Source organism: Phacochoerus africanus, chromosome 7, assembly GCF_016906955.1.
Source record: "Phacochoerus africanus isolate WHEZ1 chromosome 7, ROS_Pafr_v1, whole genome shotgun sequence".
In the NCBI taxonomy this organism is placed as follows: domain Eukaryota; kingdom Metazoa; phylum Chordata; class Mammalia; order Artiodactyla; family Suidae; genus Phacochoerus; species Phacochoerus africanus.
In genome coordinates, this window is record NC_062550.1 from 39086708 (window position 1) to 39294745 (window position 208038).

The window sequence follows — 208038 nt, forward strand, 5'->3', positions numbered from 1 at the left end:
AACTCAGGACATTTCTAAAGTGCCATTCCAGCTTCAAAGTGCGAGGTGGCATCAGTTAGGACTCATGTAGCAAGTACATCACAGATCAATTTCTCCCACTGCCCAGTCTGGCTTCCCTTCTTCCTTTACAGGTGTTGTTCCTGAGAACACTCCCAAATAAATCTCCTGCACACGAATATCCATCTCAGAGTTTATTTCCCTAGGACGAAGATAGCATGAGTTTGGGGCAGAGGGGGAATTAATTCAACATGAAGAAACAGGGATTTTCTGATTATTAATTAAATGATTAATATTATCATTATGCTAGATCGTTCACATAGCTGTTCTCTTCAACTACCTGCGAGATTATCCCCATTTGACAGATTAAGAAAGGTTAGGTATTTGCTTAGTATCACAGAGCCAGCAATTTATCCATCTATCCCTGAAGTCTAGGCTTTTTCCATCACTGAAGTCTAGACTTTCTTATGCTCTTTCCCAATCACATCGCTTGAAATGAGAGGCATGTGAGAGGCAGTAGGAAGAAGGGGTGAAGGCACAGGGCTCAAATTGATTTCCCATTCACAAATCCCAACCATGGTTCTTTTGTTTTTGTTTCTGTTTTTGTTTTTTGCCTTTTAGGGCTGCACCTGCAGCATATGGAAGTTCCCAGGCTAGGGGTCCAATCAGAGCTACAGCTGCCGGCCTGCACCACAGCCACAGCCACTTGGGACCTGAGCCGCATCTTCTACCTACAACACAGCTCACTGAAAAGCAGGATCCTTAACCCACTGAGCGAGGCCAGGAATCAAACCTGCATCCTCATGGAGCCTAGTTGGGTTCATTAACAGCTGAGCCACGAAGGGAACTCCCACAAATCCCAACTATGGTTAACATGGCTCAGCCTCTATTTTGTTTCTTGGGCCCTGAGCTTTTAGGTGTTTCTTCAAGGCTGTTTCTCAATCCCCAAACCCCCGGTATTCAGCATGTGAAGTTTCTCTCTGTATGTTTCCTTCTTTTTGTCTGAACAACCTACTTTAAAGGAAAAGAGTATTTTATAATTAAAAGATAAAATAAAATGATATGAACTTTAGAGTCTGAGAATTGAATTTAATCCCAACCCTGGCATTTATTTGCTATGCGGTCTCAGAAGAATGGCTTAAGCTCTCCTAGCCTCTTCTTAATCATCTGTGAACTGATCATTATAATAGCCATCTCTTGCCACAGGCATGACCAAAAAATTAAATAAATGATAACCATCTCATATGGTTGTTGTGAGGTTCCCATGAGATAACCTGCATTAAGTTCATAGCACCATGGGCGTTCCATATATCCTCAGTCCAACATCCTCATTCTTTTCTAAAACACTCCCTGATGGTATTTCTCATGCAACCACTCCATTGTCATCAAAGCAAATTATAGTATGTAAGTGAATAATTTGCCTTCCCGACTATATCATATCTCTTTTACAATATACCCATTCTGACCCACAATACACATACCTATTCCAATAGCAATCTCTAGCCTCTCCAGGTCTTTATCATCATACCTTTTAACTGGGTCCTAGACATAATATAAAAGCCATCTTGGATGGTTAGAACATTGAAGCCACATTCTCATTTCCTGGAAAGATGAGTTCTCTCCACTTCCTCTTTGTTCAGCCCGGATGCTCAGGATAAAGCATTCCATGGGATTGGGGTCTTCGGAGGAACAGAAATTATTCCTCCTCCCTCGAATTAAATATTTAGAATCCCATATTGAGACTTAAACCCACAAACTCTGATTTCCAGCAAAAGGCACACCTCCTCAATCATAATCACTATCTGGGCAGCGAAATGTTTGCCACATTATATTTTGGACTTTGAAATACAGTAATTAGGAGTTCTTGTTGTGGCTCAGTGGTTAATGAACCCAACTGGTATCCATGAGGATGAGGGTTCAATCCCTAGCCTCGCTCAGTGAGTTAAGGATCCAGCGTAGCCATGAGCTGTGGTGTAGGTCACGGATGCGGCTCAGATCCCAGTTGCTGTGGCATAGGCTAGCAGCTACAGCTCCGATATGACCCCTAGCCTGGGAACCTCCATATGCTGCAAGTGTTGCCCTAAAAGACCAAAACAAAACAAAACAAAACAAAAAAGAAAAGAAGTACAGTAATTAATCTTTATTTAACACTTATCGTGGGCTAGACACTCTAAGTTTTTCTGCGTTGTTATTAATCCTCATGAAAAACCTAGTTATCATAATAATCCCAATTTCATAAAAGAAGGAGGAAAATAGTGTCAGAGAAAGTATCCTTCCCCCTGATTCTAGGAGGGATGGAAAGTTAGGGTCACCATAGTTGTCAGCTCAACCAGATTGGACAGGGAGCTGAAGGACATAACTAGAAGATCCACCAGTAAGAATAAGCTCGTCAGAAGAAAAAGGAGAAAGAAAAAAAAAAAAACCCTTTTTTTTTGTGTTGTGAAAGGAAAATCCAAATGGAGCTGTTTTTGCAAAGAGAGCTCTCTGAAATGAAGCCCAGAGGCCAACTGAGGATGTGTCACTTACTATGCATGAGTGAGACCAGGGATCAAATCCGTATCCTCATGGATACTGGTCGGGTTCTGGATGGAATCTGAATTTTTGACCACTTTTTGTCTTAACGCAGGCATCAAGAACATCTGCCGGAAACTCAAGATACTTATCAGACCCTTGTTCTCACATCCCTTGTGTCACCTCTCTATTATCAGACACTTAACCTAAAACAACCCATGACAGCCTATCCCTTGAAGACAACTATTTCCTTTCCTGTGTCAGAGTACAAGCTAGTGGCTTTTGCCTTCATAAACCCCTGACTCTTTCTTTTCCACAGGTCCTTCTTTCAGTTTTACTTGAATCCCAGAATCCCAAATCACAATTCTTCAGACCCCAAATAAAGCTTTCTGGGTTTTGCAGCCTCTATATGGATTATTGCCCAACAATGTTTATATACATCAGCCTATATTTGCATTTTTCAATGATCTATTAAGTAGTATTGATTTTACTACAGAGATAATTTCTAGGAAAGAAACTGAATTTCCCCAAATTCCAGTTCCTTTTTTTCTCCTTTTTAGGGCTGCACCCGTGGCATATGGAAATTCCCTGGTTAGGGGCTAATCTGAGCTGCAGCCACAGCCACACCAGATCTGAGCTTTGTCTGCAACCTACACTGTAGTTCATGGCACGCCAGATCTTTAACCCACTGAGTGAGACCAGGGATCAAATCCGTATCCTCATGGATACTGGTCGGGTTCTTAACCCACTGAGCCACAAAGAAGAAGAAAATGGCAAGAGCTGTACCTTTAGTCAATTGGGATGTTTGGTTTTGTTAAAAACAAGAAACAAGACAAAACAAAAACAAAAACTCTCTCAAGACAAAGCAAAGGCAGGAAGCTAACTTAGGGTGACATAGCAATGAGTTCACTATGCCAAGATTAAAGACCAAAGTCCTGAAACCAGATAGTTTGCCTAATTCACCAAGCTTGAGCTTTTTAAATAAATTTACTCTGCTGGGATGTTCTTTCTCGCTCTCTCTCCCTCTTTCGATCTCTCTCCCTCTCTCTCTCTCCCCTTCTAGGCCTCTTACTAAGTATTGACTAGATTTCTCCTGGATCAAGTGAAGTCATTTGCTTGAATTGGTCACCCCTATTTACTAAATCCCAGACAATTTATATGTTTCACCAAGTTTGATATCATAAGTCAAAATACAACAATTTAATTTAATTGAAAAAAATGAGATCTTACATTTCTTGATGATTCAATGAAATTGAATTGCTAATTTTCTCATTTTCTCTCCCAACCCAAAGCAATGCATTGAGGTTATTTAATCAAGCCACTTTAAAATCAATTGTTAGGGGTTTTGTATAGCTTAGCCTCTATCTATGACATGAGGAGAGCGGGAACATCTTTAGCCCCAACTTCCAGAGTTGGGAGAACCCTAGGCTTCCTCCTCTAGGAGGGCACTGCAGTGAAAAGCTAGTCACTTCCTTTATGCGCTTGCAGGGTTAGCAGGCTTTCACAAACGCAGTTATGGCAACAAGGAGGTGATAATGGATTCACCGTTCTATGCAGACAAGAAATTCAGTTGAGAGTAATGTCCATTGAGTTCCCATTGTGGCACAGTGGAAACAAATCTGACTAGTAACCATGAGCTTGTAGGTTCAATCCCTGGCCTTGATAAGTGGGTTAAGGATCCAGTGTTGCCGTGAGCCGTGGTATAGGTCACAGGCAGCTCAAATCCTGCATTGCTGTGGCTGTGGTGTATGCTGGCAGCTGTAGCTCTGATTTGACCCCTAGCCTGGGAACTTCCATATGCCACTGATGTGGCCCCACTAAATAAATAAATAAATAAATAAATAAATAAATAAATAAATAAAATTAAAAAAATAAAAAGTGCTCCAAGTAGAAACAGGTATATTGAAGAGCCACTTCTTTTTCTTGTGTTTCCACTCACATGCTGTTTTAATTTTTCAGCTTCATCAAGGCAGGTAGGCTGCCATCTGGTTGATTCTTAACAGTTCTCAGTGGTTTTAGTAAAACTTTGGCAGTTTATTTATTTATTTTTTTTAATGAAGACAGCCAATGTTTTGACAAAATTCGACCCTCTGTCCCTAGAGAAATTATTGAGTTTTTAGAACTTGTTTTCAAACCGACCTTTCCCAGAAAGGCTTCAGATCTTTCCTTTTCTTTCAGGAATTTTCCCCTTTTGCAGTCAACTGTCACAGCTGATAGTTTACTGGCTATAAAAAGTTTTTAACTTTCACTACAAAATACACAAGGTGACAGTGTAAATAATCCTTAGCAATGATAGGCATACTATTTTTTAAAAGGCATTTATACACTATCCCCTATCATAAGATGCTCAGATGGCAAAATAAAGGAAATTAGAAGAATTATAATCACCCAAAACAAATTATTTCTCCTCTGGTTAAATAGAGAAATGTCAGTATTAAAAGTTTATTACCAAAATTTACCATAAAAAGAGACCTGTAGGAGTTTCCTCATGGCACAGTGGGTTAAGGATTTGGCATTGTTGCTGCTGTGGCTCTGCTCGCTGCTATTCCACAGGTTCGATCCCTGGTCTAGGAACTTCCACTTGCTGCTGGTATAGCCAAAACAAACAAACAAACAAAAACCAAAAAAAAAAAAAAAAAGACTTGCATAGGGTTTTTTTTGGGTTTTTTTTGTCTTTTTTGTTGTTGTTGCTATTTCTTGGGCCACTCCCGCGGCATATGGAGGTTCCCAGGCTAGGGGTTGAATCGGAGCTGTAGCCACCGGCCTACACCAGAGCCACAGCCACTCGGGATCCGAGCCGTGTCTGCAACCTACACCACAGCTCACGGCAACGCCGGATCATTAACCCACTGAGCAAGGCCAGGGACCGAACCCGCAACCTCATGGTTCCTAGTCGGATTCGTTAACCACTGCGCGGGAACTCCTGCTTAGTTTTTTAAAATGTTTTTCTTCCATCTCTACTGATTTATGATTGACAGATACAAATTGCATATATTTAAGGTCTATAAAATAATAGTTTGACTTATGTATACATTGTGAAATGACCACCGCTATCAAGCTAATTAACATATCCATCACCTCACACAGTTGTCCAATTTTTTTTGTTTGAGGACCTTTCAGATCTACTCTCAGCAAGCACACAACCATTGTTATTAACTATAGTCACTGTGTTCCACGTTAAGAGCTCCAGAACATATTCATCTTATAATTAAAGGTTTGTACTTTTTTTTTTTTGTCTTTTTTCCTTTTCTGGGGCCGCTCTCGCGGCATATGGAGGTTCCCAGGTTAGGGGTTGAATCAGAGCTGTAGCCACCAGCCTATGCCAGAGCCACAGCAACGCGGGATCCGAGCCACATCTGCAACCTACACCACAGTTCACAGCAACACTGGATCCTTAACCCACTGAGCAAGGCCAGGGATCGAACCCGCAACCTCATGGTTCCTAGTCGGATTCGTTAACCACTGCGCCACGACGGGAACTCCCAAAGGTTTGTACTCTTGACCAACATTTCCCCATTTTCTCCACCTCCTAGCTCCTGGTAAATATCATTTTACTTTCTGTTTCTATGAGTTCAACATTCTTGCATTCTACAAGCAGAGGCCTATACAGTATAACTTCTAACCAACATAACAAAACAAAACTCAATATTCAGGTAGAAAAAGTATACCAGACTTCCATTTTTCTCATCTATCTTTTCAAAAAAGTATTACTGGAGTTCCCGTCGTGGCAACCTGACCAGCATCCATGAGGACTTGGGTTCGATCCCTGGCCTCACTCAGCGGGTTACAGATCTGGAGTTGCAGTGAGCTCTGGTGTAGATCGCAGATGCAGCTCAGATCCCACATTGCTGTGGTTCTGGCACAGGCCAGCAGCTACAGCTCCAATTCAACCCCTAGCCTGGGAACCTTCTATGCTGCTAGCGTGGCCCTAAAAGACAAAAAGACCAAAAAAAAAAAGGTATTACTATAAATTTTTCTTCTATATAGAGGCTTCAGATAATTAGCATTGGGAAAACTAGCACTGTCCAAAAAACAAAATTACAGCTACCTTGTCCTACACTGGAGCCTGGATATTGAAATCATCTGGTCAGTTTAGAAAGAATGCAGATAACTACACCCCACCAAAGGGTTGGGCTGAGGCATCTGTTAGTTTTGATTAGGGTGCTCTCCAGGTGGCCCTGATGGCAGTTCAGATTTGGGGACCCCTGTGCCAGCAGACTTTCCCAGTAAGACTGCTACATCTGGTCAACACTTTAATGATGACTTGAAAGGCCTCAGATTCCTTTTCTCAGCAGTGAGTAGATTTTCTTCTCATCCTTTTGATCTTCATCAAAAATTAGGTGCCAGCCACAAAATCCTATTTACTTTTACTGTAAGCCCAGCATCTGTCTTAACAACCACAGACCCTCTTTTATTTTGTAGCTATTCCAGTCTTTGAAAACAGAGGCTGATGTTCACACACAGAAGTGTACTTTCCATAAAGCCACAAAATAAAGTGACTGTTTCTAGTTCTGATTGAAGACAAACCATGTGTCAGTTTAAATATCTTCTACCCTGATTACACACATCAGTATGTGAAAATATTTACTGAACCTAAGTATGAAATTCAATGCAACAATGTGAAATTCCACCCACCACACTTGTGAAATCCAGACACATAGCACTAACCATTAAAATTAAGAAAAACAACAACAACAAATATTTGCTGAGTGTTTGTATGTGCTAGGCAATAGACAGATGAACAAAAACTTTCATTTAAAAAAAAAGAGAGTTTTGGAGTTCCCGTCGTGGCGCAGTGGTTAACGAATCCGACTAGGAACCATGAGGTTGCGGGTTCGGTCCCTGCCCTTGCTCAGTGGGTTAATGATCCGGCGTTGCCGTGAGCTGTGGTGTAGGTTGCAGACGCGGCTCGGATCCCGCGTGGCTGTGGCTCTGGCGTAGGCCGGTGGCTACAGCTCCGATTCGACCCCTAGCCTGGGAACCTCCATATGCCTCGGGAGTGGCCCAAAGAAATAGCAAAAAGACAAAAAAAAAAAAGAGAGAGAGAGAGAGAGTTTTAGTAAGTAATTTCAATGCCATGATTAATGAATTCCTTCATTAATACTTCCAAGCAAGTATAAGTTCCCCCAAATAAATGATGTTTTTGCAAAGAAAATTATTAGATGTTGTCATAATTGGTTTGTCTTTGTATTGCTGAGATTTAAAGGAATTTTTTTTCAGATTCAACAAAAGAGTTGACTTGGGTTCATATTGTATGTAGCTGGTCTTATATGAACTTTTGATAGTTCAATCAGGTATGCAACAATGGTACATTTCTTTTTTTCTATGGAAAATTTATCATGGGCTCTTGTCTTTCAGAGGCTCCAGGCTTAGCTTAAGGGAGAGTTTATATACTAAGAGAGTTCAATTAGAAAATTAATGCAACTTTTCTGAAGCAAGAAGCTAAGGCTGAAACTAAGCCAGCACCAATGAAGAAGGGGCAGAGAGGCAGTGAGATGAGAAAGAACATTGTGCATCTCTAAGATTGTTTCTGATTGGAAACCTGGAAGAGTTGTGATACTATATTTAACAAGATGGAAAATACATAAGGAGTAGCTCTGGTGTGACACAGAGCAGGAGAAATGAAGACTTTAATCATAACACATTGCATATGTAATGCCTACAGGACCAGATGCCTTCAAGTGAGCTATTGGATGGGTAGGAGGAAATAACACCTTGAAGTCTCAGAGTAAGGGCCAAACAAGATATGAACAATGATCTAAAGGATTATGTACCAGCTCTCTATTTATGACAAAGATGCTGCATAACAAACAACTATGTAACTCAACGGCTTTAAATAATAAGAAATTATTTAGTTCTAGATTCTGTTGGTGACTAAATGGTTCTTCTGGTCTCAGCTAACTCACCCATGCTTCTGCAGTCAGGGGCCAGCTGCCTCGGCTGGGTTTAAAGTTTTAGCCATGACGACTGGGCTGACTCTGCACTGCCCTACATGACCTCTCACCCTCCGAACAGGCTCATTCTCAAGGCAGTGACAAAGTTCAGCAAGGGAGGGTGAAAACTCACAAGGCCTACTGAGGCTCAGCTCAAAACTGGGCACAGCCTCACTTCTGCATGTTCTACCAGCCAAAACAAGGTAAAGGTCAACTCAGATTCTAGAAGTAGGGAAGTAGACTCTATCTCTAAATGGGAGGAAATTCAAAGTCGCATTGCAATGGGTACAGATTAGGGAGGGGAGGAGAACTGGGGCCATTTCTGTATCATAAATCATAATCAAATTTTTCTGATACAACCTGTTCTCTCACTTTAGAAAAGAGAAATTAGAGATTTATAAAATTCCAGAGCTGGAATTTCCCCTTGTGGGTTAAGTGGAAGTGAACCGGACTAGTATCCATAAGGATTCGGATTCAACCCCTGGCCCTGCTCAGTGGGTTAAGGATCCGACGTTGCTGCCAGCTATGGTGTAGGTCGAAGACACGGACTCATTTAAGGTGTTGCTGTGGCTGTGGTGTAGGCCAGCAGCTATAGCTCCGATTTGACCCCTAGCCTGGGAACTTCCACATGACACACCTGAGGCCCTAGGAAAAAAACCAAATCTAGAGCTGAAAGGAAATTTATTGATTATGCTTTCAAATCCTTTCACTTAGTGTGGACACACATGGAGATTTGCTCACTCATAATCAAATAGCTAAATAGTTACAAAGCCAAGATAAAAAGGTAGTTTTTCCAAGTTCTGGAACTGTGCCCTTCCATCACACCATGCCGCTAGTTCCCTGGAGTGTTCAGCCTCTTTAAATAATGTGGTAGTAATAAATTTTTGATCAGGATCCTTTTTTTTTCAGAACAATATTTGGAAATGTCAAGGTTTTTTTAATACAAATAATGAAATCTTCATGTGCAGAAAATATTATGAATACAAAGCAACTTTCTACAGACGCTTTTTTTTTTTTTTGTCTTTTCTAGGGCCGCACCCACAGCGTATGGAGATTCCCAGGCTAGGGGTTGAATCGGAGCTATAGCCTCTGGCCTATGCCAGAGCCACAGCAACGTGGGATCTGAGCCACATCTGTGACCTACACCACAGCTCACAGCAATGCCAGATCCTTAACCCGCTGAGTGAGGCCAGGGATCAAACCCGCAACCTCATTGTTTCTGGTTGGATTTGTTAACCACTGAGCCACGACAGAAACTCCTACAAATGTTCTTTCTAAACATAATTATCCATGGCTATTAAAAAATATAAAGATAATAGTGATTAAATACAATGACTATATGCTATTGGAAGAAAACTGTAAATGAATTTATTCTGATTTCTAAGTTGGACTCAGAGCCACTTGAATGAAGAAGTTCTTAAAAAAAGTAGAACATAAACCATGCTAATCACTTATTCAAAGTTTCTCAAAACACTTCCTGATCCATAAAATGTATTCTCATGCTATTTAATTTTTCCAGTTTATATTCCTTTACTAGTAACTAATTAACTAGCTAAGAATACAATGTAAGTTAATAGGTGGCTGACTTCTCATGCATAGAAAATTAAGGAATAGAGAATTTTAGTTTTTCTATTTGAAGTACACTTTACTATATTGTATGATCACCTTTTATAAACACAGACCTGATGTGAATAAAATCTACTTAGAGTAGCTTTTTTAAAAACTAAAAATGTGAAAATAACTAAATAACTAAACAGTAAATTCTGGGAAAATGTTAAATAAATTCTGAATCTTCCATACCAAAATGAATAAATAAATAAAATCAATGACAAGTGAAAATATTCTAAAGATGATGTTACAATAAAAAAAAGCAAGAAGGAGGCATCATGGCTCAGTGGTTAACGAACCCAACTAGTATCCATGAGAACTTGGGTTTGATCCCTGGCCTCGCTCAGTGGGTTAAGGATCTGGCATTGCTGTGAGCTGTGGTGTAGGTAGAAGACTTGGCTCAGATCCCGAGTGGCTGCAGCTGTGGTGTAGGCTGGCAGCTACAGCTCCGTTTGGACCCCTAGCCTAAGAACTTCCATATGCTGAGGGTATGGCCCTTAAAAAGCCAAAAAAAAAAAAAAAAAGAGAGAGAGAGAGAGAAAGAAAGGAGGAAAGAAAGAAAGAGAAAATGTTTACATAGAAAGAACACAATGCCAATTTTTAAAATATGTACTATGAAAATACTGAAAGGATCTATAACAAAACATGAACAGTGTTTTCTTTCTTTGGGTGAAACAACTCTGATTTCCAATTTCTTCCTTCTACTTGTATGTACTTTTAAATCAAATCAAAATAAGTAAAACATTACATTATTTAAAAGGTTAGAAACTGAAAAACAAGAAAGGAAAGTGAGCCACAAGATTAAACTGATTGCAGACATTTAAAATGCAACCTTTTGAAAATAACATATTTGAGTAGAATAAATTCTAGACAAAACATTTTAAATGAACATCATATTTTTTAATCCTCCTGAATTCAAAATGAGTCTTGAAACCCTAAAATAAGAATGCACAATCCAACAATCCCATTTCACAGATAAGAAGCTGACTTGTGCCCAGCAAGGTTAAATGACTGATTTTTCCAACAATATGCCAACAGTCCACTTTAGAATCGAGACTCACAACATAGTCATGCTCTGTTTTATCATTCTATTACCTCTCCAAAAATACTGAGAGACAACACAATGCTGAGAGTTAACATACAAAGTAGTACCTGGTTTTTCACAAAATGCGATTGTCTTGGAGCTCCTGTTGTGGCTCAGCAGGTTAAGAACACAAGTATCCATGAGGATGTGGGTTAGATCCCTGGCCTTGATCAGTGGATTAAGGATCGGCGTTGCCATGAGCCGTGGTGTTGGTCACAGACATGGCTTGGATCCCATGTTGTGGCTATGGCGTAGGCCAGCAGCTGCAGCTCCAATTCAACGCCTTGCCTGGGAACTTCCATGTGCCGCAGGTTCAGCCCTAAAATAAGAAGAAAAACAAATTAAACTAAACTAAAATTTAAAAATTTTTAAAGCACAACAACAATGATGCAAGTGTACAGGCTTTTTCTACCTTGTTTCTCTGTCATTTGCTGGATGTCTTGTGCTTTTCTGAAGCTAGCTGGTGGATAGGGAAAGACAGAATAAAGAAACCACACCACTTCTTAACCTCCTGAGTCCATAAGTGAAATAACATCTTCCCTACTATCCACCTGCGTGAACAATGACTGGCTAAGCAGCTGCTTCTAAGCAATAACTCAACACTTTCGAGGGTGGAGAACAAATCTCTGGTGGACGGCTGGCCATTCCTGCCAAAGATTTCATTCTGGGAAGTAACTAAAACAATATATTAGAACAGTCCATTGCAAATTTTTAGATTTGAGGCTCCAAACCATGAAAGTACCTAGACTATCCAACATGGCCAAACAAGACCTGTAAGACAAAGAGCAGCAGAGAGTGAGGGTGGCCTGAGACAAAAAAAGATGGACCTCACAGTTATTCCAGATGTAGACTGAACAAGATTCTATAATCAAAATGACAACTGAGAGGTATCCAAGATGGAAAATGGGGTAAGTGATGGTACTTTTAATGGAACTAGAGGAGCCCCACAAATGACAGAGTTTAAAAGAGAATATATGATTCATCAGAGTGTGTTGAGTTTGAAATAACTATAGATATCTATGCAAAAATTTATCTAGATGTAAGGGACATTATCCATGCACAAGCAATTAAATGCAGTCTAAATTCAGGTCTTATTCTATTTTTCAAGTTGTTTTCTTCACTTAGCGCACAGGGGGGGAAAAAGAAAAGAAAGAAGAGGGAAAAAGAAAAGACAAAAAAAAAGGCAGATAATATCCTTGTGTTTTTATAACATTAGATTTGACAAAACTTAGTCCTCTTTTTCAGAGGTTCTAACTAAGTTTTGCAAATCAAGCCAATTTTTTTGTTATAACAAAATCACCTGGCCTCATCTTGGTTTCAATGTTAAAGCTTCACCAGCCATTTTGAAATATTCATCAAAAGCCATACTGTCATTCATGGATCACCTTCTCTTTAAAACCAAGCCAAAGGTTTTAAAACAAAGGTGCCAGTTTAAAGCAAACCTATATTCATTTCAGGTTTGGTGTGAAAACCATAAATGGTTCTGCTTTATTTCCTCTCCTTGGAGTTTACACTCTGACTTCAACTGTGCATTGTTTTCAGTTATTCAAACCCATATACCAGGATCAAAATTCAAGGTGAGGAGAGTAAATGGCCTATATTAATGACTTTTTTTTCACTGTTTAAAGTTTTATTGAAGTATAGCTGTTTTACAAAGTTGTGATAATTTCTGCTGTACAACAAAGTGATTCAGTTATATATGCCATTAGTGACATTTTAATGGGTCTAATTTAAATTTTTCTTGACTTAGGTAGTCAAGTTTGCTTTGTTTTATTTTGCAATCATTCATAACAGCAGTAAACATCCATGCTTACAACTTGTTGGGCTCTGTTCTAATGATTTACACATATTAACTCATGAAAACTTCACAACAGCCCATGAGAGAAGGACTCTAATAATTACCATGTTAACGGTGAAGAAACTGAGGCACAGGAAGATAAAGTAATTTGCAAAGGGTTCCACAGCTGACAAGTAGCACTGGTGGAATTTAAACCCAGGCAGTCTGGCTTTGGAACCTGTTCTCACAACTCTCCTGCTATAGTGTCTATCCACTTTACAAGTAGTCGTTCTCTCTTACTGCCTTTTGCCTTTGAAGATTTGCTCTGAGATCCCTGTGGCATAAGGTGCAAAACACTTTATTGAAATATTATGTACATCCAAACTGCCCTTGCCAGCGAATCTAGATGCCAGCCAGTCGTCATCACAAGCCCTTTCTTTTCCAATCATCTAATTAAAAACTAGTGACTGCTGAGAGTTTATAGAATTCTGGGGAACAAATGGCCAAGATAATGAAGAGCAGGGAAGCTCCAGCTCACCGCTGTTTCCTTCCTTCTTTCCTGAGGCACTAAAGAGTTAATGGTGGCCTGTCAGAGAAAGGTAAAAAAGAAGGAAGAAGGAAGCCTGGGCAGTCACTATGCTGGCAGCTTCAAGCTAAGAATATATAATTATCACCTTTCACAGAGAGAAATCTGGCTCAGAGAGGATAACTTGCCCAAGATAAGGGAGGCTGTATTTAAACCCAGCTCTGTTTGACTCCAAAGCCTAGACATGCTCTTTCCACACTGAAAAAGCAAGCTCAGAAGGGAGGGGACAGTTCACTAAGCATAGCTGTTCATTTCAGTGGGTCTTAGGGGTTCTTCTGTAAAACTGATATATTGAGTAATTTGCAACATTGGTTCCCAGTTGGTATTACTACTAAATATTTACTATTCATTTATTGCAATTGTAGCATGCAAAATATTGAAAAGGGGCTTTATAAAGTAATCTCTGTGGAGCATAAAATAAGCAAAAGTTCAGATAGTGATATAGCAATAATAGTCACATTTAGTAACTGCTTATATAGACCTGGAATTCTTTGTCCCTCATTGTGAATCTATGTACTTGACTGACAGATATTTTCACTTAAAGTCTGAGATACCTATGCTTATACTCTTCAGATTAATATGCAATGGGAAAGAAGTGGAAACATTTCCTAAGAAAAAACAAGCAAATAAAAAGCATCAATTTTTAAATTTAGCAAAAGGCCTGCATAGTGTTGTTATGAAAATGGAATATGTTTAAAGAGCATTTAGCTTTTGCCTAGTGGGTTATAAATGACCAATAAGTGGTAGAGATTTTTATTAGGAAAATAGCATAAAATTCAAATATTAAAAAAATTCAAAGCTCTACTGACCAACAAATTTATTGCTTCTTGAAATGTTTTCATAATATTTCAACCAATTTAAAAATAATGTTTTAACTACTTTATGTAAATAGCACAAACGTACTAACTGTATGCTTTCATTTATTTTTATACACAAATACTTAAAATATTTTTTTCAGATCATTCAAATATAGATTGCCCGTATCTATAAAATAAGTGGTTTTTTACTTGTCATTGGTACACAAAAGTGAGAGCAAACAATTCCAACAGGTCTTCAGAATAACATATCCTTACTTTCTGCATTTTTAAAAAACACTTGCAGAGATTCCAAAAACATCTTTCTATTGCCTTTTCCTGTTTTGCTAGACTATTAATATTCAGAAAATGTTGGTTTTGAAAGTAAGATTATGGACCTATTTGTAAGCAAACTTATTCTTGCAATGCAGTCATTAGAATCATAGGAATTACGGTGACCACACACATGCATCAAAACCATTGTGGTTTGTGGGCTGTCAAAAACACTCTTGAAGAGAAGAGAAAGGAACAAGATTCTGTTGCATTTGTGACCTCTAGAGGCCAACATGAATGTGATATATTTTATTCATTCAACAGTGCCTCAAAGTACAATCTGCAAGAGGTTCAGATTTATAGTCTTTAGAAAATAGAGCAAATTCAAGCTAAGAGAGGTTCCATTTTAGGTGGATATGCTGCCTTGAACTAATAACCACAAACCACAAATTGAAGTTTTAAATAATAATTTGAAAAAGCCTCAGGCTCTTGGAGAACCTTCATGGAAAATGAAAACATTGCCTACTTCACAGTGGAGCTGTCCAGACTAATTATTTATTGTGAGTAATTGTCATATTGAGGATGAACAAGGTGAAATACACCCATTGGACCTGGGAGGCAAAACTGGATTCTAGTATTTGCTAGTTACATGTTCTGGAAAAATCATCAACCTCTGAGCCTCCACATCCTTATTTGTCAAGTAGTCATAATAAAACCTACCTTACAGTGATGTTTATAGATTAAATGAGTTAGCATGTATTAAGAATGTATCTTGAAAACTGTCAAGTATTAAATCATTAGCACAAATGTCATCTTGACTTTATCACTCTTTGCTCAGTTGCTTCCTTTTGTCTCTAAACGACAGTACTTTTTTCACCACAGTGATAAAACCAAAACAAAATATTATCTGTAAAGACTTTTAAGTTAAAAAAGTGTTTCAGAGTTCCCATCATGGTGCAGTGGTTAACAAACCCAGCTAAAAACCATGAAGTTGTGGATTCAATCCCTGGCCTTGTTCAGTGGGTTAAGGATCCGGTGTTGCCATGAGCTGTGGTGTAGGTAGAAGACGTGGCTCGGATCTCACGTTGCTGTGGCTCTGGGGTAGGCTGGCAGCTGCAGCTCCAATTAGACCCCTAGCCTGGGAACCTTCATATGCCGTGGATGCGGCCCTAGAAAAGACCAAAAGACCAAAAAAAAGTTTCAAGTAGGACTTGTTATACTCTCTCTCCCTATGTCGTGTTATTTGCACGAAGTCCTAAGTATGCACTTAGATTTATTTCCCTTTGTCTTAAAGATGGTAATAACAACATAACCTGTGAAATGTTAGGGCATGTCTTCATTTTTCCACATGTTTAGAAGCAGTACCCACCCACTTCCCCATACTCACTGCCATTGTGTTCAGAAGCTTTCTTCAGGGTCCAAACCTTTCAAGCTGGTTCCTTTTACAGCTGGAGTGAAGTCTGAATTGTTGCATTTTGACATGTTCATGTAGTCCACCCACCATATAGAAAAGGTCCAATTGACAGTAGCTAAATATTGCTAAAGCTCCCTTGTCCCTTATTTCTTCCCATAAAGCAAACATCTAGTCATTGATCCTTCCCTGTGAACCTTCTTCCATCCCCCAGAACACTACAAGAGGAGTTCACTTGATGATTAAACTATGTAGTCTCTAACCTCAATGCCATTCCCAAACCTTTACTTCTTAGCTCTCTCTCATGCCTCACAACCTTTTTTTTAAATCTTCACTATCTACCTCAAGCCTCAAACCCGATCTACTAAAATCTCTTTTATTGTTATCAACAACTAATCCCACCTTCACTTAACAGAGAAAATCAATGCCTTAAGACAGAAACCCTCTAAACTCCCCACCATCTACTTATCAGTGCACCTATATTCACAGCCACTATTCCACCCTTCCCTCCCACCTCAGTGAATGAGGTTATCTTCTGCTTGAACTGAGCCACATCTTCACACCATGCCCTAGATATACCTATGTTCAGTCACAATTAAGTTCAATGGCAAGTGAAGGAAGACACAAAATTTATTTCTCTTTTGCAAAAATTAAGACCTTACGTAAGCAAATCAGGGTTAATATAATGTCTCCACAATCATCAGAGACATGGTTCCTTTTGGCTTGTGTTTCCATTACTCTCAACATAATGGCTCCAACCTCATGGCCCAAGATAACTTCTGAGCTCCAGTCAATGTGTTTGCATTCCAGTCAACAAACGATGCCCACATAGCTGCAAAAGAAGCTAGGAAATGTTTTCTTAATATGAACAATTAAATGAACACAGCTAAAAATTAAGGGAAGTGCAGAGGAAGAATGGATATTGAGGGAGAAGTAACCACATTCCTTGCCTGGCTTCTTGTGTTCATTCTGTTCACATTTCTCTCTCCTACATCTTTTCATTTTCCCTCCCTAGTGAATCTTTCCTTTAGCCCTTCAAACATCTACATAAACCCTGAGTGTCTACTTCTCTTCACTACGAAGATTTTTGAAGATTTTACTCATTGTCTTTACATCCTTGTAACATTCACTTCTCAGCCCACTACAACTTGCTTCAGCCCCCATTGTGGGTTGAACTGTGTCCACCCCCCCAAAAAAAAAATACACTGAAATCCTACCCACCCACCCCCATTGCCTGTAAATGTGACCTCATTTGGAAACAGCATGTTTGCAGGTGAAATCAAGTTAAGATAAGGTCATCCTGGATTTAAGTGGGCCCTAAATCCAATAACTGGTGTCCTTAGAAGAAGGTCATATTTGCACAGCAAAGGAAGTCATTAAAAAAGAAAGAAAGAAAGAAAGAAACCCACAGAATGGGAGAAAATAGTTTCAAACGACGCAACAGACAGAGTTTAATCTCTAAAATATACAAAAAAAACTTACACAACTCAACAGCAAAAAAAGCCAACAACCCAACTGAAAAATGGGCAAAAGACCTGAATAGACATTTCTCCAAAGAAGATATACAGATGGTCAACAAGCACATGAAAAAATGCTCAACATTCCTGATTATTAGAGAAATGCAAATCAAAACTACCATGAGGTACCACCTCACACCAGTCAGAATGGCCATCATTAATAAGTCCACAAATAACAAATTCTGGAGAGGGTGTGGACAAAAGGGAACACTCCTGCACTGTTGGTGGGAATGTAAATTGGTACAACCACTATGGAAAACAGTATGGAGCTACCTTAGAAAACTATACATACCACTACCATATGACCCAGCAATCCCACTCTTGGGCATCTATCCAGATAAAACTTTCCTTGAAAAAGACACATGTACCTTCATGTTCACTGCAGCACTATTCACAATAGCCAAGACATGGAGACAACCTAAACGTCCATCGACAAGTGATTAGATTTAGAAGATGTGGTATATATACACAATGCAATACTACTCAGTCATAAAAAAGAACAAAATAAAGCCATCTGCAGCAATGTGGATGGAACTAGAGATTCTCATACTAAGTGAAGTAAGTCAGAAAGAGAAAAACAAATACCATATGAAATCACTTATATCTGGGATCTAATATACGGCACAAATGAATCTTTCTACAGAAAAGAAGCTCATGGACTTGGAGAACAGATTGTGGTTGCCAATGGTGAGAGGGAAGGAGTGGGATGAATTGGGAATCTGGGGTTAATAGATGCAACTATTGCCTTTGGAATAGATAAGCAATGAGATTCTGCTGTATAGCGCTGGGAACTATATCTAGTCATTTATGACAGAGCATGATAATGTGAGAAAAAAGAATGTATATTTTTTTCTGGGTCACCTTGCTGTACAGTAGAAAATTGACAGAACACTGCGAACCTGCTATAATGGAAAAAATAAAAAATCATTATAAATAAAGATGCAAAAAATAAGAGATATAAAGAATGAATACACAAGATTCAATTTGCTTATAATAGGAACTCTATGTAAAAATAGAACATATAAAGATAAATATCATTAGAAATTATGGAACAAGTTTTCCTTATGAGAGGTTTGTTTTTTCAGCCCAAATAGATTAACAAATGTGAGGTCAAATTTACACAGAAAGAAATAAACCTAGACATTCATTGATAAAATTGATGAATATGAGGTCTTTAGGAAAAGAAAACTACATATACCGAGACCAGAGAGAGCAGAGGAGGTGGGGAGAGAAGAGACAATGCACAAAGAGAAAAATGTTTAGAAACAGACATCTCCTCCAAAACACTACATGCTTTGGGTGCTTTTGAAGACAAAGACTGTGATCCAGGGATTCTGAATTCATTCACATTATCATTCACGTCTAAGGGCAAAAAGGTCTTATAAAGATTCAGGATGGAGTTCCCTGGTGGTGTGATGGGTTAAGGATCCAGCATTGTCACTGCTGTGGTGCAAGTTCAATCCCTGACCCGGGAAATTCTGCATGCCACAGGTGAGGCCAAAAAGAAAGAAAAAGATACAGGAAGTATATCGCTTCTGTTAAATAATTACTCAAAGAAGTATTCCAACCAACTGAGATTTGAATCAAGGTATTTTAAGGATGGAAAAGGCAAAGAAAAAAAAAAAAGAACAACTGTGATAAGTTTTGAAATAACATTATCTCCCTTCCCACAAACTCTTCAGTAATGTGGCTTTCTGCTCCTTGGCGATATCTCTCCACAATCGCACATCTGGATTTGACCTGGGACAGCTGCGGCCACCAGAACACTCTAAACATGATACCATTCCAGTACTAGACATAGCCCTTAACTGACATGGCCGCTTCTGCCTCCTTCCTCTTGGAACTCTGAGCTCCCTGTAGGAAGGGCCAACAGTTCTACTAGAGAGAGGGCTACATGCAGGGGCAAGAAACACCCCAGGCGTCCAGCCCAGTTGAGCTTTCAAATGACTACAGCCTCAGCCTCTATCTAACTATAAGCACACAAGAGATATCAAATGAGAACCACCCAAATGAGTCCCATCAACCTAGAAAACTGTGAGAGAGAATAATAAATTGATAGGGGTTTTTTTGTTTTAGTTTTTGCTTTTTAGGGCCGCACCTTGGCATGTGGAGGTTCCCAGGCTAGGGCTCTAACCAGAGCCACAGCTACCAGCCTACACCACAGCCAAAGCAACGCCAAATTGGGGCCATGTCTTCGACCTACACCACAGACCATGGCAACGCCAGATCCTGAACCCACTGAGCAAGGCCAGGGATCGAACTGCAACCTCATGGTTCCTAGTCATATTGGTTTCCACTGCACCACGAAGGGTACTCCTGATGTTTTTTAGGGCACTAACTTTTGGAGTGGTTTGTTATATAGCGATAGATCTTGAAACAATGCAGTGAAACATAATGTATTACCTAATTGTTAATATTACCATAAAACCGTTCAAATGTTTTTTTAAAAGCCTTAAAAGATATGATACAGGAGGCTAAAAATTAGTAATAATACTCTGGATCTAAAAATCCCAGATTCTTTTTGACAAAAACTCTAAAGTGAGTTAGGAGAAGGAACTAAAGCTTATATGGAGAATGAAAACAGTTACTATTTCATTCTTTTTGGGTTTTTTGGTTTTGTTTTTGTTTTAATTTTCTTTATTGTTATTTCCCCAATGCAATTTTTTTTCTACTGTACAGCAAGGTGACCCAGTTACACATACATGTATACATTCTTTTTCTCACATTATCATGCTCCATCATAAGTGACTAGACATAGTTCCCAGTGCTACACAGCAGGATCTCATTGCTAGTTGATTGAGAAATCAATATGCAATTTATTTTTAAAGGGGAAAAAGTTTTATTGTATTGCTGATTTAAAAATTAGTGGATACTAGTTATAAAAGATTTACTTGATACAGGAAGGTATAAAGAAAAAATAAACATTAGCAATCTCATTTTCCAGAGATACTAGCAATATCCACTTGGTCCATAATCTTAATAACTTAAGATCCTGTTTAACACGGTGTTAGCATATTTTATAATGGTTCTGCAAATACTCCATTTTTACTTGAAGAAATCCTCAACATGGTAGTATCTTTCTAAAGCATAGCCATCCCCATAATTTCTACACTTATCAAAAGTAAATTATCTCTTTACTCCCCACTTTACAGAATCAGAGAGAGAGACGGCAAACCATGTTACTATGTTTGAGAGTTTAGCAACTCTGAAACTACGAAAAATTACCTTTGGTATGGTTTAAATGAAGCTCAAGTCTAGAGCACCTTTATTGACTACAATACTATTTCGTATTAGATCATTTTATGTCAATAAGCTGATCTTGTTTGATAGCAATGTAGAAAGGGACTTAGGCTCATTGACGTTCTAGTTGGGCATGACCTTCAATTTAAGAGCTACTCACTAAAAATCTGTTTCCCTAGAATTCCAGTCCAGTTAGATGTTTTAAAGCTAAAAGAGGTCAGTATGCAATAAGTTCAGAAAATTCTATCACAATACTGAGAAGGTTATTCTCATCCATGCCTCCTTGTTCTCCTGTGCAAGACATCCTGGGGGGCAGGGACGGAAGTGCTCTGGCAATGGCTTTGTACTCATGCAGTGTCCCTAAAGCATTCTTATGTCCCTAAATCTTCAGAATGGCTGCACCAGCCTATACTCCATCAGCAGCGATAAAGGGTTCCTGATTCCCACAGCCCTGACAGTACTTGATGTTATCCAACCCTTTATTTGTTGTTATTCTCCTGTCTTAAACTTTAATCTGCAGTTATCCAAGTTGAGATTCTTGCTTCATAGTTATTCTCCTTTTCCCCTTCTGTGAATTTTCACTGTGCATTATGTTTTAATCCTTTATTGGTTGTTCACATCACAGATATCTTCTCCCACTCTGTTGATAGCTTATACAAAATAGGAAACCTTAATTTTGATGTCATCAATGACACGTTTTTTTTTAATGGTCTGCTTTTTTTTTTTCACCCAGTTTAAGACATTCTCCAACATTATTTTATAATAGCTTTAGTTTTGCCTTTTACTTTTAGATCTTTATTTCAATAGGAGATTATTTTTGTATGATGTTGAGGTGTAAGTTTGGAGGGGTTTTCTCCAAATATTTTGCCAATTTTCACAATCCTGATAGTTAAACAATCTACTATTTCTGCAATGATCATCAACTATTCACCAAATTCCTATATACACATGAATTTGTCTTAGATTATATCCTATTCTTTGTCTATTTGGCATTTCTAGTCCTAGTATCACATTGAATTACTATAGCTTGATAACATATATTAATATCTGGGGAAGTAGTCTCCGCAATGCTCTTCTAAGAATTGATTTAACTGTGTGTGGATTTATATGTGCCCAATTCACTTCTGATGTCTTTGTTTAATTTTTATGTTTTTATGTTTATTTTTTATTAAGGTACAATTGACATATTACCTTATGTTACTTTCTTTCGTCCTACCAGGTCCACTTTTGTGTTCTTTAATTATGTTTTAAAATATTATCCATAATAATTTTGCATTTTAAGTGAGTTTCTAGACATTTTATTTCCTTTTGACTACTGCAAATATCCTCTTATGGTCTATTACATTTTCTAACTGGCTACTGTTGTTTAAAAAAAAAAAAGAAAGAAAAAGAAAAAAAACACTGTTGATGTTTAATATTGAGTTGTGCCTCAAGCAACCATGCTGAACTCTCTTTTTAGTTTTAAGAGCTTGTCTGTTGATTCTCTTGGGGTTTTAATGTAAATAATTAAATCATCTACATATACTGACAGTTCTGTCTCTTCCCTTATAGTCTTATCCCTTATTTCTTTTACTTCTCATCTTTCATTGGTCAGGACATGCAGTCCTTTGTTGAACAGAAAAGGATCATAGGAGGCATCCTTGTTTGTGACTGACCTTAAAGGAAAGACTTCTAAGGTTTCTCTGTTAAGTATGAAGTTTAAACATTTTCATCAGATCTGCTACTTAGGCAACGAAATGTCTAGTGGTTTGTTTATTAATAAAGAAATCAAGAACTTTATTTCGTGAGATAGAATTTCTTGACAATATAACATTAGGCTCCAAACTAAACTAAAAATCCGAACACATTTTCCTAACTTATAATGATTTTAATTGTGCTTTTACCTCCTGGGTTTTCTTTCCCCTTTGCCAGATTGTGACTGGGAAACAGAGTAACAGTATTAACAATCATCTGAAAGAGGACAAAAATAATTTATGGTTTGAACTATGGATACACAAGTTCTGTACCACTATATACGAGGAATGTAATTAGTGGAACCAGTTTTTACTATCATATAGTAACTTATATTCATATTGTCAAGGAAGATTAGTGTTTGAATCCTATATCCACCCAGGAATTAACTAACTATGCAATTTTAGGCAAGTTACTTAATTACACTATATTCACTTTCTCCTCCTGTAAAATGCAGATTGTATACATGCCAGCTCATAGGGTTGTTGTAATGGGAAAATTTTTGATAAGCTTTTTGTGAAACTTGCATGTTTTTGTAATTACAGTACATACTTGTGGGTTACTGTTAAACACATTAAAATCTTCAAAATTACAGAAGAGGGGGAAAAATCACTTATAATTACACTCCCTAATACAACTACTAAGAACATCTTATTTAAAAATTGAGTGCTTGGAGTTCCCGTCGTAGCTCAGTGGTTAACCACTCCGACTAGGAACCATGAGGTTGCGGTTCAATCCCTGGCCTTGCTCAGTGGGTTGAGGATCTGGCATTGCTGTGAGCTGTGGTGTAGGTTGCAGACACGGCTCGGATCCCGTGTTGTTGTGGCTCTGGTGTAGGCTGGTGGCTACAGCTCCAATTAGACCCCTAGCCTAGGAACCTCCATATGCCGCGGGAGCAACCCAAGAAATGGCAAAAAGACAAAAAAAAAAAAAAGAGTGCTTATAATAAAATATGAAATTGTTCTTGCTTTTATAGTTGCCTTTTTATTGAAGGCTTAGAAACTACAAAAGCAGTCAGGATCATAGTAACAACCTCCTGTTTAGTTGTACATCTAAATATTGAAAAGTGTTTCAGCATGAAATATAAGAGAAATTCTGGAATAGAAAAAAAAAGGTAAAAAGCATAACACCATGCTTGAAATTTCCAATATTAAAAACTTTTAAAACATAAATTAGCTGTAAAAGAAAGTAGCAACAGCTAATTCAGAGACTGTCAGTTACCACAAGATAGTAGGTAGCACTGGCCAACTGCTTATGAATTTCATGTTGATTTCACTAAGAACTATAGCCTTTGTCTTATGGAAGTGGTATTTAAAACAAAGTTGTCTCATTAAATAAAAATTCCTATCACATCATTTTTAAAGAGTTTTTTTTTAACAGGTAAATAATAAAGATAAACAAATAAATGTTCACAGACAGCTTTGAGCTCGCCTTTTGGGGTTCCAAAAATCTGTAAGCTTGGAATTTACAAACTGGAACTCAGATTACCTTTTCCAATTGTAGTAATTTTTTGATGTTATCTTCTGGTTCCTTGCATATATATCACCTCCCACTTGAAATTATAAACTCTTAGAAATTAAGACCCATGTCATATTCCTTACATTTCCTCATGAGACCTAGTACACCCTACTATATTTTACTATAAAATAACACTATATTTTATAGTCGTTGTCAGTAAAAATAAATGAATAGGTAAACTAATTAATAAGCAAACTATAAAAGAAACTTATTAATGATGATGAAATTTCTAGAGCAGCCCAACTTACTTCTCCAATTAAATGCAAGAGTATTTATTAATCCACTACTCTGAACCAGGCACTTAAGCCTTATAAAAATAACAGATCTACAGTGTAAAACCAAATAATCTAATCCACATTCACTCTAGGGTTTTGTTTTTGTTTTTGTTTTTTTTGTCTTTTTGCCTTTTCTAGGGCTGCTTCCCGCGGCACATGGAGGTTCCCAGGCCAGGGGTCCAGCCGGAGCTGTAGTCACCGGCCTACCCCACAGCCACAGCAACTCGGGATCCGAGCCGTGTCTGCAACTACATCACAGCTCACGGCAACGCCGGATCCTCAACCCACTGAGCAAGGGCAGGGACCGAACCCGCAACCCCATGGTTCCTAGTCGGATTCGTTAACCACTGAGCCACGATGGGAACTCCACTCTAGGGTTTTTTTTAAGGCATTTTTTAAGTGCCACATTTTTGGAGTGGAAAAATATATCCTTATTGTTAATTCCTTATTTGATAATTCAATATTTTCATAAGAGAAAGCAACTTTACACATCTTCAGAGCTACCTTTCAGGAAACACACAACTCTCTCTCTCTCTCTCTCACACACACACACACAGAGCGAAAACTAAGGAAAAAAGATACAACACAAAAAGCATCTATTTGTTAATCATATCTTAGTTTGATGCTGATTATCTCACTGCTCAGATCCTTGTTTATTTGGTCATGACTTCACTCTCAATAAATAAAAGATAGTTTCCAATCATGTATAAAAGAGAAGGAAATGTTCTTCCAGGGAATTTAATGCCCTCTTTCACCTGCCTCCAAAAACCAGTCTAGAAGAGCAAGCATTTGCCAACCACCCCAACCAGGAACTGTAACTAAGACCACAGCACTACATGGTCAGATTATCTGAAATGCTGCTGACAACCTTCCATTAGGACAGGTTACATTGCCATCATTAACAAGTCATCAGTGAATCTGCTGAGAGTCATTTTCTATATCATTTCCACTCTGAAGGCATGAAGGTCACATAGCAGCATTGTACTAAACAGGTCTGGGAAATCTGAAAAAATGTTTTAGACGGAGAATATGACTTGGGATATAATTTCCCACTTAAAGTTTTATGCTATCAGACTAGCACATGTGGTATTCTCATCATTAGCATCAGAAGTTCCATAAAAGCATCTTAAGTAACAAAAGACTCTATGGTTGCGATTTGCTTACAATCACATCAAAAAGAAATTTCATGATAGCTGCCTGGTTCCAAGAGTCATTTACTGTCATTAGAAAATCAAAGCCAGCAATGATACAAGCAGAGATGATAATCACTACTTCGGAGAAACTCAGAACAACTGGAGTGTCATTTGGCTGACTGTTAGTGTGTATTTGGATGGAAATTAGCCTAGACTTAGCTTGTCCAGATGCATCACTTAAGTTTATTCCAGCTAAATCCTAGTTTTTAGGGTGATATTCAGAGAAAAAGTCCCTATCCTCTCTAAAAGTTGAGGGACAGCGAAACACACGGCCTGTTCATTTGTGTGGAATTACAAGACTTTTTTAAAACCTCTATTTGATGCTGCATGGATTTGAGATATTTTTCTTGGGGCTCTAGTTCTATAATCTGTTCCCTGAGAAGCTTACCATGGACAATTTTCTTATGAGAGAAGCTCAGTTTCAGGGACTAATAAAGCCCAAGAATCAGATGGAAGTCCAAAGTAAGCAGTCATCATAAAAGAATATTGATTAATAAATCCTTGGCCATTTCAAAATTATTAGCAATCCAATTCATTGACCACTTTTGCAATAGCCACCAGTTCACTAGTCGTATTCCTGAAAAAACTGGGTTAATGCAGTTGTTCAGAAATCATTTTTATGTTAAAGTAAATTAAAGAGAAAATAAATATTTAGCTATATGTCATAATACTACATTGGACTCCAACATGGCTTTCAGGATAGCAATGCTACTGCTTTTCCTCTTATTTCACAGTTTGAACAGAAAGACAGTGAATAAAAGAAGGTTTTCTACAAGGAGAAAACGGACTGATAAAACTATTCAGTTCTAAGCACATGCTACCCTTCATGAAAAAAAAAAAAAAAAAAAAGACAACTTCAAGGTGGAGCCACAAACCCAGAGGATGGAACCAAAAACTGCAGTGGACTGTCTGCAGGCCTTAAAAAACATAATGTCACCTGCCCACCTCGATTCAAAATTGCTTGAGACTTGTGACCCCTTTCCTCTTCCATTTTTCTCTCTTTCTGAGTGAGAAAGTCTATAATTTTCATCCCATGCCTGTATTTTGGCACTTGTTAGGGTTGTTTCTTGAGTTTCACAGGTTCATAGATGAGAAATTGTGCCTCAGGATGAATTGTACCTAGGGCATCTCACAGATCTGGTTAGATTATGGATCCAGGACTTTTAAGATAATGAAAGTTAAATGAGATTAGATTATCTGGACTTTGAATTGCTGCTGTAATAAATTGAGATTTGGGGGGATGTTGGGATTGAGCGAATGCATCTTATATGTATAACAGATGTAAACCTTTAGGGGGAAGTGAGTTGACTGTGCTAATGCCTCCCCCCAAAGATGTCCAAGTCCTAATCCCTAATATTTATGACTATGTTACACATATATAACATGTAATGGCAAAAGGGACCTTGCCGGTGTGATTATATTAAAGACTTTCAGATAGAGAAATGATCTTGGATTATCCAAAGGCACCCAATGTAAATATAGCTCAATATTTGTATATGATGTGACCAAAAATACAGATAAAAGTAATGGTGGTAACAGAAACAGTAGTAGAAGTAGAAGAGGCATTCACCAAATACTTACAATGTGCTAAGAACTTAATATTAAATTTCATTTCATCCTCAAAATAACCATATGAGATAGGTACTATTTTCAACCCATTCTAAAGCTGAGGAGACCAACCCACCCACCTCATGGACCAAATGGAAGAGACAGTCTTCAAATCCAAAGCCTGGGCCCTTACCAGTTACATTAATATTTCACAAGCTTTAATCAGCCAGGTACAACTTTCACAGGTTTCAAATATTTGTATACAATCCATATTTCCGTATTATTGTTTATTTATGCTTTTATTAAAATCAACTCTTTAAAAAAAAACTGTATTTTTACAGGTTTTGAAAAGAATAAGAAAAAAGTCCTTCATACTCCATAGATACCTACAAGGGCTGAGGATAAGCCCTACTCCTCCTCTTAAAAATGAGAGATTCAAAGTGTTAGAAAGATGTGTAATTAATGCCAAAATAATCCCTTCTTTTCAAATAATTAGGAGAATCGAAAGAAAAAAATTATTCAAAAGGAATGATTTACTCACTACCTGATTTAAAATACTGTAAAGCTTATAATCATACCAGACAGACTGAGTCCTGTACCATTTGCTTATGGTGCCTGCGCATCACTTTGGGAAACAACCCATTCTCCTCTATTGTGCCTGGATGTGCTGTGACACCAAGGGCAAGGTAACTCTTCTCCCAGACAACTACGTAGTTGAGGTGTCAGCAACAGGAAGCGTCCCCAAACTCCCGCGTCTATATAGACAACAATCACCAAGGAGAGAGTCTAGGGGAGGAAGGAGATAAGCTGACTTGCAAAGACATGCAATAAGAGGTGGTAAACAGGAGTTCCCATCGTGGCGCAGCGGAAATGAATCTGACTAGGAACCATGAGGTTGCAGGTTCGATCCCTGGCCTTGCTCAGAAGGTTAAGGATCCAGCGTTGCCATGAGCTGTGGTGTAGGTCGAGCTGTGGTGTAGGTCGCAGATGTGGCTTGGATCCCGAGTTGCTGTGGCTCTGGTGTAGATAAGTGGCTACAGATCCGATTTGACCTAGCCTGGGAAAGTCCATATGTGGCGACAGCGGCCCTAGGAAAGGTAAAAAGACAAAAAAAAAAAAAAAAAAAGAGGTGGTAAACAGGTGTAATAGAAGGTGCAGGCCTCTAAAAACAAGTGAAATTAAGATTTAAGGTCTAATAATGTCCCACTGAATGCCTGAAAGTAAAAGAAAATGTATGCAATCTATCATAATAGGTTCCTATAGGTTTCACAAATTATAAATATATTAAAAATCCACACTTTTATTTTCACAGTGACTCAATTAATAATGTCATAGACACCATATCTTCAAGCACTCTAGGTATAGAGCTAGACTAAAATTCTTAACAAAAGGAAAGTAATTCATTTTTAGAAACCTAGCATCAATGCCTGAGAATTTCCTTCCTCCAAGCTGACCCAGTTGCAAGGCTAGAAAAGCCCTGTCCTGTCTTCAGGGCTCTGCACGTCTCCACCAATAGAAACAGCAGGATTTCTATTGTCACTCTGTCTTTCTCTACCCTACGACGATGGCAAGTATATTTATGAACCTATAAACAGAATGAAGTCTATTTTTTTTTCTTTTGTCCTTTTAGGGCTACACCCATGGCATATGGAGGTTCCCAGGCTAGGGGTCAAATCAGAGCTGTGGCCGCTGGCCTACACCTTAGCCACAGCAACTCCAGATCCAAGCTGCATCCTCGACCTACACCTCAGCTCATGGCAACGCCAGATCCTTAACCCACTGAGCAAGGCCAGGGATCAAACCCGCAACCTCGTGGTTCCTAGTCGGATTCATTTCTTCTGCACCACGACGGGAACTCCCAGAACGAAGTCTATTATCCAAAAAAACTTTGTGTTTCTTGTTTATAATTTGTCTTATTGAATTCAATTATGAATATTAATCAACTTCATCAAGTTGCATTTTTAGCACCCATATATGTTGAAGACTTTATAAATATATGTTTATTTACATAAATATAATATATATAATATTTAAATAAATATATATATAAATTATACTAACTAGTATCAACATGAAAAAAACCTAGACTGATTTAAAAAAAAACAAATACTAGCCAATGCTAGAATTTTTTTCTAATACTTAAGTTATTATGATTACTCAAGAGCAGAGGAATGAATGAAAACCATAATTCAGTTTAACTAAATGTAGAACACAGGCAGTTTCCTGAAACAGATGCACCAGAGGGAAGATGGGTGCATTCGACCTCCCTAGAAAGTAAAATATTTGGAGCCCATTACCCATAGGATAGCTATCTTAGGTGAAAGGGGGAAGGCCCACACTGAGATTTGGAAGACATCTCCAACATGGGGGCTGCCCTGAGACAAAGGCAGGACCCCAGCATGGCACTGAGGACACAGAGTTGCAACAGCAGCCAGATGTAACAGTGGCCTCTTTTCTGAGGCCATTAAAACATGGTGCTGCCTGGAGACTTAAGCTTAAGAAGGCAGTTGCTATGTCCTGAAGGATGTACATAGTCTGCAAAGTGTCCTCTAGTGTCCAAAAGCTCTCACTGCATGTTAAAATAGAAACCCTTCTCCAGTCACAAGACCAAGGATCCCTGACCACAGCCTGATTCTTAGTATTCAATCTGGTGATAATTTTTCCAGGTTCCACATGGGTTTCCACTTAATCTTGATATCAGCAGACAAAGCAAACAATGTAATAGAAAGCATCCTGATCTGGCATCCAAAAGGAGACAATAGACAACTAAGAGTATGGTCTGGAGTCTGACAGCCTGTGAAGGTAAAACCTTGCACTGCCACTTGCTGGCTTTGTGACCATGATGCATGGATTAACCATCTTGCTTCTCAGCTGACACATCTATAAAGCAAGGGTAATAACCATGATAATCCTATGAGGTGATAAATATTATTAACCAAACCTGGAGCCACCCTACCTCAGAAGCTTTGTCTTAAGTTGTACAAATTTTCCCTATTTTAAAAGCACTTTCAGTGTGTGGTTTCCATTATTTGCAGCCATTGTCATCCCACTGATACACTGACAGTTGTAACTGAGTATTTCAAATTACATTCCAGAGTCTTCCCATAGGCGAGGCTTTAGCATACTACAGATTGTCCAATTACATAGATCACCCAACTTACTTATTATACAAATAAGAAAACCAAGCCCCAAAGAGATGAAGTGTCTTATTCTAGGTCACGCAGCTGGCAGGGGCTGGGGCTGTTTAAAACTCAGTATGCCTGGATGCTAGTCCAATACCCTTCTAACCCATAATTTATTTCATTCCTCTTCTCAATCCATAAAAGTCAACACAAATCACACTCCAAATCAGAGGGAGCGGGAAGCAGAGAAACCACCTATTTCTTCAATAATTTTCCAGATGTAACAACAACTAACCACTTTTTGAAAGCAGGTAATGGATTAACATGATTAAAATGAAAAGATATAGGAAGAACTACTGTGAAGGCAAAAGAGCAGTTAGTTCAATACATGTTTGAAATATCATTGATCAGACCTTGACACACAGAAAAATACACACCAACGCAGGAAACATTTTTATGTGCTTACTCACTAACCAATACTACCTATATCTGCTTCCCTGCCCTCAGTCCAGCCCTGTGGTTAAAGTCACTAGCCTATTGCTAGTTCTTTCATTAGAACCTGGCTGTCATTCTGCCTTCCTTCCAATTTACAAGCTGCTCTCTCTTCTTGAGTCTGGGGCAATGAATACTAGAAAGATATTTACATTTGCTATTGCTCCCGAACTATCTTTACACAGACCTTCACATGAGAAGTTCTGTCATTCAGGTCAGAGCTGGAATGTCACCTCCTCCTCCTCTGATGGGTCTTTTCTCCTGACAACCTAAAGCAAGCAGCCCACTCTCATCTCCTATCACAGTATGAGTTACTACTGCTTTTTTTTTTTAATTTCAGTATTGATTTCTTCCCTTCTCCTCCAACTAGAATGCATACTATGAGAAGCCCTGTCTGTCAACATTGTAACTCCAGGATGTAAAGCAGTGCTAAGAATAAGTGTTCAACAAATGTTAGCTGAGCATCACCTATGTTCACACTGTTAGTTCCAGGCCCAAGATTAAAATTCAGATGTCTTGGAGCTCCTGTCGTGGCTCAGTGGTTAATGACTCTGATGAGGAACCATGAGGTTGTGGGTTCAATCCCTGGCCTTGATCAGTGTGTTAAGGACCCAGCATTGCCGTGAGCTGTGGTGTAGTTTGCAGGTGTGTCTCAGATCAGGCGTTGCTGTGGCTGTGGTGTAGACCCCTAGCCTGGAAATCTCCAAGTGCCATGCGAGCAGCCCTAGAAAAGGCAAAAAGACAAAAAATAAATAAAATAAAATAAAATAAAATTCAGATGTCTAGTCACCATTCTTTTCACTGCATTCTGACTTCTACACAACTTTACCTTAGAATATAATAGATTTTTAAATGTACAACTTACTTTACCTATACTGATCCCTACCTCCTTTAAAGTGAAATTATACTTATCTTTGAAGATCTGTTTTATATTCACCATTGTGTTTTGCTTTGTTTTGTTCTTAATCACACAATCCGGTTTAATCATCCTTTCTCAGTATTAGCACAACATCTTTTTTTTTTTTTTTCTTTTTTGGCCTTCCCATGGCATGTGGAGTTCTGGGGCAGGGATCAGATCCGAGCCACAGTTGCAACCTAAGCCACAGCTGTGGCAATGATGGATCCCTAAACCATTGTGCCAAGCCAGGACCAAACCTGCTTCTCAGCGCTCCCAAGGCGCCACCCATCCTGCTGTGCCATAGCAGGAACTCCAACATCTTTATTACTTAACTTACCTTGTTTTTTACCTGGTTCTCCTGACTTTTAGATCACCTTGTTTTTATACAGATCATAAATTGCCAAAGACAGTGATCATATCTAATTCTTTTCCATTTCTCCTTATGCCTATCAGACTGCCTTGAATATAGGAGTTATTCAATAAGTTCTTGCTGAATTAAATCACTTTCTCTCCATACAAAGATCTTGTTGATTTCCAGAGATGTAGGGTGGTCATAATACAATAAAAATCACTCAAGGAGGCAGAACAACCTGTTTATTGACAGTAATGATATTTCCAGGGAATATTTTGGAAAGACTTAAGCTTCAAGGCACTATTCCACACATTCTAGAATGAATTCCATGGAGGTATAAATTGCATCTCACTGACTCAGAACCTATAAATATTTTTCAAGTAATATCTACACAGGATGTTGAATTCCAAACAACTTTTGAAAACCACTAATCATTCACATTCTTCCCCAAATGTCACACAGTGTAAAACTGACGGATCTTTTGTGACCTGATGACATTTGTCTCCATTTCTGAAGGTATTATAATGGAAATGTGGTCTTCTATCATCCTGCTACAGTTGGTATAAATCCACTAGATACTTTTTAAAAATATTTTGGGAACACACAGTCATGCAAACCAATGTCTGCCTGTCCCAGCAGGGGATAGTAAAAGACTTTACAAACACCAGATGGGATTTAACAGCGTTATTAAAACATGAAATGCACCAAGAGTGCTAAGTCACTTCATGAACAACTAACTCAAAGTAAATATATTTGATTCCCATTATACATATTTTTCTTTCTTAAGAAATTCCAAAATTTTCCAATAAAAGTTTTATCACAGTCCTCTGACATTTAGTTCCTCTTAAAAGTAAGTTATAACTATTAACCTTTGGGATACTATATATAGATTATTATTTATGGGCATATTAACAACTTTCTAATTTTACCACAAGTCTAGAACATATGGAGCTCTAAAATAAGTATTCACCTGATTTCAATATTTAAATGCTTGCCTCACCAGAAATCCAAGAGTCTAATGTGGCTTTTTATTTTTATCATATCTAATTTTAACCTTGTAACCATGCAGGAGTTGACAGTTTGGCAAATATTTTATAAAATAGTAATTGCTAATTTTTTTAATAAAATATGACCTAAAAAGACATTACTACCAAGTTTTATTTTAAGAGATGATTTTCTTGGATTTTTCAAGGAATACAAGATTGTGATCATAAAATGGAGTCAATTTTCTATTCAAAGAGAGCAGAAGCACAGATAACCCTCCCCCCTCACACCCTCCAAAAAAAATCACTCATGCAATTGAATTTTATTGTGTGTTTCAATCAAACAGCAAGCAGCCAGGTTGAGGGTAAGCAGAGACAGGATGTCTACAAATTTTTTTACTATTGTTTTATTTAGATCATGATTTGCTTTGCCTAACCACCTCTCAGAAGAAAGCAGTTGAAAGTCAACCTGAGATTAAATTTTAGCTGCAGTTAATACAGTAAGTATATAACCCACAAACAAACAATAAAGCAACTCAAGGAAAAAAAAAAGTATTCAGGGAGTTCCCGTTGTGGCGCAGTGGTTAACGAACCCGACTAGGAACCATGAGGTTGCGGGTTCAGTCCCTGCCCTTGCTCAGTGGGTTAACGATCCGGCGTTGCCGTGAGCTGTGGTGTAGGTTGCAGACGCTGCTCGGATCCCGAGTTGCTGTGGCTCTGGCGTAGGCCGGTGGCTACAGCTCCGATTCAACCCCTAGCCTGGGAACCTCCATATGCCGAGGGAGCGGCCCAAGAAATAGCAACAAAAACAACAACAACAAAGACAAAAGACAAAAAAAAAAGTATTCAGGTGTCCCACACCATGGATCACAGCCAGGCAGAGGTCCATCCTCTGAACCACCCCACTTAGATAAGGAAACAATCAAAGCAATAAGAGGTTATAGCAGATATCAGAGCAGCAGGAATCAAACACCTGTTAGCTCACTTGATGACAGTCCCCAAACCAAAGAGGTCAAGGTTATGAATCTGCTCAAACATGGGGTCAAAAAAGGGTCTCTGTCCTCAGACAGTATCTTTAATTTCAAAGAGAATGAACGTCACAAAAAGCAAATCTAATTATATCAGTCTCCTACTTAAGACTCTTCGATGACTCCCCTTTGACCTCAGGAGAAAGTTCAAACTCCCTAGAAAGCCATCCAAGGCCCTTCAGGACCTGGGTGAGCTTATTTCTCTGGCTTGTCTCTCAACCTTGCCCCTTCCCCCATCAAGGCTTCTCAGCCACATGCAATTCCCCACGAACGATCTAACCCTTCAACCCAGCACAACCTTCCCTCACCTGCACCTGACTTATTTCCATCCATTACCCAGGCCTCCACTTAGAGGGCAGCTCCTCCAGGAGTCCCACATCCCCAAAGCTTTGGGAGACCAGAAAATCCTCCCACAAGCAGCTCGCCATGCTCCAATCCACATCCCACTGTATTCAAATTGTAGGGTGGTTTGTCTGTCTCCACTATTGACCTGTGTTATTTAATCCTTCTGAAAACCAATGAGGTAGGCCTTATTGTGCCCATTTTACAGACTGAAACCAAGACTCAGAGATAACTTACTTGAGGTCACTTAATTTATGGTGGGAGAAGAACTAGAAGAACCCTGTACCCTCCCCTATCACACTATGCAGTCATCCAGGGTTTGGCATTAATCCAAACATTCTGGATTGTTATTACATTAAATGAGATCATACAGAGAGAAAATGCTTAGCATAGGATCTGACATATACTATGTGCTCAATAAATATTAGCCATCATCAACATCATCATCATTAGTATTAGAATTATTACTGTTTGGTCGAAGTTCATCTCTTTCAAGGTAAAAATCCAGGAATCCTGCCAAACCCAGGATCTTCCCAGACAATGAGATCAATCATAGACGATAGTTTTCTCAAACTACTCCCCTCCTTTCTTTCTTCCTTAAAAACATTTAAGAGCAACCTGTATTACACGCCAAGGCAGACAAAATGGTGTTGCTCTCAAAGGAAATCCCCTTTTACTTCCTTCCACCAGTAACCATCCCTTGGTTATTGAGTGCTACATTCAAGAGTCTAAAAAAGTATGTGTTTCACATCTTTGGTGTCGTTATTCTATCACTGTTTTAGCATGATATCCATCTTGATCCTTTGGGCTTGACCTAAGCCCATTATATGTGAGGCCAAGGTAGAGTGAATTTTTACAAAACTCTTTATTTCTTTAGGGATGTGAAACTGAACCCTGTCCCAATGGCAGCAGCATCTATTTAAAAACAATCTGATTTTGTAGGAACTTAGATGGAAAACAATGAAAACAGGAACTGTCTGCTATTAAATATGTTTCCTGTAACCCAAGCTTAGTAAATTGAGTCTCTTGGTTTTGCTGTTGTTTCACCTCTGGGAGTCCTGTTTAATCAACAGGGTTTTGTGCATACAGATCAATGGCAGGATTTTCAGTTTCACAGAGAAACAAAGCTTTCCAGGAGAAAGAGTCGGCCAGTACACAGCAAGTACAGTGTTTTAATTGCAAATGCTCTTCAGAGTTCTAAAGAATTGCTTCAATTCATTGAATCTGAGATTCGTTCCTCCGCATTGAAACTAAGTGCACAATTTAACATACTTAGCATTTTCTTTTTAAGGGCAATCCAAACTTTGAAATGCCTGTTGCATTACAGGTCCAAAGAGCTCTCATGAAAAAATAAAATAAAACCTTTGGTTATCATCTTATTCACAGTAGCAGACTGGAGTTGCAGTTTATAACTTTAAATTTCCTGAGAGTAAGTGTAAGAAATTTAGCCATAAAAAGTCCAATTTATAAATGATCATACAACCTCTTCTATCAGCTCCCATATTGGAGATTAAGTTTCTTTATTTAAAATGTAGTTTTAGTAGAGTTCCCGTCGTGGCTCAGTGGTTAACGAATCCAACTAGGAACCATAGAATGTGGGTTCAATCCCTGGCCTCACTCAGTGGGTTAAGGATCTGGCGTTGCTGTGAACTGTGGTGGAGGTCACAGACGTGGCTCAGATCCCACAGTGTTGCTGTGGCTATGGTGTAGACCAGCAGCTGCAGCTCTGATTGAGCCCCTAGCCTGAGAATTTCCATATGCCGTGGGTGCGGCCCTGAAAAAAGCAAAAATAAAATATAAATACATACATAAATACATAAAATTTAGTTCTAGTATAAATTTATGAGTAAAAGAGTGAAGTGTGAAAACGTGGCCACATGTCTAGACACCCGACACCAGACAATGGATCCAACCTGAGCTTCTGGGTGTAGGAAGGGGAAGCCTCACATTGTACATGCAGGACTAGGAATCTAGGAGGAGAAATATCAGTGGAGAAGAACTGAGGAGGAAGTAGAATGGTAGTCCAAGGGAAGGGCGGAACAGAGAAGAAATCTTGGGTCACCATCTTCATCTATGAGCATCTATGTAAAGACGAAAAAAGTGCCTCATTCCATACCTAATCCCAGCCCTGTGTTGCAAGTCCTAGAGATAATGTGAGAACTCCTCAGTCATCAAAGAACGAACCTCAAAGCACTAGGCACTGTCTACTACCTCTCTCCTCATAGTCTCCCAGAATCAAAGTTCCAAGATCCGGGAGAAGATTTTGGACTATTCACAGGTCTCAAGGCTCCTGGAAACCTCAGAAGGGACCTCAGAGTTTCACTCAGTGCTCCCTCCCCATCCCGGCTCTCATAACACGGGCCTAGCGTCCTCACACTTGCGCTCAAAACTCTTTGACAGACATGAAAGCCATGCATTTTTCTCTGGGTACCATTTTTGTCTCTATTGTGCCAAGAACTTAAGACTCATACTATCTTTCCCTAAATTCTATGAACATAATTGGTTTTTTTTGTTTGTTTGTTTTTGTTGTTGTTGTTTTGTTTGGTTTGGTTTGGTTTGGTCTTTTTGTCTTTTTAGGGCTGCACCTGCGGCACATGGAGGTTCCCAGGCTAGGGGTCGAATCGGAGCTGTTGCTGCCAGCCTACACCAGAGCCACAGCAACACCAGATCCAAGCTGCATCTGCAACCTACATCACAGCTCACGGCAGCACCGGATCCTTGACCCACTGAGAGAGGCCAGGGACTGAACCTGAAACCTCATGATTTCTAGTCGGATTCGTTTCTGCTGCACCACCATGGGAACTCCCATAATTGTTTTTTAAAAACCATACGGGGTGGGGGAGTTGGGGGGATGGATTGGCCATTTGAATGGTGCCAACATAGTGATTTACATGCATTTTCCCAGTTTTCTGAGAATGGGAATGCCTGCAGGAAGCCACATAAACAATCTTTCATGTCTACAGCAGCACTTATTGACATGGGCTCCTCTGGTCTCCCATGCCTCAGTACATGACTACTCTGAAAGTTTATATTAATTTGGAATAGTACACATTTTAGCATTTTATGTAGACAGGGCTGATTACTTTTATAAAATTTTAAATATGGTAGATGGCCCCCCAAAACAAGTTTTAGGGGAGTTAAAAGTGCAAAATGTGTATTTCATACTATTATTTGGCCCTTCAATGCCACAAAATTTTTGCCATGGTGGGGCATTTTGCCTCTGAAGGTAAAGATATAGACTGAAGATTCTGCTGATGTAGACATTGGTCCAATAACAGCCATATTGATCATTTATTCTGTTCTTCTTCTGGCTTTCTAAAGGAGCCTATTTAATGAAGTACCCATCCTCTTCCAGGAGCAATCTCTACACCTATGGACCTATTTGGAGTTCCAGTGCCAGGTTCAGAGAGCTGAGAAGGAATATGGTAGACTATGATAATAGCCAGTATTTACTGAGAGCTCCCTCTATAGGTACCAGGCACTCTGTAGCATTGTCTCCATAAAAATCCCATTCGATTACTACTGTTAGTGCTCCCATTCCATGAATGAGAGTTAGACAATTAAGTCTTTGGCTAGCATCCATGAGGACATGGGTTCGATCCCTGGCCTCATTCAGTGGGTTAAGGATCCAGCGTTGCCGTGAGCTGTGGTGAAGCTCACAGACACAGCTTGGATCCCCAGTTGCTGTGGCTCTGGCATAGGTCGGCGGCTACAGCTCCAATTGGACCCCTAGCCTGAGAACCTCCACATGCTGCAGGTGCGGCCCTAAAAAAAAGACAAAAAAGAAAAGAAAATTAAGTCTTTGGGAGTTCTTGTTGTGGCTCAGTGGGTGAAGAACCCAACAAAATGTCTGTGGGGATGCAGGTTCGATCCCTGCCCTTTCTCAGTGGGTTAAGCATCCACTGTTGCTGTGGATGTGGTGTAGGTTGGCAGCTGCAGCTTTGATTCAACCCCTCGCCCAGGAACTTCCATATGCTGCAGATGCAGCCATAAAGAGAAAAGCAAAAGAAAAAAAGAAAATTAAGTCTTTGGGGAAGGTTATGCAATGAGAAACTGGTGCGACCAAAAATCTAAACCCAGGCGGTCAGACTCCAGAGTCAATACTCTAAACCACTATGATATACTTCTCCAGGAGGTTTATAACAACATCACTGAGGCAGCTAGCAGTCAAGATGGTACTTTGGTTTTTCATCCTGACCTAGTATTTCTGAGCTGAGCAGGAACTTGGACTTCATCTTATCACCCATCTTTACAGGGGAGAAAATGAGAGAGATTTCACAGTATGAATGGACAAGAAGAGATAGATGCAACAACAATAACAAAGGAAATGGGGACAATGCAAAAGTACACAAGCAAAATAGAAAATGTAACTGATAAAGGACATTTATTAAATTTACGTTACTTTTGAAGTTCCTGTTGTAGTTTAGTGGATTAAGAATCCAACGAGTATCCATGAGGATACACATTCAATCCCTGGCCTTGCTCAGTGGGTTAAAGCATCCGGCATTGCCACAAGCTGTGGTATAAACTGCGAACACAGATTGAATCTGGCATTGCTGTGGCTGTGGCATAGGCTGGCAGATGCAGCTCTGATGGGACCCCTAACCTGGGAACTTCCATAGGTAGCAGGTATGACCCTAAAAAAAAGACCCCAAAAAAGTTTAAGCTAACTTTATCTGAAGTACTACTTTTAAAATGTATCCAAAAGAGTGTGTGCATTAGAAGGTAAAATGGGACACTCATTTTGGAAAACGATTTGGCAATTCCTCAAAATGTTAAACAGATATGACCCAGCAATTCTACACTTACGTATACACCCAAGAGAACTGTCCACATAAGAAGGTGTATACTAATGTTTAATGTTCATAGCAGCATTGTTCATATGCCAAAAAGTGGAAACAACAATCCAAATATCCATCAGCTAATAAATAGATAAATGATGTGTGATATGCCTAGAAAGTGGAACACTACTAGGTAATAAAAAGCAGTGACATGTTGGTACCTGCTACAATATGGATGAACTTCAAAAACAGTATGCTAAGTGAAATAAGGCAGTCACAAAAAACTACCTATTGTATGATTCCATTGACACAAAATGTCCAAAATAGGTAAGATGACAGAGACATAAAGATTAGTTAGTGGTTTCCAGGTGCTAAGGGCAGCAGAAAGTGGAGTGAGGAATAAGGAACAATAGATAAAGGCTAGAAGTTTTATTTGGAGGGTGATGAAAATATTCTATAATTAGATTATGGTGATGATTGTGCAGCCTTGTAAATAGACTAGAAACTACTGAACTGTAAGTTTTAAATGAGTGAACTTTATGTAAATTATATCTCAACATGGTTGCTAAAAATTATTTAAAACTTAGCACATGTGCTTCCTACCTTTACCACCGGGCGTGTAGCAGCAAAGGTCAAGGTGCTTCATCCTTTCAGTGATATGAAACTGTACTCTCTTCATCTGTCTTCTGCTAAAAACATCACTCACTACCAGCAGAGGGAGCTCAAACGATAGCTTTACCCATTCTCCACTCCGAATAGTGAATTGCTGCAAGGACAGAATATTTTCAAATTTAAAGAAAATAAAAGATAGTTGTTTTATCCCTGCTTATCCTCACCAAAAGGATTGAAAAGTTTATGTTAACATTCATCTCTTTAAAACAAGCCCACGTTGATCCTCTTATACCTCTCAGCTTCTCAATTACATAGTATTCTCCATATTATATCTAGATTATAATAGGATAGAATTTGATGTTTAACCCAATACTTCTATGTTCTTTCTTTATAATTTGCTTTTGAGGTAGTCAATGAAACCCAGCAGAAGGACAGAGAGTTAGCATCTCATACATACATGCTCATTACATGCTACATGGATGCACCTTCCATCTTTGCTCCAGCTCCAGGATAAACCAACTTGTAATATCATCACAGTGCATAGGATATTCGTGCAAAATAAATATCAGCTATTTATGTTGCATTCCAGGCTGAGACAACAGCTTGTGAAAGGGCATGTATTTAGTCGAGAAATTTTATTGACCATCTATCCTCAGTGAGGCAGTGGTGCAGAAAAAAGCAGGTAGAAAAACTTGTCCTCATGGTTTATGTTCAAGTGGTGATGTTAAACAAACACATAAATAAAATGTAATCCCAAACTATAATCAGTACTTTGAAGGAAAAGTACAGAGTAATTAGAGAAATGATAGTGGGGGTGGTTATTTCAATTGGGTGGTCAGGGAAGGTCCCTAGGAGCTAGCCCTTCCACTGACAATGGAAGACAGAATACTCCAGGCAGAGGAAATAGTACTATGCCTACCTGGAGTCAGAAAAAGACTTGAAGGAGCTTCAGGAAGGCCTGGGCTAGAGCCTCATCAATAGAGGAAACATGGTGCTAGATGAAGTTAGAGAGTGGGGCAAGGGCCAGGTCATGTAAGGCCTGTGGGCTATTGTAAGGGGCCTGTATTTTACTTAAAATGTAATGAGGAGTCATTGAAGAATTTTAAGTATAAAAGCAGGTTGTCAGAGTTATATTTTTCTTAGACCACTCTGGTCATAAAGTGGAAACTCCACTCAAGAGTCTCAAAAGTAGAAATGGGAAGGGCATGCTAGTTGAAAGAAGCCATCAATTTTGTTGTGAATGGAATGTGAAGTTCAGGGGCAGTGGAAAGTTGTAAGAGTCATTCTAGGAAAACAATGACATACTCCCAGGCCCATTTCACGGCAGGCTCCAGAATCCATGGCATAATCGGTGTTTATCCTAGTGCTCTACCAAAACCAATCCTAGCCATGTCTTCCAAAAGAATCAACATCTATGAAAAGCATACCCAAGCAAACCAAAATGCTGCTTTTCCTTCTCTAAGATTATGTAGATCCCATCTTATTAGAGGGGGGAAAAATCAATCTATTCACATGTTTCCCAGAGAAAACATGTCTAATTTTAAAATGCATACATGTTTCCTAAAATTGCGAGCCCTTGTTGCACCAGCTGTTAGAATTAAAATGGTGCATCAAATGAGGGTAATCAATTTTACACAGATGAGGAAAGATATACCATTTCAAGCCAAGCTTTGGAATTAAGTAAATTTACATGCATGTTGTAGTGGAAAGAGCATGGAATGTAATTTCAGAGGACGTGGGGTCAATCTTTACCCCACCATTTACAAGCCATGTCTTTGGGCCATTTACTCAACTTCCTCAAACCTCAGGTTCCCTGAGTGTAAAGTGTAGGTAATAATCATGTCTACCTCACAGAGAGCTTGTGAACATGAAGTGAGCATGCTCAGTGTTCAGTGGCTTTCCATACCATTACTTTAAGAATGTACAAACTATTAGGTATAAAATAAGCTACAAGGATATATTGTATAAAATGAGAAATGTAGTAAATAGCTTGTAACAGCTATAAATGGAACATAACCTTCAAAAATTGTGAATCGCTACACTGTACCCCTGTAACTTTTAAAATATTCTTTTATCAACAATCCTTCAATTTAAAAAAGAATGTACTGGAGTTCCCTTCATGGCTCATTGGTTAACAATCCCGACAAGAATCCATGAGGACGCAGGTTCAACCCACGGCCTTGCTCAGTGGGTAAGGTGCCCTGAGATGTGATGTAGGTTGCAGATGCAGCTCAGATCCCTCTTGGTTGTGGCTGTGGTGTAGGCTAGCCACTGCAGCTCCAATTTGACCCTAGCTTGGAAATGTCCATATGCTGCAGATGCAACCCTAAAAAGCAGAAAAGAAAAAAAAGAATGTACTTCCAAAAATTATATCAAGTTCCTTGAAATAAATTTTTGTACAAAGTCTAGAAATAATTCTAGAAAATTACATTCTCTACATTAACATTTTTACAGTGATCGACCATGTCAATCAAATTGAAAGAATTGAAATATTTTGATTTAAAAAAAGGAAAAAGCGGGAGTTCCCGTCGTGGCGCAGTGGTTAACGAATCCGACTAGGAACCATGAGGTTGCGGGTTCGGTCCCTGCCCTTGCTCAGTGGGTTAACGATCCGGCGTTGCCGTGAGCTGTGGTGTAGGTTGCAGAAGCGGCTCGGATCCCGCGTTGCTGTGGCTCTGGCGTAGGCCGGTGGCTACAGCTCCAATTCAACCCCTAGCCTGGGAACCTCCATATGCCAAGGGAGCGGCCCAAGAAATAGCAACAACAACAACAACAAAAAAAAAAAAAAAAAAAAAAAAGACAAAAGACCAAAAAGAAAATAAAAATAAAAAAAGGAAAAAGCGATCAAAGCAATGGCTATAAATTTTCAATACTGCAGGAGTGCTAGATTTTGGAAAAATATAGACACATGAAATAAATGGAATAAACAAAATGAAAGAATGATAGTTTCTAAAAAATGAGACTATCAATTTCCAAAAGCAATAGATACGCCTTGGAAACAAAATCATTAGTCAGTTTAAGAGTATTATGAAAATATTTCCAAAACCTCAACTCTGTCACTTGTTACATGACTTTAGAAAAGTCCCTTAAACTTATAACATGGAGATAAAAGCACATAATTCATAGATTTATTGTAAAATAAGTAATACGGGGCCTCTAAGGCACTTTTGTAAAGTACCTGGCACAAGTAAGTGCTGAATAAATGTAAGTTTTTGCTTTTCTGTCTCAATGTCTGAAAGCATGTTTTAGATCTTTTCCACAGAGAATATTTTTAGTGTTTTATCTATCTCAGATGTTTTTGAATAAATTAGATAACTTCTATGTGTTTCAAATAGGTTAAGTGAATGCACTCCAAACAGACTGTTCCCTTCACTCCATCAAATTGCTCTTGCTAAGATTAATGACCTGTGCAATGCTTAAACCCAATAGACAATTCTCCCTCTTCATCTTTATTAGAAACATTTCACTATGGATCCCTTATTCCCACTGGAAATATATTCTTGCTGAGGCCTCCAGAACCTCATTTTCCTCTTCCTACTCTGGCCACTCTCCTTCCTAACCTTCGCTAGTAATGCTTCAGTGCCACAACTTCAACAGTTGACTTTTGATAGGGTAGGTTTCAGAGTATTTCAGGCTCAGTCTTCAGATCTCTCCTCTTTCCTCTCTGCACTCACTCCCTTAATGATCTCAAAATATCTCATGACTTTTCAAGCCCCCTATGTTCTGACAATTATCAACTTTAAATTTCTAGCCTAGAGTTCTCTGAATGCCAGACATGTAGACTCAACTACATACGCAGTGTTTCCATTCAGACATATAATATGATCTCAAAATGAACATGCCCAGTTCCAACGTTCTTTTCCTCCCTCTAAACCTTTTCTTTCCACAGTCTTCCCCATCTCAATTAATGGCAACTTCAATCCTTCCAGTTGCTCAGGTCAAAAACCTTGAATTCTTCCTTGATTCCTCCCTCCCTCTCATAAACCCCACATCCAATCCATCAGCAAATTCTGTCAGCTCTATTTTCAGAACATCTCCAGAATCCAGCCCCTAATCCAACCACTTGTCATCACTTCCACTGCTACGACCCTGGCCCAAACCATCACTCAGATTACAGGAGTCTCGCCCTTTGCCTTTGGTGCACTTAAACTGCACTGGTCCATGTCTCCTGTCCTTCAAACATGGCAGGCCTGCCCCTGCCCAGAGACCTTGCATTTGCTGTTTCTTCTTCTCAGAAAGCCCCTCTGCACAGATGCCTGCACGGCCCACTCTTTTGCTTCCTTCAGGTCTTATTCAGATGGTACTCCTCAGTGAGCCCTCCCCTGGCCATTCTCATCTGCAGTTCTCCCTCCCCGCCCTCCCACTGCCTACTTCCCCATCCTTGCTTTACTTTCCCTAATTACCACCTGATATTATAAATATTTTTGTTATCTATGTGTTAATTGTCTGCCTCTCTAGAATGTGAACTCTCTGGAATGTAAAGGGCGAGAGTTTGTGTCAGTTTTGTTTGGTTGCTGTGTTTCCAGAACCACGGACAACATCTTGACATAGCAAGGACTCAGTAACTATTTGTTGAATAAGTGAAAATGATGAAGGGATTGTTTTCCCAGGCCAAGAATAGAATGTTAATTAACCTCCTGAATATAATTAAAGCCTTAAGGCTTTTGGCACTTAAGTAGATCAATTTTAAATTTTAAGGACTTGCTTATGAAACAAAATCTATTATATACCACATATAATAGTTGGTCCCTTAACACTGAATACTCTGTGTATGCAGATATATTTATATATCTGCATATATTTATTCATAGATAATATAACCTACCAGGCAAACACATTCCTTTTATAGCACCTGACTAAGTATAGTTTACACATCAAATGAGAACTTAAACCTTAGTAATATGCTGCTCTTTTTCTTCTAAGAATTTCTATCCTTGCTTCTCTTTGAGCATGACTTGATACCTGAATTGCAAAAGAGCACCTTTTGAGAATTATAGTTAATATACTTAAGAATTTAAACTAGAACTCAGGGAGCAGTTCCCCCTTTTCATAAGAATTTTCAATAAAATGAAAACAATCGATTTTTTCATCTTAGAACCAGAATGTAAGTGAAATAGTCAACAGGGAAAGAAATCACAGGACATGTGAAATTCTTTCACGATTTTTTTGTTAACCACATTTTTGGGGTTTTAGTGCTTAGTTTTGTTTTTACTATCCCTAGTATGTCAAGAAATTCTTATTCTTATAAAAAGCCATCCTGGAGCTATGGCCAGTAAAGTGACATAAGAACATATGTTCTACTAGCCAGAGATATTAATTAAATATAATTATTAGAATAAATGTTTTCCTTCATTATTCTAAATTTACCATCTAGGGGACTACTCTTGTTAATGCTCTTCCACTATACACCTTTTTTTTCCTTTTTAAAAATTTCCTTTATTTTACCCACATTCTGTAGAACAAACAAAAACTTTACATTTTAAATGACTTTTATTGAAAAAAGTTGCCTATCTTGACAAGGAAAGAAGTTAAGTTTAGAAATTGTATTATATATTTTCCATTTATACCTCAGAATAAACTAAGTTCTTTTTTTTTTTTTTTAATGGTCTGTTCTTTTAGTTTGTCTCTATTCCAAAGTTTGCGATATTCAATTTTTCTTTCTTTCTGTAACTAATACATCTCTTCCTCTGAAAAAGATTTACCAGGTTTTTGCCACATGTTCTGTCCTGGGCTATGAGTATAAGCTCAGGGTGGAGGTTGAAAAGCATTTGGAAATGAAAAGAAAAGCATGTTCTCAAACATTTTGAATTTCATGGAAAAATACCACCTCTTCCGACGTTTCATACACAAGACAAAGCAACAGCACAAGCCAACATTAGAAGTCAACGTTAGTGCTGGTCAACAATTGACTGTCCATGGTGACTTGGCACTGAAATGGTCACTCAAGAAATTGTTTAACACCGCAGAAAACATTGATCTTACTTTTAAGAGACTTCAACTGAGTTAGTACCTAAGGATGTTCAACTACTTAGTATAGCCACTTCTTCCCATGCTGGAGATAATACACATATCTTTACAACATTCCAAGCAGCCTCAACATTGAGGTGTTAAAACCCTTATTAATATAATTCCTTGCTTCATTTTCTTTGTCTTCTTGCCAGTAGCATGAACCTGCAATGAACAAGCTGCCACCACAATTATACAACTTCGCAAGCAAAAGACAGAAAGAAAAAATGCCTAAAGAAAAAAAAAGTCAATGAAGAATAAAACTGTACTCACACTAATTGAAAAGGATAATACTTTTATTAATGTTTGAAATAGTGTTTTCTTCATCTATCTATGAAAAGAGAGATTACCAAACAAATTATTGGTATTAAAATCATTCCAGGCACTATCGTTCATTTGCATGTCATTTTATTTTTTTCTCTCATTCGAGAATCTCTTTTCCCTAAATATCATTCATGGCACTAAGATCAGTTTGTAAACAACTATTTATTTGTATCTGTTTTTAATCAATGTCTCTCACTCCCACTAGACCATAAGCCCCAGAAGGTCAGGGACCATTTCCATTTCACTCACCATTCTATCCTTAGTGCCAAACACAGTGCCAAATCTACCAAGTTCTCAGTAAATATTTATTCAACAAATAAGTAAATGTCCCTTGTACAGCACTCTTTGTGTCTGGCTTGCTTAAATCTGTAAAAGGGGTCAATAAATTCTTATGAATTAAATTACAAGGCTAGCCTTAAGGAGGGTGGTTTGGGAATTACTAATTTATTCATCAAATCACTGAAATAATAATTGTAAGTCATTTGTAACTTTCCTTCGGGCATGTGCTTAATTTAATGCAATTTTGCTAAACCCAGTTCAAATTATAGCTTTCTCTTTTGTTCATACTCTAAATAAGTAGACTTTTTTTCAGCAAAAGCATATGAGTCAGACTTTTCTCTTCCTCAAAGGAGTGATTTTCCTCAGCTATTCAAAATAATAAGAGGATGAAGTTCGGTCAAATTTCCATTGATAAGCAGTTAGTGTTGATGTTGAAAAACAAAGAATATTTAAATGTATATAGAGATCATGATTAATGAACCAGGTACCAGTTGCTTAATAACAGTGCTTTTTCTGAATATTTTTTCCTGACAAAGTAACTGAACAAAACCTTGTTTCAAGCCATAGAGATACAGGTTTGGTGTTTCACTGATACCTGCTTCATACCCACAATGATGTGCCTCTCAGCAGATAGCCCGTAGTATTTGACACTGCGCCTACCCATCCTCCTGGCCCCAGTTTCTCTGGGCTTCCTTCCAGCGCCCTTTTCTAACTGTTCCTTGTTAGTCTATTCTAACTCTTCTTCTTGATTTCTCCTCAAAGCGTTGAGACTTCTCAGATTTGTCTACTCTCACTCTTCTCTCAGAATGTAGCAGGATGAAGTAGAGCCTGACAACATAGATTTCGAGTCAGCCTGCTTGAAGTCCAATCCCAGATCTAACACTCTGTAGCTGTGTGATCTTGGGCATCAATTTCCTCATCGATAAGGCATATCTTGCTTCATTGCACTTTGCAGATATTGCATTTTTTACAACTAAAAGTTTGTGGCAACACTGTGTCAAGCAAGTCAATCAGTGCCATCCAATAGTATTTGCTCACCTCTTGTCTCTGTTATCACGTTTTGGTAATTCTTGCTATATTTCAAATGTTTCATTATTATATTTGTTACGGCAATCTTTGGCTAGAGATCTTTGATGTTACTATTGTAATTGTTTTGGGCTCATGAACTGTGCCCATATAAGAAGGTGAACTTAATTGAGTGTTGAACAACAAAGGATTTAGAATATTACATACACTTAGTTGATAAACAGTAGCAGGATTTGAGAGAACCGGCTCCAATTTTGAAAGTTATACTTGTGGACAAACGCTATCAAACGGCATCATGCTACAGAGAAAGAAAGAGTCAACTGATGCAGCAAACACCATGGTTGTCTTATTTTAGGAAATTGCCACAGCCACCCCAATCTATAGCAACCACTACCCTGATCAATCAGCAGCCATCAACTATGAGGCAAGACACTCCATTGGCAAAAAGAAGGTTCCCTACAAAGTGGGGAAGTTAATAGTACCTGTCTCATGGAGTTGTTCTGAGGATTAAATGGGATAATACCTGTAAAATGCTGAGAACTGTGCCCAGTGAGTAATTAGTGCTCAATAAATGTAAGATAATATTTATCTACAGTGTCTTCCTCCACAATTACACCAATTTTCACATTTACATCCATTACCTCTCACCATCAGTATCAACCATGACCACTTCATCAACTGGAATTCCCACACATAAGGACATCTCTTTCCTCTCTCTCTGAAGTACCAGTGTGAATACCCAGTTGAGTTTTGGACCACCCAAACTCAACATACCCAAATCTGGACACTTCTTTCCTAAATCTGCTCATTTTTTAATAGCACCACATTTCTACCAACCAGCCAGCTTGAAAACTGTATCCATTGTATTCTTCTAGCTGATATATCCAGCAAATAATAGTGCCCAAAAAGTATATCTTGAATCAGAAGTCTTTCTGCTACCTTCTCCCTTCAATTAGCTCCAGGCCCCGATGTCAAAGTTAGCATCCTAAGGCATAAGTCCTTTCCTACCCATCCATCTACAAAGCATCTGAACTTCAATTCTATCTTCTCCTAACCTTCATTTTTACAGCTTTAGTCTTCTCACTAGACCTTTTAAAAAGCCTAAAAGTCAACAAATTGAATTAATAACAATTTCCCAAATAGGTTCTAAGCTTTTCTGCCACCATCCCTTTGCTCATACTGTTCTCCGCTCTTAAATGTCCTTCTCTAATGACAAATTACTGCCCACCCTTTAAGATCCATCTCAGATGCCAGTCTGCTCCATAAAAGCTTCCCTGATTCCACCAGCAGGGCATTTTCTGGCCTCCAAACTCCTATAACTATGGAACTTTTCCTAATGAATTTCCCATACCCTGCATTCTAGTGTAGTTATTTGTCTAAATCTTGAATCTTCCTTGCCAAATTGAGAGGTCACATAGTGTATAGGGCAGGGTCAAACTTGCTTCATACTTAAGAGAAGATTTTCAAGTTCTTTGAGCATCAATTTCCTCATCATGGGATGGGAAGAATGTCATGAAAACATAAAAACTGCTGTTTACAAATACTATTAATGAGGGATAATATTTTCCCATTGTAAGTAGAAAACTACCACAATCAGGTTATATATATATAAAATATATATCCCTCATTAATATATATATATTATATATATAATATATATACACACACACACACACTAAGAATCAAAACTACCACAATCAGGTTATATATACATAAAATATTATCCCTCATTAATATATATATATTTTATATATATATATATACATATATATATATACACACACATACACTAAGAACACTGAAATGAAATAGATAAAATGCTAACAGCTCTTATTTTCAAGTGGTGGGGTTGAACATGATTTTAATTTTGTTCTATAAACCATTTGTTTTCAATATTTCTACAACTAGCTAGTATTCCTTTTGTAACTAACTTATCAAAAAAAATGGAATGCCTTCAGAAACTATATTATGGCCTGATGATACAAAAGAGATTAAGAAAAATGATGTTTATAAAGAGGAAAAAACTTTAATTACTTGGGAAATACCATTCACAAAAGGGGAGGGAGGCATTTATGCCTTCAAAATGCATCAAATTTCAACCATACTATGGCTGGAAAAGACTCACGTAGAATAAAGAACTTAGGGAGTTCCCATCGTGGCTCAGCAGTTAACGAACCCAGCTAGTATCCATTAGGATGTGGGTTCAATCTCTGCCTTGCTCGGTGGGTTAAGGATCTGGCATTGCTGTGAGCTGTGGTGTAGGTCAGAAGCTACAGCTCCAATTCAACTCCTAGTCTGGGAGCCTCCATATGCTGCAGGTGCAGCCCTAAAAAAAATTTTTTTTTAAATAAAGAACCTTAGAAATCACGTGACAAAAATATTTGCCATCATAATTGGTTAGGGCATTGACACAGCTCCTGAGTTTTGGTTTCTTTCAGCCCTGCATCCAAACAATCATTTGGAGAGAGTAACACAGACACAGAGGTCACTGCATCAAACCTGTGATCAAGAATTCATGTCTGGCTCAAATCAAAGACTCTATGTCAAGAAAAATTTGAAGCAGCCAAAGTTCTTGTTATATAAGCACCCTTCATGACTTTGAAACTTTTCTCAACTGAAAACTTGACATAACCAAAGTTAAATTTACTATCTTTTTTTTTCAAAGCCTCATCCTCTTCCAAGGCTTGAAAGTGTGGTTTGGGAGGGTCCAGTATGCCACAGATTCAATGTCAAACTTTACTACTTAATGGCACGGCAACTTCGGAAAGTTAATTTCTCTGAGACTCATTTTCCTCATTGGTTTAAAAGAGGATAATATATTCACCCTGTGGGTCATTGAAAGGAATAAACTTTTAAAAAGATGCATTTAAGTCCCTCAGCACAGCACCTGGCACAAATAAGAATTCAAAAACAGTAGCAATATTTTGTAATAAATAACCATTATCTACCCAGTTCCCCAGGCTAAAGGCATCAGAGGCATTGCAACCACTCTGTCCCCTGTGAGTACCATAATCACCAAGTTCTGCCAATTCTGCCCCCTGAAACATCTCAGGAATCTAACACCTTGCCACATCCACTGCTACATGCTAACTGTAGTGTTTCTCACCTCTTGCTCAAATATGTATATACCCATATCAGTGAGAGCTCCTGACTCCGGCTCCCACAGTGCCCTGTGCTGACACTAAATTTCTCTTTTCCTAAAGATAAAATGTGACAATATCATTCCTCTGCTTAAAGATGCCCTGGCCCCCTGCTGCACCCAGGATCAAGTCCAGGCTTAATGAGAAGACATATCACACCCATTTCACAATCCCTCTGTCTTAGTGTAACTCTCCAGCTTCTCCTCATGCCAGTTTCCCAAGCCACACAGATGTTCACCCTAAGCTAGAACCGTGCTAATTATTGTCTAAAAATTTCCTTTTGTCCTCATCAAGCCCCAGGGATGGCCTTCCACTCCTCTTCACTTAACAAACTCCTGCTGAGCCTTCAAGAACATGCTCTAACCATCACCTTCTCTATGAAGCTTTGCTCTGACTCACAGTTAGTTCTTCCCTCCTTTCTACCCTAACAGCATTTTTCTCTGTCCCTGTTATTATCCTCCATTTTAATTTTCTGTCTTCCATGTCTGTCTTCTCGTCGCAATGGTAGATAACTTGAAAGCAGGCACCATATGTATTTATTCCCGTGTTTCAGTAGTGCTCAGCCTCTATTGAATTGCTACAGATGTCCTTGGATAAATAAACTCTAATTAAAACTGAGAATTGAGGCTTTACTAAAACTGGAAAATGAGGCCTGCTCAATGTAACTCTGTTTCACTAGCAAATGTTCCCAACCAAGGTGATCTCAAAATTTTGTGAAACACTCTACTTTTGCGTAAAACCATGGTAAATGTTTAAACTACCATGTCATTAGCAAAGAAAAAAGTGAAAGATCCATTTGCCTGTTTCAGTCTTCCTATCTCTATAGAGTTGAATAGATTCTCTCAAGGAAAAAAAAGCTTAAGAAAAGAATGGAAAGTCTCAGAGTTCCTGCTGTGGCATAGCAGGTTAAGGATCCAGCATTGCCTCGCCTGTGGCCTAGGTTGCAGCTGCAGCTCGGATTCAATCCCTGGCCCAGGAACTTCCATATGCCTTGGGTGCAGCCAAAAAGAAAAGAAAAGGAAAAAAAAGGGAAAGTCTTTTATTGCTACCATATATTAAGTGCTTACTGCATGTGAGGCCTTAAGACACATTAGCTCTCATTCTGCTAACAATTTTACAAACTTAATACAATTATCCTCAGCTTGCAGAAGAAACTGAGCTTCAGAGAGGAAGCTGCTCCACGTCCCACTACTTATAAGTGACAGAGCAGAGATCTGAACCTTGGTCTGTAAGAACCCAAAATCTGTACCATGCTGCCCTTCTTGCAGGTGTCCAAGCCAATGACCCTCGAGCCATTCTACCCACTCCCACCAATCTGATGAGAGCTTTCTTAGGGAGAAAATGGGGGTGGGAAAAACAGAGAGAATGTGACCAAAGGAAAGTGAAGGATGGTAAGGAAATAACAGGGATCACCTCTTAGAAAAATGTATTTAGAATAAAATAGAATATATGTATCTTTAAAGCTACCATGAAATCTCTACCAAGTACAATCTCAAATTGATGCAAAAGAAGAAAATGCTATGAAACAAAATCAAAATATTAGTTCTTGTTAAAGAAAAATTAAAACAAACAGGCTCATTTTATTCATCCACAAACCTAACAACACTCAACAAAAAGTTTCTGTAAATTTTAATTGCAGCAATCTGGACAACGTTTTATTATGACTCATTGACTTCAGCCACAAAGTTTGTGCAATATATTTTGCCCTGCTTTATGAGAGTGTAATTGCAGTGAAATGCTACTATGCATACTCAATTAAAACACACTAGACTTATCAAAATAAAGCATCTGGGGAAGTAGCATGCTCTGCATTTGTTTACTTTCCTTTATAAACCGTGCATGTCCATGCAATAAAATCCATAAATTTGTTCTTCTTAGTGAGCTGTGCAATTCCTTCTCCTTATTCTTCTTATTTCTGCTCGACACCTCTGTTTTTTCTTTGCTGAAATATGTTTATCCATTGTGATTTATTCCCTAATGTTTGAGAGAGAGCTCACTCCCAACATATAGAATAGCTTCTACTAGCTATTCTTACAAATATGTGCCCAGAGAAGGAAACAGGAAGTTCTGCCCCGTACTCTGCAAAGGAGAACGTGTCCAGTGATGGCTGCTCACTCACCTGAACTGACGACTTCCTTTCTCCTTTCTCTGGGTTTTGCTCTCAATGGTACTTCCCACCCTTTTCTCATCAAAGAAGTTCTAATGCTCCTTTTTTCTGTGTCTCTTTCTCTTATGAAAATTGTTTATGCCATGAATATTCCATGCTGATGTTTATAGGTCCATGATCCCTTTGCCCAAAATGTCAAGGTCACACATGCTGACAATGCAGAAACTTGGAGGATTTTTAAAATAGACTATGTTGGGAATGGTATCCCATATATTATATAAAAACCCCTAGTGGCATCTGAAGAAGGACCCTCCAATCAAACACATCAACATTTCCGCAGCAAATTGAGGGAATATTAACGTGAGATGAGAGAAAGACTATAAACAGATTCAGGTCTGTTGTGTTCAGACTGTGCCACCAAATTTGTTTCAAAAAATCCTTTCTTTTTCAGAGCTCTTAAGGATTTCAGAATTGCAGCTGAGAGATTGTGGATCTGTATATATTCAAGCAACAGGCCTTGGGAGATGCATCTCTGCCAGTATGAACCTGTTAGCACCTCATCATTCTGGAGCAAGGTATGTGCTCTGTCTGAGCCCTGATGTTTAAATATGAGCATGTGGGGAGGGAAAGACTGGAGGTTTGGGATTGGCATGTGCACACCAAGGTATATGGAACGATTGGTCAACGGGGATCTGTTGCATAGCAGAGAACTCTACCCGACATTCTGTGATAATCTATATGGGAAAAGAATTTGAAAGAAAATGGATGTGTGTATATGCATTACTGAAGAATCACTTTGTTCTACAGCAGAAATCACAACCTTGTAAATCAAACGATACTTCAATAAAGTTTTAAAAATGGAAAAAAAAACAAAAAAGTAACTATCTTACAAGTCAGAAAATACATAAATAAATATGAGCATGTGAACATGATAGATGGTTTAAAAATCCTCTAGGGAGGCCAGAAAAAGATCCCTCACATTGGGCATATGGAAGAGCTTGTCTGGATACTAAAGCGATATTTGGCGGAATTTTAAAAGCATATGAATAAGCTGAAAGATCATTTAATTTTAAGTGTTTTATTATTTTTTTCTCATCAATCATATTTTTAGTTTGAAAAGAAAAACTACCCCTGGTTTACATGTGAGTTTGATTGGACACATGTTCCCAGGAAGCTGGCTGCATAGCAGTAGAACCATATTCATTATCATACATGAAATAAAACAAGGGAATCAAAATGAGCTAAAGAATTGATAATATCATGTACCACTGTCCTTTCTTTTAGCTTACTGTGAACATGTGGATATATTTAAAGGTTTCCTTTCTGTTGGATAATATCAAAGACAGATCCGATTGATACTATATAATAGGCTATTTCAAAGTAATGAATTAGCTGAACTAATGCTTTCTTGCTAAACAAATAATTCTGAAGGAAAAATAGATCTTTATTCTTAAATCCTCCTCCCTTCTCAATTAATTAGACTTTGTTGGTAAAAGGAAGTTAAGAAATTCAGCATAAGCCTGATTATATCATGAATGTAAAATGAGCAGGGCAAATAATGGGTTCTATACTCTTTCAAGCAAGTTAAATAAGTCCATAATAGCCCACCAGTTGTGTAAACACTATTTCACTATACTTGTAAAAGAAATATTGACTTACCTGTTAACTAAAATTATCCTGGCATGCTTCAACTAAGCTTATTAGTAATTCATGCGGTGTACACGAATTTTTTAGTGTGGACTTTTATCAAAGATTAAAGAATTAGGAAATCATCCAGTTAGCAAGGCCAGGAACACGTACCAGACTGTACTTTACCAGAACTGATTTTAGGAACTTGCAATCTAAGGGATTTCAATCCTGGCATGAGATAGTCCCGTCACAAACACCAGCTCATTAATAGTCAGATACCTTTCAAAATCATAAATAAGAACATCTCACCCAGACAAAATACCAAATGAATCTACTTTTGTTTATACCCTTACTATCACATGGGAGGGGAGAGTTGTTTTTCTCTGACATCTCACCAGTGAGTAACTGGTTGAGAGAAACTAGAAATACATGTTTTTAAGGGGGAAAGGGTTGAATACATACGTGTCCCTACTCTTCACATAAAAAAAAAACACCATTCTTTGCCAAGGGGGAGGAGGAGGGAGTGGGGTGGCTGGGGAGCTTGGGGTTAATAGATACAAACTATTGCCTTTGGAATGGATAAGCAATGAGATCCTGCTGTGTAGCACTGGGAACTATGTCTAGTCACTTATGATGGAGCATGATAATGTGCAAAAATAGAATATGTACATGTATGTGTAACTGGGTCACCATGCTGTACAGTAGAAAAAAAATGTATTGGGGAAATAACTATTAAAAAACAATAATAATAAAGGTAATCGAAAGATTAAAAAAAAACCCACACCATTCTGATTCCACTTTTTTCTTTACTAAGATATGTTAATTTCTTTCTCAATAAAATGATAGTAAACCCAAGATCTTATCCAGTTTGTCTCATTGTAGCTAGAATTCCTAAGGGATTTGGAAAGGGTATAGAACTTAAAGTCAAAAAACTCAGGTTAGGGTTCTGGTTCCATTGGTGATTTTCTGGTCACCATGAGGAAAACCACTTACATTTCCTATCCTTAAATCTGGGGTAAGAATAATATCTACCTCCCAAGGTTGTTATGAGGACCAACTGAGAACATGTGAATGTGTAAACGATTAAGTCAATACTTATGATCCTTATCAAGCAATTCGATAACTTGATCTTATAAATTAAATCGTATTTACCATGAAACAGAAAGCCTACTACTACTACTCAGTGGCCTTACTAGAACTTCTTCTGGTAGTGCACAAGGAATCTGATTTGCTGTATTTTCATCTTTATTAGCTAAAATAAAGTAACTATCATACATTCATTCAGGCAATAAAATCATATTAGCAGAACCATTCCTATTTTCACCCCATATGTTTTCTATGTTTTAAGGTCTACAAGACCTTGAGTTTTCATCAGGTCACATTCAAATATTCATGCTTCCTGGGATTCTAGGTTTTTACAGAGTGTCCCTGATTGCAAGTGATCAGAGCTAAATCCTTATTCATGATCTCAAGCAACAACAAGATAAAACAAAATTGATTGGTTCACCCAAATGGGAGGTGATGGAATAGAAAAGCTATAGATCCACATGTTTAAAGAGAACCGTAGAATTTTGTTTCTCTCCTTGCTGGTGCTGATGTTCAGTCCCTAGTGAGCTTTCTCCACAGGCAGAATGACAACCCCCCTGAGCTCCAGGCTTCCTTTTCCTCAGAACTCATGAAGCCCAAGCAGAAGAACCTCTGAACCCAGAGTCCATGACAATCCCCTATGTGGATTCAGATTGCTCAGCTTGGGTCATACTCCTACCCCAGGGTCACCACGTGATCCAGAGCCCTACCAGAGACACCTGAGGTTTGGGAGGTATTTTCCCAAAGGGAAAGTGTGGAGTGCTCTTACCAAAAGGAAAGAGGAGGAATGCTGGGCATGCAAAAAAATAAACAAATAAATAAAAGTAACAGATGTTCATCACACCAGGCTTCATCCAGCAGATAGCTGACTTTCCCTCTTGTCATTGAATCAGAAATCCCTCTTCTTTACATGAATTTGTTAATAAGGTTCAATTCCTAAACAGATGAGGAAAGGCACTAACACAGGTTGAAAATCTACTCTGCTCTAGGCCAGGTTCCAGACATTTTCATATTTCTAGGTGACTAATAAACCTCCTTTATTAGAGACTTAGATAGGTTCATTCTGTGCCTCTGATCAAACACCTAAAGCTATCGGAACCTAGATTCAAATCCAGTTCTGCCTGAATCATTCCACAACCAAAGTGCTATGCTCTTTTTTGCAACTCTGAAGTCAAAGACACTGTTTCCCAAAGTCCATAGGGTGATGGTGGACACAACAACATTTGGATGCCTGTGTTGATGAAGCACAACTAAACACAACAGTCAAGAAATACTTGTTAAGTTTCCACTACCATGAGTCCATAGTATAAATCCTACAGGTAAGGTGGCCTAGTCCTTGCCTCCAAATCCATCACAATAAAATTGGCCAAACTAAACAAATAAGCATTCAAGAAAGCTTTTCAATTGTGCAATATTTAGAACATATGCTTTCGGTGAGATTCCTGGGATTTTTGTGTCTAAGAGTGTGGTCCTCTTAGACTGCAAGCACCATGAGGAGAGGTCATTTGCCTCCCTAAGTCACTGCTCATCGTAACTGGAGCTGTTCTACAAAGATTTGTTGATGATTGGTGTCGATTTGGTTATGGGAGGTTTTACAGAAAGAGTAAGTCTTGAATTGCACTTACAAAATAAGTTATCTGGGGACAGGTTTTTTAAAAGGGAAGGAAAATAGGTAATTAGTAGGCATTCTATAAATACAGAAGGAATGGCTGGGAAAAGCAAGACTAATGTGAGAAAGCAAAGAGATGATAGTGGATGTGATGTGTAAAGGGACAAGGGAAGGATGGGAACAGAATTAGCCACTGCACTGATATCCACGAATCAGGGTTAACTCACAGTTTTCAGCAGTCTCTGTCAAATTTTCCAAACTCTCTGGGCCACAGTATCCTCATTTGCAAAATGAAGAGGATGGAATATATAAACCTTAGTCACTCTCTCCTTCCATCGAATGCAGAGATTCACAAACTTGCTAATGATGGGGTGCCCCCCCCCGGAAAAGGGCATGTTTCAAATACTGACTTAGGTCCAGGAATCTATATATTTTTAAAAGTTCCACAGGTGGTCAGCCAGGTTTGGGGATCACTTCTTAAGGAGAGTAAACATACACAAAGAAAAAAAAAATCTTCCCTTGGGTAAAATTCAGAAGTTTATATGGGAAACTCAGCAGAATGGGCTAAGTGAAAGAAGCTTAAGAGAGGCCTTAAAAGCCAGAAGGGTTCTCCACAGTCATGAAGCAAGGAGGCATTGTACGGGAGTGAAAACTGTGCATTTCTGTGTGTTGAAGTGGCAGGCTTGAGCTGTGACTCTTTCAGCCACTCACTCAGGCCCGCAGACAAGATTTGCTCCTCACTGAGGCCCTGTCCAAGAAAGCCCTGAGTCTTTCTCCTCCTTTCTCCTGCAGGCTCCCAGCAGGACACTTCTGAAGAGTGAGTACGAGCATTTTGCAGTGGTAATGGTTCTCAGAGCCCAGTGCCTCTCACCTGGCTAGGGCTGCTCTTAACTTAGAAAATCCTGGAACACTTAGGATGAAAAGGCCGCGGAACAAAAGCAAACGCCCATCTCCCATCTCGCTGTCCTGTCCGTCCCGCATTGTTTTACTAAAGGTGACTTCCAGAAGATGCTAAATCTCTTCAAAAAAAAAACCCAAAACCAAAAAATAGTCACTGCGACTTCTTACTCCCTGGGTTAGACAGCATCGGGGTGCTTGTTCATGAGCCGTATTTATTCAGCTATTAGCCCAGCGTTTCAATTTTAGGGCAAAAGAGAACCAGACAGGGCCAAAAAGTCTTTTCATCCTTCGCCTGGGAATACCGGCCTCCTTACTCTGTAAATGTAACTGTTTTTCTGGATTAGATTTTAGTCTTTTTTTTTTTAAGCACTCCATATATTCGTTCCATTATTTAAAGTGGGCTTGGAGGAAGCGTGCCGCATCCTTCCGCCCTGTGCGTCTGCTTGTGTCCGTCTGAAGCAGGTCCCTTTCGGCTCTAGGGTCTCGGTCGCCAGGACGCGGGGTGGTGGGGAGGAGATGGGGGGGAAGAGTCCCCTGCCCCTCGTGCGACGCTGAGCGCCGGCGTCCGGGCCGCGGAGGCAGAGCCGGAGCGGTAAGAACTCGCCTGCACCTCGCGCCGCCAGCCGCGGAGTGGAGAAAGGAGGGAGGGGGTCGGAGGAGGGAAAGTGGGGCCGGGCGGGGGGTGCCTGGGAAGCCGGGCTGCGCTGACGTCACTGGGCGCGCGATTCGGGCTGGAGCGCTTTAAAAAACGAGCGTGCGAGCGGAGATGCTGCTCCACACCGAGCAGGCCGCCTGCAGCAGCAGCGCTCACGGCCCCTGCGGCGGCTGCAGCCAGGGTCGCTCCCGAGGCCCGCGTGGCGGCAGGGGCACGGCCGGGCCCCGCGGCGCTTCTCCTTGGCGCACTGCGCTGCAGGCGCCCGCGGCGTCGCAGAAGCCCGCCGAGCTGCGGCTGGCGCGCCACGGTCCGCCGCAAGCCCGACACTGACCTCCCACCGCGCCCCGCTCGCTGCCCCCCGCCCGGGCACCATGGACACCTCCTCGGTTGGCGTGCTCCTGTCCTTGCCCGTCCTGTTCCAGCTGGCGGCCGGAGTCGGCTCGCCAAGGCCCAGCGTGCTGCTGCGGGGGTGCCCCGCGCACTGTCAGTGCGAGCCGGACGGCAGGATGCTGCTCAGGGTGGACTGCTCTGACCTGGGGCTTTCGGAGCTGCCCTCCAACCTCAGCGTTTTCACCTCCTACCTGTAAGTGCGTCCCCCACTCCGCTCCCAAAAGGGGACAGAGGGAGGGAGGCTGGCCCTAGACCAGGCTGGGGGCTCCTCGGCTCCTGCCTGCTCTGGAGGGGGCGGGCGAGTTTGCAAAGGATGTCTTGGCCGGGACTGTTTGGGGCCCTGGAAAATGCACGTGTCTCGGGGTAGCACGCCTGCACTTTATGGGCCCGCAGAAAAACGGCTTCAAGTGCAACCCCGGGAAAGCGCCGGTGCGCTGCAGCTTTGCAGTCCAGCTTCAGGCAGGGCGCAGCGCGAATTTCTCCGATTGTAGACTTTTGCCTGCAAAATGGGCATTTGTGCCCCTGAGCCTGGAACCCAAGGACAGGCTGCCCAGTTGGCCCCTGCTCCAACCTCCCCTTCTTGCCCTGTCGTGTTTCAGGAAGAGATGGACTGTAAAAAGTTTCCCCGAAGGAGAACTCCAACTTGTCTAGCTCCAGAGGAACTTACTCTGCATCCCTTGCTCCAACGTGTGATGCAACCTTTTTTTACTCCTCTCTGTCTCTGTCTTTCTGCTTCTCTGTCTCTCTTTCTCTAATGAAGTGATTAAAATGTGGCAACCGCAAACCCCGATTAGAGCTGCCAGAACGTTATCTTTACCTTTGGCTGCCCGAGCCGCCCTTTGAAGTGCCCGCGGCCGCGGTGTAATCTTTAACCATCTCCTCCTCCTCCCAGAGAGGAAAGGGAAGTGGGCTGAAGGCGGTGGGGCGGGTAAACAGCGGCGCCAACACCCAAGTGGAGACTTGAAGCTCTCTGTCATCCCTCGGGGATCGTCCCACCCCTTTTCCCCCCACCACAGCCTCCAAAGCCCCAACCGTGGAGACGAGGCAGCGGCTCCTTTCGTAATTCTGTCTCTGGAAAATCCAGGCCCGGAGGGTAACAGGTGGTTGGGTGGATGAGGTGACCCAGGAAGAACCTGACTCTTGGGAACCGAGATAACGACTCTTTCTCCCTATGAAGGATCTGGGGCTCGCTTCCTTTGGGCAGAGAGACCAGGGGTCGGGGCCACTCGCGAAAAGGGGCGCTTGCGACCACAAGGTCATGCGTTTAGATTTTAACTAGAGGCCCTGTGGCGAGCCCACCCCAAACGCTCGCAATCCCAGTTTCGGCTTCTCTGATGTACCTTGGCAGGCGCTAGTTGGGATGTTTGTGAACTCAGCCGTTCCTCTGTTTAGTTGTTTTGTGGAGGGAAGAAACATGAAGAGGCTTGCACAACGCTTTACACCAGATAGTGATTCTTTTTCTCCAGACAGTGAGGAAGGGAAAAAAATTCTTTTATACTTGCTTTGATTTTGCTTTGAAAGAGAGGGATGATCCTACTAGATTTTAGTATTATAGATGGCAGTCCCCACCTCACCTACCAGAAGACTATTTGGGCTGCTTTCCTGATCTATTCCCCCACTAAGTTCCCCTTCAGTGGCACTTATTACATGGTGTCTGTGCTATTTTTTCAGTGATGGAAATCTGCTCCCCTAAGTGATCATTCTGTAAGAATTCACATTTCCTCCTCCTAAACAGCTGCCTGTATTACAAAGTCAGAGACTCACCCCTGATCTCTGTGTTTAACTGCTAAAGGCAGTGTCTCAAGAATCATGTGTTCTCCCGCATCGTGAATTTCTGAGAGCAGTTGGGCAGTTGCACTTCAGAACCTAGAACATTCTTCCTCCTCACCCTGAAGAAATTGGCCATAGACAAGGGAAGTGGTGCAGAGCCCCCAGACACTTCCCTAACTATTGAAATCATACCCTTGTTATAAAACTTGTTTAAGGATACAGAAAATAAATGTCAGGACTCTTTTGTCTCTCACTCAAAAGAACGAACATTTGTTAGGCTTCTGTTACTAAAAGTTGGCATAAAATATTGCTTCACATCGTTTCCCACATATCTCAAATTTATTTAACTGTGTCCTCCATGTACTCTGGAGATCTTTCTGCCACTGTTTTCTACCCATCATTTTAGATAACCCCTTGGAGTTAAGATACCATTAGGAAGTTAATTATCCTCTTTTTCTTGTGTTGTTTGATGACAGCCTGTATCCTGGACTAAGGGAACGTTTTCTCAGTGTCCTATAAAATATTAAACTCAGAGTGTCTATGAAAAGTGTCACGGTATATGTCAAATACTTGCATCTGATGATTAACGTTTCAGAAAATATGAGTGCTAAATATCGAAATTAGTCCTAAAGTCGATAACCAGACTGATTTTCTTCATGATGTGTGATTTCAGACTTTCGTCTCCTTCTAGAGGACAAAATTCCAGAGGCTACCGGGTGCCCTTCCTTGGTGGGTTGAGGGGTTTGAGGCTTTGGGAGTTTTGTTAGGACAACCTCAGAAGCTCTGTGCGAACATTAAGGGTAGATGGTGCCCTCTTTCGGTTACACCTAGAATTAACCATTGACCATTTTTCCTTCACTGTGCACTCATAACTTGAAAGAGAAATCTTTATTTACTCGTATTCAAAAAAGTAAGCATGTGTTTCACTGGTTTTCTTATTTCAAGAGATAACTTCCTTTTGCTCTTGAAAGGGAACACTAAGTTACAGCCCTGCTCCACTGGGGTCCAGTGGTAATTAAGCTGTGATGAGAAAGTTGCAGTGTGCAAAGGCTGATGTGAGTGAAGGGCCAGACTACTATCTTTTATTGTTTGTTGTAGGTTATCACCATTTCTTTGAGTCAAAATGTTATCTGCTAATCTTCCTCCCCTCCCCACAAAAGAACAAGCATTTCATTTTCTTCAAACAGATTGATGATGGTAAGTTCCAGCTGTACACATTTGGCAAATAGATTTGTCACAATCTGATAACTGGCTAGTCTACCTCGTAGGTAAAGAAAGTTTCCTTAATCTCTTCTGGAAGGCTAGGGCTATTTATATACAGTATTATAATCTTTCTTCCCCAGAAACAGCTAAATCTTAAGCCAGTCCAAACATTAACTCTCGTTTCTTACTGAACTGCATTCTCCAGTGGATCTGTAATTGGACCACTGAACATGCGTGGTAGAAACACTGGAAATTTTCAAACTTAATCTTCTCTGTCTCTTCCGGTGATTATGGGCTCTGATTTTACAACAGGGGCTAATAAAGCTCACTCAGCAGAAAATAAGGAACACACAAAGGTTAAGACATAAAAGCAGACAATAATTGTTTTCAATGTTTAATACATCTCAACCTACCAGTAGTGATCTGTCAGAAATAAACTAGTTCTAGCATCTAATCTTATTATTGTTTTAATGCATCACATGTGGACATTTTTGCTAACCGAGTCTTAAAAGTAAGCTCCCTGTACTACTTCGATGTGTCTGTCATCCAGTTAGTGTGGCACTGAAATAGAAAACTAAATCCTAATGAACACCCTACTATAGTTAACATACTTTTCTTTATTGATCTAGAACAGCCATTTTATTTTTAAACAAAAGCTGAGTTTTTCCTTGCTGTTGCTTAAAGGCAAGAATATTTCATCCACAGGCAAATTTGATGAACCAAAAGAACCAGGAGAGAGATTTTTTTTTTAATTTTACATAATTTCGTTACTTTTCCATATGTAACTTTGTAACGAAACTTAATTTTACACATAATTAGTAAAACTAATTTTAGTAAGAACCACTCAAAAACCTCAATCATAACTAGTTAAGGACAGCCCTGAGATGTCATATATGTGTCCTAAGCATTTCAGATACAGTTTTAAAATTAAAGAACATTTTTAGTATCTTCTTTGAAAATCATTTAATATCTTTCTACTTCCGTTCAAGCAAAGAAAACTACCTTAAATAAAGGAAAAATTTGCACTTTAGAGATGGTTACAAAGACTTAGCTGTTATAAGAGTCTTCAAGTTTAGGTCAATTGCAAAATTTACACAATTTGCTCTACAACCTACTTTCAAAATTCGTTTAAAATATAATCAGATCAATGACTTTTCTGCATTTTAATGAAGTTCTTTATTTTTCTTCAGGACCCCGGAATTTTCTTAGTAGTATTTTTGTTATGAGAGCAATTACTGAAACTAATTGATTGAATTTGTTTGAGTGACTTTTTTTTAAAGTAGTGGTTCTTATTCACACAATATTTTAGTGCAGATTTAGAATAAATGTTTTACTGAATATGTTCAACATGTTCATGGCAGAGTTTGTGTGACAATGAATTTTTACACCTAATAAGCATGATTTCCAATCAGATATTCAATCATTTTCTGTCTTTATGTGTTTTCTCTAAAGTAACGGAGTTCTGGCTGATCAGATCACGAATGAGTTAGAAGATTGTAATCAAAAACGACTTTTGTAGTTAAGTAAAATTGTATTTTAATAATGAAAGCATTTGCACTGGGATGTGCTTTTTAAAGTTCAGAAACCCAAAACTAGTCTATAATTTCTCAAAGTCAAGTTTTTAACTGAACTATTTGATTGTTTTTAATTTCCAAAACATGTAACTGTCAAAGGCATAGATATAACATCCAAGTCAACAATTAACTATCACAAAATTGAAGACATTGAAGAATATTTATAGTTTATAACTGATATATAATATCTACTTACTTACTTTAGTAAGTAAGTAGATATTATATATCTACTTACTTACTAATAATATCTACTTACTTAGTAAGTAGATATTATATATATTATATATAATATCTACTTACTTACTTTAGTAAGTAAGTAGATATTATATTTTATATTTCTTCTATTGAATTCAGGCATTTAAGTCACTTTATAGATTTAAGCATGTTTCCAATTAAACCAATCATATGCCATAAGACAGAAATGAAAAACAGTAGTGAGCTCTGCATTGAGCAACTTTGTGAAGTAATTCTTTTGGTTTTGTTCAGTTTTTTTAATATAAATTTAGAATAATGCTAAATGGCACATTTCCTTGTAAACACCCCACAAGTGGATATTTCTGGTAAATTGAATTCTTCATGAGAAGGCAAATTCCTTCCTATGAGATTCAGTCCTGTTGCAATGTTTGCCTTTATAGAGTCTCATTTTGTAGTAGAAAGATGAATCAGACGGGTGTTAGAGCCGCAACAAATATATTACTTACCGAAGAAAACAAGCTGATAATTTAGTCCGGTTGCTATTTTTGATGTCTTAGTAGAATTTCATTTGTTAAATTTTTACCCATGAGTTCCAACCTATTACAACTCTTCTATTCCCAGATCAGTCAGCTTCAAACCATAGTTTTATTCAGTCATTGTAGATGCCAACTATGTGCTCAGTTACACCCATGGAACTCATGCTCTATGGGAAAAGGAAAAATTGCATAGGCTTTGTGGTGGAATTTTTTTTTTTAAATTTTCTTAAATCAAAATTTAATTTTGTTCTGCATAGGTGACGTGGTAAGGAAGCAGACTCGTTCTTAAAAACTCTGGCATTTTCTCCCACCTCTTCCAGTTAATTTTCCTGTTACACAGATTGAACACAGTAGAAATGCCTTATTCAAAAGCACTATGTAGAAAAACATTGGTCATTTGATTTCAAAAAATGAAATAATGTTATCTAGTAGTAGTGCTGACGGCTAACAGGGTGTTCAAATTATAGGGTGACTTTTTTTTTTTTTTTTTTAATTTTCCTCTTTAGGACTGCATGTGGAATTTCCCAGGCTAGGGGTCAAATCAGAGCTACAACTGCTGGCCTACACCACAGCCACAGCAACACAGGATCCGAGCCTCCTCTGCAACCTATACCACATCTCACGGCACTGCCAGATCCTTAACCCACTGAGCGAGGCCAGGGATTGAACCCACATCCTCATGGTTACTTGTTGGATTAGTTTCCATTGTGCCATAACAGGAACTCCCAGCGTGACTATTTTAAAAAGATGCTTCATAAAGCAGGAGTCATTTCTTATAGCCTGTTCTGTGTTTAAGTCTGGGATTGGAGAAGCTGAAATTTACTTTGAAAGTATGCAAAGGAACTGACCCTCGTCCATGAAACCATCTTCCTTACAGTCAGATGGAGTAATTCTCCAGGAAGTAATGATGGGCTCTCTTTCCTTCAGGGCTTTTCTTCCTTACTAGACTTAATGAGCTCCACCAGGCTAGGAAATGTGCCACTTTATTTTCTAAGTGCCCATACCAGTGCCTGATACTTTAGAGATGTTCAGTAAATACTTGTAATGTTGAATTGAATAGAATTGGCTGAAATCCCAGTGGCTAAAAGGGCTCAGAGAAAGATAGATGAGAACTATTTGTCTGCAAGTAACAGAACAACGCAAGGCTACTGGTATCCCACAATTATGGCTTAGCCCTATTAGAAATAGTTAAATTATAGTTAGCTTAAATGATGCCATGAGTTGTTATTTTAACAAACACACCAGAATTTACATATCTAAATTACTTTATTATAATAACAATAATTATAATAACAACTGTCATTTTTATTGTTCTTCCTGAGTGCCAGGCATTTTGCTACATACTTTACTCAATCATATGGCTCACCACAACTTTTTGACACAGGTACTATTATCATTTCTATCTTGGAAGCATATTAGCTTATTCCAAAGATATTTCCACTGCTCAAAATTTGCGGGGCCTCCAGGAAATTATCTTCAGGCCTAATTTACCAGAAACAGTAGAAAAACCAGCCTTCTAAGGTTTAATTATATCTCATAGTAATTGTAATTGGTGCTGAAATATGTCAGCACATTTTTCTTCTTAGGAACACAATTTATAAAGCTCTAATTCCAGAAATACTTCTTCAAGGAATCCTGGGAAATAGAGTTTTTGGTTTTCAATAAATGAGAATAATATTATTTAGCTTAAGGCCAGTATTTTGAATTTAGTAGATACCTTTTCATATATCTATTTTCTTATTACCATCAAAACTGTTTTTCTTGTCTCCAAGTCAATGATAAATTGGGATACTGCCCAAGTGTTATAAAGAGTGATCAACTGACTAATAACTTCCAAGTTGAAAATAAAACTTGCTATAGTTCTCCTGTGGTGCAGCAGGTTAAGGATCGGGGGTTGTCACTGCAGCAGCTTGGGTCACTGCTATGGCTCGGCTTCCATCCCTGGCCTGGGAACTTCCCCATACCATGGGTACAGCCAAAAAACATATAAGTAAAAACAAATAAAACACATTTTCTTCCATGACCAGATCTATGTGTCAGGTAAAGTAGCTGAATTCTCTGGAATTATTTCTCAATTCGGAGAGACACAATCTTTCTTAATAGGCCGCCGATTTACTTTAAGTTTGCATTCGCCTTTAAAACTGATGAGATAAGATGAATTTGATTCAGAAGGGATAATTATTTCAACGTTTTTATCTACTTATTGATCTATCTGTAAGCTGTACATGGTTTAACACTTAAGCCAGGGATATACTTCTGCGTAAATTAGAAATCTGAATAAGTCAGAGAAAAGTCCCCTCCTTCAAACAAAGACGAACTTTTCCTGAACTATCCATTTAGTTTCTTCAGTCCTTCAGTTCATTTGCTGCTGTAAACCTATGTGTTAATCATTTATTGTATTACAAAGCCAACATGAAAAACCAATAGCTGACCAGTTAATTATAAAGCATATTCAGGGTAAAGAGCACCTCCTCAAGTAGGAACTCATGTTTAGAAAATTTAGGTTACACTGGGACATAGTCTCTAAAAGCTCTTACAACAGTACACACCACTCTAGTTTTCTGTCAACATTAATAATTTAAAATTATTGCAGCTATAAACTCCTATATATAAGATAAATAACAAGGTCCTACTGTATAGCACAGGGAACTATACTCAACATCTTTTAATAAACAATAATGGAAAAAACATAAAAAAGAACATATATATGTAAAAAAAAATATTCCGCCATCCCCGATTTTCAAGTGTCTCATTTGTAATGTATGCACGTTTTTTTTCCATGTTCATTTTATTCTTCTTGCCTTCAGAAGAAGTTTGATTTCATCTTCTAACAAAGACTGTGATGATCAAGGGGAAAGCAAGCCATCCACACACACACACACACACACACACACACACACTCCAACACACCAGTAAGAAACAGTTTCCTTTGTGCCACTTGCTCAGTGGAAATGATACATAACATTAACATGGCAGGGCTGTGGAGAGCCAGCCCTTTTAAGGGGAGAAACGGAGGAGCTGGCTGTGAAGGCACCTTCAGTTCGGTTCAGAAGCTGAAATGCAGAAGACAATTGTCCTGGCAATGGGAGCCCAACTCCAGCTGAGAACGCGTGCACCGAGCTGACCTTCCTCGTCAGCCTGCCAGCTGAGATTAAGCTTTCCTCAAGTGGTCCCTTGTTAGCCCAGCCTGTTCCCCAGTGTTGCTCATCTTTCACAACTGGAAGCCAAGTGTTTCAAACTGTTACTCAATTTTGCAGCCAAATTCCTTTATTTCCTCCATCTCCTTTTCTGCCTCTCTTTCTCTCTCTCTCTCTCTCTCTCTCACACACACACACACACACACACACACACACACACACACAGAGTGATGACTAATCTTACGTGCACACTTTCAAAAGTCTACACTAAGAGGAGACTCTAGGAATTTTTATGTTTCACTAAAAAACTAGTAAATATTTTTGTGTTTCTCTCTTTTTCTTGAAACCTTGATTAAGGAGAACGGGGACCTCTACAAAAGATGTCTCTTTGCAAAAATAACCTTCCTTTGATCAAAAAAGCCACAAAAGTGTACTTCTCGGGAAAGTTGAAAACCGCACATGATCTCAAGTGGAAAAAATATAAAAAATTTGCTGAATTTTTAACCTTAGTACATAACAAAGATATTATTTTAAAGTTGGTTGGTTAGTGTGGGCTGTGTTAGAACTTTCATTGTGTTGTGTTTGGGTTTACCCAATGTTATTTTAATGAGTTTATTGGTTCAACACACAAAACACGGCGTTGCCCTTGAAGTTCTTAGGTTATAAATTTTCTTGTGAGGCACTTACTTGAAGGAACTCTGTTACATAATCAATTGGTCTTTCAATCTATCAGCCCAAAAATAACCTTTCACTTTTTGTATACGTGTACAGTGAACATTATTTGGCTATAAAGACCCAATAAAAATTTCCATGGAAGGAGTCACATTCCTTAATCATCTCTTGTGTGTATATGTTAAGCCTTCCACCATAAATATTTCTTTCACAGTGTTGAATGAATCTACAGAATGAGTTTGGAGTCTTCTAGTGAAGACTGAAATGAGAAATCTTCCTCTTTATTTTCTCTCAATACTTCCTGCCCTGAAGGGACCCTTAGCAGGTATGCCTGCATTTGGCTATAAACCTATTCTGTAATTAGTGTAGCATCCACTGTCCAGTAGATAAAGCCTAGAGAAAAATGGCAAGAGATGTGGAAAGGATAAGTGGGGAAATGTGCCACAGGCAGAACAGAGAGACTGAGACCTCCACTAGGCACTCTGCCCCAGATGGTACCCTTCTCCTGTGTCTCTCCTCTTTTTTCTCCATCCCTCTCTTCCAGACAGTATCAGAGGAGGACTGGAAGGATGCATTTTCTTTTTTTGTTGTTTTTTGTTGTTGTTGTTTTTGTTGTGTTTTGTTTTATTTTGTTTTGTTTTTTGCCTTTTCTAGGGCCACTCCCACAGCATATGGAGGTTCCCAGGCTAGGGGTCTTTTCGGAGCTGTAGCCACAGCAACGTGGGACCCAAGCCGCGTCTGCAACCTACACCACAGCTCACAGCAACGCCAGATCCTTAACCCACTGAGCAAGGGCAGGGATCAAACCCACCACCTCATGGTTCCTAGTCAGATTCGTTAACCACTGCGCCATGACGGGAACGCCAGGATGCATTTTCTTTATCTCAGACACTCTCCCCCTCACCTAGGGCTTTAATCTACAAGATGAAGGGAAGTTTGGAAAGAAGGGTCTTTTTAAAGTTGGCAACTCTAAGTGCACCAAAACTGGAGTCTTTGATTTTAACTTGGAGCAGCCACATTACTATCCCTGTGGTGGGAGACTTTACCTCACTGCACCCCCCATTCCTCAGCAGCTGTTGTTCTCTGGAGCTCAGTGCAACAGAGTACAGGAGGAAGTTCAAGATCTTTTTTCATTGAGTCTTCAAGCTCGGGTAGCAAAAGGAAATCCTAGTTAAACCAGATTCTCCCAGGGTGTAAGCCTATCTCATTTGAAGATCTCCAAAGTTTTAGCAACATGATTAACTGACAGCAAAAATCCACTGTCTGTTTTCCAGCTGCTGGCTTTGCCCCCATAAAGTCCACTGCCTCAGGGTCTTGTAACACTTGTGAGAAGAGTTAGGTGGATATGGTCTGGTCCTGAGTGACTGGCTATTACATAGTAATTTGAAGCCCCCCTTGCCTTAGCTGTAGAAACTCCTCAGAACACGGCTAATTATATAATGGAAAAAGAAAGGCTGATTTTGATAGATTTATGTTAATTACAGTAAAACCAATTCGGAGCTTGAGCTAATAGCTAGCTACATCTAGAGTAAGTCCTACTGTTGAACTAAAGGGATAATCTTTTATCCACAAATTACCAGAATGACTAAGCTGTATACCTAAGGTCACATTACACAGTGCAAAACTGAAATTTAATCGTGATGGCTAGAGCATTACCCTAATTGCCCAAATAAACGGAATTAAAATCACTTAGATGGGTTGCAGAGCTCTTTGCTGAATCAAAAGCAATGCCTACCTGTAGGATTTAAAATAGAAGAGGCCTTGGAAATCACCTAATCCAACACCTTCATTTCCACAGATGATGCATTTCATGCTCCTAAAAGGTAAATGACAGGTCCCAAATCACATAGCTGACAAAGGTGGAACTGGAACCCAAGTCTCCCCAAAAGCACAGTTGAATGCTCCTTCTTGTCACCTTGTTGCTCCAATGCTAGGTGCTGAAGTCAATTCTAAAACTCCCAGTTACTTTTTTTTTTTAATTCAGTGAATTTTATTATACAACCATCATCACAACCTCATTTTAGAACATTTTCATCCTGACATCTGCTTTTCTAGATGTTGCCAAGTACCCTGTTGCTTAGGCGTGTTTTATGTTCTTCTTATCTAGGTATGTGCCTGAATCTTAACCTGATAAGATTTGGTCCCCTTGTAGATACAGATAAAGTGTCTCTCTATCACCTAAAAATCTGTAAGGCAGAAAGAAACAATCAAATTTGGTCTGAGGAATGAATAATCTCCCACATTTCAGTTCCTAGTCATTAAACATGTCTTTATGGTAATTTAAATTTCACTTGGGACCTTCATTTGACACAATTCATGCTGCCTTCATGTGTCTTGCCTCTTTTCCCTTTCTCCCTTAGCACCGAAACCGCATTAATTCAGGTTCTCCTCCCTTTTTACCTGGATAACTGTGGCAGTTTTCTATCTTGATCCACAGAGACACCTCCCCGCCAAGACACCTATACTGTCTGCCACCCCACAAGGTTGTCCAAGATGCAGCTTGGCTCCTGTCTCCCTTATAATCAGTCCTTTGGTGGTTTCCTATGGCTTTCATGGTAAAGTTGAACTCCTTAGTTTAACCTGCAGAATCACCTTCTCTTGCCTCATCCCCCACCCAGAAACCTGATTGCCAATTCCCGCCCCCTCCAGAGCCCCCCACCCCCACCCCACGTTCTCCTCTCTCCAGCCATATCATTCCACACCCTGTAGTTTCCATGTCTCGGGCCTCCAGGTGTTCACCTGTGTTGATCTCTGCTTGGAATGCCTCTCTTCTTTTTCATCTTGCCAATTTCTGTGACTCTTTCCATACTCTGTTCAAACATTACCTCCTCTGGAAAGCTTTCTGTGACCCACCCATCTTGGATGCTCCCACAGCTTTCTGAACCCACCTCTGTGACAGCCCTCACCACTCACGATCACCATACCTGATCTCATCTGTTTTCACTATCGGACTCTGTACCCCCCTTGAATTGTAGATATTCTTGGGCCAAAGGAAAAAGGAGTCTCCCTAGATTAAAACACTGATCACTATGTACCAACCATGATTTTCATGATGCTTTGCTGTCTTGGGGCCTTGCCTACCCGGGAGGGACTGCCTCCCCAGGGCGGTCTCATCTCTGGAGATAGCAGTGACTCCCCTGCAAATCGCCTTTTATGTGCAGACCAAGCAACCCAAAGCCCACACCTCCAACCACTTCATTTATCGGGCTTTTGCAGGACCCTGACACTCCAGGTCAATATTTCCTGCCCTAATCACCCCAGAGCCAGGTCCCAGACAACTCAGGGCAACCTACCCCCAGAACCTGCTGACGTCAATCAAACTAGCGATTCTAAGTCTGCTTATCCTGGCAGTTCCTTCCCACAGAAACCACCAAAAAAAGGCTCTTACCTGTGCTTTCTTTCCTCTCCTTCTTCTTCCTAACTGACCATCCATGGGGTCCCACTTGGCCGGATGTGCCCCCCTGCTCTTGGCAACTGTGAATAACAAACTGCCTTTTCACTGGCCGTCACCTTGTGCTCTATTGGCAATTCCATACCCGAATAACATGAAAACCTATATCTTCGAACACCCTGTGCCCTTGCATGCCTGTGCCCAGGCAACTTCAAAAGAGGTCCTGGCCAGGGCACCATTTTCTGTCTCTAGGGGACAGTCTCTTGTTCCCCTAAACTCTGTGTAAGACTTGCACCTTGTCCATGCCAAAGATAAAAGGAACCACCCTCGAGTTCCCTTAGGATCTGGCGTTGCCCCTGCTGTAGCTCTGGTTACAGCTGTAGCACGGGTGTGACCCCTGGCCCACTAACTTCCACATGCCATGGGCACAGCCAAAAAAAAAAAGGAGGGGCGCCACCGTATGTGTAACATAGAGTGAGATGAGTTGATATAATCTCTGATATAATCTTATGGTAACCAAGAGGTCCTACCCTCTAAACTCAGCAGACTGCATTGCTTATAAACTCCCAGGACAGGAAAAAAAATCAAAAAGTGTTTTAACCACTTTCACCCCTAGTTTCTCATTTGATTCTCATATAACAAGCAGTAAAATAGCTAAAAGCATCCCTACCTTAGAAATGAGAACATCCTTTGACAAAGCTCATGACCCTATCTCAAATAACCTTAGCAGGTTACTCTCAGTTTTCTCATCTATAAAATGGCAATAATAATGACATTTACCTCACAGGATTGTTGTGAAAATTGGTAAAATAATGCATAACTTTGCCTATTTCCTCTTATGTGGAGCATGCATTAAATTTTAGGTATTGGTCTTGTTGGTGATGATGTTACAGCTGCTCTAACACTAAATCCATGCTTTTCAAATATTGTGTTGCCTCTTGTTGTTATTCCCCAAAATAGCCAAATTAATTGCCTTAAAACTTCATAAGTATAAATGAAATTTTCATTAAACAAGGTTTTTTCCTGTTAAAAACAAGGAGAACCAGTGCCTCCTAGGTAAGAGAGTAGGGGAAGCTTGAAATAAGTAGGACATCACCTAGCACCTGCTCAAGTAAAAAGATTTTAACTTTCATCTCTGATCCTTGGTAGCAAACAGATTATAGATTCTGTGTATTGAATGAGGTTCCCTATTTTCACAAATCTGCACAAATCTCCAGGGTGGTGGCAATTTAGTGAACACTTTGTCGCGAGCTGGTGGCCCCAAGTTAGCAGTCCATCCTCAGACATGACTTAATGAAGGGCTCACCATTTGTGGTCCTGGGCTTGATTTGTTTTTATCTTCTGACTTTTAATCTCACCCATCCCCACGATTTTTCCTGAGTATATGGGAAAAATTCAATGTGGTAACTTCCTGGGCTTTTAGAAGCTCCCATCTCAGCGGCTGACTTGCCTCTAGCAGCAGGCAAGAGATGATGGATTTAGGGGACTAAGAGGAGATAGGAAACCCAATCTTTCTTCAGAACCAAAGATGCACTCAGGAGAAAAACAGGTTTTCAACAAAATGAAAATGGATTTCTTACATTGACACCTGAAAAAAGATTTCTACTCTAAGGGAAGAAAAAAAAATTGATGTAAGGAACAAGCTTATGTCTGTCTATCTGAAAATACACTCAAAAGAGTTGAAATGTCATGAGAATTTCAGTAGCTGTCCTTGGTAAAGAAGCAGTTGGTTCAGTGCAACTGCCAGAAGGATCTTTGCAGTCAGTGATGACAATGAGGCTAAAATGATTTCCTGGGGAATCATAGATACCAGTGACTTGAATCTGTGGATGGGGGAAGGGTTCAAAGTTAAATAGGGGGTCAGAGTACCACTCGGCTTGTATTTGAGCAGGAGGCCTCTGGAATTAGGCACGGTGATCCCCAGCAGAGAGGGAAGATGGGTGGGTGGTTATTGGACCAGACAGTCTTTTAACTCTGCGGGATGAGCCTGTGTCACCATCTCTACAGATTCTCAGCACCCCTCTGCCGAAGAAGCAAGCTGCTTTACCCATGACCAATGAAATCAAGAGCACAGGTCTAAAAAAGACAAGCTAAATCTCCCTTCTAGGAATACTTTTCCATCTTACTAAATGTGGAAAGATGATCCTGGAATTCTCAAGTGCCTACTGAATTACTAAAGTAGGAAGCTGATTTATTTTGCAGCCCAAAAGCCAAAACTGAAAGAGCTTTCAGACAGAAGTTCTGTGTTCTCCAGCATCACAGATTGACAAAGTGGAATCAACCAGCCCAGCTTTGTTAAGCAGTTTAAATAATCACTACACCAGGGGGGATCAGCAGACAACGAAAATAAAGCGTCAAATGAAGTGTCGGAAAGGGTCTGTCTCATACGCCAAGCAAAGTCCTTTAGGTGGGGAGAGGGGTGAGAGGGAAGGGACAGAGCAGACTGTGGCAAATAGGGAAAGAATTTTAAAAGAGCAAGAGAGACTCAAAGGTGAGGTGAACTGCGGGGCTGGCTCACTGAAAGCCTTCAAGGATACACACACACACACACACACACACGCACACACACACAGAGGCATGTCTGCATTTACACAATGGAAACTCATTTCAGAAACAACCTCAAAATCTGGAAACACAAGTATCTACTTTATCTATAGGAAAGTAAGACCACTGGCACACTGCTAGGAGCTGGGACATCATCCACATTACGGTGCAGCAAAACAAACACAAACCAAAACACTCAGAGGAGCAGTGCTCTAGACTAGAAGTCTAGATCCGTGGTTCTCCAGCTTGCCTGCAGCTCAGCTCCATCTGGGACCTGAGAGTGACCATCTCGAGGCCCAGATCACATACCGAAGCAACGAAATCAGAATCTCTGGGGGAAGAAGCCACCCATCAGAATGATTTGTTATTCCCCAAGGCACATTCAACATGCAGTCAGGTTTGGAGGACCCCTGGACGAGGTCCAGCTACCCCTCTCATCAGCCACAGAATCTCGGTAAGAGGCGGCACCTCCCTGCCTCAGTGTTCGCATCTGTAAAGGAAAAGAAGTGAGCACATGCTCTGAGATCTCTCCTAACGCAATCATTCTATGAGTCCATCAGCTTGACATGTGTGGGTATTGTACTAGGGCAGGTGTGGCAGGATTTCAGAAAATGGGAGGTTTCTACACACCCGCAGTCAAAGCCATTTTGTGCAGCAAATCTGGGAGCATTGTTTACTCTCCTCAGTGAGCATTACTTAAAATGACTTTATTTGTTTTACAGTTTAGAGGGCCTCTGTAGGTAGCCTCAGGAGCCCATTCATTTCATTAACATTAAATCAACAAGCAGACCTTCTTTCTGCCTCTCTCAAGCAGGATTAATGGATTTTGGCATGATTTGTGCATCTAGCAGCAAAACCTCGTGCTGAGAAAGCTAGCAGGCTTGACTAATTCCCAGCAGTGCTAACTTCATAAACTTACTTTAAGCTTTTAACTTTGACTGAAGATTAAAGGTAATGACTTCACGCTGTTACATTCGAATGCATGATACTCAAGAGGCATAAAAAAACCTATACAACATGACAAGCTGTTTGATAAATTAACATTATATATGTTTGCAGGTGTGCATATATATATATATAAAAGTATGATTTTTATGCTTATGAAAGTATTCAATTATGTGTATGTAAAAAAGGATCTTTTAAAACTCTAAGATTCATGCAATAATCATTATGCCAAATAGGGTATTGACAGGTGCTTATGTAAAGTGTAAGCATGAGAACCTATAGTTAAAATATCGTATATATGCTAATAAAAGGCCCGGTGTTTTGCATAGCTGTAACATGATGGACTGTTGAATATGAATAATTTTCTAAGAAGCAAAAGGATTCTACCCTCTGAGACCAGTTATCACCTAGAAAGAATCTTCCATATGACCATGCTTGTCCTTTTCTTCTTCCAGACAGTCTTAAATTCAAAATTCAGAGAAGTCTACATAAAGAAGGGAGAGAAAAGGGAAAAATACCATATTTCCAGCCCATCTGACAAGACTACATAAAAAGCTTTTGATCAAAGGGTCTTAAGTACACTTTACTGGTGTGACAAACAACATTTTTATCCCTTTATTAGATTTATTTTCTTCTGAAAACTGCAGTGACCAGGGTATGGTTTGTGAAAGAAAGCTGGCAGGGTTGTGTTCTTTGATTCCTAATTAACACCTTCAGTCTCAAAAGAGAACCAACAGAAATACCATAAAATGTTGCAGCTGCATTGTGATTCCGCTTGGTTGGTTTGCTAAAAGTCGGCTGGGCATTGGCAGCTGCAATAAAGAGAAAGCTCAATGGATGTTTTGTATTGTGCCCACTGAAGTGAAAGAAGGCAACCATTTTAATTTTCAAATGGGCAGCTGCAGAGGGAGGTTTAAATGGAGCTAAATACAAGATTTACTGTTAATTTAGAGTAAATAAACAAAGAAAATAAAACCTAACTTTCAAGTTTTTACAGTCACGTAGAAATTTTAGTGAGACATTGCAAAGGACAATAATTGTGGAGCTTTTTAGCTACTGATTGGGGAATTTGGCAGCAAGGAATCACATTCATTATGAAAATCAAAAATAGGCTCTTGGAAAGAGCTGAGTAAGCCAAAGCTTTAGAAATTGACATTTCCACTTTGAGAGGTAAAGGTCTACCCTTCCTGTCTTTGGTAATGTAACTCCCTTAGCCTCACTTTATTGAAACCCTAAAATTCGTTCAGATCAGAAATAAGATGCAGGCACTACCACCACCCCCACCTCACTTTTTTTAAGAGCATGGAGTTGAAATTTGCCTTGGGTAGGGGAATAAAGGAGGCATTTAACTCCGGTCAGATAAATCTCACTCACATTCAAAAATGCAATTAAGGAAATATGTAAATCTAGATGTTTCATCAAATGCTAGCTAAGGGGTGACTAGTTCTTTTCGAACACAATGACTGAACTAAAGAACTTTAGTGTCTGTGTAAGGACCATTGTCCAAGCTGCAGTCCCTGTTGGAAACAGAGTCCGGCCTGGCCGTGGGAAATACCTACATATTTGACACAGGCCCTATTTCTGAGAGAAAGGGGATGGAAGAGAAAGTATGGCGATTTTACTGTTGCATTCTAATCAGCCATGATCTGCCTAATTTGCTTTGATCAGGAAGATAAACTAATTTTTCTATGGGCTGGATAAAAGTAATTAGCAAGCCAAAGCTTTCATGTTATTTCAAAAGAGCTAAAGCAAAGAGGATCAGAAATTGTAATGGTGGGAGCTAAATACATCTTTTCGGCTCATCTGAGAGCATTGTTAATTCAAAATAGGATGCTGACACAGAAGAGAAACTCCGGCTAAAGATGGTTTCATGGGCTGCACTACCATTGTAAATCCTGGGATCTATAATGCTATGTAACTAAACAGAATTACAAAGGGTGATTTATAATTGGCATTGGTCATAGAGCCCTGTTCTTTTCGGGGAGACCTTTACCTTCACGTGAAAAGGTACAATTATTGCCTCGTCCTAAAAAACACTGTTGGTTTTTCCAACAGCTTTGCATTGAAGTTGTTATATTTAAGTGGTTGGGGTAGTTGGATGTGTTTATTTGAACCCTCCATCGCTGCGCCTCTAAAGCACACAGACACAGCCAGCCTGGGATTCTACAATCCTGGATATACTAGAGATCAAACTGAAAACGCTAATCAGGAACCTGACTCCCCAGATGCTTAAGTTTCACAGCCTGGTTCACCTGTTTTTGTGCCAGTTACCAACTTAAGTAATGCCGCGTCCTCGTCTGTTTGTTCTGAATACCCAAACACATGTAGTTATTAGATAAGAAGGAAAGCATTGAGAATATAGGATTTTGTTTCTTAAAAAAAAAAAAATCCACTATTTAGTGTTCCTTTTTTTCTTGTTGATATGACCTTTGCATTACTTCCTTTTCCAAGCTGTTGTACAAGATATGGTATCTGTAACCCTACTGTAAATTTAGTTGCTTTTTTGGCTACTAATCTCCTTTGTTAAGGTTCTTAGATACCAAAGGGTGCAATTCATGTCAAACTCAATGTGCCTAATAAAATAAGTAGATCTTTTAAAAGGATCTCTCAGAGGTTGGAGCACATCAAGTTTCAAAGTTATATAGAAACTGACGTAGAATCATTCCAAAGGAGACTAAAAAATAAGGGCACTATTCTACTTTGTTTTTAAAATTACTTAAAATCATTTGATTTCTTGTTCCTCATGTCTTCGCCTTCATTTGGACAGCTATTGTCCACAAGCATTTTAATTCTCGTATCATTGTCCTAAACGTTCTTAGTAATAGCAGTGTTTAAAAATGCAAATAAGTCTGTTTTCACTTTTTGGCTAAATTGGTGTAAGGTCTAGAAAAGATGGTAACTAGTAGGACTAAGACGTCAATCTATGGTGTGGAGGAGATCTTAATAGAGTCAACTTCATACTCCTCCACAGTCATTCATTCATTCATTCACAAAAATTAATATTCATTGAGTGCCTTTTCTGTGTGCTAAATGCTAAGCGTATGGCAGTGCCCAAGATGGGCACAATCCCTACCTTTGCAGAGGAGACAGACATTAAGAACATGCTTATTTAAACTGTTATATATAGGATGGAGAAACAACAATGTCCTGTAGAGAACGATGTTGAGCTATATTCAATATCTGAAAAACCATAATGGAAAAGAAGATGAAGAAGAACACACATATATATATATTTATATATGTACACATAAAACTGAATCACCTTGCCATACAGCAGAAACTAACACAACATTGTAAGGCAACTATAGTTCAATCAAATAAAAAATTGTTTAAAAGAAAATGCTTATTTAAATGTATGTTATTAGGGAGTTCCTATTGTGGCACAGCAGAAATGAATCCGACTAGTATCCATGAGGCAGGTTTGATTCCTGGCCTCGCTCAGTGCGTCAGGGATCTGGCGTTGCTGTGAGCTGTGGTGTAGGTCACAGACACGGCTCAGATCCCAAGTTGCTGTGGCTGTGGTGAAGGCCAGCAGCTGCGTCTCCCATTGGACGCCTAGCCTGGGGACTTCCAAATGCCTCGGGTGCGGTCCTAAAAAAATAAATAAATAAATGTATGTTATTAAGATTATGAAAGCACTCTGATACAGAATGGGAGTGCACAAAGAGAGAAACTGCCCAGTCTTAGTAGTCAGAGAAGACTTCCATTAGGAAGTGACATTTAATCTGAGACTTGGAAGACCAGGTGGAGTTGGCCAGAAGGAGAGCAAAGGAGCATTCTAGACAGATGTTCCTGTTTCAGTCTGAGCACTAGCTGAGCTCTCTTCTAGCATTCTGAAACTGTTAACATCAAATCATGATGCCAAGGACCTTGTACTCGAGAGGTATTAATATAGTTACCCCTAGGGGGCAGGGTCCTCCTCTGAGATCTGACCTATCATTGCTGGGAACCCTTTCCTAGAAATACATCACAAAGATCTGTATGGCAAAGGGCTTAATAGTTGCATTCTGGTTTCATACCTTCTGCTTTACTAGCTTATAGTTTTACCAGGCATCGGAATTCATTTTCTGTTCATCTGAAACACAATTATGAACTCGTTTATTTGCACCTCTAATAATAACCTGAAAAGAGGAGGTGGTAGCATGTATGGACCTGTATGTTTTTCCTGGATTCAATGGGAAGCCAAGAAGTAGAAGGCAAGATTTTCCCTCTCTCCTTCTCTCATTCACAGTAAACTCTTCAATTTTTTTGTTCACAAGGGGGAGCTGGTCAGACCTAAGCATGCTCATGCATTCATCCTTTCAGTTATCCACCTAACATGTACGGGGCACTTTCGGTCAGGCAGGTCCCAGACTAAGCCCAAGAAACAGAGATACATTAAGGAACAGCCTCTACTCGCTGGAGTTCGAGATTTGGTTGAGGAAGACGGACAGGTCAACCAAAGCAAGAGAGTAGTTAAGAGCCTCATGCTGCAGTCAGAGGCTCTTTGTTGGAATCCTGGCACTGCCACCTATTACCCTGAACACGTCATTCAACTCCTCTGCAGCTTCCATTTCCTCACCTGTGAAACAAAACATTTCTCCTAGGGTCCTTCACGAAGGTTATTATTGCAGAGCACTTAGAACAGTGCCTGGCAGGTAGTAAATACAATATAAGATCAGCCATCATTATTTTAGAGCTCCATGTAAAGTCCCGTGGAAGCAAGAAAAGGAAACCATTCACTTCGCATGGAGTTGAAAATATTCCTCAGAGAGGATCGTGTTTGCCCTGCTCTTAAAGGATGGGGAGGATTTTACCACGTGGATGGGGCATGTCCTTCAAATGCGAGATCCCCATCAACAGAGGCCCAGGAGTGAGAAAGCACCTGGAAGGAAATTCTCCGATTTGCTGGGCAGGAGGCAGCAGCAACTGGGCATGAGAGAGCTTTGGAGAGAGAGACAGAACAGAAAGCAGCTGAGTGGCCCCAAGAACTCACAAGGAGAGACTGAGAGTTCAGCCCAGAGGAACTTAGTGAAGTGCAGTTTGAATCATGACTGCCAAATGAAGTCCCAGGTCTTTATTGGGGTTTCCCTTCAGAGGACTGGGCCCCCCACAGGACACCAAGCCTACAATTGATTCATTATATGACTCAGGGTTACCCTTGACCCTTTCTGATCTGTTTTGTCATCTGCTAAATGAGAGAATCCATCCAGGGTCCATGTTAGTGCAAATATCACCCTGGATTAACTTTGCGTACGGCGCAGGATGCCTGACTTGCAAATTAATGCTCCCAGCCATGTTCAATGCTCAGGTGTTTACAGGGTCATGAACCTGTGGGAAAACAGATGTGGAATCAGACTGGGGGCTTTCTCCACACCCACTTCTTTTCTCAGGAGTCGTCTGGCTCCAGTTCTTCTTCCTCCCTTATGTAGCGGCTTCCATTCCAACCTGACTTAGACTCCACTTCCATTTCCAGTTGCACAACAGGGTTAATTTTCATCCTTCTCAATGTCCTTTCTCACCCATCAAAATAACAATCATGAATGAATGGTGTCTGGTTGAACCTCAACTCCGTGGTATCTTGAGGTTCAATCCCACCCACTTCTGAGAAATGGCCACGGTGGCCTCTGCTGAAAACAGGATTGGATCATGACAGATCCACCCCTGGGCCACTCCATCTCATTTGGGGGCCATAATCTCAACCCCTGCACCTTTTCTGGCCATGAGCACTGCAGCTGGAATCCACAGTTTAGCTTTATCTAGACCTCCAGGCTTCCAGTGACCTTTGAGTCCTTCCCACCCCACCTCCCTCCCTCATGTCTCAGAAAGGACATGTCCTGCATCTTTCCCAAAGCCACCCCCAGCTTGGATTTCCCTCTTATTTTCTGAGACCCAAGGGGTATTTACGTAGCAGAGTGTGCCATGCAAGGTGCTTTAGGAGTGCATAAAGATAAAGACAATTATCAGGTCACTTTCTTCTGGAAGTTTGAAATAGAAAAGGTAGGTATTATTCTACACACTGTTAAATTTGGTAAACCTGGCATGTTACCCCATAAAAGGATTCCCACTCAAAGGTAGGGCATCCTCTGTTCCTCCCTCTTTAGTCTATTGATCATCATGAGCCCCACTACCTCGCACAATACCTGACCTCTATACGTGTTATATAAATATTTCCTGTGGGTGGCGTGAGGGATTTCTCCCTCTGTTCTGCTATTTCCTCGCACTGTTTTCCCTTCTCTTTCCTTTCCCTCAATGCCAGAATTCTTGCAAGAGGAGGCTGTGTTCACTGCCACCATTTCATGACCACCCACTCACTCTTTTGAAATCAGCCTGCCACCCCCACCATTTAACTGAAATCACACTTTTAAATACCACCACAGACCTCCTACTGCCAAATCCAGATGGTCTTTTCTCAGCCCTCAATCTTCCCAACCACCCTGCTGGAGTAGTCTCTGCCCGCCACCCCCTCCTCCCTCCCTCAGCGGAGTGAGTGCACCACACCCCCAGACTCCAGATGCTGGAATGGACCTGGGTTTGGCCAGAGTCCAAAGCTCAGTTTCCTTATCTATATAATGGGGCTAATAAAGCCTATTATCTGTGTCTGGCCCACACACGATCAACCTCCCAGTTGTTCTCTTCCTTCGCTCTCATCTCACACATGCATTGCCGCAGCCAAATTCATCTTCCTAAACTTCAGGTCCCTTCCCTGTTCAGAAAGCTCCAGCAACCCCCAGAGTATGGAAAGCTCCAGTTCCATCACCTTGCATACGAGGTCTCCTCAGTCAGCTCAAATCATGCCCAGCTATGCTCCAGCAGCCACAGGAACCCTGCAGGACTGAGCAGCTGGGGCCAGTTCCCTGGAGTCAGATTGGCTGCCTTCTAGTTGTCTTTAAATATCTCTTTATCTCTAGTGTCTTCATTAGCAAACTGAAACATTGGATTCATTTAAAGCTAAAGCTCCTCTTAGCTCCACAGTTCTATGATTTTTACCTTTTGGATTTATTTTTCCACAGTTTCCCTGCAAGTTTCCTATTCTTCAGGCAAATTGGACTAGACCCCATTTTCCTAATGGGCTCCTTGCTTTCCTGCCTCTGTACCTCTTCTCTTACCATCTCTCTGGCTGGGCTGGCTGTTTTTCCATCTCTACGTGTGATCTGTATCACACACTCCAGGAGTGATGCAGTGCACAACTGCTAGATGCTAGGCAGCAACCTAGAGTAATTCCAACTGAATGTTCTCTTAGCCTCAGTCAAGAGTTTATCACCAAACTTTAACATCAAAAACATTTAGGTTAGGGATAAATTAGGAGTTTGGGATTAACAGATACGTTCTACTATATATAAAATAGATAAACAACAAGGACTTACTTATAGCACAGGGATATCTTGTAATAAACTCTAATGGAAGGAAATCTGAAAAAGAAGATGTGTATATAACTTTGCCATATACCCGAAACTAATACAACATTGTAAATCAACTATACTTCAACTAAAAAAAAAAATAGAACAAAGAAATCATTTAGGTTAGAATCTTAGCTTTGTCACTTAGATGTGTGACCTTGTGTAAATTACTTTCTCTCCAAATCTCAATTTCTACATCTCTATAAAGTAACAGTAGTCACTGAAGAGGAAGATAAAATTAGATTGAGTCAACAAAGTACTCAAGACAGCACCTGACATGTGGAAAGCAATCAATAAATGTCAACAATGATGATGACAAGTTAAGTTCCTCTTTTCAAATCTCTAATTGGCCAAATAGTTCCAAGACCAATTTACACAGTACTGAAGGGAATATCAACACAAGTTAATTGATTATTCACTTGAAAAGATTAGTATCTCTCTTACATTTCTTATTATTTCTCTGTAAGTTATTAGAGTAAATTTTAGCATCTATGAATTGTTTTTTGTATATGGACTGTAATTGTGTGTGTAATCTCCAGTGTATCAAGTGATCATATAAAAGTTTTTGACCTTGTCTGGCTTTTAAGCCAAAGTGTTTGGAAGCCTTTGTTGGCATAGGTAAAAACAAAACATGGTATCAGAGGTTACTCGATGACTCTTTGATGTGTGAATCTTTGGCCAGTGTGATAGAGAAGCCTCTGCTAGAATATATTAGAATATAGTGGACTTAAATACTTGTGTTAAAAAGATTATTTATATCATGGTTTTGTCAGAATATCATTTTGCTGCACATTTACAATTGCAATGGAATATTATTTGCATTGTGATTAGCTTGATGTCTGTTTCCATGACAAATATCTCAGACACTAGAAAGACAGGGCCTATGTTTGCATTGTTTACTGTAGAATTCTGTGAGCCTAGCACAGTGCCTGCTACATAGGATTTGTTGAGTGAGAGGAAGAAAGGAAGATGGGAGAAAGGGAAGAGTGAATCTCTGTATTCCCATATGGAGTTGATATTACAGAACCAGGAGCAGGGCACAGAATAAACTTTGAACTGCATATAAAGTATAAAAAAGACTAAAACTACTCAGCTATTAAAAGGAAAGAGGTGATGGCATTTGCAGCAACGTGGATGGACCTAGAAATTATCATGCTAAGTGAAGTTAGTCAGACAGTGAGACACCAACGTCGTATGCTATCACTTACATGTGGAATCTTAAAAAAGGACACAATAAACTTCTTTGCAGAACAGTTACTGACGTACAGACTTTGAAAAACTTATGGTTTCCAAAGGATACAGGTTGGGGTGTGGGGGGATGTGCTGGGGGTTTGGAGTGGAAATGCTATAAAATTGGGTTGTAATGATTGTTGTACAACTATAAATGTAATAAAATATAATTCATTGAGAAAAAAAGAACCAATGGCATAACTCATTAAAAAAAAAAAAAAAAAAAGAACTAAGACAACCCCAACCCAAATCCACCAAAGTTTATAGTCTAGGTAGGGGTATCTGACATACTGAGGACTATGTACCATCTTGTATACTTAATAAGTGTTTTAGGAAGATGACGACTATACAGAAGGTTAACATAAATAGGGAGGCAGGGCTCCAGACTAATCCAGAAGGTGGAGTGAAACATAGAAAATGAATAACCAAATAAAGAAAAATCAGAATTCTATCACATAAGCTACAATTATAGCCCTCCAGTAGACAGATGAGAAATCATCCTAGGTCCATATTAAAGTGTGTTCCAACAGGCTAGATGGTGTGAGTATATGTATGTTGTTTAAGTACATTCATTATCATAACTGTCTTGATTTAGTCTAGTAGTGATATTTAATTTGAAATTCTTTGAGCATTAAAAATCAGTATGAGCTTTTTTCAAATTTTATTTTATAATGATTTTTATTTTTTCCATTATAGATGGTTTACAACATTCTGTCAATTTTCTACTGTACATACAGCATGGTGACCCAGCCACACATACATGAGCTTTTTATGTTCAGGAAACAAGAGTGTAGTTTAGAAAAGAGAAAAATTTCCGGGGACGCAAGCTCAGAATTAGAAATTCAAGTACAGAACGTTTCCTGGGGCATGTCCTCTGGATCACACCTGCAGGGAGAGACGGACGTGACAGAGACAGGATTGGGCAGAGGAAGAAGGTGAATGGGGATGAGGATGCAACCAAGTCCTCAGCCAAGCCTTTAGGGAGCTCTAACATGGGGGTGGCCCTTCCAAAGGATCCCTTTATACCTCACACTGACCAGTTATTAGATGGAAGTTTCTCCCATGCAGTGCCCCCAAGGTGTGACCTTGAGCAAGGAGGCTCGATTTGTTTATTTATTTGTTTGTTTGTTTGTTTAGGATGCTCATTTTAAATTGACTCAGCTAGAGCCCTCGCTGTCTGGAAGAATCCTGACCAGAGTGGGGCAGGGAACATCTATAACATCCCCTGCAACTGGTCAAGAAGGATTTCGTCCAGAAGAGTGAAGGAACAGGCCAGATTGCCCTGTTTCTTGGGAAAGAAATAGGAGTTGACTTACCACAATGAGGCAGTGCTACTCTGAGAATGGTCAGCCCTCAACAGGATCCTGGAAATTATTTCACATGTTAATGCACCTCCTTTCCATTTGCTTTCTCTTCTCTTCCATAGACTGTTTTAACCTTCTAGCCAGTTCCTTTCCTGTCTTAATCATATGTATATATGTCTGCACATTTCTACTGTCCCAAAGAATGTTTATGCTCTTTGGCTTTTCTCCACCTGTCTTTTAAACAAAACTCTGTCTCCTGTGATTCCTCAGAGAGTTACAAAAGAGCTTCAAAATACTACCAGACTAGCTCAACTTCATCTCCCAACCAGCTGCATAAACTTCCTCTCTTCCTATATTTCTGTTCTCCTGGTCCATTGGGTAAGCCTCCTGCCACTTAACACCTGGCAAAAGTATGTTTCTCGGTTTTTTTATTAGAAACTTACCTCAAAACTCCTTTTTCAGGTAACATAAACTGATGAACTGAAAATGAGAAAACAAGCAGTCTCTGGTAATCCACAGCACAGAGGTTATCAAATGGCCACTTCCTAACCACTCAGAAAAATCTAAATAAATATAAGTCTGTGAAACAACAGCAGCAAAGACGTTTCGTTGGTCTTCAACTATGAACTCTTGAAAGGCAGTCATTGCACCTGTTCTGTGCTCCTTTCCATTGCACAATGTCTAGCACACGGTTAGAACTCAATAGAATGAGATAATTTTTTATCCAACACTGCACCTGGGAAGACTGGCAGGCTGCCACCAACTAGATGGCTGGTGTACTTGAGTGATTCCTGTGCCTTTATGTAGAAGTAGAAAGTCATGAATTACAGCACCTAGACAGACTGCTATGAGGATTATCCATTGAATAGAACAGTTTTTTGTTTGTATTTCTTTAAAGAGGACAAAATATACTGGTATAATCCTTCTTTATGAATCAAGAGGAGAATTGAAGGGAGAAAGGTAGATTACGAAATTATGTTACTTCTGTATCATCAGTCCCGTAAGGGCTTAACAGTCCTTCATTTTAGCAACTTTTTTTAACTAAACAGAGTTTTAAAAATTGTGTTTTCAGAGTTCCCGTGGTGGCGCAGTGTTTAACAACTCCGACTAGGAAACATGAGGTTGCGGGTTTGATCCCTGGCCTTGCTCAATGGGTTAAGGATCCAGCGTTGCCATGAGCTGTGGTGTAGGCCACAGATGCGGCTCAAATCCAGCATTGCTGTGGCCCTGGTGTAGGCCAGCGGCTACAGCTCTTATTGGACCCCTAGCCTGGGAACCTCCATATACCGTAGGAGAGGCCCTAGAAAAGGCAAAAAGACCAAAAAAAAAAAAAAATTGTGTTTTCTCTTCCTAAGCTTGCAGTGATTTACGACTTCTTGCTTGGTAAAGTATTAGATGATATGGGGTATCATGCAGAGAAAAATCATCTTGTAACACCTTTAAACTAAAAAGGAAGGTGTTGAAGAAATGGAAGGTAAATGTGATAGATTAAAATTTTAAAGCATCCATTTGCTTTGGGGATAAAAAAAAAAGGTAATACGAAAAGATGTTCTGCATCTCTGATTCTTCATGATGATACACTTTTGCATTTGGGTTACCTGCCAAAAAACCCGAAATAGATTCTACATGTGATTAACAGTTTCCTCTGTCTGTCCTGGTCTTTTATGAGTACTGTCTGAGGCAGATCTGGCAAATTATAAGGAATTCAGGAATTGAAAGCCTTTCTTGGGTATCTAAGGTCTGGTTGTCATTTTCAGATTGTCCAAATTTAAGGAAACTGAGGAGTTGGAACATAACTATGGCTCTTGAGGGAGCTGTTATTCAGTGGAATTGGCAGTATGTCCTCCTTGGAAGTAAGGAGAGTGCAACTGATGTTAACATTGCAGTGAATCTTGAGTGATAATGAGAGTTACCAAAATGGTTATTTGAGGCCGGGTCTGAATACTTGGAGGATGAGGAAGGCATAAAGGAAACTAATGTAGACCAGATTTTTTTAAAACAAAGATAGCCACCACTTATGATGTGCCAGACTGCCCATATGTTATCTTACATACTCCTTACATCAAACCAGTGAGATTTGTTATTTTTCTTCCATAAAGAAATTGAGGTAGTTAAAAGAATTTTCTGAGGTCATCAATTTAATAAATAATGGAGAGAAGGGACTTAAAAAGAGGCTTTTCTGATTCCAAAGCCTATGCTTTCCCCAGGACTCCAAGAAGAATTTCCAGATATGAACTTTGCTTAATAATATTAGCAGTGATGACAATTTTTAACTTGCTTTCAGAAGGCTGAAATCTTAATGAACAAAATCTTACTTTAAAAAGTGGTGAAGCTTCCCGTTGTGGTGCAGTGATTAACAAGTCGGACTAGGAACCATGAGGTTGCGGGTTCGGCCCCTGCCCTTGGTCAGTGGGTTAAGGATCTGGCATTGCCATGAGCTGCGGTGTAGGTTGCAGACACAGCTCGGATCCCGAGTTGCTGTGGCCCTGGTGTAGGCCGGCAGCAACAGCTCCAATTCGACCCCTAGCCTGGGAACCTCCATATGCCACAGGAGTGGCCCAAGGAAAGAAAAAATAAAAATAAAAAGTGGTGAAGGTAATTATATCTTTGCAAGGGAATTGTTCAAGATTTCACTGGTGTGGCAGTACCTTTGGAATGAATTTGGCCAGAAGAAATGGTGCCATAATAAACGCCAGTGGACTCAGTACAGAAGATACTGTACACTCCCCATTTGCTGTCGTATTTAACATCTGCTTCAGGAACGGCTAGTTGTCATTTCAGCTGATTATCATGATCTTTCTTGGGATAATCAAAGTGGTTTTGTGTGTTTGCCACTTCATTGGGCTGTTTCCTAAGGAGAATGTTATCTGCATGTAACTTCAGTATAATTAATAATATCAAAAAAATTGGAATGAGGGCAGAGATCAAAACTGATATTTTCCATGGGACCTGAAGGAACAGAATAATTGACACCAGTTTGGCAGGTTGTGTGAAAATGACAGAAATTTTCGTTGCCATAATTCTGATTATTGTGCGTAGAAACTACTTATTCTGTTCATGTCATTTGCACGATAATGCTGTAAGTTTAGAGATGACCCTCAGTGAATCCCTAATTAGGTGTTCTTTAACCTCATGAAAATTCGAAGAAGTATTTTATTGTTTGAACTTGTATAGCACTACTATATCCAAAGATCTCCCAGAGCCTTATCTGAATTCTTATTAATTCTTATAGTATTTCTATAAAATTGAGATCAATGCCTTAAAAAATTATATAGACCAAGGAACATTATATAATAGTAATATGTGATCAGCAGATTGATTTTCACTAGACGTTATTAATTTTTAAAAATGATAATCAATTGTTGTTCATGTTTTAGCCTTCATCTATTTTGTTTGCTTGCCAGAAGTGGTGCTATAAAACAATGAACTGGTAAGTGAAGCAGTACCCAAGACAGGTACATGCAGTTGGAGCAGGACCCCAGTGGGAAAAGAATATAAAACATTTTCTGTTTTAAATAGCAACAGTTGTAAAGTTGTCAATCTAAGGCTCCTATTTGAACTGACTGCACTTGATAAAAAAAAAATAATAATAACAAGCTGTGACAAATAGAAGGGCAAGATTTCAGTAATTCACTAAAGAATGTCTCTCCTCAAAGCTTTGTGGCAAAAATGTCTTGTTTGGGGCACAATTGTAGAGTTGAAATAACAGCCTTGAATACCCTGGAGAAATGACTACGTACCTAAGGTGAATGCTGAAGCCTTCTGTCTTGAATGAGCCTTTTAATCAAGGCATTATCTAGGCTCTGAAAAAGTCTTCAGTGGTCCTACCTAAAGATTAATGGGAAAAGCCGAAACCGAGTCGGCCTATTTGCAGAAACAATTTTAAAGATTTACCGATGGTTGACAAATGCCATTTAAGCTTTCAAAGCCAGCCATATGCTTTTGAAAAGGATTTAAAGGAAATCCTCCCACTATAGAAGACAACTTTGAAGGATCTCTGTGGTGGCTTTTGGGGTTTTTTAGGTATGTGGTTGTGTTGTTGAGTTTTCTCTTTCCCGCCCTTTTTTCCACATCTTTGCTGAATTCCTACAACATGTGGCCCAGAAAAAGACGACAGTAAGCCTTCCTCTAGTATATTCCTAGATTCAGAAGATACATAGATGCTTTTGTTTGTCAGTGAGAATTAGACAAACAACTAATTAGGCAACTGCACATATAGAGTATCTTTCTCAATTACCTTTCTGTTAATATAGGGCTGTGACTAGCACCCCAGTATTGAAAGTTTAGTGCAGCATGCTTCAAATACACAATTTAAGCTTTCGAAAGGTGTTTAGTGTTTTTTTTTAAGTTTTTATGTCAAAACAAAGATTATTTTAGACTTCTAGAATGTCACAGACACATACATATTATAAATCAGATTTTAATGAACCTGGGCACCATTGTTCTTCCACATTCATTCCTCTGCATTTTTTTTTAATTTAGCTTTTACTTTGTATTGGCGTATATTTGATTTACAATGTTGTGTTAGTTTCAGGTGTACAGCAGAGCAATTCAGTTATGCATGTACACACACCCCTTCTTTTTCAGACTCTTTTCCCATATAGGTTATTATAGAACCTTCTGTGCATCTTGCCATAGGTTTTTTGGCTCAGGTAAAAATGTATTCAGCCTGAAGAGTAACACATTTCCAAAGAAATTATATTCAAACTGTTTCTCTGTAGGGTAGAAATCTCCATGCAGCTTTAAAGTATTTCCCAGTCACAAAGTAGATGAGAATGGGCCGCACTTTATCTTTTGTCATTCTTCCTATACGCACTTCAGTGATATCTTGAGGCGATTTCAGAAGCAGGACGACGACTCCTGTCTTCTTGACGGATCTCCGGGGAGCTGGATAAGTCACTTTGAGCCGCACTCAGGCTCCCGTCGCCCTGGTGCTGCCCTGGGCACCAGCAGGTTCAGGAGCAGCACGCTCTGGCCTTGTTTGCCCATTTCCCCGGGTCGCTGACAGTGATCTGACAGAAAGCGACACTGACACAAAGAAGCCGAGAGGGGCAGGAGATGGGGGTGAGGTCAAAGCAGAGAAACTGAGAAAATCCAGTGAAGTGGAAGCTGAAAGGATAATCACATGAAGGCTCAGAGCGGGTGTCTGGGCTCACTTCAGTCAGCCACTCCCCACCCCATCCCCAACCCAGGAAGAAATGCTGCCACTTAACTGCCTGGGTAGCAATTAAAGGCCAGTGCTGTGAAGGATGGGTTTGGACACATGAGCCTCAAATCCCTCCTTGGAACGGCTGGAAAGCCAGTAGTCAGCTTCTTGCGCTTTCTTTTAAAAGCTAGAGCCTAATAAAGGCTGACCCATAAGGAAAGCAGCACCGCAGAACACCCAGACCCGCAAAGAGCGCCCCCTTCCATTCCTCTTTTCTTACCTGGACTGTTGGAATGGCCCGCTGGGGGCTGACTGTCCTCCAGTTCATCTTGTAGGCAGCCACCACCAGGGTAGTCCTTCTAGAAATGTCATTTTTATACCATACATGTTTCTGTCACAAGTCCATCAATGACTTCCCAGGGTAACCACCCCACCAAGTATCTGGTACTTGGTCACAGAATCTAAAGCATCTCATCACATAGCAGAAAAGTGACTCCCTTTTTATCCCCTTTAACCCCTCTGGCTTCATCAATGAGAAAGTCTCAGTGAGGACCAATTTGTCTTCAGTGCCTCTCTTACACCCACACAACTCCCTTCTTACCAAAGGCAAGATAGGCTTCAGGCTCAGTTTGACCTGGCAAATCTAGCTAGGAATCTAACTAGGATTTAATAACATCATTTGGTTTTTACTGTATAGACTTTAACAGCATCCTTCTATTTATGACAGGTGAGACTGGTTTTCTGCTTATAGGAAGAAATAGAAAATTTTCACTTTTACTAAACTTACCTAGGTAACAACATATGTCTATACATAGATCAATATACATCTGGGTGTGTCTACTTATATATATATGTGTGTATATATATCTACTATCTGTATAATATAGATATATACAGATATATAAAATAGTATTAGAAAAAGTAAAATAATGGTTCAGGTACTATCCTTATATTGCAAAATAATGCATGAGTAGTTTGGGAAACATAGAGCTATGAAATAAAGCCGAATCTCCTTGTATGACCTGAAAGTCCCACTATAATCTTACTCTCACCTGTATTTCCAAGGCAGGCTTAGTTTTCTCTGCAGCCTCACCTACACCTGGTAACAAACTGTAATAAGCCATATGTAGTAGTCCCCAGCTTCCCTGTCGATCATGTACCATGCCTGAAGCCTAGGTTGCCTTCCTCTCTCTTCTCCACTGAGATAATTCCTACTCATCCTTCAAGACTCAACACTAAGCCACCCTCCAGGAAGACTTTCTGCCCCATTGTCTCACCCACCCTGCCCATGCTCCCCTTGGCTCAATAGGTCCTTTCCATTGAGCTCCCACAGCATCTTGTGGTTACATATTTATATACATATTTATCAGAACTCCTTTCAGAGTTCCATGCTGGCTTAGTGGGTTAAGGATCCAGCATTGTCACTACTATTGCTCAGGTCACTGCTATGATTTGGGTTCAATCTGTGGCCCAGGAATTTCCACAGGATGCAGGCACAGTCAAAAAAAAAAAAAAAAAACTGTAAGGACAGGAATTTTGTCTCAATCCCTGACACACCCATCTGAAATACAGTGTTGGTTTAATACATGTTTTATGAATTAACAGACTCTTTTTATCTAGAAGGCAAACAAACAGAATATCTAATAACCAAAATTTCAATAATAGCACAGTTAACAATTGGTAAATAATGCACCCTACTTAATTGGTAAGAATATGGGCTTTACCAAAGAGCAGAAACAACCCCAGTGTCCATTAACTTGTGGATGGATAAATACAATGTGGCATATCCACACAATGGAACATTATGCAGCAATAAACAGGAGTGAAGTAGTGATAGATGATACAGCATGAATAAACCTTGTGCATGATTCCATTCTGTGAAGTGTCCTGTATAGGCAAGTCTATAGAGACAGAAAGTAGACTAGCGGTTGCCTAGGGTTAAGGATTTGGGAGGGTTATGGTTAGTGACTGCTAATGGGTCCAGAATTTCTTTTCTGGGTGATGAAAATGTTTTAAAATTAGATTTTGGCGGTGGTTACACAACTCTGCGAATATGCTAAAACTCATTAAATTGTGTATTTAGATGGGAGAATTGTATGGTATAGGAATTGTATCTCAACAAAGTTTTGTTTTGTTTTGTTTTTAAGCAAGGCCTCTAACTCGGATTGCCGAGCTCGTGGTAAATCCTCCATAATTTATCAGAGAGTGGTCATTGGTAAGGTCTTTAGTTTCTCTGCAACTCAGTCTCTCCTCTGTCAACAGAGGTAGTAACAGTGCCCACCAGAAAAGAGTGAGCATGGTGGAGACTGAAAATGCCCAGCCCAGTGCCTGTGAATTAGTAGCACACAGTAAACATTAGCTACCTTTATTGCTAAAGGATTACATGGTGGATTCTGAATCAGGGGGAAATAGAATATATTTTCACATACCTATAATATTAACTGTCTTAGTCCTTTCACAAATGGTGATACACCTATAGCATTTACAGTCTTCTTGGTTAATAAATCATCTTGTATGTAGTATGAACAGTTTTTAATCAAATGCAGGCAATCTCTACACATTATGTTGCAATTTAATCCACACAACAACCCTATGAGATAATGATTATTTACCGCATTTTATGGACAAGGAAAGGGATGCAAAGAGAGGATGACCTGCTTATCAGAGGCAGAATGGAAGGCTTTCCCCTGTGCAAGTGTGCCCACATACACACACCCTACAAGCAGGGTAATGGCCCATTGACAGAACTGCCTGAATGGATATGGACGGGCTCCACAATGCTTCCCTTATTTAAACACATCTCCCACATCAAACTGCCACAACAAGCCCTCCTGTCTTGGCTGAGATTTGACAATAAGAAATATTCTTTTGAAATGGAAAATAGGCAGAGCCTTTATCTCAAGAATGCTGCTAACAAATACAACCTGAGAAAGGATGGGCCTGGGGGGTCTGTACCACACAGGCGTGATCCTTGTCTCTCAACACCAGCATTATGACACTATTAAGAATGCTGGCTAGACAAGTGCTTATAACATCTGACTTCAATCACTGTAGTCAGTAGCAAAAAATGTGTTACACATGGCATATGCATACCGCAGCATGTGCTGATTGTATGAAGCACATCCTATGATCAAAAAGGACAATGCAAAACTAATCCTAAGTGGATAGCAGAATTCACTTGGAACATCTGGGAGCAAACTTTATGACTCCGGGTAAAATCGCTCTCTCTCTAAGAGTATTCAATGACTCCATTGGGAAACTTCAGCCCACATATACTATGTTATAAATAATTCATATATGAGCATAATCATGCTGTGGAATTTAATTCTCACAGAATCTCTGCCTTCAAAGAGATTAACCATCTACACTGAAAGATTTTAACAGTGTCCATGTCTTATTGGATTTTGCATTCCCAGCACTTTTCATGGGCCTGACAAATCTCAGTAAGTGTTAGTTGAGTCAATAAATGAATATATGAGTGAGTGAATCATGACTTGGGCGGGGAGGTGGGGGATAACATAATGTCTTTATTAATTAACATTTATTCAACGCTTTTTAAAGTGTTCCTTATTAATTTGTTGGGTGATATATGAATGAACTTTAAAGGAATTAATACAACAAGCAAAGTGTTTAGAAAGAGACTGAAAAGTGAATAACATTTCCATTAATGTCCATTATCCTGTCTAATTCATTTTTAAATGTTTTTTAAGATTTGATTTAAAAAGAAGAGTAAACTTGGGGTGAAAACCTAAGTCATTCTTAATTTTTAGAGTATCATTATTCAGTTTATCAGATTACTGGGGTTACTGTGTGAAACAAATGAAATTATAAAACAGTTATATGTACTTTCAGACCTCTAAGCAATACACTTTGTGTTCATCTGCAACCATTAAAGAGTCAGCATCATACTGGGGGCGGGGGGGTGAATAACACCTCCCTTTCCCAGAGGTCAGTCTTCTAGCAACTTCATTCTCTTAAAGCAGAGCCAAGAAATGTAATACGACACTGTGTGTCAAATATTACTGTACAAATCCCATACACTAAAGCCTCTTTTAAAAAAGGAGCCTTTGACTCTTTTTCACATGCTATTTGTTTTCTTTTATTCATAAGCTTATTAAGCTTGATTATCTAGCTTCTGAATGCAAGTAGAGTATCAATTGCAATTACATAAAATCTGAACACCAAGATGTCTTTCCCATTTCATTGATAACTGCAAAATTTATCCACTGGTAATCCAATCAATTGCAGAAGTAATTCCCAAATTAGACCCCCAAGAACCCTCCTATACTCCTGGTGGGAATGTAAATTGGCACAGCCACTATGGAAAATAGTATGGAGGCTCCTCAAAAAATTAAAAACGGTTACTGTATGATGCAGCAGTCACACTCTTGAGCATATATCTGAACAAAACTATAATTCAAAAAATTACATGCACCCAAATTTTACCCCCAAAGGAAACAAACCCTCCATCATTTGGTGCACAGACAAGGAGTCCCACAGACCTTACTCAATAGTTTCAAAATATGTTCCAGTGCAGATACTACCATTATGATGATGATCATGAATATCAAGAAAAATTTAGGAGTTCCTGGTGTGGCACAGCGGAAACCAATCAGACGAGTATCCATGAGGATGTAGGTTTGATCCCTGGCCTCGCTCAGTGGGTTAAGGATCTTAAGGATCAGGCATTGCTGGCAGCTGCAGCTCTGATTTGACCTCTAGCCTGGGACCTTCCATGTGCTGTGGGTGTGGCCCTAAAAAAAAGACAAAAAAATTTTTTTTTAATTCTTTTTAAGAAGGCATTAAAATATAGAATAACAACATTTTTAAGATTTATATATGAAATTTTAACATTTAAAAAAGTTAGGCATTTTAAAGGATAAGACTCAATTTAGTGGGAAACTCAGATCTATGGAATATATATTCTAAAATAGATCCAGTAAATGGGGAGAAATTGTTCATTTTTGCATTTAAGGTTTATAAATGAATGGCTTACTTCCAAAATCTTTTAAAGTACTGCATTAGTAAAAATATTACAAAGCAACATATGTTAATACACTCTGGATTATGTCTTTGCCTGTGTTCAGTTCCACATGACAGTATGTGGAAAAATCAATTTACTTAACTTCAGGCTTTCAAATTTCCTTTTAGACAATGTTAAAACTATAAACAATGTGGCAACTGATCATCTACAAGAGTGAAGCTGATAGAAAGTGAATTATATAATGCTTGAACTTGGAAAAGGAGGAAAAATACATCATAGCATAGAGTTACTTTAAAGCTTTAATGTTGGCCAAGGGAGATTAAATTGCCTTTGGGGTGTACAGATGCAGAAGATTCCGTTGGTGTGATTTTCAAAGCAAAGACAGATGATATTAGGAAATAAAGCATGAGGGCTTCTGCTTTAATCTGTCCACATTAATGTTTTGATCTATGACTAATTGGAATTGCAAGTATGGTTCAAGAATATTCTTACAGCCAGTCTGAGGCTAACAGACATGTTAAGTCTTTTAAAAAGGCATCTAGGAAGATTGCTTGACCACAAAAGAAAGAACGTGTGAAGAATTGTTCTAATTGAAGTCTGCTAGTGTGTCTAATTCAAAATTAATATGGAATATGCACCAAAATGACGAAATAATCAATGCTCGCTATCAAGAAATAGAGAAAATAAACTAAAATGTATTACACAATCTCCAAAAACAAAACATCTGACCCTTTTTAAGCCTTTAAATAAAAGAAAAAGAACCACCACCCAAGAGATTTATTACATCCAAAGATGATGTCATTTCTCTGCTTAAAATCCTGCAGTGGCTCTCAGAGCCTCCAGGATAGTCTGAACTTCTCAACATGACATATGAGCCAGCGGGGTCTGCTTATGGCCCTTGACGCTTTTTCAGGCCTTGTGTTGGGTCGTGTTGTGACACAAGCACTTCCACTCAACAACCTATCGTCGTTTCTGGAGAGCAGCCTGCTCTGTTATGCCCTGATGCTTGTGTCTGCTGCCCCTCCCCCGCCGGCAACGCTCTTGCTTCTCACCCCTCCCTCTATCACAGCCAACACATCTTAGACTCGGTTTAAGTATTGAGATAATAGAAATGTGATGAACTGTGTAACGTAAGCAAAAAGAAGATTCTTTAAGAATTCTTTGGTGAAGGAAGAGATGAATTCCCAACCAGCTAACATCTGGGAGGGGTCTTATGGGGAGATTGGACTTATATTAGGTTCCTAAGACTAAGAAATTTTTACCATTTTTATTTTACTTAGAAAATGCAGTATATCTGTACATCTCCTGTCCTCCTTGATCGTTTTAGTCCTTCCGTGACACCTTGAGAGTTAGCTTGGAGATGCTAATAGGATAGAAAAGTCACCAGCATGTTTATGATTGAAACACAGGATGCCTTTATTTAGGAAAGTTTTTCTCTCTGAGGAGACAGTCAGAAGGGACTCACATATTAATGAGGTAAGAATTGGACACCGTCCAGCCACCCAGGTCAGTACATAAACAGCACAGTTACACAAACCCACCAGTTGGAACTCCACCCACTACCTCTGAATGCCCACCTTACCTTACTATTCTTCTTTTGACACTAAAAAAAAAAAAAAAAAAAAAAAAAAAAAACTACTGAAACCTCATCCCCTTCAAGAAGCTCTCCCATCTAAAGGAAATTGTGTTAACAGCTCCATGGGCATGCAGTAATGAAAGACATGTTCTTTAGAGGCATGCAGACTTATAAATGGGATCATTCTGGGTAAGTTACTTGATTTGCACCCAGGCTGTCTCTCCTCTGGGATTCAAGCATGACTGATGAAGGGTTTATTTATAAGGAGAACCCAAGACCCTTGGAGGATGGATGTAAAAGGAATTGTGCCCACCTGCAACTTTTGGTCAAGAGCAGTGGTACTGGCAGAGGTGGTGGCATTGGTGAGGGTGGTAACGATAAAGCCCTGAATACTTTTTAGTCGCAGGTGGGAAATTCCTGGGTTGAGCATCTGAGGCACAGTTGACTGATGATTGATAGCATCTGACACATCGCCACAGCAAGTCAGGGCAAAAGAGAGGGTAAACAGTACGTTTGTTATAGCTTACACACTGTGGTCAAGAGAACTAGTTCTTGGCATGCAGATGTGTCATCCTGGCCAAAGCTGGAACTTCCAGGATGATTTGGGAAGAAAATCTGTTGGGGACTAAAGTTCCTCAGTGTGACTAGGAGAAAAGCCTTATAAGTAATATATTGTGGCTATTTTTAATCAAGCTGTTACGGATTTAAAAAGTAAAAGATTATACCTGAAACAAGTAGATACCTGAATAATTGGCATGCGGTTTCAACTTAAGAAAAATATCAGGGAGTTCCCATTGTGGCTCAGCTGTAATGAATCCAACTAGTGTCCGTGGGGTTTTGGGTTTGATCCCTGGCCTTGCTCAGTGGGTTAAGGATTCAGAGTTGCCGTGAGCTGCAGTGTAGGTCGAGGATATTGCTCAGATCCCACACTCTTGCAGCCATCACTGTGGTGTAGGCGGCAGCTGCAGCTCTAATTTGACCTCGAGCCTGGGAACTACCATATGCCACAGGTGTGACCCTAAAAAAAAAAGAAAGAAAGAAAAATATCAGAAACACATATCAGATTAAGCATGTTTCTCTTAAGTGAAAGAAAAGTAATGTAAAAACCCTAAACTGACAAAAGCAAGGAGAGCAGGAGGGAAATCATCATAGATAGTATGTGTTAATGAACTTGTGAAATGACTTAGCAGAGAAACAGCATGGGCGAGGTCCAGAAGCAAGCCAGTTCTTATGTAAAATCTTAGAAAAGGGCTCTTTTGATGGTCCAAGCATTGTTGAAAACAGTGAGATTCATTGAAAATCTTAATAATAAAAAGTTAAGGAGTTCCCATCGTGGCTCAGTGGTTAACGAATCAGACTAGGAACCATGAGGTTGCAGGTTCGATCCCTGACCTTGCTCAGTGGTTAAAGGATCTGGCGTTGCTGTGACTGTGGCGTAGGACGGTGGCTACAGCTCCAATCAGACCTCTAGCCTGGGAACCTCCATATGCCAGTGGGAGTGGCCATAGAAAAAGGCAAAAAGACAAAAAAAAAAGTTAAACATCTCCCTTAACTCACACAACCAGACAACTGTCTCCTCACCATCCAAACTTCCATCACAAAAAATAACCCTGGTAGAAGACTGGAAAGTTACTGTCTAAGGAGAGTGAGAGACTTGGACTAGGAGGTGTAAAAGGTTGTTTCTGAGAAGTGGAAATCAGGAATGGAAGGAGTGGGACAGGGGCCTGGTGGCTGCATTTTTGTTTTTATATTTGTTTTCATTATAAAGTTTGTAGTTGTTTGAAATATATGTGTGTATACACATATACATATATGTATATATTCATGTAATGACTTTGACCTAAAATAAAATTTAATTGTAATTTATTTTTTTATTTATTATATATTTTTTATGTTTTTATTTTTTGTCTTTTCTGAGGCCGACCTGAGGTATATGAAGGTTCCCAGGCTAGGGGTCTAATTGGAGCTGTAGCTGCTGGACTACACCACAGCCACAGCAACGCAAGAGCCAAGCCACATCTGCGACCTACACCACAACTCACAGCAACGCCAGATCCTTAACCCACTGAGCAAGGCCAGGATTTAACATGCAACCTCATGGTTCCTAGTCGGATTCGTTAACCACTGAGCCACGACGGGAACTCCCAGTTGTAATTTAAAGAAGTAAAATAAAAGAGGGGGGGGAGTTCCCATTGTGGTGCAGCAGAAATGAATCTGACTAGCATCCATGAAGATGTGGGTTCTATCCCTGGCCTCGTTTAGTGAGTTAAGGATCAAGCGTTGCCACGAACTGTGGTATAGGTTGCAGACACAGCTGGGATCCCACGTTGCTGTGGCTGTGGGGTAGGCCAGCAGTTACAGCTCTGATTCGACCCCTAGCCTGGAAATTTCCATATGCCATGGGTGTAGCCCTAAAAAGAAAAAAAGAAAAAAAAATAATAGAAAGTTTCTTGTTCATGAAAACACACTTAAAACTACATGCTATTGTATTAATGCATACAATCCTTATTATTTATTCCACAGGCAGCCCTGGGGATTTTTCTTAAATAATGACCTCCTTTCATGACACTGAACTGCCAGGGACCTAGTGCCTAGGCCTGCCGCACAAGCTGTGTGTGCTCCCCTCCAGGGCAACTGGAATTGGCAGTGTGACAACTAATGGTAACTTTCCATGAGTATTAGAGCTCTACTTCTTACTCTTTAATGTGTAGTAAGTTGTGTAAGCCTACTTCCTCATAGTTGGTAGGGTTCCTTACCTATGTTGCTCTTTTAGCTTTATCATCAATATGCACTCATCGAGTTCCCAGGTATGATTCAGTTCGTTTGATTCATTGTACAGATACAAGCATGGATTTTACCTTTTTAAGGTTTCTCCATTTTTTTCTCTTCCATCTCTTCCCCGTTAATAATTTTACATTTGTTATAGCTTACACAGACATTTTGAATTTCTGATTATATATGTAGTCAGACTTGGGGTAAAAGACACTAAATGTTGCACTATTTCTACATTTTCTTAAAGGTTTTAACACATTAACCAATAACAATGAGTGATAATGCCTTTGTTTTTAAAAGTTCATCGGTGATTTATTGAAGTTCATCGGTGATTTATTGGCTCTTGAGGCACTCTTAAGCATATAAATGGATTTTCCGTAGCAATTGTTAAGGAAAGGTAGACAATTGGTTTTAGGACAGCAGTACTTTGGAAGGTAAATAGATAAGTCAAAGTATTGGTGGCTAAAATTAAGTTTTATGTTATTTCTCAGATTAAGTCAGCCCTTGGTATTTTCCCTGTTGAGTGTCTGAGTTTTTCAAGTCTTTCTTCTCTAATTGTTGACTCTACTCCCTCTACTGGAATCTTGGTTAAATTGAATGGAAAAACAATTTATCTGAAATTGGAGTGTCTCTTCAGAGTTGGTCTGTCAGCCCCAGATTGAAATGAGGACAAATATCAAGCTAGGAAATTATCACCATAACGTAATTGAAAAGTGCCACTGGGGGAGTTCCCATTGTGGCTCAGCAGTTAATGAAACCGACTAGCATCCATGAGGATGCAGGTTCGATCCCTGGCCTTGCTCAGCAGGTTAAGGATCTGGTGTTGCTGTGAGCTGTGGTGTAGGTCGAAGATGTGGCTTGGCTCTTGCATTGCTATGGCTGTGGTGTAGGCCAACGGCTACAGGTCCTATTGAACCCCTAGCCTTGGAACCCTTAAAAAGACAAAAGAAACAAAAAGTGTCACCAGGACACAGAGAAATTTTTGTCTCTCAATCTTTCTAATGCAAGTCAGTGTTTAAGATTACTTTAGTTTTAAGGAAAGGAGTTCTCTGGTGGCACAGCAAGTTAAGAGCTCAGGTCGCTGTGTCACTGCTGTGGCTTGGGTCATAGCTGTGGCACAGGTCTGATCCCTGGCCTGGGAACTTCCATGTGCTGGGAATGTGCCCCCCCAAAAAAGAAGCATTTTGTTTTTGCCGGATGCTTAACCCACTGAGCAAGGCCAGGGATCAAACCCACACCCTCACAGACATGCCAGGTTCTTAACCCACTGAGCCGCAACGGGAACTGGAATATTTAAGTCAAATTCAGGTAGTTTAATTCAATTCAAGTCTTGTAGTATTCTGGGTTTTGGAGAATTACATTTCTATTTTTACTGCTTTGTTTTGAGTTTTAAATGCTTCAAAGCATTACAAAAATAACAAGTGTTCATTAAGTATATGATAGGCATTTCAGAATATCTCATAATATGCTTATAAATATTGCAGTCACATTCCCCATATCAGTGAGGTAAGAACAGTAACGATTTTTCCATTTAATGGGAGAAAAAATTCAATTTAGAGAGAAGGGTGTGTGTCTATGCAGGCTCATAACTATTCAATGAAAAATAGGAATAGAATGTATGCCTCCCTATTTGATTTTGAAATATAATCATGTTTCTACATCTTCCACATTCAACCAGAAACTAACCAAAATTAGTGAGATTCCTTGGGTTCCTTTTTCTTTTCTTAATCCATTGTTTGTTCATCAATACCTTTTTGCTAAATACATTAGCGTTTATAGTAGAGTTGTTTCTTAAAGTACACTTTAGCCAGCTGTTTAATGGAAACACAAGGTAGACACAGAATTATTTAATCTGTTTGCTCTCCTCCAAGGCCCACAAAAACATCCTTAGTAAAAATAATCCTCCTAGAAATAAGAAAGGAAGGGCACAATGCCAGAGAATGCAGCCCTCATGCCTCTGGTCAGTCACTCAACAAAAGTATGTATTGATTGTCAGCCATGTGCCAGACCCTGTGCTAAAAGCTGGTGATTTAGCAGCCCCCTGCCCTCATGGCATTCAGGAAAGGAGGACAGGAAAGTAAATAAAGATGGGACCACAGTCTATTCTTTAGTGGAAGGAATGGTGGTAGGAGGTGATGGGAGCAGGGCTAGTTCTGGAGGGACAGGAGTCGGGGAGGCAGGAAGAAGAGCAAGGAAAGAGCAAGGACCTGTTATGGATCGGAAGGTCCGAAAGGCATCTCTGAAAAGTGATATTTAAGAATGAAGAGCAGCAGCCTTCAGAAGCAAAAAAAATATAAATAATAAATAAATAAATAAATGTTCCCGTCATGACTCAGTGGAAGTGAATCTCAGTAGTATCCATGAGGATGCAGGTTTGATCCCTGGCCTTGTTCAGTGGGTTAAGGATCAGATCCAGTGTTGCCGTGATCTGTGGTGTAAGTTGCAGGCATTGCTCAAATCTGGCGTTTCTGTGGCTGTGGCCTAGGCCTGTGGCTACAACTCCAAATCAACCCCTAGCCTGGGAACCTCCATACACCCTGGGTGCAGCCCTAAAAAGACAAAAAAAAAAAAGAAAAGAAAAAAGAAAGAAAAAAGAAAAGCAGCCTTTGGAAGCGAGGGTTGGATGCAGATGAGTGTCCGCACACAGCGAGTGCACAGTAAAGAGCTGAGAAGGAAAAGCACTCAGGGTCTAGGAGCAACCGCCCAGGGCAGGTATAACCTAGATGGGCTGAGTGAGGGGACCCTGAGACAGATGAGGATGGAGGGTTAGGCAGGAGCTGGATCATCTGGAGCTTCATCAGCTGTGCTAAAGCACTAGGATTTCATTGAAGAACAAACAGGAATCCATGGGGGGGGCGGCAGGGGCACAGATTTCAGGCTGTGTCAGGGAATCGTCTCATTCTGTTTTGAAAAGCCATGTTTGGCTGCCATGTGGTGCGCCTGTAGAGGGGCCAGGAAGTGGAAGGGCACTTAGGAATGAAGGATGAGTGGCCATGGGCAGGCAGATGTGACTAGGAGATGACAGCTGCTTCCTCTGGATGTGGCCTTGTGCCCGGTACTTGACAAGCAGTTTCTCTCATCTGCATGACTCCAGCAAAGCCTGGGTGCAGGAAACCACAGGACAAGATCCTCCAAATCACTTCCCTTGAACAGAAAGTTTATTGGAAATGTACTTCTTGAGTCAATCTAAACGGCACAACCTCAGGACACATTGGGAGAATAAAAGCCAGTCTGGTGTGAATGGAAGACTTGTTGGACGGCTTTAGAGGCAGGTAAACCTCACCCAGTAGATCAGGACAGGACCATGGAGACTTCAACCAACAACCAGTAAAGCCCTTTCGAGGTGCCAGATGCTGAGCTAAGGTGTGCACCTCCATTACCTCGTTCAGCCCTCATCAAGGCAGCAGGAAATAGGTGTTATAGACCTATTAGGAAGTTCAGACCACAAAAGCCTAAAAGTGACATCAAGCAAGTTGGGGGCAGAACCATCTCTTGAGGTCCTGACCTCTTTCCAACCTTGTAACCCATTTTGCCATCCTCATACCACAACCAGAGAACAACACAGGCTCCATGTTGCAAATGACAGGCAGCCAGCAAAGGACTTTTGAACCCATGGGTTGAGGCAGGATGATGGATCAGATCTGCCTTTTTAAACAATAACTTAGAGCCTCTGCATGAGCTTCAGGTTATTAGACGGAATGTGGATGGGAGAGAGAGGTTTCATCCTGTTGACATGGAAGGATTCCCATGGGGAAACCATGTTGACTGCAGGATGTTTCCGTGTCTTACTTATTGCACAGGGCAGGGAAAACAATGGGAATTTCTGCCTGGGTGAAATAAAATAGATCTTGTTCCTTTAATGAAAGTTTTTTGAAGACCTTTGAAATATTGCTTTGGGGGTCTTTTCTGTATAATTATTATGGAAATATTAGGTGCCCCAGAATTATTTAAAAGACTCAGTGACACAGCCTCAGAGTGACTCCTTGGGTTATATACACACAGGTTCTTAGAACCTTTGGCTCTGCTCCTTGCATGTTTTCATTGTTCAATAATAAAGTAACAAAATAATCTGCCCAAAAGGATTTGTATTATGAAAGAGTATGAGTAGGGAGGGAAAGTTTTTCTAAATTCCCTCTTTCAAAGAAAAAAAGTTATTGGGGAGTTCCCATCGTGGCGCAGTGGTTAACGAATCCGACTAAGAACCATGAGGTTGCGGGTTTGGTCCCTGGCCTTGCTCAGTGGGTTAACAATCCGGTGTTGCCGTGAGCTTTGGTGTAGGTTGCAGACGCGGTTCAGACCCCGCTTGCTGTGGCTCTGGCATAGGCCGGTGGCTACAGCTCCAATTCAACCCCTAGCCTGGGAATCTCCATATGCCGCGGGATCGGCCCAAGAAATAGCAAAAAGACAAAAACAAAAACAAAAAAAAAAAAAAGAAAAAAAGTTATTGGAAACTTACTTTTTCTGTCATCACAAAAGGCAAAATTAATAGTTTTTTCCTGTGTGTAATTCACATATACAACTTCAGTGACTCTCAACCAAGGGCAGTTTGCCTCTAGGGGACACTTCTTTGGCCATGTCTGTGCATTAATTTTCCAGGGTTGCCATAACAACGTACCACAGACTGGGTGGCTTAAACAGTAGCAATTTATTTTCTTACAATTCTGGAGGCCAGCCGTCCAAGGTCAAGGTGTCAGCAGGGTTGGTTTCTCCTGAGGCCTCTCTCTTTGGCTTGTTGATGGTCATCTTCTCCCTGTGCCTTCACGTGGTCTTCCCTCTGTACCTGTCTAAGTTCAAGCTTCCTCTTCGTATAAAGACACCAGTCATATCCCATCCAAATGACCTCTTTTTAACGTAATTACCTCTCTAAAGACCCTGTCTCCAAATACAATCACCTTCAGAGTTACTGCGGGTCAGGACTTCAAAATAAAAATTGAGGGGAAGAGAATGTAATTGAGCCCATAACAATCAAGTTCTTGGTTGTCACAACTAGGAGAGGGGTGCTCCTGGGCATTAGTGGGTAGAGCCAGGGGTGCTATTAACACCCCTGCAATGCACAGGACAGCCCCCTGCAATGAAGTATCATCAAGCCCCAAATGTCCATAGTGTCAAAGTTGAGAAACTGTTTTAGTTCTAAAACCAGTTGCTTGGAGTTCCCGTCGTGTCATGACTCAGTGGTTAACGAATCCGACTAGGAACCATGAGGTTGTGGGTTCAATCCCTGGCCTTGCTCAGTGGGTTAAGGATCCGGTGTTGCTGTGGCCTGTGGTGTAGGTTGCAGATGCAGCTCGGATCCCATGTTGCTGTGGCCCTGGCGTAGGCCAGCAGTTACAGCTCTGATTAGACCCCTAGCCTGGGAATCTCCATATGCCACGGGAGTGGCCCCAGAAAAGGCAAAAAGACAAAAAAACAAACAAAAAAAAACCAGTTGCTTGATTTTTTTAAGCATAAAGAAAAACAATATATTCCTCAAGTGAACATTAGTGTTGTGAATTATGGTATAATCTTCGGATGCTGCAAATATCCCTGTTCAAATATCTCATACAGAGACAGATTTGTGGGCATGAAAGAGCTTTGTAAACTGTAAAGTTCTAGACAAATAAATGGAGTTGTTGTTAAAAGAAAAAAAAGGAAGCACAATATATTAGCTTCTTTATCCTTCAGGAAAAAAAAAAATTAAGATAGTTCCAGATGGACTGGGATGGGGAGAAGAATGAAGGCAGAGAGGGCCATTAAGATCCCATTTTGGAGTTCCTATCATGGCGCAGTGGAAACACATCTGACTAGGAACCATGAGGTTGCAGGTTCTATTCCTGGCCTGACTCAGTGGGTCAAGGATGCAGCATTGTCGTGGGCTGTGGTGTAGGTCACTGACGCAGCATGGATCTGGCATTGCTGTGGCTGTGGCGTAGGCCAGCAGCTGTAGCTCCAATTAGACCCCTAGCCTGGGAACCCCCATATGCCACAGGTGGGGCCCTAAAAAGACAAAAGACATTAAAAAAAAAAAAAAAAAAAGATCCCATTGCAATGGCTTCACCTCCCCTCCCAGATAAGCCCAGGGTTCTGACTGGAATTTTGGAATCTGGGGATGGGAAAGAGATGGACCAAGACCCAATCATTCTACTCCTAGATGTGTACCCAGCAGATATGCAGATATATATATGCACTCAACAAAAGGCATATTTCAGAACGTTTATAGCAGCATCATTCATAATAACCACAAACTAAAAAGAATCCAAATGTTCATCAGTAGTTCAGTGGAGGAGTTCCCATTGTGGCTCAGTGTTTTAAGAAACAAACACAGTGACCTTGAGGATGTGAGTTTGATCCCTGGCCTCACTCAGTGGGTTAAGGATCCAGTGCTGCCACAAGATGCAGCATAGGCTGCAAAGGTAGCTCAGATCTAGTACTGCTATGGCTATGGCGTAGGCCAGCAGCTACCGCTCCAATTCGACCCCTAACCTGGGAACTTCTGCATGCCACAAGTATGGACATAAAAATAAAAAAGAAAGAATAAGAAAAAAAAAAAAACAGTTCCATGGTAAATTGTAGTAAAACAATAGATGAGATACTACATTGCATTGAGAAGTAATTAATAATTGCTACATGCAACACATGGATAAATCTCAGAAATGAGTGAAAAAAGCTAGGAAAACACAAAAAGCTATGCTCACTACTACTAAGTGAAAGAAGCCAATCTGAAAAGGCTACATACTGTATGATTCTAATTATATGGCATTCTGGAAAATGCAAAATTATGGAGACAAGAAAAAATTCAGTGATTGTGGGGGCAAGAGGTAGAGGGGAGAATAGCCAGGGCACAGAGGATTCTTAGAGCAGTGAAAATACTCTTTATGATGTTGTATTGATGGATCCATGTCCTTATACATTTGTCCAAACCCATAAAATGTACAACACCAAGGGTGAACCCTAATGTAAACTCCAGACTTTGGGCGATTATGGTGTGTCAGTCGGTTCATCAGTTGTAACAGATGTACCACTCTGGCTGGGGATGGTGGTAGTAGGGGGGGCTATACATGTGTATAGGGGAGAGGGGTTTATAGAAAGTCTCTGTACCTTCCCCTCGATTTTGCTCTGAACCTAAAAATGCTCTAAAAAATAATAAAATATATATATATATATATATATATATATAAAATATTTTAGAAAAAAACTATGCACCGTATGATTCCCTTTACAGAAAGACCAAAATCAAGCCAAACTAGTATAAAGTGTTAGAAGTCAGCAGACTGGTTCCTTTTGGGGGGAGGAAAGTAATGAGTAGAAGGAAACATGAAGAAACTTCCGAGGTGGCAGCAGTAAATTGTGCTGGTTTACAAGGTGTGTGTTCACATTGTAGAAATTCAGTGGGCTGGACATTTAGGATTTATTCATTTCCCATATATATTATGCTTCAGTAAAAAGTATTTTTCAGGGGTTCCCATCGTGACTCAGTGGTTAACGAATCCGACTAGAAACCATGAGGTTGAGGGTTCAGTCCCTGCCCTTGCTCAGTGGGTTAAGGCTCCGGTGTTGCCATGAGCTGTGGTGTAGGTTGCAGACTCAGCTCAGATCCCGCGTTGCTGTGGCTCTGGTATAGGCCTCTGGCTACAGCTCCAATTAGACCCCTAGCCTGGGAACCTTCATATGCCGCAGGTGCAGCCCTAGAAAAAGGCAAAAAAAAAAAGTATTTTTCAAAGATAACTTTATTTGGAGTTCCCATGGTGGCTCAGCAATAACAAACTCAACTAGTATCCATGAGGACGAGGGTTAAATTCCTGGCCCCACTCAGCAGGTTAAAGATCCAGTGTTGCCATGAGCTGTAGAGTAGGTCTCAGACATGGCTCGGATCCTGCATTGCTGTGGCTGTAGCTTCAGTTCAACCCCTAGCCTGGGAACCTCCATATGGGTGGGTGCAACCTAAAAAGACAAAAAAAAAAAAAAAAAAAAAACAGAATCCTTTGAGAATGATGCCTTGGAAACTGTAGAGTCTAGAACTTCCAGAAAGAGAGAGTCTAGTTCAAGAGAAAGGTCCAGTAAATCATATGTTCATTAGATTTGACAACATGGAAATCGCTATTTCTATCACAGGAGCAGTGTCCCTGGAATATAGAGATGGAAGCCTGAATGTGTGGGTTGCAAAGGGATTAGGAAGTGGAGACTTCATGTGGAGACTAGAAATGACCCAGAAGAGAACGAGACACAGTGGGTAGCAGGTAAAGGAAGACATGAGATGGAAATAGCTGGGTTTTTGTTTGCTTTAGCTGTGGAAAATATCTAACTATGTATCCTTACGAAAGGGACCATACATAACCATGTTTCCTTATGAAAGGGAAGAGAAAGAAGTTGAAAATACAGGAAATTGAAGAAATTGTTGATAAAATAATGTGCTGTAGCATCCTGGGGTTGGAGGACCCATGAGCAAGAGAAAAGTATGGGTATAGTCAGCAGGGAACAAAAGAGAGCAAAAATGTGGCCCATTTCATGTTTGGTCTAAAGAATCCCAGTTATTTACACGAAGTCAGAGGGAAGGTGCCCACGATGGGAGTGGCTGTCGATTAAGAGGTTTGAGGCAAGTGGTAAAGGTTGGCAACTGTGCCTGTGGGAAGAAATTGAGCCATAACAAATAACAGGATTGTGCAGCGGTGTTGAGAGCCCACAAAGACCGTGAATTTATAGCAACTAATCTGCACATTTGTGAGTTTTCCTTTGCTAGTAGCACTCAGTACGCTGAGATCATAACAGAGAAGATGAATGGTGGTGTTCTCCCTGAGCTGGGGCTCTGCCAGTAGATGAAACAAAAGACAGTGGAGGGTGATGGTGAGGTAGTGGTCCAGGAGCTCAGTGTGTGATCTTAGGCTAAGACAAGCCTTTGATTCTGGAAATATCAAAGGACTAGAGGTTGAAATAGAGGACCCCTAAGCTGGACAGAGATGAGATTGTGTCTGACACACAGGGGTCTGCTAAGCACAGGAGCCGTCATTTGGAAATCGGATAATGTGTTCTAGGGAAAGAGAATCACATGTGTAAAGACAGATGCAAAGATTCTCAGTGTAACTGGAACATATGTTGCACAGAGGAAAGTGGCATAAGATCTAGGTGGAAATGTGCTTTAGGCCAGATTTGTGAGGAGCCTAAAAAGGGGTGGACCTTGGAGTTCCTGTTGTGGCCCAGCAGTTAATGAACCTGACTGGTATCCAAGAAGATGCAGGTTCCATCCCTGGCTTCGCTAAGTGGGTTAAGGATCCAGCGTTGCCATGAGCTGTGGTATATATAGGTCACAGACGCAGCAGCTTGGATCCCTCGTTGCTATGGCTGTGATGTAGGCTGGCAGCTACGGCTCCAATTAGATCCCTAGCCAGGGAACTTCCACGTGCTGCAGGCGAGGCCCTAAAAGGAAAAAGAAAAAAAAAATTGTCAAATGAAGAAAACATAGTAGAGTTGCAAGCAAAAAAAAAAAAAAAAATTTCAAGAGAAAGATACAATCTGCTTAAATGGAACTCTCTACCTGGAAGAAACAGTACCTTCAACCATGTTAAGCCTCCTAAATTTTGAGTGAGTTGTAGAGCTCAGTGCACTCATGTAGGAATTTAGACAGAGCTTCTCTCATGCAGTGTTCTCAGCCTTGGCTGAACATTCAAATAACTTGGGAAGCTTTTTAAAAATCCCAGTGACCGTAGAGTTCCTGTGATGGCTGAGCGGAAATGAATCTGACTAGTATCCATGAGGATGCAGGTTCGATCGATCCCTGGCCTCTCTCATTGGGTTAAGGATCCAGTGTTGCCATGAGGTTGCAGATGCCGCTCAGATCAGACATTACTGTGACTGTGACCTAGGCCAACGGCGAGGACCCTTAGCCTGGGAACATCCATATTTTAGCAGTGTGGCCCTAAAAAGACAAAGGAAAAAAGAAATCCCAGTGCCGGTACTGGACCACTGATTCAGGAACTCTGGGGGTGGGATCAATATTTTAGGCATCAATATTTTTTTAAGCTCTTTGGTGATTCCAGTATATAGTCAACTCACGGAATTTTGCAAATCTTGTTCTGGATTTCTAGATGTGGTCCTTAACACAGCATAGATGAGAGCTGGGTCAGAGACAGGGCAGAACATATTTGACTGTCTTATCACAATGAATACTCCATTCTGAGGAAATCTTTTTGCCTAGTGGCCAGCTCTTCAAAATTAATTCCAACATCTTGGCAAAAGATGAAAAAAATGAAAGAAATCCGTTACATTGCTTCACTGATGTTAGGAAACTGAACCTTGAGCCAAATGTGGTACAAAATAGGGACTTTTTAAAAATAATTGCTTAAAAAGTAAATAATACAAAGATTTGGAATTTAAGACCCCTTCATTCGCTGCTAAGCTTCTATCTGTTCCAAAGTCAGAGAGACCAAATACTATAGGGGGAAAAAAAAAAGTTTAAAAATAATTTAAGAGTTAAGAATGAGGATATTTTGGTAAGGAGTGGAAAGTTTATTGGAAAAAAGGAAAAGCAAAAAAAAAAAAAAAAACCTAGGGCAAATATCTAGGCTCCAGCCCAGGGGCTTTCCCACTAAATTCTGCGCTGCTGCGTCTTGGAGACCACTCAGCTCCGTGAACCTCATTTTCTTCCTTGATAGGTGGTGAGTGGCAGTCCTCTCTAGCAGACAGACATTCTCATCCTATCATGTTTAACTCAAAGTTGAACAGGCTAAATATAATTTAAGTCTTGCTCTTCTAGACGCAAGGCAAGAACAGCACTGGTAAAAAAGTGGTCTGAGTACCCATAACCAGCCAGGGTTGTTTTTCACCAATCCACAACAGGTAAGGGTTTGAGAGTAAAGGTTTTCACAGTAATTTTCACAGTAATTGAATAATTTCTGCTGAATCACATAAAATATTGAGGCTTATATTTTGCTTTGGTTTTTTTTAATGATTTTTATTTTTTCCATTATAGTTGTTCTGTCAATTTTCTACTGCATAGCAAAGTGACCCAGTCTCACACACACACACACACACACACACACACATATTCTTTTTCTCACCTTATCCTCCATAATGTTCCATCACAAGCACAGGGAATTATATCTAGTCATTTGTGATGGAACATCATGGAGGCTTGTATTTTGTATAACTTTGTGTTGTTTTTTGTGGTTTTTTTTTTTTTTTGGTCTTTTTGCCTTTTCTAGGGCCACTCCTGCAGCATATGGAGGTTCCCAGGCTAGGGGTCCAATCAGAGCTGTAGCCGCCAGCCTACACCAGAGCCACAGCCACTCAGGATCCAAGCCGTGTCTGCGACCTACACCACAGCTCACGGCAACTCCGGATCCTTAACCCACTGAGAGAGGCCAGGGACTGAACCCGAAACCTCATGGTTCCTAGTCAGATTAATTTCCACTACACCACCATGGGAACTCATAGCTTTGTGTTTTTATTTCACTTTTCTGATAACTACTTTCATTATATTTTAGAAAGATATAAGTCCTCAGCAAAAAAGAACTTTTTTTCTTGGTCTTTTACCATGGATAGTTTGGGAAGCACTAGCAAAAGGTACACATAGAAAAGGTAAATACAGACAAGTTAATTTTGACACTGCCCACTTTGAATTTATATTTTAAAGGCTGATTTCATTTAATTTGAGATTGTTATTAAAAGTTATTTTCTGCTATAGGTTTATCTGCATTGTTAGCAGCTTTTTAAAAGAAAACAGCCCGGAATTCCCATTGTAGCTCAGCAGTAATGAACCCAACTAGTATCCATGAGGATGCCTATTTGATCCCTGGCCTCTCTCAGTGGGTTAAGGATCCAGCATTGCCATGAGCTGTTTCAGCTCGGATCTGGCGCTGCTGTCGCAGTGTCGTAGGCCAGCAGCTACAGCTCGGATTTGACCCCTAGCCTGGGAAGTTCCTTATGCTGAGGGTATGCCCCTAAAAACACACAAAGGAAGGGAGCGAGGGAGAGAGGGAGGGAGGGAGAGAGGAAGGGCCTGTATTAGAAACAAGTGGTGAAGGATTGGTTTAGCAATACAGTTGTCCCTTGGTGTCTGCAGGGGATTGGTCCCAGGAACCCCCGCAGATACCAGAATCTGAGGATGCCCAAGCCCCTTCTATGAAATGGTGTAATTTGGTGAAAACAATCAGCTCTCCAGATGCGAGGATGTGAAACCCACAGGTACCGAGGGCAGACGACTTCAGGAGCTCTTTTTCTGAGAGGAACCACAATGTCAGGTTAGCAGGAGAAGTTATTAACTCCTGCTGGGAAAGGGAGGTATTCTCTTTTTCAAGAAGCAAATTAAGTCACTCTCTCCTGATTGGAAACAGCTAATCACAGGGTGTGGAACTATGAATGTAGAGACACCCTCGTTTAAATACAAGGAGGCCCACACAGGGAGGTTAATTTCCCCCAGATAATGCAGCTAGCGAATGGGAAGGCCAGGACAAACCCAAGATGCTGAACTCCAACAATACCTGCACACTTTCTGTCCTACCATGAAACTCTGCAGGGGGAACCCTGACAGCAAATGCTTAAACACGTTTCACTTCCAGGTACTGTATACAGGGTAATAAATAATAAAATAATGTGGAGTGCTTATGGATTTTCCTTAATATGTAAATTTCCTTGCCCCATTTAGAGCTTTCTGCACATAGACAGGATCAATGTTTTTGCATGTCACACCGGGAAATATGAGAGGAAAGGAATGTCAGCGCCATCCACACCAGCTGTCTTGAGACTGGTTTCATCCAAGTTATCAATAAACATGCTCCCAAAGCAAACCAGATCCTTTTAGGAAAAAAATGGAATATTTATTTAAAAATAAGTGAAAGAGTTCCCCATTGTGGCACAGCGAGAGTGAATCTGACTAGGAACCAAGAGGTTACGGGCTGATCCCTGGCCTTGCTCAGTGGATTAAGGGTCCGGTGTTGCTGTGAGCTGTGGTGTAGGTCGCAGACTTGGCTCGGATCTGGCATTGCTGTGGCTGTGGCATAAGCCGGCGGCTACAGCTCCGATTAGACCCCTAGTCTGGGAACCTCCATATGCCCTAAAAAGCAAAAAATAAAAAATAAAAATAAATGAATATCCCTGAGAAATATCAAGTCTTTGCTGAGATTATATAGTCACTGTAAAGCATGCACACCTGTTCGGTGAACGAAACAGCCTTGCTACTTCAGGGAAATGTCTGCAGTAGGAAGTGAAATTGCGAATCAGTTATTTGGCTCTCTTCTCTAAACAATGCCAGGGAAAAATCAGATTTTTATTTTATTTTTTTATTTTTTATTTATTTATTTTATTATTTATTTTTTTTTTTTTTGGTCTTTTTGCTTTTTCTAGGGCTGCTCCCACGGCATATGGAGGTTCCCAGGCTAAGGGTCCAATCGGAGCTGTAGCCACCGGCCTACGCCAGAGCCACAGCAACGCGGGATCTGAGCCGCGTCTGCGACCTACACCACAGCTCACAGCAACGCCGGATCCTTAACCCACTGAGCAAGGCCAGGGATCGAACCCGCAACCTTACGGTTCCTAGTTGGATTGGTTAACCACTGCGCCACGACGGGAACTCCAAAATCAGATTTTTAATATACAGACAATACAAAGGGTTTTTTTTAGTTTATGTTTTTGGCATTGTTTAGTTTTAGCTTGAGAACATAGCATGTTACCCAGCTATGTCATTGTTCACTAACATACTAAAATGAATAATCATGGGGGTTTGCCATACTCTAAAACATTTAGCAGGGATTTTATATTCCCTGTACATACTAGCAACTTTTTAAAGGCACAGATTGAATGGTCCCTCACTTCTTGGCATCACTGATTGAAAGTTAATATTTGATAAAAGCACCAAGCTATCAATACTGAAATCTGCTGGCTAGATGCAGTGGATGTGTCCACTTGAGTAATGGGAATTATTTGGGTTTTTAAAAAGCTCCTGGGTGAAATGGGCATAGGTGGTCAAAAGATACAAATTTCCGGTAATAAGAGAAATAAATCCTGGGGATGTAATGTATGGCATAGTGATGTGGTTACAATACTGTATCGTATATTTGAAAGCTGCTAAGAGTACATCTAAAAAATTTTCATCACAAGAAAAAAAAATTTTAACTGTGGTAATCATTTCACAATATGTACATATATCATTATGTTGTACACCTAAAACTAATACAATGTTACATGTCAATTAAATCAATTTTTTTTTTCTTTTTGTCTTTTTAGGGCCGCACCCGAGGCATATGGAGGTTCCCAGGCTAGGGGTCTAATCGGAGCTGTAGCCGCCGGCCTATGCCACGGCCACAGCAACACCAGATCCGAGCTGTATCTGCAACCCACACCACAGCTCACGGCAACGCCAGATCCTTAACCCACTGAGCAAGGCCAGGGATCAAACCCGCAACATCATGGTTCCTAGTTGAGATTCGTTTCCGCTGCACCACGATGAGAACTCCCAATTAAATCAATTTTATTTTTAATTTTTAAAAATTTTTATAGTGATTTTTATTTTTTCCATTATAGCTGATTTACAGTGTTCTGTGAATTTTCTGCTGCACAGCAAGGTGACGCAGTCACACATACATGTATACATTCTTTTTTCTCATATTATCATGCTCCATCACAAGTGACTAGATATAGTTCCCAGTGCTATACAGCAGGATCTCATTGCTTATCCATTCCAAAGGCAATAGTTTGCATTTATTAAGCCCAAATTCCCAGTCCCTCCTACTCCCTCCTCCTCCCTCTTGGCAACCTCAAGTCTGTTCTCCATGTCCATGATTTTCTTTTCTGTGGAAAGGTTCATTTGTGCCATATATTAGATTTCAGATATAAGTGAGATCATATGGTATTGGTCTCTCTCTCTCTGACGTACTTCACTTAGTATGAGAGTCTCTGATTTCATCCATGTTGCTGCAAATGGCATTATTTTGTTGTTTTTTATGGCTGAGTTGTATTCCATTGTGTATTCCACATCTTCTGAACCCAGTTGTCTGTCGATGGACATTTAAGTTGTTTCCACGTCTTGGCTTTTGTGAATAGTGCTGCAGTGAACAAAATAATGCATAAAAATGGGGTTCCCCTATTGGCTCAGCAGTAACCAACCCAACTAGTATCCATGAGGATGCGGGTTTGATCTCTGGCCTCACTCAGTGGGTTAAGGATCCAACGTTGCTGTGAACTGTGATGTAGGTCACAGATGTGGCTCGGATCCAGTGTTGCTGTGGCTGTGGTGTAGGTTGGCAGCTGCAGCTCTGATTCGACCCCTAGCGTGGGAATTTCCATATGCCGTGGGTGCGGCCCTAGAAAAAGACAATAATAATAATTATACATCAAAAGAAGCTCCTTGTCTTATCTCAAGATACATTTTTTTGTGTGTGTCTTTTTAGGGCCACACCAGCAGTATATGGAAGTTCCCAGGCTAGGTGACAAATCAGAGCTGCAGCTGCCAGCCTAGGCCGCAGCCACAGCAACACAGAATCCAAGCCGCATCTGAGACCTGCACCACAGCTCACAGCACTGCCAGATCTCTAACCCACTGAGTGAGGTCAGGGATGAAACCTGCATCCTCAATGGGTACTAGTTGGGTTCGTTACCAGTGAGCCACGCCAGGAACTCCTTCAAGAAACATTTTAAGTATGAAGGCCAAGTCTGAGATTATAATGACATCAGGACTGAATCTTCAGGTTTGAACAAGTCATTTTTTAAGTCAACCTTCAGCTGACTGTTAACCTGAAGCCTCAGCTGGTCTCAAGTAGACTCTCTAGCAGTTGGTCTTTTGGCCTCTGAGATACGGATGGCAGATACCAGCGATGCTGTGGCGTTATGTGGGAGATAGTAAAGGAACAGGGAAGTAAAAACAGAATAAAATCTGATTACACGGAGTTTCTCTTAAAACAAAAATTGATGGAGTTCTGCCCAAAGTGGCTTGTTGTTTCCTGTGCCAGGAGCTACTGTGCAGCCCAGCAGGAAGTGTGCCCCAGAGCAGGATCACATTACACCCTTGTTTTATGGTTCATTTCACTTATTTAATGCAATCTGAGAACCTGCAAAAGGAACATGTTTGAAGGACGGAATAGGCTTTTTGTCTTGTTTTGTTTTGTTTTGTTTTGTTTTCAGTTTCTTTGAATCAAAACACTTGTTTTTACAAGGTACTTGTAGTCCCAGAGAAACAGGGCTTCCAGAGTGGCATGGTGAAGACATTTCTCTTTGTCACAACATTTAGAGCAGGACCCGACGTTGAGTTATGTCTGGAGTTGAGTTATGTCTGTTCCCTTTGCTGTCCTGCTCAGGTCATTTTAAACATGAAGAATTACAACCATGGCCATGAATGGTCTAAATCACTTTGAATTCCATATAAGCACATCCCAGGGTCCCTTATTTGATTGAAAGCCCATGATGAAGGGCTGGGGGGAGGTGTGGGTAGAAGTTGGAGGTAGGGAATATTTAAGATGCACAAGAGCGATTCATGTGTCAAGCAGAAGAATGAGTTCCTTGGGCTGTACTGCTTGAAAATGTGTGAATTGAACAGCTGGATTTCCTTGTGGTGGCAAACGCCCCTGCTCACACGCTGCCTCTTTTCCTCTCCAGGGACCTCAGTATGAACAACATCAGTCAGCTGCCCCCGAACCCTCTGCACAGTCTCCGCTTCCTAGAGGAGTTGTAAGTATCCCCGGAGTCGTGATGCATGCAGTCAACGCTGGATACATTCTTGGGTTTGTCTCTCAGGCTTACTGTGGGAACCAGATAAAACAAGGCAAGGAAGCTGTCAGCACCAACAGTTTTGGCACATGAGGAAACACTTAGTTGGGAGGGGAAAAGAAAGAAGGGCTTATGATTCTGGAAATCAACTTATGAAAGAGTTTACCGTGAGGCTACAACTTTCGAAGGTGAGACTGAGCCAAACAAATTAAAATTTTAAAACAAAGCCTGTTTAAGAGAGCTGGATGGCTCTTTGGAAATAGTTAAGCAGCAGGATATTAAAAGTTTGAATACTGGCTCATGTTTATTAAAATAGCAAGTAAAGCTATAATCAAAACCAAAAACGGCCGCTCGGTTCAGCTTGTGACAGGGAGAATTGAGTCCACATTTCATAGCACCAAAACTTCTTGTCCTAATCACTTTTAATTACTATTTTCCTACTTTTAAATTTAGCTTCCCTGAAGGCTGGAACAGAAAAACATGAAATCCACAGAGGACTGAAAACTGGTCTCTGCTGAACTCCCTGTTAAAAAAAAAAAAAAATCAATTCAATTTAAAAAAAAAAAAAGGAGGAAGCTAAAATTAGCTAATGATACACAGAGGAATCTTGATTAAGTCTGGTAATCACTTCCCAGAAGATGAAAAAGAACTCTGTAAACCAAAATCTGCATTTAAAAATTCATGTGATCCTCTTACCCTTTTGAGGATGGGGACCAGGGGAGGGACACACCATCATTGTCCTCAAGAAGAAAGTTTGGCACCATCAACTACATAAATCCTCTGACTGTTGATTAAAGGACTTGTTTCAGCAATGACCTCTTTTGAAAATACTTCCTTTATGCTTCCTAGAGTCAGGGTCCAATTTGGGGAATAATTTAAATTGTTGATGCACCACACAATCCACCTTGGGAGGTGGAAAAAAAAAGATCCATCACAACCAAATTATACTACACCGATCTTTTTTTTTTTTTTTCAAGAGGATAATATTGTCAGATCTCTCCCCTTTAGAGTTGGATCTATATTTATTTTTGATGGCCTTACATTTTTTAAAAATGCTATTATTTTACTACCGAGATCAGCTGAATATGCCCAGATTGTTACCGAGGGGTATGGTGGAGAAACCTAGATTACTGGATTACTACAGCAAGTTTTTATCATTCTGAAAAAAATGGCTTTTCACACTGGCTTATCCAGGCTCCTCTTTTGCCTCTTCTATTTTCTCTCTGCCCATTTCTTCTTTTACTTTTTTTTTTTTCCTTTTTACAGCCACACCTGAGGCATATTCAAGTTCCCAGGCCAGGTTGAATTGAAGCTGCAGCTGCAGGCCTATACCACAACCACAGAAACACCAGATCCGAGCTGCATCTGTGGGCTCTGCCACAGCTTGCAGCAAAGCTGGATCCTTAACCCACTGAGCAAGACCAAAGATCGAAGCCGAATCCTCACTGACACGATGTCGCGTTCTTAACCCACGGAACCTCTCTAGCCATTTCTGTTGCTAAAAAATTAAGCTTCATTCAGTGCGGGGACCATGTCTGTCTTAGTCATGAATGGTATGTAATGAACAATCAATACATTTTTGATGAATGAATGAAAAAACAAATGAGAAAGCAGAACATGTAAAAGGAGCTTCTTATACTTGTTCACCACCACAGGAAGAAGTAGATTTGGCTGGCATTCGCCAATATTTTTAATGATTACTTTGAGCAAATTTCAAACATCAGTGTTTTTTTTTTCATTATTTACATTCTTCTCATCTGCCCTCCCCCACCCTAATTAATATATAGTACTTAGCCCTGTTTACCCCCAAAAATCATTCCCAATGCTTTTCTCTTTAATGTCTTTATAATACGTGATAGCGAATGGCTTCCATTCTTCCTCAACACTCCTTTAGACTACAAATCAAATCAATAAATAATTCACTTTTCCAAAGACTTTAATAGAGCCCTTCTCTTGGTGACCCAACTTATTCCAAATACCTTCTCTTCCTTCATGAAGTGAATGTTAATTCTCATCCAAGACCAGTTTTCCAAAGGATCGAGGGAAAACGAAACACAGGAGAAACAGGGGGTGGGAACTATCATTTTAAAATGATAGTTTTCTAAATTGTCTTATTTTTATGTTTCTGGAAACTCCATCACGTATCTTGACTACAGAATCATAGAATTTCAGAAAATAAAGGGGACCTTTAATGACTATTTGTTCCATTTTCTCATTCTGTTCTGAAATTCTGGCTGACTTGCTGAATGTAAAAGTGAGACCAACTCTCCCTTATATAATTCTGTGCTGCAGCTAACTGATGTTTTGAAGACATCATTATTCATTTAATGGCAAAAGGGGATAGTATTTATAGAACCTGGAAAAATGATCAGCTCTGCTTGTTCTATTCTTTTCTTCCCAGGACTAAATTTAGGGCATTGTGGTTTTAAATACACACACACCCATTTAGTGGAGCATTTTGATTATGTCTTTATGTGCTGATTAAATCTATTATACATAGCTTTTTTTTTTTTTTTTTTTTGCTTCTTAGGGCCGTACTTGCGGCATATGGAGGTTCTTAGGCTAGGGGTTCAATCGGAGTTACAGCTGCCCACCAACACCACAGCCACAGCAACGCAGGATCCGAGTTGTGTCTTTGACCTACGCCACAGCTCATGGCAACACCAAAGCCTTAACCCACTGAGCGAGGCCAGGGATCAAACCCACAGCCTCATGGTTCCTAGCTGGATTCATTTCCACTGAGCCACAAAGGGAACTCCTAGACCTAGCTATGTTTAAGTCTACACTCTTTCCTGAGTACAAGATCTTCACAATAATAATATAATTATAATAATAGCTTACTCTATGACAGGCTCTGTTGAAAATATTTTACACACATTATCCCACTGAATCCTCTTAACAACCTCATAAAGGTAGGTATTATTATCATTCCCAGTTTAAGATTTTTTTTTAAAAAAAGTGCAGAGAAAACAAGGAAGGTACCAAGGAAATGGAGTTCATAAGTGTCAGAACTGATTCAAACTCACTTTCAAAGCCATACTCAGAAAAGACAAGGAGGCTTAGGAATTGTGCATGCATGATTCCTCTGTGCTTTTCTTTTCCCCGATCGCACCTAGTACGGGGGTCTGCATGGCTGAACACTTTAAACCGTTGTTAGACTGAGTTTTGTAGTGATAGGTTTGTTTATCTGTCTGTGACTGGATATTTGTAACGGAATGAAAAAGAGAAGTGGGACAGAAAGCAAGAACGAGCTGTCTGCCCAGCAGCGGGAGATTGGATATTCAAGTTATGAATTCACTGCCATCATATTTGGGCTCTGAGAAAAGTATCATCAGAATTTTCAGATGGAGAATTTCACCAGTTTCTCATTGCTCAACGGGAATAAAACCTTAGTTAATTTTTTTTTTACATGTACATACGTAACTGAAGCAGGATGTTTTGTACAGTAGTCTACTTGAACTAATAAGTGATCATCTATACAGCTAGATAGAGACTTTATTTATTTATGGGAAGACATCTTTCAAATCAGATTGGAAGTTCTAGCCTTATTTTTTGTGTGTGTGTGTGTGCTTTTAGGGCTGTACCCGCTGCATATGGAGGTTCCCAGGCTAGGAGACAAATCAGAGCTAAAGCCACCAGCCCACGCCACAGCCACAGACCTACACCACAGCTCAGGGCAACGCCAGATCCTTAACCCACTGAGCGAGGCCAGGGATGGAACCTGTGTCCTCATGAATACTACTTAGATTTGTTTCTGCTGAGCCACGACGGGAACTCCGATATAGACTTTTAGGTATCTGTCATTTTGTGTGTGTGTGTGTGTGTGTGTATCTTTTGTTATGACAAATTAAATTAAGCTAAATGTTAAAGTAAGCTGTTCTGAAAGTATTCTTTCATTCAGTTTATTCAGCTTATTTCCAGGCTTTATTCTTTATCCATTCTTTAGGAAGCTACTACTTATAATCTCAATAACATTAATAAAACTCCCAACACAAGACTCACTTTTTAAAAATTAGTCTTAACAAAGCCAAGTTACCATTCTTCCCCTTAGGTCTAATTGCCCAATATGTCATTTCCCTAGTTTAATCACCTGTGTTATAAACTGTGTAGACAATCATGATTCACATCTCATCCATCATGGATGCCATATTTCAAAATCCTCTAAGAATCAATAAAGCCCTAGAGGTACCACTGACATTTTTAAAATATATTGTAAACCTGGAGAAAGTGACTATGTGAAGCAAATATTTAACAGGAATTGAAGCCATAATGGTTAATGGTCTCCTTCTCTTCCTCCTGAAATTCTGGAACGCTTACTGCCTCTGTCATATATCTTAGTACATGCAAGTGTTGTTTGTCATTCATTATTTATATTTTATGACTCTTGGCATGCACAAGCCAAATACCCTGCTGGTGCAATGTGAGAGCACAAAGAAGAGAGAGATCTTTTTCCTTTGACAGGGGAAAGAAAGGAAGAGAAAGAGGAAGGGAAGAAGGAAGGAAGGAAGGAAGGAAAGAAGGAAGGAAGGAAAGAGAAAGAAAGAGAGAGAGAGAAGGAAAGAAAGGAAAGAAAGAAAGAAAGAAATGGAAAGAAAAGAGAGGGGGGAGGGAGAGAGGGAGGGAGGAAGGAAGGAAGGAAGATAGATGAAGGAAGGAAGGAGAAAGGAACGGAAGAAGAAAGGAAGGAAAGAAGGAAGGAATAAAAGAAAGCATCTCTGAATGTGGTTAGGCTATACTCTGTAGAGAGGAGAGCTCAGCATCTAGAGGTAGAAGCAAAGCCCAGAATTCCTGTCCTAGCTCTGCCACATCATAGCTGATAATCGACTTGACCTCCCTGGGCCTCAGGAGATGATGAAGAGAGCTGCCTGTGCCTGTGTTTTGAGATGCTGAGCATCAAATGAAATGATGATGAAAAGAACTTTGGTAAACTATCATTTCCACGTGGAGTTGTAGTAATGAAATGAAAACACTTTCAAGAAGATTTTCACTTCTTTCTTTTCTATTTCATGAGGTTGATTCTGCAGTAATCCCAATCCCAAGGACCCAGGATTTGCGATTGTGAAGGAAAAGCTGTTTCCAACTATGAACTTTAATGGGTGTAGGCAACCAACGCAGATTTGGTAGAAATTTTGACATTCTGACCAATCGTTGCATTTTTCTCCAACAGTATCTCTCCCCGTTCTCTGTACTCAGTTCTAGGGACTTCACGTTAATGTTTGCTATTAGGACAAATAAAAGATTCTATATTTGGTCCATCAGAGCATGGTTCAGATGTTAGAAGCAAATGGCAGATCATGCCTAATGCTGACATGTAGAAGTCCCTTGAAACTTAGATTGGTAGCTTGATTAAACCGGAGGGAAAAATGAATTGTTGCCATTTAAACAGTCTAAGCTAAAGGCCTTTGTTTCCAAGTAGTATTTTAAAATCTTCCCAGATTCTAATGCTATTGGAATCAAATACTCGATTTAGGAAGGAAACCTAAGAAGCTCTAGGGAGGTCTGCTTTTAAGTTACTATTGTTCCTTGGAACTATTTGCTCGTATTATGGTTGGCCTTAAAGAACATCTATCTAAATAGTAGATATCTACTATTTCAGATGAAATTAGTAATGAGAAATACCACCAGACTTCCTGAAAGCACAATCTATGCTTGTTACTTCTGCTTCCTCATCATGTTTCTGCAAATAGTGAGAGCTGTCCTGTCTGTCTTTTGAGATTTTTGTCTGAGGATTAAATGAAATGATGATGAAGGAACTTTGGTGAGCGGTAATTCACCTATCGGATTGTGTTAGTAAAATAAAAACACCTTCTTGCCCATGAATAATCTTCTCGACCCTTGACCTTGTCAGAGTGCTTAGTCTCTCCTCTTCATAGATCTGGTAATGGATTAATAAATGATGCTTCTTTACCTTTAAAAAATGTATAAATTTTTGAAGGAATAAATTTCAAATATAGGAAATGAAAAGAAAAAAATGACTACTGCCTCTTTAAAACTTTATTTTATGGCAGTTGATTTGGTATTCTTCCAGATGTCTATTCATACAGCTGGATATAAACATTTAGATATCTGTCCTTATATATGTCCATATGTATGTACATACATCTTTTGTATTGGTCATTAGGGCACTGTTCTTTCTTGACTTTTTACATTTTTTATTTTTTAGATAATTTTTGAAGGTCACACTCCATTTACAGTCATTACAAAGTACTGGATATAGTCTTCAATTGTACAATATGCATCCTTGCAGCCTATCTTACTCCCAACAATTTGTACCTCCCACCTCCCCCCGGTAACCACTATTTTGTTCTCTATATCTGTGAACCTGCTTCTTTCTTTGTTATATTCACTAGTTTGGGGTTGGGGTGCTGTTCTGAAAGAGCCTGACCTCTCTGACTCCTCCTCTTTTTCTCCTTGGGCTTCTTTTCTCCTCCACCCCCAACTCTGGTAAAATACAGACATACCCTAGGTTTCTGCACTGATTTTTGTTGCCTCCTTTCTCTGTTCTCTTCAGTTCATTCGTTCAACATGTATTTATTGAACCAATAGGAATATAAAGAATATGACTTGTGGAGTTCCCGTCGTGGCGCAGTGGTTAACGAATCCGACTAGGAACCATGAGGTTGCGGGTTCGGTCCCTGCCCTTGCTCAGTGATTAAGGATCCGGTGTTGCCGTGAGCTGTGGTGTAGGTTGCAGATGGCTCGGATCCGGAGTTGCTGTGGCTCCGGTGTAGGCCGGTGGCTGCGGCTCCGATTCGACTCCTAGCCTGGGAATCTCCATATGCCACGGAAGTGGCCCTAGAAAAGGCAAAAAGACGAAAAAAAAAAACAGAATATGACTTGCTACATTTCATTGTCAGTCAGTCAACAAGTTCTTGCATCAGAGGAGCCTACAATCTAGAGGGGGAGACAGGTGATAAGCAAGGAAACAGGCACATATGATATTTGCTGATTGTGACAAGAGTGATAAAGAGCACAAAGATAGTTAAGTAGGAATAAATTACAAAGGATGACAAGGAGGGAAAATGTCTCTAAGAAGGTGACATCTGAACTGAGATCAGGAGGATGAGGGGGACTTCGTGGTCCGAAGAGCTGGAGTAGAGTGTTTCTAGTAGGAGAACAGTGTGAGCAGAGGCCCTGAAGTAGGAAAGAATGTGATGTGTTTGTGGATCTTAAAGAAGATCAGTGTCTCCAGAGCAGAGTGAAAGGGAGGGAAAGTGACAGGGGATGAGTTGGAGAGGAAGGAAGAAGCCAGATCATTCAAGACCAATCAGGCTATGTAGAGATTTCAAGTAAAAGCAATGGGAAGCCAGTGGAGGATTGTATGCAGCTAGTGAAATAAATAGAATTTATGATTTATAAAGAGTTCTCTGATTTCTGTATGCAAAATATATTGGGGAATTACCGAAGCAGCGAGACCTGTTAAGAGGCTATAACAAACTCATTAGGAGACATCTGCAATTGTCTGAGAAAGAAACCCAAGATTTGAACTACCACCTCTGCTATATGGATGACCCCTAAATCAGTATTTCTAGTGTTAAGATCTCTTTTGTCTTTGATCTCTAGGCCAGTGGTTCTCAAAATGCGGTCCCTGGACCAGCAGCATTATAACGACATATGAGTTGTGAGAAATATGTGCCCCAACCCAACTTAGTGAATCAGAAACTCTGAGCTCAGAATACTGCCTTTAACAAGCTCTCCAGTGGGCATCTATCTGGAGACAAACATAATTCAAAAAGATACATGCACCCCACTATGCATTGTGGCATTATTTACAATACCCAAGACGTGGAACCAACCTAGGTGCCCATTGACAGAGGATAAAAAAGATGGGGTATATACAATGAAATATTACTCAGCCATAAAAAGATAGGAACTAATGCCATTTTCGGCAATTTGAAAAGACCTATAAATTATCATACAGGTGAAGTTAGTCAGAGAAAGACAAATACTATAGGATATCACTTATATATAGAATCTAATTTTTAAATGATACAAAAGAACTTATTTACAAAACAAAACAAGATTTCCAGGTGATTCTTTTTTTATATAATGATTTTTATTTTTTCCATTATAGATGGTTTACAATGTTCTGTCAATTTTCTACTGTACAGCAAGGTGACCCAGTCACACATACATGTATACATTCTTTTCTTTTTTCTCACATTGTCATGCTCCATCATAAGTGACTAGACATAGTTCCCACTGCTATACAGCAGGATCTCATTGCCTATCCTCTCCAAAGGCAATAGGTTGCATCTATTAACTCCAAATCCCCAATCCATCCCACTCCCTCCACCTTCCCCTTGGCAACCACAAGTCTATTCTCCAAGCCCATGAGTTTCTTTTCTGTGGGAAGGTATATTTGTGCCATATATTAGATTCCAGATATAAGTGATGTCATATGGTATTTGTCTTTCTCTTTCTGACTTACTTCACTCAGTGTGAGAGTCTCTGGTTCCATCTATGTTGCTGCAAATGGCATTATTTTGTTGTTTTTTGTGGCTGAGTTGTATTCCATTGTGTATATATACCGCATCTTAAGCCATTCATCTGAGTGGATGACATTTAGGTTGTTTCCATGTCTTGGCTCAGGTGATTGTGATACATGGTAAAGTTTAAGTACAGAGCTACTCTAGGCCTGTGGTTCTTGAATTTTAGTGACATCAGAATCTCCTACAGTGCTTGTGAAACCACACCTTGCTGGGCCCTACCACAGGGTTTCTTTAGCACATTGGAGGTGGAAGGGAGGATGTCAAGAATTTGCACTGATATCAAATTCTCCGGTGATACTGACACTGTGAATCTAGGGACCTCACTTTGGGAATCATCCACCACCTAAGTGATCTCCATCTACCCCACCCATACTTTTTTTTTTTTTTGTCTTTTGTCTTTTTGTTGTTGTTGTTGTTGTTGCTATTTCTTGGGCCGCTCCCGCGGCATATGGGGATTCCCAGGCTAGGGGTTGAATCGGAGCTGTAGCCACCAGCCTACGCCAGAGCCACAGCAACGCAGGATCCGAGCCGCATCTGCGACCTACACCACAGCTCACGGCAACGCCGGATCGTTAACCCACTGAGCAAGGGCAGGGACCGAACCCCCAACCTCATGGTTCCTAGTCAGATTCGTTAACCACTGCGCCACGACGGGAACTCCCGGCCCACCCATACTTTAAAACCCAAGTGCAGAATCAGATTCATTCTCGCACACACACAACACTCTCAACAACAAACTTTTTCTCCTGCCTTTCCTTCTCACCATCAGCTTTCTTATCATCTGAACTTGTGATCACTGGGTCTATCACTGCTTTTGCATCTGTCATTCTTTTTCACCTCCTGTATCAGCCAATTTCCAGGTCCAAAAGCTCATAATTACACATTGTTTTTCCTATTTGTTCACTCTATTTCGTCTCCACCTAGTTCAGGTTCTTGCTGTCTCCTCTGGATAATGGTTCAAATTAGTTAACTAATCACCTCTCCTGATTCTCCCAATAATTAACAAAGGAATCATTGTGTCCAGAGATAGAGACCATGAGGGTCTCTAGGTGATCTTATCAATATGAAATCATGAGGATTATTTCAGAGTTTTCCACCTTGAAGAACATCTCTGTTTGGAGGATGAGCATTAAAAGAGGGGCTAGGAGTTCCCATTGTGGCTCAGCAGGCTAAGAACCCAACTCAGTGTCCGTGAGGATGTGGGTTTGATCCCTGGCCTCATTCAGTGGGTTAAGGATTCAGCGTTGCTGCAAGCTGCAGATGCAGCTTGGATCTGGTGTTGCCGTGGCTGTGTTGTAAGCTCAGAGCTGCAGCTCCAATTCCACCCTCGGCCTGGGAATTTTTATATGCTGCAGATGCGGTTGTAAAAAGAAAAACTAAAATTAAAAATTAAAATAAGAGGCTCAGGAGTTCCCGTCGTGGCACAGTGGTTAACGAATCCGACTAGGAACCATGAGGTTGCGGGTTCAGTCCCTGCCCTCGCTCAGTGGGTTAATGATCCGGCGTTGCCATGAGCTGTGGTGTAGGTTGCAGACGCGGCTCGGATCCCGCGTTGCTGTGGCTCTGGTGTAGGCCAGTGGCTACAGCTCCGATTAGACCCCTAGCCTGGGAATCTCCATATGCCGCAGGAGTGGCCCAAAGAAATAGCAAAAAGACAAAAAAAAAAAAAGAGGCTCGGAGTTCCCGTGGTGGCTCAGCGGTTAATGAATCTGACTAGCATCCGTGAGGACACGGGTTCCACCCCTGGCCTCACTCAGTGGGTTAAGGATCTGGCATTGCCATGGGCTGTGGTGTAGGTCACGGATGCAGCTCAGATCCCACGTTGCTGTGGCTCTGGTGTAAGCCAGCAGCTACAGCTCCAATTGGACCCTAGCCTGGGAACCTCCATGTGCCGTGGGTGCGGCCCTCAAAAGATAAAAAAAGACCAAAAAAAAAAGAGAGAGAGAAGCTAGCAAGAAGAAAGACCATAGTCATGAGAGCAGAAAGATTTAGGGAGGGATCTGGAAGGCAGTGGGAGGACTTTGAATAAGAAGCAGTGAACAGGAGTTCCTGGGTGGCTCAGTGGTTTAAGGATCTGTATTGTCACTGTGACTCTGGTTACTGCCATGGCATGGGTTCAATCCCTGACCCAGGAACTTTCCACATGCCAGAGACATGGCCAAAAAATAAATAATGATTTTTTAAAAAGAATGAAAGAAGCAGTAAGCAACAGTTTCTTATGACCAGTACCTCAAGTGATGCAGTCATTTATGTCCTTTGCTCCTGTTTTAGATTTCCGAGCTCCAGACCAGCCTACTTTTTTGGTTTGTTTTTTTGTTTGTTTGTTTTGGCTGCACCCATGGCAGGCAAAAGTTCCCAGGCCAGGGATAAAACCCACACCACAGCAGTAACCAGAGTCACAGCAGTGACAACCCTGGATCCTTAACCCACTGAGCCACCAGGGAACTCCCAGAACAACCTACTTTTAACCAAAGTAATGTTTAAAAACTCACATGTTGGAGCCATAATGCTATGATTTAACCAAATTCTCTTGAGTATACTTTTCTTTGTAAGCATGAGCAAATAACCTCTCTCAGGCCCAGTTTCCTTGTAAAAGGGGAATGATCGTGTCACTTGTTTGATGTGATTTTTTAAAATAGTTAAATAGCACAATGTCTATAATGTACTTATTTTGTATAGACTATATCCTACAGGAAAGTTTACTGTAGACTGAGGTAATTAAGGAACACTTCACAAAAGAGTTGAAAATTGAACTTCATTAGCGTGTGGTTAAAGAAGCCATAGGGCCATATAACCACTAAAGGACCTCCCTATTTGCCTGAAGAGTTTACTTATTCAGTCCAGTGGTCTTAGGCCTTAAACCTTGAAATCTGATGGTTTTTGATCTTATGTAATAATGAAAACAAAATGGACAGTTCATAAATACACAGTTTAAGAAGGAGTGCTTTTAAATTGGCACAACATTGTGGATCAACTCTAATTTTAAAAAAAGCGGGGGGGGGGTGATTTGGGGCTGCATTTGACCAATTAGATATAATTAACTTATTGGGGAAGGGAGAGTGGATACCACAGATTTTGAATATCGGAATTTCTTGGGACATATTAGGAAAGACATTTTTTTCTCCAATGGGAAGAAAAACAGTTGGTGGATTGTCATAATCCCTATATCTAAGGCTGCTGAATAGACTTAAGCAAACCTTACCAAAGCTGAATGCCAGAGGGTTCACCTCTAAGTATCTGGGCTGTTCCAACTAGCACAGACATCTTATAAAACCAAACCTATCATGGTGGGCTTAGTCAGTCACAATGATGATGCATTACTGCCAGCAGAGGCAAGATTAAGAGATTATATTGGACTATGAGTTTCCTTCTGCTTGTATTTAACTCTTCAATGACCCAGTCTCTTGGCTCTTGTATGCAGGAAGCTAAAGCCAAACATTAGTAAGTTAGTATAATTGAATTGAATTATAAATAGTCAATCTGAATGGTCTACTGTATTTGTTCTCATCACTTTGTCTTCTGAAAGTCGCTCATTACAGTATTAGTATGTCTTATGCTAACTTTATTTTAGGAGAATTTTTATTTCAAGTGGGTATAGTTTGACACTTCAGATATTTTATGTTTAAGTGGTAGTTTAACTACAGTTATTCAGGTGGATTAAAACTCAGGAAAGCAAAAAGATGGAGTTCCCACTGTGGCTCAGCAAGTTAAGAACCCAGTATAGTCTCTGTGAGGAGGCAAGTTTGATCCCTGGCCTCGCTCAGTGGGTTAAGGATCCTGCGTTGCTATACCTGTGGTGTTGGCCAGTAGCTGTAGCTCTGATTCGACCCCTAGGCTGGGAACTTGCATATGCTGCAGGTGCAGCCATAAAAAGGAAAAAAGAAAAGTGAAAAGGAATTCAGAAATAGGAACAGAGCCACTGAAATTAATATTGGAAACCACAGTGAAGGAAAAAAGTACCAAAAAACTGGAAATAGGCAGAATTTCAGAATGGGAAAACTACTACCATTAAATTAAGCCTGATTTTAACCCTCACCAAATTTCTAAAATAAATTAATGTAGCATATATAGAATGTATGCCTTCTAGATCTCACATACTTTGTAAAAGTTGGGAAATAAAGCAGTCATTTCTAGAAACCAGCATGAAATTGCTTAGTCTGAAATGTTCTCTTTTAAATCATAAGAATTGTCATATTCACATTCATTTTGCTTATTATGATTATTTAAGTAGCACTGCTATTATATAATTTCCCTGCTCCGTAAGAAAGGATTAGGTTACATTTAAATGAAAGCGGGAAAGAGAATGTTTTTCATTTTACATAAAACCTTTCTGAACTCTGGTGTCTTTAACTTCAAAATGTGGACCACGATAATCTCTGATACACCTGCTAATATAAAGTCTGGGAAAGTGATTTTAAAATGTTAATAATATGTAAAAAATCATACAATGAACAAGAAGAAGAAAAAAGGAGTGGAGGGAGGATAAGGTAGAAAAGAATGAAGATAAGCAAGAAATGCCATTTGAGGGCAAAAATTAGCCTTCCGTGGAAGAAGCCTATCATTTGTTTCAGGGAGGGAAATAAGGTCCAGAGAAGTTAAACGACTTGTGTGGAATCTCACAGCAAGTTAATGGTGAAGAAAAAGAAAGCCAAAAAGGAAAGAAAAAAAGGAAAACAACAACAACAACAACAACTAAGAGTTAAAAGTCAATCAGGGAGTTCCCGTCGTGGCGCAGTGGTTAACGAATCCGACTAGGAACCATGAGGTTGCAGGTTCAATCCCTGCCCTTGCTCAGTGGGTTAACGATCCAGCGTTGCCGTGAGCTGTGGTGTAGGTTGCAGACGCGGCTCGGATCCCCCGTTGCTGTGGCTCTGGCGTAGGCCAGTGGCTACAGCTCCGATTCGACCCCTAGCCTGGGAACCTCCATATGCCGTGGGAGCAGCCCAAAGAAATAGCAAAAAGACCAAAAAAAAAAAAAAAAAAGTCAATCAGGTTCTTCAAAGGCATGACCTGGGCAGCCTGTTAGAACTTGCCAGGCCTTCTCACCTACCTCTGAAAGTGCTGCTCAGCCAAAGGCACCCATGGTGGACCCTGGTTTCCTGCACAGTAATTTTCCCAAGAGTCCCCATCAGAGGACAGGGTCGAACACCCCTTCCATTCTCAGTGCTCACCCCATTATATTCACACACATCTCTGTCCAGAGAGGAGAAATCAAGGTCCATATCTGATTCTGCCATTTTACAAAATGAAGCTACCCAAAAAACAAACAGAAAGACAAATTTTAAAAGTTTAGATTCCTTTATAGATTCAAATTACCATAGAGATTCAAAGAAACATACATTCTCAAAAATACTTTAGTTGGCTGTTATAGCACCTAAATATATTTATCTGATTTATTTGAAGAGGAAAGTGTCTACTGTAACTTATCAAAATTTTTTTTTTTTTTGCTTTTTCTGGCAGTTAAGTCGGTAAAACTAACAATGGTAGGAAAATGTGAATCTTGATACCCAGAGGTATCAAGGCTAAAAACACTTTTATATCATGTAAAGAGATATAAAAGCTTTTCCTATTAAGTTGTATCTTATTGTAGAAATGAAGCTAATGAAAGATATTTCCATGAAGCAATTTTAGAAACAGGGTGAAAATAAAACCTCCCAGCCAAATGGTATATAGATCTCGAGGGTTGGAACATCATTGCCCAGAGATTTGTTATTTCAAATCTTCGCAGGTTAGATTTGTGTGCAGTTCTTATTATTTGTGTACTCCTTTAAAAATCTTTTTTCCTATAGTTTATATGTATTTAATTTTTAAATTGCTAACACCATCCCACATGGTAAAGAAATGAGGGGAAGGATGCAGTGATTTCCTTAAATTATTGTTTTTGACAATGAGATAAATCCTCCACCAGCCCAGCGAATAGGCCATCCTAGATTCCTTTGTTTTAAGACAAACTCCCACAGGCCAGTGATTCCACAGAGTAGTTCTGAATGCAGACAGAGAGGCTCTGAAAGTCCTTGCCCAGAAAAAAGAAAAACAATTCATGTGAAATGAGCTCTGTTTCAGGAAATGTAACAGAAAGTCATTTACCCTAACGATAATTTAAACTAATACAGTAAATAAACAAAACGTTTTTACTTTCTCCTTTTCATTTCCAAAGTCAATGACTCAGAAACCATCAAGCTACTTGATACCTTAGCAGCAGTAAGAATAGATAAGCCCCCTCGTTCAGGCTCTGTTCTAGAAAATACTGTTGATGAAGTTCCCGTCGTGGCACAGCAGAAACGAATCCAACTAGTACCCATGAGGATGCGGGTTTGATCCCTGGCTTTGCTCAGTGGATCAGGGATCCGGTGTTGCCATGAGCTGTGCTGTAGGTCACAGATGCCACTTGGATCCCACGTGGCTGTGGCTGTGGCAGAGGCCGGCAGCTGTAGCTCCAATTTGACCCCTAGCCTGGGAACCTCCATATGCTGCGGGTGCAGCCCTAAAAAGCAAACAAACAAACAAACAAAATTAGAACGTACTGTTGAAGCCATGACTGTGAACAGGATGGTTAAGGACATTTTGGCTGAAATAACAGCCAGTTATCCTGGTCAGTTTAGTCTGATCAGTGACTGTGGTGGTCAGCCACTTGTGATTGTCACCCAAGCCTGAGTCTGTCATGATTCAACAATCAACTCTTACAGCACAGTCATACACAAATCATGTCCTTCCATGCAAATACAGTATTTAGGATAAATGCTTGTGGGTTGTATAGAATATAACCATAAATACAAAATTTTGCTCCTTTTTAGCCACCCATGTTTCATCTTATCTTGACCTTAGTGGTTTGCCAGGTGGGATTTTTTTTCCTTGTCCACCAAATGCCACCATTTACCACCCCCACCACCAGTGCGTCACACCAGCAGCTCCCATTTGAACTGTTCTAGCCTCCTCCTGTTCTTCCATTTTTGCCCCCAAAGTCTATCCCCATCAGAAGGACCCTTTTGAAACACTCCCCGGCTCGAAGTCCCCATTGTGGCCTTCAGAGCCCTGCTTGGAATAGCCCTGGACTGCTCTGCCACCTCACCTGCTGTCACTCTCCCTTGGTCATTCCATTCCAGCCCTGCCGGCCTTCTTGCAGTTTCTGGACCACACCAGGCACACTCATTTCTCAGGCCTTTTGTTCTCTTCACGTAGGTTCCTCCATGGCTCAGTCCTCTGCTGAAACATCCTCTCAGCAGAGAGGATTTCCCCATCATCTTATCTGTAATAATGGCCCATCACCTTTACAACCAACGCCCATGGATACTTCTCTATCTCCTTGCCCAGCTTTTGTATTTAAGAAAAAAAAAAAAAAATAGGGAATTCTCTGGGGGCCTAGCAGCTAAGGATTCAGTGTTGTTACTACTGTGGTGTGTTGTGGGTTTGCTCCCTGGAACTGTGAACTTCTGCATGCTGCTGGCACAGCCCCCCAAAAAAATTTTTAAGGAGAGTTTTATATGTATAGGGTAAGCTATTAAGGATTTATTGTAAAATAGGTAATTTATTATATTCCTTCTTATGCCCTTCTTTTGCCAGCTTTCGAATAAAGATTTGCAGAATGTAACAAAACAAGGTTCTTTAAGCTGCTTTTGGCATTTGTGGTCTGAACATAATCACGTCGCGTTTTTAATAACTAAATGAATTCCACATGAAGAGAGCTAAGCTTACACTCTCTCTCCTCTTCCTTGTTACCCACAGACGTCTTGCCGGAAACGCTTTGACATACATCCCCAAGGGAGCATTTGCCGGCCTTTACAGTCTCAAAGTTCTGTAAGTAAACCGAGTATTATTTGTTATATTTCCGATTTTAGTGTCAAGTGGATGCTAATAACCTTGTAAAGATTGAGTTCCTCTACCTAACTATTTAGAGCCACGGGGTAATTCATCCAAATTAGAGTCTGCCTTCATTGATACCACAGAACCATGTTCTACCTGGCAGGATGTGTATGAAAAAAACCCTCATCTATAACTTTCATATCAAAAATGTGTTTGCCTCTAAATAACCAACTTATCAACTCAAACTTGTGAAAGAGAAGTACCCTTTCCTTTTGTGTTATGAAGTTGGGGAGGGTTTCTCGGGTCATTCGGAGTCAAGTGAATAAAGCACTATTATGCTGACACAATGAGATCACAGCTTCAAACCATTTGCAAAGGTCGTTTCCTTATAATGCGCTGAATAAGGATCAGCTAAAAAAAATCAAGTTTATGGTCCACTTGTGAATAGATGTGAAAAAGTACATAGTACATAGTACAATGAGTAGTTATTTAAATCACTGAGACTTGTAAAAACAGTGGGTTCTCTTACGACTTAATGTCCAACTTCCTAATTTTTTATCAGCAAACTCATCGTTATGGATACCTCCTTCTTCTAGTACTCATTGTTTAATGTTCTTTTGGTTTATCCTGTGTATTAAAAAAAGGACCTTCGTAGAGAAAATAGATAACACAAGTTTAAAGTTGTACCAGGAAAGTCCTATCTCAGAGAAAATAACCTGGTTTTACTTCCTTTCTTTGAGATAAAAGTTATAAACTCTACAAAGATATTTGGTATGGTTCTGCTTAATGGAAACTGTGTTTCACTGACCTGAGAGATGCATAGGCTATTTTTAAAAGCAATTTTATCTAAATTTAATATTTTGTTAAAAGTTAAATTCAAAAGCAGAACTGTCGTTTGGTCTTACTTAGGTGATTGAGTTTGGCACCTCCACCCTTGAGTTATTTTTACTACCAGGTAGAAATATTTTCAAGTTGTCATATTGCCAAATCCTAATGTTAATTCATTATGTGGTAAAATTCTGAGCTGTAGCACCAATTCTAATGTGCCTGTATTTCCATGAATCCAGCAAAATATTTGGAACCATTCAAAATGCATCATGTAAATCCAGTTTAGATCAGACAAATAAAATGATGTTTTTCCTGTGTCAAGCTAGGTACCACTAAGAATTTTGGGTACTTGTTAAATAAATTGTATTGAAATCAATTATTATAATTGACAAAATGTACATTGGTTCTAGTTCAGTTTTGTATACTGAACTACAGAGTGTGTGTGTGCGCGCGCGTGCATGCATACGTGCACGCATCATTCAAAATGACATTGAACAAATTGGAAATACAAAGATCAATAAGTATGGCCATAGCCCTGAAGAGCTTATAATCTAGTGATAGATGGTGGAATCAGGATAGTGTAACCAATGGAGTTCCCTGGTGGGCTAGAGGTTAAAAATTTAGCATTATCACTGCTGTGGCACAGGTTCAATCCCTGACCAGAAACTTCCACATGCCATGGGGCATGGCTATGGAAAAAAAAAAAAAAAAAGATAGTGTGACCAAGACAGATGATCAAATCACACTGATACTGTGGAACTTCAGAAGTTGGGAAAGACTCTGTCCAGTCTGATGGCTTTGATTCAACTTCCTGGGAGATGTGTTTTTCCAAAGAGATGACCTAGGAGCCAAACCTTGAAGCACAACTCAGAACTAACCATCCACCCTCCACATAAGTTGGCTGAGTTAGGGGACAGTATGCATAGAGACAGAGGCAGGAGGAGCCTGGGGTGAACAAGCAGCCCTGAGCATGTGGTCCTGGAGCCCTGGGGAGAAGATGCAGAGTGTCTGGAGAAGAGCCTGGAGAGAGAGAAAGGATCCTGATCATAGGGATCCTGTGGGTCATGTCACACACACACACACACAAACATGGCCTTATTAAGTTCTCGGCATGATAAGAAGCCAAGGAAGAGATGTAAGCAAGGGAATGGCACTCTTAGACTTTGCACTTCAGCTAGGTCACTACCACTGTGAGAGGGATTCAAGAGGAGCAAGATCCCAGCCAGGAATCATATGCCCTCTCCTCTACATCTTGCCAACTTAAGACTAGTATTCATGCCATTTGCAGCAACATGGGTGGACCTAGAGATTATCAGACTGAGTGAAGTATGTCAGACAGAGAAAGACAAATATCATGTGATATCACTTATATGTAGAATCTGATAAAAATGATACAAACGAACTTATTTTAAAAAACAGAAATAAACTCACAGACTTCAAAACCAATCTTATGGTTACCATAGGTGAAACTGTTGAGAGGAATTGGGAGGGTGGGAATGACATATACACACTACTGTATGAAATAAATGACTCATGAAAACCTACTGTATAGCACAAGAAATTCTACTCAATAGTTTGTAATTACCTATATGGAAAAAAAAAGAATGGATATATGTATAACTGATTCACTAAATTTTTAAAAAATCAGATAGCATTTAAAAAGACTAGTATTCAGGGAGCAAATTCAATTGTCAAATATTTGGACAATTGTCCCATATTTAGTATTAGAGCAATGCTTCCCAACCATGATGACTATGCCTGCCACAGAGTGTTTTGGAAATTTGTGACAGCATCTTTGTTTTTCCAGATGACTGGTACATAGTAAATTCTCCTGTGATGTGCTGCTCAGCCCAGCATAAGATCCCTACATCCCTCTTGACTTCTGACTCTCTGTCCACACCAAACATCAATCAGTAGTAGCAAACAAAGGTTTAACGAGAGTTCTGCATAAGCCTAATAATCAGTACAGAAAAAAATGGAATAAATATACTCTCTTAAAATCGTTGAATAATTGAAGTTCCCATCATGGCTCAGCGGAAATGAATCTGACTAGTATCCATGAGGACGAAGGTTTGATCCCTGGTCTCTCAATGGATTAAGGATTTGGCTTTGCCATGAGCTGTGGCGTAGGTCGAAGACATGGCTCAGATCCCACGTTGCTGTGGCTGTGGTGTAGGCCAGCAGCTGTAGCTCTGATTCAACCCCTAGCCTGGGAACTTCCATGTGCCACAGGTGTGGCCCTAAAAGATTTTTTTAAAAATATCATTGAATAATTAACAGAGTTTATGCATCATGTGATTTGAAGCCACATATTTAGTTGAAAATTATGTTAGTGCAGTGGAAGACTTAGCTCAAAAAACACAAACCAAATTAAAAATCTGTAACTCTGAGGATGTAAACGTCTTCTAAAAAATAACTCTCGGAGTTCCTGCTGTGGCTTAGCAGGTTAAGAACCCGGCTAGTATCCATGAGGATGTGAGTTCGCTCCCTGGCCTTGCTTAGTGGGTGAAGGATCTGGCATTGCTGCAAGGTCACAGATGTGGCTCGGATCCAGTGGTGCTGTGGCTGTGGCTTAGGCTGGTGGCTACAGCTCCAATTTGACCCCTATCCCAGGACTCTCCATATGCCACAGGGGCAGCCCTAAGAAGACTAAAAATAAAAAATAACAGACACAACTTAGAATAGATTTACAAGGAGATCCTGCTGAATAGCATTGAGAACTTTGTCTAGATACTCATGTTGCAACAGAAGAAAGGCTGGGGAGTTCCCGTCGTGGCGCAGTGGTTAACGAATCCGACTAGGAACCATGAGGTTGCGGGTTCGGTCCCTGCCCTTGCTCAGTGGGTTAATGATCCCGAGTTGCCGTGAGCTGTGGTGTAGGTTGCAGATGCGGCTCGGACCCTGCGTTGCTGTGGCTCTGGCGTAGGCCGGTGGCTACAGCTCCGATTCAACCCCTAGCCTGGGAACCTCCATATGCCGCAGGAGCGGCCCAAGAAATAGCAACAACAACAACAACAAAAAAAGACAAAAAAACAAAAACAAAAAAAAGTGAGAGGGAAAAAAAAAGCAAAGCAAATCAAGCAAAAGGAAATAAAGATTAGAGGAGAAATGTATGAAACAGGGAGTAGAGAAACAATACAGGAAAAAAAAAAATCAACAAACCAAAAATAGTTCTTTGATCAATAAATTTGACAAACCTTTAAAAAAAAAAAAAGAAAGGCTGGGGGAAAAATGTAATTGTAATGTATACATGTAAGGATAACCTGACCCCCTTGCTGTACAGTGGGAAAATAAATAAATAAATAAATAAATAAATAAAAATAAAAGCCAGTTTTATTTTTTTAAATAAATACATAATAACTATCATTAAAGTAGCAGAGGAACATAAACATAGGACTCTCGTTGAATTTCACTGACAAAGGGTGCTTTATAAATATCTTGTATTATGGCCTTTTAAAATTTGGAGAGCGCAATCATACAAAGTCATACAGAAACAATTTATGTATTGGAGGTGGCCTGTTGTGGGTTTTTTTGTTTTTGTTTTTGTTTTTCACTTTTTAAAGCTTTATTGAAGTACAGTTGATTTACAACATTGTGATAAATTTCTGCAGTGCAACAGTTATTCAGTTATATGTGCACACACATCAATTATTTTCCAGATTCTTTTTCCATATAGATAATCACAGAATATTGAGTAGAGTTCCCTGTGCTCTACAGGAGGTCTCCAATGGCCAACCATTCCATATACCTCTGTGTGCATATGCCAATCCCAAACCCCAGTCCATCTTACTCTTCCTCTATCTGACAGGATCTTCCACCCAACTTCGGTGAAGGCAGTATCATAACTATTTCTTTTTCTGATATAACCTCAATTCCCTGTTCCCTGCAGTGGGATATGCCCTCTGGGGCCTCTTAAAGTATGGGGGGCCAGGGAGGTGGGGAGAGACAAATGCTCACTTCAGCATGTGATAGAACTTTGAGATGGGTTGGATATGCTCCGTGGTATTTCATTCCCCCCCACCCCCGTAAAAGAGAGAATTATTTTGATATCACTCCTATCTGTAGGAACACTCATTTGTGAGAATCTCCAGGCTCATTTGTGAGAATGTAACACTTTCTCGTTTTCTTTACTACGATGTCTATAAGGTCTTGGCAGCTTACCTTTATCTTAATAAAGATTACTTCCTTCTTGCCCATAAAATAGAAAATAAATATAATCTGTTATATGTCTTAGCTATAGATCTTTTTCTACTCTCCATCTAGACCACTAGTGTCGTTTCCCTGTCCTTGTACAGAATAACATCTGATTGTGTCATTTTTCTCACACCCAGCTTGATTCATTAAAAGTGGGGGCTGGAGTTCCCATCGTGGCTTAGCAGAAATGAATCTGACTAGCATCCACAAGGACAAAGGTTCGATCCCTGGCCTCGCTCAGTGGGTTAAAGATCCAGTGTGGCTGTGAGCTATGGTATAGGTCGCAGATGCGGCTCAGATCCCTAGTTACTCTGACTGTAGTGTAGGCCAGCGGCTACAGCTCTGATGCAGCCCATAGCCTGGGAACCTCCATATCCCACAGCTGTGGCCCTAAAAAAAGACCAAAAAAAAAAAAAAAACAAAGTGGAGGCAAACATCTGACTCATTCATAGAAATCCGTCCTAGGATAGTTGCATCGCATATTTAATGATACATATATCACTTTTTATCAGCTACTTTTATTTCTCCTTTATAATAGAGTTAGGGCACTACTTTATGTTGATTTTTTTCCTTGAAATGATATGTGTAGATAGGCTATATTTTTAGATGAATTTTATCTAAATATAATGGATGAGGCATTACAAAATATTGGGCATTAAAGGGAAAATTGAGATCAGTAGGGTTAAGAACCAAAGTGCTAGAAGTGAAATGCTGAACAAAACAGTCCTGGCCCTACCAGCATGGAAACTGTCTCAAATGTTCTACAAAGTCCAAAAGTCATCAGAAGAAAGGAAAAAAATGACTCTATTGTAGCATGGTGAGGAAGACAATATACAGGCTAATCTGGGGCCCCAATCAATATAAGGAGGGTAAAAGGGGCATCAGGCAAAAGAAGAGAAAGATAGGAGTTCCCGTCGTGGCGCAGTGGTTAACGAATCCGACTAGGAACCATGAGGTTGCGGGTTCGATCCCTGCCCTTGCTCAGTGGGTTAACGATCCCGCATTGCTGTGGCTACAGCTCCGATTCAACCCCTAGCCTGGGAACCTCCATATGGCGCAGGAGCAGCCCAAGAAATAGCAAAAAGACCAAAAAAAAAAGGAAGAGAAAGATAATAGTAATCCAGTTCAAGAAGATGGGAAATGAAGATGGCAATAGCCCTCCTTGATGAGGACTGTTTTGTATCTAAAATCTTGTTTCTGTGAGCTCTGGAAGATCACTAAAATTTAAGATGATTGGAGTTCCCATTGTGGCTCAGTGGATCAAGGACCTGACATTGTCTCTGTGAGGATATGGGTTTAATCCTTGGCCTTGCTCAGTGGGTTAAGGATGCCCTGTTGCTGTGGTTGTAGCACACATCATATCTGCAGCTCCGATTTGACCCCAAGCTCAGAAACTTCCATATGCTGCAGGTATGACTATAAAAAGAAAAAAAATTTTAAGGTGATTATCCTTATAGATATTGACTTTCATAAAAAATAAGTTATTGGTTGGACTTCCCATTGTGGTGCAGCGGAAATGAATCTGACTAGGAACTATGAGGTTGCAGGTTTGATCACTGGCCTTGCTCAGTGGGTTAAGGACCCGATGTTGCCATGAGCTGTGGTGTAGGTCGCAGATGTGGCTCAGATCTGGCATTGCTCTTGCTCTGGTGTAGGCCAGCAGCTATAGCTCCGATTAGACCCCTAGCCTGGGAACCTCCATATACTGCAGGTGTGGCCCTAAAAATACGAAAAGCAAAAAAAAAAAAAAAAAAGTTATTGGTTTGGTATTGAAAAATACCCAAATGCTGTGGAATTCTGAACCAAGCTATTCTCAACAAAGGTTCATTTTCTTGGGTGGGCACATCCATCAAGGAATGGCTTATCCTCCTGCCACTCAGCACCAGAACCAAAGCCACATGGAGGTGATGGATAAAAACCGTAGGAAAGTCACAGTTAGCCAGATTTCTCTCATTCCCAGAAGAGAACCTGGAGAGCTACTTGATATCTAAACATAGGACAGATAGGCAGAAGGAATGTGTAAGGATCAAGCCATCAATGGTTACAAAGTCCCCTTTCAACCTGTAATTTCCTCTCTCCCTGCTGCACTGTACCTGATCTTGTTTAGTTCTATTGCCCAAAAAAGGTAAAAATTTTAGAAAATAACCAAAACGTTGTTTTGTTAGGGGTAGCATGGGGACGCTTGTATGAAACAGTATTTCAGTGCTCCTCAAGGAAAGAAATTAAGAAAACATGAAGTCATCATTTGTCTCTAGAGAAAGTGTTTCATTTTCTTTTCTTAACTACATGTGAATGATAAAAATGAAATGGTAAGTACCTAAACCCACATTCAGTTCATGGTACATTCTGCTTAGAGTCCATGCACTGAATAAAGGATTATTTACAAAGAAATTGGCAGCCATGTTATGAATACTCTGTTTTAATTGCACGCTGTAGTGCTATAAACCCTTTAATTGTTTTGTCTCCCGCTGGAATATCTTAAACAAAAACAGACTTTTCTAATTAACTCACTGGAGACTTATAAGGCTATAATGGAGATAATTTGCTCTTGTTTTGTCATTGGAAAGTAATTAAACAAAAGTTCTTTATTTAGGGAGACATCAGAACCTAAGTGAATTTTTTAATATTTTTGGTGTTTTACTTGTAGAAGTGGTTGAAAATTAAATTGTTATGAGGTAGCTCAGGGGTAGCTTTAAAAGTGTTCATTAGTAAAGCTTGTTTAAGTTCCATTTTCTGAAATTAGCCACTCAAAGCTACTGAGAAAGTTTGCAACTATTCATGAAGAAAAACCATTTAAATATCTCTTATCCTCTATTCCAGTTTTCCAATATCTTAGGAAGACCACATTAAAAGAGTTTCACTATTTGGTTAGCAAAGCATAGGAGGACAGTTCAATACAAACTTTGAGCCAGTAATATATTACCCAAAAGTTTAGACATCAATTAAGTCCGTTATCTGTATCTTATTTAAATTTATCACACAATTAATCATTTGGAAAACATTTTTGCCAAGTTAAAATTATATATTAAAACTGCTTGGAAAGGTATAAAATAACATAAGGTGTAAACTTTTAACACTTAGGTAAATTTTTCAAACTATGGAATTCGAGCTACAATTTTCCTAATTCCCTAACTGGTAATTGACTGTGAGATCTCCCTAAAACTTGACTTCATTCATAAGGAAACAATATATTTTGAGACTTTTGATTTATAAAATGTTAATTGAATCCAAGTTTAACATAATGAAATTACTTGTGTAAAACTATTGGATTACAAGTGACAGAATTATATTCCTTAGGAAATAGAATCTCAGCCGTGGTGAGAAAAGCATAATTTTTTTTTTTTTTTTTGCTTTTTTAGGGCTGCACCCATGGCATATGGAGTTTCCCAGGTTAGGGGTCTAATCAGAGCTATAGCTGCCAGCCACAGCCACAGCCACAGCAATGCAAGATATGAGCCGAGTCTGTGACCTACACCACAGCTCACGGCAACGTCAGATCCTTAATGCACTGAGCAAAGCCAGGGAGCAAACCCACAAACTCGTAGTTACTAGTCAGGTTCATTTCCACTGCACCACAACGGGAACTCCAAGCATAAATTTTATGATCTCCAGATATTTTCATCTCTTATTTATATATGAGCCCACACTAGCGTATATGAAAACATAATAAATGCTTTCATATTCTAATCCTCAAACATCTTATCAATCAAACGATATTATTCTACTCCCATTACACAGATAAAAGACCAAGGGTCAAGGAGATTGCTTGGCTTGCTTGCCAAGACTCAAAACTTAGGCCTTATCTCCAAGCTCAGTGTAGCCTGAGTTCAGGCAAATATTTCTGTATTCTTAGAAATACTTAGCATAGCATTGGGTCCTTCTCAGTATGTGGTGCCTTGCCCAGCAGCACCAACATCACCTGGGAGTTTATTAGAAATGCAAATTCTCTGACTCCCAACCAAACCTATTGAACCAGGACCTTCAGGGATGGGGCCCAGCAAATAGTGTTCTAACAAGCCTTCCAGAGGATTCTGCTGAACCCTAAAGTTTGAGAACCAGTGGCATAGAGATTCTTCTTTGGCCGATTTTATTTTCTCATTAATTAAAATGTCACATGCAGCACAATCTCACTGTATCATTAGTTTTGAGAAGAGGCTTGTCAATTCATACTGAAAGGGCCAAACTTTATTGTATGCTTACCAGGCAGCAGGTCTTTTTTCCTGGTTAGATCATCACAATAAGCCCTGGGGGGTGAGTGTTATCACTGGTCACTGATCTGTGGAGAGACTGAATGATTTCTCTTTGGCTACTGGCAGGAAAGAAGCAGTCAGATCCAAAAACCCATGCTCTTAATCAGACTGTAAAAGCCGCACAAACTGAAAATTTGTGCATTCATTCATTCCTCAAAAAGAATGTTGCAAAGGGGCGTTCCCATTGTGGCGCAGCAGAAACGAATCTGACTAGGAACCATGAGATCCCTGGCCTCACTCACTGAGTTAAGGATCTGGCATTGCCATGAGCTGTGGTGTAGGTTACAGATCTGATGCTGCTGTGGCTGTGGCGTAGGCTGGCAGCTGTAGTTCCAAGTGGAACCCCAGCCTCCTGGGAGCCTCCATATCCCACAGATGCAGCCCTAAAAAAAAAAAAAACACACACACACACACAAAAAAAGGTACAAAGGGCTGTGGAAAGCACATCAGGCTTGGGAGTTAGACATACCTGGCGTTGAATCCCAGCTAGTCATATAATGAAAACAACATCAATTGTGGAGATGAGAGAACCAGGCAAATGGTTTCTGAATTCCAAGTATAAATTTGTGACCTAATAAGTGGAAATATTCCTTTACAAGGTCTACAAAATAAAACTGTCTACTTTCCTGAAATAGTCTTCTGCTTCTGGCTGACATAGACCATGAAGTACATGCTGGGGTTTGGGGGGAGTGACTGCAAAATTACTGTGTTATAAACATTTATGAATAAAGTAGCAAAATATAAGAAATCCACTGGGAATTTTTCCATACTGTTTCCCACTAGCAATGATGTATTTTTATTTCATTGCTGCCAGGTGTTTCCATTCTGTAATCCCCATGTTCTGAAAAGAACTGTTGAACCTTGGTGAGCAAAAGTGCAATAGTTTATAAAAAAGCATTTAATTTATATCAAAATATGGCCACACATAGAGGGGAGAAGATCTTCAACAGCCTTCTACTGTTATCCTTATTTCTACTTTGTCTAATCTGATTGTCATCACAGTGATCCTTTAAAAACATAAGAGCACATCTTTTCCCCGTTTAAACCTTTCGACAGTTTCTCCCCATACTTACAATAAAGCCTGCAAGTCCTCCCTGAGATGGTCTGAGATTATCTCCCAATCTCTTGCTCTTACTTATTCTTGCTCAGTCACAGTGGATCGTTTGCTGCCTCTTCAATAAGTCACGTAAGCTCTGGCCTCAGGGCCTTTGCACTTGCTCTTCCCTCTTCCTTAGTAACTGCCCAGATGTTCACAAATTTTTCTCAATGACACTCTTCTGGTTTTGACTCAAATATCTCCTCCTAAGAGAAGATCCTCTGACCACCTTTAAAATAATATTCTCCCCCCTGTTACCATCTATCCCAAATCCACATTTTGTTTTCTACTCATAGTACCTATCACTTATCTCAAGTTATACACTCACATGTTACTGTTTAATTATCCATCACTCTCCACAGGAATGTAAGCTCCCCACAGGCCAGGGTTTTGTCTGATGCTCTACTGTCTCCCTGACACCTAGAACAGTGCTATACCAGTTGTTAACATTAACTTTCTGTAATGTTTTTCTTTATCTGTTTCCCTGTGCAGTATGCTGCAGAATAATCACCTAAGACAGGTACCCACAGAAGCGCTGCAGAATTTGCGAAGCCTTCAGTCGCTGTAAGTATAATTGAAATTGCAACGTGTTCTCAGGATCCATTTGGGAAGGAGCACTGAAATATCCAGAAGACCATTTTAGCAAAATGGGAGAGTGTCCATTAGAACAACAATTCTTTGCATCCTCATTAAACAGTATGTATGGGGGGAGACTAGTGTTGGATTTTGGGGTTTCAGGGCAAAGACTGAATCAGAAGAACTGCAGTGAAAATGCTATTGGAGTTCCCATCCTGGCTCGCCGGAAATGAATCTGACTAGTAAATATGAGGATGCAGGTTCCATCCCTGGCCTGGCTCAGTGGGTTAAGCATCCAGCGTTGCCGTGAGCTGTGATGTAGGTCGAAGACACGGCTCGAATCTGGCGTTGCTGTAGCTGTGGTGTAGGTGGGCAGCTGTAGCTCCAATTTGACCCCTAACTTGGGAACCTCCATATACCTTGGGTGCAGCCCTAAAAAGACACAGAAAAAAAAAGAAAAGAAAAGCCTCTTGTATATGTTGGTATCACAGGACAGAACACCCAGGATTTTGTCCTGTACCCCCTCTGTATAATATTTTACTTCCTGAATTCAAATCAAGAACAATACTTTCTCATCTAGAAAAATAAGAGTCAAAATCTGGACCTCTCGGCATCTTCAGTTTATTCTGTTTTCAAGTTATCTGAGTTGCCCTATCATGCAATTTTGCCAAGTCGAATAAAGGCTTAATTTTTTAGTTTATTGTATGTACTTCAGGGGTCCACAAATCAGTAACAGAGACTATTGGTCTCTCTTAAAGTCCTACTGGGCAGGTCTACAAACCAGGAGCTTCCCCATCACCACACACAGACATGCAAACATCTTCACAAACAATCCCACAGAAATACACATGTGCTTTAGATTCACACACCACACACAGCCGTGGTGTTGGTGTTCCCTACTCTCAATCTACAACTTTTCCGTCGGGAGTTTTCACCTTCCTCAGACTGGAAACCTCTGAATGAATACAAATTAGTTATTCTTCACACAAAGAACTCTCTTACTAGCTTGATGTTTCGGAGCTTGGGTTGTAAGCAGCTGTTCACAGTGATGATCTGGCAAGACCATGCCATGAGTACTTAATCAGTAAATCTTCATCTCATCAGAATGTGTAAGTGTTTCCAATATGTTACATGATTTCCGACATACACACGCATCAACATATGCCTTCATCTCCCTTACTCTGGAGGTCCTCCTCTGTCAACCAAAATACTAATCTCTGGTCTAGAATGATGAGGGAAAGGAATGCCTTTAAAAAGGCAAATTCAGGAGTTCCCATCGTGGCGCAGTGGAAAGGAATCCGACTAGGAGCCATGAGGTTTCGGGTTCTATTCCTGGCCTCGCTCAGTGGGTTAAGGATCCATCGTTGCCCTGAGCTATGGTGTCGGTTGCAGATGCGGCTCAGATCTGGTAATGCTGTGGCTCTGGCGTAGGCTGGCAGCTACAGCTCCGATTGGACCCCTAGCCTGGGAACCTCCATATGCCGCAGGTGTGGCCCTAAAAAGACAAAAAAAAAAAAAAAAAGGCAAATACATATTGCAGGCTCTAGTTGAAAATCACTGTAAAGAATCCATTGGTGAATAATTACACAGAGTCGGCTTCATGCCTTTTACTGAGGTGACATGAGAGGAGGAGGAACATGAGAGCTGGAGATGATACTTTCTTCCTTTGATTTTTTTTTTTTTTTTTTTAATGAAAGCAAATCTGGGCTTGAGACCATTTTAAGCTTTTGACTCCAGTCAAACAAAGTGACTTCCTAGGTTTTCACCAGCTGAGAGATAAACCAGCCCACAAGAGCCCCTTTGTGACAGGGGATGGGTCTGCTGCGTTTTTAGGAGCTCCTTATTGGCATCGCAGTATCACTCCTCTGTGTTGCATGAGGCTTTTCCTGAAGGAAAGCAACAGCCAGAGCAGCAAAACACTCTCGAGATGGGTTGTCTGTGTCAGGGCAAGGGGTCTAGTGGCCGGATTGAAAAGCCAACAAGATAATAGCAGTGGCCAATAGGAACTTTAAACAGCTGGGAGGCAGGCAGAAGATAGAAGGATAAGGGTTTGTAACCAAAAGCCACTATCAGCGGAAAGAAGATCACAAACAGGACACACACAGAAGTGAACTCTTTGAGAAAGAGAAAACCAGGAATCTTTTGTTCACTTGAACTGGGTGGTGCCTCTCTGATAAAGGTGTTCAGATTTAGTTTCTTACGGTCTAGGTATTTACTGTTCACCAGGTGTCTCTTGCCTTTGGTGTCTAGTTCCCAAAAACAATTACGTTTGAAACCTTATAAGTATGTGTTCCCTGTGAAAAAGCCAAGGGTTAACTTTCTAGTGGGATGCTTATCGCATCCAAACTGAGGCATCTAGAGAGATCGTCGCCCAAAGCACGTTGGATTGTATCGGCTGGTTGTGTATTATTTGTCGCGGTCCCTTTGCAGAGCACAGCAGACCATGTGAAGTGGCCGTGTGTGCTCCTACGGCGCTTTGTCTCACCTTTTTGTGCTACCTTGATACAAGCATTAAGATTTGACAAAAAAAGCATTATAAACATACTCTTCACCACCAACCACAGAGACACCGAACTGTACCAACAGAAGGCGTCCCCTACCCAGTTTGGAGGTTTGGGCTGCTATGTGCCCTTTCCGAGTTTCACTGTTGTCCCAGATTCCAGGGATTTAATGGTACATTTCCGACTTTCTTCAGGCAGTTCCAAAAATAAAAAAAGCTTTGAGTCTAATGGTCATGACATGCATTCCTTATCCGTCATCCAGCCATTTTCCATGCATACCTCAGCCTTCGTGCCACTGTCACGTAGATACAAATAACAAAGAGGGTGACACCTGTCTTATCTATGACACCTGTCTCATCTATGACACCTGGAAGGCTTCCGGTCAGCTACCTACCCAGCTTTTCTCAGACTACTGTCAACCCTTAGACCTCTGCTTAGCCCCTTTTCTAATAGTTCCTTTTTCTCTCTCTCTTGAATGCACTCTATTTTCCTCCACTTTATTATTTTCCTTGTATTCTCCATTCACTTTTTAAGAAGGACTCCGCGCCCCCCATCAGCTGGCAGTGCACTACCCCTATGCATGCCTGGCTTTGTAACTCCTAAAGGGGGACTTGCAACCCTGGCTGCAAAGAAAATTGTCTGGAGAGTTCTGCAGCCCAGGCTGCACCCCAGACCAATTAAAATCAGAGTCTCTGAATAGGAGCCCCAAGCATCAGTGCTTTCTAATGGGTTTAATTATATCGTTAAGTGCTTCTTCAATGAAAATGGGGGAAATTAGTGTCCTCCTGCATGCCTTCAGATGATCTGCAAATATCCTCCTGAACTCTTTTCAAACCTGAAACAATAACAAAGTCCATATTGTGCATTCCACTATCCAATAATAATGTATTTAGAATATGAAATAAAAATCAGGAGTTGCCTTGTTTTGCTTAATTGAAATAGCTCCTATCTGCCTCTTAGTTCTTTGACAGTTTGGGCCAGATAAAGTTAAGAGGTAGGCCACGTGCTGCATTACCCTACGATTAGAATGTGTGCGTGGACCAGCAGCATTAGCACGTCCCAAGGCATGCAGAACCTTGAGCCTCATCTCTGTCCTACTTAATCAAAAGCTTCATTTTAACAAATCCTCAGGCATTTGTATGCACAGCACTTTTGAGAATTAACATTTTTAGTGTCTATGACATGAACAAAGTCTACAAACCAAAAATGGTTGAGAACTACTGAAACAGATCGTCAGTATTCCTTGCCCCACCCACACAGACTTGGCTTCATGGAAGGAACTTGATATATGCTGAAACTGGTAACCTTGCTTTGAGGAAGAAACAAATTGTACTCAAGTTTCAAGGGATGCAATTTTCATTGATTCCATGTAAACAACAATATTTTGCTTTGTTCATAACGAAAGCACACAGGTACATTTGTGTTCTTTGAACGCCCTCCTGCTACTTACAAACTGCTCAGCTAAAGAACAAGAGGGGGAAAAAAAAAAAGGAGTTCTGGTTGTGGCACAGTGGTTAACGAATCTGACTAGGAACCATGAGGTTTCGGGTTCCATCCCTGGCCTTGTTCATTGGGTTAAGGATCCGGCATTGCCCTGAGCTGTGGTGTAGGTTGCAGACACGTCTCAGATCCCACGTTGCTGTGGCTCTGGCGTAGGCCGGTGGCTACGGCTCCGATTAGACCCCTAGCCTGGGAATCTCCATGTGCCGCAGAAGTGGCCCTAGAAAAGACAAAAAGACAAAAAAAAAAAAAAGAACAAGAGGGAAGTCCACATGCCAGAGCCCAGTAGCCCAGAGCCTGCCCCTGCACAGTATGTACATTAGGTTTCTGACATGGCAGTGACGGCCCAGACAGCAGTTGGCCTTTTGTAATGTAATCAAATATAACTTAATTTCCTTTCTGTTTTTTGGAAAGGAATAGGAAATGTAATCAGAATTCACAGTGAATTGTATTTCACCAAGAAATTCTTGGCATTATAGTCCTTTGAGGACTAGGATCCAATTACAGTGATTTGATGGAAACTCAAGGCTTAACCCTCCCATACCCTCACACCTTTGTATTAAGAGGTAAGAAACAGATCTATGAAAATAATACTTGCTTCAGTTGTTGATTGTCATTAATGACATTGGAGCATCTCACTGTCAATCAGTGGAAGTTCAAGATGATCAAAGAGAATGACATGTGTCTGTTTGTCCAGTTAACCATAATATTCTTTAATATGTGTTGCTTTTCTTGCCAAGTCTGCACTAGCGAAACTAATTGTGGAAAATGTACAAGCACAAAAATAATGAGTTGGTACATAGAAAATGAAAGGGGAATTAGACATATCTTTAATATTGTCTCTCTTTTCCAATTCACTAATAATCATCTTTAGAGTACAAGACATTATCTTAAAACCCGAGGCGAGGTATTCCCTTCATGGCTCAGTGGTTCACAAACCCTACCAGGGTCCACGAGGATGCAGGTTCCATCCCTGGCCTCGCTCAGTGGGTTAAGCCAATCCGGCGTTGCTGTGGCTGTGGTGTAGGCCGGCAGCTGTAGCTCCAATTCCACTCCTAGCCTGGGAACCTCCATATGCCACAAGTGCAGCCCTAAAAAGAAAAGGAAAAAAAAAAAAGAGAGAGAGAGAGAGAGAGAAGAATGGCTGCTTCAGCCTGGAACATGATCTGCCCGAGCATCTTAGTGTGATATCAGCTTAAGGGCTGCAGATCCCCTCTGCTTGGACCCTGTAAAATGGCAATAACTTCACCCCAACTCTTCATAGGAGGGTTTTTGCTACTGATAGTCCAAAAAAGGAAGAAGGAGGAGAAGGAGGTGAGGAGGAAGAGGCAGGGCTCACAGTGCTGAACAGAAAGTAAAGCAAGCCTTGAACCAGCAGCAGTTTTCTCCTTTTAAGATCCAGGACCCTATTGGGTTTCAGACCCAGGATAAAGAATGGGAAGGAAGTAACAGAAGACAAGGAGTTATAAGCAGACAGAAAGAAAGCAGAGGGAGGTAACCAAGAGGATAAGATTAAAGGATCAAAGGGGTTAAAAAAAAAAAAAAAAAACAATGGCTTTAGTATTAGTGACATTATTCCCTCCACTAAAATAGTGTCTGGAAAGAGAAATTTTAAGCCTGTGTAATACATATACACCACGTTTTTGGTTTATTTTTGTTTTTCACGGAAGTGCCAGTGTATTAGCTACGTCTTGGGATGGAGGTAGACTGAGAAGTTCTAGAGGCCAAGAGTTTTGTCTGTAGCACTGTTTGGAGTTCATCTCACAACCCGTGTGCAAACCAGCCCCCAGCAAATTGTTAGGAGTTTTGTCTTGTCCCCCTGCCCTCATTTAAACATGAGGAGAAAATTATTTTCAAAGGCAAAGCCCTTTTTCCACAAGAAGAGGGTCCTCAAATTGGAGCACAGTGCTCAGAATCAGATAGAAAAAAAAAAGATGTGACTACTTTAAGTCAGACCCCAGGCATGAAATATTCTTATATCCGTTTATAACTCATAGACATGACAGTCTTATCAGATAGATAGGTAAGGACAAGAGAACATGGATGTTATAGAATGAGAGGTAAAATGAACTTTCTTTAGTCTTACGGTATGAAATACAGATTAACTTTGGAAAGTAGGTTGAACTCTTTGGAGAAGCTAAAAAGATGACAGCTAAGGGAAGCCACATTGCACATGGGGCAAAGTGTTTCCCCCCCTTGTCAGGATAGCTGGGGTCTTGATGATTATAAGAGGCACAGAAAGAACCAGTTGGGTATAGGAATAATACAAGGACAAAAGCAGAAACACCCCTGGCTATAAAAGCAGAAGCCATCCGTATTTATTAAAACACTTACCTGCATCATCTCACTTCACCTTCGAAGCAACCTCATGAGATGGGAGCTGAGATTATCCCTTCCTCAGGGATGAGGAAGGAAAAAGCCCAGAGAGATTAAATGACCTTCTCAAGGTCATGTGACTGGTAATGGAGTCAGGCTAGAGGTGCGTCTGAGGTAAGAAGTCTGGTCTTTCTGGCTCCCACATCTGCACTTTTTCCCACCACACCATCTTGCCTCCTGAGAGAATTCATTGCAGAGAACGGACACTCAACAAGATGCGCTTGTGTGAGAGAAAGGAGCCTGACAGAAACACTTAGCATCTCTCAGCTTGTGCTTGTGGAGGTTTAAAAAAAGGAGGGAAAGTAGCAATGCCACAGGACAGACATAAATAATTGGAGAAGAGAAGAGGACGATATTTCTTCAAGTGTGGGCCAGTCCGACTTTCTTAGTGTTTCCCTGTGCATTTGGTTGTCTGTTTCCTCAGTACCTGGGAGGTGGAACTTGTCTCCACTTTCCTGATGAGGAAACCAGAGGTGAGAAAAAGGTCTCTTGTCCCAACTACAAAGGTAAGAAGTGACTATACAAAGGGGGAAGAACTTTCCAGACAAAGGAAACTACCTGTGCACAACTTTGTTGTGGGGAGGGGTAGAGGGAAACTGGAACATCAGCAACCAGAAACAAGATCAGCATGACAGAAGTAGGAAGAGTGAGGTGGAGAGAAGGGCGAGAAGAGCTTGGTGAGGCAGATGGGGTCCAGACCCCTTGAAAGCCCTTTGGGACGTGTCCTGGATTTTAGTCTTTATTTTAAAAGCAATGAGAATCCACTGGAGGATTTGGGAGCAGGACAGGGCTTGTGTTACTAGGAGTTCCCGTCGTGGCTCAGTGGTTAATGAACCTGACTAGGATCCATGAGGACGTGGGTTCAATCCCTCGCCTCCCTCAGTGGGTAAAGGATCCCGTGTGGCCATGAGCTGTGGTATAGTTCGCAGATGCGGCTTGTATGTGGCATTACTGTGGCTATGGTGTAAACCGGCAGCTATAGCTCTGATATACCGACCCCTAGCCTGGGAACCTCTATGTGCCGCAGGTGTGGCCCTAAAGAGACAAAAGTCCACCACCAAATATATATATATATATATATATATATATATATATATATATATATATATATATATCCGTGTTACTGAAGTAGTCTAGGAGAGAAAGGAGAACTTTGTCAGGATGGGGGCAGTGGAGATGGAGAAAGGGAAATGCATTTGAGAAACATTTAGATGAAATTACCAGTATTTGGTAATAAGTTGGGTGTGAAGAATGAAGGAGAAAGAAGTTAGATTCCTAAGTTCCTGGTTGGTATAATCACATGCTTACTGAAGCTCATCACTGAGATAAGAAATGCTGATGGAGGACCCCATTTGGGGAAATAATGAGTTTGTCTTGAACATGGGTGTTTGAAGAGGTGCAACCAACTAGAGTTGTCACATAGGCAGCTTGCAATCCAGATCTGGATCTCAAAGAAAAGTGAAATTTAGGTTAGGTCTGTCTACCATTTCAAGTGACCTAACTATATGTTGTAATGATTTGATTGACTGCCCTTTAGAAAACAGGCTCCATAAAGTTTGGCACCATGTCTACCTGGTTCACTGCTACATCCACAGCACTAGGTACAGTATCTGCAAAGAAAGTACCCAAGAAACACTTGTTGAGGAATTCCCATTGTGGCTCATCAGGGTAAGAACCCAATGTAGTGTCCATGAGGATGTGGGTTTGATTCCTAGTCTGGCTCAGTCCACCATTGCCACAAGCAGCAGCGTAGGTTGCAGATACAGCTCAGATCCGGCATTTGCTATGGCTGTGGCATAGGCTAGCAGCTGGGACTCCAACTTCCATATGCCAGTGAGTGTGGCTATAAAGATAAATAAATAAACAAACAAACAAACCAACAAATACTTGCTGAACTGAACTGATGCCTCAGACTCTTAAGTTTGATACTCTAAATAGCTGCTTAGGATCAGCTCATCTCCCCCAGTTTGAATGTAGCCTGCATTTGCTTATCTCCTTGCCCCCAACTCTTGCCTCTGTATCCTGATATTTCCTACCTTCCCCTCCTGAGCTGAGTTGGATCCGTGTTTCCTTCAGGGATTTCAAAGCTGATCTATCTACAAGATTTCGTTTTCCCATTGTCTTAGCTGAGGACTCCCCACTTTAAGAGTAGTGTTCAGAGAAGAACCATAACATTCAGTCTCAGGTTGATGAGATTTGGATAGGCGGGAGTTAGGGGATATTCTCAACACAAGGCTCAGAAGTACTGAGAAGGAGCTACAGAAGAGACTGGACTGGGACACAGAAATAAGAGAAAAGTTTGGCAAGATAAGGTAAGCTTTGGATATCAGAATGGAAAATTGGGGTTTGAAAGGAAGGGTAATGTGGAAGAACTGTGGATTCCTAACGGGCATGACACAGAGCCCAGTTTTAGGGAGATTATTTTGGCAGCAGCCTACAAGGTAAATTGAAGAGATAAGAGATCAAAGGCAAAAGACTCAGCTCAGAGGCTGTCTCAGTAGCACAGGTGTGAAGAGATAAGAAACTAGACAGTGGAAGTGGACAGTCTCAGAGATGAAAATAAATGAGAGACTTTGGTGAATGATGGGCTGGAAAGCCATAGAGGATCCAAGAATGACCCCCAGTGTTTTTTTTCTAATTTTATATTTTATTAAACTAGAGTTGATTTACAATGTTGTGCCAATGACACCCCAGGTTTTAAATCCTGGTGGTAGCTGGGAGACTAATGGTGTCCTTGACAAAAAGGAGGTCTTTGTCTTCTATGGAGAGAAATGAAGCTGAGGAAGTCAGTGCTCATGTTACTTCAGCTATAGATTATCTCCATGTTAAAAAAAAAAAAAATCCCAGCAGCGGCGACCTCTGAGAAACTGAGCAACCTCATGTAAATCGACTTTAAAATAGACCTTTCTTTGGAGTCTTGAACTTCCCAATGATGCCAGAGAGACAGAGGTTTGGTTCTGTTAGACACTTCATCCGGCTACTAGTCAGGTCAGCTGACTAGTCTGTAAATTATTGCACTTCGATAAACCTATAGACTTTGGGTCTCCATAAGCTGCAGAGATGGGAAAAGCTTTTTTACCTTTTCAGAGGCATGTCTAAAGCAATCATTTTTCTTCCTGGTTTACATCAAGTTTGCCAGTAAACAAGGTGGAGAATAGAAAGATAGAAGCAGAAATTCTCATATCAGGAATCATGGTGTTTGTATGAATTCATTTGCTTAATATCTTCCCCAGGTTATAGATGGGAAATTTCATTAGAAAATGGAATCCCACCTTGTTGTCATTTCATAAATATTAGAAAACAATAACAACAATAAAAATGACATTATTATGAAGACTTCCTATAAACCAACACTAATGCAATCTATAAAAAATCATATAGATAAAATTCTATCCCAGTAATATTGTGATAATGATCTGACAAATTCAATTCCAGTGACCCACTGGTTCCAATGCAATAAAATTTCCAAGCAGTAAAATTTTATCATAACAAAGACTTCAGGGACTTGGTCAAATTGTATTATATAGAAGCTTGGAACTACATGCTTTTCATTTCATAGCAAAAGTAAGATAATAATTGGAACTGCTTTCGATTGTTAAAATTGGATAAAAGAACTAAATCATTGTGCTCGTTGGACTCTTCAGGAATTGTTCAGAAGGATCTCACAAAAGGTACAAACGAATGTACAAGGGAGCTGAGCATTTCTTTAAAACGTACGAAGGAAAATGCTCATCCGGATATAAAATAGCAATGTCAATTTTATCTAAGTGATTTTTTTATAGATGGCATTAGTGTTGGTTTACAGGAACTCTTCATGTCAAATGCTGTGCTTTATGATTACTTATTGAAAACATCCCCATAAGCTGTATTATACCAGCAGCTGCACCACTTTTCACACCTTTGCCTGTTTTTCCCTCGAGTCATCCACGTTAATAATTGACAATATTACAGTCATCTCAGACGGGGAATTAGCCAAGATCAATGGCTTATCTTTTGACTAACGCTTTCTTCCTTGTAGTTAATGGCTCATCAAGGACATTCTCAAACAGATACAAGTTTGTGTGATACATTGGCAAGGTAGCTTATACAAGATATATGCAAAGGGCTATTTTTCTGGAAAACCAACAGCAAGAATGGCCTCATAGATTCTTTAATCCTTACCATAATACAATCTATAACTCAAAAAATCCTGTCAGGAGTGTGGATGGTGGTGAGCAAAAAGTGTTCCTTTTAAAATTGTAAAATTAACCTTTTATTTATTTATTTTGGCTTTTTTTTTTTCAGGGCCACACGCATGTCATATGGAATTTCCCAGGCTAGGGGTCGAACCAGAGCTGTAGCTGCTGGCCTACGCCGCAACCATAGCAATGCAGCATCCAAGGCACATCTGAGACCTTCGCTCATGGCAACGTGGAATCCTTAACCCACCAAGTGAGGCCAGGAATCAAATCCTCACCCTCATGGATACTAGTTGGATTCATTTCTGCTGAGCCACCACGAGAACTCCACAAAATTAAGCTTTTATGCATGAAAACATTAGGGGAGAGACTTCAGAGAGAAGGTAGGAAAATAAGATTTATTTTGCCATTGCCTGACACTAAAAAATTGAATTTATTTTTTTTTTTTTTTGCCTTTAACCTTCCAGCTCCTCCTCACACAGGATGAACTGATATTTCTGACCTTGGTTCACAGTGGATGTGCAATTCTGTCTTATTTTGATCTTGTATCATTCTGAGTGACGCTCAGCCCGGCCTGGCTCTGTCTGCCCAGACCAGGACATTGAGTCACCAGAGCTTCCTTATCTTCCCTTCTGGTCACCATGCTCTGTCGGAACCACTTGTTTAACATCCTTCCTACCCGCCTTCCTCCGTGTTTCCATCCTTCTTTCAAGCACTCATCTCTTCTCACCCAGACGACGGCAGCTGCCCTGGTCACTTCCTCTCCCCATAGCATCTCCTGCTCGCTGCTCTCAGAGTGACCTTTCTACAGCACATCCATTATCAGGGTGTCCAGCCTGGAGGCAAAATCAGACACACACACACACCCCCCCCAGAGAAATAGTTGCGTGCAGATATTGAAGACTGCTTGGGGGGAGGGGGAGACAGTTCTCAGGTCAGTAACCCAGATATTTTCTGGCAGTAAAGTTACCTGGACTCCACATGCTTACCTTGGATGCTCAGAGTTCTCAAAGCATGTCTGGGTGAGGTGGATGCTCCTGCACAGCATCCACGAGAAACAGCCCCCTGCCCAGCAGTTTGTGCCTTAGGATCCCTTCTGGCCATTGCGGAGCCCTCTGACCTCCACGCCTCCCTCCAAAGAAGAAGTTCTTTCATCACAGGACCCAAAGTCATGACAAATCCATTTCTTTTTTTTTTTTTTTTTGTCTTTTTAGGGCCACACCTGTGGCTTATGGAGGTTCCCAAACTAGGGGTTAAATTGGAGCTGCAACTGCCGGCCTACACCACAGCCACAGCAAGGAGGGATCCAAGCCGCGTCCGTGACCTACACCAGATCCTTAACCCGCTGAGCGAGGCCAGGGATCAAATCCGCATCTTCACAGGTGCTAGTCGGGTTCGTTACCGCTGAGCCACAACAGGAACAACGCAGCAGATCCCTTTCTCCTCAGCTGTGGTTTTCTAAGTTGCATTGCAGAGGTTCATAGTTAATATAAATTCTGTCCTTGCACCAGATGATGTCATATTTTTTCCTCAGCTGTTTTAGCCTTTGGGGCCTTTTAGGACCTTTGCTGGAGGTAACACACAAGAGGTATCCGACTCCTTTTCACTGTGGTGAAAGGCTTCCTGTCACACTAATCAAAACATGCAGTGCTGAACGTATGTACGAAGGAGGATGGTGAACAGACTCTCAGCCGTCCTGCCAGTCCACCATATGACCAAAAACAAACACGTAAACAAAAGGCAATCTCCTACCGAGAGATCTGAAATTGCAAAGGGTTAAGATCCTTCAGAAAACATAAAAGAAAGTTTCTCAGGGGAATGATACTATTTCCTAAATGTGAAGATTTTTCTCAATTATGAAATCCTATCCTTCATGGAATGCTGTACTGTTTCCAAAGCCCTTCCACATACATTTTCTCATTTAAATCTCATAACAATTTTGTTGCCTGTTGTAATTCTGCTTTACCGATATGAAAATTGACCCTCAGAGAAATTAACCGCTATATCCCCTAATCTCAGAATAAGTGACAGCGTCTGGATTTAAATTTGTCTTAATTCTCCTACTTCGGTGCACTTTCCAGTTTACCATAGGCTCATCGTGACATAGCAAGTAGGGTAAAAGTTTATTTTATCTATCATTTTTTGTAAGTTATAAGTAACATGCAGTTATTTATATGGGTGCCATAAAATAGGTGCCAGTTCCCAGGTATAGATAATTTTCAGATTTTGTTTCAAGATCACAAAGAAGTTTGTCCGAAAGAAGGTGGGACCACTCCCATTGTTAAAGTGCTTTATTTTGCTCCACCTGTCTGCATGCAGGTTTTTTGTCACCTTATTGATGGATTCTTAAATGCCAAGGTCATTGCTAGGAACTTTCTGAGAATGCATCGTGTTGCATGTCACCTCTTCTTTGCCTTCAGAGTGAAGATTAATATTCAGTAATGTATCAGGAATAAAACTATTTGCCCTTTGCGATATTAAGATATATATATATATATGTATATAATAGATTATATCAATACACATGTATACACATACGTGTGCATGTAATGATAATACTGGAAGCAGAAAAGTGAGGGTGACTTCTATCAAGTCTAGCTGCAGATGCCTCTTCGTTATTTCTTTTATGGGGGATGAAAGAAGGAGTCTGCATTTCTCAGATCTGAAATTCTCTCACAAGCTGACCCTCATTTCAGCCAGCTTTTGACTAAGAGAAAATTTGAGTTTACTGCTTTTTTTCGGACTGGTTTCTATGGTGCAAAGACAAAAACGCAAACTGTTAACCCACTTCAAGTAAGAGTAATTTAAAACCATTAAGGTTCTTTATAGTTTACAAAGCTTCGTTGTATTACTTTCTTTGATTATAAAGCAACCCTATAAGATAGAGAGGTTGTCCCCCTGACCCTGCCACTTATAGCTGTGAAAGCTGAGGTCTGTTGACTTGACCATGGTCATATAGCTGCTGTCTGACTTAGACCCGAAATGTTTCATCCCAAATCTCTGCACTAATTCACAGATTCTAAGCTGCCTACACACACACACACACACACACACACACACACACACACACACACACACACACCTTTGTGACTTGTAGGAAATCTAAATGATAACAAAGAGCTACATAATATAATTGTTTTTCTTGCTTCTGATGATGTTATAGAACCAATTTTTATGTGTATTTTCATGTACTATGTACTGATGTTTTTCTTACACTCAAGTGCTTAAATATTGCATTTTTCAAGCATATGAATAGAAAATGTCCAGCTACCCCCAAAGACCAGAGTGACTTAATATGAGCTCTTCATTTACTCACTGAATAGGCACAACTTGTACCCTGCCAGCTGCTTTGTCCCCAGTTTTAACCTTGTTCTGTAAGAACCACCTGTATGAGTGTCTGGATAATTAATTCCATACTCTGGTTTGCCTTGGGATCTTCTGTGAAGTTTAAATCAGATAACTCCTCTGAGAGTGTACCACTCTCTAAGATAGGTTTGGACCACTGGAGCCAAGTGAACACGAGCTTGAAATCACTGCATTGAGAAGGAGTTTCATTTATGGGGAGCTTCTTTGGGGGGGCACACCCATGACATAGGGAGGTTCCCAGGCTAGGGATCTAATCAAGAGCTGTAGCCGCTGGCCTACACCACAGCCACAGCCACAGCCACACCAGATCCAAGCCGTGTCTGCAACCTACACCACAGCTCACAACAATGCTGGATCCTTAACCCACTGAGCCAGGCCAGGGATCGAACCCATGTCCTCATGGATGCTAGTGGGGTTCATTGACCGCTGAGCCACAACAGGAACTCCCTATGGGGAGCTTCTTATATGAAGAAGCTGTTGAAAAAGTGCTCAGGATACCTGAGTACTGGGCCTTCGTGTTTTAGTATTTGCAGTGTTAGAACTGAGAAGAATTGCCCTGTTTTACTCATTTCATTTCAGATTACAAGATAGCTCTAAGATTACGTCGTAGAAACCAGATTACCTCCTTAATACTGGGGAGGGGGGGGAGTGATTCATAAAAAATGTCTATCCAGAGAAATGGACCTTTTAACATTGGAAACTGACACCAGGTCACTTGGAGAGCCAGCAGAAACTTTGGTAGTAATTTAAATATCAAAGCCGACAAGCGTGTGACTCCTTGCAAAGAGCCTTTTCTGTCCGTGTACCCTGACGCTTGCACTGAACTCGAAGGTCAGTCGTTTTCAGCGCTTAGAAGCCACTTGTCATTTCAATGCATAAGCCACAGGCAATAATCAGACAATACATCAACTAAAACTCGAAATCTCACATCCTTTAAATAAAGTCTTCATGCTATAATCAGTGCAATCGTTAAGGAGAGTTTACATATGCGCTTTTTTTTTTTTCCCTTGTCTTTTTGCCATTTCTTGGGCCACTCCCGTGGCATATGGAGTTTCCCAGGCTAGGGGTCGAATTGGAGCTGTAACCACCGGTCCACACCAGAGCCACAGCAACGCGGGATCCGAGCCGCGTCTGCAACCTACACCACAGCTCACGGCAATGCTGGATCCTTAACCCACTAAGCAAGGCCAGGGATGGAACCCGCAACCTCATGGTTCCTAGTCGGATTCGTTAACCACTGCGCCACGACGGGAACTCCCATATATGCTTTCCTAGTCAAACAGAAACCAGCACCTCCTCACCCCCTGGTGAAATTATACCTTATTTGAACATGGGTTGAGCATGTTGTGGCTGGAGCAAGGGGGAGAGACGGTATTGTTTTCCTAAATGTTTCCATTTCCATTTGGAGACAGAACCTTGAGGCATTTGGAAGCTGCATTTCTGCTGCCTAACAATGATAGCTGTCCTGGAAGTTTAACTGTGAGTGGGCTGTGAAACCGGACTTGTTTGTTCCAAGTGCCCTTATCTCGGTAGCAACACTTGGCCCAGGGCCTTGAGGGCCTCCCTCCCCATTCAGTCAGGAGAAGCAGGAGCCAGAGCAGTGGGGAACACGTGTGACCAAAAGTGAGGACGCCCCTTCCATTGAGATTAGCTCCCTACCACAGACAGCGCTCTCTCTTTCTAAATTGTTTAAATTTGGTTTGCAGGGGATTATTCCGTGATCCTGGTGTGCTTCCTGCATCTGTTTAGTCTTAAATGCTTCCTACAGCATTTTTCAAAATCCACTCGTGATTTTCTAATCCTTCCTAATACAGGAAAGTTGTTTAAAATGCAACTCTTCTTACTTTTTTTAATCCTGGCTTTGAAAATGCAAACTAATGTGTGAACCTTAAGAACAGATTGGAAAAAATAAGTGAGGGTTGTTGGATGCAGAGTTGAATGTCGGTGGTTCTGTCGTTTGTACACCTTTCAGAAAATTTCAGTTTGTGTCTGTTTGGTCACTTCAATATGACAAGTTAAGGCATTGTGATTAGAGCCACTGTTTATGTTGGATCGGAGTGAAATAAATGTGTTGCACTCCCTCTGCTGGCTCTGAAGCTGCAACAACTTATTAACTAGACCTATTTTCAGATGTATTTCCCCATTTAAAAAAGAAAAAATGGTGTGCAGGAAAAGCAAGCAAAAACTAGAAAGCTGCTAATTTTATTATTCGTTTAAAATGTCAAGAAAAACTAACATCTGCTCAATGCCATTGGCTAGGATAAGCAAAAAAGCCAGAAGATTTTAGGCTTTTTAGCACTGTGCTAAGAAAAAGGGAGAGGCCACCTCCCCCTCTCTCTGAGGCATAACTCCAACAGCCTTGTAAAAATTACTCAGTCCCTTTCAGATCCTGAAATAATCTTTTCTCAGACCTTAATGAACAAAGTAGTAGATGAGTTGGCTTTGTATGTTGAAAGCAGTCCAGGAAAGCAACAGCATCTAGTTGGCTTGGGATGGGAGGGAGGAGAGAGGATGCCTTTCTCCCCGTGTCAAAAAGGAAAGCTGAAAGATCATCACTCGGAAACCTTATACCCCAGGGGAGGCCACTTCCTTGCAGGAAAGCGTGTTACCCATGGGCCTGGAGGAGAATCACAGCAGTGTGGAATTTTACAGACAAGGGGGCCTAAGCAGAAATGCTTCTACTCATGAGTGAGAAGAGAGGCTACCAGGAGAACAGAATGCCCCAGATGTAGGGGACCGGGGCGGGGGCGGTCCTGCGGGTCCCAGGCCCTGGGTTTTTGTTTGTTTGTTTGTTTCTATTTTGGGTGGGTTTTTTTTTTTTTTTTTTTTTTTTTGCTTTTTAGGGCCACACCAATAGCAAATGGAAGTTTCCTGGTCTAGGGTCGAGTTAGAACTGCAGCCACCTGCCTGTGCCACAGCTGTAGCAAGGCCAGATCCTTTAACCCACTGAGTGAGGCCAGGGATTGAACCCACATCCTCATGGACATTATGTCAGATTCTTAACCCAGACAGCCACAACAGGAACTTTTTCTTTCTTTCTTGGTTCTTTCTTCTTTCGATCGGTATTTCTTCTTCGTTTGTTCTTTCGGCTTCTTTATAGACGAGTGAATTGGTCTGTGATTGTCGAGAGGGCGAGAGGGATTGCGTTCTTTATTGGAGTAGCGAGGTTTTTTTCTGTTCTTCTCTCTCTTTTCTTCTTTCTCTTCTTTCTTTCTCTCTCGTCTTTCTTTTTTTCTTCTTCCTTCTTTCTTTCTTCTTCCTTCTTTCTTTTCTTCTTTCTTTCTTCCCTTCCTTCCTTTCTTTCTTTCTTTCTTTCTTTCTTTCTTATTATTTATTTATTTACCTGGCCCTGTTTCAATCTTGGTAATTAGCATATTGAGATCTTCTTGCAAGGTCCATCTTCTGGCTGGGCTTTGCTCTCTTTTTCCACTCTTGCTCACTGTCTTCCACAGGCGCCTGGATGCCAACCACATCAGCTACGTCCCCCCCAGCTGTTTCAGTGGCCTGCATTCCCTGAGGCACCTGTGGCTGGATGACAACGCTTTGACAGAAATCCCTGTCCAGGCTTTCAGAAGTTTATCAGCGCTGCAGGCCATGACCTTGGCCCTGAACAAAATACACCACATACCAGACTATGCCTTTGGAAACCTGTCCAGCTTGGTAGTTCTGTAAGTTTTATTGATTTTTTTTTTTCTCTATCATTTAACAGTTTCTAAATTCACTCTGAGGCCTTGACCTTAAACTGATAGCCCTTAAACTTTGAATAGGGACATTTTAAGGAAAGAAAAACTCCCCAAATGACTCATAAATGTTCTAATTGTATAAAAGAATTAAACAACATTTATGGAGCACCTGTTAAGTACCAACCACTGCTAGGCATTCAAAGATAATAAAATACGACCTCTGTCTTAGGGGAGCCCATTGTATATTAAACAGGTAATCACCACACTGTACAGTTAGAACTATAACTGGTTTTAAAAAATCCCTTATTCCTGATAATAATTTATAATTCATGTCAAGTTGAAATATGTCCCTTTTGTTATTTAATAACTACTTCTTGAACCCCTTCCAAAGGAACAGAAGCAAGAAGAAACCCTTGACAATGAGCCATGCATTTGTCTAGCTTCTTTCCTTTGAGGTCTAGCTTTCATTAATTTTAAGTAAATCGAAATGATTCTCAAGTAAGAGTTTGAAAAATAATCAGTTTAAAAGTGTAGAGATATGGATTTCCCCTGTGGCTCAGTGGGTTAAGGATCTGACATTGTCACTGCAGTGGCTGAGGTCGCTGCTGTGGTGCAGGTTCAATTCCTGGCCTGGGAACTTCTGCATGTCGCAGGTGTGGCCCCCCAAAAAAAGAAAATAATAAGCAAGAAGTGTAGCAGTATGCCGCATGTGTATAATATAATAGTTAATCATTGAAACAACTTGAAAGTCTCTGAGATCAGCTTGCATGGGAAGTTCCAGTAAGGCATCTTCTTGCACTATTTCAAGCCCACTCCCTAGCCCACTGCTGTCTTCCACTTTTCTCAATGACACATCTGTCTCTTGCACTGCAGTAATGTACTCCTTTGAGCTCAGGCCAGCATTTTAGCCATCTCTTTAGGTTCCCCTCAATCCCTTTCCCCATGTGCTTCATATAAAAGATCCTCAATAAATGTCATGTAGATCTCCCATGAAACCAGCATGTATTTATTAGAATGAAAACCTTAGCCTGAAATGGTAGAGCATTTGGGGTGACCTTAACAAATTTCTATAGTGAATTTCATTTGCAAAGGATGATGCTTCTAACCCACTAGAAACTGGGTAGGTGCTTTAATTTTTCCCTCCACTAGAGGAAATGGATTTACAAAGATTTCATCTCTTCTGACTATCCTCTTTAAGTCCCCTTTCCAAAAGTCCCTGTGGGACCTGGTCCAGTTTTCAGTTATGCTCACAGCTGTTCTCACTGGCCCTGATCTAAGTGACTTACCATTGAGCCAAAGATGATAATTAGATACATTAGTACTGTGGCAAGATAGCTAATCTCCTTGGGCAGCCAAAAAATATCCCCATTCTCTGCGGCTGAAATTGTTGTTTCCTGTTAACCTGAGGCCCCACCCTGAGAATGTAGCCAGGAGAAACCATCAGCTTTAACAGTAAATGTGCTTAGTGCACCTTGGCCCTTTCCTCCATCCTCCATTTGTCTGTGTTTGTCAGAATCTCTGTGTAACATCCTCCATCCCAGAGCCATGCTGAACAACCTGAATTTACTTTCATCAGACTCGCTCACTCCATGAAATCTCAAACCCAAAAGGTAAAACTGTGACTGCCTATTAAATTCTGTGGCATAGGATCGTCTGTGGTACCAGTGAATGGGCGTATAGCTTTTAAAACAAAATGAAACAAACAAAAAAAGTTAAACACAGCATTTCTTATACATCATCAGTGCATTCTTTAGCATAAGTTTCTTCGGATTTCAGCAATCAAAACGCCATGCCTTCGTTTCCCCATGCGGTGCCGTATGCCTTCGTGACTGTCTGTAATATTCTCCTGCAGGCATCTCCATAACAATAGAATCCACTCCCTGGGAAAGAAATGCTTTGATGGGCTCCACAGCCTAGAGACTTTGTGAGTTGACCTTTTATTTTGTTTCCCTGTTTTCAGTGTTTTCTTGACTATCCTGAAGGAATCGAAATAGCCTTCAAGTCAAACTTGCTATTTGGTTTGGTTAATTGCCTGAGCTTTAAACAGATATCTACAGTGGCTTTATCTTACCCCTCCAACACACACCCTACAGAGCTGAACAATAAAAGCGAGATTTTATTTTAATCTAACAAGAGTGCTAAATTAGAATCATTATAAGCTAAATGAGACGTCCTCCACTGAGCAGTGACTGTTTGCTTAGGAATGTGGACTCTGTGTCAAGGATTAGTTCTGTATTGTCCCTTGGGCTCACTATTCATGAGCCTGGTCCTCTGCTCTGAATGAGAGGATGCAGAGGAGGCAAATGCCAGGGTCTCCAATTGAAGAGGAACAAACCTTGTATTAGCCAACAGTGGAGATTCCTGCTGAAGCAGCTCAACAGTCTAAAAAGTAATAACAGCTGCCATTTACTGAGTGTATCTCTAACCAGGTATTGCACTGAGCACTCAACCACATGTTTCAGTCCATCCTACAACTATCCCCTCCTATGAGAGCAGGTATGACTATCCCATTTTAGGCTCTAGTAAGGTTAAGTTAATTTACCAACCCAGCATAGCACATCAGCAGCATAACTGGGATTGGCTTTCTTCTCTAGCTTGACTCCAAAATCCATGTTCACCGCTATATTCTACTTCCGAAGAGGGGCTCAAAACCTCAGTTCTCAGTTGATACCTAGACTGAAAATATGTAAAGGCCAGCCAGCTGACTTCCCAGAGCCTAATCCCAGGACAGTTCCTATGGGCCTCTCTGGGGCTGAGCTGTTTCTCCTGAGAGGGGCTGCTCTTCATTGCCCTGTCCAGTGAGAGGGGTATGATGTGGGTATGGTGACAGGCAGTGAGGATGCTGAGAGTGCCGGGAGAAGAGGGTGGTTCCAGCTGTGCTCTCCTCTCCTCCTGCTTTAAAAAAAAAAAAAATGTTTAGGGGGATGGGGTGGCTGTGGTGTGCAGCAGCTTAATATGGGATCTCAGTTCCCAGACCAGGAATTGAACCCGGGCTGCAGTGGGGAAAGTGCCAAATCCTAACCACTAGACCACTGGAGAACTCCCTTCACCTGCATGGTTTTTTTGTTTTTGTTTTTGTTTTTTGTCTTTTTGCCTTTTTGCCTTTTCTTGGGCCGCTCCCGCAGCATATGGAGGTTCCCAGGCTAGGGGTCGAATCGGAGCTGTAGCCACTGGCCTACGCCAGAACCACAGCAACTCGGGATCCGAGCCGAGTCTGGGACCTACACCACAGCTCACGGCAACGCCAGATCCTTAACCCACCGAGCAAGGCCAGGGATCGAACCCGCAACCTCATGGTTCCTAGTCAGATTCGTTAACCACTGCACCACGACAGGAACTCCAACCTGCATCTTTTTAATACTCAAATGTGTTAAGCCACACTGGGCTGCTGAATCTACAACACTGGCTCTAACTGGGACTGCAGAAGTTGATGACCAAAGACCACTTCTCCTGTGGGCTTGGGGCCCTTTGTTCATTTGCACACAGAGTTTAGCAATTTGTACATGGTCAATCTAGCTTCTAACCAGATCAGGGTCCATTAATTTCCTGAGGGACCGGACAGCTCTCCTTCCAGTGTTACTTAAGTCACTCCATGTTCCCTCTTAAAAGGAAGGAATCAGAGTTCCTGTTGTGGCTCACCAGAAACTAACCCACCTAGGATCCGTGAGGATGTGTGTTCGATCCCTGGCCTTGCTCAATGGGTTAAGGATTCCGGTGTTGCTGTGGCCTGTGGTGTAGGTCACAGATGTGGCTAGGATCCTGCATTGCTGTGGCTGTGTTGTAGGCCAGCAGCCGTAGCTCCGATTTGACCCCTAGCCTGGGAACATCCATATGCCGCAGACGTGACCCTAAAAAGCCAAAAAAAAAAAAAAAAAGGAAGGAAGGAATCACCTTCATAAAGAGATGCTGAAGTGAACTTGTCCAGGCAGCACTTTGAAGTCAACAGAATGGCCTAGGCAAGCCATTCCTATCAACTGCTTGGAAAAATTAGAATTTCTCCTTTATTTACACAAGGGCTGGCTGGGAATCTCAGCAATGGAAAGCACCTTCCAGTCCTTTCAACACAAGAACAACAAAAGATGGGTTCTGATAGGTATTTCCCATAAATAGTCTTTCTTCCTTTCCCCCTTTCCCATTTGAGGTAAGAACTCAAGATTACAAATTCAGGTAATTCATGTATTCAGAGCAAATTCAAATGAGTCTCGCTGTCCCCTCTTTCCTCGCCTTGCCCAGGGCTATAGAGGATCAGTAAATTGGTAACTCCCAACCTCTTCCTTTCCCTCACTAGAAATCCAAGTAATTTATAAGGACCTAATCCTCATTTAATCAAAACAGAGCATCTGGAGAGATTTACAAACAGGAAGAAAATTTATGTCCACAAAAGACACACGTTTCCTGCCTGCTGTATAGCTTAAGGATGGTTTGTGCCAGACAAGTAGGAATCTTGATTCATGTTTAACCCCGTCAAATTATCTCTCTCTTAAAATTAAATAGCAGTTCTTCCCCACAGAGGAAGATCTAACCGCATCTGATTGCCTGACCAAAAGGTTTTTCTGCGTCATCTGGGATATCTGCCATTCCCAGAGACCAGGAGGCAATTACTTTTTCATATGAAGATGTAGCTATAAGGAGAAGAAAGTCTATACAGCACTTGTGAGTAATGGAATTGAAAAGCCATTTGGGCCTTAACAGAGAAATGAATGATTTGGGGTCTGTTGGCCATTCCACGTCTGTGTGTGAAGGATGATAGAGAGCTCTGCCTCATAGACCAAGGGAAATGTCATCCTTTAGATCTGAATCCTTATCTGTGACTGTGTGGAAATTCTAGACCTGGAATCCTTCCTGAAAGTACCCTGGACCACATAAAACCTCTGCAGAAGCAGGTTGGCATCCTGGACCTCAGGCTGGGAAAGACACAGGAACTGTACGAGAGTCAGGGACAAAGCCATTCAAGATGTCCTCTCGAGAGAGTTCTTCTTTTGGCACAGCCGAAATGAACCCGACCAGTATCCATGAGGATGCGGGTTCGATCCCCGGCCTCAATCAGTGGGTTAAAGGATCTGGCATTGCTGTGGCCGTGGAGTAGGCCAGCAGCTGCAACTCCAGTTTGACCACTAGCCTGGGAATTTCCATATGCAGCAGGTGCAGCCCTAAAAAAGAAAAAAAAAAAGGTGCACTCTGAAAAGCAGTGAGACAAAGTCAGAGGGCAGAGGAGGGAATAGGAAAGGGGATGTGGTTCAGGAACCTGAGGAGGGCACAGACTAGCTGGCAGTTTGGTGAGCCACATCAGCAAGCCACTAACACCCAGCCAGGGGTCTCTCCCACGGAGACATTCACACTGTTCTGTGTCCCTGCCCTTTTTCTTCAATGCCCAGTGCAGTTGAGACTTGACTCTTTTAAATTTCTCATGATCAGTCTGATGACCATTTTAATGTAGATACTTGGGGGATGACGGTGGTCAGTAAGCTAACAAAGTCTCTCTCCGTAAAGAGAAGGAATGAGAATTGTTGTCAATGATACTAATCCATTGGAAGAGTATGTTAACTGGTATATATGAATTTTTATTTTTTTTATTTTTTATATATGAATCTTTAAATAAAAAACTGAACATACTATACTATTTTCTTATTTTCAGAGATTTAAATTATAATAATCTTGATGAATTCCCCACTGCAATCAGGACACTCTCCAACCTTAAAGAACTGTAAGTAGAACAGACTTGGCAGACTCTATTCTTTGTGAATTTATTTTAAAATGTTTGACTATTGTATATAATACGACTTACTGAGAAAATTTTTTTTTTTTTTTGCTTTTTAGGGCTGAATTTGTGGCATATGGAAGTTCCCAGGCTAGTGGTCAAATCGGAGTTGCAGCTACCAGCCTATGCCACAGCCACAGCCACAGCAACGCTAGATCAAGCCGAGACTGGAACCTACACCACAGCTCAAGGCAATGCCAGATCCTTAACCCACTCTAAGCGAGGCCAAGGATCAAATCTGCATCCTCATGGACACTAGTCAGGTCCATTACCACTGAGCCACAATAGGAACTCTTACTGAGGAAAATTTTAAAGGTCATATAAATAATGGTTAACTACATCCAAAATATATTTTAATTTGATTATATCACCAAAGAACAGCAATCTTTTTTTTATTTATAATAGGTTTCTCTAATATATGTACATTAGGAAAAAAGATACAAGGAGTCTCCTGGTGGCCTAGTGGGTTAAGGATCTGGCATATTGTCACTGCTGTGGCTTGGGTTACTGCTGTGGTGTAGGATGGAAGCCTGGCCCAGGAACTTCCACGTGCCACTGGAGTGGCCAAAAAGAAAGAAAGATATATATTTCTCTAAGCCATACTCTTTTCCTAAGCCATATTGCCCCAATATTTGTATACTTTATAGATCTGTAGAGAACTATATTGGATTCAGTTATCTGTTGAGCATTTCAAAAGACAAACTTTTCTAGGTTGCCTAAGGCTAGGACTGGATGAAAGCAATGTATGTGCCCACTATAGTGCTTGATGCTTTCGCATACATTGCTTTTTTCTTTCTTTCTTTCTTTCTTTGTTTTTGTTTTTTGTTTTTTTGTTTTTTGTTTTGTTTTGTTTTGCTTTTTAGAGCCACGCTCAGGCATATGGAAGTTCCCAGGCAAGGGGTCAGATCAGAGCCACTGCTGCTGGCCTATGCCACAACCACAGCAATGCAGGATCTGAGCTAGGTCTGTGACCTACACCACATCTGCTCATGGCAATGCCAGATGCCCAACCCACTAAGCGAGGCCAGGGATCGAACCCACATCCTCGTGGATACTAGTTGGATTTGTTTCTGATGAGCCATGACGGGAACTCCTCACATACATTATTTCATATGCTTTCACGCATGCTTCGTAAATCCTATTTAATTGTTAAACAAACCCACAATTTTACTATGATAAAGCTAACTTTCAGCTATGAGGTTGCATACATTGTCTTTCATATATTTTAATTTAATTAGCCTTTCTTTGTACCTAAAAATACGAATAACCTATGCAATGTTCTAACACTTGGAAAAGAAAATAAACATAGAGCTTATTCTCTTGGCAGAGAGAAATAAGACACACAGCCAAAGGAGGTAGACTGCAGGGCTTGTTCATAAGAAAAAGCCTCTCTGGGGTTCTACCTTAGGAAACCTCACCTGGGGCTTAGCTGGGAAGTCCTCCTGATCTGGGTCAGGCAGCCCAAAAACTGCCACTCACCTCATTCAGCCACAGACCCACCGAGGACCCAAAGACCCTTGACTCTGCCCCTCTGCCAGTCAGACAACATTTGCACCGACAGATGAGAATCAATTTATTACAGACTCACTGAGCTGGGGCACCCTTCTTCAGCTCAGGAAATTTTGTCCTCATAAGGAGATTACTTAAATCTCTACTTCACTGCAGCTTAAGTCAATTTTCTCTCCTCCTAGCTTCAAATGGGGTCAGGAGGAGCGATCATAATCCTCTCTCCAACGATGGTTTCCTCTGTCTCAAATTGTTCTAGGGCGGTGCTCTATTGGATCTTAGCAGGTGGATTTTCTCTTTATAACATTAGATTGTAAGTTTCTATAAAACACAGCTGTTATTGTCAGATTCTTTTTTCCTCTTTCGAGATGGCAGCTTGTGATTTCTTTTTCTCCTCGAGACTAAGTGAGGGCATGTAAGTTTCAAAACACATAGGTGAGTTCAGCCTTATCCTCCAGTTACTGAAAGTGCTGATTGTTGCCACAGTTTGGGGCAGACTATTAAATAATTTTACCCTACAGGTTATTTCCTATAAATTATTTTTTCCTCTCTTTCTAGAGGATTTCATAGCAACAATATCAAGTCCATTCCTGAGAAAGCCTTTGTAGGCAACCCTTCTCTTATTACCATGTAAGTGGCCGTAGTTCTTTCCAATTTTTCTCTCCTGAAACATAGTGTGCATTGCACTTTCAAATATAATACGAGTGTTCTATATTTGTGCAAGTTTTGTCTCAATCAATGTAAGGATCTATGCCAAGAAGTGTACATGGAAATGTTTGGCCAGGTTTTAGCTGAATGCTGAAGCAACAGTAAAGATTCTTTTGCTTAGGAATGTGCATTGCCTTATGTTTGCTATCTTTAAATGCCTTGTTCCACTTCACGATAATCTTATGAAATGCTATTTTGCTTATCTCTATTCTCTAAGGAACAAAACTGATTTTTAGAGCATCAATGTCAAAGTCACCTAATCATTCAGAACTTAAACCGAGGTATACTAGAAACATAAATTATTATCTTAAATGTTCTCACCCCCCAAAAGATAAAAAATGTGATAGTTAATTAATGAGATAGGGGGAATCCATTCACAATGTATATGTATATCAAATCACCACAATGTAAGCTTTAAATATACAATTTTATGTCAATTATACATCAGTAAAGCTGAAATATAAATACATACATATGTTATATACAAATAAAGGTCCTTTATTGCAAGGAGGGGGGGGGATGAGGAGACTACTGTTTTATGCTAAGTCTCTAAATTCATGCATTTTCCAGCCCAAACATTGAGTCACATTTATACCAACAAGGATGTAATTCTAGAAAGGTGCATATGTTCTAGAAAAGTGTTTATGAGGATTTATAAGCCACAATGTCATAAGATAAAGTTACTACTTCAAAGCATGATTAGCTCTATGTTTCACGTTTAGCACAAACGGAAAGTTGATCATGTGCAGGTATACAGGAAGATGGAAATATGTAACAATTAGGTTGGCTCTTAATTAAAAGACACCTGGCAGGTTTGGTGTATAGTATTGGCCTGAGGTCTTGGGTACGGGGTCTGGAATACAGAGGCGTAAGGACAACTTTTGAGCATGACTCTAAGGGCACTTCTTGGCAGATATCCGTCCTGTGCCAACTTGATTGAGAGGCTTTCTGGAACCATGCAGCATTTGCCACAAATGAGGTGGAATCCCAATTAGCCCTGACAACTGAGAAAAAAAATACCATTCATCATTTCTGAAATGTTCTGACAGTATGTTGGCAAACGAAGGGTGTTAAAGTTTATTGCCAATAAACATTAGTTCTCATTAGAGAGTATTTACATACTGAAAAGTTGGCAGATCGCATTGCCTCTCTTTGCCCATTTTTCCCCTGAAGCCACAGAACAGGTTTTCTTAATCACTCTTTTGATATGTTAATCCCCATTGAAGAGGACTAATGCCCCCAATATTTATTAGCACTTCTATTCACCATCTGATGGCCTTGACTCTTTGTTTTCTCCCGGAAACGCATCCCTCCTTGCTTCTGCCTCTGTTTGACTCGATTTCTTTGCTTCCCATGTCCTGTTGGCTACCCGGGCCTCATTTCTACCTCGTAGTCCCCATCCTAGCCATAACTCCTTTTCATTCCCTCTGCCTCCAGCCTCTCTTCTAGCCAGACCTCTGATTTTTTACCAATCTAAGGCTCATCTCCTGGCCTCTACCACTAGCAGAGCTGTCACCCTGAAAGCACAGCATCCCTATTGTCATTCTCTTGCTGTGGAACCTGCAGGGTCGGCTTGCCTGTTTACATTAAACGCCAGCTCCTTGCCTTGGCATTCCCAGCTTCCCACATGGCCCAAGCCAACCAACCCTCCTGACCGGTTCCCCAAAGCTTAGCTCAGTTACCCTATGCATAACCCAGACCAGCTAAGCTATATTCATAGAAGGAAGCTCTTTCTTTGTTTCCTTTGCTCCTATGATTCCATCTCCTTGCTATGCTTGTTGAAATTCTGATTTCCAGGGTCCATTTCTAATGACATTTTTCGTGGGATTTTTCTCTACCTCCTGAGAGAACTCCCTCCTGAAAACCTATATAGCTCCTTCTTTGTATTGGTGATACTTCTGCCTTATGTACACAAGCATGTGTGTCCATAGCTACCCAATGTACTTACCTACATACACGTATGTGAACACAATTATATACAAACAAGCATAGAGGGGATAAGAGATCATGTGATATTTGGAGGAAAACTCTTTTTTTTTGGTCTTTTTGTCTCTTTGCCTTTTCTAGGGCCACTCCCGCGACATAGGGAGGTTCCCAGGCTAGGTCGAATCGGAGCTGTAGCTGCCGGCCTACACCAGAGCCACAGCAACGCCAGATCCTTAACCCACTGCGCAAGGCCAGGGATAGAACCTGCAACCTCATGGTTCCTAGTCGGATTCGTTAACCACTGAGCCACGACGGGAACTCAGGAAAACTCCATTTTTAAATCGTAAGGAAGTTCCCACTGTGGCGCAATGGGATAAACCATGTCCGGGGAATGATGGGACACAGGTTTGATCCCTGGCCCGGCACAGTGGGTTAAGAATCCAGCATTGCCCCAGCTGCGGCTTAGATCTAATCCCTGGCCTGAGAACTCCATATGCCTCGGGGCGGCCAAAAAAAATTTTTTTAAATATAAAAGAAATTGTAAGACCTAGAGTCTAGGGCTAGCCCCTTCTCTTAGCAATTGTCCCAGCCAAGGGAAAAGAGGTCAGAGGAGAGAATACTGAAGGGGCTTTAGGAATGTCAAGTGACAGCTGTATCCCAGGCACTGTGCCACATGTTCCATATGAATTAGCTTTTTTCATGTGCACACAAACCCTAGAACTGAATATTATTACAGCAGTTCAATAAATTAGAAAGTTGAAAGTCTAGGAGGTAAAGAACATACCCAAGGATCTAAGTCTCAGCTTCTTCCTCCAAAAATGAGGAAAACATTATCTAAGTGTCTACACCATGGGTCTTCAAAGTTGTCAGGTGGATCAGTTAAGCTCTATATGTGAAAATGCTTTGTGAACCAGAAAGTCAGATTCCCCTTATTTATTTGTTTTATCCCAACTGATTCCAAGCCACTTGGGTGAGGACACCTTATCATTCTTCTTCACATCCCCAGCAGCTAGCATGATGCCAGGACATAGGAAACACCCAATGACAGCTTCCTTAACAAATCAGTCTTTAAATGCAAAGCAGTACCTCCTCTCATACTTCTAGCAGGAGAGACACCAATAGATACTGTCAAATTTAATTGAACTGGAAGGATGTCTCAGCTAAGAACTATTTGTGGGACTCCACTAGTCAGGCAGTTCAAATACCATGACATGGACAACATCTGTAACACAAAATATGTTTTGGTTTCTAATAATGTCTTACCTTTTAGAGCAATAGTTAATTTTTTTTTTTTTTGCCTTTTCTATGGCCGCTCCCACGGCATATGGAGATTCCCAGGCTAGGGGTCGAATCGGAGCTGTAGCCACCGGCCTACGCCAGAGCCTCAGCAACTCGGGATCCGAGCTGAGTCTGCAACCTACACTACAGCTCACGGCAATGCCGGATCCTTAACCCACTGAGCAAGGCCAGGGATCGAACCCCCAACTTCATTGTTCCTAGTCGGATTCGTTAACCACTGCGCCACCACAGGAACTCCAGCAATAATTAATTTTTAAAAATCTAATATTACGAAAAGCCAGAGTAGCAAATTTCCTCTCAAAAAATTTAAGACTCCTTTGCATATATTAAAAGATTTGACCGGAGGTTATGACCCTTATGTAAATATATAGAATTTCATCTTTCTTTAGCTAATGGTATACCTACCAGTATCTTGAATTACCTTTTGCCACTCAACAGAGGTTCCACAGATATTAGAAGCGGATGAAGAGTTTTAAGTATCACTTGCTTTTCTCCTTAGTAGCTAACATTCATATCTGCCTTGCTGTCAGACATTTTCAGTTTTGGAGTTCCTGCTGTGTGGTGCAATGGGATCGGTGGCATCTCTGGAGCGCCAGGACACAGGTTCAATCCCCAGCCCGGCAAAGTGGGTTAAAGGATCCGGCATTGCCACAGCTGCTGCATAGGTCACAACTGTAGCTCAGAGCTGATCCCTGGCCCATGAATTCCATGTGCCCAAGGGTGGTCAAAAAAGAAATGAAAGAAATTTTCAATTTCACATTTAGTGTGGATTTCTTACCCAAAGTCCCATGATGTGAGTAAAATTTCCTTTGAGATTTGCCTGAAACCAAGTAATCAGGAATGTTATGTAGTATAGAATAATCCAATTATATAAGTACATCTTATATATTTTTTGAAATTTTGAACAGTTATTCATTTTTCACTCAAGTGTTATACTAAGACGCGTTTGGATTTTTTTCAGACATTTCTATGACAACCCCATCCAGCTGGTTGGGAGATCTGCTTTTCAACATTTACCTGAACTAAGAACACTGTAAGTGTTTATTTCTCTCACAGATCACTTGCCCCTTTCAAGGCTGCTGCAAAGACCAGATGGACATTTTCAATTGCTTTGCAATGGCCATAAAAGTGACCCCTTCCTGGGATCTTCTCCCCATAATATTCATGTATGCCTGCTTCTAGGACTTTGAATGGTGCCTCACAAATAACTGAATTTCCTGATTTGACTGGAACAGCGAGCCTGGAGAGTCTGTAAGTATTTGAGTAAGCTCTTGAATTGGCCCAGAGCATGCACGACCCTTCAAGCCTGACCAGTCTTAACATGAGTGAATCAAAATATGTCACCGTGTGATGCCTGAATACAAGAATGATGTCTGGTTTGTGTTTCAACAGGACTTTAACTGGCGCACAGATCTCATCTCTTCCCCAAACCGTCTGTGATCAGTTACCTAATCTCCAAGTGCTGTGCGTATCAGTAAGGCCATAATGTTGTGTAAACAGGGGTGAAATGACAGACACTATTTCAATAATCCTTTAAAAGGGGAGAAAGTTCTTTCCTTGCAGGTCTTCAGGAGGTCAGGCCTCCTTTGCCCCCTTTGGGACAAGGAAGTGGCTCTCAGATATGACCCTGGTAATAATGGCAGTGCATCCCTTGTTTCTAAGTCCCAAACAATCTCCCAGTAGAGTTTCAATTGGCACACATTTCCTTTCAGAAAATGGATGTGAGCAAGCCAAAATAACTTCATTTCCCCCCTCCCAAAGCTCTGAAGAGCAAAAAAGAAAAGGGAAAAAAAAATCATGGGTCAAAACATCAATATAGATGTCAAAATAAAAATTATTAGGGAGTTTCTGTCATGCCTCAGCAGTAACAACCCAATTAGGATCCATGAGGACGTGAGTTCGATCCCTGGCCTCGCTCAGAGGGTTAAGGATCCCTCGTTGCCATGAGCTGTGGTTGCAGGTCACAGATGCGGCTCAGATCCCATGTGGTTGTGGTGTAGGCCGGCAGCTGTAGCTCCAATTCAACCTGGGAACTTCCATATGCCACAAGTTCGGCCCTGAAAAGCAAAACAAAACAAAAAAAATCAGACCCACACAACCCTTGATAGCAAGCAAACATTCTCCCAGGATAGCTGTAGGTGCCATGTTCTAAAATTTCATCTGATGGCTAAACAGCTTGCATATGTTCTTTCTGTTGATGTGAGGCTTTTCCTTCTGCCCTTCGAAGAGCCTCGTGTTGACCTTCCATGTTCAGCCCTCTCCTGCCACACCCTGTTATCCTCTTAAGCATGGCTGGGACCTAACAAAAGGAGCCTTAGTCTCTCGCCATGGCTCTGTTCTCACATAGTAGACTTCTTTGGCAGTGGAATGAATGCCTGTGATTCCACCACAAGCCTGACCCAGTAGCAGAACTACAGACAGCTCTAGGAACGCACAGTGGAAGAATGGGAATATCCCTTCAGCGATTCTGCCTTCCCCAACCCCAGCCCACTATGTCCCTTTCAGATGTCGGTTGCTCAGTGACAAGAGTTGCGATCACACCACGATAGCCTTGGAGTCAGTCACTCAGGTGTAAAGGAAGGGGAACACGTTCACCCTAGGAGGTGTAGATACAGATGAGAAAAGGGAGAACTAGCAGAGTAAAGGGGGCATCTGTCAAAATCACCCTGCAAGAAAGTAGTGGAGTTCAAATTCAAACACAGACAGTTTGATTGAAAAGTTGGGAGAAAGCACCTGTACACCAGGAGGTGGAAAACTCAGGAGCCCCACCTTAGGATTCTGCCCACCACACCCAGAATAGATATAATTACCCTTATTTCTTGAGGAAACTGGTTCAGTAACATGGCCAGAATTTTACATGCTGTAACTAATAAGTAGGGAGCCAGGATTTAAATCGCACCTGTCTCCACTCTGTCACACGGTGAACGGGAAACCACGCGGGTCTAGAGCTGCATACTTGGAAGCTGACTGGCAAACCAATTAAGAGCAAAGGCTCTAGGGTCTATTTTTCTGGTTCAAATCCGGCCTCCCTGCATACTCTCACAGAATCTTGAGCAAGTTATTTATTCCTCCCAGGGCTCCGTTTCCCAATCTATAAAATAGAGATGTAGCCACTTCCTTCAGGGGATCGTCCTGGGGATTAAATAAGTTCCTACATGTCAAACACTTACACCGGCACCTGGAGCCTTGTAAACTCTCAGACAATGTTGGCCTTTATCATCGTCTTTCTCACTTCCTCTACACCATGATTCTTTCAAGTGGAAACCTTGAAGGGCCTGAAAGAACACAACCACATTAATGGCCGTGTCTTGCCCTGTTCGAAGCCACGTCCACCTGTGGTATTGATTTGTTCTTCACAAGAACCCTGCAAGATCAGCAAAGCAAGTATCTTCTTGTTTAAGGAGGGGACTGCCCGGTTCAGCGTATCGACCAACTTGAATCCGTTAAAGTCGAGCAGAACCCTGGGTCCTGACCTTTGCTCCACTCTGCTTTATCTTCTGGAGTAGAGGTCCGAGACCACCCTTCCTTTGGCTGAAGCATCCAGAGTAGCTGTTCCTTGAGGCAATGTCACGGTACACGCGTGCATTTGTCTCCAAGTGGCTTCTCCTCCGTGAGAATGACCCGGCTGTGTGTGGCTTCCCCCACTTACCAGCTGGCGATCTTAGGCAAGTCATTTTGGTTTGCATGGGATCATCACAGTGCCTCATATATATGGTGACCACAAGGATTAAGGAAATCAGGTCAAGGTATAAGCCCACTACCTATCTATAAGACATGCTTGACCCGTGTTAGCCATGAAAATCACTAGGTGGAACGTAGATAAGAGGTGACACTGTGTCTTTAGTAGAAGAAGGCCCCATGTATCCTGTCCTAAAAGGTAGGCAGGAAGGCTTGGTCCCCTTGCAGTCTGTGGAGATGAGTGAACCAAATTATGATCAGCTTTGATAACATGTATATCTATTGTATCACAGTCGCTACTTTTCAGAAATACAAATCATACTGCTTATCACATGCATTTATGCATAGGTGTGGGGTGTGGTTTTGGTTTTTTGCTTTTGCTGTGGTCTTTCAAACCTCTGGTATGAACTACAAATTTGTGTTTGCACATAGCTTCACCTGAGTTACTTCTGTGTAGTCAATAAACTGTATTTCTATGCAAGTTCCATTTCTTCAATAAATGTAAGATAAAAGATCAATTCCGAGAATAAAATAATTTAAAATCCTCTCAGAAAACAATATGGGTTTTTCACTTGCATAGTGGTGATCTGGTTTTAAGAATTAGAATCAGGCATGAAAATGAGTTAGTTGATTAGCTGATAACTTTTAAAACATGAGACAAGACTTTTATATATCTACGTTACTTTATCTACCAGCTTTCTTTTTTAAAGCTTTCTGCAAATTACCATGGCTTGTTTTAGATTAGTTATATTATACTATAAATATGTCCAGATGTTTTTGTTATTCTGTAATTTGTTGAGTTTTGGCTGAAGACTTTTTTAGATTTCTTCTTTCCCCCTTGTAATGATTGATTTCAAAGCTAGTGCTATATTTTTAATTGTTGTTGGGAATTTTTTTTTCCGTTGATTAGAAAAGAACCAACGATGGTTCTCTTAGCTGTGGAGATATAGCAGCTCTTAGAAACAGAGGCATAGTAATTTAATTTAATTTGTACTCATTTCTGTAAGATAATAGCTAGAACATTGTAGATCATCACTAACAAAATATAAATTCATTAAGTAAATTATTTAAATGAATTAAAGAAGTATAACAGTTACATTTTGGTAAACATCTGAATCTACTGCTTAATCCAATAATGCCTATGACTACCTGCTCCGTGTCAGGGCTGGGGAAACATTCAGAGTCTGCCTTTGGGAGACAGATCATCGTAGAGGGAAAAGCGGAGCAAAGCATGTTTCCTTAAGATTAATATGTAACAGATTTTTCCTTCTGTACCTTTTGTTTTTCAGAGATTTATCTTACAACTTGCTAGAAGATTTACCCAGTTTTTCAGTCTGCCAAAAGCTTCAGAAAATGTATGTCTGTAAGAGTCTCTAAGTCACCTAGCAAAAACCAAGAGCCAAAACTCACATTTCCAGGGGTCATTGGTGTGCTTACCCTGTGGTTCACTGGGAAGACATCTGATGCTTTTTCTTCTTACGCACACAAGCTCCGACTGTATAGGATGGCTGTAAATTTGGGAGACATGGATGATATTATTTTACCATGCCTTATACTATAAGTAAAGCCTTTATTATGGTTTTTTTTCCTGGTATACCTAATATAGTAATGAACTGAGTTTGTTTGAGCTTTGGTATTTTTCTCAACTTACACCTCCAATGAGTAGCATTATTTTTTAATATGACGGGACTTGTGTTTGCTTCCCAATAGTCACCTTCAGAGAAGGTGCCCTGTTTGTCATATTTCAGGTGCCACCAATGCTCCTTAAACATGAAAGATTTTAGAATTCCAGGAGTTCCCGTCGTGGCGCAGTGGTTAACGAACCCGACTAGGAACCATGAGGTTGCGGGTTCGATCCCTGCCCTTGCTCAGTGGGTTAAGGATCCGGCGTTGCCGTGAGCTGTGGTGTAGGTTGCAGACTCGGCTCGGATCCCCAGTTGCTGTGGCTCTGGCGTAGGCTGGTGGCTACAGCTCCGATTCGACCCCTAGCCTGGGAACCTCCATATGCCGCGAGAGCGGCCCAAGAAAATGGCAAAAAGACAAAGAAAAAAAAAATACATAGAATTCCTCTCTTAAAATTGCCTCCTCTATGAAACATCAGCCTTGTTGTTTTATAGTCATGCTTTGGTTCTTGATCAAAAAAATATTAACCATCTATCCTTTCCTACTTAATTTTTCTCTGAATGCCTTTGGACAATCAAGGGAGGGGAAAAAACCCATCTTTGGAAGGCAAAGATTTGACGCTTCTGAAAACGCTCAAAGAATATAAGAAAGGCTCAAAGGCAGAGCCAGGAGAAGCAACCTCAAAGTGTTTGAGTGATGTTGGCATTTTAGAACATAGGGAGTTCCCTCTGTGGCTCAGTGGTTAACGAGCCTGATTAGGATCCATGAGGATGTGGATTCGATCCCTGGCCTCACTCAGTGGGTTAAGGATCCAGCATTGCCGTGAGCTGTGGTGTAGGTCACAGATGCAGCTCAGAGCCCACGTTTTGCCGTGACTGTGGTGTAGTCCTGGGAACGTCCATATGCTACAGGTGCAGCCCTAAAAATCAAAAAAAAAAAAAAAAATTTAAGCCTTAGATTCAACCAAAGGAGCTAGCTGCTTTGAAAGAGAGACAATACTTTTTTTTAAGTGTATAAATCATTCTTTCTTAAATAAAAAGACATTTTTTTCCAATGGTCACTTGAGAGTCATACTTCATGTGTTCCTGTGACAGAGGGCAGGTAATCCCTCTGTGAAAGTTCTCTGAAGACTAATCTTTGAAACCAGTGATTTTGAAATCAATCTTTGGAACTCTGTCATTTCAGAGACCTACGACATAATGAAATCTGTGAAATTCAAGCGGACACTTTCCAGCAGTTGCCCGGCCTCCGATCTCTGTGAGTACCGCTTCCCAGTACCTTCCCAACATAGAGCACTGCTTTTCTTTTTCAGAGCTTCCCCTGACATTTTCTTTTCACCGTAATATGTGTACTCTTGGGCCTGTGTACATGTATTTGCTATGAAAAAGCAAATATTTTGCTCATGATCATTTCCAGGAACAAGTTCAAAAGTAGTAAATTTGCAATCTGCTTTCTGCCAGTCAGCAGACATGAAACTTCGATAAAGAGGAAGGAGGCCAAGCCATCGAATAGCCTATGAAATGTGTTTCTGTTCCTCGCCTGGACTTGGCGGAGACTGTTTTGCATACAAGACTGGGATGACCACACAGTCCTTCCCGTCTGTTTTGCTTTGCTTTCCTGGTCAATTTTTCAATGTGAGTCTCTCTAAGTTCTTAAGAGTCACCTGGAGGTGACGGAAAAAAAAAAAAAATGCTGAGTCCAGGTTCTCACCTGCTTCATGAGTTAGATTCTCTGGAGGATGGCCTGAGAACCTGCATTCTAACAAGAAAGGTTTGAGCACAACTGTCCTGGAAAATGCCTCTGTTGCATAGACTACTAAGATTTGTAAACATTCAATTCCATCGTATGATTGAAAATACTACATATTAACCATAAGTTTAAAAAAAAACCTCGGTAACAGACTTGTGGTGACAGTTTTAAAAAACTTTTCCATCCTGGAACTGAACTGCAGTGTAATTTTGGTGAGTGACGACAATGTATAATGTTTAAACTGCTGTATGTAGTTTCAAAAAACCTTTACTTTCCTGAAGTTTTTCTTAACATTTAAGAGATTATACTCTCATAAAATAATACCATTCCTCAGAACATTTTTTTTGGCCACTCCCGCAGCATACGGAAGTTCCTGGGCCAGGAATCCAACCTGCACCACAGCAGTGATCCAAGCCACTGCAATGACAACACTGGATTCTTAACCCACTGAACCCCACGGGAACTCCGTAAAACACTTTAAATTCTCCTTTAAGAATCACCGTCTCCCAAAAATTTACATTGAAAACTACCTTGTTCTGAATTAAATTATGTGGCCTTTTCCTTACTTTCGGTCTAAAATCAGCTTGTGAAGTTCTTTTATTTTTTAAAATACATGTGCAACAAAAAGACATTACCCACTTTTATAACCTGCTTTACTCACAGGTTGGAGTTCTGGCTGCTTCCAAAAGTTAGTTCTTTTTTAAAAGGTTGATATATTTGATAACACTGTATTGTATAACTGTATTTGCAGTGAGAGTAGAACTTAAATATTCTTCACCAAAGAGCCATGGAATCACTCACCTGAATCACCATCCTTCTCCTCCTAACTAACCTTTCCACCATCAGTCCTACCCATTTATCTCATGCTCCAAAGAGAATCTTAAGTAGAAACTGAATGATGTTACTTCCCTTCTTCAAAACTCTTCGTCAAGGTGCAGCGGCAAAATGAATTTGACTAGGAACCATGAGGTGGAGGGTTCGATCCCTGGCCTTGCTCAGTGGGTTAAGGATCCAGCATTGCTGTGAGCTGTGGTGTAGGTCGCAGATGCTGCTCGGATCCCGCGTTGCTGTGGCTGTGGCGTAGCCTGGCAGCTATAGCACCAATTAGACCCCTAGCCTGGGAACCTCCATATGCCTCAGGAGCAGCCCTAGAGGGGAAAAAAAAATTTCAAAACACTTTCTGTGCAGAAGATCAGGGATTCTGAAGTTCGTCAGCTTGAGTTTGAATCTCAGCTCCTGAGATTACTCTGTGACCTGAAGCAAGTCACTTAATACTCACTCAGTGCTTTATTTCTTAACAGTAAAATGGGGCGAATGATAATATCTACGTCCTAGGGTTGTGTTAAGGGTTATGAGATAATCCTGTGGGGGGCTGGCACATAGTAAATATGCAAAAGTATTATTATTGTTATCACTATTAGAACAAGTATATATCCTTTTGGGTATACAAGGGAGGGTTCTTTCAAAGGAATCAGAACTCACCCCAGATGGTTCAAATGAAGGGCCATCTGTGTAGGTACTGGAAGCAAGGGACAGGATGCAGAAACCAGCAATGTGACCAAGACTGGGGCTGAAGAGACACAGGAATGAATGGTGTTTCCAAAACCCAGGAAGAGCTGAGGCATGGAAGGGGGATGCCTTGGTTGAGAAAGAGACAAGATTGCAAAACAGAGGAGCAGACCACAAGTGCCCAACCTCTCTCTCCTCCAGGGGCCCCCCACTGGGAACCAAGAACTGTGGGGAGCTCTGCATGCAGCCTGAAGGGTCCGGGCAAGAGTGGAACTGGTTCCCCCAGCACTGTTCACAAATAGGAATGGAATTACAGTCCTCTAAGCATAGAAATTCTCCCATATTCACTTAAAACCCAGTCAAATCGCAGTAGAGCCCCAAGGCAAAACCTGGCCTATGTTCCTGATGTTCTGCTCTGGAGGCTCACCAAGGCACCCGTGTTCCACTCAGAGCCACCAGCAAGACTGACAGATGGCAGGGCTTGCGTCCCTCACTGGACACATGTTGGATGAGCAGCTCAATAGAAGAGAGCCTCCTCTCGATTACCCACTTGTAGCTAGCCCACTCCTTCCAGGCCATTCCTTCCCCTCCTTAGCTGGAATTTTCTTTTGTTCTGAGATCAATGAAAGGAGCAAAATAAAAAGACTTCCGGTTTAATCTTATTGTATTATTTATTTATTTGTTTAGTGGACACACTCATGACCTATCGAAGTTCCCAGGCTAGGGGTCGAATCAGAGCTGCAGCTTCTGGGCTATGTCACAGCCACAGCAACAGCAGATCCAAGCCACGTCTGTGACCTACACCACAACTCACAGCAATGCTGGATCCTCAACACACTGAGAGAGGCCAGGGATCTAACTCACATCCTCGTAGACACTATGTTGGGTTCTTAACCCACGGAGCCACAATGGGAACTCCAAAGCTTTCCATTTTCCCCAGTTTAGGGGGCCTTTCAAATGAGAATGTAAATATTTTGTGAATACCATTTATCCTGGGTAACTTAGGGGGCCCAATACTGTGAATAAATTACCTATTCATGCTAGAGAAAGCTGCCAGGGATCACTTTCAGTTCCTCAGATGTCTACATTTTAGTTCCCCTTATGAGTTATGCATTGTAAAAATACGAATTTTAAGTTTATTGCTCTTTTTTTAAATACGGAAGTTCTTATTCCTGTGAAGTTATCATTACATATATGTCTGGGGCAGGGGGGAGTGAATTTTATTTCTAACAAATGCTAGCCTCTCTTTTCTTCATTTCTCAGTTAAGAATTTAAATGTACGTCCCCTCTACCGAAAATGTTTTTGAAAGTATTTCTGTGTTGCTCTTAAAGTCTGACATACATGGACAATGTACACAAATTCTTGCTGAGTTCCATTGCTTGTCCGGGGACATTTTATAACGTAAAATTTACTTGCCTGTCAGAGGAAGAGCCTCAGAAGTTCCCGTCTCTTCCGACTCCCCAACCCCCACTCATCTTAGAAAGACCCTAATAAAATTTTACAACCATGTTAAAGTCAACTTTTTAGCAAGAAGAGAGTAAAAACTAAAATATCCACCTGAATGATTTTCCTGAATTGATTTAAACAAGGTTGCTTTAAAATTCTCTCTTTACCCATTTTTTGCTGTGAATATCTGCATCTGAAGGATGATGTGGTAAGTTGTTTCTGTCTTGAAGGTAAATTAATTTTTTTTAGATAAATGAATATATACGGTAAAACTTCACGTGGTTTTCTTTTCTATAAGCCTCTCACTTGGCCTTTTTTTCTTTTTTAATAGGAATTTAGCTTGGAACAAAATTGCCACTATTCACCCCAATGCATTTTCCACCTTGCCATCTCTAAGAAAGCTGTGAGTATTTCATTTGTTTATGGTGTATCTTTTAATAACTGGGCACCATCTATCACAGCCTAGTAAAAATATTGGTTCTGCTGAAGAAGCCCACAGGGTACAGAATGCCCAGTCCTCAGCTTCACTAGAGCTGGATTAAACCAGAAAGGAGCCCCCCTGCCCCTCTAAGGTCATGGGGGCCCTTACGTGGATAAATGAAGACCTGGGTGACAGCTGGTTCTGGTTACTGAGGTGAAGTTTTTCATTTTTTTTGCTGAGCTATCAGGTAGAATGGAATAAAAATGTCAGTTCAGTGCTAAAGGGCTTTCATTTTACATTTTGCCATCTTGACTAACAGAAAATCTCCCTGCCCATCTTCTTTTTCCTCCCTCTCCACATCTTGCTCCTTCCTCTCCCCCTTCTTCTGCATCTCACAGAGGAAGGAGGAATTGGTCAGACAGAAGTTAAGGCGAGAGGAAGAAAATAACCCCCTGACAATGTTGTCCCCCTCCCCCTCTAACTTGATCCCGTCCGCATCACTTTTCAAATTAGATGCTGCACCTCCCCCTTGTTTTGAGATGTCCCCACCTGGCAAAATTCAGCTGAATAGAGAAATTACAATTTGGACGTGATTAACACATTTTTCCTCCTGCAATTCTGGTTGTAAATAGAAAAGCTGTTGGAAGCTAAAACCAAAACGGTTCTTCGTACGGTCAAGCGTAAGGACCCTGCTTAGAAGTTTTTATGGAGCGGTTTAATAATCTTTAGGTTGCTTTTTTAACATAATCGTTTTATACTCACACAGACTAAAAGCCAATTGTTGTTTGATGTTTTGCAGGGACCTATCGTCCAACCGCCTGTCGTCCTTTCCTGTAACTGGGTTACATGGTTTAACTCACTTAAAATTAACAGGAAATCATGCCTTACAGAGCTTGATATCATCTGAAAACTTTCCAGAACTCAAGTGAGTTTGTCATTAAAACTAATAAGATACATTTGTGGTCATGTGAAATAATAGATGTGTTAGAGTGGTTTTCAAAATTTATGGGACTCTCTTGAATTGCATTTCATTGCCTTCAAGTCCCCCACCCCTGGGGCATTGATAGGACAAGCCCTGGGGTGGGATATGTGTCTTCCTGACCACATTTCCTTTCTTTCTCAAAGATGCCACCTGGAATCACAGAGTTAATGGAAAGAATCTGAAAACCATTGATCCATGGGTATAAACTAGCATATGTAATTAAATAACATTATAACATAATTGTACTCCTGTTTACATTTTAAAATTCATCTATCTGTATATGTAGGTTCTAATAAAATGGACTAAATTAATATTGGTTTGAGGAAGTAATGCTTTTTAAAACCTGTTATGCTTATTAGCAATAAAGAAGTCCTTTGAAAGATTTTACATATATATATATATGTATATATATATATATATATTCTATATATGTATTTTAAGCCACACCACTTTTTAACCTGCTTTTAAAACCATAACTCTAGTAGTTCCCGTTGTGGCACAGTGGTTAACGAATCCGACTAGGAACCATGAGGTTGCGGGTTCGATCCCTGGCCTTGCTCAGTGGGTTAAGAATCCGGTGTTGCTGTGAGCTGTGGTGTAGTTTGCAGACTCGGCTCGGATCCCGCGTTGCTGTGGCTCCGGTGTAGGGCGGCAGCTACAGCTCCGATTGGATCCCTAGCCTGGGAACCTCCATATGCCGCGGGAGCGGCCCTAAAAATGGCAATAAATAAATAAATAAATAAAACCATAACTCTAAAAGAGAGTTCAGAAAATAGAAGAGAGAAAACAAAGTCTAAAAATACCCCCTAAACAACTTTTTATGTTATTTCCTTCCAGATTTTATTTCCAGTGAATTTTTAATTGTTAGAATCACAGTATGTGTACAAACCTGTATCATGTTTTTGTCACTTAACATTATGTCATACCATAACCACTTTTTAATGGTGCTACAATTTTCCTAGCAGTCACTTCTTAATGATTTTATTATGGAAATTTCCAAACACAAAAGTAGGGAAAACAGTATAATCTGTTCATCCCTCAACCTCAGTAATTATCAACATTTTATGGCAATAATTTGAATAACTACATTGTTATTACGAATGAATTGCACTGTAATCATCTCTGTGCACATAATTAATATTTTAGATTGTTTATTAAGGCCAAAATTCACAGGCAGAATTACTGAGTGAAAGAAGATGAACACTATATTTAATTATCTATTTCTTTAAATGTATGTTTTTGTTTTGGTTTTGTTCATTTAAAGGGTTATAGAAATGCCTTATGCATACCAGTGCTGTGTATTTGGAGTGTGTGAAAATGTCTATAAAATTTCTAATCAGTGGAATAAAGCTGACAACAACAGTGCAGATGACCTTCATAAAAAAGATGCCGGAATGTTTCAAGTTCAAGGTAAAACCTACTATGTCACTGTCAGAAAGGGGCTTGAAAAGTCATCAGACAGATCCACTGAATGCAGACAAGTCCCTATGTAATCAATCCCACTTTTTAAAGATTCTCAGAGAAAGAGGAAACCCCTTTAGGATTCATTCTAAAATTTCATCTTTTCCATAAGTGAATTCTTAATAATACCTATAATTAGATCCCTTTTAGCATACATTGTCCTCAGGGGTAAATATTAATATTTTCATCAACTTTAAAGAGGGCCCCATGCCATGTGGATATCTTTTTCCAAAATGCTCCTGAGCATTTTTCTTCAGAAGAGAAAATCCATTCTTATTCTTCCAGTTGGAGGAGGTAAAAGATACAGACATTTTAGATGCCTCCATATTTCAGCAGAAGGGCTTAAGAATCCAAGTTCTTATGCAAGCAATCCTAACACATCCTTCCCTCCTACCCCCCACAGGGCTATCTGTCAGGAGAGTGAAATGAGATAATGTCTGTAAAGCACTTGGCTTTTCTTGAAGTAAGACCTGACTTAAATAGACAACAATGCACCTCAAATCATACCTGTGGTAATGAGGAGGTGCCGGGCAGCTCCCACTCTCCTTTCCCTGCCAACCCTGCAAGTTTGCACAGAGTCTAAACAGACCGGCTCTTCTTCCTTTGGGTGTTAATGATTTGTTGATTCCCAAGCAAGTATGATTCAGTCTGTCTGCACATTATCTTGACTTTTCTTCCTGCGCACCTTTCTGATTAAGGAGCTGATATTATAGCCCTTGATTTTTTTTTTGTTTTAGGTTACAGCATGTGTCTTGCTCTTGTTCTGGCTTTCATTTTTGCTTTTCCTGCTTTACCCACCCTGATTTCTACTATGTTTATTCACATACACACTCTCCTCACCAACAAAAACAAAAACAAACAAAAACAATTAGAGTGTCTACTATGTGCCAGGCACTGTTCTAGGCCCCAGAGACACACAATGAACAAAAGGGACAAAGTTCTTCAAGGAGTTTATTTTCAAGGGCAGTGATTCTCAACCCTTGACCGACCCTAGACTGGAATCACATGGAAGCTTTTTAAAAACACTGATGTTTGGGAGTCCCCGTCATGGCTTAGTGGTTAACGAATCAGACCAGCATCCATGAGGACTCAGGTTCAATCCCTGGCCTTGTTCAGTGGGTTAAGGGTCTGGCAGTGCCATGAGCTGTGGTGTCAGTTGCAGACGTGGCTCAGATCTTGCATTGCTGTGGCTGTGGTGTAGGCCGGCAGCTACAGCTCCAATTTGAGCCCTAGCTTGGGAACCTCCATATGCTGCAGGTGCAGCCCTAAATAATAATAATAATGATGATGATAATAAAATAAAAACACTGATATTCAAGCCATACGCCGAAACAACTCAATCAGCCTCTTTAGGAAAGTGCATGAGATCCCCAAACTCCTTTTTCATGGATAGCTAATCCAAGCACCAAGCAGATTTGTCCTCTGTTAAGAACTCCCCAGAAAAGACTGAAACTTACTTATTCACCCTCTTGTGCTCAGAGAACACAGCCCAGAACATCTGCACTGTAGCCATCTATGTATTAGAAAATTGGATAAAGTGGTTCTTCACTGAATGGCGAGGTCCACACTCTCTCGCTAATTTAGGTCAGTGCAATTAGGAGCCAGCGTGAGCTCCAGGGAACAAAAACAGAATGAGAGAGCTTCAATGTTATGACCAGGAGTCCAGAGTTATTGTTCTTTGCACCCAGTTCTGCTGGAATACTGTGTCATAAAGTAGCTTGAGTAGAACATCCAAAAGCTACTTAATAATAGACTTGCAAGAAAACCCAAGGAGAAATGGGACGTCTGGCCTTCAGTTCCCTTTGTGACATTTCATGTCTCTGGGACAATCTAGGACTCTCCTCCCTGGGAGCTGGTCCCCGAAAAGAGAGAGAGAAGTAATCATTCCAGAACTTCTTATTCCTGCAGATGAGCGTGATCTTGAAGATTTCTTGCTTGACTTTGAGGAAGACCTGAAAGCCCTACATTCTGTGCAGTGTACACCTTCCCCAGGTGAGAAAAGCATCAGACCTGCCTCAGCAGCAATAACCCCCCTTCATTCTAAGACCATCGGTGACATTTTGGCTACACTTCAAAGCAAAATCTGTGCACATTTGCAGCTCATCAGTATCTCCTGGGGACTTTTAAAAATACAAATGTTTGTTCCCTGGAGTTGGCCTCCAGTCTAGAATTTTTGTGGAAGACTTTTGATTTGGATCAATGGGAATTAAAGAAACACTAATGTAGTTTAGAAGTAAATATGATTTTTAAATATTAGCAATTTAGCCTGAACAGGTCTGCCACTGTCTTGCTTCATCTAATCACTGATTTTTGACAGTGATTTCTTTGAGGTCTTCCCTAAATAGCTATTTGGTTAAAGCAAGTAATTTTTAAGGATAAGTACAAAATATCCATATACATTGTTCACTTAATCGTTTGTCCCATTCCCTAAAATAGGAGAGGCCAGTTGGGGAAAAAAAAAAAAAAGACAGCTGGGGTGGGTTGATATTTTCTTTTCCACAATTTGATTGTTCCTTGCTCCCAAACATCAAATGTCAGTCTAAACCTAAAAACATTTTCATAAAATGCACCTTCATACAACTCATACTTTCTCTTCTCTAATCTGAGCAGCAGCTGTGACCTATGCCACAGCTGCTGCAATGCCAGATCCTTAACCCACTGTGCCAGGCATTGAACCCAGCACCACGACACAGACAATGCAGGATTCTTAACCCTCCCTGCACAGTGGGAACTCCTTACAGAGCCTTTTTGAAGCATTCTGGAAAAATATAATTTAAAAAAGCCGGAGTCCCTGTCGTGGCGCAGTGGTTAACGAATCCGACTAGGAACCATGGGGTTGTAGGTTCGGTCCCTGCCCTTGCCCAGTGGGTTAACAATCCGGCGTTGCCATGAGCTGTGGTGTAGGTTACAGACGTGGCTCGGATCCCGTGTTGCTGTGGCTCTGGCATAGGCCGGTGGCTACAGCTCCAATTCCACCCCTAGCCTGGGAACCTCCATACGCCGCGGGAGCGGCCCAAGAAATGGCAAAAAAAAAAAAAAAAAAAAAAGTCCAGGAGACCTGGCTTTTTCCCTGGCCCCAACACTGCTGTATTTGGGGGACCTGAATCAAGAGATTTAAACTTCCTGCCTCCATTTCTCTGGGTATGGCTTGAAAACCTGGGCATGTGGCATGTTCACCTTTACATTACATAGCGGTTTAATAAAGTGAAGCATGCCCGGAGGGAACTGTGTATGACCATGGCTGTTATTGGCCTCTATCTCTCTGTGTCCTAATAAGAGAAACAAAACGGGGACTGGGCAAAAGTTGAGAACCCTAACTGATACCCACTCTTTTTTTCCTTGGACTTCTAGGCCCCTTCAAACTTTGCGAATACCTGTTAGGTAGCTGGCTGATCCGAATTGGAGTGTGGACCATAGCAGTTTTGGCACTTACTTGTAACACCTTGGTGACCTCCACAGTGTTCAGAGCCCCTCTGTACATTTCCTCCATAAAACTGTTAATCGGGTTGATAGCGGCGGCCAACACGCTCATGGGGGTTTCCAGTGCGGTGCTGGCTGCCGTGGATGCCTTTACTTTTGGCAGCTTTGCGCGGCACGGAGCGTGGTGGGAGCAGGGGGTCGGTTGCCAAATCGTCGGGTTTTTGTCCATTTTTGCCTCGGAATCCTCCGTTTTCCTGCTTACTCTGGCAGCCCTGGAGCGAGGGTTCTCTGTGAAATGCTCTGCAAAATTCGAAATGAAAACGCCCTCCTCCAGCCTGAAAGCAGCCCTTGTCCTCTGCGCCCTGCTGGCCCTGACCATCGCAGCGGTTCCCCTGCTGGGCGGTAGCGAGTACAGCGCCTCCCCGCTCTGCCTGCCGCTGCCCTTTGGGGAGCCCAGCGCCATGGGCTACGTGGTGGCCCTCGTCTTGCTCAATTCCCTTTGCTTCCTGGTGATGACCATCGCCTACACCAAGCTCTACTGCAGTTTGGAAAAGGGAGACCTGGAGAACATCTTGGACTGTTCTATGGTGAAGCACATTGCTCTGTTGCTCTTCACCAACTGTATCCTTTACTGCCCAGTGGCTTTCTTGTCCTTCTCCTCTTTACTGAACCTCACATTCATCAGCCCTGAAGTAATTAAGTTTATCCTTCTGGTGATTGTCCCGCTTCCTGCATGTCTCAATCCCCTTCTCTACATCCTCTTCAATCCTCACTTTAAGGAGGATCTGGGGAGCCTGGGAAAGCAAACCCCCTTCTGGACAAGATCCAAACACACAAGCCTGATGTCTATTAACTCGGATGATGTTGAGAAACAGTCCTGTGACTCCACCCAAGCCTTGGTACCCTTCACCAGTGCCAGCATAGCCTACGACCTGCCTTCCAATTCCGGGTCACCGGCAGCTTATCCAATGACCGAAAGCTGTCATCTCTCTTCCGTGGCATTTGTCCCATGTCTCTAATTAACATGTGAGAGAATAAGGTTTCCAAAATTGAAAACCCAAAAATGTGAGATTGAGTACATCAGAGTAGTAACTAAAAAGAGATGAATGGAAACTTGATTTTAAAAAATCAATCTCTCAGTGTCAAAAAGCTGAGATTATTGATACTGGAGAGTGGAAAATAAGTCTAAATGCTGCTTATATAATTTGTTCCGCTACGATAGATCAGTCACACGATTCAGGTAAGCCTAAATATATATAATATTTAAAAAACAGATTGCAATGTTCAAAAAATTCTCCATGATTTCAATGGAATTCTTTTACAGCTCACTAATTTAAGGATTTGCTGGGGGTGGGGGGTCACTTACTTACAAAAAAGATTTTAAACTTGAAAACGCTGTGTTTGGAGGTATTAGGAAAATAAGGATCTTAAATGGCATGTGTTACTAAGTAATGGTTGTGACCAGTAGGATTTCATTTTAACGACCATGTGGAGAGGTTTTAGTACTCTTCCACCTTTCCTCAGAAAGGATCCTCCAGGTAACCAGTCTTCCTGTGAATGGATAACATAAGGCCCTATTCATTCATATTCACATCATTTTTAGAGATGCTAGATTTTATGTATCGGCACTAGATGGTTCCACCTGTAGTAGAATTAAACTGCTTACAAATATTTGGAAAGGAAAATGAACTTAAATTCTTCAATTGCCGTGAAGGCAATCGTGTACAGATGAGATTTGCCTTGTCTAATTCATGTTTAACTTCTTGGTGCCCAGAGGTCAGAAGGAAAGCACATTGCCGGCAATGGACATACTTAGAAAAGATGGCTCGCAACCTGGGATGTCTTTTCCCCCTGGGTGAATGCACATTTTTCGCAGAAGGTTTTATCAGTTGATTCAGACTGATGTGCATCATGAGGTAATAATCAAAGGCAGACACAACATAAATTAAATTCACTGACGTAACTTCGCACATGTATCTCTAGTAGCTTTAGCAACAGTGTCTGAAACCACTTTTGACTCAACAGAAACTTGGCAACACCTTATCCTGTATATTTAGCTTGGTTTTAGCTATGTTGTCTTTGGATCAGCCCACTTGATGTCAGGAAGATGACTTCTCTGCTTATTCCATATTTAATATACATGTTAGGTATTATAAGAGGTAAAATTATTAAATACTAAAGGCCGAAGGGTAAATTCCTAACTTCTATTATTCTACACTAGCTTCAATACATCCAAACCAAAAGACTCTTAGGTAGATTTATTTTTATATAAGCATGTTTATTTTGATCAGATGTTTTAATTTGGAATTGAGAAAATACATTTATGAAATGTTTTATAAGATGTGTAAATATAGAACTGTATTTATTACTACAGTAAAGATTCAGTAACACTAAGGACCATGATAATTTGTACAGTGGCATATTCTTCCATATATATGTTGTGTTTCTCTGTCCATTTTCTTTAAATTCATTAAGTGTATGTAATATATGTAAATGTATAGTATATGTAAATAGATACCAAACTTGCTTTTCTATTGGGTACAAAATAAATTTGTAATAAAAATGTGTGACGTTAAAGCAAAATATTTCAGGTGTTTTATTGAACCCATAGGCAAATATATGCCACCTAAATGTTTTTGATTTTTGACATGTAAGTACATTTACTGTCTACGTATTTACAATTTGATATTTTAAGTATTTTGGACTCGTCTTTTTTTTTTCAGTCTTTCTTTCTTTTTAGGGCCACCCCTGCAGCATATGGAGGTTCCCAGGCTAGGGGTCAAATCGGAGCTGTAGCCACCAGCCTATGCCAGGGGCACAGCAACACAGGATCCAAAACAAGTCTGCGACCTACACCACAGCTCACGGTAAAGCCGGATCCTTAACCCATTGAGTGGGGCCAGGGATGGAACCTGAGTCCTCATGGATGCCAGTCAGGTTCATTAACCACTGAGCCACAACGGGAACTCCATGGACTCACCCTAAGTAAATCTTTCAAAAAAACAAATCAAAATATCTTCACCAACTCTTAGATTGTTTTAACTATGATGGAAAAGCCAAATAACTTGGTGAAGTTTATTGTCACCAGTGATAGTTTGGATTTCATAGCCAGAACCTACTTCTTTTGCAATATAAAAAGAAAAAAAATAACACAATTAGAAAGACAGGTACAAATAACAACTCAATTCTAAATCATTCAACATGAGCATGAGTTTCCTATAAGTTCTTTTTTTAAAGAAAACATATTTTATGACCATGTCAAGGCCAAAAAATAAATACATGTGATTTTCAAGGCACAAAGAAATACACTGTTTCCCTTCAGTTCTCATCCTCCAAAAACATAAGAAATGAAATTATTATTTTTTAAACAGCTAGTGTCAGACCCTTCCAGCTACAATGGTGATTCCCACTCTGCCTGTACAAGTTGTAAAATGAAGCCATCAAATAGAGGCCCAGCATTATTGCTACGATTCGCCTGTATCGACAGCATCTCCAAGGTACCTGGCACCGAGTTTCCCACCCATCCGATACAATCACATGCTCCAACCTAACCAGCAGGGTCCCACTCTGTCTGTCATCTATGCTTGATTTGTCTTCAACAGAGACAAGGGCCATAACATAGTCTCACATCTCTTAATCTCACTCCTCTAATTTAGCCCAGGCAGCTGATACAAAAATTGCCTTTAGAGCAATGGATCTCAGTCTCTCTTCTCCACATACTCGCTTTTGGGTGGCCAAAGTTAGGAACAAGTCCTGGCAGCCCATCCTTTTCTCTTCAACTCAAGAAAACAGAAGTCAGTGGTATGATTTTTTTTTTTTTAAGGAAACATAAAAAACCCACTCTCTTTTATTTATTTAAAAATCCAGGAGTTCCCGTTGTGGCTCAGTGGTTATCAAATCCGACTAAGAGCCATGAGGTTTCGGGTTCGATCCCTGGCCTTGGGTTAAGGATCTGGCGTTGCCGTGAGCTGTGGTGTAGGTCACAGATGCAGCTCGGATCCCTCGTTGCTGTGGCTCTGGCATAGGCTTGGCAGCTCCAGCTCTGATTCGACCCCTAGCCTGGGAACCTCCATATGCCGAGGGTGCGGCCCTAGAAAAGGCAAAAAGACAAAAATAAAAAAATAAAAATAATAAAAATAAAAATCCACAAGCTCTATTACTTTATTACCAAAACCTCGTAGTAACACACCTCACACCAAACATTGCGCTGTTAAGTGTCTGATAAGTGCTCTCCACTGTAACGTAGTAAGTCAGAATCACATCCACAAATGAACAAATCTTCAGTGAGAAGAAAAGATATAATAAACTGTTGACGGACTGAACAATAAGAAAAACGAAAAACAAAACAAAGCACAAACTGGGTGAGTTCCCGCCATGGCTCAGTGGTAATGAACCCCACTAGTATCCACGAGGAGGCGGGTTCGATCCCTGGCCTTTCTCGGTGGGTTAAAGATCTGGTGTTTCCTTGAGCTGAGGTGTAGGTCGAAGATGTGGCTTGGATTCCGTGGCACAGGCCGGCAGCAACAGCTCCGATTCGATCCCTAGCCTGGGTACTTCCATACGCCCAGAGGCCTCAGATGTGGCCCTAAAAAGCAAAAATAAAACCAAAACAAAACAGAAAACCAAAAAAGCCCACAAACTGGTAGACTAGCCAAGAGTAAATGGTTAACAATCTTACGTTTTCAAAATGGATTCATTCATTCAACAGATATTCTATGCTTATTATGTGCAGTGTTCTACAAATAGGAATAATAAAATGTGGCCTGGAGTTTGCATTTCAATGGAGGAGAGATTGATAAAAAGCAAATATAAACAAGGAAATACCTGATAGAAACATGAAGGAAGGAAATAAAACTGAGTGGCACCACAGGAGTAATGGGCATATTACTTTAGATGCAGAGGCCAAGGGAAATCTCTCTGGAAAGGCCAATGTTAACCAAGACCTTAGAGAGATTTTAGCATTCAACCACTTACATCAATAAACCTCCTTATTTTCAGTTCCTCTATTCATATGTCACCTATGACAAACTGTTCTGAATGACATTTTAATATAAAAACATATTAGGTGACTGTTATTACACATCATTTTTTCTCACAACTGTTCCTGGAGAAAATCATTCTTACTTGAAATAAAAAACATCTTTTCATTTTGTTTTGGCCAAAAGGAGAAAGGCAAGGGAGTAAAAGGAAATAAAATTAGCAACACCTTGTTCATTTAGAACCAGAAAATCCTTAACATCTAAAAAAAACAAAAAAAACACAATGTCTTGCTTTTTTTGTTAATCTTATCATTAGATTTAGCTGGGGGGGGCATTAGCCAACAAGATATTAAATCCTAATAAATAAATGGGGCTCCATGTAGATCATATATGTTCCAATTTTTTCTTCAATATTTGGAAATTTTATTTTACAGTCTAACTATGTCTAACAGGGTCTATGTCCTTCCAAGACACTAAACACTGACAACTTTCTCAGGGCACAGAGACCCCAAAATATACTTAGGTTATGTAGCTTTTCCTTGCAAGTGAAGTAGTTGGGGATCTGCAACCACCCTCCCCCCACCATTTCAATGTCCCCCCCCCTTTTTTTTGTCTTTTTGCCATTTCCAATGCCCCTCATGAGGCATATGGAGGATCCCAGGCTAAGGGTCTAATTGGAGCTGTAGTGCCGGCCTCCACCAGAGCCACAGCCACGTGGGATCCCAGCCACATTTGCAAACTACACCACAGCTCACAACAATGCCGGATCCTTAACCCACTGAGTGAGGCCAGGAATCTAACCCAAAACCTCATAGTTCCTAGTCGGATTTGTTAACCACTGAGCCACGACAGGAACTCCTCAATGTCCCCCTTAAGAGCACCTTTTAAGGGGTAACTTAGATTCTACACTGACTCATTTCAAACACAAGTTCCAGCGTGTCTGACACTTGAAGCCTATTCAGTAGGATGATAACAAAGCTTTAGCTTGTCTGAGTTCAGAAACTGGTAGAAAATACATGCTATGAGTGGGAGAAGCATTGTGGAATATGGGTTTCCCCACTCTAGCCACATTAGGCCATGACTTCCCATTCCTGTTAGGATATACCAACTGAGATGTTTAAAAAAAAAAAAAAAAAAAGCTACTCCATGAAGACAGTGAATCTAATGACATGGGATGGGGAAATGATAGTTCAATAAAGAATAATTGAAAAAATTCACCTGGAGAAAAGCAGGCTAAAGGAAAACGTTTGAAATAGTTGAAGAATTGAAATTTACAAAGTCCCTTCTTAAGTACCAGCTCACAGCAGGCCAAAGAGTAAAAGGGTTAAGTCCAGGAATGCACTGCCAGACAGAACTGTGTTCGAATCCTAGTCCTATTACCATGTATAGTTGAGCAGGTATTTAATTTTTCTCAGCCTCAACTTTCTCCTCAGTAAAATGGGAGTAATACCACCAGCTTCACAGGACTAGGAATATTAATAACTCACTGTGTCTAAAGTTCTCATCACAACACCTAGAATATAATAAGTACCTAATAAATGGCTACTGTCTTTGTCCCTTTCCCAACAATGCTCTGACATAAGCAAAGCAGGATTTGCCATTTTGCAGATGAAAAAACAGTGAATAAGTGTGATTGTGATTCCCTAAAGTCAAAGATGACTTTATTTAAGAGTACTTGAAAGGCAGTCCTAGCGTAAGCCATATTACGCTTTTAGAGAAGAAGCTATTGGTGAATAATTCACGGAGACAGTTGTGCTTAATCGAAATAAAATTCATTTGTCAGATGTCTTGGATACCAAAGAAAATGCATTATATTGGATGAAAATCTAGATCAAATATCAGCTCACTTCTCAATATTTCAGATGAATCCTTATGTTAGTCTTCTTAGAAGGTGTGATATTCTGATCTATCGTCGTGGCTCAGTGGAAATGAATCTGACTAGTATCCATGAGCACACAGGTTCAATCCCTGGCCTCGCTCAGAGGGTTAAAGATCTGGCATTGCTGTGAGCTATGGTGTAGGCCACAGACACATCTCAGATCTGGCGTTGCTATGGCTGTGGCATAAACTGGCAGCTACAGCTCTGATTCGACCCCTAACCTAGTAAATGTCATATGCTGCAGATGCAGACCTAAGAAGAAGGAAAGAAGGAAAGAAGGAAAGAAGGAAGGAAGGAAGGAAGGAAGGAAGGAAGGAAGGAAGGAAGGAAGGAAGGAAGGAAGAAAGAAAGAAAGAAAAAGAAAGGAAGGAAGGAAGGAAGGAAGGAAAAAACATATATTTGGTCTTGATCTCCACTCCTGGCACATAAAACTCTCGGAATTTCCTAAGTGTGGAGAGCCCTGAAGGTGTCTTTTGTTATGCTAATGAGGTGACTTTTTGGGAAGTCCCTAGTACCCTAAGGATGGGGGCCAGTTGCCAGAACCAAATCTGTGATTGTAGATTTGGAATTTTCAGTCCCCCAACCCTACTCCCAACCTCCTGGGAAGGGAGAGGGGCTAGAAATTGAGTTCAGTCACCAATGGTGATGATTTAATCAGTTGGCCTGTGTAATAAAGCCTCCATAAAAACCCAAAAGCATGGGGTTCAGAGAGTTTCCAGCTTGGTGAACACGCGATTTGGAGAGTGTCTGGAGAGGGCATGGAGGCTCAGAGCCCTCTCCACATATCTTGCCCTATGCATCTCTTCCATCTGACTGTTTCTTTTGGGTTTTTTTTGTGGGTTTTTTTTTGTCCTTTTGCCTTTCCTAGGACTGCACTGCGGCACATGGAGGTTCCCAGGCTAGGGGTCGAATTGGAGCTGTAGCCACCAGCCTACGCCAGAGCCACAGAAACTGGGGATCCGAACCTCATCTCATGGCAACACCAGATCCTTAACCCACTGAGTGAGGCCAGGGATCAAACCCGAAACCTCATGGTTCCTAGTCGGATTCGTTAACCACTGAGGCACAACGGGAACTCCCTGTTTCTGTGTTATATTCTTTTTATAATAAACTGGTTATTTAGTAAGTAAAATGTTTCTCTGAGTGCTGTGAGCCACCCTACCAAATTAATTGAACTTAAGGAGGAGGTCTTTGGAATATCCCATCTATAGCGGGTTTGTCAGAAGCACAGGTAAAAGGGAAGCAGGAGGGATTGCGGGTGTGGGAGAAAAACCCACACATCAGAATTGCTGTCAGAATTGTAGAAGGAATTTAAGAGATTTAGGGTACTGCTGGGGAAGGTGGCGCGCGCTTAAATCAACATCCTGAAATCTACAGCACACAGCTGTGTGTCATGCGTGATGGGCATTCTATCTGTTTTTTTCAAAGATAGTGAAGAATATAGGCGTGAGGATTAAACCACTCTTTTAGAGATCTGCTGTGGAATAGAGGCAAGTCCCTTAGTTTCCCAGCTCTTGATTGTCTCTGATTTTTCCTTCAAACTGGTGATGAAACAGTATCAGCTGTCAAAGGTTATAGCAGGTTTTTTGTGCTGCTGTCTCTCAGATGTGAGACAGGCAGGCAAAGGCCAAGTAAGCCAGAGAGGCACAGGGCAACATACCAGCCCGAAGAGCGTGGAGAACCAAGTTGATGCATCCTCTGTCAAAATTTCCCTTTATCAGTTTCAAGTCTTTATACATCTGTCTTTCACCCCACTTTTTTTGTCTTTTTTCTTCCTTCCCCCTATTTTCCATCCCACTGTGCATATTTGATTACTGAGGTGACATATTCAGTAACTGTGATTCGTTAGGCTCTTTTCATCATAAGTGACAAAGGAGAGTAGAGAGTGACTGGGAGGACATATGTGGCAATAAGAAAAACAGGAGTTTCACGAGACCACAGGGACGCTAAAGCTGGGCCTCAGGATCTTAGCAGGGCACTGGAGAACTGGAGTGTTCAACCCAGCTCTAGGAATGGAGCACTCTTGTTACCCCTTAAATCTATGGATCTCTCACCATTAGAATAACCTAGTTTTTCTTTGTTTTTGCTTCAAACACTTCTATTGTTAGCAATTGATTATCTCTATTCTGTAACTTTTCCACTACTTATAAGCTGGGTTGGCATATTACTTAGTTCTAGGTAGCCACATCCCGTTTTTTTTTGTTGTTGTTGTTTTTGTTTTTTTGTCTTTTTTTTTTTTTTGCCTTTTCTAGGGCCACCTCCTGTGGCATATGGAGGTTCCCAGGCTAGGGGTCCAATCGGAGCTGTAGCCGCCGGCCTACGCCAGAGCCACAGCAACTCGGGATCCGAGCCGAGTCTGCAACCTACACCACAGCTCACAGCAATGCCGGATCCTTAACTCACTGAGCAAGGCCAGGGATCGAACCCAAAACCTCATGGTTCCCAGTTGGATTCGTTAACCACTGCGCCATGACGGGAACTCCGCCACATTCTTTCTTTCTTTTTTTGTGTGTGTCTTTTTGTCATTTTAAGTCCACAACCAGGGCACATGTAGGTTCCCGGGCTGGGGTCCAAATGGAGCTGCAGCCACCAGTCTATGCCAGAGCCACAGCAATGCGGGATCCGAGCCGCATCTGCGACCTACACCACAGCTCACAGCAACGCCAGATCCTTAACCCACTGAGAGAAGGCCAGGGATAGAACCCAAGTCCTCATGGATGCCAGTTGGGTTCATTAACCACTGAGCCATGACAGGAATTCCTAGGTGGGCATATTCTGTAATGGAATATTACTTAATTCCTCTAAATGGCCATTTTCTCATCTATAAAATGAGGATAGTAATAGCATCCATTTCATAGCTTACCTTGAATTATTAATGTGCAATTGAGGAGTTCTAATGTGCAAACTGTTGAATAATTCATAAGTGCTCAGTAAATGTTTAGCTATTGTTTGGGAAAGCCCGATAGATAAATAGAACCTCCATTCCTTCCTTCCTACAGAAGAAATCAGTGAGAGGATGGAACGCTGCCAGGACTATTACTCTAATATAGCTTCCTCCACATGGAAAGGAGCATCAGGAGGGGAAATAGGATTTCTCCCTCCAGCTTTCACTGTGTTGTATTCTTTTACCTTAGTTCACTAAGCTGAACCAGTAGAGCTGTGGTCAACCAGAAGTGTTGCTGTCCCTCACAGCAGGATATCAGCTGTGTATCTGGGCAGTTTTCCTCCCACCCTCAAAAAGCTGCTCCTCCACACCATCAACAGCTTCCGAAGGTATCTAAGTCCACTAGGGGCAAGAGATTTGATTTCCAGAAGGCTCTGTGATGAAAAGACCCATTCTTTTCTCGGCTTTCAAATGGCCCAGACTTGATTAAGACTAGTGCAGTCTTGTAGTTTCCTTGTGGCACAGTGGGTTAAGGATCTGGCATTGTCACTGCAGCAGCTTCAGTTGCTGCCGTGGTGCAGATTTGATCCCTGGCCTGGGAATTTCCACATACCATGGGTGCAGCAAAAAACAAAACAAACCAAACCACCAGTGCAGTCTTAATGAAAACATACACTCATCTGTGGATACAACCACTATAAACCTTAAAAATCTACCAAAGTCAAAATACTACATAGCTTAAGGCTCGGCCTCATATTGGATTTGATAGCTTCCAATAAATAGCATCTTTTCTCTCAGGCTGAGTTCTAAAGAAGTGATAAATAAGGGGGAAAAAAAGGGAAATATAGATCAGTCTGTCATATTTTCTAATAATAAATTTTATATTGCAGAATATGGCTTAAACATCTCAGCAAGTGAGCTTTCTGCAGATAGCCATATTTTTTCCCCAGACACAGGCAGCTCTGGATGACCACAGACTCTCCACGTGGAAGCCAGGCAATAGCTACTCCATGGAGCAGCCATATTTTTTCCCCAGACACAGGCAGCTCTGGATGACCACAGACTCTCCACGTGGAAGCCAGGCAATAGCTACTCCATGGAGCAGCCATATTTTTTCCCCAGACACAGGCAGCTCTGGATGACCACAGACTCTCCACGTGGAAGCCAGGCAATAGCTACTCCATGGAGCAGCCATATTTTTTCCCCAGACACAGGCAGCTCTGGATGACCACAGACTCTCCACGTGGAAGCCAGGCAATAGCTACTCCATGGAGCAGCCATATTTTTTCCCCAGACACAGGCAGCTCTGGATGACCACAGACTCTCCACGTGGAAGCCAGGCAATAGCTACTCCATGGAGCAGCCATATTTTTTCCCCAGACACAGGCAGCTCTGGATGACCACAGACTCTCCACGTGGAAGCCAGGCAATAGCTACTCCATGGAGCAGCCATATTTTTTCCCCAGACACAGGCAGCTCTGGATGACCACAGACTCTCCACGTGGAAGCCAGGCAATAGCTACTCCATGGAGCAGCCATATTTTTTCCCCAGACACAGGCAGCTCTGGATGACCACAGACTCTCCACGTGGAAGCCAGGCAATAGCTACTCCATGGAGCAGCCATATTTTTTCCCCAGACACAGGCAGCTCTGGATGACCACAGACTCTCCACGTGGAAGCCAGGCAATAGCTACTCCATGGAGCAGCCATATTTTTTCCCCAGACACAGGCAGCTCTGGATGACCACAGACTCTCCACGTGGAAGCCAGGCAATAGCTACTCCATGGAGCAATGGAACTGATGGTTTCCATGGACAGGCTAGTTCCAAATTTTAAAAAAGGAAGGAGGGGGTTATTCAAGCAGACCAGACATCTCTCACCAAACCACCAATAGATCTATCACTCTTACTCCCCTGAGAAGTCCATGAATGGACTGAGAGGCCAGAATAGTGACAGTAACGGAGCTCTCTCCACCGAGGAGGAAGTATCAGGAATGAGGATGTATGTAAGTTACCATCCACAACAGATAATTAACAAGAATCTACTGTATAGCACAGGGAAATCTACTCAATAGATGGGAAAAAGAATGGCTCTATATGTATATGTATAAATGATTCACTTCGCTGTACACCTGAGACCAATACAGTATTGTAAGTCACCTATACTCCCCAACAAATTTTTTTTAAATGCAGAATATACATTGCTAATAGCCATTACCTTATTGTTAAATACATTAAGTGGAAGCATGTCTAGAAAAGCCGGCTCATAATAAGAGTTAATTGTTATCAGAGACTTGATAATCTCAGGCAGTGCTTTTGTGTACAATACCTGATTTAATTGTACACAAAATTACAATCAGTGAGAGGATGGAACGCTGCCAGGACTATTACTCTAATATAGCTTCCTCCACATGGAAAGGAGCATCAGGAGGGGAAATAGGATTTCTCCCTCCAGCTTTCACTGTGTTGTATTCTTTTACCTTAGTTCACTAAGCTTAACCAGTAGAGACAAGCCTATAAGATGGGTTCATTTCATAGATGAGGAAGCTGTAGCACAAAAGTTTGATTAAACAAAGGTTTGATCATTTTCCCAGAGAACAGTGAAGTGGGTCTCAGAGGTATTTCTTTTAACAGTTACATTCGTGATTTTCAAAGTGTGGTCCCCAGGAACTTGTTAGAAATTCACATACTCAGACCTCCCTCCAGAGCTACTGAATCAGAAATTCTGGGTGAAGCCCAGCTATGTGTTTTAACTAGCCCTCCAGGTTTTCTTTTCTTCCTTCCTTCCTTTTGTCTTTTTTTTTTTTATTTTAGGGCTGTACCCATGGCATATGGAGGTCCTCAGTCTAGGGGTCGAATCGGAACTGTAGCTGCCTGCCTACGCCAGAGTCACAGCAATGCCAAATCCGAGCTGAATCTACGACCTACATAGCACAGCTCACAGCAATGCTGGTTCCTTAACCCAGTGAGTGAGGCCAGGTATCCAGCCTGAGTCCTCATGGATGCTAGTCAGATCTGTTTCCGCTGAGTCCTGACAGGAACTGCCCTCCAGGTGATTATAATGCAGGCTCAAGTTTAAGAACCACAGCACTCTCCTGCCCACGGGAGCTGGGGCTTAAGGGGGCACTGAGCTGTGATTCCTGTGGCAAGGGAGAATAGGAAACAAAAGGCAAAGAAAAGTAGCTATCCTGAGTGTAGAGAAAAGGGGAGTCATGGAGGAGAATATTTATTTCAAATTAAAGAAAAATAAGTGAAAATGTTGGCTAAAGCACTGACTACGAGAAATATTTATAGAACTCTGTAAACATCTCCATTCTTTATTTACATTTGTCTACAAAGACTTTGTCTAGTGTGCATTTAGATTAATTCAATTATTTAGTAAACATCCATTGAGCAGTTACTTTGAAGAGGACTATAACATAGTGATTAAACATTCAGATTCTGAAGCCAGGTGGCCTAGGTTCAAATCCCAGCTCTAACCCTTAACAGTTGTGTGAACTTCAGCTAGTTTCTTTACTTCCCTTCTTCAGAATGCTCATCTATAAAATGGGGCTAATAAAATACCCATGGTATAATATATCTGCCAACAAATTTCACTTTCCAATTAACTGAAAAAACCAAAGGGGCATAGAGACACATTTATTATAGGAAAGGTTTTATTACCATTGAAGAGATTTGCAGTCCATATGTAACTGATACTTATCTGATTAACTCCTCAATTTTTTTTATTTATTTACTTTTGTCTTTTTAGGGCTGCACCCACCACTTATGGAGGTTCCCAGACTAGGGGTCAAATCGAAGCGCTAGCTGCCAGCCTATGAACCACAGCCACGGCAGTGCCAGATCTGAACCACATTTGTGACCTACAGCACAGCTCACAGCAATGCAGGATCCTTAACCCACTTAGTGAGGCCAGGGATCAAAACCCGAGTCCTCGTGGATACTAGTTGGGTTCGTTACTGCTGAGCCATGATGGGAATGCCTCCTCAAATTTTAAATCTCCATTCCACAGTGGAACAAGATCTTGACTGACACTTTGGCCAAAACTTGCTAAACACTGAGAGGTTTATAAGGAGCAACAATAAGGAAGTGCTTCACAAGAAAAAAAGGGAAAACGAACCCCTAAAATAAAAAAACGCCCTTGTACTTTTTACACAAGTCTTGTCTTAAAAAGAACAGAATTGGCCCTCTGGGGTCATACAAGGGTCTCTGCTCTAAAGTAAACCAAATGTCATTGTTTCTTATTAACATAACTTTATTTTCCAATGGAAAACATGAGGATTCTTGATATGTTGCTTGGTCATAGTAATTAGAAAAAGATCGTGCAGCTGATTTTGCCTGTTTACAATCTCTGTTTTTCCTCTGAATACATTTGTAATGAGGAAGAAAATTTAAGTATTTTTAAATGTATGAACTGGAGGTACCTATCCCAGCCAAAATTCCATGGAGAAGGACAACAATAGCTTTTCTAGACAATGTCTTTTCCAATTTTAATAGTTTATAGGCAATAGGATGTAAAATGGGTTGAGTTTCTTACACCTGGTTCAGTGTGAGAGATTGCATAAAGTGCACAGAGCTGACTAAGAAGCAGATTGTCGTCACCTGAAGCAGAATGATGATGTCGCATTTCAAAGGGAAATATACCAAAGTGATAGAGGCTTATTTAAATATCTGTGGGGCTGTGGATAAGAGGAGTTCCAACAGTTTTCCCAACATTTGGTTATATCCATTATTCATTGCTTATTTGGTTCTAGTTCAAAAAGGCCAACATTTGATGCAGGAAGATTAGTATGCTGGCATGTATGTCCTGTTTAAAAGAGTTGGTTTGACGTGTGTGTGTGTGTGTGTGTGTGTGTGTGTTTTAGGGATGCACCTGCGGCATGTATGGCCTGTTTAAAAGAGTTGGTTTGACGTGTGTGTGTGTGTTTTAGGGATGCACCTGCGGCATGTTAGTTCCCAGGCTAGGGGTCAAATCAGAGCTACAGCTGCCAGCCTATGCTGCAGCCACAGCAACTAGGGATCCATGCCACATCTGCGACCTACACCACAGTTCAAGGCAACGCCAGATTCCTGAGCCACTGAATGAGGCTAGGGATGGAACCTGCATCCTCATGGATACTAAGTTGGATTCATTTCCTCTGCGCCACAATGGGAACTCTCTTGGTTTGAGTATTTTCAAGTAAAATATCCCTTCTCCACTTTTGATGCAATTTTGAATTAAAGAACTGCTGAGACTCTTCTGCATCTAATTTTGGGGAATATAAATGTGGTCTCCACCGAATAGGTATTCTTTGCATCTGTATTCCCCCCTTTCCCCATCCAATCAGGACAAAAATCCATTTCTGGATTTTTGGATCAGTAGTTCTTGAAGTTTAAACATGGGCATGAGATATGCAAGTCATTCATTGTTTCAGTTCCCTCTTCTCAATAGAGAGTCAAGACTCTCAGTTATACAAGCTGAACCTAGAGTTATTGATGAGTTTTGTTGTTCAGAGGTAAGAGCTTCCTCCACCATTGTAGTAGCCAGGCTTCAAGACGGCCTCTCGATGACCCCCACCTGCTGATATTCACACCCTTGTGTAATCTCCTCCCATAGTCTACCAAAGTTGTCTGTGTGACCAACCTATGGCAAGTGATGGTGTGTCATTTCCCACATTAGGTTACAAAAGACTGCAACTTCCATTTTTAGTGCCTTCTATCTCTCCCCTGGCTCACCTACTCTGGGAAAACCAGCTGCCATGCCATGAACCCACTCAGGGAGTCTATGGAGACATACATGTGGTGAGAAACTGAGGCCTGCAAACAACTATATGAGCAAGCCTGAAAGTGGATCCTCCAGCCCTAGTGAAGCCTTAGATGCTGACTGCAGATCCAGTGAACAGCTTGATACCGCTTGTAAGAAATCCTGAGCCAAACCGCCCAGTTAGCCACTGTTGGATTCCTGAGCCACAGAGACTATGATGGAATAGTTTCTTGCTTTAAGCTGCTTAGTTTTGGGGTAATTTGTTATGCAGCAATACATAACTAATACAACTTTCCTGTGAATAAATAGCTATCATTCACTTAAATGTCATGAGCATTTAAAGATTTAAAACTTGGGGAGCCAGAATTATTCCTTAGCATTAGTGGTAAAGACACTGATGTTAGTGCTACATTTCTGAAACCTGGTGGGCAGACACCTCATAAGACAGAGCATGAAGAAAACTATGCACTTGTAGCCACTGTGTTCCCAACATTTTAATTGATGATTTGAGTGATTTGGGACCATGTTCTTTTGTATTTCAAACAATGAAAATCCATGTACTTTTCTCTAGCCTAGACCAGTGTTTCTCAAATCGTAATGTGCAAGGGATTTTTTCCCCCCACCTGTGGTGTGCAGAAGTTCCCAGGCTAGGGATTGAACCCGCACGACAGCTGTAACCAGAGCCACAGGAGAGACAACAGTGGATCCTTAACCCATTGAGCCACTAGGAAACTCCTACAGGGATCTTTTTAAAATCCAGATTCTAATTTGGTAGATCTGGAGTGGGGCCTGAGATTCTGCACATCTAACAAGCTTCCAGATGTTCCCTGATGCTATAGATCTAGAATCATCCTGAGGAGAAAAGGCCTAGCTCACCATAATTACTTTAGTACATTCCCTGCTCTAGGGAATTTCCAAGTTTTAAAAAAGCCTTACTTTCATCTCTTTGTAAATACCGTCCCCATCCATCAGCACCATTTTGTTTCCAAACCTTCATTAGAACTTTATTTTGCCAAATAAATATAGGTCCAAACTAGCTCGATATTTATATATAACTAATTACTAGATTACTCCACTTTTTTTGTCCCAACTTGTTCTTCAAGTTTTATTTACTCTCAGGAATTTTATCGAGCAATTAGACCCACCACCGCCACTACCACCATTACGGGCCTTCTCTTGTTAAACTGAAATGCTGCCCTAACCCCCATTTCTGAGCCTTCTTCCCTCAAACTGCTTCTGCAATCTCACACCTGCCATGGAAGGCTAATGCTATTGAGTAGTGTTCCAGGCACTGTTTCTAAGGTTCTAAGCCCTTAACCGGTATGATCATACAATCCTCACAACCCAACATATACAAATGCTAGTTTTACTCCCCTCTTAGAAATGTTGGCTTAGAGGAGTGAACTTTCCCAAGGCACTGCACCCAAATTAAAGAGACCTTAAGCATTATTGCCATACTTTTCTCTGAAGTTGGTCTTGTTTCAGCCTTACCCCTCACGTATCTAAATAGGCAACTCTCTCGCTATCCATTCTTCCATACCGCTCAGTTTCAACATAAAGTTACTACTTAAGTCACTTGACTCATGTAGCTCTAAGACCACACTGCATTTTCTGTCTTTAATCAGTGATGCAACGTTCTTCAGGCATATGTATGCCCACAAATGTTCCCCTGAATCTGGTTAACCTATATTTCGTTGTCAGAGAACAACTTTACTCAATCTCAGAAGCTCAATTTTTAAAAAAAGGTGTGTAGCATGGGTGGAGGGGTGGTAGCTAATGAAAACTTATAAATACCTGAAAAATCCAGTGGTATCTGATTTCAGACACAGTGAATCCTGCTAGCACCAGAATATATCTCTTTTTCCATCTCAGCTATACTTTTCTCTTGGGCCTCATGCCCAGCGGCTTTCACAGTGCTGTGGTGAGGTAGTTCCAGGCTGCCACAGTTCCAGGCTTATTACATTCTACCAGTTCAATAACAACAAAAAGAGCCTCTTTCTAAATAATTCCCTCAAAGGCCTCAGGATTGCTCAGTGACCTAACAAATCACTTTAGAGGTTTAGGTTGCCAATTAAGGTCATACACTCAGAAGTCAACTCCCTGGATTTGTCATTTAGTATCTTTATTTCTCACTTGAGTTACTTAAACTCTTCTCAGCTTATCATCTATAAAATGGGGATTTTAACAATCTCTCACAGGACTGTTCTAAGAATTTAAATAAGTTAATAAACCTCATGCACTTAGAAAAGATGTCAGATCTCGACTAAGGCCTCAATTAGTCCATTCCTGAACCTACTTTGATAAGCTGAGTCTGGGAAATGTGCTTTCTGTTTTCCTATTCCAAACTAAAGATTTATAGAGTAGGGTTATGAAACTGGAAGATATTTCAGTGGTTCACCACTTAAAAGTTGTGTTTAGAGATCAGAACAAGCTAGGTTCAAACCAGTAACCCCATCCTACAGTCTGTTTACTCAATTTGATGGCACTGTGGCAGAGATGTTTAGCTGTCCCAAACATGTATTCTGTCCTTCATCCTTGAATTTTTGCTGTCCAGAGAGCTGCCTAAATAAAGACTAGATTCCTCGGCCTCCTGTGCAGTGCCCAAATGTCTGAAGAATGGGACAAAAGCAGATATGGGGAGTTCCCGTTATGACTCAGTGGTTGACTAATCCTACTAGGAACCATGACGTTATGGGTTCGATCCCTGGCCTCACTCAGGAGATTAAGGATCTGGAGTTGTTGTGGCTGTGGTATAGGCCGGTGGCTAGAGCTCTGATTGGACCCCTAGCCTGGGAACCTCCATATGCCACAGGTGTGGCCCTAGAAAAAGACAAACAAACAAAAAAAATCCACCAAAAAACACAGATATGGTTATATTCAGCTCCCAAGAAATACTCTTAGATTTGTCTTCTTGCTTTTCCTTCCCAATAAACGGAATGAGAACAAAAGACATGGGACTGGAAAAGCCATCTTGAATCATCAGGGCCAACACCTACAGACTGCTGTGTGTAGCACAGAAAAAGATTCACTTCCCATAGTAGAACTTGGGGTTCAGGTGGTCCCTTTGTGTAAAATTAGAAAGAGACACACCTTTTTCCAGACCAACCCAGCCAGTGTGCCCTAGGATGCTGGATAAGCTGATCATAAGCTTAACTTCAGCCCCTATTTCAGCCTTTTGGCCATGTGCAGGACATGACCAGCATAACTATATGCAGCAGCTCTCTTGGGAACAGAGATCATTCAGGACAGAGCACCAAGAGAAGGCACCTAGGCCCTCTGTCACCATGGAGTGCCACATCGGTCAGCACCACTCCACCTACCCAGATTTTTACTTAAGAAATTTCTATCTAGGGAGTTCCCGTCGTGGCGCAGTGGTTAACGAATCCGACTAGGAACCATGAGGTTGCGGGTTCGGTCCCTGCCCTTGCTCAGTGGGTTAAGGATCTGGCGTTGCCGTGAGCTGTGGTGTAGGTTGCAGACGCGGCTCGGATCCCGCGTTGCTGTGGCTCTGGCGTAGGCCGGTGGCTGCAGCTCCGATTCAACCCCTAGCCTGGGAACCTCCATATGCCGCGGGAGTGGCCCAAGAAATAGCAACAACAACAACAACAACAAAAAAGACAAAAATAAAATAAAATTTTAAAAAAAGAAATTTCTATATAGTTTAAGCCACTACTATTTTCATTTGCCAGTCCTAACATAGGAGGCTCATTTACAATATACTGGAAGCTCTGGATTTTACTCTTGGCTGTTTCAATTGACGCTCCCTTCCCCACTAGATCACATTGCTTTCACTCAGTACTGCATTAATCAATCTCACCCAAAGTGAATGCTATCAATTACTGCCTGCTCTGTGTTGTGATTTTTTTTTTAACTCGTCCCACCTCTGGGACCAGAGAGCTCCTGCCAGATTTGACTTCTTTGCAATAAAAATTAAAATCATAGTTAACAAGAAAAAAAAGGCAATTCCCTTCTCTTAAAAGTATGTTGCTAGAGGGTTATCTTCCAGCTTGGGGATCATGCAGACTTTATGCAGGTTCTCTTGCCTGATTAGGTCATTTTATTACTGCTGCCTGCAAGCATAAGTGAGTTTAAATTGGTCAATACTGCCGTGCCCTTCATAAACAATTCCAATAAAAAGTGTGGAAAGTGGCTTGAATTACTAGCTACTCTTTGACTTAAGCTAGCAATGATCGCTCTTTCTGGACTCGTCAACAGGTGAAAACTGAATCTTGAATTAAGGAGTGGTCTTTATCCTCCACTAGGCCACAAAAAGAGCCCAGCCAACATGGTGAGAATCCTTAGAATTAAAGATAGTATTTTCATTTTAACCCCTTTAACTTAAAGACCAATTGCTAACAAATTGTCTTGTTATTTTAGGCAATAACACCAGGAATAAGCCACTGAGTTTAGATGACAGTGATCGATATTATATTTTTTAATGACAGAC

At 40.8% G+C, this 208038-nt stretch overlaps 1 protein-coding gene across 1 annotated transcript; it reads left to right on the forward strand.

The window, feature by feature from the left end:
• The first annotated feature begins 58467 nt into the window (after positions 1-58467).
• LGR5 (leucine rich repeat containing G protein-coupled receptor 5) lies at positions 58468-190692 on the forward strand. The gene is made up of 18 exons (XM_047787200.1): positions 58468-58950; positions 115670-115741; positions 131995-132066; positions 142933-143004; positions 160390-160605; positions 162473-162544; positions 166256-166324; positions 168443-168514; positions 172779-172850; positions 173000-173068; positions 173210-173281; positions 176785-176850; positions 178304-178375; positions 182155-182226; positions 183044-183169; positions 184491-184636; positions 186596-186679; positions 188039-190692. Exons 1-18 carry the CDS (start codon positions 58739-58741, stop codon positions 189124-189126), a joined length of 2724 nt encoding a protein of 907 aa, XP_047643156.1. The 5' UTR covers positions 58468-58738; the 3' UTR covers positions 189127-190692.
• The last annotated feature ends 17346 nt before the right edge of the window (positions 190693-208038 follow it).

Coding starts and splice junctions, on each gene's coding strand:
- LGR5 (XM_047787200.1), top strand. CDS start 58,739: ATGGACACCTCCTCGGTTGGCGTGCTCCTGTCCTTGCCCGTCCTGTTC. Junction 160,606..162,472: donor CTGTCCAGCTTGGTAGTTCT/GTAAGTTTTATT, acceptor ATTCTCCTGCAG/GCATCTCCATAACAATAGAA. Junction 182,227..183,043: donor TTGCCATCTCTAAGAAAGCT/GTGAGTATTTCA, acceptor GATGTTTTGCAG/GGACCTATCGTCCAACCGCC.